This window comes from Falco rusticolus, chromosome 1, assembly GCF_015220075.1.
Source record: "Falco rusticolus isolate bFalRus1 chromosome 1, bFalRus1.pri, whole genome shotgun sequence".
NCBI lineage: Eukaryota > Metazoa > Chordata > Aves > Falconiformes > Falconidae > Falco > Falco rusticolus.
Genome location: NC_051187.1, coordinates 27977199 through 28223670, shown reverse-complemented (window position 1 = coordinate 28223670; position 246472 = coordinate 27977199). Strand labels below are relative to the sequence as shown.

At 50.6% G+C, this 246472-nt stretch overlaps 1 protein-coding gene across 2 annotated transcripts; it reads left to right on the top strand.

Annotated features, from left to right (window-relative positions):
- The first annotated feature begins 12388 nt into the window (after positions 1-12388).
- MN1 (MN1 proto-oncogene, transcriptional regulator) lies at positions 12389-124330 on the top strand. Of its 2 annotated transcripts, XM_037375287.1 has the most exons (3): positions 12389-15923; positions 120975-121194; positions 124174-124330. In XM_037375287.1, the coding sequence occupies exons 1-2, from the start codon at positions 12482-12484 to the stop codon at positions 121160-121162; spliced, it is 3630 nt and encodes a 1209-aa protein (XP_037231184.1). In that variant the 5' UTR covers positions 12389-12481; the 3' UTR covers positions 121163-121194; positions 124174-124330. The 2 variants fall into 2 exon arrangements, with proteins under 2 accessions (XP_037231184.1, XP_037231185.1); XM_037375288.1 differs by lacking the exons at positions 120975-121194; positions 124174-124330 and adding an exon at positions 47765-53313.
- The last annotated feature ends 122142 nt before the right edge of the window (positions 124331-246472 follow it).

The window sequence follows — 246472 nt, the reverse complement described above, 5'->3', positions numbered from 1 at the left end:
GCTTTAGTAGGGCAGCTTGTTAAAAGGCACAAAATCTTTATTTTATATCATTCACACACACAGTGTAAACTTCAGTTTTGGTCCTGTGGTTCCTGCAGTAAATACCTCCCTCCCCAGCCTCTGTTATAAAGCACTAACAGGTCACACCTGGTGCATAGTACCTGGTGAGAAGAAAATCAGAACATGTCTCTGATCACCACAAGCCCATCAGCAAAACCTTTTCCTCATGTGTCTGATGATTAGCCAGCTTCCTCAAAAAGGATCTGCAGCTGACATTAATCAGCATGGAATGTTTGCTAATTGCTTCTGCTTTAAAATAAATACAGATATACCTGTGGAAGCAAAAGAGGAGGCAGAGTTCTAGCTGAAGCACTGTGGGTACAGCAGCATGTGGTGGTGTATCGCTCCCAGGAGCTTTTGTAGTGTGTATTTGTTTTGTCACTGCACAGAAATGTATCTTCTTTAAAAATTTGATTCCTGAAACTTTATACTAGTAAATAGTCTTTGATTTGAAGCTCTTGGTAGCAGAATCAGTATTTACAGTATTTTTTGCAATTTATGCTGTTCTGTTTATGCAAAAAATACTCCTGCTCCATTTGAGGTAGGAACAAATGTGATATATTCCATGAGTTTCCAGCAGATGAAAGAAGCAAGATAAGTAAGATTTAAACGTAAGCATTAGACAATTTCCTAATATGACTGCTGAAACAGTCATATATGGCAGATACTTTTGAGTACCTCAGGATTCAGCATATGTCATACAAATAAACAAGCATTATCTATTGCTTCTAAATTTCCATTGACATTAATGTTCTTTTCTGATGGACTAACTTGCCTTTATTTAAAAAAAAAACAAACAAACTGGTGAAATTGGTGAAATGGATTTGCTGATACAGAATTATGAAAATGAGGTGTGTGTCTGTATATATATATGTGTGCATGCACACACACCACTCGGCGAAGTTACTCGCAGTTTTTCTGACTTGCCTTTGTACGTTTCTAGCTAAGTTACATTTCTGAATACAGCATCTGTCATTAGTTTTGTGTTGTAACTTTCCCTCTCTGTGCGTGTTTGTATCAGAAGTCAGAGCAGGCAGAAGCCAGGCTGTTCCAATTTTGAGACTGCATCATAAACTTTTAGCACAACAGAAATATAAATAGTATTCAGTCGATTAGAGGATCTTCTTATCTCGAAAGCATTTACATTGTAACTGGGAAATATTAGCTCACTGCACGTAATACATTCCTAATTGCTAGAAAACATTTTAAAACCCTTTCAGATGTAGGTTTTAGGAACAAGTATCTCATGGGGACAGACTCCAGCATTTCCAAATAGTCAGGGCTGACAAAATGAAATACGGGCTGTTACTCTGCAACTTCTGCTAGATGAGGAAAAATAACTGAGCATTTGTTACACAGTCTTCAAATTCCAATAAAGCCTTATCTATAGCGTCTTGTGCTCTATTATGCAGTATCTGTGTTGGGCAATTAGCTAAAGCAGACATTTATTTTCGCTTTCCATTAATTTGTAGATAATTGCGTCTCCCTAAATTAACGTTAGCTGTAGGAAATGGTGATGCATTGTGAAAGCCCAAGCCATCCTATCCCTTTTTTAGGGCCAGCCTTGACGTCCCGGGGTCATCTCTGCTTGCAGAATCAAGAGAAGGAAGGACCATCCTGTTTGCAGCTGCGCTGCAGCAAGCAGCTGTTGGACACGTTTGGATGTTTCAGTGGGTTTGAAGTGGCAGTGGCCACACAGACAAGAAACCCCATCTCAACCAAGTGAGTATTTTCTCACTTGGAAGAGGAGCCAATATTTTGGCAGCTTCTGGAGCTTTTACTCCGGAAAAATGCACACACCAAATGCCTCAGGCGGCGGCCGAGGGCTCCAGCCCCGCTCGGAGGAGGACCAGCTCTGAAGCAGGGTCAGGTCAGGCAGTGCTGTGTCCCACCAGGATGGGGGGTGTCCCCCGGCTGCCAGCCTTCCTGGTGGGGGCTCTGGCCTGTGCCCCCTGGGTGCCGCAGGGGCGAGCCCAGCTCCGTGCAGCAGGCGGCAGCGACCGGGGGCTCTGCTGGAGGCACCACTGCCCTACGGATGGCTCACATGGCAGGAGAACCTACTGATTTTGTGGTTGGGATCAAATGATCTATGGAGAGGCTCTGGATAATTTTATGGGACATCTTTGTTTCTTCTGATGTAGAAATGTGTCATTTTCTATAAGCTCACATTTTGTAGCAATGACATTTTTCCCAAGGGTCTTTTTTCTGAGGAACTCTGCTACAATTACTTGAAAGACTTTTTCTATTTTCATATTTTTATTTTAACAAAATTTTTCAATAAAACATAGTGGTAATGATTGCTACCCTTTTGTTGACCACTGCAAAAATTTCAGTGGCTGCTATCAGTGTTTTTATATTAATCTGACCGAGAAATTTAATTGTTTTGTAATGATTCTTCAAAACCCAGGGTTGTTCTGAGGTCATGCACAAAGGACTTGGTCCCAACCAACACAGTGGCTGGAGAAAATGAATAGCTCTCTGCAAAGACAGCTCGAGCTAGTGCTGCCGGGCGACTGAAGGCTCTCGGAGGTGCTCCCGTTCTCTGCTCTGCCCGTTTTCCACCCCTGCCCCCAGAGCGCTCTGCCCCCCACTCCCCGGCCCCAGGCAGGGCTTGCGGTGGCGATTGCAAAACTGCAGGCACATTCACTATTTATGCCTCTGTCATTAATTAATCTTTCTACGAGTTTCCTTTGGGGAATGATATTTCTTACATGGGCCACTGGCAGCGGGGAGAAATAAAAAAAAAAAGAGAGAGTGCCTGGGATGGTGCCGTGGTTTTAGAGCAAAGTCTGAAACTTGGGGCTGTAACTGTGATTTTTTTTCTTTTTTCATTCAGTGCATACAATTCAATAGTCTTCTCTATTGAATTATGTCTCAACAGAGACATCAGAAAAATAATATCTTTGTAGTTTTGTAACTCTTTTTACTAAAGACTTTTTACTGGCTTGAATTTATATGGAAAATTAATTTTAATCAAGAGCAACTAATTGTTAAGACCATAGTGTTGCCTGGCAAGGTTTGACTCAGCCTTATTCACACTTGGGCTGGAAATGAACAGTCTAAAGGGAACTTGCCAAAGGAGGGAAAGCATTCTTTGCATGAGGAAAAAAGAGTGTCTCTAAGATCTGAGGAGGGTGGGAAATGAGACAGACATTATCTAGAGGACGGTGACTGCCATGCCTCATGCCTCTTACCGGGGCATGTAGCCACTGGGGATATTTTATCCACTGCTACCCTGGATAGCCTCCTCCCCTTCTCGTTACCTGCTGCCAAACCACGCCAAGAGCAAAGTTCTGGCACTTGCCATGATTTAAAAGAAGGATATGTCAAACCCAGCTTTTGGAGGCATGCTTTCAATAACTTCCACCTGAGCATTGCCTACATGAGGACAGGCTGGACACTTAATTTGTCTTGAGTTCAAGGCTATGCGGGATCTTGTCTCACTTAGGCTGCCTCTGTTTGAGTAGTGGGTTATGGTTCTGATGTTCCTCCCCTTCCCTCCACAGAGATGCACCTGAAGTGGCTGTTTGAATGTAACACACACACCCCCAGGCAACAGAGACGAGAAGGATCTGCTAGTGCCGAGGGTATGTATTTTACGTTTTGCTTTACAATGCACTCTGCTGACAGAACCTGGAAGTAGTGTTCTTCTACTTGTTTTGATACTTGTTCTTGTACTTACTCTGCTTTGTTGCTCCTTCCCCCCACTTATCCTGGATGTGTTGTATTTTTTCAAAACGCCAGTCTCGGCGTGCATCAGCACAGCCTGGATGCACCAGCGTGTTACCCTGCAGGTCAGGATCTGCCTTCCGTGCTTCACGGCAGCCTTGGATTTCTCATTGCTATAAGCACAGTAAACTCAAATTTAGTTCTGAAACTTTATGTCCTCAGGTTGGAGACACGTTTCTTTCTAGCACCCATTCTACCTGGTTTCTTTAATTTTTCTGTTTAAAATTCTATGGCTTTCTCTTTTAGAATTGTGTATCCAAGGCCTGAACAAGAAACTCAAGGTATTTGAACTTTGCAGTGCTTCTCCAATCCCAGTTAAAATCCTGATACACTAATTCAACAAATTTTCTAATTTTAAATGCTTGGGTTTGACACCCTCTGGAACAGTACCTAATGCTGTTGCTTCTCCATCTCCCTCGGTTCTTGTGGCCACAGAAATGTGGTGCGAGGTAAATTAAGGGAACGTGATTACAAGGACTTGTGAAAGATCCGGTAGTCACCAGCTAAACTGTATCATAAAAAGAACCGAAGTCCCTGAAAAAGCTTGGAAGCAAAATTGCTATAATTAAAAACTGAAAGCAACGACTTCGTAAAGAAGTAAACGAAGAGGCGGGCTCTTTGTAAATGATGATCTAAAAAGTGTTATGGGTTGTGAGACCTCATTTCAAATATATTCATTAAATAATATTTGAATCATTTAACAGTTTGAACTCTACTGCACTGCTAATATCTTCAGGGGATTTCCCGCCCCCCCCCCCAGTAACAAAGAAGTCTTTGTTCCTGCTCTGTGCTTGGGCTGTGCCTTGGATATGAGTTGGAAACCCGATAGCCTGACAGCGCTGCAAGGCTGGAGTACAATGTGAGTCTGCTTCGGGATTAAATCAGGCCTTTTGTAGAGGGATGCTGAGGGGCCATGTGATCCTGGAGAAGGATGGGTTATGGATGGCAGGAGATGTTTAACCCTTTGTGCCTGTGGCGGGGAGCCAGGGGGGGGTTGGTGCTTCGAGTCCTTGCGGGGGAGGTGGTGGCTGGCGCAGGGGTACCCGGGGCTACTGCGTGTGCCACTCGTCAGTAATTCCTGTCAAAAAGGCAAATAACGCCTTACCTGGCGTGGATGGAATCCAGCCCCGTGCGAAGGCCCAGGAGGAGCTGGGATCCCTGTCCAGGGGGTGTCAGGGCATCTCCCCACAGCCACAGACCCCCTCAGCCCGCTGCCTGCCCTGCCGTGCTGCCCACCGAGAGCCTGCTGCATTGGCACGGCTCTTCACCCTGCGCCTGGGCAGAGGCACTGGGGGGTTTAACCTGGACAAAACAGGACGACAAGCCAAGGCTCACCATCGCGAGTCATTCTGTGAAATCTCGTGGAGTAGCGTGATAAACAATAGATACAGGAGGGTCTACTTGCCGGTGGCTTTGCATTCTGGGCACCACGTTCTCAAGCGTTCCTCTTGCCCGCAGCTTGCTCCTCAGCCGAGGCTGGGCGGTTCAGTGGGCGTTAGGTGACAGTGAAAAGTGGGGATGCTCCGCTGTGGGTCCCCATGGGAGGTTCTCCGGGAGACACCAATCTGGTCCATGCTAGGTGAGTTCTGCAAAACAGCGACATCTGAAACTGCATCTGACAGCCCCAGCTGCTCCCCCAGCGCGGTCCTGCTCTGCCTGGGCAGGAGGACACTGTCATGCGAGTGACAGAAGGGAAGGACTTGCAAAGGCAACGTGTAAAATGCCACGGGATTTTGGGATGTAAAAAGGAAGTGCTAAGGTGAACGCTCTCATGAAGTTAACACTTGGGGAAAATGAAGTCATCAGGACTTTACAAAACAGCCTCTGCTTCTCTGCTTTCACAATAGCACAATTTGTAAGACGATGAAAAATGAATTAACTTTAGTGGTTTGCTGGCATCACCCACAGTGAGCTAGACTTTCCAGATGCTCAAAGATCATTCCTGCTCCACCAAGCTTACATAAATTCCCACCTGGTTTAAGTTTAAGAAAACAACAGAACAAAGTCGATCATGCAAACTCCGTCATAAAATACTGAGGAGAGTTAAATACCGATTATCCGTATAGAGAGGTACTATTTTTTATTTATGTTTCACTGAGTTATTTTAGGAAATATAAAACTTCTAGTGTTCCTGCAGCCAAACTAATTATTTTGTGCTATACATGTGATCTAATTTCTTTTTTCTGCCCACTGCAACCAAGTGTGTAACCCTACGGTGTGTGTTTTAGAGATGGGAATTTGAAGGGGGGAAAAAAAGCCCACAAGGTACATATACTGTAGTACAATCGTCATACATGGGGAAATTTGCTTTAGTGTTTCCTAGTGGTTTTACTAACTGTAATCTCAATTTTGTAAAATTTTAGCACTAGCCTGTTTCTTAATGATCTAAATTGGAAAAATCTAAATGTGTCCAGCATGTACACCCAAGTGCCCCATGTGCTGTAAAGGTTTTCACCTAAATGACATAAATGGGACCTAATATACTCGATGTAAAAAAAGCTGTTTGCAGCAATGGAAAAACTTACCAATATTGTGAAAATACCATGATCCATACTGATCTGCCTGAAGAATCAAACAGGGAAAATACACAGCTTAAGGTTGCAGAGATGCAAAGAAACTAAACCAACCTTGCAGAGAAAACAAACGGGAAAATCCTTCTGAAGGGCTGAGTTCTGAAATTGCTGTCGGCTCCGCAGGAAACGACTGGAACAGTTTTAGTCCCTTAACTCTTATTATTCAGTTATGCATTTTTTAAAATGGGAAGCAGTCAAGTGTCTGAAGGAATTTGGTTCAAACTTTCCAGAAAACAACATGGTTGGCAAAACTAAGCATAAAATATTCACATCAGTGAGGCAAACTTTTCAGAAACTGAATGCAAAGCAGGTTTTACAGACGAAATTGTCTTTAATCTCAATTACTAAATAGTCACCTCCAGCCATTCAAGCAGGGAAGGACACAAAGCAACAGAGGAGGCTGGACTCCCGGACAGGTTTCCACCTTTCAGTGCACTCCCCAGTGCCTCCCAGCTCTGGAGGCCAGCAAGGTGGCTGCCCCTGAGCAAACCCCCCCCGGAGCCGCCAGACCCCCGTGTGACACAGCCCTTTGCCCGCTGCGGGCACAGCCTGTGCCACACAGGGCCCAGGGAGCCCCTGCCGGGGAAGACCACTGCCGTACCCAAAACTCGGCCGTTTTTGGGAACTAAAGCAAGTGCACACAAGTAAACATTGTCTCCTCTGCAGGAATGCCTGTCCTCGTGCTGCTGCTCCGCCTTCGCCATGCTGTCACGCTCATCTCATTATTTCATATATTTCCCCCCCGAGTTGGTCCAGTCACCATGTTTGCTATAACTTTGAGAGAGAGGAGATGCAATAGTTTCCCTAACTTGCAGACAGAAATGTTGAAAACCTTTCTGATAATGTCAGCCACCAGGCGCAGAGACCTGCCCTTCAAAATATTCAAAGTCTTTTCATTGAATATCCCTGCTAGGAGCAGCAAACACTGCCAAGAAACAACTATCGGCTTTTGCAAAGTAACTGTTGGGAGCCCATGCTCTAAAGACAGGAGTCATCACTTTGGCTGGTACACAACGTGTAGCAGCAACCAAATGCTTTTTTGTATTGTTCCAGATGGCTGCACTACCAAACACTGCACAGGCTATTTGGTAGCTAAAATTTATATACACCTGAAGCCTGACATATGAATGAAAAAGTATCCTTACAGAGCTGGGGGTATAAACACCACCGAAAGTAAGCTGTGGTTTTGCTCCATGGAAGGCTTTAAAAGGCTTGTCGCTAATGGCTAGCCGGGCTGAAGTTTTGCTAGCATATGGGCTTGTTTTGTACAGTTTATGTGGTGGTTTCTTCGTTAGATTCTCAGTGGTAATGAGCCCACACAGTTGATTGCTGCAGGGAGAAAAAAATCATTCTGAATAGGTTTGCTGAATAATTATGAACTGAGCTGAACTCTTACATTTGCTTACTAATTGTATGGTTCGTGATGTTTTATGTATGATGCATTCATTTTGTTAAAAAGGAATTATTTTATTTTTTTTTTTTTTGCTGAGCAGCAACTTTTCTCAGTGCAAGTTAAACTGGCACAGTGGAAAGAACTGAATTCAAGTCTGATGAATTGATGTTGTTTGAATTATTTTTTTAAAAAAACTCAGCCCCACCATTTGGTGTTCAGAGCTTGCAGTATGAAACCCCAAATTGTGCTATTGTCTTGAAAGTCGAAATAAATGAATCCCCTCAACTTTGGATTTGGCAGGAGTGATTACTATTGTTAATTTAGAATATAATCCCCTGCAGCTACAACTATTTAAATAATGCCTTTCCCTGCTTCCCCCAAGATGACCAAAGACTGAAAGTAAAAATATATTTTGTAAAATACACTTTTCAGTACTCGGTACAATTTGAGAGAGGCTCCCTTCTACTCGGCTGGGTGACTGTGACCCGTTGCGACCAAAGTGCTCCCGATGGTGCTGGTCACGGTCCAGGGGCAGCCTCCGGCCAGTGCTCCCCAACACTGGGAAGCCAGGAGGTGCACGGCAGGTTGCCAGCCCCAGGGCGCCTTTAGCCAGAACATGTTCCAAGTTAGAAAGCAGGGTTAAGCCGCCTTCTGACATTTAACAAACAGTGAAGGTTTACACCACGGGCCTGTAGAACGCTGCAGCTAGTATAGGACCTTGCCATTTTAATCACTGTTTTTACTGTCAAAATATTTAGGTTGATACTATCTCCATATTTGCCATCGGCCAGTTATATGCCGCTGCTGAGCTGCAGCTGGATCTGGGCAGCGCTGCCGGTGAATTACTGTGCCGAAACCTCCAGCCTGGGAATTTGCTCCGGGCAGTCGGTGTTGCCTGGGCTGGCAGTGGAGGAGCAGAAGAGCCTTTGGGTGAAGCAGCCCGGGAAAGTCACTAGCAGCTGCTTGGAGAACCCAGAGGCCAGCCTCGCCGCTGGCCCTGGCAGGGACACCTGCAGCTCCGGCCGCTGGGCACAGACAGGAAGGAGGAGAGAGGAGGATCAACACTTGCCTGGAAGCATTTAAGCTGGTCAGCCCACGGCCCAAGGAAGTCGCTGTCCTAAGTGTATCCTCCTTCTCAGCATCGTTCTGCTCTTCAGGTAGACCATGCTTGCTCCACTTGAGGAACAAACCGAGTCTGAATTGCCTAGAAAATGCAAAGTCAATCTTCTAAATGAGTAAAAATCTGTCTTTTCTGAAGCGTTGGGTGTCTTCCATGGAAGGCAGCATTACAGGATGTATCTATGAAAGGCACAACTCCCGGCCTTAGGAAAGAGCTGCGTTTTCAGAGAGGCCTGAGGTCCTTTTACATCACTAGAAATAATTCTTCCCAGCAGAATTCTAGTCACCTTACATGAGCGACTTTCTTCCACGCCACTTGTGATACACCTCTCATGGCACCCGCTGTGCGGAGCGATCAGACTGTTTCCCCAGAGAAACACCTGTACATAAACATGACAATGAAGCCATGATAAAAAGGGTCAACTGCAAATGAAACCCACCATGATTACAACAGTAATTCCCTCCAATAATACTCCAGACAGATATATTGTCCACCTGGCACGTAGCACTTTACATACGAAGTATCTTTTTAGGCCACTGTAGAGCAGACACACCAAAAGGAAAGAAAAAAAAGGGTTCTAGCTGTAGTAAAAGTGGTGTTACTCCTCTGAGGTAGACGCTCTGCTTGCCGATCTGTCCCAGCAAGAGCTGACCACGTTTCTTGCCCATGTTAAAGACTGACCAGCCGGAGAGCCTCAGCCCCACTGGGCAATTCTGTACTGGCAGGACATGCAGTAAAACGCCAATGTTGTTTTGGCTTGCAATGCTTTTACTTGTTCTGTTGCAGTTTTTTGACTGGCACTCTTAAAATATAATCCAGCTTTTTTTGTGGGTTTTTTTTTTTTATATATAATCCAGATTTAAATCAGATGCCATTTTGGCCGGTGAAATACCAGCTAATAAGCGAATGCTAGTTTACACAACTAATTATTACCATTTTGAGGCAGTAACAAATTAAAGTGAAGAGCCCAGTGCACTCCACGTATGTACATGGGATGAGCAGAGGTACCGCCATGCTGTGCCGTGCCGTGCCGTGCCGTGCTGTTCCTTCGAGCCCTGCAGGCTCAGCCTTGGCAGCCACAGCCCAGCGCTGGGCAGGCCTGCTGCTCTCACTGCTGAGACACCACCTCCTTGGGAGCAAAAGCCAAAGCACGTCGTTAATGCCGCTCCTGCAAGGAACAAACTTCAGAACGATCCGCTGTGTGACAGAGACATCGCTTCCGCACTAATAGATGTATCTCCTCAACAAAAGCATCCCCCTTTTCCCAAGTTCGGGAAGCAGTGCTATGTCTGCCGTGGGCTTTGTGTCCGGCATGTGCCTGCCTTGCTGCTGCCGAAGCCCACCTGGGCGCAGGGCATGCGTGCCCCACACCTAACATGCTGCCGGCAGCACGTCTCACAGCCCGGCGTGTGTGCAGGTGGAAGGAGGCCTGGTGGGCACACAGTGGGCACGCAGTGGGCATGTGGTGGGCACACGGTGGGCACACGGTGGGCAGGCTTCCTGGAGCTCAGTGCAGTGAAGGTCCCCATGCGCTTCAGAAGCCAGTTTCTCTGCTGGGCTAGGATCTGGCTCCCACGAAAGCCAGAAAGCTGTTCTGAGCATGGGAAGAGGGGCTTGGGGGGGCTGGGGGTGGGTGGTGTGTGTGTGTGTGTGTGTGTGTGTGTGTGAGCCATTGGGATGCCCCCGGCTACGTTAAACGCTGCCCCAAGGGACAGGTGCTGCCCTCCGGGGATGCCGCCGCTCTGCGCCCACCGGCGGGCCCCGGGGGCTGTCCCCAGCACACACCCCCCCCACCCCCACCCCCCTCACCCCCAGCCCCGAGCGGCCCCGGTGGAGAGCGGGCCGGGCGGTGACCGGGCCGTACCCCGGGGCGCTGGGCCGCCCGACGAGCGCGGCAGGACAGGCCGGGGAGGGTGGAGGGGCCGATGCCCCGAGGCGGTCCCCGCCGGGGCCCTGCCCCGTCCCTCCTGCCCGCCGTCGGGGGGCCCGGGGGCGCGGCTGCCTGCCAGCCAGGAGGGGGGGGGGCGGCCGGGCGGCGGCGGGGGGGGCGGGCGCCAGGGGGCGCTGTGCCCGTTCGCAAGAGCCGGCTCCGACGGCGCGCACGCAGGCGCAGAGGGTGCGCGGCGGCAGCGGCGGGAGCCCCGGGCCCGGGCGGGACCCTGCCCTGCCCGGAGGGGGGGCTCCTGCCCTGCCCTGACCCGGGGGGCTGCGGAGCCGCTGTGGGCCCGGCCCGCTGCCGCTCTGCGGGGCCACAAGGGTGCAGGGGCCGGCGGCTCCCTACCCCCACACCCCGCCGCCGTGGGCGCCGTTCCCGAGCCCCCCCCCCCCCCCCTCTATTCCTTTGTGCCGCTGCCGGGCCGCGCGCACTTCATTTTCTGCCCCGGTGCCAGCCCCGCACCCCGCGCCCCCCCCGTCACTTGGCTAAGTAATAATTTCCATGTCCAATTCCATTTCTTCTCCAGTTCTGAAATCTCCAAGCCATCAGCAAGGAGGATAGTTCACATGAAAACTAATTACACAAAATCAATATTTAATCACAGCGCAGCATCCTGATCCTGCAGAAAAAAAATCCCTTTAAAACTCTCCTGCCATATACAAATACTTCTCGGCCGCTTATTTATAGGTCTCATTTTTTTGGTGGGAGTCATGTTCATTTTGATTTTTTTTAAACCATCGACACGTGCGAGCTGCCGGCACCCGGAGCGCCGCCCGCCCGAGGGGTGCCCTGCCCCGCGGGGGGGCCGGCCGCTGCCGGCCCCGCTCCCGGTAACGGCCGGGCGCAGGCGGGTGTCCCGCTCCCCCCCACATAGCCCGCGGCTCCGGCTGCCCGCCCGGGCGGGCCCGACGGGGCGCGCCGCTCGGCCCCCGCCGCCGGGCTCCTCTGGGCGGGACGGCGGCACCGCTCCGTACCCAGCCCGCGGCCGCCGGGCGGTGTCCCCCGGGCGGTGTCCCCCGGGCGGGCGGCGCGGGGAGCCCCCCCGGCCGTTGCCAGCCGCGCGGCGGGGCCGGGCCGCCAGAACCCCGGGGCTGCGCGCAGGGGCCGCGGGGAGCGGCGCGGCGGGAGGGCGGGCGGGGCGGCGGAGCCACCTTAACGGCGAGCCCCGCCCCGGGCCGCGCGGCGCTCATTGGCGCAGCCCCGATGGCTGAAATTCATCGCTGAAATGCAAAACTTGTTGCTGCTCCGCCAGCGCCGGGTGAGAGCGAGGGAGCGCGCCGGGGAGCGCGGCGCAGCCCTCCCAGCGCCCGCACGCAGCGCCGGCCCCGCCGCCCGCACCGGCCCCGCCGCCCCGCCGCCGCCGGAGCCCTGCGAGCCGCGGGCAGCGCACGGCGGGCCGGCGATGCGGCGCGCAGCTCCCGGGCGCCGGAGCCTATGAGCGGCGGCGCGCCGCCCCGTCGGCTCTCGGGCAACGCAGCGCGGCCGGTGCCGGGCGGCAGCGAGCGGCGAGCCGCCGCCGGGGTGAGAGCGGGCGGGCGGCCGGTGGCAGCGGCGCGGCGGCGCGGCAGGATGTGAGCGGGGGCGGCCGAGCGGGGCGGCGGGGGACGCGGGACGGCGGAGCGGAGCGGCGCGGCGCGGAGCGGCCATGCCCTTCTGAGGAGCCGCGCAGGATGTTCGGGCTGGAGCAGTTCGAGCCGCAGAGCAGCGGCCGGAGCGGCGGGCAGGCGGAGCGGGGCTTCGGCCAGCCCGGACTGAGCATGAGCGCGCACTTCAAGGCGCCGGCCTTCCCCGGCGGCGGCCCGGCGGCGGCGGCGGTGGACCCGGCCCTGGGCGCGCTGGGCGAGCCGCCCCTCCTGGGCATGAACATGAGCCTGGCCGGGGACGCCTACGGCTTCCCGGGCCGCGGCCCCGCCGAGCTGCACGGCGGCGGCATGCAGCCCCCGGTGCACGGCTTCTTCGGCGGGCAGCAGCCGCACGGCGGCCACGGCGGCGCCCACCACCCCCACCAGCACCCCCCGCACTTCGGCGGCAACTTCGGGCCCGACCCCGGCGCCTCCTGCGTGCACGGCGGCCGGCTCCTGGGCTACAGCGGCGCGCTGGGCGGGCAGACGGCGTTCGCCGACGGCTACGAGCACATGGCCGAGAGCCAGGGCGGCGAGGGCTTCGGGCAGCAGCGCCCCGGGAACCTGCCCGACTTCCAGCACCACAGCGCCGGCGCCTCCAGCCACGCCGTGCCGGCGCCCTGCCTGCCCCTCGACCAGTCCCCCAACCGCGCCGCCTCCTTCCACGGGCTGCCGGCGGCCGGCTCCTCCGAGCCCCACGGCCTGGAGCAGCGGCGGCTGCCCGCACAGGGTGGCGTGGACTCGCTGGAATACAATTACCCCGGCGACGGCCCCGCCGGCCACTTCGAGCTGCCCGTCTTCTCCCCGTCGGAGCCCGAGGGGCAGCTGCCGCACTACGGCGGCGGGCGGCAGGTGCCAGCGGGCGGCAGCTTCGCGGGGGCGCCTGCCCTGCCCCGAGCGCCGGGCATGGCCGTGGCCAAGGCGCACCCGCCACAGCAGCACGGCGTCTTCTTTGAGCGCTTCGGGGGGGCGCGGAAGATGTCGGCCGGCCTGGAACCAGGGGCCAGCGCCAGGCACCCCCTGATGCAGCAGCAGCAGCAGCCACCGCCGCCGCAACCGCCGCAGCAGCCGCCGGGCTTGCTGGCCAGACAGAACTCCTGCCCGCCAGCCATCCCTAGGCAACAGCAAACAGAAGCCAACGCTCCCAACCCCAACCTGCAGGACAATGGGCCCATAATGCAGAACCAGCATGCACAGTTTGAATACCCTATTCACAGACTGGAGAACAGGAATATGCATCCCTACACCGACCCCGTGTTTAATATGCAGCACCCTCCTCCGCAACAGCCACCAAATCAAAGACTGCAGCACTTCGATGCCCCCTACGTGAGCGTCGCCAAGAGGCCGCGGTTCGACTTCCCTGGCAACCCCGGCGTCGAGCGCTGCGCCTCCTGGGGCAGCGGCATGCACGGCCCCGCCATGGAGAGCCACCTCTCCCCGACGGCCTACTCTGGCCTGCCGGGCGAGTTCACCCCACCGGCGCCCGAGGCCTTTGGGGGGCCGTTGCCACATGGCGGCCCCGAGCACCCGGCGCTGGCGCAGCGCCAGAACGCAGCCCTGGTGATGAAGCAGATGGCCTCCCGCAGCCAGCAGCGCCTGCGGCCGCCCAGCCTGCAGCAGCTGGGGCACCATGGTGAGGTGGGCCCGCCCGGCGGCCTACCCCCGCCTGCCTTTGAGCGGGAGGCTGGCGGCAGCAGCCGCGGCTTCGACGCACCGGCGCCGCATCTGGCCCCTGACAGCGCCTGGTTTGCGGGGCCGCCACCGCCCGGGGAGCTGCTGCCGCGGCGCATGGCGGCGCCAGGGCTGCCGGCCGAGGCGGCCCCCCACGAGCTGGGCCTGCAGCCGGGCGGCACCGCCGTGCTCTTCCGGCCGGGTGCTGGAGGGCTAGGGCTGCAGGAGCCGCTGCGGATGGCGGGCGAGGGGCCGGCGCAGGCTCTGCCCTCGCCGGGTGTCCACCCGCCATTTGCGCCCGCCATGGGTGGCCTCTCACAGCTGCAGTCGCCGGGCGGTGGTGTGGCGCTGCCCAGCGCCCCCGCTGAGCGCCGCGGCCCCGCCGACTTTGCCGCCCAGCCCAGCTTCCCCTTTGCAGCGGCAGCGCGGCAGCCGACGGCCCATGGGGCTGCACCTGCCCTCAGCGCCTCACCGGGCGCCTATCCGCCACCCCCGCCTGAGTTCCCGCCGCCACCGCCGCCGCGGCCCGCCGCCAGCAAGCTGGGCGCCCTCTCGCTGGGCTCCTTCAGCAAGCCGGCCAGCAAGGACAACGTCTTCGGGCAGAGCTGCCTGGCCGCCCTCTCCACTGCCTGCCAGAACATGATCGCCAGCCTGGGTGCCCCCAACCTCAACGTCACCTTCAACAAGAAGAGCCCAGCCGAGGCCAAGCGCAAGCTCAGCCAGGCTGAGCCCGACCCACCGCCACCCGCCGCCCCAGACTACTTTCCGGCAGGGCCGCCGGCAGGCGGGGGCGGCGCGGGCAAGGCGTCGGGTGCTGCCCCGCTGCTGCCTGCCGAGAGCAGCCTCTCGCCTGGCTACGCGCTGGAGCCGGCGGCCGGTGGCGAGGGGAAGGCGGGCGGCGGGCGGGGGCGGGGCCGCCGGAAACGGGACAGCGGGCACGTCAGCCCCGGCACCTTCTTCGAGAAGTTCTCGGCCACGGAGGGCGGCGGGGCCGGTGTCAGCCCGGGGCAGCCGGCAGTGCCGGCGGTGGCGGGGGGCCCACCGGGGGCTCCGGGTGCGGAGCGTGGTGGGGGCACCCCGCATGACAAGCCCCTGACCTCACCCTCCTGGGGCAAGGGTGGTGAGCTGCTGCTGGGGGAGCAGCCCGACCTGATGTCCTCCCTGGACAGCGGCATCCAGAGCGTGACCAAGTCGGATGGCAGCTCCCCGCACGTGGACTTTCCCGACGAGGTCAGCACCAGCTACGGCAACGAGGACGAGGTGTCCTCCAGCTCCGACAACGCCGCCTCCAAGCCCACCCGCAGCCCGCTGCTGAGCGGCTCGCCCAAGCTGCCCCGCGGGGAGCACGCACTTCTCAACGGACAGAAGCCCCTGGCCCTCAGCCTCCTCAGTACGTCTACCTCGACCCCTGACAGCTATGGGCTCAGCACCACGGCAGGCGCCCACCCCGGCACCCCAAGCATGGAGCAGGTGCGGACCCCCACGAGCACCTCGGCCCAGGACGAGATCCACCCCCTGGAGATCCTGCAGGCGCAGATCCAGCTGCAGCGGCAGCAGTTCAGCATCTCGGAAGATCAGCCCTTGGGGCTGAAGAGCAAGAAGGGGGAGTGCGCGGGGCAGAACGGGGACAGCGACCTGGGCAGCTGCTGCTCGGAGGGCGTCAAGGGCGCCATGAGCACCATCGACCTGGACTCCCTGATGGCGGAGCACAACTCCACCTGGTACCTGCCTGGTGAGAAGGCCCTGATGGAGGGGCAGGAGGAGGACAAGGCCATGGCGCCCTGGGAGAAGCCCAAGCCTCCGAACCCCAGCAAAGAAGGTATTGGTTGTCCCGCGCGGGTGCTGGCCCCTGGGGGAGGGCGTGGGGGGCTGCCTGGGGAAGGGGCAGCGGTGGGGCTGCAGCACCGGGATGCTGGGCATACGCCAGCCCCAGGCCCGCTCCATCCCCGGTGGGGACCTCGGCAGATGCTGGGAACGGGCTGTGGGATGCTGGCTGGCTCTGCCGGGTGGCCAGTGGCAGGGACGAAGTGCCCGCTGCCCGACCGGCCCGGGTGACGGCTGGACTGCCAGCCCCGTCCCCATCACACCTGGGGAGCGGCCCCCCGAGGGCTGCGGCGGCCACGGCTCGGGGGGCTCGCGGGGTGCTGAGCAGAGGGGCTCCCGGCAGAGCCCCGGCTGTGATGATGGGCCTGGGGTGTTGCGGAGGGGGCCACAGAGGGTGGTGCTGTGGAAGGGGCTCCCCGCGGGGCATAGGGTGCTGAGGAGGGGGCTCCCGCAGAGCCCTGCTGGGCACGGAGTGCTGAGGAGGGGGCTCTTGCAGAGCCCCGTGCTGGCTGAACCTTCCAGCCTTTTCTCCCAAAGTGATTTTCCTAAACCGTGAACACAGGCGTTTGTTTGCGGTGCTGTCCCTCCGCTTCCAGGTATTTCCCCGCTTGCAATAAGAGCCTGCCAGCAGCGCAATACTGGACTGAAAAGCTCTTGAGATTTTTTTTTTTTTTTTTCTTTAATAGAAAGGCAATTTAAAATAAAGCTCTGGGTCTGCTGGTATAAAACTTGCTTAGTTGACAGATGTTTAATTTCAACATTAGTTGTAATTTTTGGTCCTTCCCTGTGTCCAGAGGGCACCATTATTCCCCAAGCTCAGGGAAAAAATATTTTAATGGAAAGCCCTCTATTATAAACGCTGTTTAAGATAAAGATGATTATACCTTCAATTGGTTTCTATTTTCTCTTATCAAAGCCATATTTTACAAACTGCCTGATGGTGTGCGTGAATATTACAATAGATGCACGTGCGTGTACCTGCTGTATGAATGCTCGCAGGCAATTTTTTGATGTGCTCTAAGTGCACGTGCGTAATTTACGCAATATAACCTCATTATTTGTGCCTAGGAAAGCTGATGTTTTGCTACTGCTGGTGTAGTTTGAAATTGTTTTCATTACGTTTGGTGGTTGCAGAGTGACTTTTTACAGTCTTCCACATTTAGTAATTTTGCTGAGAAAGGTGTTAGGAAAATCAAAAGGGAGATGGTTTGAAAACTGGGCAATTTCCTACCCCCAGTTCTGGTTGGCTTTCCAGCTTTGGGTTTCTGAAGCGTGAATCCTAGCCCCCATGGTTTGTCTCTTTGTTCATGTTTAATGCCCAGCGCAGGAGACTCATTTCAAGCGGGAGTGTTTAGCATGCACAGCAGACTCTAGGAAGCCCATCAGCATTCTCCATGCTTCACCCAGGCAAGGACATAAATTGGTTTGTTTGGGGCCCTTCTTTTCCATTTTTAAATGGAGTTGCACACAGCATCCTTCCTGGCCCCTTCTCTTTTATTGTTTCTTGTACACAACATCTAGATCTGACTGGATCAATAGCTAGTTAGCACAAATCACAGTTCCTGTCACTTCTACCTTGGCAGACTCACACACATATATACGTTCTCTCACAACACACGCACACACACACACACGTACCACCACCACCCCCCGTTATGTGTGCACTCTCACACACGCATACAGACATGCAGATCTCAACACCATGCGCTATTTAGAATTAGATTTTAAGAGTAACTTACTCCATAGATCTTAATTTCATGGGTTTAAAAAAAAAAAAAAGTCCTCAGCAGGGATTTAATCTTGAGCAGCACATTTATTAAAAGCATAATCTGGCTTAAAATTACGTATATTTTGTGTATATGTGTCATATGGAGCAATGCTTGCTTTAATGTCCTTTAAGCACTCCTACGTTCACTTTGATCACCGCTATACTTAGTAACATCTAGTGAAATAAGTAATTGCTTTCTGGTTGCGATAACCACAATGTTGCTGTTGAAACAGTTCATCACTTGGAAGGAAAACCATTTAATCAGTGTTCCTATATAAGGATATGTTTTAGTATTTCGGAGGCTTAACGTAAAATAGCAAAGCAGTTTTACAACAATGCATAGAGGCACTCGTTTTGTTTCACACTTTAGTCACTTGAAGGATTTGAATGGGCTGGTTCTTCAGATGAGGAAATTCATACAGACCAGTGGAGAATTTACTTTAACTGTTGTTGGAAGTGGTAAAGATACAATAGGTGAAACAAAACAGGCTGTTCTCCTCGGTTAGTAGAAATGATTTAGCTTTCCATTGGCATACCCCCGAGTGTTTGAGACTGTGTTTAAGAAAAGGCTTTATTTATCCAGCGAGTGAGATTTTAAACCTTTTTGGTCGGCTGGGATTTGCATTCGTGGTGTCTGTTCCAGCAGTTCCCTGGTGTATGCGTGCAGGCTGAACGCGCAGCCTTCAGACAGCACTCCTCCAAATTTCAAGCGGTTCCTAAATGCGCTGCAGTTCTGCGCTGGGGGAGTGCTCACCATTTCACATTACTGTGCTGTATTGTTAAGGGTGAGATTAGTCGTTAGACCCCAGTTCCCTCACCAACACATAGGCATTGTTGGTGGGCTTCTTAATTACACCTGCCGTGGTGGGAGGGAAGGCATTCGGTGATTTATTCCTATTGTGGCACTGCCGCGATCCGCATCGGCTGCTCAGCGGGTCCGGGGCAGGATGGAGGAGGGGGTGGCGGGTGTCAGAGGGCAGGTTGCCCCTCAGCAGAGTGCTGGGCACGGCAGCTGCCTTCCCGCTGCTCCTCCTGCGCCAGGGACCGCAGGCTCCAGCTTTGCTGCCGGCCGTGGAGGGGCAGCTTGGGAACGGATAGGCTCCCCAAAACGCAACAGAATTGGGAACTTTTCAAATACTCTGTTAATGCTGGGATTACTGGGTGAAACAACTTGTTTGAGTTGTTTTAACGGCTGGTCGGATTCCTCAAGACTTACTGCTTTTTTTTTTGCTTTTTTTTTTTCTCATAATGCCATAAAAATGATTTGCTAGTATCTAGCAATCTGTGTGAGCTGTGAATTTTAAAGGTAGATGGGAGCAGATAATGTTGTTTCAGACACCTGAGCTGTAGGTGCCCGTGTAACAAGTACACACCTACATCCTTTGGTGATAGCCTTTACGAGTTCTGTGCATGTGTTTGCATTTTGTTTCTGAATTTAACATTGTCAGGGCTGGCTGGATGTTGATCTTCGCTGAAATGTGATTTTCCATAAGGAGTATTCTCCAATACATCATTTCTTGTGCTACCATGTTTGATGTGAAGTGGGTGATGGTTTGGTGTGTCATGTCCCCCCCCAAATGCTTTCTAGAATTTCATATTTTCCTCTGCCGTGCAGCTAGAGCTGGGAGTGAGGTATAATAATACTGAGTCTGGAGAGGTCGTGTTGACTTCCAGCACCGCGGCCCTAGCTAACAAAGAATAACCAGATCAAATTCACTTTAAAACGCAGGGCCAGTTCGGTGGGGTTTTGCTTTGCCTGGTTTGACTGAACCGGGATGATTTCCCTTTCAGTGAAATGTTGATTAGTATTCTCTAGAAACCCAGTAATTAAGTGCTGGTGGGGTTTTGTTTTAGTTTTTAATTGAAATTGTGAAGGTCCCACGCTGCAGATGTCAGGTGAAGACATCAATATGTAACCTAGAACTGTGCGAGCGTTGATTGGAAAAACTGAGAATATATTCAGCTGCTCGGTGGCCGCTGGACTCGTCCGTCCGCGCTGGTGGGCACATGCAGTGCAGCACGGTTAGTTTTCATCTTTGAGTTTTTGTTAATATTTCATCGTAACACTGAACCTATCATTTGAATGAGCCAGCAGGCCAGAACTCTTGACGAAGCAGTACGTAACATCGGTAAATGACTACCAAATAACATTAACAAAGGTCAAATTTGGTCCAGATGCAGCTGGGAGCCTTTGTTTTCTTTCTCTTCCTCGTATGTTCTGCTGCGTGCTTTTATTTTAAATACTGCTGAATTCTTTTGGAGGCTTTACCAAGGGACTAGGTTTGTTTACCGAGACCGAGTTTGTCAGACCTCTGGTGAGGCATTTCAAACAATATCACTGAAGGCAGTATGTGATTCGGAACAGGTTTGCGCTGTAGTAAGGGCTGCTGGAAATGAGTTCAGTGACGAAGCTCAGCGCACTTTGCAGCCATGGATCTGTGATTCCCGGTGCTGCTTTGTTTGCTTGAAAGGGCTGTTTAAACTTACACGAGGTATTTTAACAGTTAGTGGGAAAAAATGCTGTTGCCTTTGCCAAGAAGTTATGCGATATACTCCACAGATATGAAATACACATCTTTAATAAATGATCTGGATTAGCATGCAGATTTATGAGGGAGGAATGCTCCTGTTGCGTATCGCAGGAGAGAGTTCAGTGGGCATTAGGTTTGGGTTTAATATGATCCTTTAAACTCTTCCGACCTGTTAAAAAAAAATATAATTACTGAGAAGTTGCCCCTGCTTGGCTTGGCTTCATGTAAATTACAGTGACACTCTATTGTTTACTTTGACCGACTATAATTTTTAGTATTTTCTACTAGAAAATAGTCCTGTTTAGAAATGTTTTCCTTTGTTTTATAAACGTCCTGCAGCAGTGTGTTTGTAGACCTTTGTGGCAAATACTAGAGAAGGCAAGGGGCAGAGCTTTCAGTAGTGTTTGATGCTGCTGCTATAATGCACTAAGATGTTGAATGCAGAAAGTGTGTGAATTTATTGGCATTTCAGTAACTACCATAGTCCCTCTGTTTGCCTTCGCATCCATTCGTCTGTCTGTCTGTCTTAATTTTTGATCTTTACATTTACCTGTTCCGCTCATTTTAGCAGAGAGTCTAGCTGTATTCAAGTTAATGCAGATCACAAATTTGGTTTGCATCGTGATGCTTGCTTTTGTGAATGTCACGGCCCATTTTATAACGGCATGTTTAGTTGTGAGGTAAGTTTTAACTGGGTTGTTTTGTACATGCGTGCTGTGAGAGAGTGCATGAGACAGACTTTGGGGGATATATTTCTTGAAACTGGTATGTGAATGTGCTTCAGATCTTTACATGTGATGTAAAAGGAAATGAATTAGACTTAATATATGAGCTTAGATGACAGCATAGATTTATTCTGATCTGTGATGTATTACACCATGTCTGCTCTTAATTTTTAATGTGCAATACCTGTTTTTTTTACCAATGACCTAGTGGAATGCTCTGCCATAGAACTGCAAATAATTTTTTCCTAAAAAACATTATTAACCCACAGTACCTACAGACACAGTTTATTGTTAGTTGTATAGAGCAAAGGATAAGGCATTAAACAAAAGTCTGACCTGAAAATATGTGGGCTGCTTTTTATTTGTAACAGCTGACTCCCAGCTTCCGCAATGTTCTGTACCAGGGAGAGGTTTTGGTACAGCAAAACCTCTTTATGTGACCATATAAAATTTTAGTACTAGACAAATTACTGTACAGTTTTAGTCTGTGGTTTCTTGTGTATTTCTATTAAAGACAAGCGAGAGTAGAGTATCCACAAAAAGTGTAAAGCCAGCTCTGAAATGAATCTTCAGGTGGCCTAACACATAGGCTTTTTGAATGCTACATTTACCGAAATACCATAAACAGTTTTAATTACATATTTCCTAGAACACATTGAGGATATTAAATGAGACCGGTCCAGTTGTGGCTAGTGGGACCCATCCCTGATTTATCACTAGCATGAAATAGATCGTCCTTAACATGTTTTAGGCTGGAGCGCTTTGTACGCAGGCGGCACGGGTAATGCAGGTGGCACGGATAGCGGGCGTTGGGCGCCGGGCTCTGCCTGCCCAGCACGGCCGCTTGCTGTCAGACCCCTCACTGACAAATCTTAAGTCCTTGAAAAGAACAATTTTGCACCCGTAAAGACACGCTTATGGTTTGCAGGACATTTTCAAGATTGATGTGGTGTTTATTTAAATACAGAATTATCCTTGTTTCATTTGTTCGAGGGATGTTTTTAAAAGGAGAGCTTCCATTAATGAGGTATATTTAGAACGGGGCTTGCTTGTGCACTTCCTCAGCACTGGTTCTTGGGTGAGGGACGCAGGGCAGGGAACCCCCTATGGAAATTAAATAGGTGAGGCTGTGGAATCTTCCAGGAAATTTAAGGTCTGCTCTGGCTTTTCTGGTCTTGGTTCGATTTCTCAACTTTGAAAATGTAAATCTGAATTTTTGCTATTCTGTAGATAGAGCCAGTTTGCACATAGTGATGACACGACTAGCTTTTGTAAAGGTACTGACATTCTTTGTAGTTAGCTGCTTTTCCTTTGCAAATACTTTTGTGTAGGTGCAGTTAAAACATTAGGAAATATTAGAAGTCTTTTTTAGTGCAAACATTTTTTTAAAGCTTTTTTTTTTACAAATTTAAATTATTTTGTGGATTATGTGCCAGTGTTCCAAAGTGAAATGCCTTTTAAATTTAAAGCTGAGAATTGAACAGCTGGAGGTCTAATCCATTAATTTTTACAAGCTGACTTTCTTAATACTTCAAAGAGAACGTTTTAGATGATACTGCTTTGCTACCCCCCTCATCAGAACCCCTCTTCTGCCCGCCCCCCCCCCCCCGGCAATGCCCTCTCTTCTAAGTCTTCATGTTCTGCTCATCTCCTGGCAAATGACAAAACCATATGTATGCAGTGAATGCATTTTCCTTAGTTGATGTAATAAGTTGTAAGCCTTGATGCTCTAAAGATGTCCTCTCCTAGCATTGCACTTTTTATCTATATGCTGATGCAAAAATACTGAGGTTGCTGTTTTTCTAGTAGTCTTCTCCCCCATACTTGAGTTATTTTTTGTAATGGTGCAAGCGTATTCGTAAGAGTATTTGTGTTCAGCAGCCACGTATCCTGGGCTTGTGCCCTTTCAAGCCACCTGACTCAAAGCTAGGTGCATCCCTTTCCCAGAGGGCTGGGTCTGACCCATGCTGGCCATTTTTAAATAAAGTTTTTCCAAGTTTTGTCTGGCCCCTGTTAGACAGTAACTGTTTAATCACATCTTATGATTTCACTCCCCAGGATGCACATACGTATCAGTCAGGGGAAGCTCCTGAGAATGAACTGTTTCTTGTCTGCTTATTTAGCTTCTGCTGGGAGCCTTTAGTTGTGCAGTTTATGTCTGTTTATTTTAAATTTTAGGAAATCTGTTTGTGTCTGTTTAGTATGTGAACGTAACAACACAGTGCATGACATTGTGCTGTCTCAATTTTTATTAGCTTTTAAGATTTGTCTAAAGAAGCTTTTTTTTGTTTGGTAAGCAGAAATCTGGTTATGTTTAAGTGCTGCTTTGATAGTTGGGGGTTGGATTTTGGGGTTTTTTTTACATTAAAATAAATACAGTTTATTTGAGTTTAAACACAAACAACACATGCGTGAGCTCGAAGGGCTGCGCCGGCTGCAGTGTTGTGGCAGGGGCAGCACTGCAGCCGCGCTCTCATGGCCACTTTGCCTGAACTTCTGGATATTTGTATTTGCTCCCCCCCTCCCCCTGGCTTGGAGCATTTGAAAAGCGAGATGAGGCAACTGAGTTGCTACCTTTTTTTGTTTTAACTCTCTTACCTTCAGTTCCGACTGCTGGGCCTTTAGGACGTGATACTCTTGATCACAGACAAGCCTGTAATCAGTCAGTAGTTGGGAGACAGCGGGTTTTTTTGTGGTAAAATGTATATTTGCGGAGTTAAGTCTGCATTTAATTAATTTTGTGAATTAGTATTCACAAAATATTAGAAAGAATTTGTATTGCTAATAGAAAGATCATCCTGAGGCTGAGGAAGCACAGTTAATTGAAAAAGCAGCCATTTGTAAAGTGAAGAAAATTTTAAAACATTTCATACCCTAATTAAGAATATACTCCCGATTTAAAATTGGGAATATTAATTCGCTGTGTGAAGCAAATACACTAAAAACCCCTGGAAACAGTCATATCCTTCCTTCCTCCTCTTAATCTTCTCCCAAAATGCAGTTTAAGAAGAAAGGCATGACTTTTTTTTTTTTTTTTTTTAAATGTAGCCTGAAACCATTTTGCTAGAAAGATGTAAATTGATCTATTAACATAGGAAATGAAGGCTGGACTGGGGTTATTATCTGGTCAGAATTTTAGGATCTCTTTCCTAGAAAAATCTTCAACTAATTTTTTTTGGGGGGGTGGGTATAGTCTTCCTCTATAATGACATTTTAAAGCCTTTTGGTTTTGGGTGAGAGAAGTCACGGAAAGCAGAGGATGCTGTAGATGAAGGCTGTCGAAGAGACGCAGATGTGAGTGCATTGCAAGCAGGGCCGGTCCCTGGGGATCAGGACCGAGTGTTCCCTCCCATCCGCTGCTGGAGGTGATGCTCGATTGTCTGGTGAAACAGGCGGAGAGGGAGCGTCTGCCTGAGTGTTCCAGTCTTCTGGCTAGATGGCACAGTTGGTCAAGTCATTACCATTGCACTTACGGATACTTGGGTTTATGTTTGATTTAGAACGCAGTGGAGTCCATATTCAGGTCTCACTCTATTATTATTTTTATTATTTAAGATCATATTTATTGCACCATAAATTGACACGGTGCTTTAGAAACCTGGGAGATGTTCCCACTGCTAAAAGATTAACCGTCCAAATGAGATAAAACAGGCGTCGTTTGGCCACGCAGCTGTTTTACCGGGGATGGGTAAGCTGGCAGCCGTGTGGCCCAATGACCGCAGTGCCACTGTGGCTGTGGCAGAAGATGCTGGCGGGGTGCGCGATGGGGTCGCGCGCTGGTGGAGCCGGAGGGACCCTGGGGATGAGTCTCGGCGCTTGGGTGCCCGACAAAGGCTGGCATGCTGGGACTGAACGGTGCTGGAATGGAGCGTGCAGCTGGGGGCCCAGCTGCGGTGCTTGGGAAATGCGTGTAGGCATGGGGAATGAAGAGCTGAGAGCGTCTCGTCCCACTTGGTAATCTCATTTCTGCATTGTTTACTTCTTCCTCTGGTGTGTTTGGTGGGGATGGTGCAGCCATACTGCCCTCCCTGCTGCAGCATTTCTCCTCTCCTGGAAAAAAACCCTCAAACCCTCCGTTACGGCACTTCTGACCTAGTATGTGAGTGAATTTCTAAATGAATTTCTTAGACTGAGCAACAGGAAAAGAAACCAAAATGATGTGGAAATAGTTTGATGTGAGATGCGTCAGGTATCTGGGGGTGGAGGCATCACCATGGGTGGGATTCTCCTCTCCTCTGGGTGAGGGGGATCCTGCCCGGCCAGGACCCGACCCCGAGGTTGGAGCTCTCCGGTACGGCACAGCGCTCCGGGATCACCTAAACCTAGGGTGGTACTGACGGAGCGTTGCTAGAAACAGGGCATCCCTTAGGCCCGTAAGGCAGTCAGGTAACTTTTTGCATCTGATGTTACAGGTATTTTTGATCTGACTCGCTTGTTTTGGTATTTTTTTTTAGTGCCAAAATGTTAGGCTGAAAAACTTCTTTTGCCTGGTCTGAAGCATAGCCCAAATTTCAGACCAAATGCCAGTTTTAAAAGCAAGAAAGTAATAAATGTCCCTGTTGCTTGTATTCTACAACAACAACAACAACAACAAAGGAATTCCCCAGTAATCATAATAAAAATTACCACAATCTATGAGACAATAATTCTGAAACACTTTAAAAATAGTGTTACCATTCAGAGTGCAAAGCAGCTGGTATTTTATGATGGAGCAGATTTTATTGTTACTGGATATAGGGTCAAACACTTGCAACGCATTCTTGATTTAAACAAACCAAAAACACAAGTGCTTTTCTGAAGATAAAATCAGTGTGATTTTCATCCACCCCCCCACCCCCCCTGGATGCTGTAGTTCCCTTCTCTACCTCTAAATATAGGCACATGCTGTTCTTTTTATGCTGGGAGAAACAGCTAGCATCCCAACTCCCTGTGCTCTCTCCACTACGCTGTCGTTCTAGAGGCAGAGGAAAAAATAGGACTGTCTCAAAGTATAATTAAAATCTCGTATGAGCTATTTTAAGATAGGCAGATCACCAAAAAAAAGAGAGAATACCAAAGCATTTCTTCATTCCGGTACTTTTTAATTATTATTATTATTTGCTGTCGATAGGAAGTTTTGTACCATCGTCTGTTAATATGTTGTAGCTGTCTGCAAAATGGGGAGGAGTGGCGATGGCTCTGGAACTGCTGGGGGACGGGGCAGCGGCCGCAGAAGCCACAGGGAGCCTGGGAGTGGCCTCAGTTATGTGGGTTATCTTTACTTCCAGACTTCGTGCATGCAAAGTAATATTCTATATTACATGATAAAGTGATTTGTCATGTAGATGAATCAAGTTAGTATACTGCGTCCTGATTTTACTTCAGCTGGGGTGCTTACAGGAATTGCAGAAACAAATTTGCTGCTGGCAGCTGCAGGGCTCCTGGATGCTGCGGGCTCCCTGGGGCTGCCGCCCTGGTGCGGGTGCTGCCGCCCTGGTGCGGGTGTTGCCGCCGTGATGCAGGTGCTGCCGCCCTGGTGTGGGTGCTGCCGCCGTGAGGCGGTGCTGCTGCCCTGGTGTGGGTGCTGCCACCGTGATGTGGGTGCTGCTGCTGTAATGTGGGTGCTGCCACCCTGGCTCAGTGGATGCCTGGCTGCTGGGGTGGCCCAGGAGCCTGCCTGCGGTGGGCTGACAAACACCACTTGGGAAAGGTGGGGTATTTAACAAAGCAATGGAGTTTTACTCCAAATAATTGTCCAAATCCATTCGTATTTGGTGTAGCTTTTTCTCTAGAGTGGTTTGCGCCAATGGTGCTGAAACATTTCAGTTACAGAGAAGAATAAAAACTCTCTTCCTTTCAGACAAGTGTGAGCTTCAGGAGCTGGAGAAGCATGCAGTTGGAGAGATTGTGATACAATTACATTTTTATGTCTACCTATTAAGCATAATGAAGGGTTGGTTGCTGGCCTTAAATTTGGAAAGAGCTTACAGTAAAGCTTAAAACAGAAGTATATTCCTGTAATTACTGCTTTGCAGTGAGGAGTATGGCTAGGTAAAGGGAATAAAAACTATTCATTGTCCAATTGTATTTCCATAACTGCTGCACTTTTAAACATCTGTTTTGAAAGATAAAATTTTCTGTTATACTAATTTTTGGAAGTAAGCTAATAAGCCAACACGGGAGGGGTAAAAAAAAAAAAAAAGAGGTGAAGAATGTCAAAAGAACAATGCTTAGAAAACACACAGCTTTAACTTCTTTTGTGAGCCCTGCTACATTATTTGGAGAATCAGTCGATTTGTTTATTAAGCACAAGGCCAGTGTACTGTTTTGGTTTGTGTTTACTTGAGTTTGAGATATGTGGTGATGAAATCAAGACTTTAAAAAGCTTTGAATTTCATGTTTGCTTTTATTTGTGCTAGACTAGGTGAACCCAGTAACACATGGTTCAGTCAGTTCCAAGTTTGCTTTTGCTTTTACTTGACTTCATTCTCATTGCCTGATGGCAGTATATCAGGCAAACTTGGATCACAGCATCAATTGTTTGAAATTATTGTTTAGATTATGTTCAGTTTCAAATGGTGTGAAACTATTTGTAGTGAGAAATGAGCATTTGTTTATGATGATAAAAATAGTTTTTCATAGCCTACATTTTTTTTCATTGTATGTAATAGCAACTGTTACAGCTCAGAATATCTGTGTGTTTTTTCAAAGTGGTAACGGCGGCACCGTTGTGCTCTTTGTGTGCGTTTGGGACTGTGGACTACACTGAAGAGGAGCTGTTTCTGCTTCACGCCAGGAAGAAGAGGGGAAAAGACCAAACCTTTTCTTGCCCCTTAGGGGAAAAAAAAAACCCACCTAAACCACCTCCTTTTTCCTCTTGGCCTCAAAAATTTGGCTTATATCTTTAAGGTGGAGGGTTTTTTCCTTTCCTTTTCCTACCACCTTTTAAGATGTGCTGTACTGGCCTTTCTCTTCCTTTTTGTGGAGCTTCTCTTGGAATCTGTTTTAAGGGGTTATATTTGAAATGTTCTGCCTTCTACCGTGGTCTGGCCCGAATAGAAATGTGAAAAGTTCCCATTACTGAGCTGTAAAAGAATACTGTAAATGGGTTATGCAGGAAAAACCATTTAGATAAAAATGCAATTTTCCCGTCTGCATACACTGCTAAGAATTAATGGCACATTCTTCCTAAATGGGTACTTCTATATTATATTTTCACCTTAATGAAATTCTTTCCAAAACAGGAGTGTTTCATTTAAAATTTTTGAGCAAAATTGATCTGTCTTTATCCTCTGTGCTCCCCCCACTTTAGTTAAATCTCACTGGAACGACTACTGAGGGCTCTCTGCGTACTTTACAGAAAATAGATGTTGGGCTTAAAGGTCAGCATCCCGGTTGGCTCTGCATCCCTTTGCAGGGCGCACGTCATGGGGCTGCTCTTACCCCTGTGGCTTCATGTCTGGATTTGTGCTTTCTGATGGGGTGGTACGTGGTGAGCGTGCCAGCTGTGCTCTTCCTGGCTCTGCTACTTGGCGTGTGGCCACCAGGTGATGGAGACATGAATAAGTCACCTAGCAGGTCATTTTTTGTCAGAAATACTCCAAAAAGGAGAGTGGTCAAGCCTATCGTGGCCTTTGCCAGCGTCACCCCATCATGCGTTTGTTGCACACCTGGAGCAGAGGCCAGTCCCAGCCAACAGAAACCCAAAACATATATTCATGCTTTTTAATGGTTTCCGTTTCATTAAAGGGTTTTAATGTAACAGTGAGAACAAAACTGTACTGTAGGAATAGGGCTAATAGAAAGATTCCTGCTTTAAGCAGCTATTTACTTTTGAGTTGCAGTGGGGAAAATGCTTTTATTAAATAAATTGTTTGGTGTTTTCATAGTGTTAGCAAAATGGTTCCCACATATAAGCAATACTCGTAACGATGGAGACACGGATATTAGTTGTTGCAACTCAAAGTCTCCATTTGCAAAATAAAAATTACTTCAGCAGTAATGCTGAGCAGCCTTTTGCATCGCTTTTGTGACAGATTACTCTTCAAGGGACTCTGTGCTTGGAATATCCCCCAAAACATGAAATACAGGAAAAATGTAAGGCCTTTTCTCAAAGCAGTTCTGGTGCCTGTAGAAGCTACTCTGGAGCTCTTCTCTGTAATACTCTCTTTTTTGGACACCTTAGTTGAACTCAAAATCTGGCTGGGCTATTGCAGGCATCCTGCATCAGGGTTTTAGTGGCTTTTTTACCCAGCTGTTGCTTCCCTGCCTGCGTTCAATGGGTCTGCTCCTGCACAGCTGTGTGAGTGTGGTCAGTGGGGGTACTGCTGCTGCCTTCACTGTAGCGTGAGCCCAGGCAAGTACAGGAGACGGTGTTTGTGAAGGTCCACGTGTGTGTGTTTGGGAACTGGGGGAAGAATTGCCAAATAAACACTCTTGAAGATCCCCTTACGTGCTTGTGACCCGGTGCTGTGCCCGGCCCCGCTTGTGTGCACGTGGCAGCCAGACGGCAAGGCTCGGCGCGGGGCACAGGCAGCTGGTGTTCTGACAGATTTTTCCTTTGGGGAGGACAGCAGCGATCCCTGTTTAAAACTGCGTGTCTTTCAGACTCGATAGGTAGGAGCCGTGCACATGCTGCAGGGCCAGGACAGCCCTCAGCCGGTGCCTCCGCTGCCGCCTGCTCGGGGCTCTGCCGCTGGGCACGTGTGGCTCCGCCGCTGGGCACGCGGTGGCTCCGCCACTGCCTGGTCACTCCTCCCTGCGCAGCGTTTGCAAGGAAACGAACAGCTTCAGCGGATTCCCCCACCTGCCGATTTGCAGATTCCCGGGAAATGGATTGCAGAGTTCTGCAGCTCGTTATTCAAAACGTGTTCCCGAGCTCCCGCAGCGCGTAGCTATCGGTGCTGTGCATTGGTGACTTTCCGTTCGTGTTGACACCTTACTTCAGAGGCTTGGCACCCGTTTGTTTTCTTTCTGACTCTCACTCCGAACTAACACTGAGCTTAATCCAAATTCTGTTTGGAAAAAGGGGTGTTTATAGTCAGTGAGGCTTTGACTACTTACAGTTGTCTTCCAATACTCTTCCAATCAAAGAACAGAAAAATACTCTACCCCTCATCAGGTGGGTTACGCAACAGCTATTTATTCAGTCACAAAATTTCCCTTTTGTGATTCACTTTTTGTGAATCAGAGGAGTTCAGCAGAGATTGCAAATCGCGACTTTTACAGCCAAATATGCAATCCCCCTGGAAGCAAATGTTGAGAATTTAAATATTTCGGTCTAGTTCTTTGTAACTTGCAAGTCTTGGATTAATGGGACATTGGCTCTTGAGATTTCGTGTAAAATGAAATTTTAAAAAGCCCACAGAAATGATTGCTCCAAGTAACTCTGGAAGACAAACGTTTCTGAATAGTTACAGTTTGCTTTTTCATCGGTGCTACTTATAGTATATATATACTCGGTGGTGTAGTGTATAGTGTTACACCGAGTGCTATTTTTTATTATTACTCAGCGTGCTCTGCCATCCTGACCGATACAGAGGCCTCTGCAGGGCAAAACCCCGGGCAGGTGCAGAGGCCTCGCTGGTCACCTGCTGGGCAGGACATGTCATCAGGCAGCGCTGGCTCTTCCCCTGCTCCTCAGGTGAAAAGGTGCTGCTCAACCTGGGTGTCTAGGTCTTGTGCAGCCATCTTACCGTCAGGGAATGGAAAACTCGGTGCCTGAGAAGGAAAATGCAAGACAGCTAGGCAAGCCATGGGCTGCTGCCCGATTCTGTGCTGGCGGTTTCATGCCCTAGGACAGGAGTGCCTGTCACGGGAGGTGTTTGCTGCCCCGTGTGAGCGGTTAGCTGTTCAAAGGGTGCTGCTTGATTCCACTCTAGATAGAAATTTCCTATGCATCGCTGGTTTATTTTTTAATTATTTTTTTTTTCCCTTTTGGTGCTGTGTACCTGGCAGGCACACTGCATACTAAGTTGTGCATTTAAGCATTGGTTGCTACAGTAAAAATCTTGATGGCCATTGTTTCTACCAAAAAAAAACACCCTTCTCATCTTCAAAGTCACTGCTGTTACAATAATTTTCTCTTTGAACATGTCAGGATTCTGTCTTTGATTATATACTGGATTGTCTCTTGTCATTGCATAATGATTTTTTTGGGTAGACGGAGACATTTTTCAGTTCATCACAGTGCATCCCCCATCCCAGTACTTCTTTAAAAAAGAGACTTATGTTGAAAACAGGTATTTAAGACTATAGATCTTCAAGAAAATAACTGGTTTTGACTTTATTTTCCTGGGAATTTTGTAAAGCTGATGTGAAGTATAGCTTTCTTTTACAATTTGAACTTAGACTTTCAAAATCTCCCTTTTCTCCCACTCTTCTTTTTGCTTTTGATTGCACCAGAAGTCATTATTTCAGAAATTTTCTTCCACTTTTTCATTTGCTGTTTTTGCAGCTTACACTACACAAAAAGACTGAATCTCTGTAATTCCACCACCAGTTTATTCAGCTTTAAACAAGTTTTTGGAGAAAAAAACCCCAAAGAGAATGGAAAAGGGGGTTTAGAAAATTAAATAATGCTTATTCTTTTACCAAAAAAAGAATGTGAAAAATTAGGTTTTTCCATTTCGTGTGTCACTATTCTCTGAAGCTGGGAAAGCTTTAGAAAAGGAATGTTGGAAAAGAAAATGGGGGGAGATAAGTGATTAAATAAACATTAACACTCATTTTTATGGTTACTGAGGAAAGGGGAGAGAGGAAAGGAGGCCAACTTCTAAAAAAAATACCATGAAAATGAAAAAACATTTGTAAAAATGAGTAGGCTGGTGCTGTGTTGGTGATGCCATTCTGTTGGCCAGCTCTGTGGTCTAACATCCCTGCTCCTAGGTGAGGAGGTGGCTGTGCAGGAGTCGAGGAGGCATGGCTCCAGCATGCCGTCCAACAGGGTGGATATCAGTCAGTTGGATGGATGGGTGGGTGGTTGGTTGGCTGTTGTGGAGGTCAGTCAGTCAGTTGGTTGGCAGCTGGTTGGTTGGTTGCGTAGTTGACTGCTGTGGAGGTCAGTCAGTTGGCTGGTGTAGAGGTCAGTTGGGTGGGTGGGTGGGTGGCTGGTTGGCGTGGAGGTTGGTCAGTTGGTTGGATGGGTAGTTGGCTGGTGTGGAGGTTGGTCAGTTGGTTGGCTGGGTGGTGGGCTGATGTGGAGGTTGGTCGTTTGGTTGGGTGGGTGCCTTTGAGGTGGCTATCTGACCTGGGGATTGAGCACTCTGCTGCCAGACCCTCCCTGCCCTGCTGTCTTTTGAGGACTTGTTCAAAGCCTGGCAAGCATGCATCTAGGCCACTTCCATCAGGAGCTGTTTTTTAGTTTATATGATGTGTACTGGTGGTCTGACCACTTTCCAGGGACAAGAGTTTCTGCCACTGCTGTGATGGGTGCTCGCTGGCATGTTGTGGCTCTCTGAGCACAGTGGTGGGATGAAGGTGCCCTAGAAGCAGAGCTCCTCTCCCACTGCTGCTGAGTAATGGAGGGATGTGCCAGCTTTGTGGCTTTTCATGGTCAATGGCTTGAATTGTGGTGCTGCACTAGTACGATGTTCACCTTGGATCAAAGGGCAGGGGTCCTTCTGAAATGGAAGGTGCCTTAGAAGGTCCGCCTGAGCTAAGTGGAAGCCCAGAGCATCTGCAATTGTCTTGCGCCGTGTGTATGTGCAATCATTTCCATCACTGAATGATGCTGATGCCACCAGTATAAGGGGGAAACTGGACAAAAATGGGGGACAGTAGCACTGCATCAAGCACTGAACAGAGTTATCCCTGGGAAAATGGGTATGCTGTGCGAGGGGCAGGAGACCCCAGCCCAGGTAAAATCTGCAGACCCACATCTAGTCATGATATGTGTGCACACTTCCAGCAGGTTGTTGTAAAATTGTATTACTTGATGAGTTTGTTGCTTCAGAGGGTTAAGTGCGATTGAATTAAAGGTACCTTCTCAGTGGGCTTCGCCTCCGTGGTTCCACGTGATGGAAGTCTTTGCCGTAGAGTTTGTAAATCCTGGCTGTGGTTTGAAACAGGCTCTTTCTGCCCTTCTGTTTTGTCAGGAAAAGAGCTAAAAAGGACTTGCTGTATCTTTAAACTGGCGGATCCTTAAAACCTCCCTGGGAAGTAGAAGGGGGAAGGGACCCTTTCAGTATTAATTAAACAGAGATGTCTTGCTGTAGACTTCAGGGTTTACTGATAAACGCCAGCCCCTCACCCACGCCTGGTGGTGGCTGCTATTATTTAATCAGGGCTATTATGAGGAATCTGAGAAATCCTCTCTTTCTCCTCCTCCGTCTTCCATTTATCTGTCCTCCCAACCTGTTTGTTTGTGTATGGTTAAGTTCTCCATGCCAGGGAGAAGCAGAGTGGAAATGTCAGGGGTCAGGCTGCAGGCCGGTCAGGCAGGGAGCAGGCAGCCCAGCTCCATGGTGCAGCCTTTGACTTTCCGAGAAACCGGAGATACACTGGTTCCAGGCGAGATTAACTCTTTCAGCACAGCTGCCTTCTGCTCAGGAAAACCTGGAGGACTGGAGGCAAGGTGGGTACGTGAAGGCACTGAGTCTCTGTTCATGCATATATCCTTGCGGTCCTGTTGTTGGGTGTTCCTGCTGTCATTGCACTCACCCTCTTATCTGAGCCCAGCAGGCCCAACATTTCATCTGCCTTGGCAGCTATGCAGCTGGAGGATGCGGCTGCGTGGATCCAAACTTCTGAGAAGGATGGCGGGCAGCATGATTTGTTGCACTGCTATTACCGATACCTGTATTTCTCGGTGTGTTTTCCAATAAACAGAGCGTTCATCCTCAAAGGGCGCGATGCTGCTGTTCAGAGGTGTGTTTTTGAGCAGCGGCGTGACTCGGGGTTTGCCACTCAGAAGATACCTAAGACCAGTCTGAATGCCCTTACCTTCAGGATAACCAGTTTTGATGCTGGGCTGACTGACTGAGTATCTCACCGGCTTTAAGATGTGTGTAGTGCGGTGGTTTACATGTGCAGCAGCCCTGGCTGGTGCCATGGTGATAGCTGGGGTTTGGTGAGTGTTGGTTGCATGCCTCCAGCTGTAGTACCTGTGTCTCGCCCCACCTGCGTGCAGGACAGGTATGATTCAGCGGTGGGGTGGAGGATTTTGTTTGTTTGGTGCCGCCTTTGCATGGGGGGTGCAGCGGTGCAGCAGGTGCGGAGGGGCCAAGTCCTGCTGGTTGGACAGAGCTCGAAGTGCAAACAGTGCCCTGCTTGGGACAGTTGCAGGTGGAGATCACAAGGTAGCCCTTACGCTGCCACCTGGTAGCTTCCTTGTATGTGGCTTTATTTCAGTAGTGAGGTGCTTGTGTGGAAGTTGCCTGCACTAATGGTCCCTTCTGCAGGGGCAGGACGGGGTGGGGGTCACGCGATGGCAGTTCCCCCCCGTGAGCATCAGGGTTGTGTTTGCAAAGTCCTTTCACAAAGGGGTCTCGGTCTCACTGCTTTGTGCCTGATTTTATGGATGTGTTCGTGAGCTTTAAAGGCCTTGCAGACCCCGTGCTTGGGAAGGTTATTTAGCTGTTGCCTGATCAGCTCACTCCAACAGCGGTGTTCTGTGCTACACAACCGCTTTGTATAGGGGCGGCGGATGTGCCACAGCACGATTCTCTGTTGTAACTTGCGTGAGTAAAGGACTTGTGTCGTCTGTGTCCGGGAGGATGAGGCCATCTGTGCCAGCGTTCCCCCCGACAGCCCTGCCGGGTGGATAGCCCCTCAGGGCAGGGGGACGAGGGCGCTGCCTGTCGCCCCTCCTGCTGCACCCAGTGGGGCCGGGGCTTGGCGAGGGGCTCCCCACCTCCCTGTGCACCCTGCGCTCCTCTCGCTTAGCGCTGCACCTGTGCAGTATTTGCTTTAAACTTGCCTTCCTCCACCATCCCCTGTTAACTTGCTGACCGAGAGTGGTGCAGCAGGGGAGAGCGTCGCTGCTGCTGGAGACCCTTCTTTGATGGGCCGGGTGGTCAGAGGGACCTGCCCTTCTGGCCGGGCAGCCTGTGCTGCTGCGCTGAACGAGTCTCAGCCGGGTTAACAGCATTGGCACAAGCAGCTGTAGTTGTGTATGGGACAGGAATAAAGTCCAGTCTCTCTATCCAGAGTGCCCCCCACGGCGAGGTCCCCAGGGACACGCTGTGCTCCTGTGTGCCGGCGTGTCGGCACTGCTCAGCCCTGTGCCCCTGCCCTTGCCGGGGGAGCAGGTGCTCCTGGGCATCCCCTCCCCGAGCGCCGCAGGGCAGAGCCCACAACTGCCAGCACAGCGGGGCGAGCTAATTGTCTGCCACCTACTCATTTTCCAGGGATATTGAAATTGTTGTGGGTCATAAATCACATGAGCATATGGCTAGAAAGGGAACACAGGCCTGTATTTTAGCTTTGGGTTTGAAGATGAGACTGTCTGTCCTGTCTTGTACTGGCCCGTTTTGTTGATTTACTGGCCTGTGAAACTTTAGAGTTAATTTTTTGGTGAAGCAGTGAAAGTCTGTCTACCCCTGACTTCCTTGCTTGAACAGCTGTTTGCTGCTGATTCGTTGCTATTCTGAGAATTTCGTGAAGACTCTCCACAGTGATGTGACAATTGGAAGAAAAAGATGAGCTTATATTTTTCTTTTCGTAATAGTGGCACTTACGTACCTAAGAAAGCCAGGTTTCTTTGTGTGTGTTGTTTTTTTTTAAGATGCATTTCCCTTGCTGCCATTCCTCCTTCACATAGTTACATATTTCTTCTCATGATTTCTTTGCTTTTCCTTGAGATAGATTTAGTTTTAAAACATGCTGTTCAAACAAACCCTGGTCCTCAATCAGATTTATGACCCCCAGCTAATCACCACACTTTGCTGCTGTTTTATGGGATGTTTCTGAACATGCCAAATCCATTATGTGACAACAAAATTTCCATCTCTTTCTGTAGCCAAAATAAATGTTGGGATATACAAGAATTTGGGATTTTTCTGTAACAGAAAAGACCTAGCAAGAATTTATCCAGAAAGTGTGTTTTGGGTTGATAGCATCAGGTATCAGTCCGATTTGCAAACACTGGAATGTTTTCCTGCAGATTTTGACCCTTATTCAACAAACTCAGGCTTCCTGAGAATTCTCCTTTTTTAAGTTACTTTTTGTAGACTCTTTAGAAATTGTCCATGAATTACTAGGGACTTGGAAACCATGACTGGAAAACGGTTGTTTCTGGAGTGTCACACCTCTGCCTTCTGTGCTCCTCGGGCCGGGGTGTCTGTCTCTGAACCGTGTCTCTGCAGGTGCCTTGGTGAGACCCGGCTTTGTCCTGGGGTCTTTGCTCTCCCCTTCCTCTCGCTCTGTGACCGGTGAAGTTGTTTGAGTGGCTTTTGGTTTCAGGGAGGCTGTTCCCCCAGGTCCCCTCATATAAGCTGCTACTTCTGAGACACAAAACTGCAGTTGGAAGTATCCTAAAGAGGAATGGGATGTATTTCAAGGTAATTCTATAAATAAACCGGATAAAAGAGCTAAAGATCCTGGATGCTGTTTCTTCTTGGTTGCTGTTAGCCTTTGGTAAACTCCAGTTGTATTTTCACGAGTATCCTTGAACTCGTGTGGTTTAACCCAGAGCATTAAGCACATGATCACCATTTCTTGGTGTGCAAGAGCCTCAGATGTGTGAGGCCCCTGGGAGAGATTGACTTTGCCTGTGGCAGTTTTGTGTTACGGTCTCTCGTAATTGTGAGTTATAGATAGGGCAGAGGCACCTCCAGGAGCTGCCGGCGGGGCTGGGGGGGAGAGGGGAGGGAAGAGGTGGGCAGCTGGGCGAGCCTCCATTCCCAGCCCAGGCTGCCAAGCTGGATGCAGATCTGTCTTTGGGATACGAGGACATGGCTCCTGTTGATTTTGTAGGGAACAAGGCGACTGGACACATAAAAGTCTTTGGCCAGCTCTATCCAAGCCTTCACCTCACAAGAGACCAATACTATTTGAGAGACAAATTCCCTTTTTTACATGTGGCTAACAAGTACTTATTTAATTTGCATCCTGAAACTATGCGACCACAAAGTTCTTTGAAGGGAATCTTCTTCTTTCATTTCTGTTTTCACTTCATTTAAGGAAAATAGAGATTTCCATGCATAATATGCAGGGCTTAAATATCGTACTTATTGTTGTCGTTTCTATTTTTTCCCCAGCAATTATGTAGAAGCTCTTGCACAAATCTGATGAGAGAAAGCTGGAATTTACATGTTTCTTCCTCTGGTGCGCTCTGTGCATAATCACCAGCTATTCATTGCCTTTACAAACTCCATTAATACACCCACTTGCCTTGCCAGTGTGAGTGGGCATTTTCGTGCTATTTTTGGAGGCCTGTGCATGGAAACTCGCAAAAGGCTGAAGGTGATACTGCTGGTTTTGACCTGTGTGTCCTCAAGAAGAAACGAGTAGTTGCAAAACTTACCAAAATGATATGACAGGTTACGGAATCAGCAGACAGCTCAAGTAAATATTGCTCTTTCAGGCACCATCCCCTGGTGAAGAGTGAAGCAGGTGGTGGCGGTGCAGCAGCAGTGAAGCTCAGGCCAGCTCAAGCCGTTTCTCAGTATTCAACACGCATTAAAAGGTTGCGTCATAATGGGGAAAAAACTGCTTGGGGATGGATGAAACGGGATGCATCTGAAGGCAGCCTGATGTGCTCAGAGGCTGACAGTGAGCACTTGGCGGTGTGGACTGGTGGTGGCCACTGGTGCGGTGCCCACAGGAGAGGGCAGGTCTGTGAGGGGATCCCACGAGGGAAATGGCAGGCATTAGTCACCATTAATCAGCTTAGCTCCTTGTTAAATGTCTAGGTGGCAATTTAATGCAGAACATTTAAGTAACATCTTTTTTTCAATTCGGCCTATCCTGAAATAATACTAGACATTGTCCAGGAACTGCTTTTAGTTAAATGAGGGAGTATTGGACAATTTCATATGACTTCTGTACATGCAGAAAATTCCACTTTGGATTTTATGAAATACCTTTTATTTGCTCGCACATTCTGGCTGTCAAGAGATGGATTTCACATGGGCTGAAGTTGTGCGTAAAGCTGCCATGTGATAATTAGCACACATATGAAATAAATTTGAAAGTATTGGGTGCAAACCCCAGCATTTCCCTACTCATCGGGGGTGTGTGGGTTATTACCCTCGGTGAAAATAGGCTCACCGCATTTAGTTAGCGCAAGTGAGTGATGTACGGCAACAGCAGAGAAAACATGGGATCAGTCAGCCAATATTCACTCCTACCGTGGAGTTCTCCTTTTTGCATTACAAGCTGGATGCAGAGGTAGGGACATGACTGAGACTGCTGCAGTCCTTTGGGAGGGAGGGTCAGGAGAAGCTGTTTGTAGCCTTCTCCCAGTGCCAGGCCTGAGTGTAAATTTGATGGAGAATTAGGTAACTCCTTTCCGAGATGAGCAGAAGTGTTTGGTTTTGGTTTTTTTTTTTTAGGGGGGGTGGGTGGTGGTGGTAGAAGAATAAGCCCTGGAAAATAACTCGGAGCTCCCAGAGGATTTGCTGGTCTTGGATGGCAGTGTATGAATGTTGGGAGTGTTGATTCAACTATGCTGGGATGGGTTGCAGTTGCCAGACTCGTGTTTCTTTTCTCCTGGAAGCATTCAGAAATGGTTTGACTGTTGGTGGCAGTTGGTTTGGTTTGATTTTTAAAGCCAGTTTTCCTCACTTGAGCAGGGTTGTAGCTTCTCATACTGTGCAGAGCTTAGGAGAGCATGGTGCTGGTGATGGCTCTGGGGAGCCCAAGCAGCGGTTCAGGGCCATGAGGTGTGTTGGGTGGGCTTTAGGCTATGGTTGAAAGCTTGGCCGTCTGAACCTCAGCTTTAGTGGCCGTTCCACATGAGCTATGGTTTGCCTGCGTGGGGCATGGCAGGAGCAGGCTGGCAGAAAGCGGCACCACAGCACTGTAGTTATGATGGGACCTGGTTTGCAAGAATGGTCTTTTATCTGAGAGCCAAACCCCCAACATCGGCCTCTTTGCAAGGGGGGCAGGCACATGGCCCCCTGCCGTTTGCGTATTTTGCAGTGAAGCCAGCCTGAGAGTTAATGTGTTAAACCAAAAAGAGGAACTGAAGGTAGCCAAAAGAAAGGAAGGATATGAGTTAAAAACAGTCTGTTGTCCCCATGGCTGTCTAGCAGGGCACAGGAGCTGGTGCTGTCCGAAGGTGTGGAGCTTCTGGCTTCCCCCTTGGACACAGGACTTGTATTTCTTCTCGGAGAGCTGTAGAGTTGGAAAGCAGCAATTCAGCAGTAGGTTCCAGGGAAATCAATAGATGTAGGCAGTTTCACACTTCCCTGTAAAGCCACGGACGCGTGTTGCTCTCCTGCTGGGCAGTGGGCAGCACCATGGGGAGCTGCGGGTTCCCCTGTTATCGTCTCCTCCTGGAAGCGTGTAGGGAACGCTTTTTTTAAAACAGCAATGTCGCTCTCCTCATCCGCACATCATTCATTCTGCGTCTTCAAGGTCATGCTACGTGTAAGATGACTGCCACCTTTTCCACTGATTGGGTTTGCATTTTCCCTACTTAATAGTATTTTCACCAGTTTCTTCAGACACCGGCATGTGGCCAACAGTCTTGAGTTTGTCCTGGAGTGATATCTGCCCCAGCTTGCTGTTGGAGCTGTAGGGTAGGATGCAGCAGTCTGGCTGTAAACCTACAGCATTAACAGCAAACCCTTAACACTGCTGTGGGTTTGGGCAGCCTCCCTGTCATGGTGTGCTCATCCTTTTGTTGCTCCTGGTGAAAAGAGTAGCATGAAAGGAGGTCAAGGGAGAAAAAAAGAAAAATATGTATTCTCAGCAAGCACTCTGTGTCTCCTGTTATGTAAATTCTGTGCAAACAGCGAGCACTGATGGAGCTCCATGCCAGCTCTGAGACCACTGAAAGCAAAATAAACATCTTTGCAGCATAGGCTGATACATGCTCCCTTTAGAGTCACGGGCACCTCTAATTAATCATGCTGTCTGTGGAGGAAGAGGCTTTGAGGGTGGGAGGACGTTGCCAGACCTGATGGGCTGACGGAGGGATGGGCACCACTCGACGTTAAGGGTAAATGTGCCGTGTTCCCAGCCCCGGCAAGTGGGGATGGCCATGCCTTGCCTTGCCTTGTCTTTAAGGTGAGCGGTGTCTTACCTAGCTGCAGCAAAGCCAAATGCTTTATTCCTGGTTTGTGGGATATACTAGTGGTGTGGGACGGTGCTCGGTGCTGTGCACACGTTTTTGGCTAAAGAGCCTTCCCTCCTTTGTGAGAAAGGCTTTCACAGTGCAGCTCAGCTGGCTGGGTCTCAGCAATAAATCTACGGGCTGGCCAAGCCAAATGACTTCTTGAAATGTTAATGAGTGAGATGTGGCCGATGCTGGGGAGTTGGGGGGGTCTCTGCACAGCCCTCCTGGTTGGCGGAGAGGGGAATCGCCTGGTTCCCATTTCACCTGTGCTCACCATTACGAGTCCTTGGCATCAGCTGTTCATCTTAACCGTGAATGCTTCCAGCTTCTGTTAATTCTGTTCATCTTGGGGAGGGTAGTGACTTTAACATCTTATGGGCTTTAAAAATTGCACAGGTTACACAAAATAAATGAAGGAGTAAAATCAGAGTAAGAAGTTGTTTTTGGTAATGGAGCAGATGGGGCTTTGCATTGAGTGTCAGCGGAGTGCTCGGTGCTGCAGGGTCCGAAGCCAGAGACAGTCTTTGCCCGAGGCATTTAAAATAAAAAGAGACAGACCCAGTCCATAGCAGGGTACAGGTTGCCAGAGGTGAAAGTGGTGCAAATTTATGGAGTAAGCAGGTGGCAGGTGCCATGTTTGTGTTTATAAACAAATGCAAAACATGTGCTTACTGGTACTCCTGGGTCAAGAAAATGCCTTTGTTTGGGGTTTTGTCAGTGCTACAGAGATGAGGGAAGAGGTGGCTTATTTGTTTATCAACACAAATGAACTAGTTGTATTTAAAAGTACCATTTTAGGAGTAAATTAAGCTGTGGAGACTAGGTCCAGTGTGCAGGGAGACATGAAATGTTTTCAGACCTTATTTTTCTTGAAAACTGAAAAAGATGATTCTGTACTGTGTACAAATGCGGAGCTATGTGCCTGAACCAATATGTCAAACTGTCATGTGGGAGATTTGGTGAAAAACATCTTGTCCTAAGGGAATAATTTTAAACACTATATGTAGGTTTGCTGCCTCATAAGAGATCATTACTCAAATCTATTCCCTCTTATGGTAGCTCGGCCTCTGCTTAACGGGTGCAGAGTGAACAGAAGCCTATTAACGCATCCTTTCGGAGTGCTTATCAGATGGTAGAGGGGAAACTGATCTCTGATCAGGGAATATAGTGTTTTTGGCCAAATCCTGTGATTTAGCCTTAACAAGATCAGTAGCAATCCAGGGGCTTCACGCTCGGCTGGCCATCGAGGGCGGCGGTGGCAGGGCCGTGCTGTGCTGGGCGGCCGGACCCTGGGCAGCGCGGGCGGCCGAGGCTTTGTCAGAGCCAGTGAGGAAGTGTAAGGGATGAGCCCTGGGGCAAGGAGCCGTTCCAGGGATCTTCACCTCCTGTTTGTCACTTCAATCTCACAGGAACGCTGAAATGTGGAGTGGAACCCATTCCCAACCAGACCCCTACCAGACTGTGACTGCGCTCTTGCTCCTGCTTGTCACTGCCTCCCATTCCTTTTGTTGGTGGTGGCTTTGGCAAAAATGAGAGGAACAGCATGAGCAACACCTGAAGAGCAGCATAAACTCCCGTGCCTCCATGTAGCATCCGCAGTTGCCTTGACTACACACCATCCCTCCCTCATTTAATCTCCTCTGTCACAAGACGATGCACGTAATCCGTGCTAGCATTGCAGGTGAACTCATTTTTATTGGGATTAGCTTACCTAAAAATCGGGACACATCGGGGTTTGCACATGCTTGATGGAGTCGTCACAGTTAAGAGAACACCTATTTTTATAAAGTGCCTAAGAAGATGTTACATGGGGGAAGAGGTTTTACATAGCAGCTTGATGTGGGCTAAGGAAAAAGAGGGAGTGAGAAGGAAACTGGAGGGATTGAAGGTGTCTATGTATACATGGTGTCTTCAGGAGGGAGGAGAGTGTCAGGATCTAATCTCACTGGAGAGAAATGTGGTTTTCCTGAGCTGATGTGAAAAAAGCAGTCTGTGGTGTGTCTATTGGATTTTTTGGTGGAGCAGAACTCCTTGTCTTCTCCCTGTGTCCCCACTGCTTGCTACTGGCCAGGCTCCTGTGTTAGTTGCCCTGCTGCCATTAATGCCGTGTAAACAAACAAACAGCAACCTTTTATTTTCTGAAGGCATGCATACCTTTGCAAAGTAGAGCGGAACGAAAGAGCAGCTTCGGAAATGTGCAGGGTCAGAGCAGAGGATACGGGGCATGGGAGAAAGGCTGGGTGAGTCTTTCATGGGCTGTGCTTTTCTGTCTGTCAGCTCGTTTGTTCGGGACTTCATGATTGAAATGTGTTTGTGTGAGTAAAGCCTCTTCAAAAGCTTAATGTGTGGCTTTTACCTAAAAGCAAACTTTAATATTGTTTTTCTAAAAAAAAAAAAAAGCTCTTTTAGTCTTTTGGGAATGTGAAGCTGTCTGTGTGCGTCTGTCCCTCTAAAGGAGAGCAGCCTGGCATTTTTTTCCTCCAAACTGCTTGAAACGGTTCTTAACATTGCTTTTGTATGTTGTTGTAACTGATGAATGTTACAAGCTATTCAGAGGATATTTTGAAGTATTTACCTAAAACATGCAGTTTGAACTGCAATAAACAAACTTGCTGGAATAGTAGCTGTACAGAAGCGTGTAAGGGCTGTGAAAATGGCTGGACTTTATTCACTTTCATGTTCCAATGAATGTTTGCAAATATTTTTTCGCCATAGCCACACAGCTCTTCCCGATGTTGTGGCTGGCTCTTGGAAGTGCCTGTGCGCAAGCTGAGCTAATAATACTAATCAAACCCCATGTTAACTTCCAGGGCATTCAGTGATTATTGCAGGAATTTTCTCTGCTGTGAGCAATTTTGCACAGTTGGCTGGGGTACACGGGGCCGGATTTTCCTCATCTTTATCTTCCTCTGAAATACAGAGGATGGGTTTGCTGCTCTGGGCAGGGTACGGTAGGATGGGCCAGTATAATCAAAGTAAAAGGAAGAAATAGTTTCCTGTGCTAGAAACTTAAGCTGGATCTGTGCAGTAACTGACTTTTGGGACCACCATGACTTTGCCCGGCTGCAGTGTGTGAGAAGGTGCTGCGGCCGAGGGGGTGCTAGCTGCGCCGGGTGGAGGAGCCCCGCTGCAGTCGCAGGCTGACAGTCCTCCCCGGCTCAGCACCCACCATCACATATGGGAGGCACAGGCTGCCACAGCCAGGACGTGCTTTAACCACCGCCCTTCGGGGTGACGGTACCGTCACGGCTGAGCTGTTCCCAGACAGACTCCTTTTGGTCTTTGGTCGCTTTATTGCTTTGAGTTTCATGCCTTCCATGTGAACACATTGTGTACTTACGTGTGACGGTTTATCTCTTATCTGTACTTCAACATTTGCTGTTTTCAAGCAGCACACGCTATCCCAGCTGGGTCTTTTTTACTTGCATTTGTCCCAGGTTCTGTTGTGTCACATCCTTCGGTTTGGAGAGGAAGTCTCCACCCAGACCATCTCGAGGTCTTGGGTGTGGAGGATGGCTCTTATTAGAAGGGTAATTGCTTTTATTAATAACGTGGATTTCTTCCAGTAGTTGCTAATAAAGGCAGTTGTGCAGTTTAAACATAATTTGTTTGAAAATTCCTTGCTTCCAATTAGGTGTCCTTCATAACTGACAGTGATTTATCTGAAACTTGGCAACTGCGAGGCAATGACGTGATGACACCATCTTGCATTACCTGACTAATTTTAACCTGCTGAGGCACTGCTGGTTTGAAGGAGGCAGAGAGACAGCAGGGAAGGGAGAGTGTTACTGTTTTGGACAACCATCAGGCAGTATCTCGTGCTTAAGGACAGTTCTCATCAGGTGGATCAGCACACCTTTAATTTTTTAATACAAAGGTTTTTTCAGAGAAGCATCATAGCTTTGTTAAGACAGAAGTATTGAAAAAAAGTAAATTGCACTGAGTGTTTCCCTCTAGATTGGCTTTGAGAACACTTGTGCCAATGCAAGTCTTTTTGGTTTGGATTTGAATGCATCATTTTCTGTGCTCCTTAACAGCAGACCAAGAGAGCTTGAGCTCCTGCACAGTGATGTTGAGTTAGGCGTCGTGTGGACAGTGGCAATCAGCATTGACTTGGCAAACCTAGAATCAGATCCTGCTTACCTTGTTTGCTTGGGTTTTCCTCTGAGGTAACGAATCCAGCACTGCAGGATAGATTTTGCATTGATTCTGTTGTCAGTTGTTTGCTTTTGAATTTTATCCACAGCAAATGTTTTAGGAATAATTTGCTGGTTTACAAGTAAATAAGCCTGATTTTTTATTCTTGAGATGCTTGTGGCTTTTGAACTTCCTCACTTCATTGTTGGCTGAGGACCTGATCCATTCCGGGTGTCGGTGGCATCTGCATGGCCGATGGAGATGCTGCTGCCCGTGCCGGCAGAGCTCTGGCTCTGATCCCGGCTGTGTGCCTGGGCACGTGTAGCCGGGCGCCAGGTCCTGTGCCGGGAATGTGCTCTCTCTGTTTCTTCTGCCAGTGTCCTCAGCCCAGCGGCTGGTCTCCTGCAGCCTGATGGTTGACACTCCTTGCAGAAGCACCACCAAGATCTCTGGGCCCCTCGTGGCAGCAGTTCAACAGTGGGACACTTTCCTCTTTCTCTGCAACAGAGGAAGAAAACTGCTGTCACAGAGACTAATCTCAAGGCGCTGGCTTTTCCTGTACCGAGACCAGCATGTCCTGTACAGTCAGGGAGACCCAAGAATAAAAAATATCGGGTACTGTGTGCATTGCAAGGGACGTGAACAAATACAAATAAGAAAAATGTTTCCCTTTCTCAGTTCTCTGTACAATCCCATTTGAGTTTAAAACATTTTATAAATGTGAAGTTATTCGGGTGTATTTACATTCAGGACAGTAAGTTTAAATCGAACGCTTCATCAAATGGCATTTATTTAGAGAGGTTTTTTTGCCCTGTGATTGTCCCACAGTGACACCATGATGTCAGTGTGGCGTTGGTGGCCCTGCCCTGCGCTGCCAGTGGGGCAGCTCCGCAGCACGGCCATGGCCCTCTTGTGAAGGGCTGAGCTGAAATGCTGACATGGATATGTGATGGGGCTCGGGGGTAGCAGGAAGGAAAGGTAGAAGCTCCCCACATGGGCGCAGAGGCAGGCTGTGCTAATGCCATCTCTGCTGCCAAAACTCTGCGCTTGGGTATCATGCAGCGAACTGTGCTTCAGCTCTGCTCAGTACTGCGTATTTATCCAAACTGCCTAAAAAACCCCAACACCAGCTACAGGGACTGTAATCGACTTTGGAGTTTAGAGAACATGAGCGTCTTTGACCTGCTGATGTTGGATTCTTTATTCGAGCAGTGGAGGAGGGTATCTTACAGAAATGCAAACCCAGAGCGCGGCTGTGCTAGGCTGAGGTGTGTAACAGAGCTTTGTGTTGATTTTGCACGTGGTTGCACTAATGCAGCGCATGGCTGAGCAAGCAGCGGCACTGCCCTGGAGCCATGTGCCTTCTCCCATCGTTTATAGCATCGTGTCCCCAGGTTCTAATTAGTTTCTCTGTATGGTGTGATGATACTGTTTTGAATACGAGCATCTCTGACATTCTATAATGAAGCATTAAAAGCATTTTCCAGTTTAGATCAGGGACTTGCAGACTAGTTTAAGATTATTTTTTAGTGTCACTGTGATCGTGTAACAAGCTGTTCAGTTCCTGTTTTGTATCTGGTGTAGCAGCTGGTTAAGTGAAAGAAATACAACTTGCCCCATGAAGTGTGGTAAATCCGCACTGCTCAGCTTTGTGGAACATGAGAAAGACGATGTGAAGTAGAGTCTTAACATGGTTAAACATTCACAGCCATTTTTTGGTATCTTTGGCACACTCCAGCATCACGCTCAGCCCTGCGCCACGGGAACTCTCAGGGTCTATCAGAAATTATGGTCCCTACATTTGCTAGTGCTGCAGCACGTCTGCTCTTGTGCTCTGGGTGAATGTGAACGAAATGGTGGATGGGAAGAAATACAGGCTGGCTGTCAAGATGTTATTGGCTTTTTGTTCTTGCCTTGCACTGTTCTTCTATTTACTCACTGTTTTTGTCCTACAAAAAGCCCTTCTTTCAGGGCTGGGGGGGCTGTCTGCATGGGCTCAGGCATCCTCCCTGGCAGAAGCAGCGGCGTTCCTGGGGGTGCAATAGCTCCACGAGAGTTTTCTGTGTTATGGGGCTGGCAGGCTGGCTCCAAGCAGGAAGAGAGGAGCAAGCCCCAGCCTGCATCGGCCGCTGGACTGCCCAGTCCCAGCCAGGGTGGACACCAGTCACTGCCATGCCCTTCCTGAGGGTCTGTGAGAGGGACCCCGTGGAGGGGTTGTTGATAACGTGAGGAGCTACAGGGTGAGGGATGGAGTTTGGGGTGTGATTTGCATTTTGGCTTTTTTGTGTGATTTGATTAAGAGTGGTAGAAGAACTGAAGAAGTGATTGATTTCAGAGAGGAAGAAAGTGATGGTCTCTTCTCCCAGACAGCAAGTGATAGGACAAGAGGAAACGGCCTCAAGTTGTGCCAGGAGAGGTTTAGATTGGATGTTAGGAAAAATTTCTTCATGGAAAGGGTGGTCAGGCATTGGAACAGGCTGCCCAGGGAGGTGGTGGAATTGCCGTCTCTGGAGGTGTTTAAAAAACATGTAGATGTGGTGCTTAGAGGCATGGTGGACTTGGCAGTCCTGGGTTAACGATTGGACTTGATGATCTTAAAGATCTTTTCCAACCTAAAAGATTCTATGATTCTATCAAAAAAAGATGTCCCTGGCTGTGCCAGGCAGGGAGAGGGCACGGGCACCAAGGCAGACTTTGAAGATGAGAAAAATGTATTTGCAGCAGATTACTTGAAAGTATGGAAGCAAGGAAAAATAGTGGAGTGACAGTGGGAACGAGTCACGAGTACGTGGTAGTATAGTTTGGAAGGAACAGTTTTAGCTACTTTTCATGTGAACTGTAAAATCCATAGGAAAAAAGCTAGGGACATTCTTTAGGGTGTTCAAGTTAAACTCTTTCAGTGGTTAGCAGAAACTAATGTTGGCTAAAAATCATACGAAGTCCTAAAACAAAGAAATTATAAGAAAAGTGTTACCATGATGCTGCATTAAAAGAGGTAAACAGGGAGGCCTGTGCCTGTAAGAGCCTGATGATAGGAATGACCTGGAGGGTTCGGGGCTGGTTTGGGGAGGTTTCAGTATCAGTTTCAAATAGTGGAGGGTGTGCAGGGCGTGAAAACTCCCCATTGTGCTGCCATCCAGGACAGACATGATCAGCCGTGTGTGCATCCCCAGAGTTCAGACATACTGCTGGTTTACTTTAAAGCAAGTGCATGTGAAAGAGAATATTTCTGGTGGTTTTCTGGCACAGTGAAAAATTCAGCCGAGAAGCTCACTGCGGGGTAAGAGGGAGCTGTACGAGTGGCGGGGATGCTGTGTCCCCAAGCCGGGGGACACTGTGGGTGCCAGAGCTGGGGTGCGAGCTGACGGGGCAGAGGCAGGTGCTGAGATGCTTCCCACATGCTGCCGGTTGTGTGAGTTGCTGTGGTTGCATTGCACTTCTCCTAACGCTCTCTCTGTGAACCCTTTCCAGCCCACGACCTTCCCCCGAGCAAGACCTCGGCCACGGCGCAGACTGGCAGCCACCTGCAGTGCCTCTCGGTCCACTGCACGGACGACGTGGGCGAGGCGAAGGGCCGGACTGCGGTGCCGACGTGGAGGTCCCTGCACTCGGACATCTCCAACAGATTTGGGACTTTTGTGGCCGCCCTGACTTGAACAAAAGAAATTATTTTTTTTCTCTTTTTAATTTTAAAGGGCCGCTACTGCTAGGTGGACTATTTTTCTAGGTTGGTACCTGCTTAGTGGCATATGGACTGGAAAGGGTTAATTTAAAGTAAACCTCAACTTTTTTTTAATCTTCTGCCACAGTATGTTACCAGTGTTAACCCTTCTGCAGTTAGCACACTTTTGCTTAAGATTTTCCTGCTAGACCACTTTTTCCCATTATTCTGTAACCTTGGCATACATTTATAGATGAGGCCTTTTCCTTTTTCATCTCAGCGTATGTCCAAGTCACGTATGTCATAATAAGACAAAGATCCTCCTCCTCCTCCTTCCTCATTTGCTTTGTGTTTCTTCTTTTTTTTTTTTTTCCTTTTGTTTTGCTTTGTTCAGTGCTTATTACAATGGTGATCCTGAAGAACAGCAGTTCAGGAATAAACGCCGGTTAAAGTAAAATGGTCATCATTATGTTATATATTATATTGATACCCAGCTTTTGCCAGTCACATACAAACCAAACAGTTAATGCTCTGTTGAATATTCAGGCAACGAGCCTGCCCTTTCCTGAGAAAATGATGTTCTGTTATTAATAATGTTCAGCCTTGTTTGCTCTCCGCCTTCCCCAGCGAGGTGAGGACGCTCGTTCCTGTATTTACCCTGCTGAAGCCCAGAGACAGAGCTGTCATGAATGGGCTGGTTCAGGCACAGCTGGGGAAGGTGTAGAGAAGTTTCTCTAAATAAGTCTAACAGGAAGTTTGCTTAATAATTAAGAGTCATTGTCTCCCCCACGGAATGGCCGGGCTCCCTCTCCGCTTGCGAGCAGGGGCGGGCTGTGCTCCCCAGCGTGGCTGTAGCCTCCTGGTCCTGGTGATGCTCCCACAGTTCCCACTTTATCACTGCCAGAGAAGAAAAATCTCCCGGAGGCACCGCATGCCTCCTGTGTGCACTGTGCTGTGGCATGGTGTCACGGTGTCCCAGGGCAGGAGCTGGCACCCACAGTGCGGCTGGGTCCATCGCCAGCTGTGGCCGGTGTCCCCAAAGCCCTGCCAGGTGGCACAGCTGCACCCTGCCCATTTGTCACCCCTTTTTAGCTGAAGGAAGATGCTGTCAATGGGAAGCGGGGTCCAGCGTCCCATGTGCTTCTCTGCAGGGCACCCCGGCTCCTGCCACGGCCGTCCCACTGCGGTGGCAGCAGCTGGGGGACAGCCCGGGGAGGGACACCCAGGGGTCTGTATTCCCAGGGTCAGCATTGCCTGATCTGCCAGGGCAGGGAGACCCCACGTTAGACCCTCCTGAACTTTGAGGCCCCGTTTTTGCCACGCATTGAAGAACAGCGTTATAGATGCATACGATAAAAGGAAAACCATACTTCCCTGCTGGTGATAGATAATACTCATTCGAGAAGAAAGTTGGAAGCAGACCAGATAAATACACGACTGACACGATGAGCCGACACTACTGTGGTTTTACGTAACGCTGTGCATTATTTGTGTATCCTCTGTGTACAGGAGCGCGAGCCGTCCCGCCCCGCGCAGGCCAGCTCGCTTTCCTCTGCTCCCTGAAGCTTAATACCACCACGGGAGATTTAGGTTTTAGCTGTGAAATAAAGGTCGGCCTCTCTAGGGTTATTTATTACTCCTGTCATGAATTCACAAAATGTGTCCCTCCTCAAGGGATGGAGTTTGAAGACTGCTTTGTATTTTATCTTCGATGATTGTGCTGGGCCTTTAATTATTTTGAAGTGATGTTCTCAGTAGACACCAATGGAGAGGAATTTCTGCCTAAAATGCCAATGGCACGGGATGGTCTGAAATCCTCACTCGGTTGTGTGTGGCTTCAGAGAGACTCGCAGTGTTTGGAAATGTTATTTGAATGTGCTCTTATTAACCGTGCATGGATTGATTTCCTCTTACGGGTCTGGTCAGTGACTTGACTTTGGATAAATTTGGATAGTTTTGAACCTTGATGTTCAATATTATTTTACTTTTTATTGAAGCTGGAGCTGCCACGAGGATGAGGATTTTTGCTCCTCCTGGGGCAATTGGCTGTGGAGATGCCTCGCACCCGCTTGGTTTGGAACAAAAAGATGGGATGCTTTGTACCTTCTGCAGGCGCGTGCGCCACCGAAAGCTCAGAGCTCCTCCCTGTCCCTGCAATAAAACAGCACCGTCCCCAGTAAAATACCTCCTGGTAGAATAGTTGTCAACCCCCACTCTGCAAGGTGCCTCTGTGCCTGTGATTTCTTAAGTCCCGGTTCACCCATATATGTGATTAATTTTAAATCTTGCCTAGGAAAGCACTTGAGGGCTGGGGCGGCTGTGCCTGCCAGGGGTGAGCACTGCTGAGGTGGCTTCAGCCGCAGCTCCCACCCTGTCCCGGCAGCTCCCACCCATCCCAGCTGGGTGAGTCTTGGAGTAACCCTAGCGAAACTCATGCCTAGACATACAATACCGTGTTTCAGCACTTACAGCTGGAAAATTAGGAAGAGTTCATGGTCTGGGTGGCACGTTCCTGTCCCACAGCAGTGCAACCCTGATGGCTTGCCTCTTTGTTTTTAGTTTTTCCTGCTGTATTCAAGAGAACAGGTTTTTCAGGCTTCCTGAGGTCAGGGATGCACACCCTGTGCTACCAGGGAGAGACCTTTCAGTGAACACTGCATTAGAGATTTCAGATCGCTTTTAAAGAGAAATCCTCCTTTAAGTAGAAATGTGGTGACTCTGTTGGTCTCACCCACCCTTTTCTTCTGTTTTGCTCTCTGCAGCATGTGCTCCTCTGCTGGAGCTGCTGTTCCCCTCCACTTGGAATTTAACTTTTTTCCTTGCTTAAAAAAAATAAAGTGCAAGCAATTCCTTAAAAACCGGTGGAGTCCTCTAACAGTTTTGAATCCTATGAAATGAGGCGGACGGGCTGTACTGAAGCCAGGGCCACGTGTTCAGCTGCTGAGCTGTACAGCATGGAAGTGCGGGGCTGCAGCACACGGCTGCCCCTGGTCATCCTGTGTGGCTGGCGCTGCTGGCCCCAGGTGGCTGCAGCAGTAGGACAGGATTTTTAGATTGTGAGGAGTTAAAAACAGTGGTTGGCTGTCTGCTGGACCTTAATTTGCTGTGTAGTTTTGCTGAATAGCATGGTCACATGCCGTCCTGCCAACCTCCTGCCCATTTGGTCTTGCGTAATTTAAGTAACATTATCAACTGAACAAAAGGAGAGGTTGGGAGCTCTACTGGGGCAGCTGTGAGCAATGCCACGACCAACCTGTGTTTTCATGGTTCCTTTGCTTTTTGCCAAAGATCAGAACAGAAACGGTACATATGACTGACCAGGAGGAGCATCACTTCATGCTCATAACCTGGTGTATTTGGTACTGGCAGCATATGCTGAAGGCTACAACTTTGTTGCAAAGCTCGTGTCACCTGTAGTAATTTCATTGTGCTCATTTTTTTCTATTAATTTGGCACTGAATGCACTGATTTTTTTTTTTTTAACATATATAAAATATCAGCATAGCCCTACGTGGTAAGAATTGAAATGAGTTAATTTTCAGAATATTAATAATACTTCTAACTGAGGCATGTTTGAGAGCTGTAGTTAAAAGCCTGTTGTGCAAGAGGTAAGTTGCACACAAGAGTGGAGAGGGAAACAGAGGCACAGAGAGTGTCAGCCCGAGCTGGGTCAGGGGCACGTTGGTGGCAGAGCTGAGCCGAACCCGAGGTCTGACCTCTGCTCGCAGCGCTTGTTGCTGAGCCGCACGGCTCGAGGCTTGCTTCCTTCAGAGGGTGAGCTGGGGCAGCAGAGGATGGAATTTGAAGAACTACATATTCCCCAAATGAGTGGGTAAAGCCAGAATAACGTAAACTCACACCTGCTTGTCCTATAGGGCTTCCAGATAGCAGGGGTGTTGTACCAAAAAGTCAAGGACCTGTGGTAGATGTGCCATTAAGGGGTGCACAATCTTTGTATTGTGAACAACAGCAAAAATGGGGCTTCACATTTGTTTTGGAGCTGTCTCCCTGCCTCGCCTGGCTTCGGCTTTCCCGTGCAGCCCTGTGCCCAGGTGCCGGGGAGCGTGGACATCCCTGGCCTCCCGACCCAGCTCGCTGACTCCTTTGGTGTTTGCTGAAAGAAACTCTGCACTTAGTCTTCAAGTTAAAATGTAGTGGCAAACTGAGGAAAATCTCTCTTGCATTTAAATTGGGAGGAGTGATAAAAATATCTCTTTGCCAAAAAAAAATTAAAAAAAAAAGGAAAGAATAGGCTTTATTTATTAAATACTCTTACGATTTTTTTCCAGATCACTTTTCCCTAGGGTTACTAGTTCTCTGCTATTCTAGCTCGGTTTTTAGAGCATCAGTGGGAGAGGGTTTAGACTCATTTTTATTTAGTTAAGGATTTCATTGTGTGGTTATGGTGGAAGGGAATGAGCATCAGAATCACGTCATCTGGGTCATTTAGGGACTGTTTCAGATACTGTATGTCTGCGTGGTCATTCTGAGGCTGGCTGGCCTTCCCACACCAGGAATCTGTGTTGGGCTTCCAGGCACCACTGGTAAGGCAAACGGAGGAAGGGGTAAGGTGAGCACAGGTCAGCGAAACGCGTCTGCTGCTAGGAGGGCTGGAGGAGGTGGGGGGAGGTGCAGACAGAAACAAAACTGGTGAATTTTGATTATTTTTGTTAAGCTGCAGTGTAAGGTTTTCTCAACTACTAGATTCACAGCTGTTCAATGGATGGTGTGTAAGAGCATAACCCATTTTTATAGAATTGTTTCTCCTTTATTGCTTAAGGCTAATGGAGGAAATAGTCTAATTTTGTCTTAGAAATTCTCTATTAGAATTGTTGGTTTGAGTCCATCCGCTCATAGATCCTGACTGATGAAACTGCAGGCTGTGATTTCCGGCAGTTACAACTTTATCACTATTTGCTACCCAAGAATATAACAGCTTTAAAACAGCCTTAAGCAAAAGAATGTTATTTCTTTGTACTAAATTTGGTTCCTGGAAAAGAAAAAAAAAATACTCAAAACACTGGTAATCCGTACTGCATAGCAAACTCTTCTGAAAAATGTTATTGCACATGTAAAATATGAAAACTTGACTCTGCTGTGTGTTAAGCAATCCTGTAATCTTTTTCTTTTTTTTCTTTTTTTTTTCTTTGTTTTTTTTTTTATTCTTGTTCAATTCATTTCTGAAATGCTTGGTTGGAAGACTGTGACAATAGCTCATGAAATTGAGTGTTATTTTTCTTCCTTTTTTTAAATATGTAAAGTGCAGTCTTCTGTATTCATGCATATTGTACATATCTGTATATGTTTTACTGAGCAACTAAATAACAATAAATATGATGTTAATGGTGGCTATTGTATATTTCATACCATGTTTGTTAATTTTTGTAGTAGGTCCTTTTTCCCCTGAGACATGAAGAAGTGAAGCAATACTGTTCACATACAGGTAAACCCTGGCCCTTGTGATGGTTGGTACGACTTTTGCCTGTGATCTGGGGAAATCCTCACTCCAGCTGGCTTCCCTCGCCGGCAGGGCTGTCCCACAGAGCCGCTGGCCACAGGAAGGCGTGGGGACGCGGTTCGTTCCTGGTGCTCCTGGGCTCTGCAGGTTCCTCTCTACCTGCAGTAGGGTGACCACCTGCCCCGGCAGCTCGTGGTGCAGCCCCGCAGCCAGGTCCAGCCCCTTGCTCCTGGCTCAGATGCTGGCTGACCCAGAGATCGCAAAGGTTGGAACTAACCGGCACGATCAGAAATTACTTTTTAGCTGAAGTCATTTCTCTGATGAACAGCAAATCCATGAGGTTTGCTGAGCCCCTGTCTAGTAAATGGGGCTGGATGAGCAAAGATAAACCTCCTCAGGAGCTGAACCTTGAGGAGGTTCCTCCTGAGTTCGGAGGATCCCAGCTACAAGAGGAGGTTCCTCCTGGCCTTATTGTAAGCCGGAACACTGGGTCTTCCATAGCACTTCTTCTGGTAAGATTTTTGAGCCGAATTCTGTGAATAAACGGTAAACAGGCTAGAGCTCTTTACCAAGATTCTTAAAAATCCATTCATCTCTGTTACTCAGATTTCAAACTCTTAATCCTTTCACATTCCTACGAGTTTTCCAAGGAGGGCTGCAAGAGAAATGTATGATATTTTCCAAGGGGGAAAAAACCCCAAATGCGCAATAGCCCAGGCGCTGTTCAAACACGTCATCTTTGAACTGAAGAAACAACCTTTTGTATCTTTCATGCTTGCAGGAAACACAGAAGCAGTGCTCAGCCTCACGTATTTTTTTCCATTTGTTTGGCATGTGCTGAGGTGCAGAAAGCTGTGCAGTGCTCACAGCGCTGCTCCGCACGTTCTGGTGTGCAGCGTAACAGGATGAGCCGCTGCATCTCCTGCACAGCCTGTGAGCTCTGCCCGCATCTCACCAGCTTTTCTGTGTCTGAGACACGTATTCGGTCTCGTCCCTCTACGTTGTTCTTTAACATGAAAAGCACACATGGAAAAATGAAACTATCTTGAGATTCATTTCAAGTCCATTGAGGGAGAAAGCTTTGCTTAATTTTCAAACCCCGATTTTAATATTCTTGAAGGGAGAAAGCAATGCATGGCAGAGAAGTGTAATTTGCTTTAAAGATGTAAACCTCACCTCTTGTAATGGTGGCTGGGTACAGAGCAGACAGAAATTTGTTAACTTTGGCTATAAAAGGCTATTTTGTTTTGAAACATTCTCTCTTATTAAATCTGGTAACTATATGTTAGATACTTTGTAACATTAGCTTTACAAATAAATTGCTTACTTTTTTTCTGTATGTGACCCTTCTGAGAAGTGAATCTATTTTCACAGCTTTTTGCTCCTTGCTGTGTAAGTAGTACACGTTTTCCCCCTCAACTTTCAGCTCAAACCCATTGAAATTATTGAAATTACTTTTTCAGTATTGGTGGGTTTTTTACGTTTGGACTTCTTTTTGATCCTGAGAGAGAAATGTCAGCAGTGTTCCTGGCAGCTGCACAGTTCCTTCTTCACAGTGGAAACCCACGGAAGAGGAGACCTTCCGCTTTCCCCGTACAGCTGCCAGCTCCCCTGTGGGACCGGTGCTGGGTTTGGCAGCAGGGAGCTCTGGGTGTTCCTCATTCCCACTGGTGGCTCCCAACCTCTCTCCAGCCCATCCCCAGAGTCGCTTGTGAGGTGGTGACCCCATGTGTTGAGACCATTGGGACCGTCCCAGCTGCTGGGCATTCGAGGTATTTGGTGCAGTGTCAGTCCCAGCCACTTTGCCCAAACGCTGCCCTGGGGAGTTCTCCAGGACATCTTGCTCATCTCGGTGTGCCCTCCCTCTCTCACAGCATTTCTCTTTCTCCTCTTATCACCTGTGGCTCCGGAGCTTGGAGGGGACAGACCTTCCCACAGCGTGGCCATGGTTGGAGCCACCTTGGTGCTGCCTGGCAAGTGGCTGGGAGGTGAGACTGGCCACAGGGAGCTTCACACACACACACACACACCCCCCCCAGCTTGTGTAACACAGCGCTGCTCCTTTTAGTGGTTAGTTGTCCCATCAAAACTGGCCATGAGCTCTGTTAGTTGGGTTCACATGGCTTCTCCGGTGCGCCACAGCTGTTTCTCGACAACCAGATCTTCTGTGCAAAGGCTCCTTTTGGTGCTGCCAGCAGCCGGAGCTGCCCCTCCTGTACCAGCAGTGCTCCTCTCTGAGCTCCCAGCTCCGAAAAGTGGCACGAGCTGGCTGGTTGCTGCACATCATGTTAACCGATGAAAACAAACTGGCTGATCTTTGATTTCCTACTCTCTGTACTGGCTTTACTTGTTGTCTGGTAACAGTCATGACCCCCAGTGATGCTGGCACTGCATTTGCTTACACCAAAGACTTGCCTTCATCCTGATGCTCTGTGCTAGAGGCTCATTTCTGGTCTGTGTCAGTGTTAAGCAGGGATTATAGTTTATTAACTGAAGAAAAGCAAGTAGTTGGTCAGAGAGCTTTTATAGTTCTTGCTTTTGTAATCGTTGTTCCCTGTGCCCTGAGACTGTACTGAGAGTTGAAATCTGGCTGTAGCCATGTCTCTTATTCCCAAGCCATTTAACTGATTTAATTATATCCTTTGAGTTATTTTCTGCACGATGCTTTGGCATTCCTGTCACAAAGGAGACCCTATTAATATGTATTGTATGTTCAGCAGTCAGGGATCCATCAGCAGCGCAGCTGGATCCCATGTGCTGAGATCTGCCCGGCCCCCCCGCGGCCCAGCAGCACCAACAGCCGGGAAGACAAGAAGCCGTGCGGCTCTGGGCAGCTCTGGCCCTGCATCCCAGCCTGCCTGATGTTCTGCCGGGCGGCTGCGAGCATGGCACAGCGCTCAGCACGGCTCTCAGATGGGTTTGGTCATTAGGTGTTAGAAACCCTTTGCCTGCAGAGCATCCCCTCCCAACCTCTCCGGCTGTGGCAGGAAGATGCATGTGTGAGCCAGGGCAGAGCCACGCACAGCAAAGACGGGCAGAAACGTGTGCTGCGTTGCTCTTTGTGGGCTTCTGTGTGTAAGTCCAGAGTCATTTAAACCCCTTTTTCCCAGGTTGTTGTCTATTACAGACTGCTGCTGGTTTTATGAGAGTATGGGAGAAGGCATTGCTTTCCCTGCAAAGCAAAGTAAATAAACACAGGAATGAAAATTGGGGTCGATTACATCCTTTTGGCTGAGAAACTTGTTAGAAAATGGAATTTTGATGAGATTCTTTTAATATTAATTGAGTAGTTCCAAAAGTCTCCAAGCTACATGCCTGAAGCAGTTACTTTCCTGCATGGTGACCAGAATTTGTAGCCTCCCCAGCAGTTTTAGCTTTATGGCCAATACCATCACATTTATTTTGCTTGTAAAAATGTCTGAAAACTCTTTGCTCAGGTGAAGCCCGTAATACTGTGCCTGCTGGGCAGAGGTGGAAATAGAGGTGATGTCTGTTCTGAGCTCTCCTTCTTTCTGAGACATTGCCAGAGCTTATTAATGATAGTGCAGAAAGTGGAGGTGACAAGACCTGAAGAAAATCATTTAGGTCATCTTTGGTTAATTAGTGCAGGACTGCTCCCTGTTCTCTAATTCCCAGAGCTCTGACCAGCACAACTAAAATTGACAGAGCAGTGGGGGGGGTCTTAACCTTTTAGTTAAAAAAAATAAAAACAACCAAACCGACCAACCCTTTATCCCCAGCTGTCGAGTGGGGATAATGTTCAAGTGATGGAAGGGGAAAAGAGCTCGCCGGCCGTATGAGCTGTGTTGGAATTACACCACCCTTTTTTCTAGCACTTGCAGACAGTGGCGGGTTTGTGCATCTGCAGAACCCAGGCGGGTGGTGCGCAGGGAAGCTGCCAGCAGGGCTCCCATGGCCTCCGGTCCTGGGACGGTGCGTGGCGCACGGGTGGGATGCGGGAGGTGGGAACAGAGGCTCCTTCATGTTCTCACTTGGCCTTGGACACGTAATCACTGCAAAGCCTGTAAGCCATCGCTGAGGCTCATTATTGCCTGCTACATCTCGCTTGTATCACCACCTGTAAAACTGGCACAAGCAAAAAACTGTGAGCCCTGGTTAATGTTTGCTGTGTCCTTTTAGGGGCTAATGTTATTAATCCACAGACAAAGAAGCTGTTGAAATGTCACCCTAGATTTGATGTTAAAACATTAATGTCAATCTTCTTCAAGAAGGAGGCTGGAAAGTTTGGTGTTATGAGGGCTCCTGTCCTGCTGAAACACCCTCAAGGGTTGGTAATGCATTGGGGTTAACTGGCGGAGAATATTCAGTGCTGAGCTTCAGGAGGTGGGAACTTTTCTCAGTTTCCTTTTATCCTCTGCAAAATGCCCCTCTCTCCCTTCCCCCTTTCTTCCCCCCACCCCCTTTTCTCTTTATAAAGCTGGAATTCTTCCAGACTCTGCTCTGGGCTTGCAAGAAAACTTTACTGTGTAAATTTGCTCTTTGTGTTGGGAGCCCTTTGTTTAAACAGCATTGTGAGCTTGCTGGGGAGGGATGGAAAGAGGGGGAGCTGGGAGGAAGAATTTGAAAAGCCCTGACCCCTGATGAATAAAATCCAGCACATTAACACATTCTTCAATAAATTCATGATTGCAGATAAGGTGGGAGTCCCCAGGGCCGGGCTTTTCATTAACCCCCTGCTGACTAACCCAAACAGACGGCAGTGTTTTGTTAGTGTGCTAGGACAAGCAGACCCCTTTTGTGGCTGAGGGGCTGAGTGCACATGGGGAGATCTCCTATAGGAAGCCAGGTTACAAAATGGGACTCTATTTCAGAACAAACTCCTTTTGGTTAGTTTGATGAGATTACAGAAGGGAAAAGGCTTTAACAAGGGGTTTATTGAAGCTAAGTAACTGTTCTGAATACAGTGAGGACCAGGGCAGAAAACATATGATTCCCAAGTAAATAGACGCCTCTACAGTATGGCTAAAACAACAAAGCTGGACATGCTCAGCGTGGTTATTATGTGGTGTGCAGGGACACTTGGAGGCTTGAACATGTGTGGGACTCCTGTGATAACCTGTGCACAGCACCAGGCATGTGGCCTGGCACCGCTGGCCAGGGCTGCTACAGCACCGACACATCCCTTCCTGTCCCTTTGCATCCACACACCACTCCGGGCTGCAAAGCCGAGTTCATTCTTTTGCAACAGGCCGTTTAACCTCTGGCAGCCTCCAAGCTGTGAGGGTGCAGGTCCAGTGCTGCATGTTCACATGGCGGAGGGCTGGCAGGGCTCGCCACCTCCTGCCCACGCAGATCTTTGTGTCGCCTGCAAGCACCATGCAGCGAGCCAGGCTGGTGTCCCTGCTCCTGCTGGAAGATGGTCAGGTCCTCTACTCCCCGTTGCTGGCAGTCCTGCTCCCTCCCTAGGAATGCTTGAGCAAGCTTTCATCCATTTGCTCCTGCTCTGGGACTACCCTTTTGCTTGAGTGACTCCCTGTTCTTCCCCACATTCATCCATCCAATGCATTTGTATGGAAGAGCTGTGTCACTTCTCAGCCATGCTGCAGGGCACAAGGTGAGCTGGGCTGTTAGCCCCTGCACACAGGCCAGCCCTGTGCCCCCGGCACCCCTCTTTGCACCTGCTGTGCCTCGGAGGCACCCCAAGAGTGGCCCAGCTACATCTGGTGTCCTGGCCAGCCACCCTGTGCTCTGCAGCACACTGGGGTGGAGAGAGGTGTTAGAGGGATGCATGTGCTATGTGTCTGCAGCAGCAGGAGTTGCGCCTTTTGCAATGTTTAAGCTTTGAAACCTTATTTGTTCTTGTTTCTGGGTGGAAAGCTTACTCAGGAAATGTTTTGCTTTTAGAGACCTATCCCCAAAAATGCCTCCCTCCCACACTAGGAAGATCTTCTGGGTTCTTTATTAGAATATTTACATTTCAAATGGTCTGAATTCTGTGGCCTGTGCTCCCCAGTCTTGGTCTGGCAAGCAACTCAGCATATCACTCAGCCCAAAGAAATGTGTTTTGAGATGAAACCCAGAAAAACTGTGAGTTTGTCTCAGGTTCCTGCTGCCTGACAGCAATAATGCTGTGCCTTTCTCAGGGAGCCGTTGCGTGAGACTGCCCATCTCCCTGAGAGGTAATGTGCCCAATTAATAAACTCCAAGCCTTTTGCAATATGGCTCATGCACAAGTCAATTGGATCCTGTCCTTTGGGACTAAAACCAGGTGTTCTGCATGGACCCCGGCATACCTGCATATGGAATGGGCCTCCTGCAGATGATGGGCACTTGCATGTCCTGCCAGCCGCTGGAGACAGCACTTCTGCACAAGGGATCTGCATCACCAAAGGCTGGAGGCTGCTGGCAGCATCAGCCCTGGCAGCTCCTGCCCTCTGACTTTACAGACCTAATCTTCTTCTAACGCTGCTTTTTTGGTGTGCAATTTCATTTACCTGTGATGGAAGTTAAGAGTTCGAAATTATTTCCCATTGCTGCTAAAGAAGCATTTTGTTAATTCCCATGGAAAAGAATTCCTCTCTTTTAGAGGAACTGAAGGTGTTCTAGACCTGACTGTGCTCCTGGCCCCATTGGCACTGCATCTCCTCTTGTAAATGCAAGGAAACACCACGTGCATACTTGGTTGAACCTTCCTAGGGAGAAGAGTGAGGAATGAGTTATCCTTTCTTGCAAGCTCCCTGCCCTGCCCATGGGCAGGTCCCACGAACAAGAGCTGTTCCTGCAGCTCCAGAGAAGCCAGCCTAGCTGCAAGGAGGACCAGTGGGTGGCAAGGCTGTTTGAGGCATGAGCATTTTGGGTCAGGGAGATCTTGGCCTCCCGTGTGTCGTGGTGGGTCTAGGTGATGCTGGATTTGGATCACAGCACTATCTGTACCTCTGCATGTGCCTGGTACAGCCTCAGGCTTTGTGCTCCACTGCTCACCAGCTCTGCTGGCAGCTCTGTGGCAATACTGCTGAAACAGTTGATGATTTGAGCCTGAAATCCCTTATAAACAAATGCCATGTCTGCTGTGACCTTCCCTCCCAGCAGCACTGTGAGCAAAAGTGGCAGGGGCTGCTTTTCAGCCCCTATTTAGATTTCCAAAGTTAATAAAAATAGAGACACATCTATTTTATTTGTATTTAAATCAAACTATCTCAATTCATGGACCCTCAAGGTTCCTTATTCTTGATGCAGTGAGATTCGGACTTGCCAGTTTTCCTAATTAACGGCTGATACCCCTAGCTCTGAGGTCTCCTTGCGTCTAGCACTGCATGGATTTTGGCCTGAAATAATCCCAGTGGCTTGCGCTGCATGTGGATAACCTCCTAAACGTGTTTGCTATGGAAGCTTGATACACCTTATCAAGGCTTTTGCTTACAAGCCCTAGTGAAGGCAGCTTGTTGTGTTGAGAGATTACTGCTGCTTCAATGCAATTTAATATTTTACCATTGCTGCATCTCATCAACAAGAAGCACCTGGAAGAGGAAAATCCTGGTGGTTTGGGAACGTAGAAACAATGGGCTCAGGCTCTGGCTGCGGACCCCTGTGAATTGCTGCCTGTTTGCCTTGTGCCAGGCTGAGGAGCTTTTCCTTCTGAAAATCCCCCAAAGCCCTCTCCTGGTGATGCTGTCCTAGTGAAGGGAGTGGGTTTAATGTTTTGCACATATGGTTCTGCGCGGCTGACATGTTTGACTGGAAGGAGCAGTTGCAGCTCCTTCCCATGGAAAATCCATCTGTTCACCTGAATTGCCTGGTGCGTGGGGTCTCGGTGCTGGGGCAGGGGCAACAGCAGAGTGGGTATTATTTGCCGTGCACCCTGCTCGGCTGAGTGATGCTGTGCCATGCTGGAGGTGGTTAGGAGGGGTCACGCAGGCATGTTCCTCCCCTTCCTTTTCCTTCACTTATTATTTGAGACTTTGCTTTGTAAGAAAAGGCTATTTTTTTATATGTTGGGGCTATGTTATTTATTCCCCTCAACTGTGTTCATGCTCTGCAGAGGGCTGCAGAGCCCCTTGGAAAATCCCGGAGGGCAGCCTGTGCCGGAGGGCCAGGGCCCATTTGCCAGGGCTGGCCTTGGTAGCAGGGGACTGCAGAAATGGTCTTTTCAAGGTGGAGGTCTGAGGATTAATCTGAAGGCAAAGTTTTGTGTTTTTTCCCCCCCTGGAATAACTTAAGTTCAGCTCTTTTCAGGCATTGTCCAGCAGGACTGCAGAGGGATACTGGTGAGGCAGTGGGAGCATGCTCACCGCTCCCCAGCCAGCCCCAGGTCTGCTGAGCCCTGCTGAGCTGAATGTGGGTGCTGCCTGCAAGACTGGTGCCCATGCAGGTGATGACCATGCTTGGCTGATGTCTGCTCATCCCAGCAGGATCTCAGGTCGGCCTTTCTCATGGACTGGCAGCATGTGCTAGTGCCAGTAGCCCACCCCCAGTCTGTTCTAGGGTGTTGTTTCTTTCCATCCTGAGCAGGCTATTGTTGAACTGATGGTTGCTGGCCTGGTTGGGAGGGAGATCAGTCCTGACGCTGCCTCCCAGCTCGCTGGTCCATCCACATGTGGCTGCAGCAGTTCTGCCACCCGCATGGCCAGCACATGCCCAGGCAGGGCATCCTGTGCACTCCACTCAGAAGTAACATGTGGCCAAGGGATGGCACAGGTAGCTGCTGACCTGACAATGAAGGCATTTTATCTTAATTTGAGCTGTTAAGAAGTATCCCTTTTTCTGTGATTTATGGCTCAAGATCAGGCCAGGAGACTCACGCTGGTCCAGCACAGCTCGGAGGGAGCGTTCCTGGTCGGGCCCCAGTGGGGCCGTTACAGCCTGTGACAGGGCTGGCTCGGCCTTTCAGCACTTTAAAGACTGTTTGTGTTTGATGGGCTGATGCGTATCAAATGCAATCCAGCTTCCCACTGTCTGCTCTGTCAGCCCCCTGATGTTGGCCTTTGACAGATAAAGCACCCCCTCCCCGAATTTCTGATTTCACACTGATGCACAAACATTCTTTGGCAATTTGAGCCCATTGTATTAAAGTAGTTAAATTCCTTAAGCATGTGCCTCTGAGCATACAGTGGTGATATTCATTACAGAACTATCAGTGTGGTGGCAGTGCTGGCTATCTGGCCATTTCAGAAGATCTGTAGCAGTGACGGTCCATCAGACCTTGAGCCAACAGGAAAGCTCATGCAGGCTGCAGGTGTGCCCACACCACAAGCATGCAGAACTGAGGATGCTGCTGCATGTACTGAAACACACCAATGGCCTTCGCTGTCGGTAGCACTGCTGCAGCGTGCACATCTGTATTTTAGGGGGTGTCCTCATCCTTTGTGTGTCTGAGAAGCCATACTTGCCAAGCTCAAGGAGTCTGGGTTGTGGACTGGCCACTGTGGCAGTGGAGTGTGTGTGTGAATGAGGAAGTGTTAAAACAGTAGCTTTCTTGCTGAATGCCTTTGCCTTTATGTTGGACCCCAGAGAAAGGACTCTGGCCATCCTAATTTCAGCGCATGGTGGGACTTGGCTATTGGACCTGGTCTGGCAGCCTCTTTTCCCACCCAAGAGTGCCTGCTGGGTCCAGGAGCAGCCTGGGAATCAGGAAAAAAGGTCCCAGGAAGGGAAGCAGCTTTGGCAAATGCAAGAATTTAATTGTTCTTTGCTAAGTGGGAGAGCTGGAGGGGGGGCACAATTGCTGGGGTCTGTTACAGTTCTGCATCTGATCTGCTAGTCCTTGCCTCAGAAACTACCCTGTGTGATGTAGTCACTTGTGAGTTAAGATTTAGTTTCAAATGTCTTAAGTTATTATTGATGCTTGAAAAGGTTACATCTGCAACTCATTTTCTATGTCATTGACGTTCTTTTCTGACAAATAATTTCAGAAATATGCGGCAAGATGTTTTGGCCCACAAATGCTTCAGCTCACCAAGTGTGCAGACCACATCTTTACACAGTTTGTAAGAAAAAGCTTAACTCCTCATGTGCTTTTACAGCTCTGCCGGCCTCAGTGAAGCACGAGGGTGATACAAAGTGCTTGCTGCTGACAGACCTTGCTGCTAGTGCACTGCCCACGTGGGTGACATGAGGCATGGTGGAGCAGAGGGTGCAGGGGCAGGAGTGCTGGCCCTTCCACTGCTCTCTGTCGGGGCTGGCATGGGTTGGGGCTGTGGAGGGCTGGCCACATGCCTCTCTCCAGTGCTGGATGCACAATGGAAACCCAAGGGAAGAAAACTGGTAGGTGACCTGTTCTAGTGACAGCCAACATCCTTGGTTCTAGAGAAACATGATTTGGGAGGGGAGTACTTTTGGGTGCCAGTCCTCTGTAGGTTTGTTGACACCCAGGCTTTAAAGTGCAGGTGTTATGTGGTGTCAAGATACGGAAGAGCTTTGGACATCATGAAAGCAACACACCTAAAAGAGAGGATTCAGTCATTTTGCTGGGATAATCACTGCTTGCCACTGCATTCCAGTGGGCTGCTCGTGGCTGTGGCTGGGCCACTCTGTTACTCGGATCACAGGAGTGCTCCTGGCAGCTGTACAATGGCAGAGGGAAGTGCTTTCACTGGGCTTCCCAGCTGCTGTCACAACGCGGTAATGATTTCAGGGAGACATAATCCAGATTGCTTGAATGAGAGAGCAGTAAGTGACCTTGGCTTTCTGGTTAATGCCCAGGTGTGTGAAGGGAAAATAAGAGAGAGTTGCCTCCCTGGAATCATCATCAAAGGCAAGCTTCATTCATGTAATTTGGAAGGTGGAACTTGCCTTTTTATTTACCAAGCACTGCTGATGTCCAAAATAGCATTTATATCAGATGGGAGCTTTTAAGTTCTGCTTAGACAGGGCTGCTGACCTTCTTCTGGTCTTATTAAATGTTATGCATTTGACACACTCTCTTCTGTTATCTAAATTACCAGCCTGGCTGAGAAAGGTGGCTGCTGTAGTGAGCTGGGTGAGGTTAGATGTCATCTCAATGTCTCTGCTTGATGTGCCTTTGCAGGCAGAGCTCAGCGGGAACTTTGCTATTGGGATGAAAGCCGTAGCTTAACCTATGGGCGGTTTGAAATAACTTCATTGTAGAGTGGTATCCAGAGTGAAGATGGGACTCCACAGGAACGCTTCCCTTTCCCCAGCTTGCCTTTGTTGTTGCTACTTTGGTGAATATTAAGAGGGGTTGCTGACCCTTGCAAGCCTGCGACCTCTGTATCTGAAAGGCTGGTGGAGAGGAGCCTTCTTCTCAACCTTGCTGAGCCGATCTTTCCCCAGCGCTCTCCTTTCTTTGCCGGCACGACACTATGGAAATGCAAGCTATGGAAATGCACCTTCAGAGCTGCCACCCTTGGAGCAGATTCGGTGCACTCCCGCTATGTGTGGCTGACTGCTCTGCTTTGCATCCCTCAGGCAGGGTCATGCCTTCTCCGGGAAGGGAATCAGCAGGCAGTCTGGCTCACATCCTGCAAGTAAGACCTGGTGGATCATGTGGCTGATAAGAAGGTCCAAAAAGTGCAGAGGAAACTTATCTGGGAAGAATGTGGGAGGCACGCAGCTAAAGGCTGCACATGTATCTAAGGAAATCACATACAAAACTCTGCAGTGACTCACCTAGGTGGATTGTCTGTGCAGTAGCATTGCTTGTGCTGTTACACTCTGCATGCATAGGCTGCCTGTCCATCACTTGCCATCTTAATGCCTGGTTCTTCCATCATAAATGTTAATACTTAGAATATCATTCATTAGTTTTGGAGAAGGCAAAGCAGGGGATCAGTCTTCCAAAATGCCCATCTTGAACGAGGAATTTTCCATTTGGAAAGCAGGACAATGCAGGTATGGAGAGAGGGACTGCTTCTGAGCTGCAAAGTGCCTTCAGGAAAAGGAGGGATCAGAGCTGGATGTTCCCAGTACCAGACACGGGTGTCTTGTACCAGAGCCAGACTGTACTGCAAACATCATGGGAAAGGCAATGAACAATGGAGCAAATCTGCCCCTCCACCCCTGCTGTTCTCGCCAGTAATGAAGTAGTAAGGTGTGAGTTTGACATACCTTGTCATAAATAGCCATTGAAATCTAAGACTTTTACTGATAGCCTTTGCAGAAGACTGGGAGCTGGAAGCTCTGGCTCCAAACCCTGTGCTTTAGCAGTTAATTGTTTCTTTTCATATTTTCTGAGAAGATGCCCAGTAAGGCAAGGCAACAACTTTAAAAATTGCATCTCTTATGGTTAACACAGCTGATTTGAGCGCCCAAAGTCCCTGTCATGGCTCTGAGAAAGCATAATGTCAAGGTAGATGGTAATGTAGTGATAGCAGTCTGTCTCTTTCATCTGTGTTGTGAATGCTTTTCTTAATGACAGTAAATGTTTGTCCTTCAGCTAACAGAGGTTTGTTTTCTTAAAAATTTCTAGCATACTGGATTACTGTAATTTAGTTCTTGTATTTGTATTTTACACTTGTATTTTTTCCATCTTACTTTTGTTCCCACTCTGCAGTGCTGAGAGTTTGACATTGTACCATCTTCTTTTCATGTGGAATCATGTCTGCAGAGTGGAAATTCACCTCCTGTTCTTGCAGCTCAAGCTGTGAGATCTTTTTGCAGAGAGGAAGGCATGTCATGAACAGCCTTTCACGAGGTCCCTGCCCCATCAGCTCTTGAGATTCTTTGAACTTCTCTCCCTTTGGGGATCTGTGCTTTGCTGCCTAAGAACTGTCAGAGGATGTTACTGTTTTCCTCTGTTTGGTGAGGATGTCCCCTAAGATGTTTTCCCCATTAATCCAGCCGCATTAGGAAGTGCAGTGCAAGACTCACACTGCTTAAGTGAATCTGGTCTTGGTGTTGGAGCCCTCATGATGGACAGTAATGAGATGCTGAATGGATTTGTAATGAAAACTCAACTGGCTGAGTGTGCGGGGTGGCAGTACACTGGCTGCTGTAATCTTTCTGCTTTGCAAATATGTTAGCAGCCATGAAGATTTTTTTAATGTTTCAGGATATTTAGGAAAGTTTTGTTTCAATAAAATCTCCCAAAACATCTCCCAGGCTTCTTCCTGTACAATATCTGTCAGCCTTTTGGGATCAGTCAATATTAATTGGAGACGCTTGGGAATTTGTTTGAATATTACAGTGCTGTCTGGTCTGTATGGCCAGACAGACAGATTTACTGTAGCAATTCTCCTTTGTGAAATCAGAGGTGTTTCTCTCCGCCCTATCTGCCCTCTTAGAGTATGGCGTTTAGTGGATGCCCATAAGATAGATGTGCTAATGAAGGCATACAATTTTTGAAGGAGAAGGTGGTGGGGTTGAATTCCTCTCCTAGGCTGTTCTGTTGTCATTCACCTCACCACCCCCTCACATTCTCTAGAGATGTCCATGTTTATCTTGTCTGCGTTTAGTTTTCCAGTCCTCTTGGCTCTAAAGACCGTGCTGCATGCTTCCCTTTCTGAAGTCCTCGTTCAGTTGAGCTTTGGACACTCCGGATAAAGGAGCAGTGCTTTTCAGTGTTACAGGGGTCTCGTACTTGGCTTGTTATTGCCGTGCTTGCCTTTTCCATGGAGGTTTGAGCCCAGTTACAGCCAGTGTAACCCACTGTGGCGGGCCCAAAGCAGGGAGCCCTCCTGCCCCTCTCCCCTGCCTCCGGGGGTCTCCCTGCACACCAGCCAGCACTTTGAGTTCCCTCCTGGAGAAGAAGGCCTGGCCCGGCCAGCCGAGCACCTTCAGGGCTAGCGTGCCTCCCAGGGCTGCCGCAGCCGCCCCTCAGAGCCACCACGCCAAGGGCACGGCACCAGCACCGGCGGGCTGAGGGGCGGCTGGTGGGGCAGGCGGTGGCGGGGGGGGTCTCGGCAGTGACCATGGGGACCCTGCCCCTGGCTCCCCAGGTGCCTGACCACAGACCATCCGTGGGGCTGCGTCACTGACAGCGCGGGCCCGCCATGCACCGCCCAGCCTGGTGGCTGCCGTGCCAAGGGGCCCTGGCTGGGCACACACGGCGGGGACCTGGCCTGGCCAGCGCCTAGGCCCAAGGGAGCGGTGGCACCGGGGAGGCAGGAGCGGGCTCCTGGGCTGCCATGGTGTAGATGCCCACGCAGGTAAGCACTTGCTGTGGTTCCCCTGTCAGGGCTGGTGACAGGCTGTGTGAGGAGGGCCGGGCTCTGCCAGGCCGCCCCACGTGTGGTGGGTCGAGGTCAGAGGTGTGAAGGCACTGAGGTCAGGCCCTGCGGGGGCTGCGGTGGGCGGCGTGGCTGCGGGGCTGCTGGAGGTGGTGAGGCAGCGGTGGAGCTGGCTTTGGCTCCACTGGTAGCCTTCTGGGGGAGAGCGGCGTGCTGGGCTGGGCTGCTGGGCTGGTGTGGGCCGTGGGCAGGCCAGGACACGGGCGGGAGAGGGAAGGGGTGCGCTCCCTCGTGAGGCTGAGGGGCTGGGGAGGAAGGTGGATGGGGCTGAGGAGCGGGGAGGGCGGAGGTGGTGGGGACGGAGCGCTGTGGGGAGAACAGGTTCAGAGGGTCCTTAGGCCCACCGGCCCCTGTGCGCTGCCACAGGTTTGTAGCCTCCACTGACAAATGGCACGGAGTATGTGTGGAAAGAAGGGGCCAAAATGATATTCTGTTATGGAACATTCTCGTTCTAGTTGCTAGAAGCTTCCTGCTGATCTCTAGCCTGGGTTTATTCCTGGCCTGCTCCTCCTTCTGTGTTCCCATGACAGTTTCCCATCCCTTCAGTTTCCATAAGTCTTCTCTTTCCCAGTGGTTTTCTTTTTCTGTACTGTCAGTGAAGCATCCAAACACACTTATTTTAAGGCTGGGTGATGCTAGCATCTCTCGTGGGGTTGGTTCTGCAGTGCTTTCTCAATCCTGGTTGCTTGGCCCCTGTTCTGGTTGGGCTCATCTTTCTCAGCTCTGGGTGAGTGTCCTCTGGTGTTTTGTGAGCTTTGCTACCTGCAGCTATAAATAGATGAGGAAATACTAATATTTTTTTTAATACATTTTGTGTGTGTGTGTGTGTGTGAAAGGAGTGCAGGCAAATTTCTGTACAATCTAGTAAAGGGAGGAGTGATGCTCTGTAGGTGTTCTTCAGTGCCACATGCTCTGCCCTGACACATTCCTGCAGGCATCCCCAATGTAAGACGTGTGTGAGACCCTTCACCTCACTTCAGTCTTCACCAGCCTGAAATGGTCCCTGTGGCCAAGGCAGTGATAGAACAGGGTGCGTGTGCCCAGTCACCCTGTGGCCAGCAGCTGCTGGCCAGGGACCTGGTGTGAGCCATGTGGCAGTGCTCACCCTCCTGCTGGCAATGCTTTGCCTAACATGGCGGGGACACCGTCATCGACCTTTGCAGGTATGTGGTGCTGTCCTGGTGGTGCAGATGTGGGAACCTTCACTGCCCTTAGCTGTCCTGTCTGTGGCTGGATGGCTTCCACATTTTGGGATGAGGCAGGTGAGTAGGCAGTGCTTCCTCACAGGAGGGTGTTACCTTTCCAGTGTGCACACACCTGCTTTGTTTTAGAGGAGGGGAATTAATTGAAGTGACTCAGTAGATTTCTTGCTTGGATATAATATGAACTGTATCCTCAGAGTAAGAGGATTTGTGGTCTGCTGGTGGGTTGTGCTCAGAATTACTGTTCATTTTCCGTTGTTGTTGAAGGTCTAAATGAGCTTTCTGGCTGTAATGAGATCAGTGTGCACAAGGGTTTGATAGAGCTAATCACAAAGAATACCTTTTCCTACCAGAGCAAACGACATGAGAGTGTTAGATTTTAGGGCTGACTTCAGCTCCTGGCAGGCAGTGGTGGGAGCCAGGTCTGCAGCCCTGGTGCCACGTGGAGCTACGGACACAAAGCGAAGCAAGGGGAGGGCTGACCTTGGCCACGTGGCCCATCCACCTGCCTCAGGGATGCTGCTGGGTCCTTAGAGGGTCACGGGGGATTGTGGTGGGGATTTGCCTACTTGAGGAAGGAGGAAACTGCCCGATTTCAGATTGAACCTCTACATTTTCTGAACAACTAATCATGATTTCCCTCATATTCCCAGGCTATCTGCTTGCACTGTGTACTTAAAGCGATGTTTTCTGTGGTGTTTTTCTCAATGAGATAATGGAAAATGCTGCTTCTACCTCAGGTTTGATTCGTGCTTGTGGGAAGATCATTAATTTCAAGCTATAACCACAGCTAAAAATTATATTGCTTCTTAGACCTCCGCTTCGTTGCCCAAATAAAAAATGGCAACATGCAGACTTTCTTCCAGGGAGACTTATAGCAGGGGAGTGCGGTGCTGAGGTGAGTTGGACCTGCAGCTTGGCTGGTTTCAGTGGTAGCTGTGGGAATGTGGCTGGTGCCTTGATGGAGCAGGCATAGTTGCTGTGTTTTTTCTGACTCGTCCTTTTATTTGAAATAATTTCTTCAACTGGTTCAGACTTGGTTTCTTAGCTTCCTTCTTGGCTCTGTGTTGCAGTTCCCCAGGGTGGCCGGCAGACAGCCTCCCATGGGAGCTGGTGCCTGCAGACAAACCCGTCTTTGGTTCTTTGTGTGCAGGGACCCAGCCAGCCCTCCTGTCTACTGGAGGGGGGAAATCTTCCTGAATGTTTGGTTTTTAATTCTGGTCATTTCTTTGTAATTTGCAGAGTAGGGGCAAGATCAATAGAGTCACTTTGTAAATTGGTGATAGGAAACATAATTAACAGTGTTAGGGATTTAGCTAATAGTGTCGGTTAGGAATCCTAAATAACCTAATTTGTGACGTGGCTTTTGACTAGGGATTTGGCTGACTTGATCAGGTGAAAGTAGCAAGTGAGACACTTGTCACTTGTTCATGGGTGGGAATATGGATTAACCTGAAAAAAGCAAACGTGTGTGAAGTGTGTGCGAGATGCTGCTAGTACAGGAGGCTTTGAGGTGTGAATCACCTTCAGAGCCTTTGGGCAATGAGATTAAAACCTGTAGATAAATAACCACACGTAGAATCTGTGGTTATTTATGTTGTGCAAGTTGTGGACAATTTCTTGATTTGATGATGATCCTTGGCAGCAAGTAGGCATTTCCAGGCCTTCCTTCCACCTGCAGTCTGTGGGTGCTGATGGCCTGCAGGCTGCAGGAGGGTGAACAAGGAATGTCCAAGCTGACACTGGGGCAAAGCAGAGTGCTGTGACGTTGTGCTGGAGGAGCCATTGCTTTCCCTTCCCTGGGGTGTTGGGCTGCAGGGGGGAACAGAGCCACTGGCTGAGGCAGGCTTGGGGATGGCAGTGCCTGCACAGCTGTCCTGCATTGCCCCAGCCCAGCAACTTACCTTCAACAGCCTTTGCTGAGCCCTGAGCTGCTACCTTGCTGGTGGAAGGGCCTTCGGACGATGGGCTGCTTATGAATTACTGTGCAGCCCACAGCTGTCAAGAACTAGCTCCCCTGCATTGTTGGACCTGGAAAATGTTTGTGGTCTAGTGTAACAATTACATAACAAGTCACTTAAACTGCACTTTAACGTATGTGAAAGCAGAGCAAAGGAGGACCTTGTTGGTGTTTCTGGGCTCCTGCAGCATCTCAGGCCAGGAGTATATGAGCTCCCCATCCCTGTCCATGGAGCCAGTGCTCCAGAGGGGTCTCCTCTTCCCCCACAGCTCTGCAGCGCCTGGCTGGGGGCTCCCCAGGTGCTGTGCTGGTACCAGGGCTGGTGTCGAGGAGAGCTGGTGTGTGTTCGCTCCTGCAGTCACACCCAGGGGCCCTGTCAGTCCTTTCCCAGTGTGTGCTGTGCTGTTGCAGGTGAGAGGAGGGAAGGTCAGAGGTGGTGGCTGCTCTTGGTGGATTTTTTGGGGGAGGCCTCCTCTTGCATGGGGCCCTTGCCGATGGCTGGGAGAGAAGGCAGCAGTCTGGAGCTGCTGGAACGCTGCACTCCCGTCGGCTCAGGGGGCAGGGTGGGATGGGGCCAGGGCTGGGCATGCTGTACCTCTGTGTCTCTCCTTCCTGCTCCAGAGGAGGCTCAGCCACCCGGCCCCGTGGCCATCTCCTGTCATGCCACACAGTTTTATTGGTGCTGCAGCACGGCTCTGGCTCCTCCATGGAGGGCGGGCAACGCAGCGGTGGGGCTGTGCCCATTTCACCCATTCTTTGGAGGCACGGCGGGGAATGGCCCTGGTTGCTTCCATGCTGCTGCCTGCTGGGCCTGGATGTGACGTTTGGCTGGTGCTGCAAGGCCACCAGGACTGTGGAGCTCTTTCTCTGCAGCTCATTCTCCTGGGGCAAAAATTGCATGTCTTAAAAAGCATTTAATAAACTAACAATGGCTTGAAAGGAGGCAGTGAACAAAGAGACATCCCAGGGAAGGCAGTGAAAAGCTGGAGGAGGAGAACCTGTGAGGAGTATAGACATAAAGCTGCTTGCAGGAGGGTGCTGGCTTCACCTTCTCGGGTTGAGAGCTCCAGTGCCACTGTCCCCCCATTATCCCTACTCATTCTGAACTGGTGGCGGTTAGCAGGGTGCTTAGTGCCAGCGGTTTGTAATCCCGTTGTATATTGTAAAGCAGAACCTGAGCCTCTGATTTATTTGCATACTGTGGAGCAAAGGGAGGGAATGTGCTCGAGCGCTTCCTCTGACTGAAGCGGGATGGGGACTTTGGGGAATAAATAATGTGATGACACCAGGACTTATACGCTTGTTCAGCTGCATTGATTTCATTCAAAGGGTCTTGCAGTTGTATTGATCTGGGTCTTTCTGTTACCTGCAGAGCCTGGGGAGTGGGAGGGCTGGTCCCAAACACATGTGAGTCCATGTATGCTATTTTAGCAAAGCCTCTAGTGCTTTGCACACAGCTGCTCGGCAGCTCTGGGGTGTTTGCTCAGGTGCCTGTGTAGAGGAAGGGTCTCCCCAAAGAGTTATGTAGTTAATCATTGCTAGTTGCCCATTATGGATGGGCCAGCAAGAACCTTGGTATCTGTTTATATACTTTAATTACTCCACTGTAAATGAGCCAATGCACAGGCTAACCTGACAAAATTAATAACAGCAAAATACCCTGAACACCCCCATTCCCACCCTGGTCTGTTTTTCCTATGTGGTTGTCCCATGCCAGAGCTCCTTGCCCCTGTAATGGGGGAAGAAGCAGTCTTCAGGGTCACTTACTCTCCCTGGCTGTGCCAGGCCTTGTTCGCCCCTGACCCTCCTGGCTAACCTCCTCATTCTTAACTGGGGGCTCTGCTCTTGTCTCTCAAGGGCTAAACTTGTTAAAATGAATCACATTTGGCATATCTCCCTGTGGTGCCTCTCCAGATAAAAGTGGTCCCAGCTCGCATGCTCTATTTTTGTTTTGTTTCTGTATGTGACAATTTTCTCCATACAAAACCCTCTTTTGTCAGTTTGTAGAAGAGATTATGGGGAGACAAGAGCCTGCCTTTTTTATATCCATCTTGCGCTTTCTCATGGCTCCACAAATGGCATTGTTCATGGCCAAGGAACAATGACATTTTTCTGTTCCCATATCTGATGTGATTAAAGGAGCTGCAGAGCAGAAGTTACACTGAAGATTATAATGAACAGAGGAGACCTTGCTCCTGGACATAAGATGTGAGGGAAGATTTTAACCCTGGACTTGCTTCCTGTAAAATAAATCCCCTTTTTTTCTAATCTGCAAAAAATGTCTGAAATTATGCCCTTGATAAAGACTGTAAGTGGACAAAGTGCACCCTTCATGCACTCTCCCAGCCCCAGAGTGCCTTCACGTTGGGCTCAGTGTGACAGCAGCCACCCTTGCTCCCCAGGGTGCTGCATGGCCATGGGCAGAAGAGTGCATTTAGATCAAAAAACACAAGGAAAAAGCTTGCCAGCAAGCTGTTAGGTGTGGGGCTGTAGCCTTTTTAGAAAAACCAGAGAGAAACTTGGGTAAGATTTTTAGCTGAAAGGGACCAGAGACATCTGTGAAAGAGCAGGAGGTGAGAAAGCTGGTCCTTTGTGGCTGGGCTTAGGCTGGGTTCCTTTCCGTGACATCCTTAACAGTGAGGAGGGTCCTGCTAGGGGGCTCTTGAAGAGGCTTGGAAACTACTGAGGGGTTTTTAGCCTTGTTTCCTGAGGAAATAACCATACTGAGCTTGCTATCTGTTCTTCACCTGCTAGCGTGGGAGCCCTGTTGCCAGGTTGCAACCCAATCCATGGAGGAAGAGGGGCTGGAAGGCTGAAAGAGGATCAGGCTGGTGGCTGGTGGGTGGAGGAGCATGCTGTGTCCCAGTGTCTGCCCTCGGCTGGCCAGCAGGTCCTGGCCAGGTACAGGGAATGGGCAGGTGAGGGGCTGAGCTCCTGCTCCAGCATGGTGCGGGGGGGGTGGGGTGCTGGTGGGCAAGATGCAGCCAGAAGGAGTGTGCATTGGGTAGTGCCCTGGCGCTGGTGAACAAGGATGAGGTAAGGTGGGCTGGTGCATGCTCTTCAGTGCCAAAGGCCTCTCTTGGGGCTCTCTCCTCCACACTCCTCTTACCTAGGAACCCTCACCCCTCTGGGAGGGGAAGCTGTCTTTGCCTTCTCTGGGCAGGAAGGCTGCGTGGAGGCCAGCCTGAGTTCTGGAGGGGAAGGATTCACTTCTCACATCCCTAGGATTTTGCCTTAGCCTCCCTTGTCTACTGGGGGATGCTCCACCTTGCATCCTTTCCCCCTTTCCCTGCAGCTTGCATTGTCATGTACTTCGTTATTGATATGTAAAATGCCCCTTTGTAGACTCCCGGTCACTTAGGTGTGCCAAAAGGAGGATAGTCTCAGGCTGTGGCTGGGTAGGGCCCTGCAAGCAGATACTTTCAGCCCAGGTGGTGGGAACAGGTGTGCTGTGCAGCAGTGGTCACAGCCAAGGACCACCCTCTGGGCTACCCCAGGTGCAGAGCACAACTGTGATGAGCACAATGGTGATGAGCACAACCATGATGAGGCCACAGAGAACCAGGAGACACTAAGGAGCCTGCATGATTGGGATCTTCCCCAGTACTGGGCCATCTGAAATCCAGTTCTGGACAAGCAACAGCTCTTGCTGGTTATAGCAGTGGACGAGGCAGCGTGGTCTGATAAGTCTGTGTGGCCAAGTCCTCGCAAGAGCCAGTGAGGCCTTGTGGAAGCTGGACTCTGGCAAAGCTTAAAGTGACTGCAAGCCTGATGTGGGCTCTTGGCAGCAAATATCTAGAATCTCTAGGAGCTGTGAGCATAGCTGGTGGAGGGGTGGGAGTCTGCCAGCACCTGAGGATGCTTTCCATCCAGGTTGACTTTGGAAACCCTGCCATTCCTTGCAAGGCATCACTGGTATATGTTTTGGTGCATCTCCCTGATGTTCTCTTAGATACTACTGTCCATGTGCAGAGCTTTAGGCTGCTGTTGGCAACTAGGACAAATACACACAAAGTGCAAAGTACCTACCTGGCCAGGAACTGACCTCAGTATCTGTCCCCTACTGACCCTGGATTTTCACTCAAAAAGCTGGGGATTAAGTGGCAGCCTGGAGAAGGACCAGTCTGTCTGGACAAGGAGCCATTGTGAGCACGTGGGGCACAGGTGAGGCTGTTCCCAGCCCAGCGGTGTGACAGGGGGTGGGGAGTGGGGCTTCATGAGAGCTGGTGAGTGCTTGTACTGGAGATGGTAGAGTTCTGAGTTAGCATGAAGAGCAGTGACAGGTCTGTTTGTATGGGGAGGGGGGATACACAGGAGCACCTGGGTCTGCAGGCGTCAGATTTGCAAGACAGTGACAGTCTCGTACTTTTATTTCAGTTTTCAGAGTTGTGGAAAGAGGGCATCTAAGGTCTTTCAGTGACTGGCATCCTTGCACAGAATTAGTCATCCTGGAACTGGCGTCAGAAGGAGAAGGACATGCTTTGTATTGCAGTTGTGTTCTCTGGTGCACTTACTGTTTGCTGTACACATTTGCTTTTCCTCTTGATAACTTCTCTGTGGACTCTTGCACCAAAAGTGGTATTTACCAGTGCATATTCGATCTACTGTGTGGTGCTGAGATGCACAGCTGGAATACTAACTTGTCTCCATCACATGGCTGATTCTTGCAGGAGGCCCTGCTTCTCAACAGCATGAGTACCACTTCTGCAAACCCTTCTGGCAGAGGCAAAGAACTGTTAAATCCTGTTTCCAAATGCTTTTGGGTATGACCATCCATCCAGTGGCTGTAGGAGGCATGGGGGTCACTGGCTGGGTGACTGAGGTTCCCTCTATCCATCCAGGAGATGGGGTTGGTGAGTGCACAGAAATGGGGTGTCTATCAGCCATCTCTTTGGTGTGCCACCACAGTCCATGCCCACGCTTCTGCTCGTGCTCTGCCTGGCATTACTGTGAGGCTTGGGAACTCTGCAGAGTTTCCAAAGCAGGGATTTAGGTGCTCAGGTAAACTGAATTTATTTCTTGTTTTTCAGCGTGACTCTCTGGAAGTTGCTTTTGCTTGGTGTTTTTGTGTTCATGGAGGCAACCTCTGTGACTGCCTATGTGTAAACTGGAGAAGAAGGCTTATAAAAAATGAAGTTTTTTGTGACAGCTGCTGTTGCCATGCTCAGTGTTGCGTGGCCAGAAAGGGATTTCTGTCCTGAGCTCTGTATGCTCTTACTAGGCAAAAAGAGAGGTGCTGGACAGGGTGGGGCTGCAGCAGGCAAGCTGTGGCAGCAGGGGAGACACCACAGTGATGGGGCACCCTCCAGCTATCCTCATCTCTGCTATTTTCTCAAATGTATAATTGACTGCATTAGCTGTGGCAATGGGGAAATGTGTTTGCGCTTTCTCCTGGAAGAAGAAAAAACTCTATTTCTTTTCTAAGAAATAAATCCTTAGCAAGCTTTCCACAGTACATGTGGTCCTATATGAGCGCAGGCAGGGTTAATCCTGGCTTGAAGGGCAGAGGGCTGGTGTTGGCCAAGCAGCATGGTACACAGTGTGTTAAACAAAGTTGTACAAGAAGGGAGAAAAGCTTTTCTATCCACAAGGTGAGGCAGGAATCAATGAATCAAAGACATAGGTATTTCATAAAGCATGTGGCAGGAGGCAGCCCTTGGATTACTAGAAATAATGTGATATATCAGCCCTTGATTTGGCGGAGTCTGCCTTATACTAAAGAGGAGAAGAGTGTAAATTGTGATGATTTGTGTAGAGTTTCTGACATTATCTTGGCAAAAAAAAAAAAAAAAAAAAAAAAGGCTATCTATACAGATAAATGCACTTGATCAGAATCATGCATGTGAATTTTTATACACGCTTTTCCCCATGATTAGAGAGGTCTTGGATGGACATTAGGAGATCTGTATAAAATGAGGCTTTGTAACAAATGCAATTTGCAATCTTGGGAGGAAGGCCCTGCATGATTTTTACTTAAGGAACTTACTTTGCCAATACCAATAACCTCAGGATTATAATGGAGTGTCACAGGCTCAGGGCCATGCCTGTGGGTGGAAAAGGAGGTCCTCTGTGTGGGTCAGGGAGTTCCCACTGTGCCGAGCCTCAGAAGTTTCACACCTTTTGCCCTAGAAACACAAATATTCAAGATCCCACACTTTTCCTGGGGAGGCCACAGGGCAGAGGGTGAGCATGCTGCTCTGGGCATTGCCAAGCTCCCATGCAGAGCAGCTCCTGTGCCTTGACATGAGGTCAGCAAGTGCTTGTGGTGGGGTGGGAGAGGAGCATCCCTCTGACATGCTGGGAATGGTAAGGACGGTGCTGGAGATCTGAGCAGTTTGAGGACCTAGGAAAGGCTGGACAAAATGACAAGCCTTCGGTTAGTGGGAGCTCTGATGTTGCATTTTCTCTGTGGCAGTTGGCTCATCTACTCTCCCCTGCAGCGCTACCCACTGTAAATTGTAAATTAAGCTTGCCTGTAAATAAGAGAAAACACATCCTTATACTCCATCGTTCTGAATTAGAGCTCCAGCTGCCTGTGAGTGGAGATAAGTGAGAATGTTTATGCTTCCTTTTTTTGTCGATGGGCCTTTTTTTCTGCAGCAGTTGCTTAATACTTGCTCCGTATACAAAGCACATTTCTCCTTTTGTCTGTGCATTAGAAATCCTGCCTACCTGTAAGCTGGACATACTGTTAAAGTCATCACTCCAAAATCAGCTTGCTTTATATTTAGGCTTTTAAGTCAAAGAGTTTTCATTTGTTTCTAATGCTAAATTCCAATTTGTGGCATTGCAGGGCTCAGGGTTGTTAGTCTTCTCTATGCAAGTCAAGCTGTACTGTCAGAATGCGCTGCCAGGACATGAAGTTTTGGACCGAGTGTGTCTAGGCTGGCTAGAATTCAAGTTCATTGATCTGATTTTGTAGGGACACCAGTGGCTGAGTGACTCTCTTAAAGTATCTGCCTGTGAAAGTAAGGTCAGTGCTGGATTCAGATCGTCATATTGGGATTTGAGGTCCCTGGTGTTGTGCAGACAGGACTGCACTGAGTGTCCCTGAGCTGCCTGCTGGGGCTTTACAGACCAGTAAATTCTGTGTGTTTATGGCCATAAAAGTCCTATCATAGCATGTACCCTGGGGAACACTATTTTCAAAAATGGAAGGACTTCTTCATGCCAACACAGGCCTCTGATGGAGTTCCTTAACTCTTTGTTAGGGTCAGATCCTGCTTCTGATCCTCTGACAGTGGAGCCATGCATGGCCAGGGCCCTGACTGCAGGGTCTGCTGCCAGCCGGGAGGTTGGAGTGGGGAGGGGACCAGCTGCAGGTCCCAGTGCTGCTTGGTCCCAGGGGAGCCCCTGCGCTGCTGGCATAGCACGCTGCTGCAGGCAGACAGCCCTCGGCCAGGGCCGCGCAGGTGGGCTCTGCATAGGATGCTTTGAACAGCTAATGTAACTTCCCTGACCATAATTCTTTCTCCACCATTATTTCATTGGCTCTAAGTGTTCCCGCTTCATATAACCCTGCAAAATCAACAGTTGAATTTAATATGACTGAGTAATTCATATGGCACAGGTACTGACAGTGGTAATTCAGACTCTAAATTATGATCATAAATTTCCACGGCATGGCACTGCTGAGGGGGGTGATGATTTTATTGGGCAGAGCAGAGTCACTCAACTAATTAAACAGGGAAAGAAACCTTCATCTGCCTGGGGTGCAGCACAGCCTGCCCAGCGTACATGCGGTTGGCTCGCAGCGCGGGTGTGTGCCAGGGCATGCCAGGGCATTGTGGCACAAGCCTGCTCGGGCCTTTGTTAGAAGTTGCTGCACTTGCTCTGGTGCTCTGCAGAGGTGGTGGTGGTAGCTCTACAAGCACTGCCTGTGTCCAGGCAAGAGTGAGCAGCAGAGTGCTGGGGCTGAGAGTGTCTCTGGCTGTGGATGAGGGCAAAAGGCAGGCAGAGGGACCAAGGGCAGATGTGCTGCGTGCTTTGGATGCAGTGATGCCCAGCTGTGCTGACCAAGAGATCTGAATTTCTGGGTCAGGAGGTGAGTCGTGTTGCGTAGTGCTCCTCTGAATCATAATAAAAGAAAGTCTTTAAACAGTTTATAATTTGAAATTAAGACTAAAACATACCTATTGATTTTTGTTTCTGTATTAGGAAGGAACAGCTTCAGCCATTGTATCTTCTGCTGAGCTCAACTGGCTTTATGTAAATAAAGAAAGACCATGAGCAGTGAACACCCCAAGCTGTGAGCATCAGGCTGGATAGTGTAATGCCTCCTGGTGCATTGTCTGAGAGGCGGAACGAGGAGTGTGCAGAAGCAGCGCAGGTGCTGCACGTGCGTGGGAGCGAGGTATCTGGCATCTTGGAGGTGGTAATGGCGCTCTGGGCTTCTGGATACCCTGACCCTCTGCAGCTGAGAGCTAGTGCTGATGTGGATGCAGCTGGTTAAACCTGCCATGGGCATTGCTGGGGTTTGAGCTGAGAGGTGTTTTCTGCGTGATCTGAGAAGCGGGAAGTGAAGGGGGGTGCCCTGGGCATGGGCTTTATGGAGTACCTAGGACCGGCCAGGCAAGCAGGGGCTACAGTGTGCAGTGGAAGTGCAGTGTGAAGCGTGGGAAGCGCTCTCCACTGCTCAGCCTGGGCTGGTGGGGGCTGTGTTCACCAAACCAGGGCTGGCTCCTGCTAGGTTTGCAGGAGGAGCCCTGCTCTCTGGTTGTGGCACTGGTGGACATGCACAGTGCTGTCACGCCGGGGCCCCCTCCTTGCCTGAAAAGTACAGGTAGCCTCTAAGTTACTGAACCGTGGGAGGGGTTTATGAGCCAGACATGCAAGAATGGTCCAAAGTTAGAGAAAATGTATTTATTACAACACTTTTCATGGGCAAGTTATCATTTTGTCAAACTTTATTAGAGAAAGTAATTAATGGGCTGTAAAAGGTGCTAGTGCGTAGCCAGTAAAAGAGCTAGTCCTGTGCAAATTGGCAGTTCATAGATTTATGGTTCCTTCTTTCCCCATTTATTAATACAGAGAATGCACATGAAGTGTGTTATATGTATGGGCTGGTGAGCCCTTGTGTTCGTGCATGGGTGCCGTGCTCCTGGGGCTGGGCCACAGCAAGGGTGGAAGTGAGCAGAGGGTGGGGTGGGACTGCTGGGGTGCGATGGCTCCTCCATCCCTGTTGTCCCTCCAGGTTCTGGTGTCTCTGCATGGCGAGCAGCACTGAGGATGAGCAGTATTAAATACATCCAGCTTGTCATGGGTAGACTGTGGCCTCTGCCCTGCAGTAAGGGCCAGTATGGCATGGGGGATGTTCAGTGTGCACCCAGGCAGGGTGTCCTGTGGGCCCAAAGGGGAAAGAGGTGCAAGTCCCAGGGAAAGGGAGGAGACATGCTGCATTAAGGAGTGTGAGATGGAAGCTGTCTGTTCCAGAGAGTGGTCTGAGCCTGCCCCAGGCGGAGGGGCTGGAGTTGCTCTTCATGACACAGCCTTGCCAGACCTGCTGTTTGCAAACACCATGTGCTGTGCGGTGGCTGGTGGGAGTTCAGCTGCAAACCGCTTGTTGCCACGTGCCAGTGTTCTGGACACTGAGTTGCACATTTTGATTATGCAGGACTGTATGTCTGATTCTCGTCTCGCTATTGTAGGGTTACTTGGGAACTGATTTAGTTTAATTATGCCAGGTGAAAAGGAACTGCTTGTTCAAAGCAAAGTTCTGCCATAGCCCCTTCATCAGGAGAAGAAACGGAGATGGCCAGCACCATGCCCCTACCGTGTTGCTCTGAATTAGCTTTGTGTGTGGACATATCAGCCCTGTGATGTGGGACTTGGCTCTGCCCAGTGCTGATGCTGTCTCAGTTGGGATGGCTGTCCTTTCATCTGCCTTGGTGCTGTTGGCAAATCCTTCAGGATGTTCTTGCACTTGTGAGCTGGGCAGTATTCAAGAGGGCTACAGCAAAACTAAACCGTTCTGCTTCCGATTGCTGGTAAAGATGCTCATTATAGATAAGCAGCAAGCAGACTCAGTGCCCAACTGTCCTCTTGCTGAGCGGGTAGGGCATAAGATTTGGCAGCTTTCAAGAACGGAAGAAAATGGTGCAAACTAATGTAATTTCCCCAATTATTTCACCTTTTGAACTGTAGGTCAGGATCCTGGAATATCAATTTCTAGATACCTTTTTCTCAGTGTTTACAGGCGAGCTCCTTGCCTTATCTCCAGGCAGCACAACCCCTGCCTTAACAGCAGCGATACCTATTCTCTCTGCATGGCTCTGTGTCCCTGGGTGGGATGTGCTCTTGGGACAGTACAGTGATGATGCAAGGAAATGGGAAGCAATCCTGTGTGCTGGTCTTATCTAAGGATTTCTTTTTTAGATGTTTAAAGGAGTCACCTGTGATACTTACCTGCTGATCAGATAGGGTAAAAGATCTGGGCCAGTTACTGAAAAGGATAAAACAAACAACAGCCAAGAATGCTTTTACTTATACAGTGAATGCAGAAAATAAGATTTTTAGTGTTCAGTAGCAGTAAATGTCAGGGATGAGCGTTCAGATCTGAGCAAATGTAAATCTTCCTGGCTTGTGGCATCCCAAGGGATGTTTGGGAGGTCCTGGATCAGCTCCCTCCAGCTCAGCTGCCTTTGTCACCCTGCTGTGCTGCCTCTTAGCACCTCTCTGTGCCAGGACAGTGTGTAGCCATAGCGACAGGCGAGGGCAGGCCTCTGGCTGTGGAGGAGTGAGAAAGGCTGGTGGTGAGCATGGTTCTTCCCCGTGCTCTGCTGGGGCTGGTTGGAGCTGTGGCTGCCCTCCCTCTCTCAGGACCCCCCACCATCACTGCAGTGCTTGAGCCCTCTGTGCAGGGCTGGTGCTGGGTGGGCAGCGTGGTGCTCGCAGCAGTTCTGGAAGCTGTGCTTGGCCAGCTCCTGCCCGGTCACTGCCTGCTCATGGAGAGGTCTATAGCTTGCTGTCCTTTGCCCACCGGTTGGCATGTGTCACTGAATGAGCCAGCACCTGTAGGACATGGGCGGCTGTTTATCAGCATCTCTTCATGCAGGTGAGCACCAGAGATGTCTGTTTTGGAAGAACAGGAATAGAATGGGGAATACAGAGTGAAGCCTCAGTATTAAGGGGAGCTCTGTGTCCTTGCAAAGGGGCCAAGCCTTGGTGGCTGATGTGCTGGGATGTGGTGTGGCCCAGACCTTTGGGCAGCAGCCAGTGCTGTGCAGTGCCTGTTTGTCTCCATGCTTGGGGAGGGTCTGGCCTGGGAGATCGAGTTGGGCTGCAGCAGCTGCCACATGTGTGAGCCAGGCTGGTGGTCTCAGTGCCAGCCCTTTCTAGGGCTGTGGTGGCTGTGGTACAGGGGCCAGGGAGGTGCTTTCTATTCTGTGCTCTTGGCCTGGCCTGAGCCCCTGCCTGGCCTTTCAGCTTGGGGACCTCGCCTTCCCCTGCGGCTGACTGCTCTCTCAGCCAAAGGTCCCTTTCTCCTTGGCCTGATCTGCCCCTGTCCCAGCTCTGTGTGTGGTGTCTTGTTTTCTCCTGGGGATTACGTTAATACCATTGATTGGTTTGTTTTAAATAGCTCTGGCTGCTAGGTCATTATTACTAGATGCTGATGCATAATTTATTGATAGAAATATTGGCTGCCTGGTAGAGGGGCATTGACTTCCACCTGTTAACCCTTCACCTGCCCACATGACCTCTCATAATTTCTGCGGTCTCATAACACCCAGCCTTTTCCAGGCTGTAGAGGGTGATTTTATTTTCCACAAGCTCCCTTCTCTCTTCTTCCTTTGAAAGGGGAGACAGGCAGGTCTGTGTTAGTGGCTGCCTTAACAGCCAGGAAAAAACAGTGTGGTTAAGTGGCTGGGCTGAAAGCAGAGCATGTGTAAATGCCCATGACTGGCACTGGTTTATATTGGTCTTGTGTCTCGCCATTGCAGAGTGCTCTCTATGCTTTGACTGCCTTGGTTTGGGATACTTGCAGGTTCGCTTGTAGAGATGGGCTGGGAAAAGTAGCTTTGCCTGTTGTGAACCTTGGCTGGAGGAGAGTACGATGGTGCCGCTTTGGTCCAGGGAGCTGAGCCCAGCTGCTCTTGCTGTTGAGGGATGCTGCCAGTCCATACACAGTGGGGCTAGAGCTCCGTCTCCAGCCTGGAGCTGGCAGTTTGCAGGAAACCTATTGGCACAGGTCAGGCTACTGGCAGAGAGTGGAGTGCTGAGAGCTCTTGGCCAGGCTCGGGGAGTGCCTGATGTTTAAAAGATCAGAAACATGAAACCAGAACTAGCCAGTGAAAACAAGGGATTTTGCTCAGGCTCCACAATTGCTGCCTGCTGCTCTGCTTCTGCTATTATCGCACTTCCTACAGTGCCAGGAGCTAATCCAGGCTTCCCTCTGTGCTGGACTCTAGGCTGCATGGAGCTGCTGAGCCTGCAGCCAGCGTGTCACTTGCTGGCAGGGCCCTTGCCCCCGAGGACCTGGGACAGACTGCTCGGTCACGTCGGTGGAGAGGCATGCCAAGGCAGTGCCTTTCCATCACCATCCTGTGCCAGCGGGCCAGATCTCTGCCCCGAGCATGGCATACCTAATGGACAGGCTTTTGCATTCGCACACCCAGTCCCAGTCACAGCGGCTCTGCAGTCAAGGGCCTCTGCAGATGTGGCATGCAAAAGCCAGTGTGGTAGGGGAACCACCCAAGTTCCTCAGCAGAAAACTGTGGGGCAGGCATGTGTTTGAAATCTCTTTGGGACTTGACGTCTCCCACTAAGATCTCGTAGCCCCCAGACCTCTCTCTGAATTACACCTTGGCTTTCAAAACAGGCAAGCTGACTATATGGAGTTACTTTATATTAATTATTTGTAGAACAACCCAGGATAGAGATTTTTTTTTTCTAGAATTTTTTTTTTTCTCAAAGACAGAAGCGTGTGCAGCCTTCCTGTATGCCTGTCCTAGGGAGCACCTACCTAACCCCCGCAAAGAGGAGGAGTGAACCTGGAGCTTAAAACCCCTCAAAGCAGAGCAAGCCCTGGCTGCTGCTGTGTTCCTGGGTGAAAGAGGGGTGTTCTTACCTGCCTTGGGTGATGTGAGTCCCACATGGTGAGTGTCCCTCAGAAACAAGACTGGGTGTCTGGTTTGCACAGGCAGGTTTTTTGTGAAATTTCTGTGAAAGAGACCTCCTGAACCCTTCAAAGACCAAGCACAGACTTCAGGATGTTGGGTTGCTGACTCCTGGTTTATGGTCCTGCATTCTCATTCAAATCAACTGTGAGCCCAAGTGCCTTTCTGATGTGGTTAAAGCCCCTCTGAGCCGATGCTGGTGTCCTGGCAGGGACCAGGAAGCATCTTGCAGTGAAGTGCCATGGTTCCTGCTTTAGTCTGTAGAGACAAGGAAATGCTGGCTACTTTCTCTGCAGGCCATGGTCAAATGTCTTTTATCTCGCATTATGCTGGTGGTTTGTTTTTTTTTTTTGCAGTGCTGACATTCATGCAGATGCTAATTTCTGTGTCCCTTGCTTCTGCTGCCAGCATGGCAAAAGTCTTGCAGGCACCTCTCCAAGCACGTCCTTCGTCTTGCCTCATCTTGTGTTGATCAATAGGCTGCTTGGGGTGTGCTGCTAGCTGTAGCCTTGCTGCTGTCAGTGGAGACCCACCCATGCCCACCCTCTGCAATGGAAGGAAGGCAACCAGATGTTCCTCATGGGCTCAGGAGACAGGAACATGGAAACAAAGCTTGGCCAGCGTTCATGTCTCATACTGCTGGTGTGCTCTTCTGGGCCAAGGAATGCTGCTAAAGCACAGCGTGATTAAGGGCCTTACAACACTATTGTGCTAGGACTTCACTAAACAGGCCTGGAGTAATCCTCATGTGAGTTCAGCGGGAAATGGATGTATGCCTTCTACACCAGACTTTGGCTTTTGACAGGGACATGCATGTTGATGAGATGCAAGGGTATCACAGCCCAGGTCTGAATTCTTTCAGAGCTTCCTCTGAAGACCCTTGGTACCCTGGTGCGCCAAGAAAATACTCCAAGAAAGGCTGTTTGCATGGTGTCTGGTGCTCCAAGCCAGAAGAATGGAAGTAGGATATGAAAATGAGTAATTATCTTTTAAAAGCTCTCCAGATGTACTTGCTGGCCTTTCTTTTGTGTACCCCGAACTGCTTTCCATCTTCCTTGTTGTAGGTTCTCAAAATCTTGGAGAAAATGGAGTTTTGAAGGGTGGGGGTGGGAGAAATCAATGAAATCAGATGCTAATTTCTCTATTGGAAACATGTGAAATATGTCTCATTTAAATGGCAGAGCAGCAGCAGGCCCATTTCCCTTGGTGTGTTTCTGCCCATGGTGATAAAGCTTTGCAGTGCAGCAATGGAGAGCATCAGGTGGGGGCCTGAGAAGTGCAGGGCACTAGCCCCTTCTCTGGGTTGGTTTTCCTGGCTGCAGCATGCTGATATCTTGGCTCCTCTCTCTGTTCATGACATAAAGCTTTAAGTTTGTTTTGTTTTTCAAATTGTTCCTATTCCCTAGGAAAGTTAATTTTAAGCCCTTTCAAGGTTTTTAATTAGTAGGTTTGTTAGTGCTGGTTCAGGCTCCCCTCCTTCCCGCTGCAGAGATGGAACAGTGCTGTCCTTAAACTCTGCCCAGGCTGGAGGATGCTCAGAGGGTGGTCATGGCTCTGCTGCCCAGGGGCTGGAGGGGTTGGACCAGTGATGGAGAGCCATCCATCTTTCCCCTGAGCTGAAGCAGGGAAGGCGGGGGCAGGGGCAGTGCTACACAGCTAGTGCAGGGCATCTGGCAGGCTTTGGTGCATGGCAGGTGTGTTTGGCTGGGCTGAAGGGGCTTCTCCAGGGACAGCAGAAGTAGTTTGTGCAGACTGCAGAGGACTCTTCTAGGCTGGGGTTTGCTGCAAACTGGTACCCCTGTTCTTTGTGTCCATATGTGGCTTCCTTCAGTGATAGCACAGGAGGGAGTGAGCTTTGGCTTTTCATCTGTCCCCACTTAAACCTCCTAGCCAGCTTTCCAGCTCCGTGTCAGGCGCAGGACTCCTTTAGCACACAGCGTTCATTCGTAGTGAAGCCTCTGGCAGCTGTTTTCCCTGGATATGTTCCCTAGATCAAGAGTCAGCACATGCTCACCACGAGACCTATTTGGTAAACGGGTTGAAAACAGAGATAATCTTAGACTAGTCTGGTTTGCACATGAGGACTGACACAGGCTCAGTTCATATTTGAATACTACTTCGGAGCTGAAGTCTGCTGTTAGGTTCAGTCATGCAGCTCCTGGTCAGATAGCTGTCACAGGAACATGGATGCGCAGCACGTATCTGATTGCCTGTTGTCTGCATGAGGATGACCCTTGTACCAGGGATGGGGAGGAGAAATGGCAGGAATTCAGTCATTCATAAAAATAAATAAATCCGTGTTTAATGTGTACTCTGAGATCCTTATACCTACATCTTGCTCGTGTCCGAGAGGAACAAACCTCTGTGCCCAGCCCCTCTGAAAACTCTTGCTTTTATCCCAAAGCCTGTTGCTATGAAGAGCTTTGGATCTTCTGAATGAAGTCACAGAGTAAAAGGTACTGGGGAGCCAGTTTGTCCACTCTCCAGTGCAGATGTCCCCTTTGCACAAAGTGTGGACATCTGTATTGAAATATTGCAGCTGGGTTTCTTTGAATGATTTTACTAGCAACTATGTTTAAATGCTACCAACATAGAACTCTGCTTTACCTTACCCAAAAGATCACATTAGGTGATGTAACCTGATATTCTGAGTTTAGCAGGAAGATTAGCAGCTGTTAAAATGCAAAGACATATGCCATTGATAATCTATCACCAGCAGCGATTCCTGGGTAATTGTCACTTACTCAACGTAATGTGTCAGGTGCAGAACAGAACATGGGTGCCACTGGCAGCTCTGCCGGGAGGGAGCACGTGCCCTGGACATGTTCCTGCTGCACCTGCTTTGCTGACTAGTGCTGCTGGATGCATTTCTAGCTGTGATGGAGACATACCGGGGTGGTGCAACCCAGACTGAGCCCTGTCTGTCCAACTAACTTGGGACCTGGCCCTCAGCGCAAAGCAGTGTGGTGATGCTGTTTCAAAGGCCCTTCTCTTCCTCACGCTACTCAGATGTAAATTCATTTTTGCTGGAGCTGTCTGATCACTGTGACTGCCAGTTAAATCAATTGAGACAAATCCCCTTTATCTTGAGGAAGAGCTGAGCCTGGGCTGGATGTAAAGTGGAGGAAAAGGGAGGTTCTGCTTGTGTGGGGTCTCACACCCCAGGCCCATTCTGTGCATTGGCTGGGGAGGTCAGGACAGAGGGGCTGTACGGGTTCTGCCCACTCTACACTGCAGAGCTTTGGCCTTGGGCCTTTGGCCTCCAGAAACACAGCTGAAAATCACCAGGCACACTTATAAAGCTGTGTGCAGGAGTCGCTCAGAGAAAATCCAGCTCCAGGAGTTGGTTTACGAAAAGGAAAAAGAAAGATTGCCTAAACACCCACGCAGCGTTTTGTGCATTCACCCACTCTGATAGCGGGGGATTGGGCATCCCATCTGAACAGCGCTGCAGCTCAGCCCTGTGCTGCCTGGGATTTGCGGGTGCTTAATAGCAGAAATCAAATGTTCCTGTACCAGCAGAGATACAACGCAGAACTGAATGTATGTTGTCCTTACCATGTGCCATTCGTATGGAAGAATAATCCATAAATCAAGATATTACAAGGTTATTTAGTGATTCTTCAACTGTTATACATGTGTCAACAACAAATAAAAGAAGCATTTGATAGCATTAGTCCATGTGCCAGGAAATCCTCCTGGTTCTTTTTCTTACCTAAAGAAGGGGAGACCTAAGGCTATTTGGATTAGCACGCTGTGCTGCGATGCTCCTGCACAGGCAGTGTGTTCTTCCTAAGCACTGCCAAGAATTTGCTTGTCACAGAGATGTGTAATGTGATTGCAGTGGAAAATACATGCAAATGTTTAGCTGCCTCTTTTTTCTAGAGGGGAAGAGATCTTGATTAAACAGTAATTAAGAGTGTTTTGGACAACACGAGGCAGTCTCTCTCCCAGGTGCTTAATAAGTGCCAAGACTGTTGAGTGAAGTGTTTATTTAGCATAGTAATAGGAGGCAGTTATCGCCAGGCTCACCAGAACCAAGCCTCTATTGTATATGTAACCTCGTGTAGTGTGTGCTGCAGGCTCTGCCCCATCGAGGGCAATGCACTGACAGAAAAGCCTCCTGCCTGCTTGTCACCTGCTCACATTGCTGCCGCTTCCCCAAAGTGAGGTGGAGGATGAAGTGCTCTGTCCCCGGGGAGGGTGGCTGCAGGTGCTCGGTCTCAGTGTGAGCCCAGCATCGCAGGCAGCAGCCCTGGGACTGGGCTGTGGCCCTGGGGCGATGGCCGCGTCTGTCCCTTGGTGTGTCTGCAGGCAGGGGGCAGGCGGCAAGCCGGGGGCTGCCTGCGGTGGTCTTCCCCAGATACCAGCCTTTGGTGCTGCCCCTTGCAGTGCACAGGCATGGAGCAGCCTCGCTGACTCCTCTCAGCCAGGCCCTGGCATGCCTCCCTCGCCCGCTGCCCCTGGGTGGGATGCCCTCCCGCAGGCACTGACCCCACTGAGCAGGAGACGTGGTCCACAGACGCTGCCGATGTGTGCTTCGTGGCCCTGCCTCTGGTCCCCGCTGCGCTGCCATGCACAGTTAGATGCTGCTGGAACAGGTACTGGGCAGGGTTTTTTTCCGCAGTGCTGGGGTTAAAAGGGTGGAGAAAGCAGCTTGTCTTAGATTGCTGGTATTTTTTCAAAGATGCTGTTTGCATTGATAGATTTTCGGATGATGCTCTAGCAAAAAAAAAAATCAATGTCCCAGTGATTGTACCAGGAAGGGCAGTCGATTGGTGAAAAAGCTGCAGCAGGCGTATTGGGAAATGGATTTTTTCTGCCCTCCAGACATTAACTTGAAATTCTTTGAAATGAGGAGAAAACAATCTGTGTCAGAAATGAAAAATTAAGGAGGTTAATGTGGTGCCTTTTTCACTTTTAATTTCTTCGAATTCCAGGATGTCCTTGGAGGCTGGTGGGGAGCAGGGCAGGAAGCTCCGTTCCCGAGCCTGGCTTCTGCTGCCCCTCTGGGCAGGACAGCCAGGCACTCGCCCTGGCTGTGTCACCGGCTGACTGGGTGGCAGGGCTGGGAGGTGTGCAGTGCTCAGGAAGGCTGTTGCCCTCACGGTTGTGCAAGACCATTGTTGCCGGGAGTGTAAGAGCAGACGGAGAGGACATGTTGTGGGTAAACTTGCTTTGAGTGTTGCAATAGCTGGATGTCTTTAGAGATCAGCTGCTTGACTGGGGTCATTTGCCCAACGGTGTTAATGAGCACTAATTTAGGGTCTCTGAGGGGGGAAAGTGGTGTGTAAAGTGTTTGGGCAGGGAAGTGTTTCCTGTGCCCGAGATGCTCCCTGTCTTTTCTGTAAGGACACATGCTGGTGCGCACACACACGTGCACGCACACACACACGTACACTCCCTGGTGCCTGTTCTGTGCAGGTGGCTCCTTCACCTGCGGCACACACAGCGTGGTGCTGGCCGGCACGCCTGGGCAGGGCGCGCGGAGGGGAAAGCCGAGCAGGAGATTTCATGCTGTTGTTTTTCTGCTTCTGGTAATTGTTTGCACTTCAGCCTTTCTAAACAAAATGCCTCTTTCTTTCCTGTGAGGACCACTTTTCCCAGTCCCTTGGGTGGTCTTTTTATGTAGGTTTTTATCCACTCTGTGGTAGGCTATAGGCAGCTCTCCAGAGAGCTGGAAAAACCTCTGCTTGCTTTACTCTGTTGCAGAGGGGAAAAAATGAATTCCCAGAGTCTTGGTTTTGGGAAATTAAAAAGCAAGATGAACATAAAAAATGAATGTAAATAATGGGAGGCTTTTCATCCCCACTGAGCCATGGAGGGGTTGATTTCTCCATGCCTGCAGAGGATGTCTGTGTCTGAGCCCACTTCTCCCTGCACTGCAGCAGCCTGGTGAGGCTGGGTGGATGCTGACATCCTCTTGCAGAACAAGCACCCTGCTCCAGGCTCACCAATGGCTCCCGCCACCTCCACAGAGGACACTTTCCAACTTCCCAGAGCTGTTTGCAGATACTCCGCTACCCAACCCTCCAGAGACACGAGCTGAAAAGCTCGTTGGGTCCTGCCTGCAAGGGGCCTGGCAGAGCAAGCAGCCTGCTTGGGGAATGCTGCCTCTTTTGCTGGCCACGCATTATCTGCCAGCAGACAACGATTGCTTCAAATGCATTTATCATTTGAAATGATTGCACAGGGTGTGGCATGAGTCAGCCCAGCAGCACGCACCAGCACTGTTCACTTCCAGCCCTTCTGTGAACTTCTGCATTGTTGTGTGGGACTGGCCCCATGGTGTTCATCCAGATTCCTGTGCACTTTTCAAAGCTTCCTCTCTCCAGGAGGCCTGTGGACCCCAGTGCCGATCATGGGAAAGATTTGGAGGTCCTGTCCCACTCCGCCAGTTGCCTTTCTCAGCCTCAGGTTGGTCTAGCTGGTGAGTGACCAGCCAGGACTGGGGGAAGACGCTGGTATCTCCTTGGGATGGTGGCTGGGGTCAGGATCTATTGGTTTTCTCCTCATGAGAGGCATTAATGGGACTGTAGTGCTTGACACATGCATGGCCAAAGAGGATAGAGGACCAGACAAAATTAATTATACTGTTAAGAAGTTGCAGTGATCTTTGAATGTGCATTTTAAATCTAGTGAGTGCTGTTATATTCAAGCCCTGTCTTACAAAAAAGCAGAATAAATCTCTGAAGACGGTGAGAGGAGAAGGTGGTGTGAAACAGCTTCTGTGCAAGGAAGGCTAGAAGAGCAGGCCTGTCCAGCTGGGAAAGAACTGTTGCATTGGTTCTGGGGGTGCTAGCCAGCCATGTATAGTTATGGGTAGAAAGCAAAGGTTCATTAGAAAACAATTAATTGCTTTCTTATAGAGCCGGAGCTAGGGTTACATAATGAAGTTAGCCAGCAGTTTTGAAACTGAAGTACCTTTCGTATCATGGTGTTTAATTATGTTACTGAAGTTAATGGTTATGGATTATTATAGAAGCCAAAGCAGAAATGGATTCAAAAGGGAAATGGGTGAGTTCATGGGACAAGTCCATTTGTGGTTATTAGTGATGATAGTTTGATACATGGTTTGGTTCAGTCAGTCCCTAAGTAGGTAATAACGAGGCAGGAGGGTGTTACCCCATCCTGGGAAAGGGGCAGTCTTCTGGGTCCAGTTTCTTGTATTTTTTCTCTAAGCATTGGGACAGGGCATGGTTAGGCAAACCCAGGCTGGGCAACCTTCCATCAGCTGTAGGGCAGAAGCTTCAGCGCAGGAGTGTGGCCATGCCAGGGGACATACCTTGTCCCTCTGTCAACACCCGGGGTTTGGCACTTAAAGAATAGGTCTTTTCTCTCTTCACCTGAGTCAGCTGAGCTATGTGGGTGTAAGCTAGGGTAGGATTTGGCACATTAATTTTATAATGTGGATATAATTAAAAGAAGATGTGTGTTTCCTCAACTTCACTGTTGTTATTTATTGCATTAACTAGAAGGCAGAGACAGTGGCCACTTCACTTGTTCCCATCTGCATGAAAGTTTATCATTCGATTCATTTCTCTTTAGCTTTGCAGAAGTGAAGAGGAAAATCACTGAAGTTAACAGTGAGGTAGCAGGGAACAGCGAAGGACATATGGGTATGTAAGGGAAGCAGATGGCCTATCTGACTAAACCACATCATATAAGTTTATGAGTCAGGCAGGTGCTCTTTCCTGCTGTTTTATAGTGATGTCTTAAGGATTTCCCTTTTGATATACGAGGGCAAACCGTCAGCCAAGCCCTTCTCTATCAGGGGCTAATCCAGAAGTAAATCACTCTAAAGCAGCAGGAGAGAGGTCTTGCAAGGCACCCACTATAGAGATATTCTTTTGTTATAAATCATTGGAGTCATGTTCTTAAGAGATTATGCTGGAAAAAGCAAACAATATAAAAAGGTCAAATACAAATAGTAAAAATGAAATAGTTTGTTGCCTTCTGTCTACTCAGAGGAGAGACCACTCAGCCTAGGAGAAGAGATGGTGCTTCACTCTCTCTGGAGCGCGGCTAGAGGCAGGGATGGGGCTGCCTGGCTTGGGCTGAGTCAAAGTGGGCAGCAAGAGAGCCATGCCAAGCATGGAGGTGAGACGCACGCAGCTCCTGTAGGTGTCTGTCTGGGGAAAGGCTGCCCCCTCAGCCTGCCCTCTGCACCCCACCGTCTGGGTCTGCCCCTCTAGGACCCTGTGGGATCTGTTCCAGGGAACACCCCTGGGCTGCTTAACACACAATGGCTGCCTGCACCCTGGGCGTTGCTGGTGGGGAGGGAGGTGCAGCCATTCACACAGCCAACTTGCTTGTGGCTTTGCTAAAGGACTTGTGTTTGCTTTTGCTGGGAGGGTGCAATATGTATGTGCGGGAGGGCAGAGATACGTGTGGGTGCCCATCAGTGCACCGGCTGGAGCAAGTCGAGAGAGGTTTTGCTCAGACATCTGTTTCTGGATTGAGCCTAGCACAGCCTCGTTAATGGGCAATTCTGTCTCTCATCACCGCTAGTACTGCTGTTGGGGAAAACCCTCTCACCACGACCCTGCTACATGATCAGCCTAGGCATTAAACTGCTTTCCTGTAGCTCCTGGTATAATATCAAAACTTTAGGGAAATGTAAGTGAAAGAACATGCACGCTGCCGGCCTGCCATATGGATGTGCTGTCTGAGAGCTGGTGGTGATGTCAGCTCAGTGGCACATCCCGCTGTGCAATGCGCAGTGCTTCATTTTGCAGGGGAGATTTATTCCTTGTGCTTTAGTGCAACCTGAGCCTCTGCCTCACCTGGTAGGAAGCACAAATCCAGGCCCCAAGCTCTCCTGCCAGGAAGGTGCTCGGTAGCAGTGCCTTTCAGGACCGTGGGCTGTCTTGTCAGCTTAGTGCTCGCCCTTCAGCGTGCCCTGGATGGAGCCCTGTGATGTGAGGCTGGGGAGCAGGGTGAGCGCCTTGTTCCATGCAATTCACCTCATAATAATTGTCTGCAGTTAATACCATTCACGGAAAACTGGGTTTCTCATTTGGAGTATAAGATGGCAAATTGTGTTCCTGCTTGTGGATGTTAGGAATCCCAGCAACCATCCACATGGTCTGAAGAACCTGGGACACTCATCTCTGCTCTCTTGCCTCTCCCTGCTGTTGCAGCTGGCCCTGAGTGGTGTTTCCCATGTGATGTCTCGGGGGAGGCTGCATTTTGCTGTGAGAATGGAGGCAGTCCTGGTCTTGTACATTTTACGTTCTGTCATGGGGACAAGGTGCAATCACTCGGCAGTGCCAGTAAATACCCGTGTCATTTTCTTCTCCAAATCTCAAAGTGTAATTATTAATAATGTGAGTAAAACCACCATAGCTGCTGTTGGGGGCTATGACACACTTTGGCTCTTTAACATGACATCTCTGCATGGGCAGCCTTGAGCTCCGTCTGGCAGAGCAGTGGGTACTGCACACCCCGCTGTTGCTTTAAAATAGGTATAAATACTGCTTGGCTGCCCACAGGCTGAGGCAATCCCTTTTCTGTGGCATCCCTGGTTTCCCTGCCCTCTGAAAGAGAAAGAGCTTAATTATAGCAAGAGCCATGGCTCTGCTGGGGTGCGACCTGTCCCCTGGCAGCCTGCAGTGGGGGGCCACAGGGCGGTGTGGGGCTGGCGGGCAGACGGGGCAGCTCTGTGGGCTGTGGGGTTTCTCTCTGTGCTGCAGGTTGGAGGATCTGGTGCCCAGCACCGGTGGCTGCTGCCACCTTCCCCCTGCTCCATCATGTCAGATCAGTAGCAGCATCTTTGCTGCCAGATCGTGAGCATGTGCCTCCCTGCAATTATATTTAGGCCGTTGGCTGTCCCTGACACAGACTCGGATTAGGAGTCCCTGTGCTGACACGCTGACAGGTTGGCCTTGTTCGGTGTCCAGTTAAGTGTGCAATTCGTCAGCACATGATGAGTGCAGCCACTCCTGCTGCTCCCGCGTGTGTGCTGCCTGCTGACAGGCTTGGCCTGCGCCCTGCAGCTCTGCGTCTTCCTGCAGCCCTACAAAGTGGGTCAGATGCGCAGGAGGGTTCATCCAGCCCTGGGCAGAGTTTCTGTGGGGTTGGGAAGAGACGCTGGGTCTGCAGGGCCGCCGCACTCTGCCTCACAGTGAAGCCCTGCAGGGAACAAGCTGCTTCCCTGGCTGCTGGGTGCTGCCAGCCTGTGGCATCCCCCCTTCTGCTATTGGGGTGCGCCTTGCTCTCCAGCCCCATGGGGTTCTCAAACATGGCAGCAGTGCCTAGCTAGCACCATGCACAAGATCCACCAGCAGTGAGTACAGCAAGTAGCACTCGGGGAAGGCATGCGGTCTTCCCTTAACCAACCAAGCTTTTTTTTAATTCCATACATGCACGTTCCAGCTCCAGCAGGTAAAGCTGGATTTTAATGGCACCAGCATCCACCACTCTGCATCTCCAGTTCATTCACAGAGCAGCTCCAGCACCCAGTACACTGGCTGCACCCAGCTTCTAGGAGGAAAACCAGTGTAACCTCAGTCTGTTGCAATCGAAAGAAACAAGAAGGTCAAATTCAGGTTGCAGAGGCATTCCTAACTTCTGAATGCTGGATTTGAAACATAGAAATAATGTCCTTTTAACATACTGCTTAATGTGTAATACAGTTTTATGCATCTACAGGAGTACAAATGGTCCGCTTGCTAAGTTTGACACTTAAGAACTTCAAAACTGATGAACTGATTTTCTTCGAGTTCAGCTTCACTTTAAAGCACCGATTATTTTCTTCAGTCTTGGCCAGCTCTGTGGGTGCTGCTGAGACCTCAGGAGTTCTGAGGCTTTGGAGATGGAGAGCTCCAAGGACTGCAAGCATGCAGGCAGCTGCAGGTGGAGTAGAGGTGGCTGTAATGATGCTACTTTGAGCTGTCATTTACTGCATGCTGTTTAGTGCAGTAACTATCTGGCAGTGATATCTTTGTAAATCAAACTCCTATTTTCAAAATGATCAAAGATCATAGCTCTTTTTTTCCTCTTACATTGCAACCATCTTTACTGAAGTCTTGTTTGACACACCATAGCTAGGTTTGTAGGGAGCAAGGACCTCCCCTACCTGCTTTTGACTCAATGTGCCCAAGGTTAGAAGAAGTTATTTTTTCATCTCTGCCAGCATCACAGATTCACCAGTCAGTCCAGGATGGACTGGCTGAGAAAGTCATCAGCATGTGCTTGCAAGTGGTCAAGGTGGTGAAAGTCAGCTGGGCAGCTTGCCTGCTGGCAGCTGATTCTGGGCTGACTCACGTCCCTCACCAGCAGCAGAATGGCTTCCTCGCCAGGGTGTTGGGTACCAGCACTGGTCTGCATCTCCCCAGCCATCGTCTGTCAGGGTGTGAATGTGGTGCTCTGGATGCTTCCAGCATCTTGGGGCAGAAGCGCAGGGCAAGCCCTGCTTATGCTTTGCTTTGGGCGTCTCAAAGCGGGATTGGTCTTGGGGGAGTTTGGCTGCTAAAATCTGAGAGCTGGCAAGGAAAGTGAAAGAGCTTTTGGAAGACTAAGTGGGCAAGTTTATGCAGTTTCTCATGGGGTGACAGAAAAAGGCCATTACTGGTATTAAACCTGCCAGGATTCTCAGTCCTCTTGGATCCTTTGCGGTGTAAATTAAAGAGAGTGGGAGAGATGGAGAGTTTACCTTAGAAATATTTCTCAGAAATAACCAAAGTTCTGAATTAACTCTTCAAATCAATATATTCTGTCTGGCTGATGTATTTGCCATGAAAAACTGGGATCTGATCAGTTAACCCTCGGCAAATTTATAAGCAACTGAAAATGAGGATTTCTAGCTAGATTTCAGACAATCTTATTAGCGGGTAGGACCATTGCCTCTGGTACGGGCAGGTGCTGGGTGGGGGTGCTGCGTGCAGCTCGGTCAGACCTGGCAGGAGCCTGGCGAGGGTGTGAGTGCTGGGAAGGCTGGGGTAGGGCTCCAGGGGTGCCTGATGGAAACAAGCTCTCCCGTAATGTTTCTTTTTCCTTTTAAGGGAAACAAAACCAACAAGCCTCCTAGGAAATGTGATGCAGTAGGTCAAGTTAATGAAGTGAGACTGCACTGCTAAGTGTTGAAAAGTTAAAATATGCAAAACTTAACCTCAGGTGCACAACTCTGACTCTGCCCCCTTGTGCATATTCATTAAAATACAGTCTCTAATTACATGTCCTAAGTTGTCTGAGCTGCATGTGTCCTTAAGTACAGAAGTGAATATTCCGTTGTACTGTATGCTGTGATGCTGTGGGTGAGTTATCGGTTTGAGGCCACGAGGCTGCTAAGTTAAAGGTTGCTGCTGCAACATGCGTGAGCTCTGCCAAGTCAGACATGTGAGTGCCTCGCTGTGCAGCCACGTGCTGCTCTGCCTTTGTGTGGCCACAGGTAGGTCTGACTCCTGTACTGTGACTTTGCTGGTGCACGTTGACAGGGATGCTGCTTGCATCTGTCCAATACCCATGGACGTTCACTTTTAAGATTTGGTTTTTTAATTCTGACTCTTTTGGTGCTATAACAAACCCGGAGCAACTGAACTGAAGGCAGTGTGTACCCAAAGTGAGCTGGTGGGTTGGACAGGAGCCCACCTGTGTGCTCTGCCCCCATCCTGAGACAGACTGGGGGTCAGACTGGTGACAGACCTTTATGCTGCCTCAGCCACTGAAATGGGGGAATTCCAGCCCATGCCCACCTCCCTTCTGTGGTGCAAACACAGAATGATGGACTTAAGCTGAATGAGGAGGCCCAAAGGGCTCTGAGCTGAGCCATAGTCCCTTGCCACACGTGCCTTGCAGGCTCAGCCACCCAAGAAGTGCCATCAGAATGCAGCAATGCGTCCTCAGCTGAACTTTCTTGGCCTCAGAAAATGGATTGAGAGGATTTTTAAAATAATTTTTTGCTGCTGTTCAAAATATCCCTCTCTGATTAGAAATAGCACATAAGACAAAAATGGGAAGAAATAGCTTTGGTGATCTCCTAGAACCATCAGAACTATATTGACTTTTTCATTTCTGATTTCCTGCCTGTGCCCTCCACACCGCATCTTTGCTCCAGCAGTGATCCCTATTCTCATAGAGCGCCTGCACTGAATTTATATGCTGCTTAAGCCTATTTAAAGCCAGTCTGAAGTGTATGGTATCTCAGTGGCATCTTTGCTCCTCTGTTACGAGCTCACCTGAGCTCTTTGCCCTGCCCAGCATCTCCATGCAGCTGATAGGGGATGAAGTCTGTTGAGAGAAAACTTGTATAGCCTTTGGAAAGAAGGCCTCTGGATGCTGCCTTAGTGTGGTGAGGGCTTGCACCTCTTCACTGCTGCCCACAAGTGGAGTTTCTATCCATGCAAGGCATAGTTAGTGACCCAGCAGACAGTTGCTATTAGTTACCCATAGCTCTGGAGCTCTTGCTGGTGTTAGTTGGGTTTTATCTTGATGCCTCCTTCAACTGTCTCTTTAATGGGCTGATAAATTAAAGCTCCAGTAATATTTCTTGCAGCATCGTTGCATGCAGCTGATCCACGCAACCAGGATTTTGAACTTACTAGTGCAATGAAGAGGCTTTTCCTTAGGTTTAGAAGTTATGATAGCTCCTGGTATATGGAGAGTCACACTGAAAATCAGAACAGGAACATCTGTCACGTGCAACCAGGCACTAGTGGTCTTTCTCGCAGGAGTACCTGGATGAAACATTACTCAGAGTAGACTGCAATGGCTGTGTGATGGCTGTCTTGCTTCTCCAGTCTGTCTGGGACCAGCAGTAAGAGGGTTAATGGTGCTGACACTTTGATATTACGGGTGGGGCCTCTTCCTGATTAAGTTCAAACCGGGTGTTAGTCAAAGCCTGGACTCCAAGGAGAGGTAGGTGACTTACCCATTTCTGAGGACAGCTTTTGGATGTCTGATTCTAGTTAGTTGAGAGGTAATAGGCCAGACATGAGCATCAGCTTTGCTGGTAAGAGCAAGAGCAGCTCTGGGCTCTGTCGTCAGGCTGCCAGATTGCCCCGTGTCCAGCATCAGCTTACATTCAACCTGCCTTTAAAACCAAGGCAGGTGCAAGACTGATGTTAACACTTAGATAGTGTAGCACAAGGTGGTAGTGTGCAGAAGTGGTGCCCACTCCTGCTGAAGTGTAGTGATGTAGCAATGTTTACTTTAAAGAAGTGTAATGATAAAACATCTGTCTAGAAAAGGGTGCAAAACACCCCATTTTCCTCTTCTTCATATTTTATTATTTTGAAACCCTTCTCAAGGTCTGTTATTCCTGCTGTAGGCTATTTGTTGGCATGCAGCCCTACGTATGCTGAACATCTCACCTTGACAGCATTGTGGCAAGGTACTCAGATACCTTTCAAGGTTCAGGCCTGTGCAGCTTGCCCAACACCTGGCAGTGAGCTTTAACTTCAGTGACTTTGCTGAGGAGCTACCTTGGAGCTTGGGTTTTAGGGCAGGAAGAGGTTAGATAAAACATGATTTTTCTTCCAAGGTGACAGTGCAAACAAAACACTCCTAGGAAAGAGTTAATATCGGTCTGTCTGCAGATGTCCTGATGGAGTGAAGGCAAGCAATGATATTTTATATCATTTTGATATCCGGTCTAAATTAGGCCCGAGGGAAAGACTGTGGCCTATTTAACCCAGCATCTGTCAGTTATCATTATTTTCAGCCAACTTTAGTAGTTTCAAGTATAAAATTTATATCTGGGGGGAGGAGAGGAAAAGAGGCTAGTAGGAGCTGGATTTGGCTACCTCAGTTTTTGTTGAAAGAGTTTGCAGTGGCCTTTTAGGGGTTGTCATATGAGATAAGAAACATATTAGTGGGGACAGTACTGTGGGTGAAACTGGCTGTGTGGTCACCAACCTAGAGCTGTATGGAGGGTGGCATGAGAAAGATGAAGGGCAAATGTTAGTGAGGTTTTCAAGGATTAGTCTTGGGTCTGGATAGCAGTGTTTGGTTAGTCATGTTGCAAGGAAAACATAGAGTTTGACTATGAAATCTGATGATAACCTAACCTTGAAAGGCATTCTTGACAGATACAGATGGCCATCCTGATGAGCAGGCTGTAGAGTACCAGGCAGGGGCTGGGACTCCGAAGAATGTGGCCTTGCTGATGGGCGTTTCTGCCACAGCTGAGAACACGGACTGAGGAGCTGGGGAGAGGAGGGCTTGGTGTTACTGCTTGGTGAGAGGGTGAGGGCTTCAGAGCTGCTGGAGGGCTGCAGCTGTGAAAGGCAAATCTCATCTTACTGTGAGTTTTCAGTAGAGATGTAGCTGGGCCCACACCAACCTGCAGATGGGGAGGACCTCCATGGGCATGCTCACACCCTTCAGGGGCTGTGTTTTGCTCCATCCACCCCCTGCACAGACAGCAGTCGCTGGAGCAGAGCAGAGCCTGGGGTGAGGCACTGGCACGTGCCAGGACCTGCCTGCCATGCTGGGGGAGGCACAGCGCTGTCATAATTACCTGAACTTGGTCTTGGTGGTTATCAGAAACCGGGCATGTTTCTGTTGTGTTGCTGTGTGGCCGCTCAGTTACTAAACAGTGTGTGGTGTGTGCAGCACATTGCAAAGCGGACTTTCCTGCCTTGCGCAGATACTGCTGGCTGCAGTCAGGCAGCTAAGCAATTTTTTTACCTGCTGTCATCTGAAACCAAGCAGAAACCCTGAACTCCTGATGACTGACTAATGCAGTTGCCCTTTTATTTCCTGATACTTTCTTGAGAAGCAGAGGGACTCTGAAGCCTACTCCATTGTAAATCCTTGCTCAGGCTGCAGGCATCTTGCTCAGGTGCAAAAACCAGAAACTTTAGAAGTTAGGGAGAAACTCAAGCCTCATCCTTCCAAACAGCCTTCTCTGGGTGCCATGTGGCAGTTGCTTGGTTTTTTTACACATCGGGATGTACTGGATGGTTTTTGTTGAAACAGAGATCAGTACTTCACATCTGCTATATGGCAGTCCTGGCAGTGCTTCTCACAGCAGTTCAGAGTAGTTAGGAATTGCTGATGACCACGGTGCTACCATTACCACCAAGCAGAAATCTGCAGATTGTGTAAAACTGCTGCTTGCCCCTCCACTGATCTCTAACAAAAATGACTTTACATTTTCTAAAAGTTAAAACATTTTCTTTATCCAACAAGAAGGAGTTCCCCTGTCCTGTGATTTGGGGTCAGACCAGCCTCTTCCCAGCACATGGTGTTAGATCTCCTTCTCTTGCCTCCTGGTGTCCAGGCGAGCCAGGCTATGCCGTGCCAGGCTGCCTCCCCTCAGGAACTGCCTGAAAGCATCAGTGGGGAGGCAGCGTGGTGGGGAACATGCCTTTGGGTGACTGGCAGTGGGGTTTGCCGTCCCAGCATGCCGCCGGCTCTGGGGTTTCGAGGTGTGCCCATCCTGTCCTTATGCAATCTGCTGGAGTGCTGTGTTGTGTAACGCTGTTGTGTAAGCAGGGCTTGGGCGGGTGTCAGGGTTTCAGCACCCCAGCCACTCTCTGCATTGTGCTCCCTGCATTTCCCTATGTGCAGCCTGGAGGAGATCTGTCCCAGGAACTTCTTGTCAGTTTTCCTGGTGGCATCGCGGGTGGTAACCGGAGTTGTTTCTCAGGACACGCTGTTGGTGCAAAGGTTGTCTTTAGGCTGGGGCTGGCTGGCACATGGGGCTGGCTCTTGCTCCTGTGTTCAGCAGCACCTTTTCCAGGGCCAGCTGTAGCTGTGTTAGGGGCTGGGCTGTCTTTGGTCTTTGCAGGATGTGAAGCTGGTGGTGTGCCTGGATGTTAACGAGAGCAGCTTTGCAGGAGTCTCCTTGTACAGGCAGCACTGCCTTGCTCTCTGCCCTCCTGTTTCCAGCTGACATTACCAGGGACACCACGCTACCTGTTACAAAGCTGTCTTGCAGGGGGAATGCCAGGTCTTCCGCAGCACCAGCTGCTCAAAGGGGTGCTTGAAATGAGCTCAGAGGGGACACGTATCCCCCTGCCTGCGATCACACTGCGGTGACAATGGCGTGGTCTGGAACATGGCGAGCAGGCTCTGAATGTCAGCGCATTGTTCATAGCGAGATATGTGTCATGTTGCATTAGCTCAGGCCGACAGCTACCAGTGGGAAAATATTTCTCCGAGTTCCTCGGAGTGCCCCCACCTCCTACAGGCAAGGACTTGTGCCTGTCAAGGCAGCAGCAAAACTATACCCAGCCATACTGGGGAAGCAGTGAGACCATCTGGTGCCCGTGTGCGTGGATAAGCTGTCCAAGTGTTGTGTCCAAAGGGCAAGCCTCCCTGTGCTGGTAGTACATTCATGGAGAAAGTGGCTGGCTGTTTAGAAGACAAAGCTCAGTTATTTCTTGGTAACCTCTGCTTGGGGGAGAGGACATGGTGAAATCCACCATGCCCAGACTGAAGGCTGCAGCTGGCGGCGCTGGGAGCTGAGGAAGCCCTCTTGTTCCTGCCTATGGGCTACAGAGATCAGAAGCTGGAAGCGTGCTGAGTGGTTCACAAGCATTTAGAGCAGGACAGAGCAGTCTTCTCTTGTGAGTGCAAGCAGCCCCTCGGCATTGCACAGCCATGTAATTGTGCAAGGATGGAGCTGGAGCAGGGCTCCTGTGGGGGAAGGATGAGGCATGGTGGGAGGACATCAGCTTGCTCACACGAAGGGACTCCAGCCCACGTGCAGAGCCCCAGAGCTTTGTAGGACTGAAGAGCTTTCTGGCGATGACCTGTATGACCCTTCTGTAAGAAGTGGGATTCCAGGCCTCATGCCCTCACCTGCAGAAGCAGCTCTTGGCAGGGCAAGCTCATTTTGTAATGAACTGCTCTTTCCAAATGAGCCAAGTGGGTGCCGGGCTTGCTGCTGAGCAGGCAGAGATGTGGTGGTACCTCCCTACAGTCATTTGTTGCTCTGTGTTTCCAGTGCTCTTCTGAGTCAGGCCCAGCCTCCAGCACAAGCTACAAGGTGCCACTGGTGCAAGCCAGGAGCTGTCAGTGGTGGGTGGCAGGGAGTGTGAGGGTTGGCATCGGTCCCTGGAACTCCTGTGTGCCCCTTGCAGCTCCCTCGGTGCCCTGGCGAAGGCTTGTGAGGTGCCTGCAGTGGTGTGCACTGGCTCCTCCGTGCTCTTGGCTCGCATCTTCCCTCTGCCTGGGCTGGCTCCTGCCCTGCCTGGTCTCGCTGTCTGGCAGGTGGGCTGCTGCCTTCAGAGCGCTGCCTGCTCTCATTATTCTGTTACTCCAGCATCAGCTTTCCTGAGCCTCTCCCTCTTCATTTTCTTCCAATGTCAAAAAGGTGAGGAGGTCAAACGCTAATGCAGTATTTCTTTCCTTTCATAAAACGTACCTAGCAGATGAGGAGTGTCAACACCGATTTGTTTTTCAAGTGTTTCTGTAGGATTATTTTCTTGTTAAAAGTGACAAGGAGGTGCAGAACTGTCGGCCTGTAGCCAGAGATGTCATCTCGTCTTTGCGTAGGTGAATGGGCATGAGATGACAGAGCACTTTTTTTGTGGGAAAGATGAAAAGTTGATCCCAATTTAATCATTTCCTTAAAAACCAAAAGGAGAACATGCTCCTTATCTTTTTCTGGTCCTCAGTAATGAGAGGCTGGAGAGAGGAAGAGCCTGTTAGGCCATAGTGCAGAGTTAACGTGTACTTTTGCAGAACCACTTTCAGTACCAAAGTGAATGGCTTGAGCATGGTTATTCATCTATGGCCTTTCCAAATTTCACTGCATCTTTCGACAGCAAAAGCTGATTATGGTTTCAGCAAAGGTAAGGTGCTCCTCTGTGGCAGCTGGCAGCACGGACCACATGGGGAAACCGTTCTGGGTTTCAGTTGCGCTCCCAGGACTTGCCCAGGAAGATGCCCTGTGCCCAGGAGCCTGCAAGTGGCTGCAGTGCTGCTGGCTGGCCTGGCTGCTGCTCCTGCTGCTGAGCTATCCCTGTGCAACTCCACGGAGGTGCTATCTTCTGCTCCTAATCACAGGTGCTCATCAGAAGCCTTGCACGTGGCTTTCTACAACCCCAGGCTTTAGTCCTTGGCCTGTGCCAGGGCTGAGGAGTGGGGAGGGGGCAGGGGTGGCCTGAGGGTGTGCTTCTGCTCCTCGGCTACCCTGGCCATTGGCTGTCCTTCAGCATGCTGTGCATGTCCTGGCACCGGAGAGAGATGAGGAGACGCTAAATGCTGCACTCGGGTCTCTCAGAGCTGGTGTTTTCTGGCAGTTAAGGAGACTAATAAATGACTTGCCACTTGATGTAATCATTATGGGATCTGCTGTGCTGTTTAAAACCCTCTCCCCTCCTGCCTCTGCACAGCCTCCAGTGACCCTCCAGGAAAGAGAGCGTCACTGATTAACAATGTGAAGTGCGGGATGGAGCTGAGGAAGCCGGACTCATGTGGACGGTATCGGCTCTGGCACATGGAACTGAGTTCAGGTGGTGCGGCACTGCGGGACCAGTGCTGGGCCTGGTGGTGGGGCTGGGGTTTATTGTCTGGGTCAGCCGAGAGGTGGATTGGAGGAGGGCTGGAGACACAGCTGGGTGCAGGAGGATTAGTACACTCGAGGCTGCCTGCACACAGGGCTGTTCCAGTTCCCCAGTCCACATGTCCTTCGCTGGATTTATACTAGTTCATACTCGCCACCCTCCCTGAGGTGAGGCATCTCCAGCAGCTTCAGGCACAGTCTGCTCCTGCTGTCTGGGGTGAGAGCACCTGAGCCTGGGGACCTGTGGAGGGAAGCTGTGTGTTTTCTGCTGCGGTTTGGGTGGGAGCCACTCTGGTGTGGTTTTTGGTGTGGTTTTCTGGCTGCAACATAAGCACAGCACCATCAACCCGGCTCTGCCAGCTGCAGCTTTGCCTCAGAGCTTCCCTTTGCCCTGTGCTGTTACCAAGTGTTTTCTGTAACTGTCAGGTGTGGTGATTAAAACTAGACACGGAATGCACTGAGACTGGAGCTGTGCCATCAGGACGCAGGTGAACTGTGAACTTGGGTGACATCACTGAAAGTGTTTTTCTCAACAAATTCTTCTGTTCTTTTGAGATGGTCTGGTAAGCCAGTTTTGCCTCAATTTGGTCAAAGTAAGGAAAAGAAACACACAGTTTTAAGATTTTCTAAGTGATACTTCTGAACACAGTCTGCATTTTTTCCTTTAGCAAAGCACCGCCAGGGACTAGCAACCGCATCTTATTTTTTTAGTAGGATGATGAAAATAACCTCATGTGGCAGGGTTGAATGCTCCCAGACTCTGCAGCTTTGTGCAGATTCCAGAGCACCAGGATAAGAGGTGCTTAGTGAAAGCTTTCTTTTCTAATTTCTCTCTTCAGAACTCAAGTTCTGTAGTGCTGCAGCAGAGATGCTGCTGATATGAACGAAGCAGCTCTTCCAAAGCCTGACTGCTTCATGCTTTTGTACCAACTTTGAAAACAGTGACCCATTGGACTGAAAGTTTCCCTGCGTTTTTTTAGCCCCTATGTGATGTGTGTGTGCAGACAGGTTGTTAAAATGGATATTTTTTTTTCATCAGTTGTTAATACCTCATCATGAAAGCTGCATGGTTTTAGGACAGCCTTGCTGAAGCATTTTAGCAGCGCGCCTGTTTGTTCAAGCTGGTAATAAACAATTTCCTTACATGTAAAAGATGAAGCAAAGGTAGCTTTTGGAAGAGAGCCAATTTGAAGCTAAAGCAGAATGCTTCTCCTAAAGCCTTTTACTTAAAAATGTGCTTGTAATCAAACAATTTAGCTTGTAATAGAAAAAACAACACTGGAAAAACAAGCAAACTGGAGACAACATATGAAATGATCCCTGTAGGGAGATGTCAGACAGCGAGAGACGACAGAGCAGTGTGAAAGTGGGTGAATCAGTGTATTCTTTTGTCATCACTCCAAGACCAGAAATTCAACAACTCTGAAGAAAGTTGTATTTAGAGGAGTAATAAAAAGGCAACTGACTCACATGGGAACAACATCAGTGGAATAAATACATGCAAAAACAAAGAGGGTGAGGCTCAGACTGCTGCAAGAGAGACTTTTTGTTGGGGGAGTTCAATGCGCTTACATCGGTGGTAGCGGAAATGCGTGTATTAAAGAACCTGAGATGAGTCTAGCCTTGTCCAGAAATAAATTAGCTTAAGTAAATAACATACATCCACCGTCCCATGAGTTCTGGCTTCATTAACAGTGGTGTGATATCATGCCTTGCTTTTAACAGCTTTTGTGATCTCCGGGCAAAGTATTTAAAAAAAAAAAATCAGGATAATTCTTTTGTTTGGAAAAAAAACACCCCAAAACTAAAAGCCCTGAAGTGACCTTTTATTCTAAGTGAAGGAACAGGCAGGCTGATGGCTTTTTCAGATACAAAGAGTCATGGCAAAGCAGCCCAAACGCTGGCCAACACTCCTATATGGGATTGCTGCCGGCAGCGTACACTTGGCCCTATTGTCTCTGCGCTTGTATGGACTAGTCAGTGGGAAATGAGGTATTTCCTTTTTGCAGCTTGCTTGTATTAGACTGCTGGGGGCCAGATCCTGCCCTGCCTTACACTGTGGTAAAGCCTGTGTAACACTGTGTTTTGTGAGGTTTACACCAGTGTGAGCAGAATCAGATTCTGCACCAGGTGTCTGGGTTGCTGTGACCTTCTGGGTCTTCTGGGGCATCATAAGTTAAACATGTTCTGATTAGCCTGCACTGTAAATCCAGCATTTTAATTCTTTCCATATGTAAGATCCAGTCTAATAAGCCAAAGTTTAAGACCATGCAATCTATTTGGAATAACCATATGGATTAGGAGTCAGACAGTGCTTTTCTGCTTCTTGTATTTATACTAATATAGAGACATTTGCTAATGCGTGTGTAGCTCATGCTGGTATCCATTTTTTCAAAATTACACCAAATGGCTTGCATTAAAATATTTGAAAAGCAGTAAAACTGTGAAAGTTCCTCTCGCGCACAGACAGACACATCTGTGAAGTGAAGTGTCTCCAGGCAGCACCATTCCTGTCTCTCCCTGTAGGCTCACCAGCAGGGCTGAAGACCCCTGTGAAAGCGCTGGGCCACCCCGAGCCGCCCTGGCCCACCACAGTTCTCCACGCCCGCTGGGCCTGATTCCTCTGAGAGCCCCTGGGCACAGGGGAGAGCAGCCTTCGGGGCAGGGAGGACATGACCACGTCCAGACCCCTCCTGCAATGACCGGGGCTAAACCGGAGGAACTTGTGGCTGTGGAGAGCTTGGGGGCTACCTGTGCTCGGCTGGGCACGTGGTGCTGGCTGTGCAGTGCTGTCACCCCACTGCTGTTGGGAGCTATTCCAGCCGGGGGTTCACCCTGATAATGCCCTCCAGCATGCTAGAGAGGTCTGGAGAGAAAAGCAGCAGGGCTGGAAGCTGGGCACTTGCTCTGATACTGGGGCCTTTGCATATATTAAAGTTATTAAGGTTTACTGGGTTTTCTTCTGCAGTTTCTTGGTTCTCTTGGGAAGATTCCCTTCCTCCTTTCACTTGTCTTACCAGTTTGATTCTTTCTCTGTCTTTCTGTTTTCATGTCTCTCTTTATTTAACAGCGTTATTGATTTGAAATATTATTTTAAAAGAAAAATAGCACTGCTCTGCTTTTGAAGCTTTGCTCTTGTACTCTGTAGTGAACATCCCTCAGGAGAAGGTCAAACAAGCCTACTTGTGATCACCTCTTCTGCAAGAACCTGCCAACACTGGGGCTGGTGGTGGGGTTTATGGGTGGATGCAGCTCCCAGCAGTGTCTGGCAGGCTCAGGGGTCCCCTTTTCTGCTGGCTTCTGCTTTGCCATGTGGTATTCCCATGCCACCTCCTGAGGGTGGCAAACCTGGCAGCTGGTGTAACCTGCATGTCCATACTTCACCTATTGTTTCTTGTCAATGAAGTGATTGCTCTGTTATGTTCCTGCAGCCAATGGTACAAGTCCACTGTGACTGAGGCTGTGCTGAGGAGAGACAGGTGCCTGTCCCCAAGGTGAGGACAGTCACTTTGCTCGCTGTTCATCGGCTCTGGCTCTGTCCAGAAGAAGGGCGGACTTGGCTCTCCCTGCCTTGAGGAGCAGCCGTGCAGATGGGCACTGCCTTCCCTTGGGGGCTCAGGGTCTCTCTGAAGGTCTAGTTGAGTTCGGGGCAAGCAGCACCAGTCCCTGCTGCACTGGGGAACTGCCAGGGCAAAGAGTGTTCTCCATCCAAGGGTTCTCCATCCTTGTCTCGCAGCCCTCAGCCTTCTGTTCAGGCCTGGTGACCAGACGTGGCCAGAAGCACCAAGTATCTCCCCTCTCCTCATGGCGTTTCTTGTGGGACGCATTTTGGCTGAGGGTGGGAGCCTGTGCCGCTGGCTGTTCCCAGGGTACCAAAAGCATCTGGGCCAGGATTATAAAGCAGTCAGCTTGTCATGGGAGCCAGAGTCGGACCTGGGTCTGTGCGAGCACTGGAAAGCATTTCTGAGTGGGAGTTGCACTCTGTCATCCGTCATTTGCTCAGACGGAGAGGAGGGAGTCAGCGTGAGACATGGCAACTTCTTCCTCCCTGTCTCCAGCATTAATCTAAATGCCAAAACACAGACCTTGTGGAATGCGCCGGCGCTGTGGAGAGCACCAGCCTCTAATTCCATATGGCATGGAAATATCCCCCAGGTAGCGCTTCACAGACACCCAGTGCTGTCTCGCAGCTTGTAGGTTAATGCCGCCAGCTTGGCTGCTTATTTGTGCCGGTGTTAGGCCATATTGAGGAGCTGCTGGGTTGAGCTGCCTGAGGTGAGGAGAGAGCCCAGGGAGAGAGGGGAGCATGGAGATGCTCCCAACACTGGGCTGGAAATTGTTTATTGAAAGGAAAGGATCATATTACACTCAATTTTTGCTGAGTTTATCTTGGTTTTTATCAGATTACACACGGGATAACTCATCAATATTGTGATCCTGCTGACATGTAAGTGAGCCGCTGCATAATTCATGGCTGCTGCAGGGCTCTGGCAATGGGAGGCACATATTTAATTAGACACCTCGCCGTTTCACTCTTCTGGAACAGCCCCGGGATCGCACCCACGGAGGTGGATGCTGCGGTGGGCCTGCCTGCTGCAGCCCCCAGCATCCTGGCTCGGGGGCAGAGGCAGTGTGTTGTGGCTTCATGGTGCAGTGCAATTCAGGGACGTCTGACAGCATAGCCCTCTGGGTGACACGGTCCACGTCAGAGCGCAGGATGGCATAGCCTGCTGCAGAGCAGTTCAGCCTGTGCTGTCCTTGGAGGAGTGCCGGATTCAGGAATACTCTGTGCGGGCTGCTGTGGGGGAGCAAGTCTCCTCAGTCCATGCTGTCCTTGGGGTGACCTTGTTAGGGGCCTGTTGCACTTCACCTCTGTGCCACTGTGCCCTGCCTGCAAATTGCAGCAGGGATTGATGCCTGGCCCTGTTGCATGACCAACTGTGCCAGCTCTCTATGCAGAAGAAAACTTTACATGCCCATCAGCTAAAGTGAAGTGTGCTGCTGTGGCTGGCTGGTGTGCCACAGACTCTCTGCCAGGATGCAAGGTGGCATGTCCCAGGGTGCTTGTGCTGGGGTGCCCACCACACAGCTCGCGGGGGGGGACCCTGGGAGCCTTGTGCTGCGCAGGGCTCCAAAGCGTCGCACAGTTTCAGAGCAAAAAGGTCTGCGGGAGATGGGGGTTTCCCCAGGGCTGCCTCTCTGCCTCCTCTCTCCAGGGCAGCAGGTTTCTCACACCAATGGTACTGAATGAGCTCAGAGCAGAGCCCCAAGTTGTTAAATAACACTGTAATAGGCAGAAATGCAAAGAAAACTTAGTAATGGCCTGTTAATTTTTTAATGCCTGTATTGAGTAAGAGACAAAGTAACTAATTCCCTTCCCTGTGCTGAACTGTTCAATAAACTAGCTTTACAAAGTTCAGAGCTGATCAGGGTACCAAAGCACAAAGATTCCTGTGCTTTGCATTTAAGATATAGACTACTTCTGCAGCGTTTCCCTCCCTCAGGCAGTATTTCTAGTGGTGGAGTTAAAGGAATATTATTGCCTGTTTCCTCTTCAGTGCCAATTGTCATCTGCTGTCATGGGGCTGCATCACAGCCCACCTAGAGAGTGCTGCTCCAGAAAGCAGGCTGTTGGTTTTACTTATAAAGCGGGCTTTCTGCTTGTGGGTCAGTCTGTCTGTCTGCTGGCTCTGTCTGTCCTCACGGTGTCTGCCACTGGCAGTGGTATTGCCAGGACTGTGATTTAGGAACCTTGGTTGTGCTTCCACAGACCTGAGATGCTCCAGTGAACGGAGGTCATGCTGGTGGTGGGAGAGGAATAGGTGTGTTGCCTTCTGCATGGCATTCAGCTGGTGTGACAGATGTGTTTGGACCTACGGAGACAAAGGCACTCGAAGTAGGGCAGTACGTTGAGAGTGGTGATATATACAGTCACACCATATAAGCAGGTCAGTTGTGACATCTCACAGGGCTCAGTTTCCCAGCATGGGTGAGCTGACAGGAGGCTGATAGCAGCCAGGCACCCAGGGTAGGATTTAGGTGGGTGAGTGGCAAGCTGCATCACCAGGTCAAAACATGCCTGGCTGATCCAGCCCATGGGCCTATGTCCACAGGATGCAAACCCTCGTGAAACCTGGGAATTGATGAGTGCCATGGGTCTGTTCTGCCACCCACTGAGCTCAGGGTCTGAGCTGAACCTTTGGTGCTGGGGAGGGGAAGATGTCCTGGCAGAGACAAGGGGTCCCCCCTCTCAGTGCCCTTCAGAGAGCACTTTAAACAATGGTGATGAGATGAGGGGTGTAGCATCTCCTCCCACACCTGTCCTCTGAGAATCTACATTATCCATAAAAACACCCAATCCTTTGTCAGCCTTTTCAAGTTCAGATCTCAACACCTTCCTGCAGCAGTGAACTCCAGAGCTGAATTATGTGTTTATGGAAAAGTCTTCCTTAACAATCTTGAATTTCTCACTCCAGTCTCACTCATCATCTCCTCCATCTTGGGCTTCAGAACAGAGGCAGCGGTTGCCCCTGCCCTCCCCTCTCTAGGCCACCCTCGGATTTATATGATGATTATTGTACCACTGCTCATGATCTCCTTCCCACAGTGTGCAATGTCCAGAGGGATGAGGAGCTGTGTTCACAAGGGTTCAGCGGTGGACCCCTCTCCAGTGCTGGTCTTTTGTCTGGCTGTGTTCGAGGCAGTGTGTGTGTCTCCCTTCCTCTCACAGGCTGTTTGAAAATGTATCAGGGATAGTGAGAATTTTTTTCCATTTTTGTGGTGCTTCCCTCCATTAATTTTCTGGTTGTAGTACATTACTCATGGATAATTAAGAGTGAGCTATTAATACAACATTTAATATTCAAGTGCAGTGAAGAGGAGAGAACAATAAGTCAAGGAATCATATACTACAAGACATTTTGGTTTAGTGATGAAATTTTTTTTTTACTGGCTTCGGCTATCAGAGCATAGTGCTGTTTCCATTTAAGTACGGTCCTGAGAACTTCATTTATTGATAGAATACAAATAGGACATTAAATCAGGGGAAGTGAATTTGAATTGCTGGTCATATATACAATTATGAACGGGATTGGCTACTTCTATCTAGTGTATCTTAAGTTAGGAGAATTATGTTAGAGACCGCTAAAGAGAGCTTAGAGTGTCTTAAAATTAATGAGATTGAAGTCTGTCTAGGAAAAAAAATTAATGCTATAATGCAGTTCTTGCATTAGGGATGAAAAAATTGCTCTAGAGAAGTGGTCATGCTTTGTCCAGATGGAGAAACGTGGGGCGGGTAGGCTGTGTACAGCATCAAATAAACACGTCTCAGCCTTAAGTGCTCCTCTGCCCTGCCGTCCTCATGTGTGGGGGATGAATCGATTGCCAGCAGCAGAGCAGAGGGAAGATTTCACCCGTGCCTGGCTGGGAGGGGTGGCCATGATAGAGCCCAATGCTGGTTTTGCCAGCCTTCTTCCTCCCCAGTTCCTGCTGGCTGTTCCCAGCACTGCACACCCTCTCTGAGTGACCAAGTCCCCCCACCCCCACCCCACCCCCATTACGGTATTTTGGAGGGTCACTGGGGAGCATTCTCCTGTCCCTCAAAGGCCATACTTTTTGTATCCTGTGTCCACAGCGTGGTGCTTTCTGGGGAGGGGGTTCTCGGAAGGCCACTTCTTTGTAGGGATGCACTGAGCCATTTCGCACCATCCACAGACACATAGTATGTTGCTTTCTCCTTGTGCCACAGTTCTGCCAGCACTCCAGAGATGAGGTGGGAGCTTTAGGTCCATGAGCATGCCCATCTGAAACAGGCATGGTGGTGGTGGCAGCACACACCTGGCTGGAGATCACCACTCCCTGGGCAGGGACTTGTCTGGGCTCCCAGCTGGAGCAGGGGCATGGGGGGTGGGCACAGAGCTGCCAGCCCCAGGGTGGAGCAGGGACGTGGGGTCCCTCAGTGCCACACATCCTGGCTGGAGTGTTGGTGGGGTGGGCAGCAGGAGCAGCAGCACTGCGGTGGGAGGCAGCTCCGCAAAGCCGTGCAGGGAGCTCTCTGGAGATGGAGCGCGTAAAGATGTCAGGAGTCAAGCACATGTAAAGGTTGCCATTTACAAGCAAGTAATTGCAAGAGTTACCACACAGCTGTCTCTGAGACAGCACAGGATATTGTTATTTATATCCCCACCGTTCTCATGCTGCTCAAACACGCGTCCCTGCCCCCAGGCAGAGCAGCAGTGCTGTGCCTGCCGGTGAGCACCACGTTCTCATGGTACCTGGCCGAGCCGCAGAGCAGGGCAGCGGCCCTCTTCCCTGGGTGGGAGGGGGTCTGCCTCCGGAGGAAGGGGGTTCATCCGTCACTCCTGTGCTGAGTTACCCTGTCCGGATTTTGCACACACTCATGTCGTAGGCTTCCTATAGCTACGCCAGATGCACCTGATCAGACATGCGCACATGCACGACCACCACACATATGTAAATACTTGTGCATTATTTTGTTTGATGAGATGAATAATTGGTTGTTTACAGATGGGAAAGGGTAAGTGTGCTTTTGACCTTTCTTCCTGTGGGTTGTTTATAGTTAATAATGATCCTGCTAATTCTTTACGGGGGCTGTACTCTCCTGTAGACAGTCTCTGTGCTCTCTGCATCCTAAATACAAAGTCCCTAATCTCTGTAGGGAGAAAAAAAGACCAACTAATCCCAACCATTCTGAAATAGGGAATGTAATTAAACATAGGCCCTGTATTGATTCCCAATTAAGCAGCAACAAAACAAATTATTTACTAGTATAATAAAAATGTTGTCGGAGTGTTGACAGTATTTAGGCACAAGGCTTTCCTGAGTCCATTGTGTGTGCACATTTATAAGTGTCATATAAATAGCTGCATTTGTCAATGAGGAACCTTAAGTAGAGCCGCCTGTTGTAAAATTGCGTTTGGATCTTTGGACATCAGAGACTTCTCAGCAATTAGGAAACAGTCACTTCCAGCAGTGACTGCTCACTGGCGTCCCCCTTTCAGAGGACCAGGTCCAGCACGGGAGCTGTGGCTGAGCGGGGCTCCAGGGAAGCTGGCGTGTCTGGTGCTAGGGGCATGACAGAGGCCCAGGCTTGGGTGAGCTCCAGGGGTGGGAAAGGGATCCTCTGAGGTGTTTTATGTACAGTGTCAGCATTTAAAACTATTTCAGTATTTTAAACCAGGCTGAACTTGAATAGCCAACTTTACAGATCCTGTGCCTGTGCGCCTGGCTGTGCTAGGGTGGAGCAGCGCCTGGTCAGGCTGCTTACCGCTGCCTACCACTGGATTGCTGCCTCTCTGCCTCCCCTGCCCTGACTAGGCACCACTATGCCTACCTTGAGAGCCACTGGTGTGAGGTTGCCCCCTCAGTCTGACCCACCACTGGTGGCTCTGCTGCTCTCAGCTTTTCTGCCTTTTGGTGGCTGTGCCAAGGTAGTCCATGGCCGGCTGTTTCCCGATACAGGAGGAGAGCATCCCTGCGCAGCACTGCGATAGGTGAGCTGCAGGTGAAGCCTGCCAGGGTCACCCTTCTGCTAGGAGTCAGAGTGCCTTTTGCCGTGAAGCCTCCTGGCTTTGGGATGACATGCACAAAAGCAGAAGAGATCATGGATTACCCATAAGGAGGTGGCTTCATCATGGGAGAGAGGTCTCCTCTGGACAGGTATTTCTAACCATCCTCTTACATGGCCTCTGATGGGCCTAGTCTGCTGGGGTTTGAATTTGCCCCCGATGCATGCAGCCCTTTGGCATGCTGCTGGGGGAGCAGTGATTCCCAGTGCTGCTGGCATGCAGAGGGGGACCAGAGGGCCAGCTAGGAACATGAATTGTCCTTCACCACCAGTTTTGCCCTGGGCTAACTTGGCTGTTCACTGAAAGAGGGACAGGGTCTCTTTGGTATGAGGGAGATTGAAAAAATACCACTAACCCTAACATGATAATCCATTCCATGCACTGTGCTTTGGGAATGCTGCACAGCTGCTGCGGCATTTACAGCTTTAGGGCATGCATGTGTTTTCTGTGGAGAGTAGCATCACTTCGTGTAGTTTCTTCGTTTCTGTAGGCTGGAGCAGAGCGTGAGTGTGTGTGCATGAGTGTGTGAGCGTGAAGCCGAGAGCAGGGATCTGGGGGAGGGGAAGGATTCAGCAAACATTTCCTTACCAAAACAGCCCTGACCTTTGCAGGGCTGGAGCTGTCTGATGCAACAGGCTGAACCTTTCCAGACTCCAGCTCCAACTTGAAATGCTTCAGAGCAAAATTGATGGCTGCTACACTGGACCCGGTGTTTACATCCACTCCTCACCCAGCCACTGTCAGAGCATGGAGAGAGGGGTCTAAAAGCCCAAAATGGGAGCCATAGCCTCTGTTTTTCTCATGCATAGCTCAGTCGGTGTTGACTGATGCCTGTGGGCAGCAATGCTTACTCGTGAGGGCTGGGTGCTGCACCGTGGGTAGCTGTGCTCTCTTGGGCCCTTTTTTTGGGGAGCAGAGGGTGCCAGTGTGAAGGAAGAGCTGTGCAGGGCCATGGACATGGCGAGGTGCTGTGTTGCGTGCTCTGGAGCAGCCAGTGTTGGTTTGGAGGTATGGGCAGAGGTATTTGACCATAGGCAAGAGAGTCAGCTTTTCTGTATCTGGGACTCAAACCCAGTTCATTGAAACGAAGTCGGAGTCTATTTGTCCACACCTATGGTGTGCAGGCTGCAGCTGCCGTGCTCCAGGGATCGGCACCGAGAGGGGTCGTCGCTGCCTGGTTCTCCAGCAAACCAGCTGTTAGTTACAGAGATGCTGTTGTTTCTGTGTCCTGCGGTGAATAAAATTAAACAACTCTTTATTTCTGAATGACAGCCCAGGGACTGCACTTCTGCTCTGGCTTGGTGTGAAGTGGCTTCATCCCAGCGCAGGTCCTCTGGGGCCTGAAGCCCTCGATTCATTAGTTGTCAGGCTCGTAGGTGGATTCTGCATTAGGCCTTTAATTTAGTGTATTGCCATGGGCTACTGACCACATGACACTGCTCAAATGTGAGCAAATCTAACGAGGATCCAGGACTGCTCTTTAATTTGGTGAGAATAACAGAGTGAGCAGGGGCCCAGAGAGTGTTAATCATGAAGGAAAACTGGCTGAAACCAGGTCAGCTGGTGCTGGTTCTCAGTGCGACGCAATGGAGAGGGAGCGTGGGGGGCTGAGGAGGGAGTGCTGTGAACCCCAGCACCCTGCGGTACTGGTAATGCCTGCAATGGGAAGCGCCATGGCCCCAAACAGCTGGCAGCAGCAGCGCAGCATCTTAACTGCTGCCTTTTCTTCTCCCTCCAGCTGAGCCCTGTGGCCCACAGACCCCGCAGGGTGGGCCGGGGTCCTGGACAGGGCTGTGCTCAGGTCCCCAGCCTGCGGCAGCGTCACAGGGCCTGGCCATCCCCTCGTGTCCTCGGTGCCTGTGGGAAGGGGAAGGTGACGCTCCCTGGCTATGGAAGATCCGGGGGTGCCAGGCGTCTGCTGTCCTCGTGGGGAGCCAGCGGCAAAGGCCAGTCCCAGCTGCCACCCACCTGCGCCTTGGTCCTGCATCAAGTTGCTTGGCACAAATGCCCCAGAGCCACTCGCTCCTTGTGTTGAGCGGCATCCAGCCCCCACGCTCAGATTTGTTTCATACAATAAACAAATTCATGCTGCTCTCCTGCTGGCTGTTCCTGGATGGGGCCAACTCCCCTCGGCATGCATCATACAGATTTATTGCGTTATATTGGAGTGGTGCCTGGGCTTGGCTGGTTTCTTTAAATCTTTTTTGGAGAGGGGTGGGCTTTTAGAGAGGGGGCACAGAAATCCTCTGTAGTAATTCCTGTTGACTGCAGTGACCAGCGAGGCAGAACTGATCAACTGCAGGCTTCCCTGCTGCTGAACTCTGCCAACAAAGTGCTTACATCTGCTTTTACGCTAATGGGAACTTTATGGACTGGTGTATACCCCCCAGGAGCAAATTCCAACAAGGTCAGAATCCAGAAAGTTGCCACTTGACACCAGCCGTGAAGCCCTGAGCCAGCCAGAGGAGGCCAGGTTGCACTGAGGACCTTCTGGGGCAGGAGATCTAACACTATCGTGTGCAACTGATAGCCTGGAGGCCTCCCAAATGCTGCCGCCCCGCTCCTCCACTGCACGGCCCCCCTCTGTCCCTGGGGCACACTGCTGGAGAGGGCATGCTGCTGGAGGAGCCACAGAGATAGATGCCGTGTGGAGCAAGGCACTGAGTCATGCCACTCAGCAATGAAAGAGATGTGATGAGAGGCTGGCCTCCAGCAGTGCTCCGCATTTTGGGAGAGTCCAGGCCACATCTACCGTTAATGTGGCCTTACTAGTGCCACTTGCATGTGTGGTACCCGGTGCTGTGGCCATGACGTGCGCGCTGTGTACAGATGCTTAAACATAGGTTTGGAGCTGTGAGCGTGGGCTGCCAAGCCGGCGTGTTGTGGCTGAGCAGAGCTGGCCAGAAACAGGGCATGGCACAGCTGAGCTGGGGTCGCAGCCTGACTCACGAGCTGTTGGCTGCCACAGCAGTCCTGCTCCAGGTTTGTGCTGGTCACATCCCTGGGCAGAGCTCTCTGGACCACTCCTCGCTCACGCTGCACATTCAGGTTGGTGGGGCCTCGGTTCCAGGAGCAGCTGCTCAGGATGGAGCAGAGATGGGGGCCATGAGTGTGCCTTGCACCACAGTGTGCGGGGGGGGGTTGCCCCAGCTGCAATGGGTAATTGGTGACACAGGAAGGCAGCAACGCAGCCGTGGAAGACATTTGGTGGAGAGCTGTTCGCAGCCCTGGCTTTTGGAGGTGTGGGGGCCTTTGGGCATTAGAGATCTCCCTTTCTCTTGCCTCCTTGCTGTACGTCACAAGCTGTGCGATCTGAAGGCGAGTGTGGACACCACTTTCTAGACCCCCTTTGCAGGGTGCCTGGGAGCAAGCCCTGGCTGCAGCAGGGGCAGAGCAGAGCCAGAGCCAGGTCAGCCCCTCTGCCACACACAGGCAGGGCTTCCTGGGAGGCTGCTGGGGACAGCACTTGTGCTGTGCAGACGGGGCTGGCTGGTCTCCTGGCAGGCCTGCTTCATGCTCTCGGGCTGCGCTAGTCGCGGTTACCAGCAGAGCTGGAAATCGTTGGGCTTGGGCTTAAACGAGAAGCTTAATGGAACTTCTGCTGTTACTTTTGTACCCCTTTTTTTCCACTTCCTTGGCTGTGCTGGTGTGTTGTGCTGTTCTCTTTGCACGGTTAGGTTATGGTACGGCGCTGAAGTGGTGATGGCGAAGGCTGTGCTTGGGCTTGGCCATGCAGCTCTTGGTGCATGGCTGCGCTGCCTGCTGGCGAGTGGGTGCAGGGTGGAGCTGGGTGGGCGTTGGGTGCCTGCTGGCTCAGGGCATGCTGTGCACAGAGGAGCACAAGAGCTGTGTTGTGAGTGTACAAGGTACTGAAATCATGAAACGATTGCTTTGAGGCCGTGTGTTTTCCTGAATTTAATGAATGACCATTCCACATTAATGTTTATTAAGGTGATTAATACTTTAATTTGTGTGGAAGAGAGTTTGCAGAAACATAACTTGCTTCTACACAAGAGTTACTGTTCATTTTTCAGGAAATATAATCAGTCTAGACAAGGGCTGCTGAATTGTGCCCTGCTTTGGCAGCCCAAGTGTGAAAGATTATGGGCGGTCTCCGATTAGCTGTCTCTTTTTTTAATCTAACATTGCAGGGGCCTAATTGCTTTGACTTTGACTAAAGAGAAGATGGTTTCTGTAAGTGTGTCCCACGGAGCTGTGCTCTGTCTGTGCAGCTGCTGGCCTTGGGCACAGCGGTCGGGCTTGGGTCCCCAGCCTCCCCTGTGCCAGTGCATTTACCTGCTGTTGCACATTCCATATTGCTCTGTTGGGATGCTGGTTGGCTTTTGTGCTACATAGCCTGCTGGTGGACCCAACTTCTTGTTGCTCCTCATCTGAACAGGGACCAGCTGGTATTGAAAGGGTGTCTGCATCCTGCCCTGTGGGGAGCTCACTGGTGTTCACCATGTACTGTCCACCCAGTGCAAGTCATGGAGACTGGGCCACCTTTGCAAGAGCATTTGGCAGCAGGATAAGATGCAGAACATGCACGCAGTAGTGTCTCCACATTCCTATATCTGGACAGAATAGGCAGATCTTTAGCCTATGGTGGTGTTTTTGTAGTGCTTGGACCCCTCCTTGATTACAAGGGGCTGATGAGGAATCCCCCTGCCTGCACACACGGCATGGCATTCACATGGGCCTGTGATAGACCAGCCCAGTGCTGGAGGGCGTTTTCCTGGGGAGAAGGAGAAGGGCAGTGTGACTCTGCTGTGAGGGACACTGGATGTGATGTCTCCTGGTGCCCAGCTGGCTCCTGACAGGTCTGTAGGAACATTTTGCTCTGAAATGGCCATGCCAATGCCACAGCCTCTGGAGTGAGAACCTGGCCCACACCCGTCAGTGCTGGGTGAAAAGTGTAATTCATTTGCAGCATTAGGAGAGGGGAGAACACTGGGCAGGACCGGCTATCTGCCTGCACCAGTGGGGTTGCACCACAGCCTGGCTCCCTTCCTGCTGTGCCAGATCTCCACAATACAGGACCTCCGGGGCTGGCACTGAATTTACTGGTCCTTGGAGAGTTCCTGTGGCCTTGCCCTGCTGAGCACTTGCTGGTCTTGGGGACTCTGCCCCAGCCACCTCTGTGCCCAGGGCAGCAGAGACAAGTGCCCTCTGATGTGGGAGGAATTTGAAAGTTTGGAAAAGGGGCATCCTTGCAGAGCCTTGACAGTGGCCTTGCACAGGCATGATGTCCTCTGACGGTTCAGCGAGTCTACCCTGTGCTGCTCCCACAGACCTCTCCCCTGAAGTCATGCCGGAGCACTGGGCAGGCTGGCTGCTCCAGCCATTGGGGGTGGTGAGCAAGGTGGGAGCACCCCTCCTGAGCATGGTGCCTCTTCTCCATCCTTCACCTTGCTTGCTCTGTCTGGGTTTAGCTCTTTGAAAGAAAGCCTGTACCATCCTCTGGGTCCCCCATGGCACAGGGACAGCCAGGATGAATGTGCCCAGGTGTGATGGTGGGGAAGGACAGGAGGACGATGATCAGGAGTAGAAGAGGCTGTGGAACGGGATGGCAGCAGGAAAGTGGGCATCTGTCCTGCCCAGCACCCCCAGAGGACTCCCTGGGGAGATGGCCCCAGGGCATCGCTCCTGCTCCCACCACCCAGGTGCAGGGGCTGCCCTTGGCCATGCTGAGCACAGCTCTGGTGAGCAGACCACCATGCTCTGGAGCCCTGACCACAGAAGGGGGTGGGCAGCTCTGCACTCCTCATTGCTGGAGATGTGACCGCTGTGTCATAGCTGGTGGGAAGAGGCTCTGGTCTCTGCCTGGTGCCCCCAGAACTGGGTGCTTTTAGTGACAATGCCCTGGAGAGGCCAATCACTGGCTGTGCCAGCCTGGCTCTGCATCTCCTCCCCACTGCTGCTGTGGTTCACAGCGACCGCTGCCTCTAAACAAACTGAAAGGCGATTTCAGAGCAGGCGGCAGTGAATGAATTCTGTTTTTCTCAAGCATTTAGTGTTGCTTTCAGTTTGCTTTGATGATGTCTTCTCACAACCAGTGTAAACAGACTGCGCAACGGGGAGCACTCACATGTGTACAAGAAGCTGCACATGAAAGACAGAGGCATCTTGAAAGCCATAATAATGCTCTGAGTGCCAGTTAAAGGATTTGTCACTAAGAGCACTTTACAGATAGAAAGAACTTATTAACTAGTGTGACTAACAGCTTGCAAGGTTTAATTGATGTGTGTTTGTTGTCCTTTTATATCTCTCCCCCTCGTCTTCCTCTTGGCACTGATTCTAGCAGTTGCTGGTGCAAGAGCAGCAGCCTCTAAGTTGCCTGAATAGGTACCAGGAATAAAGGCAAGGCCAAGCCCTTCCCCGAGTGCCCCTGATCCCCTGATCCTGGGCTGTGGTCGGGGCTGCAGCAGCCCCAGGAGCTCACCCCTGCTGTCCGGTTCTCTCCATTGGAACTGAGGCTAGGCTTATTTTCTTGCTCTGGGTTCTGTTATTCCTCCATAAGTGATGCTGAGTTTTTGAAGATAAAGCTTTTCAATGCGTGAATAGTATGGATAATTAATGTTTCTGCCAGACAGACTACTCATTGCAAGATTGATTGACTATTAAGGTCATAACGCAGAAGCCACCCACACGAAACAAACAGGCTAATGTTAGACTTCAGGTTAAGCCGAGAGTTGGTCAGCTGTCCACGGTCACAGTGGGGGTTTCCAGTCATCTGTCAACAAGTGATTGATTGATGTGGACACCTTCCAATCTTATTCTGATTATTCTCAGCAGCTTGCCTGGTGGCCATTTTTCAGGAGTTGGCAGCACTCAGACCTCCAAGACTCAATGCGATGACTGCATGGGGGTTAACCCTTTCCTTTGATTCGAAATGTCTTTGTTATGGACAACAACAGCAATGCACGAGGGAAGAGTTGTGTTTGTGAGCCCCAATCATGGAAGACACTGGGAAAATCCCTGAGACACAAGCAAAAATGATGCTTTGACTTTCAGACGTTTCTAATTGACTTGGCCCTAGTAAAGCTGAGAGCGGGGATCTGCAGAGAATCCATCTGGAGAAGAGCAGATACAGCTTTGTAACGCAGCTTCTTTATTGGACTGTCTTTTGTGGGCAGTTTAATGTGCCACAGGGTAAACTGTGTGCATCAAAGCCCTGGCAGCAGAAAGGCAAATTCTAATAACTCAGGCAGGAGAGAATTTGGTATTGAGAAGGGAAGAAAACGTAAGGATTCAGATGTACTTGTTATGGTGTGAGAGACAATGAGTTAAAGAGGGCTCTGCTGTTTTTAAGGACAGCTCCTGGTTGAGCATTTTGAATTCACTGGGAGAAATTTGTTGCCTGGATGCTTTCTTTACGTTCACATGAAGATGACTTAAATATATCTCTGTAGTATTTTATGTGCATGTTATACTTGGTGTGTGCCCACACACATGCTAGTGGGAAAGTGAAATTATAATTATGTATGCTGTATAGTGTACATTTACAATATATAAACATGTTCTAGAGTTCTTTCAGTTGCAGGCATGTAACCTTGTATGTTTTTCAGCAATTTTACTTTATTTTGGAGGGCCCTGATGCCTGGCTTCACCCTTCTGTGCACTTTCCATCCATGGTTATAGTATTCATAACGTACCCTACAAAGCTTGCCGTGGGGAAACATCAAGAGCCCTTTCTCCTCCAAGAGTTGGATCTTTATGTAACTCAAGTGCATCATTGCATTTTTATGGTGCAATCCAAGTGCTGTAACATAGCAGAGCTGGCACAAAGCTGCTGTGCACAAGTTTGTGACAGGAGAGCTGTGCTAAACTGCTCCGGGTGCTGGTGTGTTGGCGTGCATGCCTTAGGATCCCAGCGTGGTCTGGAGGCCCTTCACGGGCCTCTAGCAATGGGCTGCAGTCTGATATTTTTCCCATGGAAGATGCTGCAACAGGCCCCGATCCAGGACCCCTTAATGTCAGCCTCTCTCCTGACTGAGCAGGGACTTAGTCTGAAGCCCAGTGGAGCTGCTGGGAAATGAGCTTCCATAACCACGGCTGAGTTTTGCTAATCCTGTCTGCTCTCCATCCCTTGCAGGTGGTGATTTGTCCCAGAGCCACACGGACACCCGCTTGGACAGTGCCCCGACACAGCACCATGCCAGCCTTGTTGCCAACCATCTTCTGGACTCCAAAGACCATCTTCCACTGCATGGCTGGGCAGCTTCCCACTCGGAGCTGCCATACTGGGCAGGGTCCCTGGCAGCAGCACTGACCTGCACCTAAGTGAGCGCCGTGCCCTGTGCCTGGTAGATCTGGTAGGCTCCCAGCGGGAGGCAGGACGGACGGGAGTTTCAGCCAGCCTTTGCCCACAGGCAGGTGTACCAGGGTCACACTGGTGGAGAGAGCGAGGTGGGGTGTACATAGGTTTGTGGGGGTATGCTAGGGGCCGGTACCACTTTGGGAGGGCTAACCTAATTGCATGAATGCCACCAGCCAGTTGCTTTCACAGAGACTGCCTCCCAAACTTGTTTTCTGGAATGAGGGTGCAAAATGTAGGACTCGGCTCTGGCTGGAGATGCTTACCAGCCCTTCCTGCGGGAAGAACCCTCTCCTCAGCCACAGAGGGGATGCAGCTGGGGCAGCAGCAGGAAAGGTCTCCCTGGGCTCTGCTTCCCCTCCTCCTCAGCTTCCAGGGTAATAGTGGGCTGGGGTTTATAAGACAGATACTTGCTGAGGCAAGGTCCAGTGTCCAGGTGCTGCAAATCCATCCCTGTGCAACTCACTGAGAAAGGCCAGACAGGGGCTTCTGCCTAGCCCTGCATCAAGCCCTTCACCGGAGAGAGCAGGGCTGTGCTGGGAAGGGAATGGAGTGATCTGTACTTGTGTAAACTGAAACAGGGGACTGAAATGCCACATGCCCTCTGCAGAGTTTTTCCAGGACACAGCAGAGCCACGTGCAGGGCTTCAGCCCTCTTGTCTGGGGCTCCGAGGGCTCTTGGTCTGAGTGCCTGGAAGAGCAAGAATTTGTCTCCGGGGGCTTTTGCACTGTGGCCTTCCCCTCTCCTCCTCGTGTACCCCACACTCATGCTTGTGTGTTTAGATCCTGCTTGACTAGGCAGAGGGACCATTGTGGACCATGGGAGGGCCTCTGGTAGTCAAAAAATGAATCCACAAAAAGCAAACGGGTTAGTTTTGTCCATAGAGTTGTATCATGAATTGCTTATATTCCCTCAGGGGTCCTTCCCTCCTGGGCCTTGGCCAAGGGGCACCACCACTTGGTGTAGCACAAGGTCTCAGGCATTTTCAGTAAAAGTTCTCTGCCACCATTGGTCTTAACATGCAAAGCACTCTGGGATTGCCACAAAGTGCAGTGGAAGTGCAGAAGCTGATGAATCTGTTCCCATGAGAGACTGTAGAGCTACTCTTTCAGCTTTTGTTGAGCAGAAAGTGGCTCGATTGGGCATAGTCATGCTGTGGAGCAGTGGTGAGGGTGGGAGAACCCAGCCTAGGTCCTTCATCCGTAGCAGCCTGTGTCCTCTGGATGTTGCGCATCAGCCAAAGAGGGATGCTGCCGAGTGCTTTTCCACTGACTGCAGGTGGTGAAGAGGAGTTGAAAGGCACCAGCACTGCTTGCTGACAGCTCCAGCTCAACAGGGTGTGTGGGACTTCCCTGGAGCAGCCCCAAACAATGGACACAGAGCAGTGCAAACCCCAGGACACATGGAGCAAACCTTCACTGTGCTCTGGGCAGGGTGTACCAGGGTATCTCCTGCAACTCATTACATAGAAGAGAGATACTGTGCAGTTATTTCTCCTTGTTTGATCTCTAACATGCCACTGTAGTAATTAAGATGGTGTATCAGAGAGTCACTCTGATAGGGGTGCATTCAAGACTTGAGCCTCTAGGCTTCCCTTTAGGTCACATAAATCTAACAAATAGTTTAAATGACTGTGGGAAACAAAGCGGTCACCTGCTGTAACAGAAACCCTGTGGCGGTGCTGGTTTCCTTCCTGTCATGGCTGTCCCATTGTCCCTCTGCTGTGCCCATCTCTCCCTGGCTCCAGGGTGCCACCTTGCTCCCAGTCCTCCACTGGTCAGGTCCTGGCAGGACCTTGGGGCCCTTGGCCGAGCTGGCAGGGTCAGTCAGTGTGGGTCTGGTGGCAGCTGGGTGGCCTTGGTGCCCCTCTTGTGACACCCCACTTGCTGTTCCTTGGCCTGGTGTCTCCTGCAGGTTGGCCATCTCACCTGGGCCTCCTGTGCTGAGCATGGAGCTGCATTAGCTCCTAGAGCCCAATCCTGATCCTCCTGCCTGGCGCAGTGCAGCGTTCAGATGCCCGTGGAGCAGCCCACCAGGCAGAACCTTCACCTCGCTCAGCAAAACTTGCAACAGCCTGCAAGCTGGCAGCCTTGCTGATGCGGACAAGGGCTGGGAGTGAGCAACCTGGTGGTGCTTGCCTTTTCCACCAGTGGCCGCAAGCCTTGGTGTCCCCATGGTGTGAGCCCAGCCAGTATGGCCTCAGGGCTCCTCCTAAGGCAGCGCTGGTATAATAACACTGATGAAAAGCTGATTAATCCTTGTAAGCGAGCCGCAATAGCTTCCCTCTAGAACTGAAGAGATTACCACTGATTTGTCATCCTGATTGTTTCAAAGAGACGTGCAATTAGTTGCTCTAATTTAGCTTCGCTTCTCACTGAGTGGCATGACAACTGAGATGTAATCAGTAGATCTGCACAGGATGGCAGCCACTGATGGGTGCAGCTGTGCCTGCCACCATTTCACGTGCAGAGGATGGCCACCAAAATGGTGGAGCATCATGTGCTCATGCTCGAGGGACAAAGTCCCCTTGGTGCTGCACGGCTGCAGGATGGTGGGGCAGACCCGGTACACAGTGCTGACCACCAGCAGGTGGGTGTTTATTTTTGCAGCCCACTCAGGGAGGTGGCTGGGGAATGCTGCAGGAATAGCGACCTGCTCCGAGCCACCCTGATGGAGCTGGGGCTTGGCGGGGTCCCAGGTGCTGGTTGTTCAGGAGAATCTTGGGAAGACACAGGGAGTGCTGGCCTGAGACCCTCGCAGGGTGCTAGGTTGCCTTGTGGGCATGACATTATACTTAGTTTTATTAAAAAAAAAAAAAAAAGGTGGGAACAAATCTTGTTTTTCTTCTTCTGCCTCACCCACCTACTGTCCCTCCCCTTTGCCAGGTGCAATAAAATCAATACTGGGTGCAGGAGAGGGGTGGGTATTTCGCTTGAGGCTTCCCCCTTTCTGACAACTGTCTTTACTTTGGAAAAGGTGCAAAGCTACTACGGAAAATGAAGATCTTGTGGCACGTCCCTCCTCAGCAGGCACAGCCCTCCAGCTCACTGCTCTGGGTCAGCAGCCAGCCTCCCTCTGGGCAGACAGGAGGGAACACATGGTATTTCAAAATGTGTCCATTTTCAGTGAAACAGATCACATAAAAATTCAATTCAAAATGAATAAAATAAAAATGCTTTAAAAACAAAACCTGCCTGTGGCTATTTCTTGGTTGAAGCTGTGCTGGGTTTTTTTTCTTCTTTTTTTTTTACCACCCCCTAGGAAGGTATTTTGTTTTTGGAGCGAACCGGCCATGCTTGCTGGGGAGGGTCTTCGCGGGGTGGTGCAGAGCAGCCCTGCATGCTGGCAGCCAGCAGCCCATGCCCCTCGGCCCCCCGCCAAGTGCTGTGCAGCTGCTCCGCTCATGTTCCCCTGCCACGGCCTGGCCCGGCTCGGCATGGTGCTCCCTGTGTCACTGCAAGGTCGTGCTTTTCCCTGGCTGTGCAGCCCCCGGCCCCTCCGGCTCCGCCATCAGCTGTTGTCCCCTGCCAGGCTGGCAACCTTGCTGCCCCGTGGCACCCAGGGGACCCCGCGCTGGCTGGGGGACCCTGCACATCGCACACTAGTTCAGCCTCAGGGCTGTGCTCTGCGTGCTGCCCTGCCACCGGCCCTGGGGCTGAGCCTGGTCTGAGGGGGCCAATGCTGGGCTGAACCTGCCCCTCCACCACGCCGGCCTGCCTGGGGCAGCTGGGCTCTGCTTGCCCAGGCAGCAGCAACGTCCCTGGGCCAATGCTGAGTCCCGGCCAGCGGCTTGGCCGCGGTGCGGGGTGAAGACCAGGCTGACATGCGGTGCAGGGTTTGCCTAGAGGGCCCCTTGGAAGGCTTTCCACTGCTGGCTGCCAGCAGGTCACTGTACCCTCAGCCCCTGCCCGCTGCCGTGCCGAGTGTCCCCTGCCCATGGCAGATGTGCACAGCAAGTGCACGCAGCACACAGAAGCGGTGCGATTAGCTCAGTGCGACAGCCCACGCGTGGCGTATGGCACGGTACCGCTTCAGTGCTGCAGCCGGCCGGCTCGGCAAGAGCGTGTCTGAAACTGATGCAGAGGCGATCATGCCTGGAGCACACCAGTCCTGCCGGTGTGCCTCCCTCCCATCTTTTCCTTGTCCGTGAGAGTGTGCGGTGAGCCCAGCTCAGCACTTCCCGGCAGCAGCTCTCCCCCCGCCATGCCTGTGATGGCCGCCTTGTACCGCACCCACTGTACCGGTGTCAGTTGATCCCAAGGGCAGCCGGGGTCTCGGTGGTGCCAGGTGGGCCGGGCCGGACAAGTGCCATCGTCCAGGACATGTTCCCCTTGCCTTTCCTGGCTCGGGTCAAGGTTGGCCTCCGTGAACTGGCTGAGGGACTGTCTGGCACAGGGAGCACTGGCAGAACATTTTCAAGTGCTCCTGCTCCTCTCAGCTAAATATAAGCCCCAGTAGGAAGCCTACCTCTTGCTAGTTTTATGTTTCTTGCCTCTGCCTCTGCGCTTCCTAAACCTGGCAGCAGGCCCAGCTGTCTCCAAGTTTAAGATGAAAATACCCTTGCAAATCCCACTCATAAAAATACCTGCTGTATTCCCAAAACATGCCTGAGATAGCTTCCAGAGAGGATGGGGAGCTAAAATAAGATGCATGAGCTCAGAGCCCCATTTTCCACTGGCCCCACAGTTCCCGTCGCTGCAGCACACCACGCTATGGACTGAAATGGAAGTGCTGCAGTGTGGGGTGGCTTTTAGCTGGGAATGGGGCAGGCTGCAGCTCTCCTTGGAGCAGAAGCTGCTGCAAACCTCGTGCACCAGCAAAACCTTGTGCTCTGTGCTTAACCAGTTAGTTTGCATAACCTGGACAGTTTCCCTGACCAGCAGTGTTGGCCTCAGCAGGGGAGGCTTGCGTCTGAGAGCAGGGTACAGAGCTGTGGGATGGTGTCTGGTCCCCAACCTTCAGGTAAATGAAACACCCTGTGAATCACAGCAGGAGGTTGCTCTGCCCAGGGAGGCACATGTGGCAAGGCCACACTGGTGGTAGCACCCACCCTCGAGATGGGGATGTAGGTTTGCTGCAGACCTCAGAACCTCCCTGTGTCGCTCCTTGGCAGGCCTTCAGCAGCAAGAGGAGACACGAATCTGTCGTGCCTGCTGAGAGGCACAAGTCTGCGAAGCAGGCACAGCAGCCGTGTACCGGGCAGGAGCGTGAGCCACCACTCCGCTTTGCCCCTGGGCAAAGGGACAAGTCCTTGAGAGGTGACATGAGCTGCCCATGCATCGACCGGCTCCCGGCAGCAGCACAGTCCATGGAACACAGCGGCAGGCTACCTGGGAACCTAAATCTCAGCCTTGTCCTCTTCTAAAATGCTCCACTTCAACCTGTGAATGTATCCCAGATCTTTGCACACTCACATATCCTTATTCTTTTTTTCTTTTTAACAACCCACCACTTCTATTTTGATGCCAAAACGTTTCCTGGATCAGACACAGATGTCCCCACAGTCACGTCCTGCCATTGTCTCTGTGCGGCTACTCGAAACTGCCCACAGAGGCAGAGGCAGACGTGCCCGCTGTATTTCCCTGTAACCATAGGCGGGGATGTGCGGTCATGAGCTCTGGGCAGGGAGTGTCCAGCTGCACAGAGTGGGGTCTGGGGGCTGGCAGCAGAGCCACGGGCTGCTCCAGGTGCCTGGGCTGGGGCTGGGGCAGTCACAGGGGCACAAAACCCTCAGTGGCCATCAGAGGTATGCTGCTGCACTGCCGAGGCACACGTCCCTCAACACAGCCATCTACTCATGCTGCTCGCATCAGAGACCCTTCTTGTACCTGCCGGGCTCTGTGCTAAGCCAGTTGGGGTCTGCTTTTGCCCTTAAGGCTCTTCGGGACAGGCTGCTCTGTGCTGTGCTGCTCCAAGGGTCTTGGAGGATTTTTGTTGCCCAAGGAGGATCACCTTGCCAGGGTGAGGCCACTGGGGAGGAAAGACCCTTTTGGGCTTAATAATGATGGTAGTGGGCCCTGGGTGGCCTTTGTGTCACCTTAGGCACCACAGCGGTGACCAGGCAGTGCAGGACAGCACGCTGGTCCTGCAGCCCAGCACCCCTGTGATAACATTATTGCTGGGTGTTTCCATGGATGCTCTGAGCTAAGCTTTACTTGGCAGGGCAAAAGCTGTCCCCCTCTTTGGACAATTACTTCCTGAATCTCATTTAACACTGGGCTGGATGGCAATATTCAAAGTTAACCACTCCACTTGCATTGCCTTATATGTCAGCAAGTGCTACTTAATGATCTGTGAATGGAGGGAATGCTGGGAATGGGCCGGACCGCGTGTGAAATATCTATCCAGAGTCTATAAATAATGCAGCTTCTTTATGCTTTGCACATTTCGGAGCTTCATGGGAGGAGCATCTCCCCGCTATGACTGGAAGAGCCTGTAAGTGATTTGGGAATGAAACAAAGGCGATGAAATGCAAAAAGAGGGACCATCCAGTTTCTGAAATACCCTGCACATGTGCCTCAGCCGCTTCTGGCCAGCTCTGCGCTGTCACCAGCGCCCTACAGGCTGTGCCTGCATGCACCAGAGCATGGCCCCTGACACTGACCTGCACTAACTGACCATAAAAACGTCTGCAGGAGCGGAGCCTCTGCCACCCCTCCTGTGGCTCTGCTTCTTATACAACGGCACTGGGGCTGCTCGGGTGCAGCACATTCTCGCTGGCACCAGTTGCACTTGCCAAGTGAGCGGCAGTGTCTCCAGCTGTGTCAGCCTCAGCTTGTGAGCTCTCCCGTGGGTGGCCGTAGCAAGCGCTCCCTGACCTCAGCTGCTTCTGTGGCGGTGCCCTTTTCCAGCTAAGGCAAAGAGCTGGCAATGGGGAAATAAAGGTGGTTTTCTGTTAAAAGAAGCTTTCTGTCTGGTAGGTTTTCTAGGGCAATGTGTGGGTTTCCCTGTGTGTTTGGAAGCCGCCAGTTTTTGTTGGAAATGCCAGGTGGAGGCGGGCTGCATCAGCATTGCCACAGTGTGGGTGTTCAGCAGCCTTCGCTGGACACACCGAGGCTGTCTGCTCTGAGACACGCAAACAGCCAAGGAAAACCACTGCCGTCGCACACAGGCACGCAGGTGAATGGTCCCTTTCCCTGGTGCTCGTAGTAGCCATTTTCCACCTGCCAGTAAAGGCAACCTGCCCTTGCCAGGCTGCTGCCGGTCCCAGCCGCTGGTGCCACGGCCAGCGCAGGGTAGATTCCTGGGCATGGATGGCCCGCTCTGCCTCTGCAGGGAAGGGTCGCATGAATTTAATTACTTACTGGATAAATTTCTGTCATAAACCAATATTCTGTCATTGCTCTGCATCTCTTGTGAAATTTACTGTACGTGGCACTCACGATAACATCTATATAATTAATAACTGCAAAGCAGGAATGAGCTGGTGTGGCACCAGTGTGGCAACAATTAGGAAAAGCAGAGCCTGTCTCTGGCACAGCCCTGGTGTTATCTGCTGCGGAGCAGGTGGAGCAGCCCCAATGCCGGGGCTCGCTGCCGGGGCTGTGCCTGGCTTTTATTTTTAACACCCTGCTCCCAGGCGGTGACAAGCCTTTGCTAAGTGAGGTAATAGCCAATTGATTTTGTTCCGTTTTGCAGTGGGCAGTAATAAATCACACGGCTTGTCAGGGGGTGTTTCATGTTTTCAGTGAGAGTGTGCCAGCAATTAACCATCAGAAAGCTCTTGTGGCTCTGCTCTTGAAGACGTGGCTGCAGCCTGCAACTCAGGAATGCGGGGCCCTCCGCCACCAAAACAGAGCAGCAGTGGTGGAGATTTACAGGGAGGTTTTATTTCCAGGCTCCAAAGTGGACAGAGCAGGAATTGATTGATGAGCGGGAGGAGCAGCCGACCCATTGAGGGCGACGGCCGCCTGCGAGGGGACACGGGGAGGGTGGAGCTGTGGGATGGCCCCAGCCCCAGCCCTACCGTTCCCAGCCCTGTCCCCACCATGCCCAGGGGACCCCCAGCGCTGAGGTGCGTGACCCCAGGGAGGCAGCCTCTTGTGTGATGTGGACGGGGTGACAGAGCTGCCAGGCACTTTGTGGCCCTGCCGTAGCCATTGCCATACGCTGCCATCCCAGACTGTGCCCGGCCCTGGGTGCGCAGGATGCTGCACCGGGGTGCGAGGAGGCAAGTGGCATCCACGCTTCCCTCCAGCCCTGCTAAGCGAGATGCAGCGTGTGCATCCGCGCTGCTCAGGCTCTGCGGCTCGGCTCGGCGCCCCTCTTGCCGTGCCCCAGTGGGTGCTGGCAGGGCCGGGTCCCTGCATCCCTTGCCAAGCTGTTGGGGTTCAGTTGGGCTGAGGCATGCACGGGTGGTGGGCCACGGGGTCAGCCCGGTCTCTGCAGCCTGCTGCTTCCCCTCGGGGCTCCTGCTTGATGATTCCCAGATGGTAATCGCTCTGCTTTTATTTCCCGTAACCTTTGTTACTCTGGGAAGGCAGAGCCTAGAGTCAGAGATAGAGGCTGGGGTGAGGGACATGGCGGGGAGGGTCGGGACCCTAGGGAATAATACTGGTTTCAAAGGAAGGCCTTTCACAGACCTCATTTGCATTTGGAAATAAGGAGTGACTGCTTTGCATTCAGAGCTGGAGGCTGCCGGTCCCAGGGGGGAACAAACAAGAGCAAGTGGTCAATTGATCCCCGATCAGAATAAGGAAATTATCTTTTGGGTTACCACTCTTCTGCTTTGTGCTGTGGGGCTCTGGCCACAAAAGAGCCTTCTCCTGCAAACTGCCTGGCTGCCCACGATAGCCGGGGTTAGGGTTGGGCTGTAACTACTTTTCTTGTTGCAGCGCTGCAAATAAAACCTCCAGAAGCACGGAAAGAGGGGTGGGTGCCGATGAGCACCCTGAGCCACCGTGTCACTCCCAGTTAGATCAGAGCAGTGCCGCTGAGCAGCAGAGCTGCCTCCTCCCAGGGCCATGCTTCTCCGCCGCTTCCCAGGACACTGCTGGAGATGACATGCTACAGCTCCAGCGTCTGCCTTATGGAAACTAATAAATAAAAAGCAGAGTGGCTCTGGAATGGGTGAGGTGAGTGCACCCAATGGGCAGCATCAGGCGAGCTCTGCCCCACACCCGGCGCAGGACCGAGAGCAGGGCTGCATCCTGCCTGCCACAAAGGACAGACATGCTCTTTTTCTTGGTGTTTTCACAGAGAAAGGTCTCTCCATGAGGTTGTGTGCCTGCGTGAGCAGCTGGAGGCTCGCACAGCAGCTCGGTGCTGATGGTGGGGTCGGTGTGTCTGTGTCCCACATGGGGACTGTCTAGCTGGGCAGGCAGTGGGTGGGCCAGCAGCGGGGGCTGAGGCTCGGGCCGGTGGGTGATGGCTCTGCTGCTTCCTGAGCTGGGAGCAGCGAGCCAAGCGGCTCCAGCCTCTTCAAAGTCTGAATAAAGCAGGAACTTTTCTGAGTTTGTGGCTTAGCTCACCTTGATTTCTGCTGTCCCACCAGGTACTGCCACTCCCTGGGCCCTCTCCAGATGCTCTTTTGTGCAATTTCTTTTATTCTAAGGGGCTTGACATATAATGAAAAGGTTAATATTTTCTTTTATTATTACAACTTTGCTTTTTCTGAATCAATTGCAAGAGTGAATTTAAAGAAAGAGAATTAATTATTGGAGGTTTTATTCCCTAATTTATACGACTGTCTGCAGTGTAGTCTCACACTCTGTGATTTCATGCTGAAATCCTTCCTTGTCAGTGTGAGAGGAGGATCTGCGGAGTGGCCTTGCCCTGATGCAGGGTCTCTGCCCGCCTCCTGCAGTGGGTTTGGCCACAGAGGCTGTGAGGATGGGAAGCATGTCCCACCTCATGGTTCACTTCTCTGCTGGTGTGCAGGAGAAATAATTCTACAGGCAAAGGGACCAACATGCATATGTGTGTGAGTGTATGTGATGGCTGGAGAAGACCCTTGGGAAGGCTCCTGAGTGGTGGGAAGGGTTGTGCCACCTGCACCTTCTTCCCTGGGACCTGACTGCCCAGTAAGACTGGTTTCCCCATTGGCACCAGTTGCTACAACACTGTGACCCTGCTGGAGGTACTGGTGCTGGCACCAAAGCATCGGCATCCCGCAGCGTGAGCCCATGTGTGTCTAGGAAAGGAGCTGGATGTTTTCATGGAAATGCAGATGAGATTTCATGGGTTTGTTACGGGTTAAAATTCCAGATTTGACATTTTTGTCATGGAGCTTTGGCCAGCGAAAGCCGTGGAGAAATCCCAGTGAGCTCATGCTGGGTGCCATGCTGTGCCTGCTCTGGCCTGAGCTGGGCTCATCTCGTGTGCACAGGGGAGTTCGTTCAACTTGCTTGGGGTCACCCCATTAGAAACAGGCTCCTAACACTTACCGTGGGGTCCTGGATGTGGCCTCCCCATGGGGGGCGAGCGCTGGCAGCCCTGCACAGCCCAGCGAGTAGGACCCGTCCCATGGCTGCTGTGCAGCGAATCGCACACAGACAGAAGGACAGTTGTTTTAAAACCTCCTCCACGGGAGGCAGTGAATGGACAGGAAAGGCAGTCCTTCCTCCCCACAGGCCCCCCAACATTTTTGTGATTTCATGGGAACTCGTAGGGAAAGAGTACGTGTTTCCCGCAGCTCTGGGAAGAGGAGCACGGTTCACAGGGTTTGACAGGAGAACAGGATTTCATGGGCCCCTGGGCGTGCAATGAGCCAGGTTCTGCTCCTGGAGAGGCACCTGCCTGCACGGGGAGGGGTGGGTGGGAAATATGGCTCACTACAAAGACGCTAAAGAAAAGCACATGCCAGTGTGAGGGTGAGGAAGCCCTGTTAGACCTGCAGCTGGCTGCCCATGTGGCGGTGCCAGCAGCAACGCGAGGAGCGAGCCAGAGGAAACCTCTGGAGCATGCTTACACCCCAGGTCTCTGTATTTGGAGCTGGAGCGTACTGAACACCCTTACAGCAATCTGCAGGTCCAGCAGAGCCGACGTGAGCTGGGGGCTGTGCTGTCTGGGGCTGAGGGTCCATGTGCCAGCCAGCCCCCACATCTCTCTACGACTGTGGGATGAAAAAACAAGTGAAAAGGGAAAGATGAGTCTGTTTTCATGGCTGGCATTACTAGACATTGAGGCAGTGTGATAAAGCCCAATTACACATCTCTGTTACACCTTCTCTGGGGTTTTTCACCTGCAGCCCACTTCTAGTTTATTTTTCCATCCTTGCTTTTATTTTCTAACATCCCATGCGATTTCTTTGTTATGTGATTAATGTGCCTTGTGAACTTAAAGCCAGGAGTTTTATGCATTGCTGGGAGCTGCACGGGAGCCAGACGCAGGTGATGCTCTGTCTCCGACTCCAGCAGCTCTTCCTCTCACAGACTTTGGGGTGGAAAAAAAAATCTGTCTCTACTTGGACTCTATTTATGGCCACAGTGTGAGACTGATTAAGGGTGACACAGCTCACATGAGTCCAGGTAATGCCTCATACGGTAGCAAGTGATCCAGAAACATCCTGGAAAAGTGCAGCCAAAGAAATAGCCCCTTGGAGTAAGTCAGGGTGTTTGCAGGCATTAGCTGTCTCTTGAGTCGCAGTGCCTGCTGTGATCGGGGAGGGGAGGATTGCTTCCCTGGCAGTTTGGTCTTAGGCAACGTCAGCAACTGTGAAGTCTGGTCATGGGCAGCCTCATGGAGCAGATCTGTTGAAGAGTCTGAAATATCTTTTTTTGTATCTGCAAGAAGCTGGCATTTTTGTTTAGCTGTTTCACAACTATTTAAATGATGGTACTGTAAAACAGCCCTGGGTTTTTCTTTGCCTCAGTGGCAGGGCTCCTTCCTGTGGTATTAATTGTCAATAAAAGTTAAAGGCTGGTACCAGAGGAGACGGGGGGCACGGCGGCGCGCGGGGGGGGGGGGGCTTGCACGCACTGATGCACGGCACGCTGCCTTCCCGGCACACTGAGCTCATTAAGCCCTACCACTGCGATAACACTCGCTTTAATACACATCCTCGCAGTGTGCAGGAGATTGTAGACAAGGAGGCAATTCAGGAGCAGGCGGTATCTGCAAACATGCACTGCTGGCTGGAGGCTCTCTGAGCCCGGTTCCTCCAGCAGAAAGAGGAAGCTGCAGCGCTTGGCCCCTGCTTCCTATTTCCATCAAAAAAAAAAAAAAAAAAAGCCAACAAACCAGCGCTTTTTCCCTCCTTTCTGTAAACTTGTCAATCAGTTGTCTGTGGAAAGCACTCCTTACATTTTACATCCCATCAGCAGGCCCAGCAGACAGGTTTGTGTTGTACTAACAACTAGTCGTGGGTGAAAGTTTGTCAACACATCCATCCATGTCAACACTCAAACAGCAGACGCTCCTACAGCTGGTAACGTGCATAAAAAGGGCATTTCGTGCTGGTTAGAGAAAGCTCAGTGCTCTCGGACAGAGTGTAAAGCAGAGCCGTTTGTAAAAGGCAAAGATAAAAACCAGCTTGGGTGCCACCAGCTTGGGTGCCCGGCCACAGCTTTCCTGAGGGCTCTGCTGTCCCCGCGGTGCCACCAGCCAGCCCTCGGCGGGCAGAGCCCCTGGCCCCACACGCACTGGCTGAGCAGAGACTTCCAGGGCCAGGGCTTGGCACCGAGCTCATAGCACTGGGAGGAGGATGCTCAGCTCCCGGTGCCGCTGCTCAGGTGGAGCTGTGTAACCGTAACCGCACGCATCACCGTACCTCTTTACAAAGTCGTTTCTGCCAGTGCCCTCAGTGAGGGCGATGGGGTGGGAGGCTCCCCCCCTGCTCCAGGTCCTCTGAAGCCAGTTTGCCGTGAACATCCACAGCGCAGCCCTGCTGCCAGCTGCCTGCCGACTGGGAGCAGTGCGGGAAGGGCTGGTGGTGTGTGGCAGGGTCACCCGCTGTTGCTGCGTCGTGCGGTGATGTGGCAGCTCTGCCCTGTCCAGCCAGCCCTGCCCCCGGAGTGACAATGAGCACATGGCTGCACGCAGCCCTGCGCAGGTGTGAACCTCCGCTCCAGCACACATACAGGCCTCTCCAGCTTTTGTGGGCAGCCAGAGGGACACAGAAACCCCTCACCCACCATGGTCAGAGGGCAGTGTGGGGCAGGGCACAGATCTGATTTTGCACCATCAACATTATGCTGCAGAAAGTCAAGAGATGCAGATCGAGTACAAACTTCTCCACTTGAAATCCAGAAAGGTGCAGTTCCTTTTTGCCACAGTTGCCACACTAGTGCATATGATTTTTTTTTTCAAACAAAGCCTGCTTACCTAATCTAGAGCACAGGGAAACTTGAAGCCCGTTCCTAGTGTGAGGGCCAATGCAGAGGTGTTTTGGACATTTGCATTTCCCAATGGAGGATGCTCTTATAAAATCTAAAGTCAGGGGTGGACTTTCTGGAGGCAGTGCTTGCTGGTCACAGTGGCATTGGTTCAGCAATCGCTGCAGATATAGTAAACAACATATTTTTAAGAAATGGAACAAAACTACAGGGCTCGGCAGCGCCTGTCCACAACAACCGTACTCTGTGTCACATCGACTGACATGTTTTGACTGTCAGTGCCGAGCACTGCAATGCTCTCAGTGACTGATGGGCTTTTGCTGGCCCTCCAGAAACGGGGCTACTGGCTGCATCCAACTAGGTGAGAGATGAGACCCAGATCAGCTCCTTCCCCGTGACCCCCTCTGGCAGGCGGCTGTGAGCGAGGAGGGGGCTGCAAGAGATTGTGGTTTAGCTCAGAGGAACTGGTACGAAGCAGCACTGGCACTCTTTTGAGCTACGTTTCTGAATCATCGCTGCACATGTCTTGTTTCTATAAAAAGAAACCAAGGATGGATCTGAAATTGTCAATGTCTTCTTTGTCCAGCTGAAATCGAAGATTTTCCCCATCCTTGCTGTCTACTCTAGAGAGCAGGGTTGTGTAGGGTTCCTAAAGAATGGACCTGGATTTTTTGTCTCCAAACAGTACAATATAAAATTGGAGTGTGGTATGCACTGGACACCTTAAACAGGAGAGAATTTTATACACAGGTGAGAAAGCACGGCTATGAGAATTGCACCAGCATTGCACCTCTGAACTCCTTTGGCTTAGGGTGAATGCTGACCCGCCACTGATGGGCAGTGTCTGAAGCACAGGGTATGCCTTCCTTCCCTGGCATCCCACCTGCTCTTCTCGTGTGAACTGGGGTGGCTGCAGCATGAGCTGCCGTGCAGGACCCTCCTAATGAGAACCTGTGTAAGGCAAGGACTTACAGAGGATTTCCAAGTGTGTGACCTAGAAGCACAAGTCTCATTTATATTCATGAGGCTTGGACGCTTCTGAAAATCCCACCTGAACCCATTCATCTGTGTATAGGAATAAGGCATTAGTTGACATTAGAAAGGACCTCTCACTTCAGCTAAGGCTTCCAGCAAAGAGAACGTGGGACCGGGGTTGTTCTACAAGAGCTGGCTGGAAACCCATTTGATTTCACACTCAGATAGTAACAACAAGGTGACCTGAGAAGGGCAGGAAAGGGCATGGAGGAGGACCAGGCGGGCAGGCAGCGATGCTCAGCCCCCTCTCCCTCTGAGGGATCCCAGTGAGGAGAGGGCTGGGGCTGCCCTGGACCATCTCTGGCCATGCCCATGGGCCTCCAGCACAGCGTGAACCTGCTCAGCTGCCTCCTCCCTTTTCCCTTGTTGAGCTGTTACCGCGTGCTCTGGATATGGAGCGTGGGGCCGGAGACATGCACCTTGTGCTGCCCGTTGGGCTGGGGACGGTGTCACTCCGCTGAGCGAGCGCAGGGTGCCTGTGGGTGATGCACGTCAGATAGCTCGGAGAAGCTGTCTAAAGTAAAAATCAAAAAAATACATGAGAGCTCTTCCCAGGACGGTGTCATTTTAAAATGGGAAGAAAATTGAACAGTCGTATGTGGAAGCATTTATTTCCTTTCTTTCTTTATTTCTCGCAGCAGCTCCGGCCAGGTCATGGTGCACGCAGCCCGGCTGCTCCCGCCGCCCCAAGCCGGGGCTTCAGCCTCGGTTCCTATTACAAATTCTGTGGGACAAATCAACATCTTCCCATTAGGAAGCGATGACAAACCAGTCCATTTGGGGTGATTAATTGACATCTTAAATTAATCACGAGCACTCGTCTTAATGCTGTGACTCAAGATATTAACTGTTCCACCAGTCGCATGAGAAAGAACAGAGACCATTACAAAGCGCATTTGTCAAACAGTCACTTACACAGCCATTGTGGTGGCTGAAAAAAGGTCAAGTGACTTTGTTATTGTTAAGTAGAGAGCAGACTGAAACTCCTAATTCCTTACTATGTGTTTAATGTGCCAGTTAAGTAGTGGTAATTGGCAGCAGCTGTGCCCTGGAACCAATGGGTTCTTACTGGAGTAGGAAGCCCTAATGTGCTAAATGGTGCAGTGTTGCTTTCAGGGGTGTGTTTTATACAGAGGAGCCAGGGAAGGGGAAGGCAAATCCCAGGGAGCTGGTGGTGGTGGCTCTGGTGCAGTGCTGGGGGCAAGAGGCAGTGATAAGGAGGAAGCAGGTAAGAAGTGAGTTTGTGCTGATTTGAAAATTTAAAAATCAATAGACAAATCAAATTGTAATTTTTATGGAGGTTAATATAGCGATGATGATAAACTGCTAGGGATCAGTGCAGTAGTTGCGTCTATCGCTGATGCTGCTGTGTAGCTAAGGATGAAAGCCGGGGTCAGGTCTGAATGCAGTGCTGTGCCCCGACTGGGGGAAGGTGCTGGTCCCCCTGCCTGGGGCTGGTGAAGGAGCCCCCCCACCCCCCGTCCCCCCATGAGGGGCTGCACTGGGGGCTCTGTACCCCCAGCTCCCCGCCTCTGTGCTGCAGGGGATGGATGTATCTGACCCTCTGGCTGGTGTGACTCGCCTGGCTGAGACCAGGGGAGCAGAGATGTTATGCTGGGGGATCTTGGTGTGTTTGACTACTGACCGGCATTTTTCTTAGGGTGGAAACAAACTGGCAGCAGTGAGGAGGACATGGTCACATCTTCCTCCTGGCACGTGACACGCGGCCCAAATGCTGTGGTTGTGCCATGCTCTGTGTTTGGAAGAACTGGTGTGGTAATGTTTTGGGTGGTCCAGCAGTGGCTGCAGTGGTTTATGGAGAGCTCAAACCTGGGACTCCTGCAGCTTATTCCCCTTGGGTAGGGGCTGTGCAGAGGGCAGCTGTACACAGGGAGATCTCATGCAGCACCAGACCTGGGCACAGGCTGGAGGTGCTGTTCCGCGTGGGATTCCCCTTCTCCAGCCTCCAGGAAGTCTCCTGGCTGTGTAGGCATGTATGCTGGGAGCCCAGAAGTGCCACCTCAGCACCATCTAGAAGGCTGTGGTCTCCTGGAGGCACAGGGATGCTCAGCATAGGGACCTGCTCTTGGCTCTGTTCCAGTTTTTACACCCTCCTTGCTCCGGGCCAAACAATGCAAGCCTTAGACTGCTGGGAATAATGGTGTCAGCTGCTGTTGGGCTGTTTCTGGCTCAGATGGGTGGTTGCATAAGGGTTTCAGCCCTGTTTCCAGGCCTACAAAGTTTGCACAGCTTTGGATAAACAACTGATCTTTCAGGTGTAAATGCAGTGTGAGCAAAATCTCCCACTTGCTCCTGGGACTGTGGCTGTTTCCTGCCCTGGGAGCAGAGTGAGATGCGCAGTGGAGATAAGCAGTGCTGAAGGCAGGTCAGGAATGCTGTGCAAACTCGAACATCAGCAATGCTCCTGCCTGTAAAGGCACAGACGGGAGTAGTTCTCGCCCATCCAAGCTGCTTCACCCAGAACAACATGCCTGCAGCCTGGCCACCTCCGGCACGCTTGCCAGGGTATCCTGGCATGATGCTGTGGCTGGGGACTGCAGCTGGAACCTCTTGGTCTGTGTACCTGGATCAGAGATCCTGTCTCCTGGGAGGGCACCTCTCCATGTCCAGCTCTGTCCCAGGAAGGAGCAGTGTGCTCGGTCCACTGGTATTTGTGCCCTGATAGACCACGGTGTCTGTGTGGGTGGGGGGTGGCTGGAGGGGCTGGGGGCCGTGGGAGCACAGGCCAGACCCGCTCTAGGGACCCTCCCCTGCATGCAGTGGCTCTGCCTTGCTGACAGCTGGTAGGTTGAGCACCTTTGCTGAGAAACGCATGGCAGCATCAAGTAAGTGGTTGTGGACCAGAATTAGCAAACAATCCCTTCCTGCAGCTGGCTGGAAACCTCTGCCTTGTAGCCTGGAGTTGTCATTTCCCTCTGTGAACCTGGAGTCTTAATATCTGAGTACTTGGAATATTTATTTTTCATGTTGCTTACTGACACCAGGAAGGGGAAATGAGTAAATCTTTATGCACTTTTAATCACCTGTTAGTGGAGAAGCTGCAGGGCACTGCTGCTTTGTGTCTAGAGATAAAAAATTGCGGATGGGTTTGCCTGGAGAGGTGGCTGGCGCAGGTGCTGCATGGATACCTGCAGAAGAGGCACAGAGCACGCAGAGAGGGAGCCGCTGGCCAGCAATACTTTGGTGGGATTATGACAAGGAGAGGATGATAAAGCAGCCTTCTCCTTGGTGTGGAAAGGGAGCTGACACCCCTGGCAGCGAGGATGGGGACTGCTTTGGTCTGCAGGCAGGGCTCCCTGTGCTTGGGCATCCATGAATGGTGCTGCTGCTCTGCTCAGGCACCCCAAGGGCTGGCCCTGCTCTTCGGGCTCCTGGAACCACGGCAAGGAGCTCCCATCAGGACTGGTCCTACGAGGGGTTCTGTGGGGCAAGGCCCTTGTCCCCATGGTGGGGGGTGTGTGGGATGTGCTGGGGAACATCCCATGGGTTGGGAAATACATGGCCAGAGCTGCACAGCCCTGGCCGGCCCCACACCGCCTCTTGCAGCTCGGGAAAAATTACCTGGCCTTGGTCATGTCCCTGCCAGCATCTGCCCTGCCGTGACCCATGCCAACAGTGCCTGTCCAGTCCTTGACCGTGGTGGTGGTGGGGGAGCTGGGCCAGCATGGCCATGGGTGTCACCAGCACGGCGGGGGCACCCAGCAGCAGTCTGGCAGGAGGAGCCAGTGAGGGCTGAGGGCAGCTGATGGCTGCTCTGGGGCTGCTCCACTCCCACCCAACCTTGAACAGCACCCTTGTGCCTCCATTGATCCCTTTTTAAACAGGGGGAACTTAGGGAAAAGGAAGGGCCTTCCAGGGGAAGTTGCATTTAATCAATGTCCTTGAAGGTCTTAGCTGAGGGTCTTAAAGTGTTATGTTGTTATCATTAATAAGGACAGCATTTAAAGTGAAACAGCTGACAGGCACAATAGAATAGCAGCCACTATAATATTCTCCATTTCATTCTGTACTTAAAATCCCTGTCAGTCTCCAATGAGGAACAAGGAGAATTTATGATGAAAAATCAAAGATGTCCATGAAAATCAAGGATGAGATCAGTGGGCTGATGGATGACTGGCACGCGAGCACCTGTCGCTGCTGAGGTGCTCTTGGCAGGGGATGGGAACTTTAGGTTTCCTGTGCAGAATTGCAATTGCTGGCTGGGCTGTGGTGGAGCCTCCTTCACCCTCGTGCTGGCCTGTGCCTTGCTGCTTCTATGAACTGGGTTCCCCCTGGCCCAGATGGGGAAGGAAAACTGTGCTGGCTTGGCAGGGTCTTCCTTGGTCCTGCCCACAGACCTTCTACTGGCTCCTGGCCCCAGGGATGCTCCGTGGTCCCTGGAGGCATTTCACTCAGCCCTGAGTGGATATGGATCTGAGTGACCCATCAGCCCCTGGAGCCTGTGGTCCCCAAATGCTCGAGGGGCTGGAGCATGCTTCTGAGTGTGGAGCAGCCCCTGTGCCCCTGCACGTCACCAGCCCTGGGAGCAACTTGCACTAGCAGTAATTAAGGCATTTGTGGTAACGCTAATGCTGTTCCACTTAATGGTATAGGAGATAAATGCCCAATGCACAAAGGGAGTTTCTTGCTTCGTAGCCCCATTCAAAAGAAGATTTCTTAAGTAATCTAATAATGGCAGTGATAAATACTGTTTACCAGGCAGGCTTGCCGCCTGCAGAGCCTGTGGGAGCCTGGCCCCGGGAGGCTGAGCCAGCGTGGGCTTGTGCGGCTGCCCCTCGCTGGGGCCGGCTGGGTGGGATGGCCCCATGGCACTGGGGCGGGGGCTGATCGCTCCCTGTGCCCCCCACACGCTGCCCGTGCTGTGTGGGTCCCGGTCCTGGGCAGTGGCGACTGACACTGTGCTGGGGCACCCGCCGCTGGCACAGCGATGCCGGGGACATGCGCTCACAGCTAATTAGCAGTCCTGCAAAGTTCATCAATAATAGATCTTGTGGCGGCAGCTGATTGCCGGCTCGCAGCGGGTGGGCATGGGGTGGTAAATCAGCCTGATTGATTGTTGACCACTCCAGTTTTTCCAGCAGTAATTTAGAGCAATTAAAACGCCTCCCTCAGAAATTAACAAGGTAAATAATGCCCCCATGGAGCTGCATGTGGCGGAGATCCCCCGGAGGGCTGAGGCTCCCGGGGAGGCCTCGGCTGGGCAGGGATGACGCCCACCCCCCTGGTCCCACTGGGTGGGAGCCCAGGGATGTGGCTGCGGCTCCCGGACGGGCGCTGTGGTGCAGCCCCAGCGCAGCTGCCGTGCACACGTGTGTCTGCAGCGTGTGAAGTGTGCTGCTGCTCGTGCAAAACCTGTCCCTGTGTGGGCAGGGCGCCGTGTGTGGGAAACGGGGCAGAAAGCCTGAGGTTTTCCTGGCGCTGGGAGCAGCCCTGGAGAAGCCGGAGTGTCTGCAGGAACCTGAGCGCTGCTGGGCACGGGGCTCTGCGCGGCAGCAGGAGGGCATGTGAGGGAATCGTGCTCACCTCCTGCAGTGCTGATCTTGGGAAGCGGCAGGCTAACCTTTGGGATGAAATCTTGGACTCTTGGGCTTCTACCCTGGGGTTAAAATAATACCTAAATACTGGATTTTCCCTTTAATAAGAACTGTGCCCAGCCCTTCTGCTGCAGCTCCTGTTTTAATTGCAGTCTATCAATCCTGCTGCTGTAGTATAAATAGAGGCTACTTCACCCATGAAGGGTGATTATCTTTTATGAGTGTGAAAGATCTATAACTCATGAGGTGCAATGGGAAGAAAGTGAGGAGAGGAGGGGAGTCACTCTGCATGGATCAGATAGTCTGTTTAGTATATGGGAAGGGCTTGCTTTTAATTAAAACCCGGACTTTTCAGAAGTGAAAATGAGATAAAGATGCATTTGGCACCAGTTGCCAAAGCTTCCTCTGGGGTTGGTGCACCCCACAGATGTTCCTGGGCTGCTCCTCTGGGCTGATGGTGTTGAGGGATGAGATACAACCATGGGTCAAGATGTTCAGATGTGGCAGGTGGTTCTGGGTGCCCAGATGCAAGGTTTGGGCTCCTCTAGGCACTGTGCACCTGTCTGCCAGCATTACTTGGCTGATTTACATCCCTCCAGCTTGCTATCACTTGCTGTTACCAGGTTCAGGCACTCTTTGCTCCTGCAGGGTGCTGACAGGGGCTCCTCTTGCTGCTCTTCTGGTGATTGCCCCTCGCTGTTTGCTTTGCCATGTGCCCAGCCCTTGGCGCTCCGCGCGTTCTGGCACCCCAGAGCAGGGCATGTAAAGTCAAGTGGGACCTTGCAGCCTTGTTTGTGCCAGGGATACAGCCCTGGCAGGGAGCAGCAATTAAATTGGCTGTAACAGGGCAGCGGTGTGCAGGGAATGCTGTGGGGTGAGGGTCCCTGGAGAGAGGCAGGGTGCTGGGCTGGGAAGGGTGATAGGACCAGGCAGCATTTGCTGGCACAGCCCTTCCCTGCACCCGGGGTGTGCTCTGCAGCCCTAATCCAGGCAGACTCTGCTAACAGTCAAGAGCTTTCCCCCCAGTAAAATTTTATAGCTTCGAAGAGCTGAGCAGGATGGCTGCCAGCAGATCCTTTTGGAAAATTTATGACAGTCTTTTCCCCAAACACCTTGCTGATTTTTTCCTGAAGTTCTCGCCTGTGGTGTGCTCAGCCTGCAGTGCCGGGGCTGAACTGGGTTTGCTGGTGGGTCCCGCTGCCACTTGCTGCCTGTCAGGCCTTTAGCACTCAGACTGGGTGAGAAGTGTCTGGTCTATTTTGTATCGAAAGCTGTGTTTGTTTATCTCCAGCTTTTTAGCAGTATTTATGTGTATGTAAATGATGAATATGTGTGCTGGCAAACACCTTCTCAGCCAAATGCATCCAGGTTGTTTTGAGGGCTGCTGGGAGCTGTGCAGGTCCGTGGTACCTCTCCTTGGGCCCTTAACTGAGGTGATCTAAATGTCCACGTTCCTTGATGGAAGCGCAGCTCTGCTTTCCTTTGGATAGGAGGGATGCCATTCATGTTTGGTACTCTGCTAATGGTTCGCAGAGATATTTTTTTTCTTTCTTTCGTTTTTTGGAAGACTGCTAAAGTTATGTGAGGCTTGATCTCTCCAAGATCTCAGATATCTCCACTTATGCCTTATGAAGCGTCCTGATCCCATGCAAAGTGTGCTGGATAACAGCAGGAGATGATCACCCACCATGGGTAGAAGTGCCAGTAACCTGCCCTGAGATGTGGTGATGGCAGCACTTGGGAGCTGCTCAGCCCCTAGATGATGTTAAAAATTTAATCTTTGAGAGCAGCTACAGTGCAGGCAGCCTGTGCTGCACTGGCACCTAACTGGAAAGAGATGGGACAGCTAAACCAGAAACTGGTAGAGGGAGTTTTCAGGTGTTTGAAATGTGTATATATTGGTCATACCTTCTCAGCCATGCTTAAAATCCAGGGAAGAGTTACAAATTCTTAGTGTTACTTGTGGTATGGGCTCCTCAGCGAGGAGTTTGCAGCTGTGTGGCAGCAGCTAAGTGTGGTTTGACCCTTTCTGCCAAGGGCTGCAGGATGGCATAGCCTCTGCTCCCTGGCTGGGGGATGCTGCGTGGGTGCTGGGAGCTGCCTTGCTGGGAGGGCTGCTCTGGATGAGGCACGGGAGCGGAGGCCGAGTGCGCGGCCTCCCCCATGGGGTCTGGTCCCAGGGGCTGCAGGGCTGCAGCCTGGGGGCAGCTTGGGCTGGTGCAGGGCTGGGTTTGTGCTGTCGCGGGGAGGGAAGGAGCGGTCAGACCCTGTGGGCAGGAGGCTGCTCTGCAGAGGCCGTGGGTGCCTTCCTCCATGCTGTGGTGGGTGGCCTGTCCCCTCTCTTCGCCCACTCTGCACGACGGGTGCTGGAGAGGGAATTGCCAGTGTGCTGCTTACGGCACAGCAGAGCTTGCTGCCAGCTGCCAGCCCTGACTTGCTTAGGAAAGACATGCTTCCAGCCTCACCTGAGCTATAACCTTTATGTAACACAGGGGAACGTCCTCAGAATGAGCACCTCGTATTGTAAACCTATTAAGGGCTTGTACAGTGCAAGCTCGGGTAAATCAGAAACTAAACCACGGTATTTGCTGCAGATAGTGGGATCGGCAGTGGCTGTTCTCAGACCTGTGTGGCTGTGGGTGCTGGGGACAACCTGCAAGCTGCTGCTCTTGCCCTGCTGAGGCTGGATGGTATCACCCTGCAGGGCTGCGCTCTGCTGCTCCGGCCACCCCTGCCCTCCCACAGCTGCCGGGATGGGCAGAGAGCCCCTGACAGCACAAGGGGCAGCCTAAGGGACACAAGGTGACAAAGGCTGTCCTGGCTGTTCTGTGACATGCAGTCAAAGTCTAGAGAAATGCTTCCTAATGGAAAAGGTAGTTTGCTGTTGGGAATGCTTTTTCCTCCTGGCTGGATACTAATTTTCCTATTTCAAGAGCTTTGTGTTCTTGCATTGAGGTATGTGGAAAATAAATGAAACTAGACCAGTTCCTTGCAAACTGAACTGCCTTCAGCCTTGCCCAAACCTTGGGCTCTGGGCTCTCCACAACCCCTCACACAGCTCCTCTTCTACTTTGTTCCCTCATGTCTACTCTTGTACTTGCATTTGCATTCCTCAACCACATTCAAAGCCAAGCCTGGACCAAACCTGGATGACTTCTTAAGAAAACCAGCCTTTGGAGGAGCGGCTGGGCTGCTGGCACGCAGTCTGCTGGGGCTGGCATGCTCAGGGGCTGTGATTGCATGCTCTGCTGTGACCCCGGCACTGGTGCCTGTGGCTGCCAGCCCTCTCTGGGGGTGAGACTAGGACCACAGCATCAGGTGCATCTTCATCTATCCCTGCCAGCTCGGATGCCATCTGTATTGATGATCAATAGGGACTCGGCCGCACTAACAGCTGAATCTGACATTCAGATGTTTTTAAGGAGCTAGCTGTTTAGCACTGTGTCCTAGCGCTGTGTTTTGAATTATGTCATTTATCATTCTGACATGACACTGCGTTTGGAAGTGTCCTGAACTCCTTGCAAGCAGACACTTTGGGTGACAGTACTTGGTGATCTCTTCAGCCTTCCCTCTGATTTAGCTCACCCACAGCATGCCCCGTTTGCCTGTCCCAAGAGGCTCAGGCTTTGGAGGAGACTTGTGTAAGGAGATGGCAGGGACACATGCACTGTCCCTGGGCCAGCCAGGGCACCTCCTGGAGGCTCTGGCCAGGAGCCTAAGCATTAGGAGTCCAGTCCCACTGAGGCACCCCAAAGTCCATTAGTAAATGTGCACTTCTTTTTTTCCGTGTGCATTTCTGTTTAGAGAGAATCATGAGAGTGAAGCAAATCCTCTGCCCAGTGGAAGAGGGGGTTCCTGGGATGCCGTTTATTTTGAATAATCTACAGAAAGTCAAAGGAAGTTGTATGTTAGGAGTTATGTCATGAATTTAAGATGTAGTGTCCCATCTGCTTTAGTTCGGATGCTGAATGGAAAGGAATGAAGTGTAATTTGTCAGGCTCTTGTGTAACTGCTGTGTTGCCATTAAAAGAATATGATCTTACAAAAGAGGTAGGATGCTAAATCCAGTGAAGTAATTAAGCTACTCATCTAATTGAAAGTTCTATGATTTATTGAGCCATAAACCCCAATTCTTTCCACTTACTGACCAGGACCTACGAGACATGCTATTGCCTGATGGATTCTCATTTCCAGCTGGGCAATATGCTCCTTAAAAACAGTGTTAAAAATGTCACCAAGGAAGGCATCCTTCATACTAGGCAAGTGATTTAGTCCCATCTGAAGTCTGCAGTACATGAGAGTTATTCTTGCAAAGGACCACAGGATCCTGTAATGGATGTATGTGCTGGCACCTGTGGGAACAGACCTCCTCAGGCTAGGAGGTGGAGGCCAGAGGTGTTCAGCAGATGGTTTGTAGGGGTCATAGGGGAGGCTGAGGTACAATCACCTGCTCACACAGCAGTTGGTAAGGTACAAATGCTTCTGCTGGTCATCAAAGCTTGGCATCACGCTGGTGGGACAAAGGCAGTTTGTTCCTGGAGGGTACATGGGGTGGCTGTTCAGCCCTAGGGCACTGGTGACAGAGGTGCTCCTGGTCACACATGGACAGCATTGCCACCCTCTCCCCCAGGACGAAGGCTGGGTTGCACCAGGAGCTCATCCTTCACCAGGGAGTGATTTCTTCAAAACATTGCCCTGCTGGCATGTGGGATGGCTTTGCTTTCCTCTCTGCCCATCTGCTGTCCCTGGCTCCAGAGGGGTCTGATCCTGGAAGTGTGTGCAGCGTCATGGTCACGCCACCCTGGGTTCTCCAGCCCTTCCTTGCAACTCTTCTGGGAGTGGTCAGGAGGTCTCCTCAGCACTACCTCCATCTTTTTGTCTTTGCATATTTATTTATTTTTTTGACACTTCAGCCCTCACCCCTTTATTCCCTGGGACTGCCCGGTGCCTCTGTAGCTCCTGGCTCCACTGAAGGGCGCTTGGTCTGGGTAGAGTGGGCTGATGCTCCTCCCTGAGGGAGCAATGGTGAGAGCCATGGCCAGAAGCCTGTTCCAGGAAAGCAGGACCAGGGTGAGCAAAGATGACTGATGTCAGGATATTTCCAGCCTCCAAATATTTTTAGCTTGGGGGTTTCCTGAGCTGGATATAATGTGTCTGGAATTGTAATGACAGATGTTGCTTGTTTGGGTAGGTGGATGTGAAAGGTTGCGTGCTGTTTTATGTTGCTTGAAAACTCACCTGTGAGTGTCAGAGTCCAGATAGAGCTTACACAATGAGTGGGAGAAAATGGAAATAGAGGAAAATTAAAGCAGTTGAGAGTCAAGTGTTGATACGCAATATCCTCCTCTTGTCCATTCATCTGGACAGCAAGCCTCTGGATTTCTGTATTCCACCTGATCATAAATGCAATAAGCCCATGAAACCTCACAGCATCCTCAGTCTTTGGTTAATGCAGTGCTTCTGGAAAGCTGTTCTTTGTACTTTTTCCCCCTGTCAATTAGGAATTTCTTAGGCCATCTCTTCTTTAACCTGTACCAATTGCCTTAATTGACTTCCGCCTTAATTGGTAACAAATCATTTCCACAGAGCCCTTGTAATTCTTTTAAATCAATCAGTTCAGCCTTCCTGTGGGACTGCGTGTGAGCTGCCAAGCAGGGCTGCAGGAGCTGGGCAAAAGGGGCTGGTGCCTGCCCTGGCTGCGTGTGCTCCGGCTTCTGCGATGTCCCCGGCAGCCAGGCAGGGATGAGCGCTGTGACTGCTGTACAAACCTTTGCTTGCTGCCCATGTGGGCTTAGAAATACATGATGGCATGGGTGCAGAGTCCTGCCTCAGTCTTTTGCTGTCTCTTGCTTTGCACTTTTGTTTATGGGAGCTCAGCCACACTGATGGGGGGGGCGGGGCTGAGCAGGGTAGACCCTCCACAGAGAAGTGGGCACTGTGGAGCCAGTTGCCAGCGCCACGAGAGTACAGAGGCAGCAGGGCAGACAATGGAGACAAGGGAGAAAGAGTGTGGTTTTTCTGACCAGCCTGTTTTCATGTCTCTGGAATGGCCACAGTGAGGGCTGTGCAGTGCTGCCCTTGCTTACCCTGGCACGGGAAACTCACCTGATGCCCTCGTGTTGCTCTTTCCAGCCCCAGAGTCTTGTAACACTGATGCTGGCCAATGCTGTTATATTACTGTTGCTCACGTTAGTTGAGGGTTGATGCTGGTTTCCAAAGCCACAGGGGGAAATGTGGTCCCTGGTGCCTCAGGCAAGGTCTGCCGATGGCTTCGAGGCTGAGACTAACTTGGTTTTGGTGGTTGATTTGCACTCCCTGCTGTAAGTGAGATCTTTCTGTTGATATTGACCTTGGTCTGTTGCTTCTGGGGAGCACCTGCAGCCATGCTGGCTGGGAAGATCGAGACACCTTATAGTCCAAACAGTGTAGTGATGAAGGAGTCTGAGGATGGTGATGGAAAATGCCTCTAGACTGGGGGACCTGCCGGGGAAAAACGTCTTTCAGTGCAGTTTGCAAAGTTCAGGCTGCTTAGCTTATCTTAAAGCAAACTGAGAGCTGATTTAGTTGGAGGGAAGTGCTTCCACAGTGGTGGGGATTAACTGCTGGAAAAGCCCAAGGAAAGTGGCAGATGCTCTAAACTAACATCTTCAAACGAAGATTAATGCTTCTCTGAAAGGTGTCTTGGCCAAAGAAGCTATTTGGCTCAATACAGGGCAAACTGGTAAAAACAGAAAAGCCTGTGCTATATTGGAAATGAGACAGTGTGATCTACTGGTGCCTTCCAGCATAAATTTCTAGGAGCCTGTGAAAGAGCATCTCACATCAGTGTTCAAAACCATTAGCTGGCTGGCCTCTGGTTGGTGCCACGTAGGTGGCTGAGTTCACCCTTGTCATTGTTTTTCCTCAGACACTGAAGTCACACCCAGTACAGAATACCTTTAAATAATGGCAAGAAGATAATGCAATGTATGACAAAGTCGGGTGTGAAATCCCTATGCACACTATAAATCAAGGAAAAAGGCTTTTGGAACAACACCGGTCCCTTTGATGTACTTGTGGGGTGTGTAATTAACTGTAAAAGGAGTATTATTTGATCTAAAGTGTTGAAAAATCACAATTTGTTTTCCTATGTGTGCATATGAATATACTTAGAGCATTTCTTTGTGCTAGCTTTTCTGAAAGCTACAGCTGACCTCCTAGAACACCCAGACAAAAAACCTGGGGCTGCACATACACAAATGGAAAGATCCTTTGTTCCTGAGAGAGGTTCTGCTTTGGTGTGATGAACAGGAGAGCTGGGTTTGGCAGGTAATGGAGGCATTCGACGCCAGCACCCAGCCTGCTCTGTAGCAGACCTGTCCCTGCAGCAGTTCAGCCCTTTGGGGTGTTCCCGTGTGGGGCACCGCACTGGGACATCAGCCCGGGGCAGAGCCCTGTGGCTGAGCATGGTGGTCTTGCCCCTTGGAGATGTGTGAAGCTCAGCTGGGGGGTGAGCACACGGTTGAGAGAGAAAACTCTGTGGGTTTTCCTGCCTCTCCCAAAGTGGGGTGAAATCCTCTGTAACTGGCCAAACCAGGGGTCCCTGGGGAAGCTCCGTGGTGGCTGCAGCAGGTGGGATCGTGGGGTTCAGCTGGGAAGAGCCCAGCCCCGGATGTGTCCCCCTTGGAACATCTGAAATACCAGCTGCAGGGCAAACCATTATGGGTAATAAAGTTAGCTGATGTGTGAGACTGGGGTTTACTCATGCCTGGTGTCACTGGCTTCTCTGCCACTTCCTTATTTATTCCATTTCTGAAGCAATTACACCAGCTTAGCGTGTTCACACTGGCTGGGTGCTGCTGGCGCCTTCCCCTGTGTTGGGGTGTACGAGGTCCCAGCTTGCATTACCAGCGGCTGTGCGGGGTTAGTCATGCTCCTCCAGCACTGCTAGGCGTGTTTCGGCTGGATGCTCTCCTCCCAGCCCCTTAACTCTTTACTTGGCAGGGAGCTGGGAGCTCAGGGGATGGCAGCTCCGGGTGCCGATGGCTCAGGGGCTGCCTGGTTTCTTCCTGCCCCTGTGGCCTGGGGTAAAGACAGCAGGATGCTGTGTGCGCCCCATGGTCCCCAAGCCAAGTGAGGCGGAGGGTGCTGTGCAAAAAGTAGGCTGTGCTGGGCAGGGTGCTCCCACGGGGGAGAAAGGCTGTGCCGTGACCTGGATCAGCAGACCACCCAGACCACTTGGAGGCATTCTCAAGCACAAGCAGCCCTGAGATACAGGAGGGTGGGCTTCTGGCTCTGGGCTTGCCCGGGTTGAAGGCACCATGCCCTGGCCCCACGGCTGAGTGTTCAGCAGCCACCTCCAGCCCCATATGGCCCCAGCTCCCCTCTCCCTCCTGCCTCTGCTGAGCAGACCAAAAGCTGTGGCAAAGCAAGGCTTGAGCTGGAAATCTGGCATAACATGGGACTTTTTCTTTCCCTGTTTCAAAGTGCTTAAGCTTGTCATCGCCTTAGATGGAATCCCTGCATCCTCTCCTGCAGAGCCCTGCTCGCCGAACTCCATGGCCACCCAGGAGAGCACAGATGAGGATGATCCCTGGGTCCTCCCAGGTGCTGCCTCCTGTTTGATGCCCAATGTGCTGCCTGGGCTCAGGGCTTGTTGGGCAGCAGGGTCTCTGGGCAGCCCTCCAGCTGCTGGGGGCTTGGTGGCATAATTTCACCTGCAATGGTGATGAAAGTTTTGGGGCTTGCAGCTGAAAGCATCCTCAACTCTTCTTGCCTTGTCTGTAGGCAGAACTGAATAATTTGAAGGGAGTTTGCTACGAGAACGAGAAATGTCCCGCACCTTCCATCTTGCGGAGCTGTCTGCCTCCATAGCCAGTGAGATTTCTTGTGTGAGTTGTCTAGATTGCCGCCACTGCATCCAGTTTCCTTGGAAAATGCTTTGAAAAGGAGTCGGGAAGGACCTCCCTGATTAGAGGAGCAGCCCTCGACCAGCTTTCCATGAGGTCTGCTTTGGCACCCAGCAGCCTCCCGACAAAGCGTGGATATCCTTTGAAGGGGAAGGGAGGCCTCTCCCTCCCCATTGCAGGGATGACTTACAGTATCAAAATAACTGGCAACAGAAAGGTTTGAGAAAACAATCCCTCCAAAGTATTTTCTTCACCACAGCTGGAGCAGTCCCCAGCAGGAGCCTCCACTCTCGCAGGAGTCAAAGGCAGGGGCAGGGGCCAGACTGGAAGCTGCGCTCCTGGCCAGCAATAATACAGATGGAAATGCCAAGAGCAGCTTTGCAGTCCTGCTGCCATGAGGTGTGACGGAGAGTCCGGAAAGATGAATAATCACCTCTTAAAGGACTTTGCTTCTGCAAACTGGAGGAGATGCAGCCCCTCAGAACAGACACCCAGCCCTGCTGGGGTGCCCTGTCCTGCCTGGGGCGCGTTGCTGGGGCTCAGGACATGGTGGGCAGGTACTTCAGGGGCCTCAGGAGGGTCTCTCAGCTATTGGAGGTGACAAATGAGCTTTCTGCTGGATGCCGAATCACTGCTCTGTGACCTTTGATGATGGCCATGTATTGCATCCTGCTATGTCCTTTCCAAAGCTGAGGAGGAAAGCCCAGCACTGTCCTATTTGCAATACAATTACTGTGTGTGCCCTCTTAAAAAGCTTTCCTGCTTCAGCAGCACTTTAAATCCAAGAGACAATCAGAGTTTGACTTGGCTGAGTTACAAGGGCCATTTCCTTTCTGATTAGCCCCGTTGTCGCTCAGCTTCCCTTCCTTTCCATCCATATCTGTGGTCATGGAAGTCCCTGTCTGAGATCTTTTAGGGTGTTTTGTGCAGCTTGTAGAAATCTGGTAGATGGAGTGCAGGACCTGAGCAGTAATAAGTGTTTGTTGTCATCATCCTGCTAAATATCTGGCAGGTTTCAAAGACCTGCCACATTTGCCTTTGTGTGGTGGAAAGTGGTCTCCAAGAGAGTTTCCCGAGGATCAGGGCATTCAGATGCAGCTTCTGAGGATGAGGATGACTGCTGGATGCAACCACAGACAGATTTGGAACCAGCCCTCGGCTGAAGCCTTGGGGTGGTCAGCTCTGTCTGCCAGTGCTGCTTTGCCGTAGTTAAGTTTGCATTTGTGAGATTCTGGGACCATTTCCAGTATAAAATCAAACAGAACACTTGCAAGATAAGCTTTGTCTTTACAACTGCTCTGCCATCTCCTAGTCTGGATTACCTACTCCCACTCTGTCCTTGAAAAACCAGAGAGGACCAGAGGAACATGGATTCCCTGATGTGCACGCTCAGCGGTTCCAGAGCTGAGCAAGGCCAGCCGCTGGCTCTGGCTGCAGCACTGTGCACCCTGCGCTGGATGGGGACCAGGCTGCAGCCACCTGCCTTGCTCCCGAGGAGCGGGCATGTCTCTGCTGCCCTGCTGTGCTGCGAGGGGTCTCATCTCCTCAGGCTCTGGCTGTAGGCAGTGAGGACAGATGGGCTTCTCCAGGGCAAGGTCCAAACCCAACCTTCTTCTACGTGGGTCCATTGGCTCCCAGGTGATGCTCCCTGCCATGCTGGACATGCTGCAGAAGCTGCGACAGGCGCGATGTGTGGTGTGAGCCAGGGGCACGGGACAACCTGGGACTAAGAAACCAGCGCAGATGGTGGGGCTTGGCTTGGGTTCACACTTGCTCTTCAGTTCACCTTTAAACCCAGATTTTGCAAACAGCTACCAGCGCATGCTGCAGGACAGTGGGGACGCGGCAGTTTGGGCTCGTGGGGCTTTGCGTCTCCACAGCCTGACTTGTGGTGCAAAGTGTTTGGCAAGTGGAGGCCTGGGAGGAAAGAGTAATTAATGTGGAAAGCTGGAGGGATGCACAAACTAAATAAGCCCTCTGCTTTACTCATCTCTTTTTTTCCTTTTTTTTTTTGAGCATTGCTCCTGCTGATGGATGAAAGGGCAGGCCCGCAAACCTCCCCCAGCCCTGGGGAGGGGATTTGCTGCTGAAGTGCAGGGCTTTTCAGTTTTCTAAAGGACTGCAGCAATGCCTGTCTAAGGAAGGTAAATGGCAATTCAGGAGTTGGGGTGGGGAGAGTCTTAAAGGGCTGGGGAGCAAGTCCTTGACAAAGTGTTTTGATGAGTTTTTCCGCGTTCTGGTGGTGCAGAAGGAGCTTTCCTGGGGCAGACTCTGTGTATCAGTAAACTCTGTGGATGTGGAATTATGGTTTCTTTCCCGCTGCCAAATGCAGGGAGAACCAGCCAGCACCCTGTGCTGTACTCCCTGAGCCACCACTACTCCTCATGGGGCAAGGGCTGGCTTCAGCTTTGGCTTGGCTGGCCTGGTGTGTGCAGCTGGTCGGGGAGCTGCCAACACGCGGATCCCTGCTCGGGGACAGCACTGGGCACCGTGTGCCGCGGGAACTGGCTCTGCCTCCAGAAGGTGAGCTTGGTCAATGCTGCTCTTGGTGCCAGGGCCATGGCTGGTGGCAGGGTGTTGCGGCTCAGGCTGATGCTGGCAATGGCATGCGGATTGCTTCTCCCAGCTCCTTCTGCTGACAGCCAGCCAAGCAGATTGATGGTGCTGGCTCAAGTGATGAGAAGGGGAAAAGCTCATGTGCTGGTCCTGTCACAGAAACTGCCTCCAGATCCCCCAGGCTTCAATGCACTGCACACACCGGGTGAGAAAGGGTGCTGCAGCACACTGTGGTGTGATGGTTAGGGACAAGCCTTGCTTCTTACCCCGATGCAGGGCTTGAGGGAACCTTGCTGCAGCTGCCCCAGCATGGGACTGCAGCTCAGCCTGGGATGCTGCAGGAGCAGGACGGTGGAAGTTGCTGATGGTATCAAGGCCTGGAAGAAACAATTCGTGATAAGGCAAGTCCTGACCTGAACTTGTCCCCAGCAATTTCAGCAAGAAGGGAGCGAACCTGCTCGGTGGTGTGAGAAACCTCAGCTAACTTCCTTGTTTAGTTTTCCCACAGCCCTGTGCTTCCTGCTCACCCCGGCACTGGAAAGACCAAGATAGCATCGGGGGGCCATACTGGTGGGATTTCTGTCCGGGCAGCAGCAGGACGTGCCAGCCATCCCCCGGGGCGTCCCATGAGCATGGGAAGGGCTTGGGGAGGCTGCTCTGGAGCCGAGGAGGTGACCCTCTCCCTGGGGTTATGTTCGGGATCAGATCCTGGCCAGATGATAAACCCGAGTGAGGGACACAGGATACCTGGGGGGGAGGACTGCTGCTCTGGATATAGGAGTTAATTTTCAGGACGATGCTCCCTGCCCAGCGGGAGGGTGTGCGGTGCCTCTGTGGACTGAGATTACTGGAGGGGAAAAGGGTGGGACGCAAGTCTGGCTCTTCCTCCCCCTCCCCAGGTCACGGGCTGTAAATTGGCGCAGCCTTTCTGGGCATAAGGAAAAATACCAGTAGCCTGCCAAGCAAAACAATAGGTCTTTCCACTGTTGAGCCACGTCCAGACAGTCTGGGCCTGTGTCCAGCTCTGAGCTGGCGCTCGGCTCAGCCTCCTCTTGCTGGAGCTTTAATAGGAGAGAAAGGAGAAGCAACAGAGAGTAATGAAACAGAGGAATGTCTGTGACATTTTTCTAAAAAGGAAAAATGTGGAGTTTCCAGTCAAACCGAAAGACTTATTGGGTTCGCTGGAAGGCTAAGTCCAGCTCCTTAGGACAAACTGCTAGATAAGGAAAACAATTTAGTCCCAAGTAATATTCACTTCAGGATGGCTTGGGCTCCGCCAGGATCTGTTTTGACTGCACCACTTTCATTGATTTTCTTCCCAGCTCTTCAGCTAACGTGGTCCTGCCGGCCCCCTTGGGAGAGCTGGGATGGGCGGCTGTGCCCTGCACCACAGCTGCCAGCATGGGACCCCCAGGAGCTGCCACAGATCCCTGCCAGCACAGAACCCCCCGAAAAAACCAGCACAGCCTCGGCTGGGTGAGGGAGGGGAGGCAGGAGGTGCTCCAGAGCCTCTGCCGAAAGCACTGGCCCGGTGTGGTTTGGTGTGTGCACCACAGAGCAGCAAGACGCTGTTGGGGAGAGCAACTGAATGGCACTGGGGGTCCGGGCGCTGCCTGAGGCAGGGCAAGGAAAGCAAGCTGGTGTCCCGCTGGAGGCCGGAAAGGTGACAGCTTAGACCATGGCAAATGACAGCAAATATATGTGGGAAATTCTGGAAGAGAAGCAGCTTCCTCCAGTTAAAATGTGAGTCACTTGTACAATGCAAAATGTCACCTTTACCCCATGAAGTGGAGGATGTGGGGACACCCCCATTCCCGGCACCTGCTGTTGTCCCCAGCTGACAGAATTGGTGTTTGGAGTTATGGTAATTAATCTGCGGAGTGTGGTGTTTGCTGGCTCCCTGTACATCGGCACAGAGCAGGGATCTGCTGCTCCTGGACAGCCAGCAGCACTTACCACCCTGTGCTGGGGGAGAGGGGGGGAAAGCTGTGCCTTCATAAAGAACAAGGAAAGCTGTACCCGAGGTATTGGTGCAAATAAAAACAGGACTTCTGGCAGAGTGAATAACTGCACCTTCAGGACAGAGAAGAGCCTCAGGATTCTGGGGTAAAGAGCTTATTTCCCTTTTGCCAGGCTGCCCTGCTGCTCCCTTCTGCATGGCTCCTGGCCTGCCCTGGGACCGCTGGCACTGGTGCTGCTGGTGGGGAGCTTGGGGCAAGAGGAGCAGGGTTTGATCCAGCCTGATAGCTTCTGTAGAGGTTATATTCTTAAAATAGTTTTCCATCCATACTGTTAACCTCATTTGCACTGGCTGAAGTAGTGCAGCAGGGCTCTGGGAAGGCAAAAAGTCTCGAGCTGCATTAGACCTGTGAGTAAGTAACAGGACCACTAAAACTGGGGGTTTATGAGTGCAAAGTACTGTATGCTGCTCAGAGCCTGCTGCCTTCGCACCACGGGGTCCCCTGAGTGTTTTGCCTTTCTGGGTTGCTTGCTGCAGTCGCGCAGTATCTCCCCAGCACGGTTGCCTGTGCTCTGGGCTTGGCACTACCCCAGCTGCCCTGCGATCTCTGACCTGGCAGCCACTGCCTTCACTGGCCAAAAGCCACAGGCATCTGGGAAGACTATCGATCACCTATGATCGACTAATAAGTTGGATTTTATAGCACACTCACCAGATTAGTGCAAGGTTCGCTGTGGTTCTATATATTTTATTTAGGATCTGGCTGCTGGCAGGTTTTCCCTGCTGTTAACCATTCTGGGGCTATTTTATACTGCTTTACAGCCGTGTCTGGCACACTGTGCTGTGCTGGAGCGGGGCACACGGAGTGAGCAAGTCCCACACCCTGGGGAGATTCCGTCGGCTCAGGAAAGCAGAGGGCAGCCCAGGAGCAGAAACTCAGGAGTTCCTTGCAGAAACAAACCGTTAACTACAGCAATGGTTGGACATCAGGCACGCTTTTCATGCTGATCTGACAGTGCTGTGCAAAGTGGGGACAGGTAGTTCTTGATGGGGAAAAACGTACGAATAGTCCAGTAGGATCAAATTATGGGACTGGTTAGGAAGCATAATGCAGCTGGTGCTGTGTATTTCAATTTTTTTGAAGGCGTTTGACATTTTGCCCAGAGAACCTGTAGCTAATAGCACATATTATGTGGATTAAGAATTGGCTTAATGACAGCTTTCAAAGTATGGTCATTAGTGGCAGTGTCGCTTCCCGCAGTGTTCCCAAGGAGCATTCTGACATGATTTAATATGTGATTTAACAACAGTGATGATAAAAACCTTTGCTGGTAGCATCTGCAGATGACATGCAGATCGGTGTTGTTGTAAGCAGTGAGGGCAGAGCTGTGAATCTCTTGGTTCAATGGTCACAAGCCATCGCGATGCATCACCAAGGAGCTAAATGCAAGGTTAACCCCCCAGAAAGCGAAGTGGGGATCCCCCACCCCTGGGGACGGGATGTTACCACAAAGCTCTGAGTCACCAAAAAGTGTGGGGTCATGTCAGCTGTCTGCCTGTGGACACTTGCCACGGGGCTGCCTCCCAGAGCAGGCAGGAGGGTGACACCGGAGAGGTGGTGGGCAAGGGCATGGGCAGGGGCTTGGTGGTGACTGGGGCTCTGCCCTGGCTCTGTGCTGGGTCCAGCTGCCACTGGGGGGGGTCTTGGGCCAGAGCCTGGTGTTGCTGCTGTGGGGGCCAGGCGCCGCTCCCCTCTGTTTTTGCTCTCGGGAGGCATTGCTGCTCGGTTTGGTGTGCTGGGTGTCCCCAAGGGGGCTGGAGCTGGGGGTGGGTATCTGGCCTCGGGGGAAGCCCTGTCAGACTGGGGGGCCTTAGGACAAGGAACCCTACTTCAGCCTGGCTTCAGAGACGGGCTATGGCTGCAGGCTCCCATGGGGTTCCCCAGACCCGCTGCCCACCCCCTCCCCCAGGGGCGTCTGCACCTCTCGTTCCCCAGTTCCAAGGCAGCCCCCTTCCCGCAGGCTCCTGGCTACCCGAGTCTTGCCGCGCTTCCCAAGGCAGGGCTCAGCCGTCGCCTGTGCCAGCAGCCCAGGCTGTTGGGAGCAAGACAGGACTCAGGCTCAGACTGAGGATGTGTCTGAGGAAAGGCCGTGTCTTCCTTTGTTATCGCTTTTGTTCATGATTCCTTCTTGCCAGCACTTGTATTTGCAAATCATTTTCTTGCTGACAAATGGATGCACATCACCAACACCCCGCAAACAAGACGTGGATGCAGATAAGAGCCAGTACCATGTGCAGAGACACTGATCCCCTGATACCAGCCTTTCCATGCACCAGACCCTTCCTTTTCACAAGGCAATTGCTCAAGCCAATGATTACTCCACCCACATCACTCCTGCCCACATCAGCACTTGTTTCAGAACACCCAGCATGAGAAACAGTACTTGCACCACAGGAGGAACTGGAGCTGGGGTAGTGCTGGCATTGCAGGCTTCAGTCTCCGTAAACACAGGCTGTGTGGGTGCTCTGCCCTGACCAAACGTGACTGTGGGTGTTTGGTATATACTTCCCCACCTCTCACAATCATCCCTCCCTGTCTTGGGCTGTACTCTGGATTTGTATGGTATTTAGATGAAGCTTCCCAACATGTGGCTGAATTTTTGAATTTTATTCCACTACAAACGTGACTCCTTTGCTAGTCAAGGATGGTGAAATTCTCAGTATTTCCAAAGCCTGGACAATGTACATAGGTAAAATACTTGCCTTTTGCAGTATGAGCTCCCTAGTGCAGGGGGAAGCATTTTCTGTGCATTCTCACCCGTGCCCCTTGGATGGAGAAGAGGGTCTGAAGCTGGATCCCTGCCTCCATCCTAGGTGTCCCTTGTTGCCTGCAGCGGAGTAGAGCAGGGCTAGCTTCAGAGTCTCCATCAGCTGGAGGGCCAGAGAAGATCTAAGCATGACAATATTCCCTCTGAGGGCAATTACTCTCAACAGGCAACAGCTACAGCACAAATTCTGGCACCTCAGACCCTGCTCTTCCTCCCCGGGTTGCTTGGAGAGTTTGTCTGAAGCAGAAAGTGAACTCCCTTGCTGGAAGCCCATGTAGCCTCAGTGATAGCTACAGGGATCTCATCAAGCAGGAATTTCTTGGCAGGGGATAGGACCTGTCTGCCATATGGTTTCCATGTTCAGAGCAGAAGGTGATCTGTGGAAGTGGAAGAAAAAAAACCCCTGAACTTCTGTGGTTGATTTTCACTCGAGACTAATTGTTCAGCGCAGCTCTGGGGAGGGACCGAGGACAGGTCTGACCCTCAGCCCGCTGCAACTCCCACAGCGTTTCGCACAGGAATGCCTCAGGACCTCCTCTGCAAAGTATTTTTATTGTCAGGAGATTTTATATTTTGACAGCTCCGATATGTGTTTGAAGGGCTAGACAATAAAAAGTAAAACTCTCCAGAGTGTAGAATGTACAAATAATTGTCATGTCCTGCCTGGCTCCAGCCTCCCACTGCCCTCCCTGCCTGCGCTGGCTGTGGGAGAAGCTCATCCATTGACAGCACGTCACTTAAAGGGAGAGCACTGGCTGGTTGGTGGTGGGATGTCATCTTCGGGACTGCATCGATCTTTGAAAAGCCTGTTATAGGAAAGCTGGGTAAAGCCTGTTGTGATGAGATGCCTTGTAAGATGGCCTGATCTGCCACTTCTGTCTTTCTAGCATCCTGTTCTCCAGCCTGAGGCAGTGAATCATGTGCAGTGACCGTATTAGAGGATTTTTACACTCTACCACCTTTCTCCTGAGCCTGGTGGTAAGCTACTAGAGCATGTTCCTGGGAGCATAATAATAGTTTCAAATACTATGACTAACTAGGTAGGTGAACAAATCTGATCTGTCTCCCTAAACAGTTTGTCACAGTGAAATGCCCATTTAATTAAAATTTGAGCCAGGAGTGAAGCTTTTATTATGCACTCAAAATGCTGTGAGTATGGAAATTGCGCGGCTGCGATGCCAGGAGTGCTCTGCAGCAGTCCTGAGTGCAGAGGAATGGCTTTGTTCCTTGGAGGGGGCGCAGAGCATCCGCTGCTGGAGGGCAGCCCCCCAGGGAGGGCACAGTGCACCAGGAGGCTCTGGGGAGCACAGCCTGCGTTCGGGCTCTGAGCCTGCCTTGCTGCCAAGGTATGCTGCGGGACAAAGCGGTGAGCGTTTATTTTAAAAGCAAATCTGAGGGCTTGGGCTCGGCAGCACACTCCTCTGCCTGAATTAAAATTCATTCTGCTCTGGGAGGGCCTGGTTTGCAAACTGCAGCTTCCAACTGGCAGCAACAAAGAAGTATAAATGGCTAAGCAGACACAGAAGAAAAGTCTCTCTGTGCCTGACAGACAAAGACACTCACTACTCTTGAACAAATATTTAGGACATTTCTGTTGCCAAAATCATCACAAGCGTCCAGGACACATGTTTGCAATGGAGCCATGACCCATGGTGTCCTCAGATCTAAAGCCCTCGGCGAGCGGCTCAAAGCCTCACTGGGACCAGCCGAGCCATGTGCCCATCAGGGAAGGACATGGGGTCTCCCTGTGCAGAGTGGTGGCACTGGGAATGGCATGTTGTGGTTAAGATTTTACGTGTGAGCCTGGGAGTGACTGCTGGGGGGCTACCGTCAGTCTCCTGTCAGTCTGTTGCCCCCACCCATGGGGAAGGTCAGGGTGCTGCTGCCACCTGATCCGTCTCCCGAAACAGTTTGTCACAGTGAAATGCCCATTTGCTTAAAGTTTGAGCCAGGAGTGAAGCTTGTATTATGCACTCAAAATGCTGGGAGTATGGAAATTGCGCGGCCGAGATGCCAGGAGTGGTCTGCAGCACTGGCAGCGTGGTGCTGCACAACCAGCCTGGCGAGCAGGAGCGAGTGCAGCAGGCTGCCCATGGTTATGCAGAGGCAGCAGGAGAAGCCAGCGACGGTGCATGGGGCAGCTGCTCGGTGCCTTGAGGAATGCACTTGTACCGTTGGGTACAAATCCCTTTGGTAAGGAGGCAGCGGGTGTGCCGTGTCTCTTCTTCCCGGCATCCCACAAGTCAGCAACAGCTGATCTGTCTCATGCCCCTTCTATGGAAAATGAGTCACTGCTCAGCTGGGAAGTTCATGCTTGTTCTCATAAACAAAACATTGTGCCCCAGCGTGTTGCTGCAGTGCTTGGGGGATACCTGCCTCCAACCTGGGGCGCGGTGCCCTCCTGTGTGGTGCAGCCAGAGCTGGAAGCTGCAGTGTCTCCTGCGAGAGGAGAGCTGCCCCGTCCTTCTGGTGGGCCACGTAGCAAGCAAAGTGGCATCGTGTGTCTGTCTTTAAATGTCTCATTCCCATTCCGATGAAAATGCTGCTGATCAGAAATAACTAAAGAGAGCCAAATAAAGAGCAGTTGATGTGTTTGAATTCTTTCGACGTCTTTGCAGTTTCCGTAAAAGCACGGAGTGTTTTAAAACATGAAATGTAACATCAAAACAGTAAAAGTAGATCAGAATGTTCTGTCTTGAGTTTCAAACAATACCCTGGAAATTTCCAAGTCTTTCCTGTTTGTCCCACTGCTCACTGGAGTCCTCTGTTTGCCATCCTTCTGCTGTTTACGATGGCAAAGCTATCTGATTTTTCCTACTCACAGGCATCGATCTGGAGGCACTTAGCATATTTTGCTAAAATAGCCTCTCTCCAAAAGTTTCCTAGTGCGCTCAGGCAAAGTGGAAACATTCTGGTGGCTTCAATGGGCTCCCTCTGTCCCCGAGGAGGCAGGAACCCTCTTGCTGTCCCCTCCCAGACACTGGGGAGGCAGAGCCCAGCTGGGCTCTTCTCATGAGGAGCTCTGGGCTCCTGCCAGAGCTCAGCTCCAGTAGTTCAATCCAGGGACCCAGAACCTCTCATGACTTGAGGTCAGACGAAAGCAGAGCTCCCTCCTCCTGCTCTAGTTCTGGCAGGCAAATTCCATCACTGCACAAATATTTTGGCAATCAGAGATAATGGAAAAGGAAATGCAGAAACGTCCAGTCCGTCAGGAATTCTCTAAACTAGGACACTCCGAGCAGAGCAAGCCGGCGAGCACTGGGACTTGGCTCGGCCCTTGCCGTCCCTGTGGCAGTGGCTTTTCCCGTGCCATCCGCAGAAAGCCTTGCTCCGGCCCGGCCGCGTGCTGCTGGGTGTTTATTGCCTCGGAAGTGCAGCAGCGTGTGATTTGTAACGACGGGCTGCTCTTTATGGAAGTGTTTTATGCTCTAAGTGGTTACAGCAGTGTGGGATGGTGTGTGTATTTTGGTATCTATAAACAAAGCAGCTCAAGAATGCCTTGATACCAAAGGTTGTTTTTGGCTTTTGATCAAATACTTAATGTGTAGTTTTTAGCTTTTTCTTTTTAGTGGTTTTTTTTTTTTTGTTTGTTTTTTTTTTTTTTTTTAAAAAAAGAGGTCAGCTGCTGAAAGTGAGTAAAAGAAAAGAAAACTGTGAAGCTTCTCACTCATGTGATTCTTTGAGTTAAGAGGAAAAATTTCCACGTCTTTGGAAGGAGCAAGGCTGGTGGCTTGTGGAGGTGTGGGGAACCAGCAGCGTGGAGGGGGGGCCTTGGGGAAAGGCAGCCCCCTGATGCAACGAGAGCTTGAGCTCCTTGTGAGCACCCAGCCCATCTGCAAAGAGAAGCCGGGGGTGGGGTGGGGATTACTTGTAGCAGTTCTGAAGCCAAGACAGTTTCAGACTGAAGCCCCCAGGGTTCCCGGACTGAGGACAGACATGCTCATTGCTGCAGCCCATGCACCCTGCCTGCTGAGCTGGGCTGGGGAGTGCTGTGCTGCTGGTGCCAGTCCCACCAGCATGTGAGACCCTGGAGAAAAAGGGGTTTCTCCCATTGCTGCTGGTGCACAGTGGGCAGGGGGCTCAGCTGGACCATGGGTGGCCGGGACGTGGCAGAGAGAAGGTGATGCCCCTGTCCCTGGCACTGCTGGCGTCCTTCTTGGGAAGCAGGGAGGCACCCCTGGTGGTGCTTGGGTTATCCCTTGAAATGGATATTGTGACACCACACAGTAATATCCATTTCTCTGGTTTGAGGAGCTGGATTCTTGTGTTTCATGCTATTTTGGTATTCATTTCGGTTTTTATCATTTTAAGGTTCATGCGTTTCTAATTGTTATGAATACCATGCTAAAATTAATAGTTCTATGGTTGGTTTATTACATTTAGTAAAATTATGTGCATGTAATGTTTGCCAAGAAAAGACGCAGCGAGACTTTAATCATGTAAAGATGATAATTTAGTTGTTACACTTGTTGAAATGATGGGATTAATTTTTAAAAGTTTGCAAACTAGAGGAGAAATATAAAACATTAATTTAGTTAGACAAGCAAGCCAGCAAGTGACTGATCCTCCCCGGCCAGCGGAGGAACACTGCTGTCACGGCAGTGGGGGGGAAAAGCGGCACCGGACAGTTTTATAATTGTGGGAGTTTTTGTTATTCAGACCAGATACTCTGACTTTCTCTGGTGAACTCAGAAAATCTTAAACCAGCAGTGCACTTTGTTTCTCACTGCTGTCTCTACCGTTCCTACTGAAGAAATCATGGGTTCTGTGTGGCAAACAAAAAGTGCTTCACAAATCAAAACCTCTGTATCTAAATTAGATGCTTTTGCTACCAAAAGGAACACATTGACGCCATAATCCCAGCCCTTCATCTCCAGGCCAGACACCGTGGCTGCCTGGCGGGTGGAAGGACAGCCCAGCACGGAGCTGCTTTACCCGTGGGTGGCAGGCAGGGCATGGGGACACTGCCGGCAACGCTGTTACGGGGTGCCATTGCGTGTCGCAGCACTCTCCAAACTATCAAGCTGCAACAAGGTCTTTTACCATCTCATACCAGCACACTCTTCATGCCAGTCCCTCTGCTGCCTTCTCCTTGTCTCTCCTCATCCAAGGTGTACCCTCTCTTCTCTCTGCTTCTTTCTCTTCCTCGGCTGCCCAAATCCTTAACAGAACCAGCCACAGCTGCACCTTGTCTACATCGGCCAACCCGCTGCCCCTGAAGCCAGCCCACAGCTGTATATTATCAATGCTAATTAACCCAGCTTCATTCCTCTACAATTGCGCACCGCTGGGCCACCTCCCCACAAGTCTTACACGGGAACACCCCCCACAGCCTTACCTTTTCATTTGATTTTTCCCTCCTGAAGCCAGCCTGCCCTTCTGAGGTGGGAGATCAAAACGCCGAGCAGATCTGAGCGGTGTTCAGGTGCTCAGGCCAGGTGGCTGGGACTCCCAAGGTGGGTGCCCAAGGTGTGCCGGCCGGAGGCACCAGCTGATCTGCTCCTCGGGGGTGGCTCTGCTGACTCATGAACCAGAGGCTTGCTTGCCAGGATGCAGCAGGCTACTGCTGAGAATAGTTGCAAATTATTGCAGGGACCAAGAGAGCCAGCTCCCCATGGGACTCCCCACCCTGACAGAGGACCCCAGGAAATGTGACTTTGCCTATGTAGGATCCTGACTTTTCTCTTTTACTTCCTGGTCACCCTTCTCCATGTTACAGATAACCCCCTTTTTGACTAGAGAACTACCTGCCAGGAAGGGAGGGGGCCCCTCCTTTCCTCCAGTGCTCCAGGACTTTGTGCTTGTACCAGCTTGGGTTATTTTTAAGAGAAAAGGAGAGGGAGGGAGGGAGCAGGCGTGGGAAACCTTGCACAGGTTCGGCAGCCGAGCTTAAAGCTTCTGGCTGTGCACAGGTTTGGCTTTGTCGTACAGGGTATAGGTACTCGCTGGAGAAAATCTGGTCATAACTTCGGCATTAATTCCGCAGAGCGTTTTGTAGCAGATAGTCAGGAAAGAAAAGAGAAATGTAAAATAAGTCTTGTTTACTATAGATGATGATGTGGCAAAATAACTCACCAGCAGTTCTCAGGAGTTTATGACAATAATCATGAATATGTTTTATAAATGTGTAGCAATGTGAGTGGACTCAATTCTGGCTGAATTTAAATAATACGGCTTTGTGCAGCAAAGCCTAAATCAAATGGCTATAATTTATGCTGAAATGTACTACAGGATGCATTTATTCACAAGTATGTGCTGATTGTAGCATTGTGCCTGATTTATGCGATTTTACTTTTTCATATGAAAATCCCTACCAAAAATAATATTTAGAGCCTCCTTTTATTTACTGAGCCCCAGCAGTTTTCTGTAGGCACCGTGGCAGTGGATCACTTATCTTTCTTTAGTTCCTCAGCAGCCGGTCTGGAGCCAATAGCTGGATGTGGCCCGTGGTGCAGCACTTGCAGCAGGGCTGTGAAAGGAGAGGAGTGATGCTCATGCTGTGGGAGCAGCTCTGGAGCCTGCATTGCTGTCCTGCTTTGCTACATGAGTGGTCATCACATTTGGAGCCTGATTAAGATTAGTAAGAGGGAAGTGAATTAAAACCATTACCCCTCTGTCTCTGGGGTGTCAGCGAGCGATGGTGGATACCAGAAGTAGGTCAGGGGAGAGCAGACTTTATCCCTCGCCCCTGCAATTTGGTTGGCAATTGATGGTAATTTGGACGTGGAAGGCATATGGGTGCATTTAGACTACAGAGCTGTAAACTTGAAGGTTTCACGTCTGCAAGCACTTTTCTGACACGCGAGCGGGTTGAGATCCGATCGCCTTTGACATCTTTGCTGATTTCCCACACAGCAGACTGGCCGGCGATCCCGCAAGACCAACATGCGGCTCCTGCAGCTTTCAGTTCTCATTAAACCGGGCCCTTCATGGTTCCTGCCGCAGGGTCAGGGCTGGTCCCGGGGACAGTACCCGTCAGGGCCACGCTCCCACCTTCGCCCTGGGCTGCTGGGGTGTGTGGCTCCCTCCCGCCGGGACACCCGCGAGGGTCTCCACAAGCCCCACGGGTGCTCTCGAACCCAGCTGTGACAGCCAGCGCTGCCGGGACTGGGCACAGGGCTGCTCTGGCGTGTGCCTCTGCCCTGAGCCGGCTCCTGGAAGCACTGAGGCAGGGTGCACAGGGTTCAGGTGTAAAAAGCAAAACCGACCCAGGCACCAGCTGGGGACCCTGGAGCCGACAGCTGGCAGCGTGCCCTGTGGGTCCAGACCAGGAGCCCAGGACCCATGTCCTTCCTCTGGTGAGGGGGGCAAAGGCTAAACCATTGTGCTGCCTCAGGACATGCAGAGGGTCAGCTGGGGTGTTTGGGACATCAGTGGATCCCCAGCCACGTGGCCTTACATCTCCAGTGTGGTGTGTCCCCTTGTCAATGGTTTATGTCTACAGTTACAGAGGCTAAAGCAGCTGGTTGTGCTGGGCTGTGCAAAGCTGCGACAGCAGAATTAGTGCTGGTGCTCTTGTGATGCTCCCCAGGTGACTCGAGTCAGTGCTGGGCACTGAGGAGCTGATGACAACTGCAGCCTCCATGGCCAGGCTCATCACCCCACTGGCCAGCCGGCCCCGTGTAAGGTCTTCGGTAGCCGCTCATTAATGTTGACAAGCTTGTGTAGCAACCCCTCTCCCCACAACTCACACCCGGCGCGCGGGTGGTGCTCAGGAGCTGGGGTAAGGCTGGAATGGGCAGCTGTGAAGTGATGTTTCCTCAGCCGGGAGAGCATGACCCTGTGGCCCAAACAGTGTTTCTTTGGCAAGCGTGGTGCCTGTAATGTTTTAATTGGGTGTGACAATGCCCCCTGGCACAATTAAACTGAGAAGCCTCATTTATCATCGCTACTGAAGGCGAATGTCAGCCCCTGAGCACCCTTTTCTGCGCTTAATTTTTTGGAAGTCACAGAAGAGCTTTCTGTTGTCAGGCAAATGGAAAGGTTTGGGTAATCCTGGCCTTGTAGAATTACCTTGAGAAAGTGTCATCTCTCTGGCTCTGCTAGAAAAATACATAATTCAGAGACTAAAAGCAAGATTTATTTAAAGCATTTGAAATCCCTAAATAAATCATTTCATTTCATAATAGGTCCCAAACCATCCTAGGCGTGTGCATATCCATTAGGAGAAAGTTAAGATGCAGCAGTACTTCTTCCTGGGTTAAAATTAGTTGTGCTGAAAGTTTATCAGTGATTTATTCTGCAGAGTGACTCCATTTGTAATCCTCCTTCCTGAAAGTTTCAGCACCATTGTTTTTAATGATAAGAACTTGTTGTAGCAACCTCTGTCCCTAAACACTTGGAAATTCTTGTTTAAATAAACATGCAACTTGCAAGCAACATGCAGCTTAAATGTGTATCTTATTAAAAGCTGGCAGGAACGGAGCCTCCTGGCTTTCTTGCCAATGTTTGGAATACAGTAGCATTTTTTACTCCGTAGTAATAAATTTCTGTAGAATGAAGGGCCATAATATTTGCTGTTTTTAGGGGAAACTCTGCTTAGTTAGGTGGAGAAATGGAAAATATTCCTAATAAATAGGACACAGAATGAAGGAGGTAAATATTTAGGGTGTTAACATTGTGTCTGCCTTACACAGGGCTAGAGCCCTCACCCTTAATTTGAAGGAGGGAAGGAGGCATTTCCCAGCGCATCCAACGCGAGGCTGCGTGGCGAGGCATCCAAAGAGCACCCGATTTTAAACTTGCCTAAAATGAGACTGAGAATTTCCTCTTGCCCCTTGCCCATAACCCATCAGTACAGGACGGGCCGGGCAAAATGTCTGCAGTTTTCGATTGCACAACTGCAACAGGGAGTTTTCAATCAAACATTCTACTTGGTGTGTTTAGCTGAATTTTAGTGCTGAGCTCAATCCAGCTCTTTATTTGCAAGGAAGGAAGCTGGTGAGAAGAGCAAAGCCTGGAGGTGGGAGGGTGGGAGGCAGAGCAAACCTAGGCTGTGGAAACAAGATGTGGCAGGTGAGGAAGCCTTGCACCCCACACAGCGTGGTCAGGCGGCTGTGGCTGCTGTGGCATACAAGTATGGAGACCAGCGGCGGTCCCTGCAGTACGGCCCTGCCAAAAGGCCAAGGTGGTTGCCACGGGGTGTCTCTGACGGCAGACCCCTGGAGCAAGGTCTGCCCTGAGGGGTGGGTGCTCAAAGGCCAAGGTGGTTGCCACGGGGTGTCTCTGACGGCAGACCCCTGGAGCAAGGTCTGCCCTGAGGGGTGGGTGCTCAAAGGCCAAGGTGGTTGCCACGGGGTGTCTCTGACGGCAGACCCCTGGAGCAAGGTCTGCCCTGAGGGGTGGGTGCTCGCTGGATTGCAGCTGGGAGTGCTGGTGCCCCAGGGACTTGGCAGTGACCTTCACCTTCTGCGTAGGAAGCCTGGCATTGTGAGGGTGCCCAGATGACCCCCATCATCATCTACGTGTGTCCTGCAGCTGCCTCCTCCATTTCTGCGCCTTCTGGACCAGGAGGGCTCACTGCTGCCTTGCTCTGACCCATCTTTCATTACGAAAGGAACTTCTACTGCTGTCTTTTAAGTTAGCGTTTTCTAATTAGTTCACTATTAATTAAGGGGTTCTGATGTTATGATGTGAAAATTAGCTGGCAAACCAGACTGCCATTAACCAGAATTTGCAGAATTAAATTCTGAATTCCAAAATAACTTCCTCATTAATAATTTTGATTTTCCAGACATTACACAGAAACAGTGGTGATTAGCAGAAGTGTGATGTGTTCTCATTCATAGTATCCCTAATTAGCAGTAATTTAGTTATTAACTCTTTGGTGCAGATGAGCTGGGATGGAACTGGGGAGTGTTGACTTCTTTTTTGCATGGGAGCGTTTTGTCCACTGCTTTCAGGTCTCATATCCCCACGGAACTTCGTCTGCCCAGATCCCTGGTTTGCTGCGGCAGTTTGCAGAAAAACCCCTCGCCTTGTGCAGGCAGAGGGTGAGAGGGACAAGCTGCTTGCAGGCTGGTGCTTCCCTGTGCCGGGGGAAATTCCACATAGGGCCCCCCATACCTCCCAAGATGTAACTGGGGAGTGTGGGGAAGGCGAAGCGCTGGACGTGGCCGGTGCCGCCGGTTCACTCCAGCCCAGCAGCTGGGGCTGAGGCTTTACCTGCTTCATTCATAACTCAGCCAGAGTTCAAGTGGGCAGGAAGCTGGCCCTCTGCCTAGGAGAATTTGTCACAAGATTAAAGAATTAATGAGAAAATACAATATATTAAAGAATGAGAGATTTTGCTAACCTCTTACCTTGTCTTTGCCTTAATTGCCTTTAAAAATCATAGGATACAATGAATTATCATTGATTTTTCTCAATACCTTTTATTTCTCCAGAAGCCAGATAAATTGCAGCCAGAGGTGATGGTTCAAAGGGACTCGGGAGATCTATGAGGTGGGCAGGATCACAGACATCACCCCAGGGCCCCGGCTCCCTCGGCGGTACAGCAGATCGTGTGGCAGAGCTGTGTCCCCGCTGGGCCTGCCCGGCTGCTTGGACACACCGCCCCGGCGTTCGGCACTGGGCAGCCGCTGTGGCACCTCGCTCGCAGTGCGGCTGCCGCCTCGATTGGGATGGGAGGACATTGCGGATTTACGTCACCTTTGGCTGGTCCAAGAAGTCGGGCAGCCCTCTCCAGGGTGATGACTTCTGTTCAAAGCACAACATCTCAGCTTTATTTTTTTATCCTAAAACTGAGGTTTTGGTGGGCAATATGACTTCTCCTGGAGCTGGTGTAGGACAGAGTTGGAAGCACTGTGTTTCCCCCCCCATGTGTGCTGTGCGCCTCCAGAGCCACAGCCCTGTGGGCAGGATGGAACCTGCACCAGCTGCCTGGCCCTGGGTCCCACAAGACCCAAAAGCTGCCAGGGCAGGGGGTCCCTCTGCTCTGACTGCCTTAGGGATGGGGGAGCAGGGCTGGGAGCTTGGACCCCTTTGCTGCTGTTGTCCCCCACTGCCATGGTGTTGCCACCCTCCCCAGACCATCATGCCAATGCAGGCTGGGTTTCTGTGGGCAAGCCCCAGACAATTGCATGGGGATGGCATTTGTGGGCATGACGTGGGGATGGACAGCATGTGCAGTGACCTGTCCCGACCTGGACATGCCAGGGCAGGGGACTCGGCAGCTGGTTGTGTCCAGATCTGCAAGAGGGTCCTGCTGCTGGCTCCACCAAACACCATCGCTGTGCAGCATCCCCATGCTGGGGTCTGGTTTTATCGATCCAGAAACGAACACTGCTGCTATGGCAACTGAATTATCATCCCAGGGCTTTCCAGTTGTGGCTGGTGATAAGTCACCCCGCTGCAGAGGCTCAGCCCAGACCTGTCCTCTGCTTTGTAGAGGACACCCGCTGTGTGGGGCTGGAGACACAGTCACCCCATAAACCCACCCTGCGGCACCTGAAAACACAGTGCCTGTCTGGGTGAGACCCTGTTAGGCTGCTCCCCTCCAAACTGGCACCAAGAGGCATCTCAGGGAGGGCAGCATAGCCAGTCATAGGGACCCCATGTTCTGAGCGTGTGGAGAGGCACTGCTGGTGATCAGGCTGAAGCGAGCTCGACTACAGCATGGAAAGGAGAGATGGGATTTCTTTGAGCCACTGGTCCATATCAACCATTGTTTATTCAAAGCTCACCTTAGAAACAAGCAGCGTTGGGAAATTCAGTGGGGCAAGTCCAGATGGATGGAGATCGTGAAAGATTTATAAAGCCTTTTTGGTGGCAATCAATACTGCTTCTTATTATAGCTGTGTCCTTCCAAACTCTTCCTTGTTTATTCTTCTACCTCTGCTAGTTTGACCAAAATTTAATGGATGAAGTACCAGGGAGGGACCCGGATATTTTAGAGATGCTGTGCCCCATTTCAAGGACTAAGCCTGGTGATTAATCTGTCCATCTGATTCCTTCCACCAGTGATAGGATTTGATTGCCAAACTGTAGTGCCTAGCAGTATCAGTATTTATTCACATTGTCCATGCACCTGCAGACCACAGCCATGGGTCGTACCCCAGCTGCATTCACATGTACCACTACAGTGGTCCTCATTCGGAGAGCTGACGTTGTAGGGACAAGGGCTGTGTAGTAGGAATGACAAAGAGTGAGCAGAAAGTGCAAGGAAGCATGGGGTCATGGTGTCAGGCTGTGTGTTCAACCTTGCTGCTGCACTTCTGGAGAATTTCACAAAAAAATTGCAGAAATCAAAAAAAGAATGTTCCCATGGCTTTTCCAGTGGTAACCAGGAGGTTCTACCTGCAGGAAAAGCAGCAGAGGAAAATGTAAGGAAGCATTTGCAAGTACACCAAGCAGTGAGAAAAGCTGGTGCCACTGGCTCCCGGGGGTCAAGCAAAGATCTTGCAGAGAAAGATCATTTGGCTGTGAACAGCCTTGGAAGTGTTCAGTAAATGCTTCTCATTTTCACTGTAGTTCTGAAAATATTTCATTACCATACAGCACAAAATACGACCTCGCTGAGGAGGACGTTCACTGACAGACCTTGGAAAGATCACTGAGATTGGACCTTTTAAAGCACCAGCTAACATATGTGCTCAAGCATTTTAGAAGAGCGGGATGAGATCCTTCCTAGACTGTTAACAGTAGCTTTGCATACTGTTTGGTGCACTGAGGACATTCCAGAGGACAAAAGTTTGTGCAAGATTTTGCAAAAGATGAGGAGGGTGAACTGAACTGTTACAGGTTTGTTGGCTGACAGTCTCAGACAAAATTATTGACAGACTGAATGAAAGGCGTTAAAAAAAAGCTTTTGAGGAAGCAGCCTGAACTTCACATTTCATTGAGGGTTTATGTCTGGTTGGTCCACAACGGAGCCATTGAGGTGATGGAGAGCAGGGCAGGAACATGACTGCTGAGACATAAACGTGGTGGTACCGAGTAGGATGTAAAGTGAGAGCTGCGTGTGGGGCTGGTGTCTGGACATCAAGAGGCTGTGGGAAGCTCAGCAGGGTCCACAGGAGAGGCACTGGATTTAATTCAGGCTGCGGCAGATGTGCACAATAAGGAGAGAAGTCAGCAGCTCTGTCTGGTTCGACTGCTTGGAAAAAGGCGTGCAGGGGCAGGTGGGGAGTCTCCAGGTTGCTTCCTGGGGAACAGCCCTTATCACAGAGGATTCCTGTTGAAACTTCAAGCACAGGCATGGGATTTATATCAGGAACCGACACAGAAAAGCCCTCAGGTCTGATCTCCTGCTTAACACAGGCCAGATGAGCGTGAGGATCCCTCTGGCCTTAAATGTATGATCTGTTATTAGAAAACACCTGGCAGCTTGACTGGCATCACTGGGAAGGGACAGGGGTAGGAACATTTCTGAACTGAAGCTCTGCTCCCAGTGTGAGCACAGGGGTAGCCCCAGGCAAAGAGTAACCTCAGAGTTTACTAACCTCACAGACAGAGGCACGTACTGTGCCCAGGGCACAGCTTTTCGAGCGATGAATAGCAACAGGGTAAGCTCACATTTTTGGTTCCAGCCAGCATGAACTTGTGGCTGCCCACCTGGTGGCTTTACCTGGTTCCTGAACTGGGAAATCTCGCAGTGACATGCTTAGACAGCCTTCCAGGTGGGACTGCACTCCCACGGGCCAGCAGCATCCTCAGGATCACCTCGCTGGCTGTGCTGTGCGTGGCCCTCCCTGCAGCAGAACCTGCTTCATGTTAGATATTCACGGTGGCTGCTGGGAAAGCCTCAGTGTAATGGGATCATTTTCCTGCAAGCTGTTTCAGAAGACATCATCCAGCCAGTCATATTTTTGTGCAGCATCTGTCAGGCTTTTGCACTTCAGCAAGCTTCAGACAGGACCATTTATAGTTTCAATAATGCTTTATTCAGAGACAGGTTATGATAACTTCCATCTCTCTGTTTTGCAGGTATGATGTAATTTGAACATGTCTATGGAAGTTTGAATGAAGGAATTGTCTTGTGTATATGATGAATATTCTAATTGAGAATAATATTCAATAAAGGCCAAGACAGGTGCTTTCTCCTTCTTGGGATTCCTAATTGCTGATGTGTGACTGGAATTTGTATGTCCTCTTAAACATCTTTCCAGTGGTTTCCCAGATTTATTACTGTTCCATACTACTGAACATTTGCATAAAAAGAATTTAAATTAGCCTTTGCATTGGTATTTGATATAAGGAGGATCTTGCTGTCACATTCAAATTTCATATGCAAAGAGGGCACCAGTCAGAGGGTAACTTAAATTTTACTCTGGCTTTGGAAATACCTTGGCTCTCTGCATCACTGTGGTTCAGAACTGTCCTGATGCAGTGGCTACTCCTGACACCTTTCTGGCTTGCTCGGATACTTAGATGGCCACAGAAATCACTCTGGAGTCCCCAGGCTTTGTCACCAGAGGCAAGTAAAAGTGTTTTGTAGTGGAAAAAGGAGATTCAGAGATCTGGCTAGTGGTGCTGCTTGCCTCAGGTCCTGGAGAAGAGGCAGATCCCACTTCAGCTTCCATCCTCAGAGGTGTTGACCCAAAAACCTGTCCTGGAAACATCTGTCACCATCCTGGAAATGGCTGGAAAATACCAGTTGATTTTAGCAGTCTGGATTTTGGCTGCCTGTGACTCTGGTTCCCTCAGCTTTTCACCCTTTCCTGCTAACCTCTGTTTTTTGGGAAAAGTCGCCGTGAAAGGACAGCAGAGAGGGAGATGAAAGTAACCATTGTCTTCCTCATGGCCCCATCCCATCAGACAGCCCCAGCACCTTCCTCCATGCTGCTGCTTGCCTGAGCTATACAAAAGCAGGGACTGGACCCTCCTGCTTCTTGACCTCCTTTTTCTCCATCCTCTTTGTTTCCCTCATTTTTCTGGCTGGGTTTTTTTTTTTTTCATTTTAACCTTGGGTTTGCAGTTTTTCCCAGCACTCTTCCAGTTTGCCTGGCAATTCTGCTGACTGTGCAGGCGAGCTCAGGTCTCCCAGCAGACCACCTGGGAAACAGGAAACGCTCTGAAGCTCTGGATTAACTGAAAGACCATATTTAGTTCCCCCTTGACTTCTCCATTTCCATCTCCTGGTCTGAGTTTGGGCCTTTAGTCCTAGCAGTCATAATCATGCTCAGACAAAAGTGGCTTGAGGCGAGCTGGAGAGCCCCGCACGCCAAGGAGTAAGTGTATCTTCCTCTGGAAAAGCCTGGGATGTACATTCAAGCTGTCGAGCACAGCACCCCACTTTTCTGATGTCTGATTTGACAAAAGCTCAGCTTTCTGAGGCCCTGCAGAGCAGGGTGAGTGCTCACGAGGCAGCTTCTGGTTGCTTCAAACCTGCTCTGGGACTGGCACCGTCTGGCCCCTCATTCCTCATTCTCACAAGCTACTTTATTTTGCTTGTGATGTTTTGCTCAGCTGGGTGAGGAGTAAGGTCCTGCACAAACACAGTGTGTCTGTAGACCTGGGAAAATCTCCCAAGTCCCAAGTAAGGAACAGAGATTGTATCAGCAACCTCTTCACAAAATCTCAAAATATGAAACCAGGATTTTGCATATGCGGAGGATCTGATGAAACACTTCTGGTGCCACATCCTTCTGTAGACAGGAGCCTCTGGCCTGAGAGGTGAATGGGTGTGGGCACCAGCTGGCAGCCACCAACTTGTGAGACCTCCCTGTAGCTGCTCGTCCTCTGACCTGAGCTGGGTGCTTGGCTGCTGCGCATCCCTGTCCCCGGCACGTGTATGCACCTCTGTCACAGCTGCCTGAGCTGCAAGAGCAAACCCCTTCCCTCTGCATGGCTGAGAGGTATCGGGGAATTGCCTTTGTGTCTGCAGCATGGAGCTGCTTGCGCTGCTTTTGAAATACTACCCTCCCTGTGCAGTGGCTGGAAGTGCACAGCTCCAGCCTACAAGCAGCGTACAAAATGAAGTGTAATTTAAACTAAAAGTGGGGGACAGGGAGGAATGCATGGGCCACATGCAGGCGTCTGCAGAAGTGTCTTCTTTGCCGGTGCAGTTCTGGACGTGATCCTGACAAATATCTGCTCCCGTTGTTTTCATATTTTCTCTTTTCTCAGCCCCGTTGCTGCCCCTGGCCAGCAGCACTGGGTGGCAAAGCACCCAGTGGTGCCGTGGAGGTGGCCCTGGGGCCCATCCCAGCTGCCCAGGAGGTCCAGCTCAGCCACCACAGGATTTCTCGGAGAAGTGGGTCACTCAGAAAGTGAATCCAAAAATAGCTCTCGGGAAATAAATACCCCTCTCCCCCTGACCTCCCGATTTCCTTGGCTCAGCCTGTCAGAGTTTTGGACCTGTGCCTTCTGACTTACACAGCCATTGCTGCCCTGCCTGCACCCATCCTCCCTGCCTGCACCCAGCAGCTCTGCCTGCACCCAGCAGCTTTGCCTGCACCCAGCCTCCCTACCTGCACCCAGTGTCCCTGCCTGCACCCATCCACCCTGCCTGCACCCATCCTCCCTGCCTGCACCCGGCCAACCCTGCCTGCACCTGGACTCCCTGCCTGCACCAGCCTGCCCTGCCTGCACCCACCTGCCCTGCCTGCACCCGGCCACCCTGCCTGCACCCGGCCACCCTGCCTGCACCCGGCTGCCCTGCCTGCACCCAGCAGCTTTGCCTGCACCCAGCTGCCTGCTTGCACCCAGCCACCCTGCCCTCTTCCAGCTACCCCACCAGACCGGGCAAGGAAGGCAAAGACTCAGACACAGAGATAATGGGTTTCTAGCTGAGATGAGGGGAAAATTCAAGCTGTAGGAGGGAAGGACTGGGGTGAGATGTCTGCAGCTCCTGCTGTGGCACATATCCTCTGGGTGTACATCATGGATGTGTTTCTACTGATTGTTACGTGATGGAGCTGGCTGCTGCCACGAGCTGCTGCAGCTTTGGGAGGCTCAGTTACGGTGCTCTGCCTTGATGGGCACTGTGCAGGAAGGCAGCAGGGAGGCAGGGGGACCAGGAATGAAGGTCACAAAAATAGGACTGGGATGTTAGAGCCCACAGATGGCCCCGTGGCCATTGGTGAGGGAAGCATCTGCAGATGGGAGCCCGAGCCCCAGCCACCCCCGTGCTGCAGCCCAGCTGCCTGCCCAGCGCCCGGGCAGAGGTTGATGCACCAGGACAGGGTGTCACCACTCAGCCAGGCTGGCAGGAAACCTGCGGGTTTAAGTCGAGAGCAGGAGACTTTTTCCAAGAACCATCTCTGGCCTGCAGTTTCCAGCTGGCTGTGGGAGGGAGCAGGGGGCACGTGCCCAGGTGCCTCGCGAGGGAGGCAGGCTGGGCACCACGGGCACAGCCCTACCGGGCTGGGGTGCCCACTCCCTCCCCAGCACCTGCAGCCCCAGAAACAAGTTAATGAGCGGTAATTAGAGCATTCAAAGGAGTAGGATTTCTTGATCATGTGTGCATTAAAGGGAAATGAAGCAGAGCACGAATCAAATCAAACATGTTGCTGTCCTGCGAGAAGTGCGAGGGCTAAAGGGTGCCGAGGCGCCGGCTCCGGTGAGAGGAGATGGCCCTCTTTCCCATTCATGTATTTTGTATTATAAAATGACTGCGGTTGTCATGGCAACATAAAGGGAGCAGATCTCATTACTGAGGCCTGGCCACATTATTTTCTCCAAGGAATTTCTTCTTTTCATTATTTTTCTCCAAAGGTCAGTTATCCTCTGAGGCAGGGTGGGAGATTCTGTGAAAGGTGAAGCATATTCATGGCAGAATTCCCCTGGTGGAATTTACAATCATTTTGCTTTTTTATACTTGTAGAAAGATTTCTTTTAGTATAACATTTTCTTTTAACCCTTTCTGTGTGAAGCCTGGCTGCTCTGCACATCAAACCGGGCTAGTGACTAAGAAGCTTTGCACAGGGATTTTCTGCAGAAAGTGGAGAATTAATGTCAAATCATGCTTTTATTATAATATAAACCAAAGTGTGTCATACTGCATGCGAGCATTTCTCTGACTTTTTGTTTGCCTTTAGCAGTTGCACAAACTGTAAGAACTGTTTCAAACTTTGTCCTGAATCTGTTTCTTTCCTTTTGTGAAGCTGCCAGCTGTGATCTGGCTCTGACCATCACACCAGCCTGGGAGCCAGAGAGCCTGTTTGTAAATCACACGTCCTCATCTAATTCATCACTTTGAATATTGGGGTGCTCCGTTCAGCTCAACTCAGCTGGAGACGCGGGAAAGGATAAGCACAAACACGGCGTTATGCTTGTGTGACCCCCTGAGAGCAAGCAGCACCCCAGGGACCTGCCAGCCGTGACCAATGGCCGCTGGCCTCCCCTGCCCTCCCGGCGCTGTTGTTGCCTGCAGTAAGCAACCCGAGTGTGCAATCAACAGCATCGCTGCAATTTTGCCTGTAAATGTAACGTGATCACCTTTGCTGCATTTCATCAATTCCAGAATTTCACACAAACACCCCGGTTCCTTTTCAAAGAAATATTTCCCATTACCTTGTTATTAAAGCTTTTAAACAAGCATTCCAAGTCTAACTGCCAACACATATTTTCTAAATATAACCTAAAAGAGGAATGATAATACCTAGCCAAAGAGAGGGAAATGCAAATTGCACCTCTGCGATACTATATCCATGTGGTAAGGTAAAAGACCTCTCTGGCTCTCCAGTACATTACTTATGAGGTTGCCAAGGGTAAAGAAGTTTTTCCAGCTTTGCAGAGTTATCACTTGCCCAGAGATTGAGAGAGATAGAATCAGATGCACTAAAGGCAAGAGTAATTCTGTATTTTTTTATAGGATGCAGAGACTTGCAATATCTTGAAAAATTTTGTAAGAGGATGTATCTATTTTTGTACATACAGCTGTATAGAAATACTGTTTTGTATTTCTGTCCACATGTATTTGTAAATAATTGTGTGATGTTACATATACAAAGGGTCTTGAATTCCACTCACACCTGCGGCATGTGCACTGTATTAATGCCATGTAGTCGGAGGGAAGGGATCTCTGGTCTCCAGTGTGCAGGAGGCTGGCCCATCAAGCTATACAGCACAGTCTTAAAGAAGTAATTAAGTTTGATATCCTGCTGTTATTTTTAATTTCTTTGATTTAACGTGGGTAAGCTTAACAGACCTAATATAATACTGAAATGGCACAGAAATTTATCATGTCTCTTCCCCATTATGAAGAAGAAAGTGGAAGGAGCTAGCAGTAAGCAGGAGAGGCTGTGGAGAGCATATGGTCATCAAGTCTCTACTCATTAGTGGAAATCTGCCTGAAAATGGGATCACTTTTTGCTATAAACCTCAGTCATGCTGAAAGCCAGGCTTTCCCAGAATGATTTCTTTGTGTGCGGCAGAGCACCAGAGCGTGTGTTCAGCAGGCTGCCAAAGAGTTAAGCAGAAGACCAGGTCTGGGAAGGCAGGAAAACCTTGTGGTGGAGGCATGGATGTAGGAGCTGTCTTCCAGGAGCACAGGCTGGACATGACTGGGCTGTGGAGCTGCTGGTGACACTGGGGTGTGGGTCTCCTGGTGTCACCGGGGAGGTTCCCACTGGTGTCACCGGGGAGGTTCCCACTAGTCTTATGGGCTCTGCCTTCAGCTGCTTGGGCTGAGAATTCCCCTCCCTCAGGCTTGGAGGGCTCATCTTTTGCCTATTTGCTGTTTTTACAAAGAGGTGCTCGGTGCTTCCCAAGCCCCTGATCCACAGAGCACCACTGGCACGGCTACACCAAAACCATCATCCCGTCGGTGGCTGGGGCAGCACACGCAGTGAGAGGGGCTGTGGGCAATGCCGTGCCTCAGTGATGCTCGGGGAATCTGCCAAACACACCGCTTGCTGGAAGCTCCCAGGGTCTCTCCTGAAGTCAGTGTTAGAGATACCGTCCTCATAATCCTTTCAAAGGTTTCCCTGGTGTTGCTCTGAACAGGGTGGACGTGTTGGAAATCAGCTGTTCTGCACAGTGAAAGGGAAGGGGGGCAGTTCTGACGGCTCACAGCCTCCCCTCCTCTGGCACTGCGCAGGCCGTGTATCCCTGCTGTACGGAGGGGAGACCAGGGCAGAGGAGTTAATAGTACTGACCCACTCCAAAGGTGTCTTTTAAAAATTAATGAATGCTAATGAATCCCCCTAGCTGTAAAAATAATAATAATGCCTGGCCATTTTACAGCACTTTTCATGAACAGTACTCATAATAATTTAGTGTATATGTCAATATTGTCCGCAGCGGTGGCAAAGCCATTACCACGGCCAGGGCTAGTAGATGTGTTGGGACTTCGATTTAGATGTCCATTTTCTGTAAATCACATTTTGCCTGCAAAAAGGAGTATTTGCATATGCAAATGAGCAGGCATCTAAGTGGCCATGTGTGCCTGCTAATATCTACTTTGCATGTTTGCTTACCGTAACTGTGCTTGGTGAACAAGAGCATGTGAATTTGTGCGTAATGACCATGGCATGCTCTTTATGACGGCAGAAGAAACCCAAGTAAATCAAAATGTGCCTTGATTTTAAAAAGATTTGGGAAGCCTTAGGTATTATTTTAAAAAAAGATCAGCTGAGAGCTATATCACACCAGCAAGCTTCAGTTAGCGTGTGCGAGCACAACGCCCTGTCAGAAATCCCAGCAAAGCCAGGATTTGTAATGAACACATACATTCCAGCTGAACTCTGGCATTGCCGATGCCGTGACAATTAGGCTGATCTGCCAGGTGATATTGCTGTGCAGCGTTTCACTTCGTATTCATCACAGGCTGAACCGCTTCTTAATTTTAATTGCATGCTGCAGCAGGTAGATGGTGTCATATCACATGCACTTCAGAGCGAGGCAGAATGCTTGGAATATATTATGAACACAGGTTATTATAGGGCTTTTAACTGTGCATTTAGCAGTGGTAGATGTAAAGCTTTTAGCTTGCACTCCTGTTTATTAATTAATAAAGGGCTCTGTTCTGACATTACTTACGTCCTCCCGTGTCTCTCATTTTAGATGCAGGTCTCATTTAAAATGATAAGTAGCCCAATGCACTTCTCATGAAATTCACTTAAAGCTGGCGGCCTTCCTTTCAGACGCGTGCCAGGATTCACACTGCTGTCTCCTCTTTGGCAGACTCTCCTCCAGGACCCCTTGTCAGCTCAGTTTTTGCAGTTGGCACAGGGTGGGAGGGATGCTGCACACGGGCAGCTGGGCAAAGCCAAAGCCACAGCCCTGCTTGGCACAAAGCAAGCCCTTGTCTCCAGGACTGTCCTGTGCACAGCAAGGCTGAGGCTTTTTCCAGCAGTCATGATTTGTCTCCTTCGTGGTAGCTCCAGCATCCTGCAGGGATGGAAGATTTAAAACCGGTGCTGAGCATCCCGCAGCCATATGGTGCAGGGCGCGTGTGCCAAAGCGGGACATGAATCAGAGGTGGGCGTGAGAGAGGGGCAGTGCCTGGGAGCTGAAGCAGCAGGTTGAGCACCGTGCTGGGGCAGAGCTGGCAAAGCCGGTGCTGTGTAAACCCTGCGGCTCCTAATCCCCCACGTGGGAGAGTCTTTGGAGCGGGAGAGTAAAAATGGCAGTAAAGGAAGAGATGCCTGAACTCTGGACAAAGTGCTGCTGAGTCCCAACTCGTTCAATGGTGTTATTTTGAGCGGTGATTTCCTATCCTGTCTGTGCTCACCTCCGTCGATTCTGCCTGGTCCTCCAGGACTTTGCTCTGGGACTCCAGCAGCTCTCAACGTTAAGGACAGGTGCTGGTGCTGGGGTCTGTGAGATCTGGCCCCAAGGATATGGCAGGGGATGTGGCTTCAGGGAATGCTGGCCCTAGCACTGAACTTGGTACCACACGGCCCCTTGCTGGATTTTCAACATGCCCCAAGTCTGTGGTGTTGGGGTCTGGAGTTTTGCGTCCTCCCTCATGGTGAGAGATATCTCTGCACCTCCTTCAGCAGCAGACGTCGTCTGCGTTGGCTGTGGTTGGAACTTGCCTCAGACTCACTTTAGGCGCAGGCTGCTCTGCTGGTGCACGTCCCCTTTGCAGCCTTTTCTCTCTCTTTTTTTTTTTTATTATTTTTTTTTCCTACTAGCTTGTGGTGGGCCAATAACTCACAACAGAAACAGCTTCTTCTGATTAGGATCTGTTCAGGTATTTTTGTATCTTTAGCTCTAATTTGGATGACAAATCCCCAATAGCTGTGATAGGGAGAAGGGAAATGTATACCGATAGTTAAGCTAGAATAAAGTGGTGTGATAATGTGGTGTTTGTACTTATTGCAAAGATGTGCTGAATGGAGAGAGTCTCTTTGCCTCCAAGCAACCCCAGGCTGCTCTCCACTCCTCTTGCTGTGAGTGTTTACAAGGGAGCGAGGGGCAAACCCAGCTGGAGCCTGCGGTGCAGCTACAGGTGTTATCCCAGAGAAGTGCCCCATCCTCCCATAGCGTTGTGTGGAAAAGCCTGGAGGTACATTTTCATTTTAAAAGGCTGCAGGAAAAACGTTCATGGCTTGAATGCCGTGTCTCCTGTGCTCCTCGATCCTCCAGCCTAGAGGGAAGCTGGAGGGATCTTGGGGCCAACAAGCTTGTTCCTGAACCCCTGGTGCCAGGGTTCCCTCTGCCCCTGCTGATGCCCCAGCAGAGCTGGGTATCAGCAGCCCCACGCACTGAGGCACTTGACCAGGGCAGAGCTGAGGTGCTGTCGGCTTCAGCTGCTTTCTCTTCCTCTTCTCCAGCTGCCATCCACTCTCAGCTTGTGCAGGCGGGGGAGAAATTCCCGGCGCTAAATCTCTGGACCTGAAATCAGTGGCTTAACATAATTTGGGTGCTTATACATCAGTTCAACCCAGGGTTAGCATTCCTCCAAGGTGCAGCAAACATTAAGCAGATGTATCAATAGTAAGAATATTTTTTTCATGGATATTGAAGGTTTGTTTTCATTAAGTATTCTGGAAACGTTGCTCTTTGTGCCTGAGTATTTGGGTTATGGAGCATACTGCAAGCTCTGAAATTTGCTTTTTTTATTTAAGTTTTTTCTGACTTGAAAGGCTGGTTTTTATAACAGGTCAATTTCAGACCATTTGATATTGATATATGAAGATCCTCAGGGATTATTGTAATGCATTTTTCATCCTGCTGTGATAGTATCATATAAGGAAAATGGGACTGACTGTTAAGTACAAATTGAAAAAGACATGGTCATTTAAGATAACTCCTTATCTGTATACAAGGAAATGGTATCAGGGAAATAGACCACCAGTTGACAGAAATAAATTTTGCCTCAGGCTCCTCCTTCTCTTCCCCTGCTGCTCAGGCTCACCCTTCCCTTCCCTTCCCTTCCCTTCCCTTCCCTTCCCTTCCCTTCCCTTCCCTTCCCTTCCCTTCCCTTCCCTTCCCTTCCCTTCCCTTCCCTTCCCTTCCCTTCCCTTCCTTCCCTTCCCTTCCCTTCCCTTCCCTTCCCTTCCCTTCCCTTCCCTGCCCTTCCCTTCCCTTCCCTTCCCTGCCCTGCCCTGCCCTGCCCTGCCCTGCCCTGCCCTGCCCTGCCCTGCCCTGCCCTGCCCCGCCCTGCCCTGCCCTTCCCTTCCCTTCCCTGCCCCGCCCCGCCCCGCCCCGCCCCGCCCCACCCTTCTTTATCGCCAGGTCTCAGCGGGCTGGCTGTGACCAACCCGGGCAGACAGCCCTGCTGGGGGGCAGCCCCGCAGAGCTCGGGACCCCCGCTGTGGCTGCAGGCCATGCCTCTGCCAGCCTCTCCGGGCAGGCTCCACCAGTGTTCTTGCGACGAGCTCCTGAAAGGGGCACCCAGGATTTATTTGCCTGTGTCTGGATGTGCTGAAGCAAGTGGAGGAACTTAATGAATGATTTCTTTAGTCAAGTGAGAGCTGTTTGTTTTTATAGCCCTTATAAAAAGATAGGAAACAAACTCAATAAGCCAAGTCACACTCAATCCAGTCATATTTTTTTTTATTCCTGGCATTTTATCTCAACTCACTCTATTTTAATAAGCCATAAATCAGGGCTTATTATGATGGTGTGAACAGTGTCAATGGGCCCTCTTAGCACTCCCAGGAATGACGCTGCACTGCCAGTACCTTTCTGGCGTTTCACTGGCTGGTGGAGTTTGTTGGAGAGTCTTCCTCACAGAAAGCTGCAAAACCCATTTGAATTTATGATCATTTTGGAGTCCAAGCAGGAGAAGCGTGTTTTTCCAGATCCTGTGAGGTAATCACAGTGCAATGACATATGTTGCAATTCCCTATATACTGCCACACGCTATGCTGAGCATAATCTCTGAAGTGAGCTTTCTCCTCCTCGTTGATTATTATATCCCGTTTGGACTCCAAGCGTTTTGACCATTAGTAGAATGAGGGTGATTACAATTTGGCATAAGGCACTGCAGTCAGAAGCCAATGTTTAGAGACAGTGGTATAAGAGAAGTCTCATAATTGGAGCTGTAGGGCTGAGTTTGCCAGAGTATCTATTGCTGGCACAAAATCCTTCTTGGCGCTGCACCTTTTGTAGCTGCACTTTGGCCCACACCTTGTTTCATACTGGGCCTGCAATTAAAATATAATCAGTTGTCCCTGTCCAGCCCCTGGATAGCATTTGTGCAGCCCAGATTCCTATACATGCCCAAGCGGCATTTGAGGCATCCACGGTTTAACACGGCACGCTCACTGCTGACACCTTTGCCAGGGCTCAAGTACAAATTCAGATGAGAACTCTGCAAGCTTTGATTTAGTGTCAAGGCAGACGCGAAGCAAAATCCTTGCACTACAACATGGCATTCCTGTTTAATCTCCCAGGACTTTGGGACATCATTTCTCTAGCTCTCAGGTTCCTTTTATGTTATCCCTGGGCACTCAGCATCTGTTGCATTTAACAATGACTGGTTTTTTAGTATATCCTTGTAGAATTCATATTTCTCTGTTCTGTTTCCCAGTAGTGGTGCCAAGGGACACGACAGCCTTTCAGCGCTGCTCAGCCCTTGTCTGAGGTACCATGGCTCTGCAACCAGAGCTACTGCTGGTGCTTGTGGAAAGGCTACGAGAGAGGCATACTTGGGAAGGAAGGATGGATGGCACAGAGGAGGTGAGAGATCAGGGATCTAGGAGGTACCCTGGCAGCTGGAAAAGTCCTCAAAAAATTCCAGCCAAAGGTTTACAGTGGTGCAGCAGGAACACACTTCTGCCTCCAGAGAGTCTGCGGATGCTTCAGCTGCCTTTTGCCCAAGAGACTCTGTCTGTGCTGGAGACATTGCAGATCCTCATCTGCTGCCCTTCCTGGGGTTTCCAGAAGATGTAAGGTGGCTGTGTCTGCTGCGAGAAGCTTTGTTCCTGGGCAGAAACGGTGGCACTGTGTCTGGAGTCGGCAGAGCAGCACAGCCAGCAGTGGTGGGGAAGATCTGCCCTTGGCTGTGGGGAGGAGACCGTTTGCTCTTTTTGAGAAACATTATCCCAGCATTCTGTTTAAAGCCCACACCTGCCAGCGTGGGGCTGTTTGCTGAGCCGGTCACTTCATAGAACTGACTCAACAGCATGCTTTATAATTAAAATATTATAGCTGGAAATGTTGAATATCTTCCAAATATGCCAGGAGGCTTCTGTTTGCATGGCTTGAAGCATAAGCTGGCAGTGAAGGCTGGTGTGGAGCAAAGACAAATGCGTTTATGATGGGCTGCATGTTGTCTCCTGCTCTAACATCTCTCTAATTCACACAGTGGAGCTGTTGCTTGCATAGCCCATAATTTCCTTCACACCTAATTGAACTTTGTTTTAAAGTCTTTGGTCTGACTAATGTCCAGAGAATGCTCTAACATGGGCTCTTTGGCCTTTCATTCTGGTTCTCCATCAATATTTACGGTGCGAGGCCTTGGGGAAGCCACCGCTGACTGCTGTGTGGCAAGGGCTGACGTGGGACGGGCACGGCTCGAGGGGAAGGGTGCTGGGTGCCTGAACATGGCTCCGGTGTGGAAGGAGGGCAGAGCATCTCTCTGATGGGATAAGAGGCTGAATCCTGCAGCAAGCACCCCCGACAGCCCCTGCCATGGCACTCACGAGGCTGTGGCTCAGCCCCGTGCCAGAGAGGTCCTCTGGCCACCAGCAGCCACCGGTGGTCTCAGCTGGTGCCTGGTGGTGGCTGCACTGTGTGTGCCATGGGGTTGCTTGAGGACAGGGAACTGATGCAGGGGGGATGCTTTGCTTGGGGGTCCCCTGTACTGTAACTGGGTGCCTCTGCTGTGACCTGAATATCAGCTGGAAACAAAAGTGTTTGCAAGGGAACAGCCTGTCTTTTTCTTCAGAGGCTGCTTAAGACTGTACAAGGAGATAAGCAAATTATGTGGCCTTAAATATCTATGGGATCTGTGATTCTCGAGACAGCCATCAAGGCAGGGCTAACAAGGGCACTTTAAACACCGAGTCAGGCATTTCTATTGCAGAGATCTTTGTCTCAGCCTTTCCCCTGGGAGAAGAGCAGACAGCAGGTTTGTTAGAGAACAGTGCTTTTTTTTTTTTTTTTTTTTTTTAAAAAAAACTTTTTCAAAGTGAAATTCTTGTTTTTCTACTATTGCTGAGGAAACTGAACATTTTGTCCTTGCTGGCCCTTTAGCTCCAGTTCTTACTGCTGTGGTGGAAAAAGCTCCACACACGGCTCAGCGTCCATGCAGGAGGTCAGGGATGCTGACAAGTGCACTCGCTCCCGGCATGTGGCAGTGGTGGCAGGACAGCCCTGCAGGTACCTGGAGTAACGAGAACTCCCAAGGGGCACTGAGAGGGGGATGGCAAAAGGTGATGTGCAAACTGGTGGTGAAAAAAAAAAAAAAAGAACAGGCCAAACATCCTTCCCTGAGCATCCTTCCCTGCGCATGCAGAGGAGAGGCAGGATGGCTGAGCGTGACACCAGCCAATGCTTTGCCAGCCTGGCATGTTTGGTTTCAGGAGCCGTGCTGGCCGAGACGAGGAGGATATGGCCAGGCAAAGTGGCTGGCAGTGGCAAGATCTCTGCCCAGCATGCGGGGCTGTACAGCATGGGTGGACCCCTGCCCTCCACCCCATGGTCAGCACCCTCTGGGCACGGTGGCCATGGTGGGGGACTTCAGACTTCCCCACCGCCGCTGCTGCACACCCGGCCAGGGACTGCAGAGATGGGGAGGAGTGCTTGTATGATGGGTCTATTGATTTATCAGCTGTTCCTTGGGGCTGGCAGGAAGGATAATCCTCATTAACACACCCATTATTGCTGCAGCTCCTCGGGAAAGAGTTCTGATTTAATTCTAGCTGTTGAAAAGAAAAGTGCTTTTGAATTAGTAATGTTTATCTAACACAGAAAACTCCGGGTCACCTGGGATAGTTCACAAGTGGTGTCTTGTGTTTTGGAGGAAAGGGAAAAAAGGGTTTCAAGAGGCAAAACCCTCCCATGAGCTGGGTCGGAGGCTACAAGACTGTGCAAGCTACAGAACTGCAGAGCAGGCAGAGATCTTCTAAGCAGCGTCTCAAATGGCAAGCACAGATTTTTCTGAACACGTGGGCTGTTAATGTGGCAGGAGAGGCCCCACGCAGAGCAGAGATGAAAGCAGCCCCAGGACGGGGGGCAGCTCACTCACTGCCCACCTGGGCTGGGAGCCATGCCGAAGCCTGTGCTCCATGGAAGGGGCTGGCCAGGGCTCTCGGCTGCCCCAGCATCCCCGGTCGCTGCTGCCGGCCCCGCTGGGGTTTCAGCTGGGGCTGCCCTGAATTGCCTCCGACAGAGGCTGTTGTGGAAGAGGAAAAGCAGCAAGTTATGTCCTGGATGCCAGTGCTGGGGACGTGGTCTGGGATCCACTGAGGAAATGGGATCCAGCTGAATCCCTTGGAGAGGTGGCAATGCGTGCCAGTGCTCGGCCCCGGCCAGTGCCAGTGCCACAGGAGGCACTGACCTGCCCCTGGGGAGCTCGACCTGCCCCTCTCCAGCCCCTGCAAACACTTAAACCAGCCGCCTGGCACCCTCCTCCTCCAACCATCCCTCTTCTCGTTGTTGCAGCTGTTTCAGGAGGATCCCGGTCTTGCTCCGGGTGATTTTCAGTGGTCTGAAGGATATTATTCTCTCTGGCAGACTCATCAATACTTTTAATTAGCTTTTTTTTACCCCGCTTCCATTCCCTTCATAGATATCAGCCTCTTAACAGATTTTAGTATGTTTTGAACTGCCATACTCAATGCCATTTAAATCACTTCTCAAGGGCACTGGGCCAGGGATGTGCAGTGGCAGTTTAAAAGGATTAGAGCCCTTTGTTTTTTCACAAGTGGTTCAATTTACAAAAGATCAGGGTTCAAGACCTGCACACTATAACGTGACTTAAAGCCATGAAATCTATTTCTCACTAATTCTAGATTACTTTCTACTTAGGAGCCCAGGGTGCCAAAAATGGTGGTTTTTGTTAAAATGATATGAAATCCTAATGCAAGTCCTTTTAACCACTATTGCATAGTATACAGTGTCATGCAAATTCTGGACCTATGTGAGCAATTATGTTGCAATGAACATGATCACTTCGATTAAACCAACACATGTTTTCAAAGATTTTATTTAAAGCAGATAACCGTAAAACTTTGTCACTTAGCTTCTCCTCTTGGGCATACTCACAATGCGTTAAACACCCCACGTATCTCTTTTGTAAAGTCTGAGCATTAATTGCCCACTGCTTATTCAAGCAAAGACCCCATTGAGGTAAATGGGATTTTGTCTGAATAAAGACTGCAAAATTGGACCTCTTGTCTGTAGGCAGAGATAGGAGACCTATTTGTATTTCAGGGTCTCCCGCTGCAAAACTGGAGCATTAAGGAAGATGGCTTTCTGTTAAAAAAGTTTTATCTTACTCAGCATCGTACTTGTAATTTGAAATGGAGAGAACTGGTGGCCCACGCCATCATGAATAAAGAACAGTGGGAGAAACTGGGTCAGGCTGGCAAGAAGGTAGGAGCTGCCCCGATTGTTTTTCTCCCAGCCATTAGCTTCACAAGAGAATCCTTTTTCTCACTGGACGACTGTACTTTATTTTTCTAAAGCAGTATCCCTCTGACAACCAAAAAGGAATACTGCATCTGCAAATGAATGGTGCCTGCAAAGAGACAACATGAAATTTTTAAAAAGCATGGTAATAAACGCTATTCAAAAAAACACAATCTCTGAAAAACACGGCCTATTGAAATGACAAGCCGAAAATCATTTGCTAAGCACTGAAATGGCCCCTTTTGTCACCCCAATCCTTCTGTTGACAGTTACCTTTCAATCCTACAATTGTGCAGTAAGTACTGATTTTTATTCAATGTTCTATTCACCCTGCGTATTAATGAAAAGAAAAAAAACTTGTAAGAATAGCCTTTAATAGGCTGATAGACAAGGCTCCCCTATTCTCCTGCTAGAGCTCCTCTTATCAGCTTCTCACAGTATTGCTTGCTTGCTCAATTCTTTCCCTTTTCTAAACTTTGCTCACCCATCTGGGCTTTTTCTCAACTGAGATGGAAACATTTTTATTTCAAAAGTCTCACTGACCTTTTCTTCTCCTCAAGACAGCGTGTTAGGTAAAGCACTAACCTCAGACGAGCCTTTTTTGGAAGGCTCAAAGAGTTACAAGGAGTGGATCTGGTCTCAGCTCATCCCAAACGAGCACTGATCTGAAGGGCCAGGCTGGAGGGGATGTGGGTGTTCCCTGACACTTCAGACCTCTCCAGGGCCAGGGATGACAGGACAGTGGCCAGAGGAACGGCAGGGACACCATGCCCAGAGAGGAGTGGAGCTCGCCCTTGCTTGCCCTTGCTCCCTGCCCTCGGCGGTGGGAGCCACATTCCCGGTGTGTGGGTGGCTGGTCCTGGCTCAGGAAAAGCTTCGCAAGCCACCCGGCCTCGCAGGTGCTGGTGTCAGTGTGACTGTTCCCATTCCTTGGCCAAAACACCGACTTTTATGCAGTTGTTGCAATTAGAAGAAAGTGCATAATGAAAACCGGACAGTGTTATCCTTGGCTGAGAGTATCAAACAATCCTTCTGCCTAAGTTCCTGAAACAGTAATGCGTAGCTTTGCCCAAACCTAGCAATTATAGTTACTACAATTAAAAATCAACTTTGTAGCCCGTCCCCTGTTCGTGACTGCAGACACATGCCATCTCAAACAGGGCTGGTGGTGACAGTGGCCGGGCTCTGTGCAGAGGTTTGCAGGGGCTGCCCCTCGGTCTGGCTCCAGGGGCACAGCAGCCTCCGGCTGATCCCGGCGAGAGGCTCCACAGCACTGGAGTGTGGCTGGAGCAGGGGTCCCAGCTCCACCCCAGTCTAAGACCCCCACCTCTGCATGTCTGCCAGCATGCCATCAGCCCTGCAGGTCCCCATAGTGAGCTGCTGGCCTCTTCAACAGGGCATGGGCAACCAGAAGTCTTGAGCAGTCCCACGGTCTGGGCTGCCCAGCACGACCACCATGGGCTGCAGATCACCTCGGCCAAGCAGGGATGTGAGGGGCCCCTCAGCCTGGGGCAGCGAGGATGCGTGTCCGCTCCTAAGTCTGCTCCCAGATGCGATGCAACCCCCTTGCTCCGGAGGGGAGAAGCCTCCTCCTTCTCTGCATTCCCCACTCATGCAGTTTTTCTTTCCAGTAGGGAAATTCAGCACATAACTATCCAGGATTGCAAAAATGTAAACAGTCTGTGTTACATGTCTTCAAATTACAGCCCTGCTGCTCTACACATGTGCAGCTAATAGAAGCCCTCTGCTAGAGGAGGCCCTGGTCCAGGCAAGTACCAGCAACTGTCCGGTGCTCCCTGTCCCGGGTCCCCACTGGCCTTGGTGCTGCTCTGGGTCCCCCCTGCCACCAGCATGCCCTCCCACACCCCACCAGTACCTCTGCCATCGCTGAGGGCAGTCCGGAGCTGGCGGAGCCGCCCAGCGAATATTAAATAGGAGAAATCTACTTAGAGGTTGTTTGAATAGAGGAAATTGTTTTACATTGTGATGCAATATTTCCACACCGGGGTCTCATTTATGCAGCATATTAAAGTCAACACACTGCACATCTATCTCCATAAGGAGCCAGGCCCATTATCCCCAGTTACTTTTAAGCAGTCTTTGGCTTAGTTCTGACATGCCTGCCAGTGCCATATATCACAGGGAATGCAGTTCTTTAAACTGCAGTTCGTGATTGATAGTTTAACCTTTTTCTCTGAGGTTAATTCGATATATGCTGGTGTAAACTATAAACCAAAGCTCCAGCCTGTCGGGAGGAGGTAATCTACATGGCACTCTTTATGAGATCTCAGGTGCTGCAGTAATTACACCGTCTTCTCCTCCTCCTCCTCCCTCTGCTACTTCTGCCTCCTGGTGAGAGGAGGAGGAGGAGGAGGAGGAGGAGGAGGAGGAGGAGGAGGAGGAGGAGGAAAAGGCTGCTTGCCATCGGCCAGCACCTGAGGAGTCCAGCTCTGACCCTGCTGTGGCAGAAGAGGCAGGTACCCAGCTTGAGGGACCATCTGAGGCTCCTGCTTTCACTGACTTCCACGGTCACACTAAGGTGTCCCCAGGGAGGGTGGGATTTTGGCATGGCTGGGCCCTTGGGCTGCTCTGCAGTGCGTGCCTTCCCAGAATCCTAGTGCAATTCCTGGAAATGGAGGTGGAAGTAGCAGGGTGGTGAGCGCCTGGCACAGCACAATGTGGTCCTTTCATTGGGAGGGATGCAAAGCCGTGCCAGGCGCACAGACACTCCATCTCCCCCCACATCTTTGCAGGGTGTTTCTAAACTCCTGGCTCTTTGCTGCTCTCAGGCATCACAGCCAGACATCATGGATGGTGCTGGCTCATGCCGGGGCAGCCTTGGTGCCTCGATGCCCTGCAGGAAGGGAGCTAAATCCTGTGCTGGAGCTTGAATGTCTCTTGGTTTCTTTTTTTTTCTCTTCCCTCATTCATTTGTTGCTTTAGTTCCTCAGGTGGAAAGCGGAAGGTTTGGAGGGATGTGCTGACTTCTAATTGCTCTTCTGTGGCATCTTATCAATAGAGCCCATGGCAAAGAGAAAGGGAGTGATGGGGATGCGTGTGTGATGTTGGAGGGTGCTGCATCTCCACAGGTAGCTGGGACCTGCCCGAACCACCCCCAGGGCCAGTGCATGCTCTGAAGCAGCACAGGCATACAGGTTGAGGGGTGTCCTCTGGTCTCCTGGGCAGAGGTGTAGGCTGCAGGCATCAGGTTGGGAGATATTCACCTCTTCAAGCCCAAAAGTTGGGGCTTTGTCTTGGGGAGGGTCATTTAGGAGATGGCAGGCTGCCCTTGGAACTGTGAGAATCTCACTGGATTCGTAGACTGGGGGAAGGAGATGAGCTGACCAGGAGGGGTCAAGGGACAGCTGCAACTTGTGGGGATATGGGAAGGCCCTTGTTCCAGGCAGAGTGCCAGAATTTGTATTTGCAGTTTTTCATACAGCTGGCCTGCCTGCAGCATCTTTATAAGTGAAGGTGAAGAATACCTCCGGTCCCAGAGCAGCTCACACTCTGGAGCCTCATGCTGTGGTGTGTTAATATCAGAAAGTTACAGATGCCAGCTTTTCCCAGGCGCTCTCTGCTCTGATCTGGGATCTCTTCGCAGATGTAGCCCAGAGCTGGGAGGCCACCCAGCTCAGCTGCTCTTGCAAGTCCGCACCGCCTTGCCCCTGAGAGCCTCGTCCCCTGCCTTTGCCGATGGGACTCAGGATACCCTGTTGCTGGTCCCAGTCTTGAGTGAGGTCTGGTGGGTCTGCAGCAGGTTTGCCGTCAACCTCAAGCCCTCCAGGCACAGAGGGTCTCAGTGCTGGTTGTCCAGTGGCAGACTGTGTGTGGCACAGCTGCAATCTGATCACACTCCTTAGGAATGGCTGCGCTTCATGCATCTTTTTGGCCTCTGTCCCCAAAGGGTCATTATTTCCATAGGAAATAACTATTTCTGCTCAAGATCAATAAGATTTTGTGGAGAAAAAGGAAGAATTTTAAAGGCTTGGCTTAATTTAATCTATTTCTTTGCAGGACGCTCCCTTTGGTAACAATAGGAATTCGATTCCTGCCAGAGCAGACTCCTTAATTAGGCCCCACAAAATGAACAGTAACGTGTCTCTGGGCTGAAATTCTCCCTTTCTGGAGCTTGCAGAAAAGAGGGAGTTTCTAACTCATAATTGCATCTGAATGCAAATGGCTGTGCCAATGTGAATATATTAAAAGCAGCAGCGTCAGCAATCACTGTGAAAAAAAAAATACATACAAATGAGGCACTAGCTTATTGCTCCATTTGGATGCTGTGAAATGGCACCTTATTGTGTTATTATAAGATTTCTTGCTTAGTTAACAGAAAATGCTTACAATTAAGTCTGAACTCATTTAGTGCTCAGACTAATTCACATTAGAAAAAGGATGTGACCTCGGCTCCAGATCCCTTTTCTACGGCTCTTCCTCCTTGTGTTTCATGGTGGTGGGATGAGGGAGGCAGCCGTGCTGCTTCCCCCGTCCCGACAGCGAGCAGTGCAGGGAAATGCAGCGCACAGTCGCGGGGCCACAGCTCACACAGGTCCTTGCACGAGGTGCCAGCTGATCCCTGTGGGAGTTACAATAATCCCTGTCCTGTTAATGAACCAGGGAGGGGGTGAGATAATGCCGTGTGATGGGCTTTCTGCATTTTCTATTTCTCTTAATTCCCTGCAGTAACGTGGTTTGGCCCTGATGCTTTGTGGAGCAGTAACAGAAAGGGGGGCTGATGTTTTGGAGGTGCAGCCCGTCTCAGGAGACATGGCTTCTATGTCTCTGGTCTGTTCTGGGAGATGGGCTGTGCACAGAGGCTGCTGCTGGGGCTGTGGGCTGCGACTGTTGAGGGCTCACAGCGCATGGCCAGAGTCAGCCCAGATCTGCCCTTCGATAGCGAGTAAAAAGGCTGCTGTGAATGCTCAGTGTTTGGAAAGAACAGGTGCTACTTACTGGATATCCAAAATTAGTGGAAACTTGAATTTAATCTTCTTGCATCTCTGCCCTTTTTTATGACGCTGTGAAATACCATCCCTGGTTCCTTGTAAGAAGGCTGTGAGATAAATGAAGATATGTTTGTGTGTATATTAAACACTGTGATGATGTGCCTTGTAGAAAAGCCTCCCTGGCGCATCAAATAAACACTCTGTCTTCCAAGCAGTTTTAAACATGGTAACTCTGGCAGGGGCCATGTACTGAGGAACGAGAGTAAGGCAAATATCGAAGAAGAGTTGCACTGTAGGAAGTTTCCTGTGCATCCCACAGTTAGGATCTCCCTCTTACTGCATCTGAGCGAACAATCAGAATTAAGATTGTGATAGACAATTTTAACATTTCTTAAGTTTTGTGTGCTTGGCTTTGAAACAACAACATTATTTAATGATGCAACTTCTGTGTGATTTTAATTATGCTGCATTTTGCACATTTCAAAGGGACAGCTTGTTCTCATGGGCTGTGCAGCCTTTTGCCCAGGTGGGCCCGGGAAAGATAAACACAGAGTGATTTTTGCCTTGGCACAGCTCACCCCAGTGCAAAGCGCTTGTCTGTGGCAGGTGAACAATTGCTCAACACAGCTCCATCCTGCCATCAGAGCTGGCTCCATGCCTTCTTCCCCCTCTTCCCAAGGGCTTTGGTTGACCCCTATGCTTCAGCATCATGGAGACATGAATCAAACCCAAGGCCAGTGGTGGACTCTGCTCTGGAAAGGTATCGTACATGGCATGGAGAGAGGAACCACCGTGTCTGCCTCTTGCAGTGGCTCTTCCCATGAAGAAATAGAAGCGTGCACAGTTCACTCACATCTGTAGACGTGAACGTGCTCCCACAGTCTGCAAAACATCCTGAGGCTCAGACCCCTTGTTGCTAATTAAGACTCATGACAAACCTGCACACCTTTAAAGCAGGACCTGCTGAGGGCATCTCCTAGCATCCCGGTGGGACCGTGCTGGGAGCTCACTCAGTGCACTGTATGTTGTGTGCTGGCCTGCAATGGAGAAGACATCTGAAAGCCAACTGTTTGCACAGCACTCATTGTGTTTTACCAGAGGGTGACAAGAACCAGAAGAAAAACTGCTCCTGCAGCCTCAGATCCAGAAGACAGGATGGGGTGAGCATGGAGAAGTGCTGGATCTCCAGCCAGGCATGCCTCAAAACAGAGAGCCTGGGGTGCTCAGAAGCAAAAAGCCACAGGATGCAGGCAGTTTTCAGTGCCCATCTGTCCTCTGTGCCTGTTGGTGGCTCTCAGGAGCTGAGCCAGGGTGCCTGGACCAGCAAATCCATGGCATGCTGATGTCTGTGCCACCCGGGGAGCCATGGATCTCTGAAGGGTGGTGGGTGTGGGAGGTTTGGGACTCTTTGCATGGCCTAGGCAAGCTGTGCTGGTGACATGGGATGAGCCATGCCGATTTAATGGGCTGGAGAGCATGGTGGAATTCAGGTTGCAGAGAGGTAATTTGCCAGTCCAGGTCTCCAGTCAGCTTAACCCTCCCTGGGGCACTATCTCCCATCTAGTCTCTTCTTGACCGTGGCTTCTCATTATGGCACTGAGGAACATAAGATGCCCACTTGTGCCAGGGATTAAGTAATTAATTATAAAGGGATGTCAGACAGACTCCTAGGGACTGACAAACATAGCATGCTGCAGTTCAGGTATCCGACTGCATGTGCATCAGTCTGTGCCGAGGCAAGAGGACAGGTACCTCACCAAGCCTCAACAAGACGAATTTCCCCCCACATGCGTGTGGTCTGCCGAGCCTGTCTGTGGGCTTCAGTGCAGTGTTGCCCCTGCCTGGCAGCTCTGCCAAAGCCAGAGATGCAGCAACTGGACCCCATCAACAGTAAACAGCACGGTTAGCTGTGTGAGTCCTGGGGATCACAGTGTTCTTTGCCCAGAGACGTCATACATTGAGATTATTCCAAGGAAACAAACATGGCCAGACGCTGACGTGGCCATGTTCCTTCCCTTCTCTCAGCCATCTGACTCTGCTGTGGGAGTCTTCTCCCAGCCACCCAAGTATCAACACTTCTCTTGTACAAATAGTAATTGTAGAACGAGGCCTGTGGATAAATTATTATCGTGACCCTCATTCCAGTGTGAAAAACTTTCTCGAGCTGCTGAGTGAAAAGTCAAAATTTGCATTTAAATAGAAAACGTTTGGCAGCGTGGAACACACCAGGACCTGTGTGCGGCAGGGGTCATCGGGCCCTTGTGAAAAACACCAGTGGTGGCAACACCAGGGTCTCGGGAAGCAGACCACCAAGCAGCAAGATGGGCTGCACCAGCTTGCACTGCACCAGAGCCACGTCTGCCTCTTCTGTGCCTGCTGGGCTGCAGCACCCGCCCAACGCCTCCGCTCGCTGCGGGTCATGCACCGGCCTGGGGCTCCCTGGCCACCCTCTGCCCCTCTCTAGGGTGGTAACATTGACGACCAAAGTTATACACCAACTGTTTTAACAGCCCATCTCCATACATGCACCCGGGGAGTCTCAGCCCGTCCCTGTGCTGGGTCCTCACCTGCGGTGATGCCTCTGCCCCTGGCCAGCACTGGCCACGCTTTGCTGGCCACCATCTCTGCCTCGTTTTGCATTTAATAACCTCTTCTGGGAGCTGCTCTCCAGACACGCTCAGCAGGCAGAACTCCAGGGGCTGTGCAGGAGACTGGCCAAGACAGCAAGGGCCATGCACCAGAGGGAGAAGTGCAAAGCATTTTAGGAGGTATATAAATTAATTAAGACCCTTTTAAAGGTTAACAAGGTCCACTCTGTCTGTCATTAAAGTAACTTCATGCATTTAAATTTTAACAGTCAAACCAATTAGCAATAAAAATGTTGTATGAACTGCATTTTATTGGATTCTGGTCAAGTCAGAATTGGTTAAATGTATGATGTCTAGTAGATTTTTTTCCCTTTCCTTCCTTCATTTCAAACATAACCTGTATTTCCCAGTCCAGTGGAAGACAGTGGTGCCTGTGGAGAGAAGCAAGTACAGGGCATGTCACCTGTCACTGCAGCCGCCCCTCTGAACTGTGCAGGTGGGGGAGCCCAAAAGCCCTTTCCTGGAAGAGAAGCTGGCAGTGGGAGCATCCTCTAGTTGGCAAGAGGAATTCATGTACTGGTGAAATAATAACCTTGCTGCTGGGTCAGAGCTGCTGAGAGGTGGAGCAAGTTGCTTTCTTTACAAAAGTTGTAATTATCTGACTTTTTTCTTTTTCTGAGGCAGCTCCCATGTTGCAGCAGGATCGCTGTGCATGTTGCTCTGACCCGGCCATTAACATAGCCATGCAGGCAAGTGGGGAAACACCAGTGTGCACAGCACGCCCGGCATATCGCTTGGCCAAACTGCAACGTCCCCTCTGCTGGCGGCAAGTTAAGCCTGGACCAGTGGGTGGTGGGAGCAGCTGCGAGCTCAGAAGGTGGGACAGTGGGACAGTTGCAGTGGCAGCCAGGACTATGATGACCAAGACCCCCACCTCGCTCCCCACAGGTGGCTTGGCATACTGACCCCAGGCTGAGCATTGTCAGGAAAATGCTTGGGGCTCTTGGTGACGCCTTTGTGAATGCACCCACCGCCCTGCTGCTGCAGGGACCCCTCAGAGCCCCTTCCCACCTAAAAGGGCAGTAAAGGAAAATCATCTGCACAAGGGGCCCAAAAAGCTGATGCAGCAAGTTCCAGGCCCCAGCAAAAATTACAGGATTATGGCACATCTTGCGCCCGTAATAAGGACCATGTGAATCGGGATGTTTGCATAATTGCAGGCTGTCGGATGGCCAAGCAGCCATTGGAGCGTATTGCAAAGGAATCAGTTCAGAGGAGATGTAGATGGTACCTGATTAGTTAAATTGCCAGCACCTGTTCATCTTTGATTGCAAACATAAACATGAACAGTTTCAAACAACTTGAGAAGTGTTCAGTGCATTCAGCGTTTTCCAGTTTGCGTTTGATAGTTGCCGGTGGTGGGAGAGGGACGCTGCCCAGGGTGGGACTGGAACAGACTCGGACCTGCTCTTGTGTACCCCTGGAGAAGCCCAAGGAGGGAGATTATAACCAACTGTGCAGACATTTCAGGGGACTTTTTTTTTGCAGGAAGATGGAAGCGACAAGTGGCGCGGAGAGCAAACAAGGTGCTCCAATCTGAAACCTATTTCTGTCTCGGTGGGACAACAGGTCAATCCAAATGGAAAGGCTCAGTGGAAGGACAATGGATGAATTCTCTGCACATGGGCACAGCAGTATTTATTTTCCCCAGAGCTCTGCAGCCAGCAGGCTGCACAGGTACTCTAAAAACAGAATTTGGAATGGAAAATGGGGATGGCAAAAGGATGTCAGGACAGAGACAGGACGGAAGGGCTTTGCTGCAGGACAGGGCAGATTTGGTCCCTCTGAAGGGCTGGTGCACTGTGTCTCTGTGCTGCCAGGATACCTGGGATGAGCCCATCAGGAATGGTGGGCTGGGGAATTAAGATCTGTTCGATGCTGATCACCAATCAAAATGAAAAATTAAGGGAGGGATGTAGGAAAGGGGGAGTGGAGTTTAATTCCCAACAGAGCTGCTCCAAGGGTCTGTGTGCTGAAGCTGCAGCTCAGAGTACCCCCGAGAGCGGTTGTGGAAACCAGATGTTGAGGAGCAGTCATGAGGGGGAGGGAGAGTGACGAACTGGTATCTGTTCATAATTACTCTTGATTTTGTGCGATGACATTGAGATTGTAGGCAAACATGAAAGAACACTTGTGGGGACAGCAACGTTCATGCCGGCCAATGGATTAATAAAGCATGACTGACATGCAGGGAGCGGGAAGGCGCACATGGAAGTGTTTTGTAGGGGGTTTGATGTTCCACAGGCCCAAGGAGACCCTCGCTGATGCTGCTGCCTGCCCTCCCCCCAGCACAGCAATTGGAGCATCACACTTGGAAAGCTCCCAACCCTACATGTGTCATGCTCCAACACCTACACGTGACCAGTACATACTCACTTTGCTGTGCCAAGGGGAGTCCTCAGGCCACGCAAGGAGCCTGGTTCAGGCACAGGCACAGGGGTGCAGGACGTGGGCTGGCTTGCCTCTGCCGAATGCACGGCAGCCCCGCAGTGGAACAGAGCCAGGGGTGCTCCCAGCGGGACTGGCAGGGTGCAGGCACAGGGCCAGCACCCGCCAAGGCCAGATGGCACTTTGGGGATGCAATGGTGTTCACAGGAACCCTGGCATCTGCTGATCCTCCAGCACAAAGCGGTTAGACAAACCCGGTAGAGCTGGCGTTGTCTAGCTCAGCAGCTGGAGGCCCTGGCCACGCAGAGAGCTGAGTGAATTCCACTGGCATGGAAGTCTGGTCTTGAAGCCTTTCTTCCCTTGGATGTGAAGGAAACTGCAGTTCATTGCAATGAGCAATTAGCCCAGTCTGTCAGGAGTGGGGAAGACTCCCACAGACTCCAGTGGCAACATTAAAAATTAGTTTAATCAAGTTTCTTCACTCTTTCAGGAAGCATTAAAGATAAAGGCTGATCATACAAGCACTACATTTTCCAGTTTTAGTAATAGCATTGTGTGTCAGCAGCTGGAATGCATTCTTCATAGAAACTTACCTTTTCTTTTTTTTTTTTCTCCTCTTAAAAAAGGGGCTTGCATAAACAGCCCTGTGTAGAGCTGTGCCCCCAGCATTGGTCCATGGGTAACACATAGTAGATGCTCACTCAGAGCCTGAACTTGAAGATGGTGAATTCCACCAGTCCCGAACACCCAGGGCTGGTGTGGGAGATATTTTCACTCTGGGCTTTGCTCACACTGGCAGTGTTCAGAGATGCAGTGATGAGGCATCTTCCAGGAAGGCTGAGTGAACCTCTTATCAAAGCAAGTCACTGACTCAGTAACAGCATACCAATGGTTAAAATGTACAGGTTACCCACTTCCAGTTATATTGAAGCAATTAACAAGTAATCAGGTAACAGAGTATTGTATTCTGGATAAAAGGAATTTTCCTTTAGTAATTGCCCCATGGCATGCACCAAGGGGATCCAAAGGCAGGCTGGGGAGCAGGTGCTCACCCTGGCCAGCCCACGTGCACAGCGTGGTGCAGGTAGTGCCTGTAACCACACACGGCCCCAGGATCATCCCTGCACCTCTAGGGTTTAAAGCCACATCCTCGGAGAGGTACCAGACTGCTGTCAGATCCCAGGTGGATCCTGGGATCCAAATGTGACCCGTTCAAAAGAATGAGGATCTGGATCAACCTTGAATCCTATGCTGAGCAAGGTTTCACCCAGCAGGTAGGTTCATTTGTACCTCTGGAGAAAGACAACCTTCCAAGGGCAATGGGTTGGTCTGGGTGAGAGATGTGGGAAGCACAGACCAGGCTCTGTTCAGAGCCAGGGGGAGTCACATCAGTCACCAACCGCCTCCATGTACTCGCTTCAAACCTGGGGAGAAACTGTTGCAATATTTAATTTGTAAAATAATGAGAAAAGGAGTGTGTGAATGGAGAGACCAGAAGAGCAGATGGGCAGCAGGGGCTGCCCAGCTTCACAAGCAAATTCCAGACGCTTCTGGGATTCCTTGCATCAGCAGGGTTTGTTTTGTTAGCGGTTTGGCATCCTTCCTTTCTTAACCTTCGTGTTGTGTAGAAGCAGCCTTGCTGGGTGCATGACTGGGAAAGCACAGAGCAGCACTTTGCATCTCACCAGCTAGTGCCAGCAGCTGCCAGACTCTCCAGCATGCTCACGAATTATTTTCCTCCTTCCTCTGCATTCAAACCACTATCATCAGCCCTGTTCTTAATCATTGCAGGTCAAACCAAGCTGAAGCCTGTGGTTTAGCTGTCTGTTTGTTTAACTCGGTGTGGCTGGGAAGGGGTCACTTCTCTTTGCAGGCTGGGGCAGAGCTGCCCTGCAGGACCTGGCCTGCCAGCCAGCCAGCCAGAGTGGGGCTGCTTGTTGTCCTGTCCTCTGCTGCCTGGAACCATCCAGGCTCTGCCTTGCTGCCCACTGAGGTGGGAAAGTCTCCACTGCAGTTCTTGTAGCCCTGTGCACCCTGCTCAGCACCTTTCCCACTGAAGCACAGTGACTTGTGCTGGTGTATCAGTGCAGAGATGTCACAGGTGCACACAGTGCTGCTCAGCTCAAGGAAACACCCAGTATAAGCCATTAGCAAATCCAGGATCTGGTCACACTTCGGGAGGAAAACTACTGCCAGTCAAGTGGGTGGATGTCTCTGAGATACCTCCTGCACCCAGCACAGGCAGGACCACCAGTATCTAACTCTTGCTGGAGGAGATTTTGCTGCACGCCTATTGCAGTTAGTAGAAATGATCCCAGGAATGTCAGAGCTCCAAGTCTGTAGGAATATGCAGCTGATGAGCAAACAGCCAGGCAGAAACCCTCTGGCCCTGCCATCTAGCAAGCACGGTAACCACAATGGCCCAGCCAGGGCACAGGACCGGCCTGTCTCCACCTGCAGTAGAGCCAGGTTTCACAGCCTGGTAGCAGGGTGCTGCTGAGGGCAAGCCCAAACGAGGTAGCACCAATCACTCCTGCTGGCACGCAGGGAGATAGTGAGAGGCTCCTTCACCAGGTCTGGGGACACTCTTGTTAGCTGGCAGCTGCTCAGTGCGGAGCACCATGCTGGTCACCAGAACTGAATGGAATCATAAAGGTCCCGGCATCCCTGCAGGCAAGAGCTCCATTCTTTCTCTAGGCTCTAGCACTGCAGTTGAGGATCTCTGCATTGGATGCACTTCAGTCCCTGGTGAAACAAGACAAGAACAACTCCAAGCACGCAGAGGTGTCCAACTGACATGGCTTTCCAGACCCCTCTGTAGTGAGTCTGGCTGCCTTGCTGGCCTCCAGCCACACTGCAGAAGCAAGGGGACTGACACAAGAGGCCCTGTAGAAGCACCCGGCACTCTCCCAGGGAGCATGGACTGGCTGCACTGCCTATGGGGACAGAGAAACCTCCCAAGGGATTGAGAAGTACTGCCCTTGGGATCCCAGACTCATCACTGCTTGCCATGAGCCTCAGGAATTGGTAACTTTCCAGGAGGAACAAACAAAATCCTCAACAGTTCTCTTTCACTTTATGGCCTGGTCTTTGCTCCTAAGACTGCTGCCTTTGAGTGGCAGCCCTGAAGGTGGCAGTTTGTACCTGAAAGGTCCTTCTGCCTGCAGTCAAGGTCTCAGCTCCTAGGGACAAATTCACAGACCATGCTCAAGCACTCCTCTCACCTCTGCTGTAGCCAACAGTCCCAGTCCAGAGCACCCTGAGCTCCAAGGTCCCTTACCCACCTGCCGCACGCCACACCACACCACGCCATGACACACCACGCCACCCCCGCCCCCCCCCCAAAAAAAAAAAAAAAAAAGAAAGGCTTCTACTGCCTTTTTCCTCTGCTGCTTGGTCCAGGTTCAGCTGGTCTCTGATTGCCACCCAGCTTAACTCCTTCCATGCCACCTGGGGCAAAACCCAGTCTTTGCTCAGCCCTGCCACACAGGCTCTGGAGGCAGGGCACTGCAGCAGTGCCCAGCCACAGCCTGTGCCATGCTGGTCCACACGTCCCCATCAGCATCCCCAGTAGGTGCCACCATGCAGCATCCCCTGCTAACAAGGAGCAATCGAGCAGAACCATGCCTGGGTTTTCCTAGCGAGTCAGGACTCGGTGGGGGGATCCAGACCTCTCTTTCGCTGAATACTTGTGGCATTCGTGGGCAGTTAGAGGATTAAGTGCTAACCCCAGCGTGTTTGTGTATATGAGTGTGCGTGTGCCTGCAGCAGAAGCGGCTGGGCCAGCCGGGGAATGGACTCTCTCCAGAGCAGTAATGCTTAATGCAGAATTGTTTTCTCTAGGCCAGGATTATCGTAATGATCTGGGTAGCTAGCCGCAGCTCCAATCCCATTATTCCATTAGCATGGGCGTTATAAGGTGACACTCTGCATCCGCTTGACAAAACGCAGCTTCAGACTTTGCGCTGAGCATTTTAACCAAAAGGAATTTAGTTTTCACTTGAAGAGGATTCTCTATTATTATTGGCTTATAGCTGCTTAGAAATAAACAGCAATAAATACTCTGCCAATTTACTTTCAGAATGTTCTCATTTGAAACACGCCATGCAGAAAAATATTAACAAAATAAACTCCTAGCTTATAAAAGGCTAAAGAGAGCTTTTTTTTGGAGTGTCAATGTTTGTAGAAGTATTTTCTAAAGAAGCTGCAATTTGAATTAAGCAGCTATTGGTAACATGTTCTCCCAGGGCAAGCCACCGGAGATTGCTGTATACATTTGCTGTGCGCTAGCAGTCGTGTAATCTAAAAGCAGACCTGGCAGTACAGGGGGTGGCAGAGCATTGCTATATTTTGAAGTCAGGGAAAACCAGTGAGCAGCCAGCTTTGGGAGATGTACACACCTCACTGCTCAGCTCTCGGAAAGACCCTGCCAGTGCCCCCCAGGTGATCTTCCAGCAGCCATCTCCTTTTACATCTCCTCATTGTTTACTGAAAATTTGCAAGCTGTCTTCCAGCTCTTAGGTATCAACGTGCAAGCTAAGAAGGACACTGATGCCTTGACACTGAACGTAACAGAGTTGTATTGTTCTTGTAATGAGCCCCAGCTCTCGGATGGGAGACACAATGCTTACACAATTACATTACAACAGAATAGGATTGCATTAGTTAATGGAGATGACCTCCAAAGAGGAATGTTCTCCTCTTATTAATTTAAGATAATTACATTAAGTTCCCTTCTCAAACTCAGTCTATGAGGGTGTTTTTCCATGATCTACAGCATGCCAGTTCCCATGTAGTTCTTTTAGATTCTTGGTCAACGGCTATTGTAGCTGTGAGCATGGGGTTAGAGGTGTCTCCAAAGGGAGATGTGGGGCTTTCGGTGGGGTGGGTTCTGTTGGCAGGGCTGGAAGCACACAGGGAGATCTGCCTAGTGCAGTGATCATCAGAGCCCAGAGCCCAGAATATCCAGCTTTTCCTGAATGTGCTTGGCCTCCAGCACTCACAGAAGCTAGGGCCTGGGTATACCTGCAGGAAGAGATGCTGTCCAGGATAGAGTTTTCACTGAAGAGCTGCATTTTAGGGAAAAACAATTAAGGTTTGTGTGGCTTAAAGTCTCCATCACGAGGCACTTGTTTGGGAAGGGGATGCAAAGCCCACCCTGCAAGCTGGGTGCATATGAAAATGCAGTTTTTCCTGACTGGAAGCCCTTCAGGAGCAGAGACAAGCCCCATTTCATTACTCTCTCAACTTGGCATGCATTAGTCCAGTGCCAGCCCGGGAGGTGCTAACATGATAAAGTGTGAAAGCCTGAAATAAAGCTTAACACAGAGTTTAGAATGGAGTTGTTCAGCATTATTGGCTTGTAAATTGTTCCTGTGATGAGATTTAGTAAAAGACTGAAGAGGTCTTTTGGCAGTGGGAGAGTATTTATGATGCTTTTGTACTGGTACATGAACACTTTCTTGTTTTGCCTGTGTTTGTGGCTGCCCTGGAGGCTGTGTCCTTGTTTATTAGTACTTTATATACACAGGTGCCAGGGAGGTTTGGGGCTTTTCCAGCCGTCCTGTCCTCGGGCACTTCACTGCAAAGGTGACAGATAGGAAAACTGCTAGTTAAGAGTCCCTGGCCTGGCAAAGAGCTGCAGGGGTCCATGGTCCATCCCCAGGGGCAGGAGATACCCTGCATAAGGTTTGGGGAGGACTGGCGTCTCGCTTGCTGGCTGAAGCTTGGCTTTCTCATGCTTGCTTTTCCAGCACTGCAGGAGTGGCAGTCAATCCCTGCTTCACAGGGCAGGCTCCCGTGAAATGCCCATGTCCTGCTACCTGGCTGCCAGAGGAACCCATGATGCCCATCCTGGCTCAGTGATGGTGGCTGGTGCCAGCATCATCAGGGATGGCTGGGCAGGGTGATCCCCTCTGCCCTCCCTCTGGCTGCATTTGGTTGCACTAAGGTTTCCCTCACAGCGCTGGCTGAGGTTGCCTGTTACCTGTTTCCACCAAAGCCAATTCCAGGCCATCAGGAGCTGAGCTCAGTGAGGGGCCAGCAGGTCATTTGATGTGGGCATTTCTAACAGCAAACGTCAGCTCCAATGAGCACTCATGAGGACGGAGAGTGTAGGCAGAGCTCGGTGAATGGAAGCTTAGTTTTGAATTTGCCCAAATGTTGCCCCTTGTGTCAGGACAGAGGTCATCAGGAAAGGGGAATATGCAGGCCAGTGTTTTCAGAGGAGCAACAGAGACATCTTCCTTTAACACTCATGTCACATACACAGCCATCACACTGATGCTGGCAGTTGAGTGCCTTTGTGTCCCTGTGCCTGTGCTGCTGGGTGTCAGTGATGGCTAATGCCACAGCTCTCACCCTGCACGCTTTGGAGGGGTTTCTCTCCCCTTGGTGGTGCTGTACTTGAAAAGCAGAGTTAGGTACCCTCAAGTGGGAATTTATGGAGGTATGCATCTACAAAGGGCACAGCCTTCCTCCAAAGAGCAACACTGTGCATCGCTACCTAGACCAGCAGAGGCACGGTGGACCTGCCATCATCTCTGTTTAAGCTTTCTAATGCAGGAAGCAAAACCTTTGTCTAAGCACAGACTGACATACTTTTCAGAAAGATTGCACCCCTGGGATTGCTGGAATAAGCGTTGTAGCAGGTTGCAGCATTTATGCACTGGTCATGTCAGGCCAAATGGGACATGCTGCCCCTGCTGACTGCTGGGCTGGTTGCCATTGGGAATCTCGCATTTGGGTTGCAGGCACACTTGGGACTCCCCTGTTTGTACTAACAACAAAAAAACTGGAGTGCACAAACAACACTCTTGCAGGGCTGGAGAGGCGATGGCCAGAGGCTCGCAGGAGCAGTTCCCATTGTGCCTGCTGGGAAGTTGTGCAGGCGTGTGGGGAAAACCTGCCTGTGCGCCTGCTGCAGACCATCTCTGAGTCCTGCCCTTGGTTTTTCCTTATATACTGGAGCTTTTCAGCCTAAAAGGAGCAAGCCACAGAACCATGGCCTCTTAGTAGGACCGAGGAGCTGAGGCTGGGATGCTGCAGGGTTTGGAGGAATCAGGGTGTTGCACAGACTGGCAGCATTGCCTTTCGCGGGAGCATTGTGATAGCAGGAACAGGAGCCCCATCACAGCTGCAAGAGTGAAAAGCCACCGCAGAGCTGGCTGTGCTGGCTCATTCCCAGGGCCGGTCCTGTCTGCTGCTGCGGTACCGAGAGGGTGTAGGAAAACAAGGCAGCCAAACGCATGTCTCTGTAGTGGTGCGGGGAGGTCGAGGGCTCCTGGAGGGCAGGGGCAGTGAGTGGGCTGCCTCAGGGGCTCAGCTCCAGCACACCTCTCTGCTCTAGCTGTTAGGCTCTGGTGTACTGGGGGAAGCCTTGGGTGTGGGCTCAGTCCTGCACTTGTGCCCGGAGGACAGACGCAGTGCCCGCAAGAAGGGACAACAGACACTGCCCAGCTGCTCCAGCTCTCTGCCAGCTCCTGCCGCCAACGTGGTGCAGAGCGGTGCAGCCCACCAGGAAAGCCATGGAAATCCCACATTACCTTACCACACTGACTGCTGGCATTTGAGCCCCTTGGGAATGGAGGTGCAGTTCCTACTTTCACTTCAGGATCTGGAGGCTGGGCTGCTGCAGGCTCCTCTGCCCTGGCAGGCTCCACAGCGGCTGGGGCTGCTGCACCGTATGCTCCCAGGACCTCAGGTGCTGAGCAGAGGCAGGTGGGAAGACATCGTGGGACGTCTCCATCGTGCAGGACAGAGGCACTGCCCTGCAGCTGCTCTACTCAGATAAACTCTCCTGGGAGCCTCAGACTATGTGGAGATACTATTCCTGGCTCCGTGGATGGGCTGTTACATGGTATCCTCCCATCTTCAGCATCATCAGGGTGGGACTTACGTACTGTCACTAGGTTCATATAAAACATGACTGATCTTATTGTAATCCTCGGAGCCTGTGCAAAAAGATACTCTCTAGACATCTATAAAACATGCTTGGATTTGCAATTAAAATACCTGGGTGGTGACTGTGTGCCCACAACCAGCTTTGCCTCCCTCCTCAGTTTAGAGCAGCTTTACGCAAACCCTGTTTTGCAATAGCAGTTTAAATAACAAGCTGCTTTCAAAGGAATATATTTAGAACAGAGGGTTCTCCCCACCCCCCCACTCCCCATAAGCACGCTCTGAATGTTTGAATGATTTCAGCTGGTTTGGCGAGAGTTCCCTGTGATATCATGATCCGACCATTTCTTTGTGGATTTGGTGTGCTGAGGCACTAAAAGTCTCACAGCTCTCGCAGCCCCCGTCACTGAAGTCCTACAAATTGCATTTCCAGCTGCCCGTGGGTCTGGTAGAGCGCAATGAACGCACACTGTGTGGGGAAATGCAGCGTGCCAGTCCAAAGCGGGCTGTTTTTCCATCACAAGCTGCTGGGGGAACAGTTTCCTACACTGGTTGCCCACCAATGTTTACCAGTTGGGAGTACTGTTTTGAGTGGTCGCTGTGGCAGTGGAGACCACACTTGCATGGCCTTAGGTGAGCAGTTGTCATGGGTCCGGACCTGGTATTTTCCCTGTTAATGCACATGTCTGACTCTGACACTTGAAGGTGGGTAGTCTTATTGCAAAAAACAGTCTTCCACAGAGAAGTGCACTCACAGTGCTCACATGAGCAATTGTCCTGACTTGTAACTGCAGCAGGCAGAGGCTGGGAGAATTTTCTGAATGTCAAACAAACTCTAATCTTTTAATTTCATAGAGAACTCCCCCTCTCCCTGCCAGCCAGGTAACTCGTGGCAAACTAGCCAGCTGGCCTTGGCTTGGAAACAGCCGCCTCCCTCGCTCTCTCTTGATGGTACGAAGCCAGTTCCTCTTATTATCTGCTGATTGCAGATGTTCCTAAAGCTGTGAATCAACTGCTCCTGACTTGATAGCTTTTAAGCTGGGTCATGTTCAGATTTCTGTGATTTTTTTTCAGCAAAAGTGAAACAGCAATTTATGGGCAAAGGGACATCAGAAACATTTGCTTTCCCATTCCAAACAGCCCCCTCCTGACCGGGGCTCCAGCCCTGCGGGCTGCATGGTGGAAGACAGAAGCCCTGCACAGCCTCCCCTGGGAGCGCAGGGGGAGTCCCTGAGGAACCTGGGGTCCCACACGTCTGAGGATCACACGCGGAGCATGCTCCTTACAAGGGCTCCTTTGTTCCTGCAAAGGGCTCACCTGAGGAGTCCTACGGCTCCGGGTGTGTGTAATTAGCAACAGGAGCTCGGCCATGCTCGTCCTCCCTAAGGCAGCTCTGATCATGTCTATGCAGCTCTTGAAATTTTTTGCCCAGGTGGTGAAGCCGAGGGCGGTGGTACAGATGGATGAGCTCTGCTTCCACCGTCCCCTCCTCGCCTTCAGGAACGTCTGCTGCTCCCAGCCAGGCTGCATGCTGTCAGGGCAGCACACGGAGCCGCCTCAACTTCACAGTGGGAGGAAAGACACAGAAAAATCTAAAATAAGCCCTAAATTGCTCTTCAGAGCCTCCTTTCACCCAAGTCTTACCATAGTGGAGACCTGGATTGCTGGAGTTGCAGCCCCATTTTCATCTGCTGTTGCAGCACCTGGAGAGACAACCAACCCCCATGGGGTGGTTTTGGTGGGGGCTGATGCATATTATTACTCCTGTAGTCAACATCTGAAGAAAATTCAGACCACTGTGGTCTACTGTTGGAGACTTACATTGGACTAGATAGGGGTTAGGTGACTCTGCCTCCTCTATTTTCTCAAACTAAATAAGGCGCTGCCTCCTACATCCAAATTAAAGGTATCTGGGTAAAGAATGTCATGCACAAGGAGAAAAAAAAAAGCTTTGCAATAACTATCAAAATGCAAGCAGTGCTACAGTGAGCTGTATATATTTTCAGTGCAAGATTCCCCTCCGTATTCCCCCAAGAATTTTTAAAACTGTATTTTAATCAAGAAGAGCAAAGGCTGCTGCGGGCTGTGAGAACGGAAGAGGCAGCTGCACGTCCTCTGTGCCCAGCATTGCCCCTCGGACTGAACTGCAGGCACAAGGTCTTTCATCCAGTCGAGAGGAACGCACGACTAAACATTTTTTCATGCTTTAAAATGCATGTTGCTATCTTATTGGACTGGTAGATTTAGAAGTCCTGCAGCCCAGAATTTTTAGTATGTGTTAATCTCAAGGGTTGGATCCTGGTTTCCCGTGTGGCACGCACTGGGATGCAGGCAGTGCTGCCTGAAGTGCCTGAGCGGGGCTGAGCAGGGCTGTTGGCACCCAGACCTGGAGGGCAGTGGGCGGGTCAAGACCCCGGCGATAGCTCTCCTTTGAGTTTGAAGGAGATTTCACATTGTGCTGGGCACTGACTGAACACACCCATGCCCGTTCCAGGGCACATCTATCTGTCCCCTTTGTTCTGGGTCCCCAAAACACACTTATTGCACCAAGTCTAATTGCAGTTAGACTTACTCCAACCAGACTCTCCACTTAGAACTGGTGGAAGCGATGCTGGTCCTGCATCTCCTCCTGCCACATGGCCACAGCTGACTGTTCAAACAGGTCTATCCCAGGGCTGCCCCACCATGGGGCTGCTCCCACCTAGCCCAGCTTTTAGAGGTGTGTGCTGCCACCAGCACAGGGAACTGGGAGGAGGCAGCTGCTCCATCCTATGCTAGCCAAGGCTTTTCCTCCAAACACTGCTCACCAGAGAAACAAAGGGAAGCAAGAGAGCAGAGACGTGCAGCAAACACCTGAATGTAAGCCTTGGGCTTGTTGGGGCCGTGTTTGTCTCTGTTTCTGGTGTTAATTTGAGTCAGCATCCTCGTCCAGATCCCCTGCATCGCGGCTCTTTTGGGGCAGAACGCAGCACTAACTTGAAGCTGCTGTGCAATATGCACCTCGTGCACTTTCTCCCTTTGTGAGATACTGCAGGATTTTGACAAGCCTTTTGGGACAAAAGATAAAAATCAACAAGGAGAAAAACATGTTAGCAACAGAAAATATGATTCAGAGACGGGTGAGGTTCTGCCAGGTTGTGCTTCTCTCCCCAGCCGAGCTCAGCCCCCCCAGCTTGCTCTGAAAACACTGGGAATCGGGTTTGGGGGGGTTGGCTGGGGGAGGGAGGTGTGTTCCTGGAAATGCCCAGGAGAACTTTCTCATCACAGCTTTCCAGGTAATACCTTGTAACTTTATCATCCTCAAATAATTTGAAAAGAAGCCCCCTGTCCTCTAGGCACACAAAGAATAGCTTGATACCTTGCTAACAAAGCCTCTTAAAAGATAAAGAGCAAAATACAAGGCAAGGAGAGCATGCCTGGCAGGCAGACAGGAGCTGGCCGGTATAGGCCAAATTCTTTAGGAGTTGAGTTTCCGTTTGGGCTCAGCTTTCCCGCGGATTCTATACACCTAAAGAAAACAAACCGTAATCCTATCTGGGGCCCAGCACTCTATTTATTTCACCTGGTGAAAAGATCTTGCCAATTCCTCCACACTGAAACCCAGCAGCTGCCCAGCAAGGGAGCTGGGCCATAAGTATGTTCTGCATTACAGAAAACTTGATATTAAAATATAAATGTGGTCTCGCAAGGACGTATTTGCACTCGTACTGTGCGAGACATTCTTTCAGGTTCCTCTGCTGTTTCGCTGTGTGATTTGGATCCCGCTCGCTGCCGTTCCTCAGCCTCCAGTAATCCCGTTATACAAGCCATAATCCGCAGATTACAAGCGGGGGAAGCACACAGCCTCCGCTCGCCCCCTCACAGTTGCACGTTTCGCCTTGGTTTAGGTGAGGAGCTGGGCAGAGGGATGCGCTGGCCAAATGGGAATGTCAATTGCTCCTTTAAATTGCTCAGAAATAAGGTCCCCTCCCCTCCCTTTGCCTTCCCCTCAGCTTTATCGCTTCCTTCCTCTCTGATTTCTGTGACTCTGGGGCAGCCGTGGGGGGGGCAGCTCCCTAGCCCCCCCCGGAGCAGGAGGTTGGACCCATCTGCTACCTGGGCCTTCATGCCAGCACCACTGCATGCACTGGCAGACAGGCAGGGCAGGCGGGGTAGGCAGCACAGGCAGGGCAGGTAGCACAGGCAGTGCAGGCAGGGCAGGCAGCACAGGCTCCTGCCTGTGAGCGGGGCTGCCCCGTGCTGGGGTGCAGCGTTGAAGACAGCGGGTGAAGCGAACCAAGCTGTTTACCCATGGGTGCAGACTCAATGCAGTTACAGCTGCTGTGCAGGGTCCTGCAGGGACGGGACCTCCCACCCGCACCCTCTGCACAGGCAGGGTGAGCTGCAGCAATGGGGGCACCGAGCACTGCCTTGGAGAAATGCTCCCACCAGCAAAACAAAAGCAGTTGTGTTTCTAGTGAGTAAGGAGACAAAAAGCCAAACATTTTCCACTCTCATTTCTCTTTCCTGCATTTTGTTACTGATACCTCCCCATGGGCATTGGAGCTCTGACAGACGAGCTCTGCAACGGATTAAAGGGTTACTGTGCTCAGCTGTCAGAGGTTGCCGTCCCTTAGCAGGATGGTGCAATCAGATACTGCCTGGGCCAGCCTGTGCACCAGCCCGTCTCTGCCGGTGCAGGGCAGGGATGGAGCAGGCACCGAGGCTACAAGCTCAACCTTCCTGATCCTCCCCCTTCGCGGCCAGGTCTGCCCTCAGTTGAACTTGCCCTTTTAGATGTCCAGGGAGGCAACCCTAAAATCAACACCCCTGAGCATGCCCAGGCACCCGCTCTGCTGCTCTCACTTTCTGGCCAGGCAGAGGTGAAAGCAGTGGTGTCTCTGGGCAGCTGCTGAAGGAGCGGGAAGGGCTGTTGGAGGCCCCCGTGTCATTCAGAGGCTTGCACAGAACTACTGCTCAAACCCAGGGGCTGGGCTGCCGAGGGGTCCCCGGTGCAATGCCACCTCAGGGATTGTACAGCACCGGGGAAAAGCTAACGCTCACCGCAGCCTTCCCTGTCTGCCCCAGCACCACCCAAACCCTGTTCTCCTCTCAAGCTGAGGTTTCTAGCCAAGAGACTTCTGTATTCCCCTGTGATTACTAATGCTCAGGAAATAAAAGCCCGAAGTATTTGCAGTATTGCCACAGTCATGTCAGGCTTTCTTTGGAGACGGATGCCACTGACAGCATCTCCTTAGCCACTTCCCATGCTGATAAGTCACACAAGTATACAAGGAAGAATGGTGGGGAGACATAATCAGCATTTCCATGAAGCACTAATTCTTAAATATGACCAAAGGGAAAGGACCATTTTCCAGAACTCCCACTTGCTGCAGCTTTCAGCAGAGTCATGTTAAGAGCTGTTAGGACTGTTTGTGCTTGGCTTCACTTTGTGGGCTCACCAACAACCATAGCAAGTCAGGTCTGCTCCCTGTGAGCCTTGAGGTGCAGCAGAACAGGGTCTGTGGGGCTGTGTGGGGCATTTGTACCAGCCCTGCACCATGGCACCTCCTCCCTGAGGAGACCCAAATGCAGTATGGATCTGGGGACAAGTCACCTCTGGGGATAACTGTGCTTAGCTGGTATCGTTCTAATAACAGGAGTGTCTGATACTGAGAGGAAAATAAATTGTTTGATATGAATACTTGATCTGTCCTTACATGGTGAAAGTTGGATTTTGGACTTCTTAGATGATCTGCTGCCCCAAGCCTCTATCACAATACAGAAGCTGCTCACTGCTGGAGATACCCAAGACGAGTGTCCCCTCTGGGAACAGCCCTAGCCAGGTGAGCAGAGGGAGATGCAGTGTTCCCACAGGGAAACCTCCCAAACCATCCCACAAAATGTCATTTCCACGTAGCATGTTTTTTACCTTTGCTTTGCCTGCTCCAGCAGACGAGGATGCTGCTGTTGGGTTGTTCTGGTGCCTGCTCCAGAGGGGAGCCGGCTGGGACAGCCCTGCGCATGCCAGATGAGCTCCAGTGGGCAGAGCTCTGCACCTCCTGGCCCACAGGTCCAGCCAGGGCTGGCTGTGCCCTGTGTTGGCTGCCTGGGGCTGCTGGTGAGGGGGCAGAGGAGCCCCTGGAGCCTGCGGCCCAGACCCCCTCTCCTCACTGGGTCCCGGGGTGGGATTTCCCACAGAGAAGCTGCAGACTCAGCAGAGGGGCAAGCTGCTGCTGTACAGCTGAGCTGGGGTGAAACCTGGCACAGATGGCCTGGAAAGGGGCAGCAGGGCAGTGGCAAAGGGTGCCACCCCCAAAAGACTTGAGGAGCTGCAGAGGGGACAACAACACACACTGCCACACACAGTTTTCAGATTAAACAGTGTCGGGGCCAAGTGATGACTTTTTGAGAAGCAGGCACAGCTCGCCAGCTGTTTAAATCTTGATGGCTCTCAAGTAACAAGATTAGGCAATTGTAGGCTACAGGAAGGATATCAGTAATTACCGCCTGATTGGTAAGAGCTGTAATTAAAGTGCAATGTATTTCAACCTCTTGGAGCACTAGTCTGGTCCGCTCCATGTAGCCAGCCCTCCATTTGGTTCTCATTATTGCCCTCTCCAAACACAACCTCGCCTGGACCTTGCTGGGCATCTTTAGCAGCTGGTGCTGGATGTGGCATCTACTGGGGCAGCTCCGTGTGTGGGGCTGGATGGAGCTGTTGCATCCCCAGCGTGGTGGGCACAGAGGATCCAAGCATGGAGGCTGCTGTTGCCTGGGCATCCTTCGGGTCTGCCATGAGCTCTTTGGCTGCAGACATGCTCTGTCTACCCCGCCTGTGTCTGCCCTTACTCTGGCTGCTCGCTGGGTTGACTTGCCTGCTTGGAGAGCAGGATGTGCTGCCAGATCCAGATGGTAACACCTGATGTTTTAGCTCCTTTGGAAAGGCTTCCTCTCTCATTGTGCTGGCAGCTGCTCTGGTGCCCTGGTGTGAGGATGAGCTCAAGTGAAAGAGGAAGGCAGAAACCAGGGGCTTCTGTCTCTGTCTCCCCATCCTTCCCTGCTGAGATGAGGTGATGCTCCTGCCCGCGAGCTGCCTGCAAACACTGCCTGTTGGCTCCCCGGGCCGCTGAGGGGAGAAATCTGTGAGCTTGTAAACGCTCATATGCTTGTAGGTTTGTTCATCTTCTATCTTTGGTGATTCAGTTTATGTTTTAAAATATAAAAAGGCCTCCTACGTACATGATGTCTCTATTGTATAAAAATATCAGCCATGGTATTTTAAAAATATCTCCCTCTTCCAACAGTAACTACACCCAACCAGTGCTTCAGCCACCGTTTCAACTGCTGCTCAGCGAGTCATCTCCAGACCAGCTGGAGCACCACAAATACATGGAGACAATGAGAAGTGCTGCTGTCCTTCAGCTGTAAATGAATGTTTACTACAATAAGGGTACGTTGTCTACCAGATGATGGTTAATGGCAGTCCCCTAAACTGGTTGAGTTAAACTCACCTGTGATTGAAGGCAGCTGCTGGGATTGATGCACACTCTGCCTTGCTAAATGTGCTACAGCCAGGTGATTAGTGTTTTCCAAAGGGAACCATCGATCACCTCTTGTGTTTGTTTATTCTCCAGCAGACCAGCCGGCCTGCTTGTGGGTGTGGGATCCATGGTCTGGTGGGCTGCTGTGCCAAGCAGCACATTGCTGTGCATCTTCACTCCCAAAGGACACTGTGCCTGTGCCTAGATACGGATCTGGCCAGCAGCCGAGTGGCATGATTCGCTCCCTGGGCTGTGCAGCAGGGATGCTCTGGTAAGTTCCACACCCGCAGGCTGCCCTGTGGCCAGAGCTGGGACCTCTGGACAAGCTGACTCGTTCACACAACAGGCAGATGTGAGCACACTGCTGCTGCTTTCTCCATGGTGTTGCTCCGGCTGGGACCCAACACACGTGGTCCTTTCTGCGCAGTACCCCTGCACCTCCAAGTGACTCTGCACCCTAGAGCAGTGGTATAGAGATGACTCATTAGTGTTAATTCTGAGCAGTGGAACAATCCCCTCTCTTTTTGGCCATTGTTGTTCACTGCAGCTGCTCCTGCACAGAGGAAGGGATCGTTGTTAGAGGGGCTCAAAGCCATGTTGCTAATTAAATAGTTCTCCCTGCCTGGGACTGTCAGACAAGGTCTGGGATGCAAGATCTGCACTCTTTCCTCTTGGTTGGTGCACCAGAACATCTCCATATGAAGCTGGCCTTGCCATTCTGGTGTATGGTCAGCTAAGCAGAAGCTGGATACTCTCTGCTAAAAATGATGAGTGTTTCTAAAGGAATGTCATGAGGAAGGAGTGTGGGGGGAAGAAAGAAGCTTTATCTTAGCTCAAATTTCATGATCAGCTGAGCAGCAGCGGCACGTAGCTGGAAGGGGACATGGTGGATCTGCCATGTGGGCACAGAGTTACTGTTCTGCCAAGGAGATACTTAGCTTGCTTGCTTTTCCCAGGGATGTTTGCTTAGACGGTAGCTCACATCACAGGCTGGGAGGACGTGTTTCAGCCTTCCCTGCAATGGTCCCGCAGTGGCTAGTTAACTACAGTGAACTCGTCTCTTGGTGGTTCAGTTGTTTCTGATTAACTTAAATATATACACTGAGTCCAGGCTGCTAAGGCAAAGCTGAATTTGTGGCCCGTGCGCATTCCTGTGTGGTCCCAGGCACGGTGGCTGCCAAGCCCCACGGCTGCCTGCCCAGGATCCCTGCCTGCCCCTGATCCCTGCCTGCCTGTGATCCCTGCCTGCCCGTGATCCCTGCCTGCCTGCAATCCCTCCCTGCCCAGCCAGGGCAGGCGATGGCAGCCAGCAGCGAGCTGGCAGGAGACCCTCGGCAGGGGAACCGACATGCTGAGAAGAGTCTCAGTCAATGTGCAGTGCTTTCAAGGGGTTGGGTGCATATTTTTTTCAGGATCATATTTTCTCATGCCAAGACTTGTAGCTGTCTCTGGGAAAGCTGATGACAGCCGGCAGCGTGGAGGATCATAATGGTTCAATGCCATATAGCGACCCCTATAGTTAAGGTTACATGAGAATTTCTATAGGCTAAAAATTTTCCCAAACATTCACCTGCTGGGCTTAAATTTTCCATGCTTGTTGTTTGCCTGAAGGTGAATTGTTTCCCAAGCTGAGAAAAATTCCTTTGGCTGTGTCTGAGTTATGGGAGAAGAGAAAATACTCTCTTCCCACTGGAAAATCTTTAGCTACTTTTTCCCCCCCCTTCTTCTTCAGACTGGGCTTCAGAAAAAAGTCTGGAGTCTGAAAAGCCTCAAAACTTGGCCTGGACCTAGCTTTTTTCCAAGCCAAGTACCTCAGTGGGAAGATTAAAGTGAAGGAAAAAAGGGATAAGAAAATGGGAGACTGGGCAAAATGGGCTGGGGGAGGGTGTAACTCTGTTTGAGCATGTTCTACGTTTCCACGATTTCTCTCTTTTTCTTTTTTTTTTGGTGTTGCCTAGTACGGCTTCATGAGCTCTGCAGTCGCAGTGTGGATGGAGGTGCAGGTTCTGCTCTGGTGCCAAGCAGTCAGGGGTGCATTTGGGCAGGGTGGGCAGGCAGGGCTGGTGGCTGGTGCTACGGCGGGGCAGCAGCCCCAGATCAGGGAAAAAAACCCATGCAGCAAAGCCAGGAGGTGTGTGTTTCGTTACATGCTCAGGAAACCAAGAGTCCATTTCTCTAACCATCTTTCCATGCTGTAAAGTTTTATTAAAAGGCATCTGTAAGAACGATAAAACCAAAGGGTGGGAACTTCCCCCTTCCCTAAAATGTATAGTTAATCAGAGGAAAGAACTCTGATAAGCACTTTGAAAATTTTCATGCTTGGGCAGCTTCTTTTAAAGTTGGTTGCTTCTTTTTTAAAGTAGGCAAGTTACAAGCAGGATCTTTGTTGGTGAGGTATTGAAGTTGCACCTTTAAATGAAGGAAATACAAAAAAGGTGGATTCTTACACTGACTTTTGCCTCTGTGGTGCTCACAAAGTTTTTTAAAAAGATACATTTTTCTGGTTAAAAGTGCAGTTCAGTAAACTGGACCAGACAGAAAATCATGTATTAACATGCATATCCTTGTACATGTTTCCTAGTCTTTGGAAATACGAAACATGCATTTCAAATTGAAAGACCTGCTGGATGTGTGGCCAGCCTGGCTGTGGATATGTGATTAGAGCAGAATAGGTACACACAGGACTCACAGGTGTGTAGTCGCTGCAGACGCATGTATCCAAAGTCTTGGATTTACCCTGAACTACTTAGTACAAACTGTTAAAATACTCATTGCACAATGTTCATGAGCTGTTGCTGGGTGCAACGTGTGAGTATTGACTTCCGTGTTTCTTGACTTTTTTAAAGTTATGCAACCAAAGCACCACATTCCTGTAATTTTTGCATCTTGTGCAGGCTCCTGCATTTGGCTGGCATGTGTTTTCTTGAAGGATAGGTGATTTCTGCCTTCCGCCCCCTGCCCCATCCTCCCTGTTCCAGCAGCCACATGTTCTGCTCTGCCTCTCACTGCAGGTGTGGTGGCCATGAGAGCTGGCTGTTGCTTGTCCTGCACAGGGGGATTCTGAAGACGTGCCCAATCCTGCCCTGCTCTGATACGAACTGCTTGGGCAAAACCTCGGGTGAACAGGGCTATGGGAGTGCGAGGCTGCTGGGACCCTGCTGACTGCCCAGCCTGGCTGCATCTTCCATGGACATCTCTGTCAAGTCAGCCTTTCACAGAGGTGGGGAAGCTCCTTCCCAGCCCTGATCCAGCTGATCCTGCTTGTGGCACTGAGGAAGGGTCCAGCTCTGTGTCTCCAGTGCATCCTCCCCCCCCCACCCCGAGGAAGGGGTGCTTTTGTGCTGCTCTAATCCCACTTCCAGTGATGAGTTTATCAGTTTCCAAAAGATCTTGCTTTGGTTCTTCTGTGCTTTTAAGTGTATTTAATGCCACTCTTCCAGCTGCTCCAAGCATTACAGAGAAAATGAAACAATATCTGAGAAGTGCCCCCTTCTCCATCCAGAAACTCTGGTGAGAGAGACAGTATTTGCATTGTGCACCAGTTTCTCTTCGCTGTCTGCTCTCGGGAGAGGCGATCGGCTCTTGAAGTGGTTTGGGGTGGAACAGCATGCGCTTGTGCTGAAAACAGCAGAGGGATTTTAGTCACTTCTTGAAATGGGGAAAATTGCCTCATTTTTCAGCCTTTGGCCTGCGATCCCACACTTCCCTAGCTCTATGTAGGGATTAGTTCATACTTTTTTGGTGTTTTTGGCCCGAAATGAACGCTCCCAGCCAGAGGATAGATAATTCCACTTGCGCTGATCCCCCGGGGCACATGCAGGGCTGCAGAAACAGGAAATAGGAAACGTATTACATACCTTTTCCCCTCAATTTTATTTTCATAATGCATGGAAAATAGCAGAGCTCTGAATTATTTGAAATTTTAGAGTTATTTAATATTTATTTTTGAGAAACAATCTCTCTTTTCAGGGAGGCCTCGTGGTGTCAGACCAGCCGTCTGGCCAGCTCCAGAGAGCTCTGGGGCATGAGGGGGCCGTGGGGCTGAGCGGGGGTCCCACTCCCCGAGGCACGGGGCCAGCGGGAGGCACTGTGGTGGGCGCTCTGCGATGTGCGGCCCCTGGGCATCCCCAGACATCGCTCCAGTGAGGGAGGACTAGCAGCCTGGCAGCCCAGGGGGCTGCTGGCCCCCCCAGACCTGGTGCAAACCAGGGTGCTGCCCACAGGGCGAGGTGGAAGTGCTTGGGGCTGCGCAGGCATGCAGCCAGCAGCAGGCAGGAGCTGGCATCAACATTAGCCAGCTCTACCATGGCTCTGTCGTTGCTGCTTTTCAGCATTTAACAGTCATGAGTTTTCGGCTGTAACCCAGCGGAGGGGCTGGAAGTGGTTGGAGGGGGACGAGCAGCCACCATGGGTGTTACAAACCAGCCCCATGCCACAAGGCTCCTGCTGCCCACTGGAAAGGCGGCCGCTGCGCACACAATCACAGGCTGGGATTTCTCTGTCTTCAAGTGTACCATCAATGCAACGCAGATCCTCAGGCCCTGCATAAGCTGGCTTGGTAACATGTCTCCCCAAATTAGTTTTCTTAACAAAACCAGTGCAAAGCAGTCTGTAACGGACAGCCAACTCTGCTTTTGGATGGGCACTGGGAAGGACCGGGCTGAGCGGTCTCAGCATTACCCAGTTCTACCAAATGTGCAGAACCAGGCCCAGAAAACCCACGCTGTCGCAGTCGTGCATCCTTAGCACACACTGATGCAACGGCTCCCAGGGAAGGTTACCCCAAGGACAGCTGCCAGCGGGGTGTGGCTGCGTCGGGACACGAGGAGCATGCGGTGCCCCAGACCTGGCAGCACGCAGTGAGCGCAGCATGGTGGTTGTCCGTCTGCACAAAGTCTGATGATGGGTTTTGCTTTTTTGGGCAGTGGAAAGGGGGAAGACTTAGTTTCAAGTTTTATTTTCATTCCTGATTTAAAACCCCATCCTAACAGTCTGTCTCCGTGGTATATTACAGTGTGTCTCAATGAGGCGTTTTGCATCTCATGGCATATCTGCGCGTCTCTCCCATTACAACAAGGCCAGAGGCAGGTCGTGTGCTCAGAGGTGATGCTGTGTGCCAGGGGCTGAGAACCAGGGCTGCAGCCATCCTGCTTGTCTGATTCTTTTTTTTCTGTCTGTAGTTATTGCATGAGCCCAGTGGATTTCTGGTTCATGTTTGCTACAATAGAAATAAAATCAAATGGCAATTGTAGACCATATAAAAAGCAGAAAGTTAAAGAAAAGAATTAATGAAGAACTCATTATCTCAATCTGATGTTTTGGTTTCTAATTTTCTTCTCAAAATCAACCTGCCAGGTGTGACAATCCATCTAATTATTGCTTGGCCTATGGAGGGGTTTGACTGGCACGTGCTGGGACTTGGACAGTTTTTTATTAGCAGTGGGGGAAAGTTGGGATTGAAAAAGCCTTGCGCTCGGCTTGTGTATTTCTGGGTGTCAGATGCTCCTAAGTGCCTTACATTTTGCCAATCCATTCTGCATCTCTCTAATTTTCAGGGCTTTCAACACTTTCTGGCAAGCAAAGCCTGTGGATAACCCGAGTAAATGACTTTTTCCATGAATAGAGATTGGCCAGGGAAAGCTGAGTGATAAACAGAATAATCCTTTTTGTGCTTTTCCCAGCTCCAATCTTCTTTGCACACCAAATAAACACTCTCAAGCTGCTTAGAGCAAAATCTCTAATAGGCTGTGGTACTTGGGTTGTGCAGGGCTTGGCTCTGTGTCAGATGGAGGGACAGGACAGTGGAATAAAGTCCCAAGATTTTTTTGGGAATTAGTTTACATACCCCCAAGCAGAGTGTATTTTGGCACTTGGGCTGCATTACAATATAATCCACTAGCACTCAAAATAGCCTCAGCCTCAAAAATGGCTTTTTTTCTCATTTCTTTGGCTTTTCCCAGAGCCCCATGTTAGGACAGAGAGCTCTGTGTAGTGAGACCTGGGAAGTGTCGGGGTTAGGTGGCTGTGAATGCCTGTGTCCCTGTCTGGATCAGGTCCTTGGAAGCCACTATGACCTGAGAAGCCAGCAGCAATCTGCTCCTGCCCTGGCTACTCCGCGGCTGCCCTGGTTGCAGAGGACGCGTGTGGCTCCCCAGCGATGACTGCTCGTAGCCCTTCCTGGTGGGACATGGTGCTGAGCATCAGCTGTGGAGGCTGGGTAGTTCACGTGCTTGGACATGCTCATTGCCCCTGAAGTTTTGTCTCCCCCTTTGCCAGCTTCTGTAATAACCATTGTTTGGTGCGTGACTTGAGTTGCACTTTTTTACCAAGTTCATGAGCATAAGCACTTTGGGTCAGTGTGGGGAATGTCTATGGGGCTCACGGAGATGCAGTTAACTGCTAATGTTTCTTCAGGATGTTTTAGGTAATGGCTTGACACAGTTAATGAAGAAACTGAAGCAGTTTGAGGTTCAGGCCATCAGAAAATTTCCCCAGAGAAGCACACAGGTGAGGCTTCTGCCTCGGCAGCAAGGGAGATGTCCATGCTCCTCAAGTCCAGGGTTTGAATCCTGCAATTTCTGCTTCCATGCAAGGCCAATAAAACTGCATTTCAAAAGTTTCCAACATCCTTGGCTTCTGCAGGAGTGCTCTCTTTATTCATGTATTAAGAGCGGTCAGCGTAGAAATAACTGGTATAAAAATAGAGCATTTCTCACTTTCCCAGACGGGGAAATGAACAACTGAGTGAACTGCTTGACCAAAAAACAGGCCAGCACTAGAACAGGTGGTAGCTGTTATTGTCAAGTAAAAGAATGATTTTGCAAGTAATTAGTTAAATTGCTCAGCCAGCATCTCTCCAAAGAAATACCCTCTTAAATGCACAGAAAAAATTCACTGAGATGTGACTGCTCAGTGTGCACTAACGTGCAGTAAGCAGGTAAATCTGTTCTGAAATATCCTCCAAGAAGCACTGCTAGAACTGAGCTGTCTACACAACTGCTATGTTTGGCTAAAAGGAAACAATTCCTTTGTTTCTAGCAAATAATCCAGACTGACAAAAGCAATAGCAATAATAGAAAATATAAAATGAAGGAAGAAAAAGTCTTGATCAATACTACCTGAATTAAGAAAAGCCTGTCAGAGTGTGTTATTTCCTCGGCTCCTCGGCAGGAAAACACAGTCGGGAAACCTGTGGAAAGGTTTTTTAAAGTGTTTACAGGGGTAGCAAGATGGACCTTTTAATCTGCTCCTCACGCCCAACCTGCCTGCTCTGTGGCTGCTGCTGCTGGGGGCTGCTGGCTGGAGCGGGGACCTCAGCAGGGCAGCCAGGCAGGCTGGGGTGCAAGCGGGAGTCTCTGCTGCTGCTGGGCGGCTGACCCAGCGTGTGGTGGGAGAGCAGGGCGACTGCACGGCGGTGACCCTGCACCAGTGCTTCTCTTTGGGGTGAGTGTGGTTAAATTAATCACCTTCCAGAAAGACTGGACACAAATGCTTTAATTCCAGAATTACAACGGTGGTTGGAGAGAAGAACAACTGCTGTTAGCTCCTCTGCACAGACTGCACAGCACGGGGCAGCAGGGCCCGGGGACCCTGGCTATGGTGGGAAAGCTGGCTCCCTTCTCCAGACCCAGAGCAGTGTGGCTCCTAATGCAGAAACTGGTTTAATTGCCCCCATCGGACATCACCCGGAGTCTGTTGCATAGGCAAGTTACGTGAGTGTGTCATGATGGAAGGCAAAATACTTGCATGCTTCCCACATTCTCATTTCCATCCCCTTTGAGCACCTTCAGAAAGAATATGTTTTGAAACAAAAGTGGGGATGTACATTCTGTCGGAAGGGCTTGGGTCCATTTCCACTGGAGCTCTTCTAGTTCTCTCATAAGTAAAGGTCAGACACCTGATGGCTCAACTGGGCAAGTTAGCAGAAAATCAGCAGATATTAATGAGCTTGAGGTCTCCCATGGATTAGATGGCATCAATCTTTGGCCCTAATTATACTGAAGTTGCCCATCCTTTGCTGGAGAAGTCCTTGCTCAGCCCCCCAGGGGCCTCTGGTCCTCAGCTCCCTCCTGCCACTGCTGGATGCAACCCTGCACTGTCTGCACTGGCTCCTCCATGAACAGGAGGATCCTCCTCTGAGCCTGAGCCAGGGAAAGCACTGTCATGAGAGGACGTTAAGAGTGCCAAGCCAGGCAGAGAGAGGTGCTAAAGGGGAAGCAGGGGAATCCTTTGCTTTTTTGGTGGTTTCAGTAGCTTGATGTGCATTCAGGCTTGGTTTGGGCAGCTGAAGCCCTGCCTTCTCAGGGTCTGCAGGTGGGTGACCAGCAGGCTTTTCCTCTGCTTCTACCTGCCCTCTGAGTTTCAGATGCTTCTGGTGTATCCTGCAGACTCTGCAGGTCTAGAGATGCTCCCCCAGCCCCTCTGCGTGCCAGCAGGGGAGTTAAGTACACTGGCAAGGAGCAGGGTGTACAATGCATTTCCATATGGCCCCTGGCAGCAGGGCATGGCCATGGAGTCTGCTCTGCGTCACGGAGTCTGGCTGCCGTCTCCGCAGCAGAGGGACTTCGCCGTCGCAGCCCCTCAAGTGGCATTTGGACACAGCGATGCTACGGCAGCACCGCGGCTGCAGACCTCGAGGTGATGGCAAAGCTGATTCGGCTCATGCTGCTGCCTGGACATCCAGAAGTCCTGAGGAACCCAACTTTGTGAATGTGGGTGAGAAAAGGTACCCTGCCCCTGCAGATCAATGCAGCCTTTCTTCTGGGAATGGTTTCCTGCAGTCTTCTAGCATAACCTGTCACTTGTTGGGTTAAGCCTGCACTAGGTAGCTCATACCCAAACGCTGCTTGCGGTTACGTGCCGAGAGGGGCGGAAGGGAGATGAATGTGGTCTCTGCTTCTGCAGGATTCAGCAAACACTGTGTTGAGGGCTGTCCCGAGTTATCCATTTCTGCAAGAAACAGTGTCTTGCTGCATTGTGCCTGGAGCCTGCTAATTAGCTGTAAGTGATATAATGTGACTGGGATTTCAGCTCAAGCGTGAATGACCTATTCCCAGCTAGCCGTGGCACTTGGCATGAGGGCTGCTCACGGACAAAGCATGCTGGGAGGCATACCCTGATGCTGAGCATCTACAGCCTGCCCAGCTGGCACCAAGCCTGACCTCACAAGCTATCTGTTGCTGCGTCCCTTCTTCCTGCGCCCTTGGTGCTATGAGCACTGAGCATGAGATTCCCATTTGCCACCCAGCCCCCAGGCTGGTGCTGCTTTGCTGCCTTCTGGGACCAGGATGAGTCTGTGGAAATGAGCTTTGTTTAGCTGGGAGCTTCATTCCCTGCTGGGCCTGGAGGTCGGGGCTTCGCAGGTCTCCAGGGAAGGCTTTCATGCATGCTTCTGCTTGCCTGGTGTGCTGGGTGCCAGAGGGGCTGTACAAAGTCAGAAGCTGAAGGACGGGGTCCCAATGGACGAGTGAGCTGCTTAGCTGCAACATGCCTCCGTCTATCACTGTCCACGGCTGGGGCATTCCTCCTGGCTTTCCTCATCACTTCTCAGGAGAATATGTGAACTGAGGCTTTGCAATGAGTGTCTTGGGGTGGGTGTCTGTGAAACCCCAGGTGTCTGTAAAGCCCCAGGTTTCTGTCCTATTTCTGTGCAGGCAGCCAGGAGCAGGAGCAGCAGCACTGGTGGCAGTGCCAAGGCTGTCCCAGCCCGGGGGCTCCTTCCCAGGTCTGTGCCCGGAGCCACAGGCAGCTCTGTGTCCCCTCTGCACTGGTCACAGATCACCACTTTTGTCACCGCAGGTGATGCTGCTCTGCAGCGATGGTGAAGCAGAAGAGGACTCATGCAGGGCTACAGCATCAAGCCATTGGACAGTGGATGTGGGACAGCTGGGCACGTGGTGACTGTGCTGAAAAGCAGCCTGGAGGCTCAGGGGGGTTTGGCCAAGGAGGTGGACACACAGTCATCCCCTCTCCCTCTTTCTGCCACCTGGAAGGACCTGATGATGGGGATGGTCTTCCACTTAATGAACCTCTGGGTGCAGCTGGTTCAGCCTGGAGCAGAGCAAGAGGCACCAGTTCCTCCACTGGACTCACAGACCAGGATGAGGTATTCAGATTATATGAAATTTCTTTCCAGCTTCTAAGAGAAAATTGATTCCAGTGGGGAAAAAAAGGGACAGGAGCAAGTCCTTTTTTGCCAAGGCTTTGGTGGGTTCACAGCTAATGCTCTGGGTCCCAGATTAGCAGAGTGGCTGCTGGTGGCCCAGCTCCATTCCACCTAGCTGGGCATTTTCACCCTTGTGCCCAGACATCCCTGACTGCACAGCTGCCATGTGCGGACAAGGCCATGGGACACCAAGCTTCAGCAGGAAGGTGACAGCAGTCGGTGGCTCTGTAAGAAGATCATTGTAGATAAGCACCATGTGGAGCTGGGGGTGCCTCGGGATCTCTGTTTGCTCCAGATCTCAGTGAATCTATTCCAGATCCCTGCTCAGCATGGCTGCTCTGGGAAACCCAGGCTGGGTTTACTAGAGATACCACAAGAGATGTCCATGATGCTGGCTGAGCATTAGTGCTGTGAGGGTTTGAGTGTCTGAAGCTTCCACCCTCTGAAAAATAGAACAAAAATTTGTTTGCAGAAATACACCTGGCAGACTCCACCTCCTAAAATTAGAAGTGCGATTTTCTATCTAAGTGCCAACAGCAGATGAACAACAGGTCATGCACAAATATAAATGGCCGTATGATTAATATTGGATGAACTTTCAAAATTTGGATGCCAACAGATGCACGATAAAATTTTCCCAGAGAATAAACATACAAGGATGGTTCTTGTGCCAGTTTTCAGTTTCTGCTGCATGTTACAAAAGCAAGCTAATTGCAGTTAAAAATACTGAGCAGCAAATCCTCTTACCAGAGAAGCTGCAGTTTCCGAATCTGCCACTCTAGTCACAGTGATCATTCCCAAAGCCATATATTCATAGTAAGATAATCTACTTGGCCAAAATTTCTCACTGCAAGAATGATACTGAGTAGGTAAAAGATAAATACAAGAGCAAGTGGAGATTAAATAGATGAGTATCTGTAGGTTCCACGCTTCCGCAGCTCATTTGAGGAGACTGTTTATTTCTGCACGTGCCCCGTAGACTCGCATGGCTGACGGAGTGCCAGTGCCTGGAATACGCTGCCTGACTTACAAAAAAAGCCAGCCCGCTTTGATGATGCAGAAATCATTTTACTTATTGAAGCAGTGAATGTTAATGATTATTAATTGGAAAAGGCTCTCCAGGGGCCATGTGTGTGCAGGACTACTGAGTGCTTTGCAATTCCAGCATGAAATGAGTTACTCCACAGCATGAAAATGAGAACAGCTCTCCCCAGCATCCCCGGAAAGTAATTGAATTGTTACTGCATGGCACCAGCCCTTCCTGTTTACTCGGCAATGACATGAGGAGCCGGGGACCCTTAACAATAACACATGAAACCTGAATTCAACCTGAAATTTAGGTGGAGAAATGTATTTTCAGCTTCTCTTTAAAGCGGTTGCAGACTGACCCCGTGTGCCCTGGAGTCACACAGTACTTTTGACTCAGAGGTGTCTGTGTTGTGGCAACTGTCGCAACAGGGCTCGTGGGGGAATGGTAACCCCCACAGGAGGGATGCTACCGGGAAAGATCCTGGAGAGCTCTGGGACCCGCCTGGCTGAAGTGGTCCCAGGGACAAGAACAGAAGCAGTTGCAGCAGATGATTACAAGATTAACTCTGTACAACCAAAGTTATTGATAGCCTCTGCTTTGCAGGGTGCTCAGAGACTACCTGCCCAGCTGCAGGTGGGTGGGAGAGCAGCTGTAGTCCAGCACTGTGGATGTTGAGCAGCAGGGATGTGCACACTGCCTTCTGCAGAGCCGTCATGCACAGTCTCTGCTTGCACGTGGCAAGTAGCATGGACTGATGCAGGCTGGGGTCAGTGTTAGATGTGGGACTTAGGGAGAACTTGTCTTACAAAAGAAACGGCCTCTTTAAGGCATAGCTTCCTCTCCTGTGCCAGGGAAGGTAAAGTGGGATTGATAAACCAGTGGTGACTTTTAAACTGTGGGGAGAGGTCTCAGCCAGAGAGATGGTCCAATCTACTCGTCATGTAGAGGGGTTTGTGCTTCTGCTCTGAAACTTGCTGCTATCACTTCCCTGCCCTATGATGGAATGACTTGGGAACCTCCCAGCCCACGCGCTGTAAACACAGTCTTTATTTTCTGGGGAAAGAAGAAAAGTTGAGAGCTGGAGATTTAAATGCCCTGATGAAGGGCACCTGCTGGATTCGTGGTCCTGCCACCCGTCATGTCAGTGATGTATTGCAATAACACATCATGGCAGCAACGGCATTTGGTGAAGTATGGCTGCAATCGATCACTGGACCAGCGCTGCTTGCACCATACATCAGCAAAGCTCCAGCACACCGCAGTGAACACCGGCACAGGCAGGACCAGACTGGGCAGAGCAGGCAGGGGAGCTTGCCTCTGGGTGCAGCGTGGCTCCTGTGGCCTGGCTTGGCCAGGGACGCTGGGTATATGAGGCAGGGAAGGCAGCAAGGGGCTGGGGTATGTCACCATGGGAACATCCCCATCCCAGTGCAGCTCTGCTAGACCAAACACAGTGTCCCTGCCCAGCCTGTGGGGAATATCCTGGGGGTCTGCTGGCCACCTCCATGAGCCAGGGCACCTAGTTCTGGCAGAAAGGAGGAGCACACCTCTGCGTATGACTGTGTCCCTGCCCCCATCAGTCTCCCTGAGGGGGCACATCATTCCAGGATTGCCAAGGCAGGCACTGCACTGAGCTGGGTCTCCATCCATCGCAAGAGACCCAGTGCTCAGTACAGTCCCCATGCTGCAATGCTCACCCCATAAATCTGACTGGCAGCTGAATGCCAGCATGGGGACGATCCCTAAGGAGTGACCCATGGATGGCCATCGGTTGAGTGGGCTGGCTGCCCATCGGGGCAACAGGGCTGGGATGGAGGGGTGCCACTGGTCAGCACGCAGCCCCACTGTTGCTCCTGGCGGAGCGGCTGACTGGCTCTCTGGGGCTCACACTGAGGCTGTGCAGCCCTGAGCAGGACGGCTGCTGGCTGGGGCTGTGTGGGCAGGCAGGACACCCCTTATTCTGCATGCTGCAGCTTCGGCTCCTGCCCAGAGCTTCCAGCAAGGAGCAACGGGTGCAAGGGTTTGAGCCGTATTTTGTCCCTGGTCATGCAAATGGCAGCTCCCTCAGCTTTTCAGGCTGAAAAGCTGCAAGAAAAGGGGCCTTTTGAGAGCTACAGCAATTTTCCCGGTGAATAGGAGTTGCTGTTCCTGTAACATGAGTTGTTCACACACATGTAGTAATGTCCTGTTTGGGGCTTATGTAATGGGATGGAGGGGCTCCAGCGAGGGACCGACCCCGTGGAGAGGCACTCACACTGTCTCGGGCTGGCAAAATGAGCTGGACTTTTCCAGGCCCCGCTGAGATGTTCATTTATAACTCCCACCGTCTGGCAGAAACCTTGCCAATCAAAACACGCCACGGGTTTTCCAACGGGTTAGGAGCACTCCTCTCAAAGAGGGTTTTTGAGGGGGGCCCAGGATATTTGATAGGAGTTAAGCTGTAAAATTAGTTTCAGAGCAGCGGGTTGTCTCCTTCCCAGCACGCTTGGCTGGCGGCTGCAGGAGCATTAACCCCTCACGCCCACCCGCTCCCACCCTGCACCATGAGGACACCGGTGTCTACCTTACTCCTGTGGCCAGGGGCCATGTGTGCCCACACTGGGCTTACAGGGCCATGGGGACAGTCATGGTGGTGATGTCCTCCCTGTGGCCCCAGCAGCTTACCCCAGGCTCCCCGGTGGGATGCCCTGACCCATGCCCCCAGCCACTGTTCTGCAGCAGAGCCCTGCAGGAACATCTCCACCTGCAATTCTTTTCAAAGAAGTAGGTAATGCCAGAAACAGTGAAGCTATAAGCTACCATGGCTGCAGCAGAAAGGGCTGACCCAGCTTTCCTTCCCGTGTCCATGCCAGAGGCAAGAAGCTGATCAGCATTGACGCTGCACAGTCCCTGCCTGCGAGAAGCGCAGTGGGTGACAGAAGAGGGAGCACAGCAAGTGCCATTTCCATCGTTAGGTGGTGACTGTGCCGGTTGCCAAAAAGCAAATGCCAGCAATGGGCAGCAGCAGGAACCTTTGGTCTTGTACTTCATCCTCTTCCCGCAAGACTCCTCTATTCCCTTCTGGGCTCAGTCAGCCCTAGAATGAATTTTCCTTTGCAGCTGGAGAAGGAGGGACCTGCAGAGAAGAAGCAGAAGACCTGGCTTACCAAGAGTCACAGCATCTGAAAACCTCAGCATGGCATGGATGTTTGCAGAATCTGAGAGTCTTTCTTTTGGGTTTAGTTGTGAAACTAATGTTCTCTTTGTTTTCTGCTGAATGATAATGAATCACTAGAAACTTGGATCCATTTTAAGGATGAATAAATGACACCTTCTAAGCTCCATGTTTATCTACTATTCTGCTACCAGAGCGATTTCATAGCAGAGCTATCAATGAATTTAATTTACATAATGGTTTATCATATACTTCAATATCTCAAACACACTTCATTAGGCACCACCACCAGCAGTTACATGCTCCCTTATAGTTCTTGCAAACTTTGCTGTGAAATGCTGCCTCTCCAACTATTAGTGATGCTTTAAAAAAGAAGGAAAAAAAAAGGACTCAAACTACCCAGACCCATGTTCAAAAAAGCTTTTCAGCTCTGCTTTCACAGAAGGAGCTACACAGTGGTCAGTGGTGTGGGGACAGCACTGCCTGGCCGGGCGGTGGTGGGTCCAAGCATTTACTTTTCCCATGTTGAGAAGGAAATAATTTCTCAGTACAATATTTTCAACTCTGGAAAAATAATTCTGATTTATTTATTTATGCACTTGCTTCCCAGAAAGCTGGAGGAAGTTAGTACCTGAGATGCCCTGGTCCCTGTGCATGTTCCTGACACAGGGAGTTACCAGGAGTGGGAGAGATGGGGAAAACACCCGCCCGAGCTGGGGCAGGGCATAGCTCCAGTGCTTGGACCTTGATGGACATCCTCTGCAGGTGAATTAAACAGCCAGGCTCTTTTAGCATTGCCAGCTTCTCAGGTGAGGAATCAGCAGCATGTGAAATGCTTCAGAAAACTTGGGTTTGTGAACCTCTGGGAAACAGCAGGAGCAGTGTCAGTTCAGGCTGTGCCCCTGAGCTCCCCGCCTCGCAGCTCTGGGGAAAGCACTGCATGGACATTGACCAGGGCAAGCTCTGGGGCCTTCATTACTGCTGCTTTCTTTAATTGCTGTGTAATGGCAACAGGATGCTTTGGGAGAAGCCCCCTTCATGACAGGGTACGTGGTGGTGAGCAGGGGGCTTTCAGGATGGAGCAGGGTCTCTTGCTTTCTGCATGTGTACACTGTCAGACTTGAACTGCACCAGAGGCTGCTTTCTGTAAGCACAGTCAAAAGGTGCTGCTTAATATAGTTACATGTTTGTATTTTATCTGAGTTTCTGGGGATGAACTGAAATTATATTCTGTACATTCAGCTCCTCCGTACAACACAGGCACAGCCCTATAGGCACTGAGGCGCTGAAAAGGGGTTTTGTTTGGTATTAAAGATGATGATTTGGGCATTTTAAATGGAGTGGAGAAGCCTCTATTTCCAAACAGTCCCTAAGTTTGGTGTGTACATTTCTGAGACCCGTAATTCATACCCAGAGAGTACAGTGATGCATGCAGATGATGGCTGAACAGTGTTGGAATGGTGCAGAGCCAGGTCGTGCACCTGCACTGTCCCCGGTGCAAGCCGGCATGCAGCAGCCTCTGTCCTCATGCGAAGTTCAAGTGACAGCAAGAGTGTGAACAGCCTGGGACCAGGGGGTCGGCCACCTCCGGAGGGGAAAGGAGTGGTGGGGGGCACAGCAAATGCTGAGTCTGAACGACGGCCCAAGGAATGTTTTACTGAAGGAGAGCTATAAATAGGAGTCGCTCCAGCATTAGAGGGGCCATAGCGAGCAGCTTTGCAGTCCTCGGAGGCTGTGTCCCTGCCACAGCTGACAAATGCCAGCCGTGAAAGGAAACAGCGCGTTTCATACCTTAAACAAAGCGTCTCCTAACACAGCCTTGCAGAGCGGGGGGAGACACGGTCCTTGCAGAGCCGGGTGCCCAGAGCACTGATCCTGTTTCTGCTGCAGCCAGGCCTGAGCCACTGCAAACAGTGGGATCTTCTGCAGTGCCTGGGCAATGCTGCGGGGCCGAGTGCTGGCTTTCCTCTGTGCATGTGTGCGAGCATGTGTGTCACATTTTCAATAGCATCTTCTTACATAATTTATAGCAAGGATAACATAAAGGTTATTTTAAAAAATAAAACAACCTTCTTTACATATATTAAATTTGCTGGAGCATCCCATACGCATCTTTGCAAACTCCAGTATTACCCACAGGGGTCTGATGTGCATGTCACATTAGGCAGATGGAATTTTTTATTTATTCCACCTAGGTTGTAATAGAGAATTTAAATTATTTGTGGCAACATGTTTGCGTTCCAGAACATGGCATAGGATGCTACAGAGTGCCCTGACATGCTTGTGTGCCTTAAGTACAAGAGATCATTTGGAACATGGAGCTCAGATCAGCTACTCCTTGGTAAACATTTTTGCAGCGACATTAAAACAATCTTAGTGCTGCCAAATATGTAGATATTTTGCTACTGGATCCTTCTTCATTAAAATTAGGGTTTTAATTAGAATGAATCTTTGGGGTTTGGTTTATTAATTTTTGCATTAACCTGGATTTCGTAGTTTTCACTGTTCAAAACCAATGTAGTGGATGGAAATGAGGAAACTTTAACAATTGAACTGCGTGTTCTTGCCTTTTAGTAGCTTGTCAGTAGAGTGTATTAAAGATTCAGCTGTGCTCTGATAAGAATCATGAAGGATCTATATGTTTGCATTGTTTTTGGCAAGAAGTATCCAAATGATCTGTATTTATTATATAAAATTGATTTTTTTGGCATACATGCTATTTTTCATGGATTTTGGCCCCATACCAACACAAACAGGGTGATCTTGAGCAAAGCCATGCATTTTTAAGTCTCTGTTTGGAGAATTTTCAAAAGAATCCAGGGTCGTGAATTTGTCTGTGAGTTTATTCTTGCTGCAGATAGCAGAAATGGTGGAAAACCACATTTCCAGCGTGTTGCAAGGTGTCTGTTGTTGTAAGGATTTCATCAACATTTACAGTTGTTCTTTGCAAGGGAGGTTCTGCAGCATTGGAAACTGAAACTGGTTAGTTGGAAAGGTGAGGGAGTTGCAGATGGGCTCAGCCAGGGGCAGGAATTGCTCCCCAGTGCTGGTATCTCCACTTGCTGCTTCCAAGAGGTTCCTCTTCCCTACCTCCTCTGTCATCTAGATGGATGAACTGCTCTGCCAAAAGCTGCATCCTGCTGGGACCTGCCCACTGCCAGGAGGATTCCTGACACGAAGACCATGGTGGTGGCTCACGGGGGTCTCAGAGAATGCTGTGAGAAGGATCCTGGCTGGAAAGCCCTTTGAGCTCCTCTCTGAATCGCAGAGACACTGACCCTTGCTGGCTGCCTGTCTGGGAGCAGTGGAGCAGTCCTGGGGAGGATGAAGTGGTGTCCCCTGTGCCAGCAGCACTGCTGAGTTTTGGGTCAGCCCTTGGTGCAGAGATCAAGTACCTGCTGGGGTTGGGAGATTCCAAGGGACCGCGGGTCAGACGTGGCTGGACCTGCCCGAGATGCTCTGGGCCATGTCTCAGGAGGGCCTGGAGGCAGCTCGGGGGGCTGAGCTGGAGCCCTGTGGGTTAAAGCTTGGTTCAAAGCAGAGAAAATGTCTGTCTGTGGCACAGTTTGGATAGACCATGCAATAGACCACGTCACCTGCAATGTCCAGCCTGGGGTACCAGCACCCCCATGCAGGGCGAGGTCCTGGCTGCAGGCTTTGCCACCAGAGAGCTTCCCTGGCCAGTTTCCTGCGCATCACAGAGCGTTTATCCCCCAAATGCAGGACCCAGCTCTGGAGCCGTGGTAGAGCTGACGTTCGCCATTCCTGAACAGAAACATCAGGCTGAAGCCCCACAGCCTGGCTTCCTCTGCAGATGATTGCTATTTTGGTTCCGCAGGTGGTGTTAATATATTCCTCTTTAAACTCCATTTCCTCGTACAGCTGAGTACAATGTAAATAACATCTCAGTTGTCATTTAAAAGGAAAGAGGGGAGATGACTAGAATTGGCAGAAAAATCACAGGCTAAGATTTCACTCGCAGTATTGATCATAGACATATTACACTCTTCTGTTAATGTCAGCTTTATTCCTCCAGCTCTAGAAAGCTGCTGAGGACACATGGATTTTCAGGTAAAAAAACACAGCTTTTAATTTTTGGAAAGACACTGCAGGTACATGAAGTTGTTGTCCCAGATGGGTCTGCTGTAGCCAGCCCATTGCTGAAAACAGCATGCTTCGGAGAAGCAGGATGCGAGATGATGGGGCAGACGTGAGTCAATAAATAGCATTGTCAGGGAGCTGCCCGTGGGGCTTCTTCACATCTCTTCCAAGCTTTTGTGAAGGGCATTAAAAAACCAACAGCATTTCAAGATGCCGTGCTCTTGCCCTGCCCCTTCTCACCTAAAATCAGGGAGCAGGGTCTGACGAGTTTTAACATCAACTCATTAGGGGGAAATACCAGTGGCAGAAGGGTGGTTTGGGCAGAGATGATCAGCTCACCCTGTCCAGGGAGGGCAGTGAGGGGGTCGCTGGTCCAGCTCTAATGTCAGGTCCAGGCTTGCTCAGCTCTGCTCCCTCCAGCAGTAGCCTCTCAGCTTCAGGCATGCCAAAATTAAGCTTTTTGAATTTCCTTCTTTCTGTTCTTTTCCTTTGGTTTTTCAAGCAAAGACAGAGAGAAGCAGTTTGCAGATCACTCAGGTTCGAGGGATGCGCTTACCCAAGGTAATGACCAGTGAAAGGAACACATAACTTGGGTGTGGGAAGTTGACTCCTACCAACCACACACCAGAATTTCAATTAAAATCCTGCATCCCTTTGTGTGAAGGGTGCTCAGTAAGAGTAAAGTGTTGGTTAAAAAATTGTGACACACAGGGCTGCCCCGAGCCTTGCTCTTAACCATCAGTATATTGGGATTTTCTTATCAAAGTAAGAGCACCGTATGCACTTTGAATGAAGACAGCAATCTAACTGCAGAGATAATCTGGGGGCTCTTTGGAAACGTGCTGTACAGGAAGGTACCCAGGCTGGGGCGGAGGTCTTGCAGCCTCAATCTATTTCTAAACATTCCTCGCAGAAAGCCCTTCTCTTGGAATTCATTATGATAAAAATTTAATTTGTATGTCTTGAAAAACTCGGCTGAACCTGGAAAACAGCCCTCCTGGAGACTTGTGAGCTCTTGCCTTTCAGAACATTGTTTGTGGAGATAAAAATATTTCTGCCATACTTGTCACATGTATTTGAAAAACATATTAATCATTTAAACAAATATTAGCTCCGAAAGCCTATAAATACATTCACTGGGAGGAATATACCCTTTGTTGTAATATTACAATGAAAAATATGCTAATATAGTTGCCTAATTGCTTGTGTTTGAATAACCTCTTTTGTGACAATAAATGTTTGTGGCAGCATCATTCAAACAAGAAATGGAGAATCTGGTGCCAGTGAGGATTACGTGTGCCTCTGCCATCGCTCCTGATGTGAAAAGAAAAGTGTCTCTTCCTCCTGTGTCTGGGAACTGGTGTGGATGGAGAGCAGACGTCACAGCAAATACCATCAGCCTGGCACCATTCCTGGGCCCAGCAACCAAGTGACAGGGAGGGATGCTGGACCAGCTGCTGCCCACGCAGGGGGATGCTCCCAGCATTTCTGCAGGCGCCTGGCATGCAGGGTGATGTGGCCTGCACACAGGGCAAGCAACACGAATCAAGGACCAACAACTGATAGCTGGGAAGACCTGAAACTGCGTTGTATTTAGCTGAAAAAATCAAAGCGAGGGACTGACCAGCAAAGGCTGGACCTAGGTTGGTGGCTGCAGATGCTTGCTGTCAGCCTGGCTTCGTCCCAGCACACAGGCACCCTGAGGCGAGCGGAGCCGCTGTGTCAGCCCTCCCCTCACTGCGGGCCCAGAGGAAGCCCCCCAGCCAGAAATGACTTGGTGTTTTTTCAAAACTTCCCTTTTGCTCCAGCACTGCGTGCATTTGCAGGAGGCTGTTTGATTTATAGGTGAGCCTCCCAAGGGTGAAGTATGGGGATAAAGCCTGAGGTGAGACCAGGCTTCTGGGGACCAGAGAGGGGACCTGCCCTGAAGCAAAGAGCAGGTTTCTCTGAGCAGCATCCTGTAGGTTAAGCCAGCTTCTCAGCTATGCTTTCTGCTCATGGACATCTCAGATGACACCATTTCCCCCTCTCCTTCCAGGGGAAAAGCGGCACCTAGTTTTGCAGCTGCACCTGTTGGTTATGACATTGTTTCTGGTATTAGAACAACATATCACATCCCAAGCCTGGATTCCTGTCCAAAGTGCTCTCCGGTAGTACTGGGATGAACTGGGCATTTGGAGCAGTTCTCAGGTGACTAAGCTCCAGACAGCTTTTCACCGATGAAATGACATGATGCCTCTGTGCTAGTGATGCAGTTTGGACTGGCAGGCAGAGCTGCATCCCCAGAAAGTGCAGGGATAGCAGAGCCTGGGGCAGTTGTATGAGACCCAGCAGTTCCCAGAGCTGTGAGGATGAGCAGCAAGATCGTGTTGAATGTGAGCTTCCAGCGTGTGCCAGACCCTGCAGGCATGAGCGTGGGGCAGCAGTGTCGGCCGGAGCTAAGGCTGGAGGTTCTGAAAACCTGAAGAGATGGATGAAGAGCAGTGTTAGACAGACACAGGTGAGAGCAAAAAGCTTAGGATTTCCCAGATAGTGCTGGTTTTGTTAAAAAGGATGGAAATGAGCAGAGTTAAGAGCACGCTGCCTGGCTGGGAGGAGTGCTGGAGTATGGGGGGGGAATATCCCTGTACAGAAAATGGGAGCACTGGGAGTTTGCTAAGCTGCAGCGATGCTGTTCCTGCTCTGCCTACAGCCAGAGCGGAAGAGCTGGAACTGGCCAGCGAGGCTCTGCAGAATTTACAGGAAGAAATAGATATTGTTTTGTCCCATTGACCTTACTGGCACATCGGTCACAGCTGAGAGTTTTGGTTAATGAAAGTCTCTTCAGCTGAGCCAAAATGACTCCTGCACAATGTATATTGTAGGCTGTCCAGAGTTCCCAAAGGTTTTTGCATAAAAATTTGGTAATTCTGCTTATTTTCTTAGACTTATAACACCTTAAGAGTTTAAATAACAACAGCAGCACGGAGAATATTTACAGACTCTCTGTGTTACAGATTCTGTTTTCCAGAAACCCTACACCCCTTTCCCAGGGGGGCATCCCCCACACCTGTCCCCGCTGGGGGCTGACTTGCCTCCTTGTTTGCTGGCTGCACTGAGAGCCGGACCCCCAAGCTGGGGAGGGTGCAGGTGCTGCGAGGCCACATCCAGGGCTGTGCAGGCGCTGTGGGAACAGTGCCACCCTGACAAAGCCCCCTTTATACTGCTGCTTCTCATGGCTTCTGGCTTGTGGAGATAAGGATCTGGGCTCTCTGGTTACAGCTGGGGCTCTCAGCGTCGATCTGAGTATTGTAGAAGGGTGAACTTTTCCGGGAGATGAAATGATTTGGGGTGAGGTAGAAGAACATTGCTGGGAGTTCTTTGTCACATCCCCTGGCTCCTCTGCGTTGCTGAGGCTGGCCTCAGCGCCTGGCACTAGTGGAAATCCTCACGCGCAGCCTCCTCCACTGCGGACACAAATGGGAGGTGGTGGTTGTAGTTCGGCATGAGTTAATGCCCACAGCGATGCTCTTTAAATGGGAATTGGCTCTCAGGGAGGGAGACGTGGCTCAGTAAGGACTCTTCTCCCTCGATATTACCTCCTGTTCCAAGTCTGAGCGCTAAGGGAGGTCTCCCTCCCACCCCTCCTTTGCCATCAGCAGCACACAGAATGAGGAAGACTTAAACGTAACAGCACTTAAAGAAAATATTGTAAAGTCCTCTTGAAATTCCCATCAAACTCAATTAGCAGGGCAATGATATACCTAAACAACTGGAATGGGTTGACTTTTTATGCTTTGCTGGATAGCTTCCAAGTTGGTAATTAAATTGCGCTGGGCTGCAAGATAAGTGGCTACAAGTGTCTCTTGTACAGAGTCTTCAGAGGCTGATGGCCAGTAGTACAGGCACTGTTCCCTGGCCAGGAGCCCCATGAGCTGCTTCTCCGTGGGATCAAGCTTTCTCCCTGTTGTGTCTGTCCCTGTGCAGCTGGGTCCTCCTGGGGTCTTCTCAGGTAGAAAGTGCTTCCTGCTAGGCTCACCACAGCCAGTCTTGGTTTGGAGAAGCAGCTCTGGTGGTGGTGGGGCTGCAGGAGCTCTCCTAGAGAGATAACCACACCTAAGAATCACAGGAGACAGCTGTAATAAATACGCTATTGCCACTGATAGAGTTGTAAGATAAATAGCAGTGACTGGGGAGCAGCACGAGATGCTGTCTGAGAGGGGAAGGCTTGCAGGAGCTCACTAGGGTTTTCCCTGCCTGGGAGAACAGGCAGAGGTGTGCCCCAGTGAGGGGGTGAGTAAGGGGCTGGGAAAGACTCCCAGTCACTCCTCGTGTGTGTGGCTGACTGGCAAGAGGATGATATTTTTGTAATAAATAGATGGCTTTCCAAAAAATACAGTTCTGGGATGAGTGACAATATTTGTTAATCAGGATTTAATTTGGTGACTAGTGGGACAAATAAAAAGTGAAAGGGATATTTTTGGCAGAACAAAGGCTCGGTTTCAACTTTGTCAAAATGAAGCATTTGAGCCTTCTGTTCTGGAAAGATGCTCTGTTTTGAGGTAAAACTCAGTTTGATTAACAAAAGAAAATGAAAGGGGTGGGAAGGAAAAGTAGTGTCTAGACATGGCAGAGCAGGTAAATCCCTTGAGTGGCTGGTTGGGAGGACATGAATAGGGCACTGACTAGATGCACTTTAAAAATAAAGCTGTGGTTGCCAGTGGGCTGCAGCTGTGCTGCCTTGCTCTGCCGGTCTCTGCCTGCACCATCATGGGTGATGCCTGGTAGGCAGTGTGGGTGGCCGGGGCTAGTAAGGGTGCTCCACACGTGAGCTCACCTTGGAGGGGTCACTTCTCCGAGACCTGGCCCGTGCCTCCTCTTGTCCCTCCAAAGCATTTCTCTGCGCTGCACAAAGCACTGCTCTGTTGGTGCTGCAGCCAGGCTCCTGTGTCTCGGTGCCTTTCCACTGCTCTCATTTGTGCCTTGATGCTCTAAGGCCCCATCCATTATTCTCCTGCTCATCCTGCTCCCCGCCTTGCTCCATTCTCCTTTGACTCTCAGACCCAGAGTTCAGCTCTGCACAGTGAACGTTGTCTGAGTGTGGCGTCTCATCACACACATTTGGGTAAGTCAGCCATGGAATTATCCTATAATGTGGAAATCATACAATTTCTCTCTGATCTTCCTCGAGCTTAGCATTTCATCTCGCGTACATTAAATGCAGCATGACTAAATAGGCAAGAAAGGGATTTGAGCCCTTTTGTTACTTAAAATGTGAATTAGATATTCCTGAGGGAAGTTTGTGTCACATTTACAAGTTAAAAATGCATCAATTATCTGTACACAGACCCCTTCCAGTGTGATGGTGAAGGAGGAGCAGAGCTGGTGCCTTTGGAGGACCCACCACCAACAGAAGCTGCTTGCTTGCAGGTGGCACCATGGCATACTTTATCCCAGGCTGAGATGCATCATCCCACTCTCTGCTAAAAGGAGGATTGGTTTTGAAGTTAAATCCAGCTTCACAGCTAAGTCAGGTTGTTCCTGTCTTTTTCTAGATAAATTGTGAATATTTCCAGGGATGGAGATTCCATGGCCCTTGCTCCGGCACTGGAACCGCTCTCACTGCTGAGGACTGCTTCCTACATCCAAGTGGTATTCTGCTTCTCGTGCAAAGACTGCACTGACAGAGGAGCAATTCATGTTTTGAGGCACAATGTTTGTCCTATGTGTTACTTAGAAAAAATGATGAGAAGGAGCTTCCCCTGCCTGTCTTTCACCAGCTGGGTTTCAACAGTGTGTGTGGGTTTGGTGGAGCGGGGGACCACCAATATGCAGTGAAGCTCAGGGCTTTGCCATGTTTCTCTTGTGCCCTGATCCCCTTGGTGGTGGCAGCTCCTACCCGTGGCCAGTGCTTCTGCTGTGTGAGCAGAACAGCAAACTCAGAGCCTCCCTGCCATGTGCCAGAGCCTGGAGGACTCTCAGCGTCCCTGGGGTAAGGGCCTCTTCTGGGAGTCACTTCTCACAGGAGTGAGGGCAGGGTTACATAGTCCTGTTGCTCATTCTTTCCTGCTATGCTGCGAGTACTGAGGGCACTTCGTTGCTGGGTCTGTGACAAGGACCCCCCCTGCTAATCAGCAGTTAGAACAATCCGCGGCGTGCTCTTACCCCCCCTCATTTTCTCCCAGCTAGGAATTGGATGAGTGTGATGCTTAGCGGCACTCTAACTTGCAGTATAAATTGCACTGCTGTGCATTGTGAAAGGTCAAGCTGAATGACTTGATGAAATGGATTGACCTACTGAACAGCACTTGAGTCTATTTGAGGACAACCAATTGCAGCAAGACAAAATGGAGAAGCTGAGCTAGATGAAGGGAGAAAATCGGCACACCCCATACACCCCCCCCACCCCCCCCCCCACCCCTGTTTTCTACCCCTGGATTATCTGGCGTGGGGTGGATTTGCAAATGGAGCCAGCATGCACCAAACCATGTGCTGTCAGGCACCACAGAGCAGCCCCAGTGCTGGGGCTGTGCTCAGTCCTTACAGGCTTTTCCCTGCTCTGCCTTGGGTCTGTGCTGTTTCTGTCTACAGAAACCTGTGAGGGAACCAACTCTCATTTTGCATATTGTTCTCCTGGTATCAGCGGAGATGCTTGTCCTCTCCAGTACCTGCAGGGCAACATAAAATCGGGAATGCTGCGTGTGATTTACAGTGCTGCGTGCCATGTCATTAACAGCATGTGCCTGCTTCTGAAATGGCATGAGCTGAGAAAATGGGCTGAGGGGCTGTGGGACTGGGGCTGTTGGACCCAGGTAGTGGTGGTGGCTGCAGAGACAGGACCCTGTTTTTCTGGCAGCAAACGTGACTGATGTCATCTTGGAAAGTGCTTGCAGCAAAGCTAACCTGGTCTGAGTCTCCCGTGGCAGGCAGCACACATTCAGCTGGCTGGAGGCATTTCAGCAAGAAATGATTTTGTGGAGTTTCTCAGTCCCCGCTGTCCACTGGAGTGGCCTTGGTGCTTGTGGAGGGAGTGCTGAGGGCTGGCTGTGAGCAGCATGAAAGGCTTTCCAGCCTGGGGCCACCTCCTGCCCTTCCTGTGGTGAGGGGACCTTTGGGATGCCACAGCTGCTCTTTGCTCCTTTTGTAAGTTCCTCCCTGTCAGCAGGGTTTATTGATGAACATCTTGTACCTTCTGAATACTTACAGGCTCTTGCATGAGGCTGGGCAGCCTGAGAACTCTGCAAATGGTGCAGAATTATTTACCCATTTTTGGGGCTGACGACAAGTGCTGAGCATCTCTGGATTTGGTTCAGGGCAGGAGCCTTCCCACCTCTCACAGCTGCATCCATGGGCTGAATAAGCATTTGTGAATACGTAGCTGCAGAGTATTTCTATATGATGTGTTCTTGCTTCAGATCTTCTTATGGGACTTAGTCTTAATTAAGGAGCTAGAAGAAGTACTATGTAATTTAAAGGATAGTCTACATGGTTTGAATAACAGCTCAAAGCAGCGCATGGTGAAGTAATAACTGATGTGCTGGAGTACAATCCTGGGGACTGTTTTTTAAGTGACAAATATAAGCTCAGGAATTGAAGCCCGTTTCTACCTAACTAGCCGCTATTTTTGCTCATGGAAGTACGTGAGTTCTTCAGTGTGAATATTTTGTATCCTCTGAGTATAATTGCGAAAGCTATGGTAAAGCAAACCCCACATTTAAGCTGGTTTAGGTTGACTTCATACGCATTTTCTCACAGGATTACAATCAAGCCTCCCTACTGACAGGCATTCCTGGCTGCTACTGTAGCTAAAGAACAAGGGTGACCTGCGCCACTGTTTAGAGGACAGAATTATGGGTATTTGTTCAGTAATGATCACTGCCATAATGCACAGTGCATTGTATTCCATTTATGATCCAAAATACGAGCTCTCACAAGTAGCGTTACTGTGGCATCAAGGTACAAAGCTGCGGTGGTTTTGCATATGATGGGAATTTGCATACTGAATGCATAATTACACAGTAATTAACTCACAGGTAACATTGGTCTCCTCTTAAATTGCACAGGACACAAATACCAATGTGTCATTAATTTCAATGAAGCCATATCTGCGACTTTCCAGAGCTAAGTCCAGCCTGCAAGGGTGCTAAAGCAGCACAGAAATGTCACAGACATCAGGGCGAGCACCAACACCCGAAGCTTTCCCATCACTGGCTTGCAGATTTCCTTAGGCACAAACCCATTTTTCACACCAGCACTGGAGCCCCTCATTCCTGTTTCTCCAAGTGTCAAATCTCATTTGTGCTCAAACCTCTGGTGAGGACATCTCTCTGGAAAAATTATTCTATTGCCTGATTGACCTCCTGCTTATGAATGCCTTGCCTTAATGTTTTACTTGAATTTTTCGTTTTCTATTTTAAGGCTCTTCATCTTTGATGCTGAAAATCTCTGTCCCTTCTAATTTTGGGCAGCCCCCTATTACTCTGCTTCCGGGCTATTTCTGTGTGACCTCTGGGTCACAGAACCCCCTGCCTGCAGCCTGTTTTGGGGAAGCGGATATTCTTCAAATGTCCTCAGTGGGGACCAGCCAGATGTCTAGCAGGTACATGTTTAAAGATGCGAGAACCATAAACAGGACTGGCAGCTGCCAAGGGAGCTTTCTCCCTACAAAGAGAGGGAGGTCAGAAGCTGCATCCTCACCTGGTGCAAGGGGAAGGCAGGCAGACACAGGGTGCACTGCTCTTCCGTGAGGGAACTGTGGAGCTCTACTCAGAGCAGCAGAGACAAGCCAACTGCATTAGGCAGAAAAGGCTCACCTGAGCACAGTCACTTAGAAATATGAGAAAAATGCAAAAAGAAGTGTTGCCCAGCCCTTTCTTTCCTGGTAACCTTTTCAATTCCATCAGTTTGCTCTGTCTGTGCTGAAGCCCCCCTCCGCAGCGCAGCTGTGCTGCTCAGGGGGCTCCGTGCTGTCTCCCTGGAGCAGATCCAGGTGTGCCAGCTGTGCGGGGGTGCTGGTGGTGGACCCCAGCCTGCACTCTGCGGCTGGGCTTTGCTGGAGCAGGACCCACTCAGTGCCTTGAAAGGTGGCTGGGCTCATGGGGGCATTGGGGTGCTGTGATGTGGGTGTCATCTACCCCAACCGAGAGACCAGGATCCCAGCTGCCTGCAGAGCCTTGTAGCCAGATCCGGGGAGAAACAGGGAGGTTTCTTTGTGGAGCTCAGCTGCCGGGGCGGCTGGAGCAGCTGAAGGGAAGGCTGCATTTTCCCTCCAGCCCAGCTGTGGTGCTCAGCAGCCTTTGGGAAGGGTCCCAGCTGCTGGAAGTGACAGCTTGACTCATCAAGCTGAATTGGGAGCTCTTTCCCGTTCTAAACACTCTTTCTTGAGATGAAAAAGGTTAAAGCAAGCCAGCTGGTTTCTTAGTTCAGCAGCTGAGCTGGAGGGTGGGATAAAGGTTCCCTGGGATGGGAAGAAGATACAAACACTTCATCTGCCCTTTTGGAAGAATGCTCTGGGAGTGTTATCTCTAAACAAACAAAACCGGTGTGGGAACAAGCTGCGTGGTCTCTCTTCAGCTCTCTCCTTCCAGCGCCCTGGGGTCTAAGTGCTTGCCAAAGCCAGAGGGCAATGGTCCCGACAGAATTACCAGCTTCAGTTCCTGACATCAATGGCTATGAGAAGCTGTAGGTTTTCGTTAAAAGGAAGCTTCTAATCCTCCTGCTTGCAGAAAAGAAACCTGGCAAACATAACCTCTGAAGGCATAAAATTAAACAAAATCCAATGATGTTACTTTGGAGGGAATAGGGAGAGGGAGACTGGCACTGCAGGGGATCCTGCCAGGGTAGGGGCAGGTGAGGATGGAGCCTGGCTGCCCAGGGACACTGCCCAAACCGCCCCCGCGCTGTGCTGCAGCGGGGAGAGGAGCTGCTCTGGAGGGAGTGTGTGAAGCCTGAGTCTGCTCCCACGTTCTTCTGAGGAGAGCTGTTCCTCTCCTCCTGAAGCGGCTATATGTAGGGAAGCCCTAACTTCTTTCTAATGACAAAGCAGAGAACTACTTGCATACTTCAGGTTTAAACCGACATCGATTTTCATTGTGTCCCTTTAAACCTGATCTACATAGAGTTGCACAGGGCACTCTCTTGGGACAAAATTGCTACCACCTAATTGATTTTGATTTTATTTTCATTGCAGCAGTGTAATTATGAAAGCCAGCCATAATTATTGAAACACAACTAGAAGTATTTCATTATTAAAATACCCCTATGACTTATTATTAATTCATTAAATAAATTTGGATTATATCCCTCAATAATTAATGCACTGAAGTTTATTCTGTGAACTCTTCCTTTTACTAGTAATGTGTCAGCTGTTGGTATTAAAGGAAAAAAAAATCCCACTGAAGTAATGGTAAAAATAGACAACTCATTATAAAGTGAAGTGAGACCAGGGGGCCTTTGGTCTGGTTTGAAACCAGCCTTACAGAAAGTGGTGGAGCCGAGCTGACAGTCTTTCAAGCTCAGCATGTATTTGGGAAACATTCCTTAAGTATCCTGAAGTATCGCTTACTGCTCATCTCTCTCTGCATCGTGAACATGGGCAGCGTTTTAGATGCTGCGATGGGAGGTGACTCGTAGGGCTTGCTGGGGAGAGGGGACTTTGCTGAGAGAAAGGGAGCTGCTCTCCTGGGAGAAAGGGCATTTGGGTGAGCGCTGTGGGGTCGTGTCCTGCAGTGGTTTGTTTTCCCTTCTGCATCCCCTGCTCAAGTAATGCGGTAAGTGAGGTTGTGTCCCTGCTGGTGGTTTGGCTTTGGGAGAACTGAGGTCTCCTGGAGAATCAGGGAGGTGTTGGATGCTACCGAGCATGCTGGCCAGTGAGCTGGTGCCAGGGCTGTCCCCTGGGCAGGACACATGGGTGTCCATCCATCCCAAGGTGGCTGCAGTCTCCACGCATGCCTCCCACCTCTGATTCCTGTGGCTACCAGTGGAAACCATGTGTTTTGGTTCTCCGGCAATGCTGGGATTCTCTAGGTGGGATCACCTTCCTCCGGCTGCAGGAGCCAGCCCCAGTTCCCAGTCACAGCCCAAGATCCAGGCAGAAAAGCAGCTGTGTCTGCTTTGCTGGAGCCAGCCCAAGGCTTTTGGGGTTTACTCAGGACCCTGCTTTGGTAGGGCTTGCTCCACCCATGAGACGTCCAGGAGCCTGTGGCAGAGCACATCTGTAACTGTGCTGCTTCCCAGCTGCTGCTCCCGCAGGAAGTTTTCACCATTTACGCCAGCACAGGATGAGTCTATAAAACTCAGCTTTCCCACTTAGCACGTCTGAGTTTCGCACATTGTATTTGATGTGTGTTTATAGGAAAAAAACAGACAAAAACATTGACTGAAAAAAATGTGTTGATTCACAACGTGCGCTCTTACTACAGAGCTTAAGCTGAGAAAGGGGGAGAAAAAGATTTCAGCTAAATAGTTGTATTGTGTTGCTGTGGTAACTGGAGTTTGAAAAATAAACATGTTTCTGGGGAAAGACTGTTCCTCTATGCACGATGCTTTCTGCCTTTTGCATCCCAGGGATGCAGCGGACTTAAGAGGAGGAGGAGGAGGAGGAGTAGGAGGAGGTGGTGGTGGAGACCATGGACCCTTTTCTGGGAGCCAAGAAGGTGCCTTGCAGGACTTGAAGCTGGATGCGAAGCTCAGGGTCCCAAAAGAGCCCAGTCTTGGGTGCCTGTGCAAGGGGTCCTGCTCCCTCCCCACACGTTGCTGCTCCTGACCCTCCCTCTTGCTCTTCCCTGTGGCTGGAGTGGGCTGGGAAGTGCATCCTGTTTACCCAGCTTTGCCCTGGCACAGATAAAAACTGAATCAAACCCGCCTCTATTGATGTTCTCCTCTTGAAAATATTGACATTCCAGCAACAAATGAACTCCCCTAACCGAGAATTTCCCCACTGAAATATTAAAAATCAAGGGAAGCTGGCAGCCTGGGTGAATGTTTTAGCTCAGCTGATAAAGCAGTTGCTGTGTTTACCACCTGATGGGTGCTCCTGGCTCTCCTCCTCCCCAGGAACCACAGCAGCTTACCGGGTCCCACTTGGGCTGGCTCTGGAAAGGGACCTTGTTGGCAGCTGCAGGGCTGAAGGTGCCTGGGTTGCCCACTGCATCGCTCTCTCCCTCCTAATCAACTGCCCATGCTTTTTTCCAAGACCAGGATAGACAAGGACAAGGTTTGCTCTGGAAAGATGTGGAAATGAAGCAAAGTGAAGGTGTGTTCCCACCATGCTGGCTGCATTCTCTGTCATGGAGTTGTCTGGGGTTTCTGCTTTGTTTATGGTTCCTTTGCTCCTCTGCAACTTGCCTCTTCAACAGCAGCGTGCCCAGGCACTTGCTGTCAAAGATGTGTGACAGCCTTCCTCCCCTGTTCCTGAATGGATAAAATTCACTTGCTATTAGTAAGAACACTGGGAAACGAAGAATGTGAGGCAGATTACTTTGTCACTGGGTGCTGGGAAGCCTGTTCAATATAACCTGCTCAGGATTAAACAAGACACGAGGTGTTTTTGTGTTGGGAGAGCACTCCAACTCTCAGGCTAAGGGAGTTTCTAAGGGCTTCTTAGATTGTCACCTGCACTTGCTTTCAGGGGATGCAACAGTTTGAGCAGAATACACAGCTTTACCAGCTCTACCTGGTGTCAGGGACTCTCTTTCCCTCTGACTGCTTCTGTCAGGCTGAACTTTTATTTGTGGTTGTCACTTTTCCAGATGTCTTGGGCAAACTGAACCTTCCTGCAGGGACTGCGGTGCTGAGCTTCCCTGGGGCTGAGCAAGAGCCTGGTGCTGGGGTGTGAGTGCAGAACAGTGGCAGGAGCAGACAGGGAGGGAAAGGCTCATGATCGCAGCAAGGAGGTCCTGGGAAATACCAAGAACAGTCAGGAGATAAGGAAACAGGTTGTCCTAGGAAAGTCAAAGCTCAGTGCTTCAGAAAAAAAATGTGAGCAGGCTTGGGGTACTGGTGTTCTAGAGAACACTGCTTACGTGCAAACTGTTTGTAAAGCAGAAATAAGAAAGATGAATGTGCATAGGTGTCTGCATGATTTAATCTGAATTATCATACTGCTTATGTGAGTCAAAGTAAAAGATGCTTGTGTTTAGGAACTCTTTGAAGTATTTATTGTACTGCTTCCTAAAGAATTAAACTGTTAATTCAGAGAGCCCAGCTGGATTTACTGTTGTCTGGCTGACTTGGTGAGACAGTTGAGTTTGCCAGATTTCTGCGTTTCTGCAGGCAGATGTACTACATGTGAACAGATCAGTTTGCTCACACGCAACTTGCTTTGACACATGCTGGACCCACTAGACCCAGTAGGCACACGCCAGCCGCACACAGGGGTACAGCAAACAGTTGCTAATGATTATTTTCATGTTTTACCTGGCCACGTTGCAGAGCTCTGCTGTAGCAGTCAGAAGGCCATTCTTGCCTTTGTCCATTTGTATTGAGAACTGCTTCTAAAATAAGATGATGCTGATAAAACTGTGTGCCACAGCATCCCAGCTTCAGGGTTTTCCCCTGGGAATTGAAAGACCACTCTGGGACCCAGCTAACCCAGTAGTGTCTCTGCCAGTGTGTAAATCTCATCTCCAGCAGCTCCTTGCATCGTTAGATGCTTCTCCACTTCTCTAACTGCCTCTCCTGTGGAGCCTGCCTCAGAGCTTTTCCCCTTTAGAAGTAGCCATGTCCCCTCATCCCAACATCCCTCTGGTCCCTCCCTCACACTGGCTCCTCCACCCTTGCTCTTTGCAGTGGGAACAGCTCCCAGTTCATTCCTCGCCCGCTTGTGGATGGAGGAGTGGGCTCTTGGGCCTGAGACCCCAGTGACTCTCTGCATTTTGCCTTTTCCTCCCTTCCCTTTCCTGGCAAGCATCTCCCAAGGATGGGCCTTTGGTGGTGCCAGAGACAGCCCCACAAGCCAGCCCCAGGCACTGTGTCCCTGAGCTGGTGTCCATCTGCAGGCACGGGGCCTGGGCTGGTGGCAGTGGTGGTGGTAGAACATAATTTTGAAGCAGTCACCAGTGCTGGAAATTAAACTTGCCTTTCTGTTTGCAAGGAAAACCTCATCAACACCCAATTTTAAGAACAAATAAGCCTCCTAGAATCTGTGCTTTTCCAGCCTCCCTCACACTTACTTTACTGTGTGGTTTAATTATCAAAATATGTTGCACAGAGCACTACAATTCCCTCTCCAGAATGCTCCTTTTCTAGCCTCCTGCGATTCTCTACGACCTCAGAGGGTAAAGCACTTAAGTTGCCCTTGAAGACAAAAAGAGAAAGTCTTGTTTGAGGTGAAGTCAGTATCTATCCAATTTTCAGCTGCCGTCACATCGAAATGAGAAATCTGAGGCAGAGCCAGGCACAAATAGCTGATAACAGACTTTCAGGTGCACCTCTTCACTTATCACTTCTAGGGTCACCTCTGTTTCTAAAGACTTGTTTTCCTTAAAAAAAGATTGCTTAGGACATTTAACGGTGTGGTGTTGTGATAACAAAACCCTGTGAGGCTTTAGTTTTATGCCTGGGCTCCTGCAGAGATGCAGTCTCTTAATGCCGGTGTTCCTGAATTTGTTTCTGAAATGGTTTCATGGGTCAGAGCAGCCTGAGCTGGAAAGGCAGAGTTCTCCCTGCAGACGCTTCCCGCCCCGGTGCTTCTGCCATGGGCTGGTCTTGGGTGTTGCAGGGATGGTGGCGGCTGTGACACAACAGCTGCCAGGTCCTTGCTTGTCCCTGGGCCTGGGCCATGGGTCTCTTCCCTCCCCACTCAGGTCTCCTTGCCTGTCGCCCCTCGGGGTGGGCTCTGACCTTCCAAGGGCCTGAGAGAGCCCAGCCTGGTGCAGAGGAGAGTTATGAAGTAACTGAGACACAATTTATTTTGAAACAGGGCGTTTGGCACATAAGGAATGATGAACACAGACTGGTGCACAGATTTGTTTAGCAAACAATAACCTGTGTTTTGTGCATGAATAAATAATTAACCTTATTTAAAAGAAGGAAAAAAAACCCTTTTTGCTGTCTACAGACATCCTTTTCCCTGTCTGTTGGGCACAGCAGCGTCCCTGAGCCTCCCTTGAATGTGCCCTGTGGGTCAGGAGCTGGCACCATGGATGCTTTCCTTTACCAGCACTTGTCACCAAGTGGACACGGCGCCCAGGGGAGATCCCCCTCCACATGGACGTGCCAGATTCAAAGCCAAGTTGAAGGCTGTGGGCTCCACTACCTGACCACTTCTGTGGCTGTTGCCGGTGAGCGGGGGAGCAGATACCCACCACCACCTTCACTTGGTCGGCTGCTGGCTCCATTCTCACACTCGAGCACAATAGTTTTCTGTGCTGCATTTTCTCATGTCTGCTCTAGCCCAGATTTCTGTGGAACAAGCAAAGCCTCTCTCCCATCTGCTCATGAGATCATTCCTCCGTCTGAACAATCCAGCTCTGAGGAAGCTTTTGTGGACAGCCAGCCTCTAAGCCCTCAGTTGTACTCCATCATTTCTGCTTCTGCACTTAATTAGAGTCACGGAACGCTGCGGATATAGGAGATGTGTCAAGGTGCTGCAGTTTTGCTTGGCTGAGCGAGGCATTCTCCTCTGTTCCCCAAGCACATGGCCCTGCATATACACTGCTTTCTTGTCTGGGGGCTGATTTCCTTGCTCAGTTTAGCCCGGCACCAAAAAGGCTCAAACTCCCTCTCTGATTTGTCTCACTGTTGCCTCTCGGTCTTCTGCTCTGCCTATTCAGGCTTCTGCCTCCCCAGGGCTTCATGTTTTGAATTGGTTTTTTGATTCTGAGGATGCTGTAGATTGGATGTAATGGGTTTCTCCCCATTTCCCTGCCCTTACACTGAGGAGTGAGCTCTGAAGGAGAAGACATAAGTCCTGGAAGTTCAGCTGGAGAAAGCTGGGGAAATCAGCTCCTCATGCTGGGAAGTTAGCCGGGCTACCAAAACCCATGCGCTGAAACGGCAGGAGCTAAATTCAAACAATGACAGTCAAACACGTGCCTTCCTATGCAAGGGAATAATCATATGTGTTTGTGGAAGCCCTGAGTGCTGGATAGCCACAGAATATTGTACATTAAACCAGAAAATATTCTCCTGCTCTTTCCCCAGAGCTGTTCCTACTCTCTCTCTTGTTGATGGGGCAAAAGGAGATAGTGGAGACTAATTCCAATGATATCTTGGTATCATTGAATCAGCCCCATGGCTGTTCTCTGGAAAGGTAGGTGCTAGGTCCTGGGAGCAGTTGGTGTCTGCAGGAGTGCCTGCCCATGCTGTCTAGTCTCGACCCTTGACGGTCCTTCATTCTTTTCCACTTCAAAAGCATTTCTCTTCAGTGCCAGAGAATAACTGTAAAAAAGGACCCAAGATCCCAACCTCATCAGGGATGAATAGG

Bases quoted from the DNA above. Each gene is read 5' to 3' on its own strand.
- MN1 (XM_037375287.1), top strand. From the start codon at position 12,482: ATGTTCGGGCTGGAGCAGTTCGAGCCGCAGAGCAGCGGCCGGAGCGGC. The intron at 15,924-120,974 runs GTATTGGTTGTC...CATCCCTTGCAG, and splicing joins TCCGAACCCCAGCAAAGAAG to GTGGTGATTTGTCCCAGAGC.